We start from the raw sequence: 288,358 nt of genomic DNA, 5'->3' as shown, positions 1-288,358 counted from the left end.
ATTTGTCAGCAACTTTCTGCCAGCCCTCGCTCCTTGCTTTTGCAGCCTTTGCAGTGTTCTCTTGCGTTTTAATTAAACTCTGAAACTCCTGAAATCCCTCACTCATGAGTTCTTGCTCTGCTGCCAGAAAATACCGAGCACGCCCCTTCGACATTTTCGCCGACCAATCAGCGGGTTGCCGATCAATGTTTCTACTATCGATGCGTAGCCCCTTTTACGACACCCAGTGATGTCACATTCCTGCGTCCAGCTGTAGTAATCGTCAACAGCAGGTGTGTTCGGGGAACCGGATTAGCGAGCTCACGGTTAGCGCGATGATTTGATCCTGGATGTGTCATTTGATCTTGGATGTAGTAAGCGACGTACGAAGAACGGGCCCCAGATTAGCTGATTGTTGTGTGAGTGGTGTTCCAAACATTTGTCAACACCTGAGAAGTTGAAGAGTGCCCTCTGTTGGACAGTCTATGTAACATTAACACTCGTAACTCGATTGAAAGGTGATTCTCCTGGTTTTTTGTTATAAAATTTTCATTTATCACTCATTATAAACGCTGATAGTATTATATTGGCATATAGGAGCACAACAACAAGTTTGAGGTGTTGATTGGCAACCAAATTTCTCCAAATTCTCATCATCTGTGGGATGTGCTGGACAAAGCAAGTCTGACCAATGGAGGCCCCACCTCACAACTTGCATAACTAACGGATCAAACGGACTAGCGGAACAATGTTGTCACACTTTACAACATAAATTTGTTTAAGCTTTTTTACTGTTTCTTCTCCTACTGCAGTCACATGATTTTCCAGATGCTCTGCAACAGAGCAGTCTGTCACTCCATGTTACACCCCGGCCTAGGCAACCGGGGTGCAACGTAGAAAAAACAAAAATAAGGAAAATAAAACCACGAAGGCCCTCCACCAAAATCCCAAAACGAAGGTGTCTCCAACGAAAATATTAACAAACCCATTCACAACTATTTACAATGAAAACTAATGTACACACTATATACAAAACTCCAAAAAGGTCGCACAAAAGTCTCAGGTTTTGGAGGCCAGGGTCAGGTCTGCTGCTGCTGTCAGTGGCTGCCCCGGGACAACTGCTGGTGAGGGATTTGAATGAAGATCACATGGCCAGGGGACCAATCAGCAGCCGTCAGCTCCTCCACTCCGGGACCTGCAAAGACTTAAAGGCACAGACAACAACAGCCACCAAAACAGATTATGGACAGGGCCATAACACCCCCCTTCCCAAGACCAAACATCTCCCCTAAAGATGTTTGGCGCTTAGGGGTTCCGAAAACCACGTGACAGCGCATCTGCCAGTACATTCTCTGTCCCTTTTTTGTGATGGATCTCCAGATTGAAATCTTGTACTAAGAGGGACCATCTCATGAGCCTTTGGTTAGAATTTTGCATTCGGGTCAAAAACACGAGGGGGTTGTGGTCTGTGTAAACAATGACAGGTGCTGAACTGGAACCGACATAGACCTCGAAATGCTGTAGAGCAAGCAATAGAGAGAGGGCTTCTTTGTCAATGGTGCTGTATTTCTGTTGGTGGGAGTTGAATTTTTTCGAAAAGTAACCAATTGGGTGATCAACACCCTGCCTATCCTCCTGCAACAGTACCGCACCTGCACCGTTGGCGCTGGCATCCACCTCATGTTACACCCCGGCCTAGGCAACCGGGGTGCAACGTAGAAAAACAAAAATAAGGAAAATAAAACCACGAAGGCCCTCCACCAAAATCCCAAAACGAAGGTGTCTCCAACGAAAATATTAACAAACCCATTCACAACTATTTACAATGAAAACTAATGTACACACTATATACAAAACTCCAAAAAGGTCGCACAAAAGTCTCAGGTTTTGGAGGCCAGGGTCAGGTCTGCTGCTGCTGTCAGTGGCTGCCCCGGGACAACTGCTGGTGAGGGATTTGAATGAAGATCACATGGCCGTTTTTCCAGATATACCAACAAAAAAAATCACAAATCTTATGTCTAAATGTCAGAACATGTTTAGTGTATATATATATATATATATATATATATATGAGACACACACACACGTTTAGCAAAAGCAGGCAGCATGTCACAGAACTTTCCATAAGTCATCTATTTCTGCCTAGAATTGTAAGCTTTTTTTTTTTTTATCAGTTTTTATCATTTTTATCAGTATTCTACAGGTTAGTAATTACATTTATTTTGTTTGATCTGTCAGGCTGTTTATGCAAATGAGCCCAACAGGCAAATGGTTTTATTAGACGAAGCATTTGGCCTGGTAGCCTGTCTGCCCCTGGGTGGGTCCGGGATGGGAGTGAGGTTCTGGGGGAGCTCCGTCTCTGGGCTGGGGCCCTGGCCGGGCCTCGGGGCCTTGGGACCTGGTTTGTGTGTTGCCGGGGTTGTGGGCGGGTGGGTGCATGGGGGCCCATCCCTGGTGCAGGGTGCCGCCGGTGCATCGAGCCACCTGGGGGGCTCTTCAACTGGTGGGGGAGATTGTCACACCTTGCAGGAGCTTTCCTCTCCTCAGGAACTCTCTGCAGGAGGGAGAGATACAGGAGAGGTGGAGGAAGATCTCAGCCTGGGCGTCTATTGTCTCATGTAGTCTGGAAGATGAGTGGATGGTGGGGTGGGTGCAATTTTCTCTGTGGTGGGGTTGGGTGGACTGTCCCGGGCTCTGTGGGGCCGGGGGGCGCTGCTGCGCTGGGCCCCGGTCTGGATGGGCCTGGGCCCCCTTTCCCTGGCGGGTCGTGGAGTATGGGAGTGCCTACTGGGGTCAGCGGGGGAGCTGGCCCCAGGGAGGGGTCACCTGCCCCTCCCTTCCTTCCCTCCCCATCTCCAGCTGCCTCCCTCTTCCCGCTCCACCACAACCACCCACACATGCAGGGCCTTGGAGTAGGGGTATGTCACCAGGGTGCAGAGGAGGCTACCCCCCCCCCCCCCCTGTCCCCTTCTGGCTGCCTCTGCCTCAATTTTATCCCACAACTTAGACATTCACATTACTCACACTCTCATTACACATACATATAGGATCTTGGGGGTGGGCACGATACACGGAGTCCAAATTACCATCAGGGTGTACACCTCACCCCTGGCGTCGTTGCCCACCTCTCAATTTTGAATCAATGAGCGGGTGGAGGGAGGTTTGGAGTCTTCTCTCACCCCCGTTCTCTGCGGCCTGCTGGAGCGGGGGGGGCTAGGAGGAGGAGTTGGCCGTCCGACTGCGGTCTGGAGTGTGGGGCCTCCCTGCTGCTGCGGGGTCGGGGGGGTCTGCCTCTCCCCACCGCAGGGAAAAGGGTAACACCACCTGGGTCTGGGTGCAGTTCCCCCCTCCAGGGGCAAGGGTACCTAGACCCGGTTCGTAGAGTACGCTTGGGGAGTGTGATCGTGTGTACAGCGTCTCTTTATGTCTGTCTCCACGTTGGTTGAGTGTGGAGTGAGTGCATATGAGAGCATGAGGGTGGGAATGGATGTTTGTGTCTGTGTGTGCCTGTATGTCTGTGTCTATATGTCAGGTTGGGTATCAGACGCCACCTCTCTGGGGACATCTCAGGCCCTCCAAGGTTTGGAGGCCTATCTCCACCCACCACCACTTCCCCTGCCAGTGGCGGACTCCCTCAGACATCGGTGCGTTGGTGGTTCTTTGTGTCTGGGGATGGGCGTCCAGGTACACACCGGCTCACTCCTTGGCGGCCGCTTATCGGGGCCTGGAGCCTGGGGCTCGCTCAGGCCACTTCGGAGGTGGGGTGCCCCCGGCCTCTCGGCCTGGGGCTCGGTCACTCAGGCACAGCTGGCTGCCGGCGGAGCTCACGGGCGCGTCACTGCAACTCCCCCTGGCTTCTGCTCCGCGGCTGCTGAGTGAGCCCTCATCTGGGACTCTCCTCAGCTCTCACTGGAACAGTGGCGCGGCTGCCCCTTTGTTGGTCTTCCTTGGTCTCTTGTGTTCTGGGGGCCTCTGGATGTCTGGAGCTTTGATCTCCTCCATACCTGCTTCATACCCTGGAGGACGGGGCTGTGGCTCCCCACACTCCCTAGCAGATCGTTACATGGAGAAACCTTTGGAATGCAAGCATGCTGATCCACACAGGTATACACACGGGTATTCACAGACGCGGACTACAGCTTTCTTGGCTGCTGCCTCAAAGCACATTGTGCGCTGTCTATCTTGCGTGCTGCACAATATCGTTTATTATTTAGTATCTACTGATATCTAGTGCTAGCTAGTTTATTGTGATGGTGCTGGTTTTTTTATTATGTTGCTCTTTGTTGTTTGCCTTCTCTTCTGTTTTTTTTCTCCATACAGGTGACCCAGGTGTTTGTTTTTTTTTGTTTGTTTTTTCTTTCTTCCCCCCCTTCTCACCATCTCTTCTCCCCTTTGGTTTTCTTTCTCTCCCTCTCTTTCTTTCATTCTTTCTCCCTGTCCTATCCCCCAGTCATGTCTGTCCCGTTTGTAGCAACTGAAAATACAGTGGGGCAAAAAAGTATTTAGTCAGCCACCGATTGTGCAAGTTCCCCCACTTAAAATGATGACAGAGGTCAGTAATTTGCACCAGAGGTACACTTCAACTGTGAGAGACAGAATGTGAAAAAAAAAATCCATGAATCCACATGGTAGGATTTGTAAAGAATTTATTCGTAAATTAGGGTGGAAAATAAGTATTTGGTCACCTCAAACAAGGAAAATCTCTGGCTCTCACAGACCTGTAACGTCTTCTGTAAGAAGCTTTTCTGTCCCCCACTCGTTACCTGTATGAATGGCACCTGTTTGAACTCATCATCTGCAGATGATGAGTTCAAACCTGTCCACAGCCTCAAACAGTCAGGCTCCAAACTCCGCCATGGCCAAGACCAAAGAGCTTTCGAAGGACACCAGGAAAAGTATTGTAGACCTGCACCAGACTGGGATGAGTGAATCTACAATAGGCAAGCAGCTTGGTGTGAAAAAAACAACTGTGGGAGCAATCATCAGAAAATGGAAGACATACAAGACCACTGATAATCTCCTTCGATCTGGGGGCTCCACGCAAGATCTCATCCCATGGGGTTAAAATGATCATGAGAACGGTGAGCAAAGATCCCAGAACCACACGGGGGGACCTGGTGAATGACCTGCAGAGAGCTGGGACCAAAGTAACAAAGGTCACCATCAGTAACACACTACAACGGCAGGGAATCAAATCCCGCAGTGCCAGACGTGTTCCGCTGCTGAAGCCAGTGCATGTCCAGGCCCGTCTGAAGTGTGCCAGAGAGCACATGGATGATACAGCAGAGGATTGGGAGAATGTCATGTGGTCAGATGAAACCAAAGTAGAACTTTTTGGTATAAACTCAACTCGTCGTGTTTGGAGGAAGAAGAATACTGAGTTGCATCCCAAGAACACCATACCTACTGTGAAGCATGGGGGTGGAAACATCATGCTATGGGGCTGTTTTTCTGCCAAGGGGACAGGACGACTGATCCGTGTTAAGGACAGAATGAATGGGGCCATGTATCGTGAGAGCCAAAACCTCCTTCCATCAGTGAGAACTTTGAAGATGAAACGAGGCTGGGTCTTCCAACATGACAATGATCCAAAACACACCGCCCGGGCAACAAAGGAGTGGCTCCGTAAGAAGCATTTGAAAGTCCTGGAGTGGCCTAGCCAGTCTCCAGACCTCAACCCCATAGAAAATCTGTGGCGGGAGTTGAAAGTCCGTGTTGCTCGGCGACAGCCCCAAAACATCACTGCTCTCGAGAAGATCTGCATGGAGGAATGGGCCAGAATACCAGCTACTGTGTGTGCAAACCTGGTAAAGACCTATAGTAAACGTTTGACCTCTGTTATTGCCAACAAAGGTTATGTTACAAAGTATTGAGTTGTATTTTTGTAATTGGCCAAATACTTATTTTCCACCCTAATTTACGAATAAATTCTTTACAAATCCTACCATGTGGATTCATGGATATTTTTTTTTCACATTCTGTCTCTCACAGTTGAAGTGTACCTCTGGTGCAAATTACTGACCTCTGTCATCATTTTAGGTGGGGGAACTTGCACAATCGGTGGCTGACTAAATACTTTTTTGCCCCACTGTAAAATAAATTCATAATTATTATAAAGTTCAATCAAATGGACCAATATGGCAAGGCCATGATGATCCACTTGGTAAAATAAATCCGCTTGGCATCTTTCTTGGCCTTAAGACAACAATTCTGATGGCTAAAGATCCAAACGGGACACAAAAAAAGAAAAAAAAAAGACGAAGCATTTGGCAAATTGTGGAACATTCAGTCTGCCCTCTGACTGTGACTCGTTGAGTAAAAAAATATTTACCTACTTTCAGTACTTGGCAGTTATTCATTTAGATTCCACCATGTCCGTGATGTCTGCATAATTGTGTAACTCACAAATGAATAATTTCGGTAAGCAGCTGGAAGATCACAGCCTACAAGCCTTCAGCCTGACAAGATGGAGAGTTTGTCTTCAGGCCAGGAAGGTATTTGACAGATAAGAGTTCAGCTCATCAGCCAGCAAAACTCAACAAGACACTCTTTACATTCTGCTAGATGAAACAATAATTTCTCACTTATATACAAATATACAAACAGATATTTAATACTTGACAATACATCTATTAAAGCTGCTACTACTACCACTGTTACAGTTAATACAATAACTGCTAATGCACAGAAGTGGAAACATTTGAGCCCTGTACAAAACAAAGTACCAGATCAGCAGTAGTAGTTTTCCTGCTGCAGGAATTTTATGTGGAAAGCTTCATAGACATAGACAGGAATCCAGACCAGTATGAAGACGAATGTATTGCCTTCAGTATGTAAACTATAACTGTGTCATCGCTGGACTTTCTAAAAGGACGATAATCTCAAACATATATCAAAAATCAATATCTTGATTTTGAATCCAATTTGATTAAAAAGTAGTGACACCATGGAAACCAGAGAATATTAATAGGCTAAATGCTTTTTATTCATAAGAGATGGACAAGAATTTCAAATAAATTAAAGTTTGGGAGAAAATACCAAAAAGATTTATTTTAGGTCATAAAGACAGAACTATGCTCCACAAAACATTGATTTTCGGGTTGAATTCTTTTTACTGCCTTTCTTTTGGGAGAAAACTGGGTTTATTTTTATTGCTTTTAAAAAGCCCAATATTATGGTCTCAAAGTTCTCTCTATAGAGCTATACACAACCTTATCTTTTATCTCTTTAGCTGAAGTGATTTCTCACAATATTTTGCCTTTTGAGGGGTTTAAATATTTTTGAATGCAGTTCATTGTTGGTGTATAGTATAAGCTGTGTATTTATGAAATTACTCAAAGTTATTGAAGCAAATATAAAGAACTGCAGAATATCTACACGCAGTATATACCTTTGCACGTTTGCACTATGTTTTGTGCAAGTTTGTTATTGATTATGCTGCAGGATGGACATGAGACATTTTATGAAATGTTTCATTGTGATCTGTGAACCTTGGTGACCTTTGCAATGCAGCTGAATCTTTTTGTAACATATTGCAAAGCTTACAACCTGCATTATGATCTAATATAAAGTGCTTTAGAGTTTTCCCTCTGAAATACATCCAAAACATAAAAGATGTGCTACTATAATTATGTTTGTAATAACATTTTAACCTTAATCCACAGTAATGCATGTCTCAGCCTGTCTTTCATTTTCCCAAATGCTTTTTGTTTATGAGTCATTAAAATCTTAATAAAACTGAGTTTTACAGACAATAGATAAGAAGCCTAAAAGCTATAAAATACAAGTTTATATTAGAATTCAGACAGTAAGTAAAAGCATCATAAAAACTTGTGTTACAATTCTTAAAACAAGAACTGTCTTTTGTTTAGTTTAAGTTGCTAAATTTGGTGTATTTTTGATTTCCTTGTGGAGCTGATTACAGCAGATTACCAGAAGACTGCTGAAAGGCATTTCCACATGCCTGGTTTGATCTCTGGGCAACACTGACTGAGCAGTCTCTGCAGATCTGAGGTATCTAGCACGCTTGCACTATACAAAGAAATCGCTGGCATGTTTTGGACCCAGATCTTTGAGACAATAAGAAGGACCTTAAATTCACTTCTTTATTTGACTGGAAGCTACTGCAAGGATCTAATAAATGGGCTGCTTGTTTGTTTCACACACACAGCTGTCAAACCATTTACATGGGAATAACTGATTACTGAAAGGAATGCTCAAACTGAGCCTTAAGCTCAGCATATAAAATGCTAATATCCACACAAGGCTCCCAAAAATTCCAGACCTGAAATATTACCCATACCCTTAGTTACCTGGATGAGCACTGTGGGTCTATAACTGCAGAATCTGTTAAAAGCACTACAGAGAGCAAAACAGAATCTCAGATGGTGAAGAAAGGAGCAAGTGGGAACAAAGGTGGGTAGGAAAAGATAATGGAGAAAGATGTATGGACTTGAAACAGAGGAAAAGCAAAGGTAGGAAGTGTGAAGGGCAACACGGGTTGCTTCAGGTAAATGTGAATATTGATTTAATTAACACTTAACTGTGTTGACTCTTGCTCACACACACATACACACCCTCTCCATCTCCCGAAACCCTCTCTCTGGTAGAAATTTATCATCAGTGTCTTGTTTTGGGAAGGTGGTTATTTTGCTCGGAGGAGAAATTACAATGGATTCCCAAATCCATTTTCTCCTATCAATTATTCAGATGTGACCCAGGCTCATTATGCATGGAAATGTACTCAGTGCATTGAGGGGGAGACTGTGTAAGAGTTTAACACCACGTGATCACAGTCGACCGTGTGGGAGTGTATATGTGCACATGCAGATTTTATGTCAAAGATTGTATGTCTTCCAGCAACTGTGCACCTGTGAAGAGTATTAAGTCTCACGTGCATTCATTGAGGAACAGCTGTTGTTGCATGTTTATGTATTTGTATTCAGCTGCCTCTTACAATACCTTCTAGAGCAACATGTCCTGTTTAATAAGATGCCAGTGACTGATAACGGGAGCAGGTTAAATAATCGGTCAATTACTAATTAATGATTGCCACTTTTTCATAAATTATTACTCTTACAGTGTTCCTTATTGGCATCATATTTTATAACTTCAACGCTTAAAGATGCTAACACAAACCTTTTAAAGCAAATGTTTCTAAACTCAAACTGCTATTTAAAGCACACAAAAAAAAATCCTGTTGTTATGTCCCCTTCCACTTGGAATCCAGCATTCATCTAAAATGCATGCTGGATCCCACCCAGTGTCTCAAAAAGCAGTTAGTTTAATTGGGTTTTCATTTTTGGTAAGTGGACAAAAATCACAGGAGCCAGGTGGTGAGCAAAGATTATGCTGGTGTGGCCAAAACCTCACGGTAGACAATTTACTGCATTCTCGTGGTCTCACTGTGGATTCTTTGACAGAATACTGCTCAGCTGTAGAAATAAGGTTTCATTAACATGTTGATGTTCTAGGTCCAAACTGAAACTGCAAAGCACAGCACGCAAGTAAGACTTTATCAGTCTAAACTGCAAATTTAATAAATTCCCAAAATAAAATTTTAGGCTAGCATACAACAACTGATTTTCTTTTTCTTTTTCTATGAATTACTTACTTATATTTTAATCTATTTCCATCATTACTAAGTTAATAGTTTATCCTCAGTTGTAGCAAGTTTGTAAATTCATATATTTCTGTGAATAACACCACAAGGTTTACAAGACACCATACACCCTACAGTAGGCATGTGAGGCTATATTAAGCTGCCTTCCCCTAATAACCACAAGGTTTGTTGAAAAGCACCCAGAGCCAGATATTGTTTCCATTTGCAGTTCACTTCTTATAACTTTGAGTATGTAGCTAATAAACATATACTGTGTAGCTTGTAGAATGTTCCTCATCAAACGAGAAGCACAATGTTGTTAGTCTGTAAATTAGCACTGATTAGCCACTATGTGTGTCTGTAGTTTGTGTCTGTACTAGAGATGGACCGATCTGATATTACGTATCCGTATCGGTCCGATACTGACCTAAATTACTGGATCGGATATCGGAGAAAAATAAAAAATGTAATCTGATCCATTAAATATCACGAAAGCACCTCACAAAACTTGCAACACGCCATAACTCACCTCAGAACGTTAGCACGTCGGAGCAGTATGCATCACGTCGGCTGTGGCATGCGGGACCTGCATGTGTCTGGAGAGCATTTGGAGCTTAGCTAACAACCCAACATTTCATGTCCGACAAAGTTATCCCGAGAGAAGTAAAGCAAGTGTGTAAGTCCATCTCTTAATTTTTGTAAAGCATTCCTGCGTTAAGCTTAACAAGCGACTGCCTCTTCTTGCTGCTACTTCAATCATGAAACTGCTTAATGATCAGCTGATCGGCTTTTCTGTCTCGAGTCCGTCTCTCTTCTTTGCTTTTGGCCCACTTTGCACCAGAAAGAGGAAACCAGCGGCTGAACAACAGCAGCACGTTTAAGCTTGATCAGCTGTTGTTAGAATTTATTTATTATTACTTTCTACTCCAGGATCTTTTTCTACGTAGCTGACGGCTGGTAACTGTGCAGGGGCGGATCTAGCAAAGTTTAGCCAGGGGGGCCGATAGGGCATTAACAGGGAAAAGGGGGCACAAAGACATACTTTTCTTTCTTATTCTCATTTAAAATGTCTAGCTTTTAATAAATAATTATCTGACACCCAAAGTTTTAATTTGATGTAAAATGAATAGAAGTCAATTACTGTATATAGTAACTATTAAGTCTAATATACCCTAGTAAGCTATACTACTTTTTCCTTTGGGAAGGTACCATCTGTGCAGTCTGCAATTTTGTTGAAGAAAGATGTTGAATCTATTTAATATTTCTTGAAAAATACTTGATTTCTGTGCATTTTTTTTCACACTGCATCAAATTGAGGTTGATTACGTCGATTAAGCATCATGAGGTGGAGCGTGAGGGGTGGTTCCCTATTTTTTATTTATTTATTTTTGTTGTTGCTGGGAGTTGGAACCCTATTAGTTAGGTTGCTTAATATTTACGCTACTCTTTAAAATACCAGAATAGGGAGGATGGTGTAGGTTTAAGTTTATTAGATTGATCAGTATTGCTGAACTATGAAATTTTTTTTTGCATATAGGTATAACAGAATAGCTTTAGTGTAGTTGTTGTTTTAAACTTGAGTATGAACTTATACAAAATGCAGCAAGATATTTAACCCTTTAAGACCTACCATAGAACCAAGTCCGCCAGAGCTTATATTATATTTTTACATGCTGTGGAGCCATTTTTGGGAGCATTTCAAGTTGCTATACATCAATACAACCATTATAGCCCAAACTTTAATAATATGTCTGCATTAGGTGCATAGTAATTACATAAATTGCAAAAAAGTGCAATAAACTACAAAAAAATTGAAAATTGTTTTTTGTTTTTTTAACATATATTTCTAGTTAGAGAAATTTAAGAGGCTCATTCCTCAAAACTGTAAATACAAAAAAGTTGCACAAACTAGTTTCCCACCACAGGAAATTTATTTTGAGTGTCTTCATAGTTTTATTTTTGAAATACACCAATTTTTATACACTGCAGGAAAAACGAAAATAAATATTATGGTGCAAATTTGCAAAATAACAGCATATGCATCAAAATAAACTATTTCCAGCAGTGCAATATGAGTCCTAAGCATCCCAGAAACGACACAGAAAGTCATAAACTCAAACATAACTTTTTAAAACACAAGTATAGGCTCATAAGGCCCCGATCGTAAAAAAAACTACATTTCCGCAAAATGACGTCACTTCCGGTTTCGGGCAGGTCATGCGGACATGCGATAGTTCGCGCTGATGGACGTAGGAAGTGTTACAAACAGCTGATCGGATCGGCGAAGCGTGTTTCTGGAATATCATGTTTTTGTTGCTGCAAGTGATTTTTATGCAGTTTTTGCAAAGCTATATGTGGAAGGAAACTGTGACCTAGGACAAGCTGATGGCATAAGATGTAAGTACAACTCCTCTGGTTTCATATGCAAAAAAAATTATTGCGCTAGCTTACGTGGTTGCAGAGCTACGGGGATTTAAAAATAGTTACGCAAAATGGAGCGTGCCCGCTCCGATCGGCTGTAAAGGGTTAAAAAACAGTTTTGTTGATTAAAAAATACACTATATCGGATTCATATCGGTATCGGCAGATATCCAAATTTATGATATCGGTATCGGTATCGGACATAAAAAAGTGGTATCGTGCCATCTCTAGTCTGTACAGTTTATGAATGCAACTTGCATTAACTAGCACTAGCTAATTACGTCACTCCAAACATCCAACTATAGAAACCATTAGGTGGCATCTAATTGGCCATATCCATCCTTAATATACATTGTTTACACATAATTCTACTTATGTTTGAATTTGTGCACTTACATTTTATGTGCTGCTTTTTTAGTAATGCAGTGAGCTCAAAGGAAAGACGCCACACAAATCCATGGATTACAGTATGCATGGCGCTCACAGTTAATTTTGTCCTTGCTTTCTGTATATAATTTAGTTATGATAGATTTTGCAGAAAAGCTTTCAGAGCTGTTATTTCCTTCTTGCTGTGATTTGAAAAAAGAAAAAAAGAAAAACAAAATAATATTATGAGGGTCATCTCAAATGTTCTTCTTGTATTTCCATTTAAGACTTCCCAGATTAATTCAGCCCGTCAGGGGTTTTCATTAATATGCTTGAGCCTAGCTGATATGAAAGAAGAAATATTCTTTAGCAGAAAAGCTTGCCCAAAGACATTCAGTCAAAACCCCTAATGCTTTTGAACAGTATCCAAAAGAAGGTCTTAGGTAGCTTAACTTCACAAGTTCAGACATTTTCTCAACCATTACAAGTGTGGATGTAAGTTAAAAACATTTCTGAGGTCAAATGTGCAAAGCGAGACATTTATAAAAATGAATGAAAATGCTTGAAGCTTGATGTTTAAATCCACATGCTCACACAACCAAGGTGTCCATTTACATGATGGCATGTTGGAACATGAGAATCTTTCAATACTTAGTAAGAGGAACAAAGGTCAGTAAAAAGCATGGATTGCATAGTCAAGATGTAATTTGTTCTGCCACAAGAATTTCCCTGTTGTCTTTTCCTTACACTTGTTCAGTTATTCTGTATCTAAACCTTCTATATGCATGAGTACAGAACTTGTTCTTCTAATAGATGGAAACTGATTTAATTGCCATAAAATGGATATGCCTAGTGGAAATTAGAAAAGAAAATACTATAGGAAAAGTCTCATACTGTGATTTTTATTTGGTAGCTTGATGCAAACTTAGACATTTTCATAAATGCTTAATTAAATTTTTACATATTTGCATACATCAACAAAAGGAGTGTTGAGAGAACCTAGTGTTGCCAGTGCAGAATAATAAAGAGGCTGATGAAGTTTAATAAAGATAGAGCAAGTCACAAATACACTTGCCAGACCTGATAGGTTGCTCTGAGTGTGTGCCTGTCTCCATGCTCCAATTATTTCTGTGATGCTAATCAGGCAGCAGCAGCCTGATTAGTATGGTTGTCATGGTAGCACTCCTGGGATCTGACAAGAGTTTCTGGGATGGATTGACAGCATGGCCCTTACTCTGAATGACAATAGCACCAACAACCTCAATGGTGTATTTAAAAGGAGTATGTAGTATAAACATGCTCAAAGTGTAATAAATATGGATAATAAGTTACAGTCATAAAAAAATATAATATTGCATGTAAGTCCTGAAACTGATGTTTTTTGCAACATCATTTTTTTTTTTTTTTTTTTTTTAAAAAGCTCTTTCTTAGTAATTTTTGAATATCTATTTCTGAAAAAATGACCAAGACATGCATGAATCATATGCCCTTTTTGATTCTTTCCTTTTTTCATGGCAAATAACGTGCGTTTTATCAACATGGCATGCCAAACAGTCACAGCTGTAGGAGAGTTCACAGCTCAGACGCAGAATGAATATGTATAATATGCGTGAAGCTATGATAGGTTGCTGTTTAAGAAAAAAAGCTTCAGTAGAGGATAAAAAACCCCACTTATCTGCAATCAGATAAGTGCAGATACCCTATATTCATATTCATATAGTCACAAAATACAGTGAGATGAATCACCATTTACGTTGTCAGGCACAAGCTGTTTATTGACTAACAGTACTGAACACTAAAGTCAACCATTGCCAGCCTTCAGTTAAATTCTTATCAACTGTCAAAAGCTATAGTGAGTAAAATAAGAAGCTTTTCACCTAGAGAGGATGTATATGTTACTGCTTCCTTCCACTGATAGAAGTAGTCAAATTAAGTAGTCTGACATGTAGTGAGACTGCACGCTGTAGACATGTTGTGTCAGGCAACATATTATCTTACCTTGTGCATTTTCCCTCTGAAGACTGAATTGTTTGACTGCTTATGGGAAAAAGACTTTCCTAGAAAATTGCACGCATGCTTGTTGCCTAAAACAAGGTCAGGAGCATATAAAATAGTAAATGAAAGCCATGTCACAAACGTGCAATAAAATACAATGAACCTAAAAATGTGACTTTGTTTCACGGGTACTGAGCCTAAAAATGGTCTTTGTAAGTATTTCAGTGCTCTTTGTAATCAAAGGATGTTAGGCCACAAACATGGTGATGGAAATATAACTGCTACATTTATTATCTTCAATGGCAACATTATGTTGAGTGAAGAAGAAAATGATGTGTGCTGAATGCATTTGTAATTCGGTGAAGATATTGGGGTGGATTTTAGGCTTTTCAGAATATTAAACCCACTGAGACTTTGGTCCTGGATTAGGTGGTGTTTAGGGGCCACGAGGATCCTGTTCTTCACATATCAATAAAAAGACGCAATTATGGTTTGGTTTTATGGCACAGTTGGATAACACAGATACTACTTTTTCATTTGAAAGATGATCTGTCAGGAAGCAGCTGTGTGTAGGCAGGCGAGGACCCAAACGTGCGACTCACAACACATAGGGATAAACTCAAAAGGCACGGCTTTATATAACAGGAACACACGGAGCGATACAAAACTACACTGGGAGACATTAAAGCTGAGGCACAGGGAAGACACGAGGAAATGCACACAAACATAAGGGACCACACAACACCGACACAGAGAAACACAGGGCTTAAATGCACTGGGGCATAACGAGGGGAATGAGACACAGGAGGAGAAGCTGGTTGTAGCTGGGAGTAATTAGACTGGACGAGACAAGGGAAGCAAAACTAGAAGCAATGACACGAGACACAGACCTTCAAAGTAAAACAGGAAATGCACTGACTGAACCCAAGACATGTAAACTTAACAGACTGGGAAGAAAGAACATAGGGACCTGAAACATGGGACAGAAAGGCACAGTAGACACAACACGGAAAATAGGGAAGCCATCACACAAAACATAGAACTAAACCCTTGACAACCATAACTGAAACCTAGAGAAATGACAATAATCAAAACAGTACAACCAAGGACTTAGAACATAAACCATAATATAAAATACAAGACCTCAAAATGCTGGGTCACAAAGACCCAGAACCGTGACATGATCTTTTATGATTTATGCTGATTTATATTTATATGCGGAGATAAAATGAGTCAACTTTCTATGAGGCGCTTTGGTTGGCTGTTGCATCTTACACTAAATAGGTCATTTAAATGTGGAGACATGCAGAAACATGTCTGATATTGTGTAGAAAAAGTCTGTGTGTATAATTTGGTTTAAAAATAACAGTAAGTTCCACTGTATGCATTCATTCACTCTTAGATTTCTTTTCTTTAGATTTTAATACATTGCACTACTGCATTAAATATAATGAAATTTAATTTCTGAGTCTCCCAGTGCTTGAAAATCACACCTTGCTGGGATCTTCTTTAATTGGTTCCAATGATTGAGTTTAATGTGTTATTTTGAAATTAACTACAAAACTAACTAACTTAGTTGGACTCAACTACCAGGTTGGTGTTCCAGCTCCCCACTTCATCAAAGTGCCAGTGTGTTTAAACTGATCTGTGTATTGTCACAGTCAATGAATCTGGTCAGCCGGTCTGCAGCTCTTCGGTTAGCTGATTAGTGTGGTTCAGGATAAATCACTGTCATTGTTGGGAGTCTGCTGGCATTGTAGATGACACATTAATAGAATTAAAGAGTCACACATGCAGAGGCAATAATTCACAGCTTCACTGGATCACTGTTGTATCGATACAGAAGGGTATGGTCCTGGTGTTTTCTAATTTGTGTCTGTGCTTATTAACTGAACATACTCTGGGTGGACATTTCAGTGTTGTTTTACTTAATCATGGGGAAAGAATGCACGCAGCATTGAGCTGTGGAAGAATTATACTTCAATAAGATTGATTTAGGTTTTGAAAATGTGTGCAACAATCTGGAAAAAGTGCAAATATTCCTACTGGCAAAACTACTGTTGATTTGGAGGCTCAGTTTTTCATGCCAGTTTTTGCAAAATTTAACAGAAAAATGGTGGAACAAGTAGGAGAACCAGAGAGGATGCCACAGTCCTTCTGTCCATTTACATTTAGGCTGCCTCAGTGTTAGTATTTAAGACTGACTCCATGATGTCATCATCAGGTCTGTGTGGGAGGACTGGTTAACGCCCAAGTAAAAAAGCAGTACATCAAAATATCAAGAGTACATTAGTATATAGATTTCTAGGTTGGTGCAACCAAAATCAAAAATACCTTTAAGTCCACTGTATGTGAGTATCTCACTACCATGCACACACATAAATATTCAAAATCAATCAGGATTTTGGTATTTCATATAATCCCAGATCGACATGGTAGACCGTATTATTACATCTACTTTCTATGAAAAAGTGAGCAGAATTGTGTTAATGTATTCATTTTAAAATCTATCCTGGAAGAAAGAAATGGGCTTATAGTAACTGGCTGGAAAGCCGGAACGTCTTCTTTCCTCATTTATCAAAGCTGATAAAACTTACAGCACTGCTGCTGGACACTATGAACTGCCAGAAATCTTCAGTATATCTGTGATGGTGCTTATAAGTCCAAAGGATCATGAAAACATATTAAATCTAAAGTTAAGAAAGTGCTCTTGCATAATGAAATCATTTTTTTCTCACCAGAGTGCACTGCCTCCTACCAACTCTGATATCACATCCAATTTATCCCAAGATAATTGGTATAAAGTCAAAAAGCATCTTAGGATTAAGTATAAAGAGCTCTTCAGGCCAGTTTTGCTATTCATGCTAACCCATTTTGGCCATTTACAGCATTGAATGTGATGCAGATTGGTTAGGGTTAAGGTACAATATCATTCAAGAAATGACACTAAAACCAAATATGCGTAGTGATAAGATGCAACATGCCTGTTAATCATGTGCAATTTCGTAACGCGAGGCTTGAAGCAGTGAAGAAAAGGCCTTGCTTTTTCTAATTTTCTAACTATTACAGCCTTTTAGCTGTGTACTGAAGACATAGTTAGCAAATAGCTATTCAAACTTCCTGTTCTTGAGCAACAGAAGTGGCACCCTGTGTGGTCTTCTGCAGCTGTAGCCCATCTGCTGCCTTCCTAACAGCAGTCTGGCTATTCTTCTCTGGCCTATGGCTTCACACAGGCATTTTCACCAACATAACTGGTGCTCAGAAGATATTTTATCTTTTTCAGATCATTTTCTGCAAATCAAAGTAGTGATTTTGTTTCTGAAATGCCCAGACTAGTCATTGAAGTCATTTAAATCACCTTTACTCCCAATCCTGATTATATTTTTGAACTTTAACAGGTTGTTTTAACCATGTTCAGATCCTAATTGCACTGAGTTGCAACCATGTGATTGGCTGATTAGATATTTGAGACAAATAGCAGTTGTGACCAGTCAATATATACTAATGCTAGTTACCAGAATAATAATCAGAGTCAGAAGAATATAAATAAGGAAACATCTCACTGCATAAATATTTAGGAGCAGGCTGCATATATTGTTTTCTAAGCTCATATTCATTACCTTAAATAAATGATAAGTTTTTTTTATGGGTTTCCGTGTGTTATTATTTGTAATTTTTTAATAATATTAAGGGGTTTTGTTCTTACAGTTTAATTGTATGCTTTTATTATTATATTTTTGTTTGACTTGGAAGACACATCACACCTTATCACTATTTTATACACCCGTGAGAGTTCATGTCATGTAAGAACTCCGCCATTGACCAATCAGAGTTAATCTTGCTTGCACCTAAAGACCAATAAGAGGCCCTGGCGGGAAGGATGAGGGGGCAAGTCATGGGGTGGTGAAATGTGACATGGCTGCCAGAGCAACATGTAACAGACAAAAGGACTCTATGATGATGATGATGATGATGATGATGATGATGATGATGATGATCACCAAAGAGCACTATGGCTGGAAGAGATTACAGTGGTCCTATCTATTCGGACGGTGAGATGCAAACCACGGTTGTCAAGCAGAGAACAGCAATGAGCAGAGTTAATAGCTCTGCCCATCTGAGTTGGCGCAGGAGTGAAGGAGTGGAGAGGAGGACGTGTGAGGATGCTGCCCTGCCTGAGAATTTTAATGGACTTTTATTGGACATTTAGTGGTTTTAATTGATTGGCTGTCATTGCTGGAATTTTTTTATAGGTTTTTTTTTTTTAAATTTAAATTCTTCTTGTCCCTGCCTTGGCTCTTCTTCTCTACTGCCTTGGCTCCCCCACTGCTCTTCCTATTTTAGAAAGCTTTTCCCTTCTGATCAAACCACGTTGCATAAAGACCCAAGAATTTCTTAAGGTAACGAAAAGGAAGACAAAATCGAAGGCAAGCATACTCACAAATATGTAACCCTACTGCAAAGCATCATGAGGGAGGAAGCTGCATTTGATAAAAATTGATGGGTTCTAGACTTCAGTCATTTATTGCAAAGGGTTCAAGTATTACAGTTCATTGTTACATTGTATAAGCCATTTAAAAAGTATCGAAAATGACTAATACTTTCATTTAAACTTTGAATAAGAGCTCAAAATCAGCATTTCAGTCAGACCTTTTATTCCTTAGATTAATTGTATATAGCAGTGTAGTCAAGAATATCTCCATCGTTCTATTCACACATATAAGACAGATTAAATATCAAAATAAAAGATCTAGCCACACTGTTACTGCATTGACATGTTGAGTACAAAAAAGCTAACTATTATAATTGGATTTCTGTTGAATTCAAAAAATAAAATAACCAATTGCCTCTTGTTTTAATGTGCACTTGTGAGAGAAAAATTTAATGACTACTTCGGTTTTGAGTCTTTTAAAAGAAATCTTTTTGGAATAAAATGCAGCGAACCCATCAATATGTCACATCGTCTACTATTGCTGGAACTGTCCAGCAGGTTTAAAGCAAAAGCTAAAAAACATTCATGAATTTAAGCTCATTTTAGGCACTTGAGACAGCAAGGGTAGACTTTTCTCTCGCTCACAGCTTCTTCAAATATGCTTTTTCATACATGAAGTAGAGCTGCATAATGTATTTCATGGGTTCAGTAGAAAAGGAAAAGAATGTCACATTGCTTTTAACTGTGATTCACACAGACTAAAAGTGAGTTTTCTGCTGGGGACAAAAAAGTTATACTTAACTTTATTAGATTGATGTTATTTGGTGCAGTCTAAATGTTAATACATTTCCTTGACTGGTGAGTCATATGTCTGCTTTGAAAAGGAATCTATTTATATGTAATGAATCATTTCTTACACTTAAAAAGAAATTCTCATACATGTAAAGTGAACAGTCAAGTAGATTGTTTTTCTAAACTTCAGTAGTTTACCACCTGTAAAGGTATCTGCATCTCAGAAAAGGAGCCCACCTCTCACAAGAAATAAGTGCAGCATATATGTCAGTTTCATCCCGTTTTTCTTTGTCACATTCCATCTATGTCTGTGCTGCCATGTCTTGTCCTTGTTAAGATTCCTAACAGGCACCCGGGAGGCGTCAGGAAACAACGAGTCACTAAACGAACAGACAGATTGTTAATTTCCCTCCTCTAGGCACAGACTGCACAGGGTTGAAGTCCAATCCTGTTTGCAGACTGAGCAAAATACTGTCACTTTTATTAGCTTCCTGACCACATCAATCTGTCTCTGTGTTTGTGCCCTGTCTTTCCACCCTCAACTTCCTTCTTACCACTGACATATTTTTCACTCCCTCTATCCCTCTTCTCCTTCACTGATCTTCTGTCTCTGTCTCCCTACTGGGCAAAGTAAGCTAAAAATAAAAAGTGACACATTGTATATTAATAATATATTGAATATGAATTAGACAGGAGGGTTGAGTCACGCTGAGGGATTTTTGAGACTGAAGAAATAGCCAACTAAGAGTTCGTTAAAACACACCCAACCTTTGACCAGAAAACCCAGACCGTGTTGGTAATAGATCAATCATTCCAGCTCTTTGGGAGAACAAACCAATAAACAGTAGATGAAGGAATTGCCTTCATCCACCTTTATCATGATGCAAGACAGCAACTCTAAACAAACTGCTCAGAGACCTGAGGTCTTGCATTGATCTCAAATTCCAAATGGAAGCACAAAAACATGATTTTTTTCCCCTCGACTATTTACATACTTTTTGAGGGCAGTGTACATCTGCTGCAGTGAGGCTTGTATTAACAAGAGCCACTAGCTCCATCAGCAACAGATGGTATGGGGGCTTTGTGTTTAGCCTCTCTTGTTTACATTCTGAAACAGTGGAGAAAAAAAAAACCTGTGGTTTACTTGAAAAAAAGCTCACTGGACAATAGATGACTGTAGTTGTATATATGAGCAAAACTCAAGTAGTTCTTGCATTTTGAACATTTGAAGTGGAATATAAGTTGAGTACACATTCTACTACCTTTGTATCTTCTACATTATGTCTTTGAAGATGATGCAGACTTATAGCAGCAGTCAAAGGTGACTTGTTTTTGAAGTATGCAACTATTATTTCATAATGTTTTTAATTGCTCAGCAGACAGTAGGAATATTCTAACTTTATACATCAGAGGAGAGAGTCTTTTCCCCCCTCACACTGTCGGTTTTCGTTCCTGTTTGACAAACACTGGGCAGGCTGCCTTTTTATTTCTGGTGGATGGACACTCTACTTAAAGGTCAGACTGATGAAGTGCTGCTGAATTCCCATCTCTGCTGAGGACTTCTGAAAACCCCTTAGAGTACTGTTGGATTCTTGGTCAGATCCTCCACAGAGGCTTTTTGTTCTCAGTTACTCAGTGCAGCCAACTCTGGGAAGAGCGCTAGTGTTTCCAAACTTTTTCCACTTTACTGAGGCCACTATGTCCTTAGAAAATTCCTAAAATTTAGGCTACAGTTGTACTGCAGACTTCTACAAAGAATATTTTGCTATGAAAGTGAGACCTTAAACAAAGGTGTGTTTCCAACACATTAATTATTCACAACACTTAATTTAGGAGAATAACCCGAAAGGTTTAGCAGTCTGCATATCTCATATCTGCATCTGTGGTCATTTTAGGTAAAGCAGATGCATTACAACTAAATATACAACAGGTCAGGTAAATGTTATTCATCTTCAATTCTTATAACAGACATATCTATGAAGGCTTTATGAATATTTAGAAAATGTCATGTACTGTGTGCAACAGGCAGGAATGGTGCACCAGAAGTGCAGACTCAAGGAGGGGAAAGTGCATTCAAAACAGCTTTATTGCTGTACAAAAAAATAAAAAAATAAAATAACTAAACTGAAAATACAAAATAACTTGATAGGCAGGGCAGGCGAACAGAACACACAGCATGGGATGAGAGAGATCGCCACACAGACCAACAGAAATACAGGGCTTGAATACACAGAGGGAGCAATCAGGGAATGGGAGACAGAAGGGAAGCACAGCTGGGAAAAATCAGACCTAACTAGGCAAGGAAAGCAAAACTAGAAACACTGACATGAGACACTGACTTTCAAAGTAAAACAGGAAACAAAACAGAGATGCTGACTTGACAAGAGGATACAGCTGACAGGGGAGACAGAAAAAACATGCAACACACAGAGATAAACCAGAAGATTAAGAACTCTAACATAGAAACCAAAAGACTAGAATTTATAAATAATAACAACAAAGTTCAATAATATAGCAAAACTCCAAACACTAGGTCAATGACCCAGGTACTCTAACAGAAAACTTGTTTGGCCTGATGAACATCATTAAAACTTTCCAGTTGCTGTTCCTCTTTTATAGTTGTTCTTGCTGCTGCTCTGTAGCTTATCGACAGAAAAGGCAATATAAAGCACTCTTACTTCTGCATGTAGATGTCAGTTATTGTGATGTCGACCACCACATGGCAACGGTGATGCTACCTCATTTGGGTTGAGAAGAGACAGTGATTGATGGCCAGGTGTCACGCAGCAAATTGTCCATTTCCACTCACACAGAGATATGCATAAATGCTTGCATGCACCAGTACACACAGAGTAAATGCCCACCCGCATACTTACTCAGCCACGCAAACACTTATTTATCACACACACACACCCTAAACTAAATGAAAAGTACTGTGGCAGTCATTCTCTGTATATTGCTTCCCATCAGTCACAATGTTACAAGTGGTACAGCTACCTGTAAGACCACACTAGGATATACACATACATTACCTTGCATCAGGTAAACTATAATAAAATGAGCTTGGGAGAAGCAGTGAGAAGATGCTTCAATGTGAGTTTATTCTGATAAGGTATAATTGCTGGTTACATTCTGTAAATTGGGCCAGGAGATGAGCATGGTAATCAATATATATTTAGATCTTAAAGAGATAGCTCCACCACTGCCTTTTTAAGAAAGAATTTAAAACATGTAAGCAAAGCCTAGATTCTGAATTAAATAAAAACAAAACACACTGCTCAGGGGGCTGGACAACATAGGTGTTCCTTAACAGCTCAGTACTCGGACCACAAACTAAGCCCAAAATGACACTGATGCTCACCTCAGTACTAAGGCTGGCCCACTGAGAGAAAGAAGCGCTTCTCCCCAGTTTTTATACTGCAAGGGTGAGTGATTGCTGAGTGGAGCCAGCTGTGCACTGGTTCTACAGGAGAAAGTGGTTGGCACTGGAGTACAGAGAGAGGAAAACAGGACACACCCAGACAGCAGCAATGCTACTGTAGCTTCGTAACACTGTTGTTATAGAGATTTCCAACCTGGTTGGTCTTTATTCGCTTTAATATTTGTTAACTAGTTAGACTAGCAATATGAATTCTAGTGGTTCCTGTAGTCACATGTTTTTGTAACACTTAGTTCTCAGTTGCCAGTCACCCCTGCATGCCTCCCCTATCGCTCTTAACATTTGCCAAATGGTTTTATTCCTGTAGATGATTTTAGCATTTCATTGTGTTTTCTAGTTTTATCTTGCATGAAAATAATTAGCCCCATTCTTTTCAAAAAATTATTTTGGGTAAGTCTTTTTTTTCTGTGGCATTTTATCTATTTTTTCCTTAAATGTTTATTTTCATATTGTTCCTTTAGCTGATTTGACTCATTCATTTGCTCAAACTGTAACATGCAAAGCAGTGGTCTTGCACAAGAAGGTAAACCATGAAACAAAGCACAGAGTGATTTCAAAACATTCAATCTTGACATGTGTATATAGATAGGATGTAGATATAGGCATGGTCATCTGTTTTAGCTTGTGGTAGACAGTAGCAGGGTTATAGCAGGGTACTTTACTGAAAGGTGTGAAGAGCCCACAGCATTTTTGCCAGTTATGTGTGGTCATGTATCTGATTAATCACATCATCTATTCTAAATAAATTTCTCCAGTGCTCTTTGCTGTACGTAACCACATCATATTAAACAGAAATGGTCTACAGGAAGGATGTGACTTCTTTCAGTCTTCAAGGACTTTGAATAAAATGTATTATTTTCTAGATCTTACCTTTTATCAATCAGTAGTTAATAAGGGACTTTTTCATTTCTCTTGGATTGAAATCCCGCTTTACTGACAGTGTACTGTTCAGGTTTCTTTGAATATACGTCAGTTGTGATGTTTACCTTTGTAGATCAAAGCACCTTTGATTCAAATCTCTTTTGAAATCACACCAGTCAGCAAGAGTTAGAGGAACTGGCCTTTCTCATCTCCTTATCTCATCTGCTGTTTTGTGTTTGATTTGCCCATATGCCTTTCTAGCTCTGTTCTTTTTTCCTATCACCTTTAAATAATCCAGTGACCTGTTAATATCACCTGGCAGAGTGAAAATATCATGGCTAATGCGGAGAGCAATAGCAGCTTTAGATTGAGGAGTCCACTTCAGCGCTAATCCAGTCACAAGGGATGGAAAGGGAGAATAGAGAGGGAGACTTAATTTACACCTAGTATGGAAATGTGATTTCAGTCTAGATATGCACTTAGTCTACACTGTAGGTGCAACTCAGTTTTTTCAGACTTGCTTGACAGATTGCCTTTTCACTTTCAAAAATAACTTTTTCTTTTGTATATGAAGGGTACACTTGTGTATGCATACATACTTACAGCAGCTGTTAAGGCGCTGTCCCGTAATCAAGCATTAAAGCATCATGAGATTTTATTTAAATGTTTGTTATAAGTGTGATTTCATTGCAGTTCTTAGAAAGTACAAATATGTGGGAAAGAACAAAACAGTTTTGGAAAGTCTTGTGTACCTAGGATCAGATATGCTTAAATTTGTTCCTTAAATTTGACTTAGATTCCTCTCAATTAGGACTCAGAGCTACAAAAATCTGTACTCTTCCGGATGTGAACATACCCCCCAGTTGTCTCTAAATCTTAAGTTGCATTTTTGGCAAAGGCAGATGCAATTTTTCACTAGGAACTACTAAATTAAAAACATATTGTTGTTTATGATGCACACGATTTTCATTTTAAAGGGATATATGGTTTGTTGTTAATATAAAATATGCAGACTATTAAGTGTTTTTATAAAACTTGTTATTGATTAGTACCTTAAAATGGTTACTAAGGACCCCAAAGCGCTTTACACACTCAGTCATCCACCCATTCACACACTGGCTACATTGTAGCCACAGCCACCCTGGGGCGCACTGACAGAGGCGAGGCTGCCGAACACTGGCGCCACCGGGCCCTCTGACCACCACCAGTAGGGAATGGGTGAAGTGTGTTGCCCAAGGACACAACGAGCGAGACTGTCCAAGCCGGGGCTCGAACCGGCAACCTTCTGATTACAAGGCAAACTCCCAACTCTTGAGCCACGATCGCCCCTTAAAATCAATGAATAGATTCAGATAGTAACAAAGATTAGTTAATGACAAGTAGATAGGTGAAAGCGTATAGGCTGGTAAGTATGAGAAACTATGTGCCAACGACGAAAACTATACCAGCATTAATGCTGTTTTTAGACTATGTGGATTATATTTGTGCCTGCCATAAAATCGCTGCCTCTGATAGTATATCGCCTCAGGAGATGGCATTTTTCTAATGCAAACACATCATACTCGACTGACTCACTCAGCTCCAGGCTTCCAGCATTGCATCCGCAGACTGTGTATCTGAAACCTGTATTTTTTTTTTTTTAATGGTGAGCATTGGGCAATGACTCTGGTTAAAAGATGTCTGAATTTAGATGTCTGGTACTCACTTGATCTCATGAACTCAGTAAGCATCTTGTGGTCAGATTATAATTTCATGTCTAACTGGACACGTATTATTTTGACTTCTTAGTAACAGTGTGGGTCTACTGTGACTGAGAAGTGGGTTTCGCTTTTCCAGTTAGTTCCACCCCTCGCTCGCCACAACACCAAGATGACGATGGAAGGAAATGCTCATTTTGAGAACATTGAGACATGACTCATATCATGGTGGTTACATCTGTCTTCTTTATGCAGTCGATCATCACCGATCATCTGATATCTAATATTTACCCATATGCAGGTAAGGAGAAGGAAAATGAAAACAACAGGTGTGGAAGAGAAGTGATTTCTCTTTAACATAAATGTTCTTTTATTATTATCTTTTTGCCTATTTCCATTCTTCACAGTCTTAAGATTTTTCTGGTTTTGTTTTCTCAAATTTCAGCACAGCACAGTGAGTGGGATCAGCACACTGCCAGACTGATAGATATATCTTGTCAGTTGTGGTCAGTGGACTGGAATACTGGAACAGTCTTTTTTTCTTTTTATTTGTCCCTCTTGTATCTTACCTTGTGCTTGGAAGCATGATACTGTATATGCAATAACACTGCTTTCACAGAAAAACATTACTTTTCTTCTTTTTTTTCTCTGCTTCAAGGAACATCATGTGCTTTATTTATAAACTGAGAACACATTAGTCTCTCAAGTCTTTTGTTATCTCTTCTCTCCTGTTTTCATGATTCACAGCGTTGAATTCCAGTTTGTTAGTTTCACGTCTCTCAGTCCAGCTCTTTTGTTGGTGAAGCACACAGTGATCTCAACTGGTACTTTTCAGATTTACTTTCAGCTTTTTTCCTTTTCTGCATTTGTCAAAATGGATTTTTATTTCAGAGGTTTTTAAAAATTATTTCTGTTTTTTTCTCACTTCTCAAATTAATTTTACTAAGTACAGTTCTGAGGTACTCTTGTGCACATATTTCCATTTCTAACTGCTTTGTGACACATAAAGAACAAGGCTTCCTGTAAGGTAATCCTATCCCACAGATGGTCTGCAGACCAGGCAAGCTTTCCATAGTTCTGATTAGAAGGTTTCTAGAGTAGCTCAAGAACTGTCTTTGCTAACAGCAGTCCAAGATGTTGTAGTGAGAATTATTTAACAGAGGTATGATAGACACACTGGACAGCAGCCAATTTATACCCAGAAGCACTACAACACAAACCTGACCAGCATGCTAGCTAGCTTGCTAGAAACCAAGAGCACTGAAAAGCTGAGGCTGGTAAACTAGCACACTGATTGAGTATGACGTCATTCTGTCGTCGTGTGGTTGTGGATCCATTACTTTGGTGAAATTTCAGAGAGAGATAGCTTTACCTCAAATGTAATCTAATCTAATGTCTCAATGGGAAGGAATATTCATATAGTGCTTTTGCAGTGGCAAATGGAATAGAAGCCAGAAGCTAGAAGCAGAAAAGATTACCTTTGTAGGCAATTTTAAAACATTTACTTGAAAGAGACATTTGCTCTTGGCATGGTAAGTTCTTTTTAGTTTTGTTTTAGTTTACTGGGCTGAGATTTCAAAATCTCACACAGTCTGTTTTGCTAAATATAAAATCTGTTGTTTTGTGTGCAATCCTTTTTTCTGTAGACGTTTGGACTGAATGAGGTACTTGAATTTGCAGTAGTTTGCATCATCAGACCTGGTCAAACAAAAATTTTATTCATGAAAAAAAATGTTCATTGCAGATTTAAAACTACAACAATGACAAATAACAAGGACATAATGAATTTGTACCTTTCATTCCAGGAAACTGAGATAGTAATTTTCTTCAGTTATAAATGTACCAGTATGTGAAAATATGTCTTCCATGTATCTTCCAGTTTCCACTAGTATAAAAATGTATAAATATTGATTTCAGACTAGTAATTGTATCTTAGAGGCACTTTTTCTAAACCAATTTAAGGGTAACTTATAATCAGTTTAAAGAAGCCATTTAAATAATATCAAGGTGTGAACTGTAGGAATTTAATGTATTTACTAGTCAAGGAAAAATGCTTTAGTGCTAAAAATCTAACCTAGAGATTAATTAATATTTGAACAGAAATGTAAAAATGAAGTAAATGCACAGTTACGTTAACAGATATTCTTTGGGGGAGAAAATGGCAGGTGATATTTTGTCTCTGTGTCACACACTTCATCATAATCTTTCCTAAAAATAGAAACTCTACAATGATGGTGCGGCTTTAAGTTCTGCAGTACACAGCTTCATCTGGTGTATTGATTTTTGTTTTGCTGAGTTTTCAAACTCAGTTTAGGGCTTTGGTGTAGAGCTAGTGAGTCATCACACAGCAGAAAGACACAGGAAAATTACCAATTACATACACTGTTATTGTTCTTTGGTTTATAAGAGAAACACAATTGTCTTCAAAGGCAACGAGATCCAGTAAATATAGCCCAAACACTGGCAGTAAGGATTAGAAATCAACATGAGTTTAAGAGTTGATGAGTTGCAACACCAGCTTAATACAGTCTAGAGTCTGCAGGTTCTGCTGTGGCACAGCCATGAGTCACTTATCAAGTGTGCTTCAGTCTGCAGAGAGAAAACATTTGAGGTTCGGGCGGCTGCATCCTGTACCTCAAAGGACCAAGTGACAGGATGATGAAGGGTTTTATCCTGTGTGTGTTTACCCTACACAGCCCAGTTCACAGGAGCCTTCATTGGTACAAAGTCATGAACTGTGAGCATGAAAAGGCAGTAGCAAAGCATCACTTTTGAATGCCAGATATATAACCTCTTACCTACCACCAGGTGCCTGTTGACTCACTGGGGTTGAATTTTGCTTTGTCCACATGTTACATTTACAGAAGACACATTTTCAGAAAACTAGAAGATGTAATGTTTCAGATAAAGTCGAGGTGTTTCAAGCAGAGGTGGAAGATAACTCAACCCTAACCCTAAATATGTTTCCAGTAACTGTTAAATGGGGTGTAATGGGAGCTTAGGTTAAAATGTGAAATCAAACTAACAAACCAAGCATAAACAATGACTTGTGTGTGCTGTATGCATTGTATAAACAGAAAGGATGCTGCCACTTGCCTGCACCAAGTTACCTATTACATTATGCAACACATTAGGAGGAAATAAAGAAAAATACATGTCATTTTAACAAAACAGCACCATATTATCATGCCCTTTAATTATTTTAATAAAGTATTCCACTAACCTGGGCCTATTCACATAATTAAAATCACATTGATTTGAATGAGGTGACAAAATGTCTCATGCACCTCTTCATATATAAGTTATATTATATCTACATTTATGTCAGCTTTACAGTTTTCCAGTCTATGACTCTGCACTTTCAAAAGACTCTGCAAGGGAAAAAATGCTTAGCTTTTCTTGCAGATTACAACCTAACATGACATAATGATGCAGGCTGTTACACATTGCACTGCAATAATAATGGATTCATCTTGGTGTATTATAGGACCAACAATAGCTCTAGTCATTTACCAGCGGGTTATTTTGGCCCAGTCCACGTCTTATTTCTAAATTACTTATGGTCTGGATACAAAAGGATCTCAGAAATATATTTTGTTGTTTGCTGAATGCTGATTTTGACATGACTGCATGATATTTCTTTCAGATTTGGCAGACTTGTCATCATATTTTTATTTACCATTCTGACCACTGAAAAAACAGACTTTTGGGAAACGGGGGGATTTCTTTAAAATCCTTGATCCAACCTTCTTTATTCCATGTAACAAAAGTAGTTACTGTACAAGCTGAGGAATAACTTTAATAACTGGGTTATTTAATGTCATGTTAGATAGTCATGTCTTTGTGTAGCTTTGGCTTGTAAGCAAAAAAATTAAACAGAATAACGGTGTTCATCGTTTGTGATCAAATCTTAATCAAGTAATCATGTCTGCCGTGAAAAAGACACTACACCGTGGATTCATTACACACTTAAATCTTATCAATGTCATAAACACTGACATTGATAAGATTGGAAGAAAAGAGAGAGATATTATCAAGGAAAACTGACATGAATAAGAGGTAAGACAGAAAGAAAGTAAAGGACACTCAAACATAAAAAAGCTGGAAAAAAAAAGCATTTGCTATCTAATCAACGTTTCCTCCAATAAAAGCAGAACTACCACTTCCATCCTCAAATGCTTATTTATGCAGCACACTCTAATTGCTATGTTTTTGGATTCATGCTACATTTCATAGATCTGGCATTTCAGGCTTCCACTTCAGATTACAGCTGTGAACAGTACCCTGTATTTATGTCAGACAAAATATGCAGAGAAAAAGTGAAAACTTTCAACTCTCAGCAGGTTAGTTGTTGTTAGCTTTAACAAGATTAAGTGTGGAGCTGATTTGATAAAACGAAAGAAAAATCACTAAAATAAGACAAACTGGGAATAAAAGGAGAGCTCTGACAAAACAGTAATTAGAGAAAGCTAGTCTAGACAGAAAGTTATAGCAGACAGAAAATTACACTATTATTGTTATTGAAGGATAGTCGCTGGTTTAAAAACCTCAGAAAGGTCATTCTATCAAATGACAGAAGGCCAGACTGTATTCAACTGTGTGTTCAAGTTTTGTTCACTTTAGGCTTAAAAGCATTGTTGGAAACGTCTTTGTATATATAGTAGTGGGCATTAAAATGACAACTTTTCGATGTCTTTAACCAGCCAGTATTGCAGTAAACACATGTTTTATATATTTGCAACATGGTAATGGGTCTGGCTGAATTTCTATAGAACTTAAGTAAATGTCAGACAGTTCAGATTCAGTGACAGTAAGTGATAGGCTATTCAGGTGTTTCTGCATTATCCTTTTTCATTTATAATATCCTGCACTTTTCCAAAAAGGACTGTTCTCTGTGACCATCTTCAACAAGTAGCATCAAATAGTTTTATCTGTACATGCTACAAAAATGTTGTATGTAATCCAAAATCATGCCCCTAGTTTTTCCTAGTGCAAATGTCACATGGTGCTCTGAATCTTTCCAGTCCTTTAGGCCCTACCATGGCTACACCAACCAATATCACTCATCTCAGAAAATAATCCTAGTCCTACACAGGAGGCACGACTTTAACATCTGCATAGCTGTTGATAATTTAGGCTTGAGTTTACATTGTGCTGACCCACTTATTAAGTAAAGTAAAATTTTATTTATATAGCACCTTTCAAGATAAAATCACAAAGTGCTTTACAGAGGCAGAAAACAGACATTAAAATCTAAAACAAAACAAAATCAACCAAAAGCGAGTTTAAACAGAGGTTTTTAACTGCTTTTTAAAAGACATGACTGAGTCCACAGATCTCAAACTCAAATGGAGCGAGTTCCAGAGTCTGGGAGCCACTGATACAAACGCTCTGTCACCTTTTGTTTTTAATCTTGTATGTGGGACAACCAGCAACCCCTGGTCACAAGACCTCAGGGACCTGCTGGGGTGATAAGAAAGAAGAAGATCACTTAAGTAAGTTGGAGCTACACCGTGCAGGGCCCTATAAGTCATGATTATGATCTTAAATTGGACCCTGAACTTGACAGGGAGCCAATGCAGTTGAATCAGCAGGGGAGTGGCATGGGAGTATTTGTGAGGCTTTGTCAGAAGCCTAGCAGCAGCATTCTGAACACCTTGCAGTCGTTCCAGGGAGGCATTACGTAAGCAAGTAAACAAGGAATTACAATAGTCTAAGCGAGATGAAACAAAAGCATGAATAATCATTGCCAATTCGGAATGTGACACAATGGGACTCAGTTTAGCGATATTTCTTAAATGGTAAAAACAAGAGCGAACCAAAGATTTGACGTGTGTGTCCAGCGTCAGAGCTGGTTCAAATGTAACACCAAGGTTCCTAATGGAGGGTTTAATATAAGAAGCAAGAGGGCCTAGATTTTTAACCACAAGGGGAACAAATTTCTCAGGAGCAAAGACAATGACTTCCGTTTTATCAGCATTTAGTTGAAGGTAATTACCAGCCAGCCAATCTCTAACGGAATCTAAGCAGGACTGCAGGATTTGGAGCTTAGAAACATCAGGTGGCCTAAAAGAGATATATAGCTGAATATCATCTGCATAACAATGATATGAAATATCAGAGTAAGAGCTAAGAAGTTGCAGAAGAGGGAGTAAATACAACAAAAACAATACTGGTCCCAAGACAGAGCCCTGAGGCACCCCATAGGCAAGAGAGGATCTGAACTTAGAGGTAGCCACAGAGAAAGATTGATTTGACAAATAGGATTTAAACCATTCCAATGCGATACCCGATACACCCACCCAGTGGTTTAATCTATCTAACAAAATAAGATGATCAACAGTATTGTGCCTTTCTCCCATGCTGTGACTATAGGTTCTTCATTTTGGCCTCAACTACTAAGCTAATTTACAAAACATCAATACACAGGCGTAGACATTAAAGAAGTCTTAAGGGCCTGGTCATCTACTCACTTTGCCCATACAGTAATCCATCTATTGTGATACCACAGGCTACTGAGGAATAAACCTTGGTGGCCCTAAATAGTCAAATGTAGTTCTGTGGTTCTTGCATTATAATGGCTACTACAGCAGTCCAACAGTGCTATTTGCTCTGCAGGAACACAAAGATATCTCAACAATTCACTTTTGACAAGGCTTACTGGTGCTTTTTCTTATTTCTACAGTTCCTGCATGTGTTCTGGATAATCTGTTATTGTTGTATATTACACTTTCCTTGACAAACCATCAGTTTGCTTCTTTATCAGCTATCAAACACAAAGTTTACACTATGTTACGGATAGTCATTAAACCGCCAGTGTAAGTGTGCACCCGGATCAAACTATAAATGTACAGCTGAATCTGGACTCCACAGGCGGGTGACATTTGTAACATGCAGAAGTTTATCAGTCTTATGTTTATTTTTTCAAATGTTGCATAAAAATAAAGTAGGCCTTGAGGTATTTCGCTGTGATAGATTGTAAAATCTGCATCTTCTCTTTGATTCTGTAGAAGGGGAAAGATTGTGATCCCAATAATAGTTACCATAGAAAATCTTGGCAGGTGGTACAAAGGTGACAAGGACAAGTACAGGTGAAGAACAGCGAAAGGAAGCAAAGGAGGCCATCAAAAGTATGAAAAATTGTTCAGACAGCCTCGAGTCAAAGGTCCCTTCTTAACATAAGATGAAGATGTGAATTTTCTCATCTGGCAATAGGACATATATACGCACATACTTCTTCCTGGAAGCTGATTTGCTATTGCTGCCTCTCCAGGGTCACTGCTAGTGTCTGTTTCGGTGCTACACCATAATTTAAAGGAAGTGCAATGTTGCTATGCCAACACCAGTCAAGGCCAGAGATAGAGAGGAGGGAGAAGAGACTGATGTGTGATGAATATTGATTCTTTCAGTGTACCATTTGGCCAGTCACTGTTTTCTGATTAAGGGTGATGAAGCACTAAGAACTGAGCAACATGCAGAAACACATTCATCAGTCAGTGTGCACTAGCCTTTTTCATGAAAACCATTTAAATCATTCCAGAATTTTCCAGAAATTTTTAGTATTCTTTATTTAATTTAATCTTACCTAGCATTGCCTCATATCGCTACCTTGTTAAGTTACCATCATCAGTGGGATTTATCTGAGAGGTATACTATATGTAAGATTAATGTGTTAGCAGGTTATATTGAGCCTGTAGCAAGGTTTATGAAACTTATTCTGAACACATAACTTGATCTGGAGATCTGTTCGGTTCACTTGTTCTTTTCTCTCTGGACTGGTCCAGATATGCTGCCAAATCTGTTTTACACAGCTTTATTTATTTATGAATTCACAAGACTGACAGCTTTCTGTAGCACAGATCTCTTGTTTTAGCTGCAGTACCTGACTTCTGTTTTGCAGTTTTGTTATGTTCTTCATAACTATCAATGACATTTTCCTCCTGACTGAAGTGTTCCACTCATGTGCGATAGACAAGTTAAACCATAAACTGAGCCTGAAACAGAAAGTCTGTGAGTACAAAGAAACTTGATTGTCACTGCCATGATATCCCCAGTCACTGACTGGGTTTTTAAGTTTTCTAGAGCCAGCTAATTCAAATAGAATCTAACTATATGGAATTTGCTTTGTGGTGCACTCCACAAGTTAAACAAAGTTTGAATACAGATTGCAACAAAACTAAATAAGGTTGTTTTAAGCTTTATATAACCTGCTACATGTTACTGCACATTGCAATAAAATGGGTTTTGCTACTGATGACTTACTGACTAATTCAGTGCCTACTGCTACTGCAACAATAAGCAGCAAGCACACAGGTAAGACACACAGGTAAGGCAGCAGCTAATCAGAAAGGTATCAGCAGCCGTAAAACCACTAAGTTCTTGATCCACACCCGTCAGAGCTATATTTTCTTTTTAAATGTTTATGCTGTAGATCACACTATTTAACAGACAAGTCTACATTTTTGGCTGTCTAATCTTGAGAGGTGTTTATCTGATATTCTTCACACTGAAAACTATATTGTAGGGGAATCTAGGAAGTACAGACACATTTGAGGGTTTCTGGAGGGTTGCTGGCCGTTTTTAGCATCTTTACAGCATTTTCCTTGATTTATTACCTCACAATTATGTCTTGGCCCTCTGGGACCTGATAATAATTTTCACAGTTCATATAACCTGGTTTATAATTAACCCTCTAAAAGCAAATATCGTCATCTTTTGTCCCAGATTTAAGAGATCAGAACTTAAAGATTGATTTGGTGACCACACGTAGGTGGCAGTCAGGCAATAGGGTACATTAGCCCCTGTGTCCTTTTATCAGTGGTAAACCCGTCTGCCCCAGGTGAATACAAATACATCAAGGCTGCAAAAACACGATTTCCTTTGGGAAATTCCTGACGGACCCCTCATATCGTTGCAGAGAGTGAGGTGTGAGGGAGGTTTCATGCACTTGCTCTGGTTTGATCTGACCATGTGTCTGTGAGGAAAATGAGGTCTTCATTTAATAAAGGGACTCTCACTGTCTTGGGTTCTAACACCTACCACTTTAAGCTTCACCGCAGTATCTAAGTGGGTGTACTTTATTGTAGTGCAAGTCAAAGCCTGAGTCATTTCCCCCCTAGAAGCATGGAGTTAAGAGATACAAGATTGTCAGTGTTGATTGAAAAGACCGATCTAACAAAAAGCCTTGGCTGTGGACACAACAATAGACACTTCAAGCATTTACAGTCTGCAAAATACTAATGTTTTTGCTATTTATAAGCCTACCTTAGATTTTATACAGAATGTGTATTTTATTTAAGATAGCTGAGCACTCATAAAAAAAATTTACCCCAGATTAAACTGGTGCAATATGGCCAAGTTTACCCGAGAATACAAACATTAATTGGATGGAAAGGCAAGAAGGACACAATTTTTCAAACCTCAGTTATATAGCAGTTCAGTAGACATAACCCTGCCTTCTGTCCAAATTCTGTTTTATGGAATCATTACAAGTACATTTGTAGCCAAATATTTTATTTATATATATTTTTTTATTTTGTTTATATCATTTGATATTGGATACAGGTGTTGTTGTTTTTATGATAATCCAGGTAATAATCAGAATTACTGTCGTCCTTTATTTTTAATCCTATAATCCTGAAGCCTGCTCACTCAGTCATCCCTGAGGCTGCCTGAAAAGCAAAATTGTGCGACTGAGGACACGCTCCACACACAAACACACAGGACAAGAATTATGTTTACAGCACTCAAAGCAAATCGAGGGAAACAGGAGGGTAAAAAGAAAATGTCACACACACTTACATGTGCTGGCAAGCATGTATATACTCAACCCTCTAACTGTGTGGGGAGAGTTTGCAAATGGCCTGACACCTACATAAAACACATCAGGACACAAGCATGGGTAACCATGAGCATGTATCACACCCACACATAAAGATGCCTGCACTTAACTTTCTATTACATAGCTTCAAAGTGTGCGTGTTAGTCCCCATAGGGAAATAGTTCCTCTGCATTTAACCCATTCACCCAGTGGGCAGCCACCAGTGCAGCGCCCGGGGAGCAGTGTGTAGGGACGGTACCTTGCTCAGGGGTACCTCAGGGTAGCCGTTCAGTGGAGTCGAACCCCCGACCTTCCGATCATGGGGCCACCACTCTACCTACTGAGCTATCCCTGCCCCCAACACATTTGCACATTTTCTTCAAATAAGAAAATGTGCAAATGTGCACATGACATTTACTCTTTCAGCCAACAAACTCTTTCAACAAATTCAAAATTCCTCTAACACTATTTTTTTATGGATGTTGTAGTTCTACTTCTCCCCCTCTGCTGACTGACAGGACCTTTAAAGCAATGACAGTACTGCCAAGTGTAGCTCTACAGTTATGTTTCCCTTAGTTAAGAAAGGGGTTTGGCGGTCGAAAGCATGACATGACAGGAGAGTACAAAGGTGCTATATATGCTTCTTCATCTGGGTACAGCAGGTTTCTGTTAGCCGTCTCCCTCCCCCAACTCCATCTTATTAATCAGTGGTCCTCATAATCTCAAAAGCTCAAATATTACTATTTAAGCCAGAAACCATATATTTATTTCTAAAGCAAATCACAAGATTAACAGGTTGTGTTTTTGTGTGTATTTGTCTTCTCTTTACAAATTTATAATACTATGGATTTTACAAATTCAGCCAGTGCCTGTGCTATGGGGCATCCAGTCATCCTAAATGCTAACAGCATTTCACTTGACAGCATTTGACCTATGCTAGGAAAAATGCTGATAGGTTAAAACATTGGCCTAAAATGTAGTGACAGTGGAGTTTACATCAAAAAAAGAATGCAAAAAAAAAAAAAAAAAAAGGAAAAGGCAAACATCAAAACTATAAATCAACTCAGAAATTTCATTAGGTGAATTTATTATGAAATACTGAGATAACAGACCTCCCCTACGAATGAAACTGATAGTTTCAATTGCTTTTGAAACTGTCAAAATGTCATGGCTGTTTGAAGGCATGCAGGAATGGTGGACCCAACAGCAGGACTCACAGAGGCAAACGTAAACTCAAAAACACTCAAGCTTTATTCCTGGATTGCAGAAAAAAAAAAAAAACCCCAGAAAAATAACTAAAACTGATCATACAAATAAACTAAACAGGCAGGCAAGCTGGCAGACGGAGCACGCAGTGTAGAATAAGGCAGCGGTCCCCAACCTTTTTTGCGCCATGGACTGGTTTATGCCCGACAATATTTTCACGGACCGGCCTTTAAGGTGTCGCGGATAAATACAACAAAATAAAACTAGTACCGGTACCAAAAAAAAAGAAGATTTATTCATAAGACACATGAAAAGACCCAGGAAAACCGAGTAAACGATAAAAACGATAACAAAATAACGCTGAAAACCGATAAAAACCTTGAAAACCATACATTTCACACCTGAGCCTCTACTCTCGTGGCCCGGAACCAAACGACTCACGGACCAGTACCGGTCCGAGGCCCGGGGTTGGGGACCGCTGGAATAAGGGACGACAAAACGATAGCAGGGTAAGGTACAGACACTAAATACAAGAGGTGAACAATACCATAAGAAAACAGCTGGGAGACACGGCTGACACTGATTAAACAAACGAGACGGGAGAGCATGCAAAACTGACACTGACATAAGACAAAGACCTTCAAAGTAAAACAGGAAACTCAACACACATATAGAGACACAGGCTTTACACAGAGACCTGACTGAACTGGAACAGTGGGAGTACTGAATCAAAAGGTACCTAACTAGCAAATCTTAACAGAATAAAACAAGAACATAAGATAATATTAATAAACACAAAAAACTGAGTCATCAGACCATGTCTCCAGGACCATGACACGAAATGTGGCACTATGTATAAAACAGAATTTCTTTCTTAAACCAGAAAATATGCATTTTACTTTGCTTCTATTTTGATTGGTTCATTTAAAATCTACTGTGCTGGTGCGCAAAAAGGAATTTACAAGAATTCTATCTCTAACTGCAGAAATGTTAGTTTCTACAGTTTCCAAAAGGGGAGGGGGTGGGGTCAGACAACAAAAAGACTTGCAAAGTAAACAATCTGTTCTAATAATTCTATTTTCAGAAGTCTAGATTAAGTGGGAGTGAAGAGTTGGGCTGCACATGGACAAGGGGGGCATCGCATCAGCAGCAGGGCAGCAGGTTCAGTATTGGGTCAGTCACTTTAGAATAGGAAGTCCAGAGTGTTTGCTGAGTGTTGGTGATGGCGTCTCTGCCAAGATGGGATTTTTCTGTCTTGTGCTTTCTTCTCTTTGCTATGTTCTGTCTCCCTCTGTTCATTTGCCAATAGTAGTAATTACATTACTATCACTACACTCATGCACACAAAATCACACAGACAAGTACACCAAGCCATTGAAAAGATAGCCTGGTTTAAAGCATCATGCTGGTGTACCTTTCTTTTTTATACAGCTAATAAAGCCTGTAAGGAGTCTAAAGTTGCATTTACCACAAAGCATCAGCTGTCTGCTGGCGGAGGATTAACTTACCTCAGAGGCGTCACAGGCGCCTATTATTTTCAGAAATGCCTAAAAACATCTCAGACACAGTGCTGCACTGAGCTATTACAGCAAAACATGCTGGACAGCATGTGAAATGCAACTTTTACTTACTTTCCCTCACTTATAGTTTTTGCTTTGAGGAAAACTCTTTTTAGGTTTGCCTCATTAGGCGTGCAGAACGGTGACAATGCAAATAGAGCCGAGAATAATGACTGATAGAGATTTAGTGAGTTTCTCTTTCATTTTGGGTAAAAACATAATTCTGGTAGTGTGATCATGGCGTTCAGAAGTGATATCAGAAGAACTGCATTTGTTAGAGGAGCAGCGCAGCATGCCTCTGGGTTGCTTTAAATGGATGCATGCATGTTAATGGCAGCAAAAAAACAAAACAAAAAAAAAAACGTAACTCTGGTGATAGCCTTTAAAGATGTAAACACATTCTGTCATAAAACCATTTAGCAAGTAAGTTTGGCAGTTAGCAAAGACCAACACATTTTCCTTTTTCCAAATAAACACATTAATTTCTGATCCCCCCCCCCCCCACACACACACACACACACACACACACACATACACTAACTGCCCTGCTTTGATCCCATAAATCGCCTCTTTCTCTTCTCTCCCCCCTGTGCTCCAATGCTCACTTCTCCATGTACCAGGAAATATTGGATTGATAAAATAAACAGCCAACTCAACTTACTTTGATCTTTGCAGCTACTCTACTCCTTTTGCCTTCCTACTTTCTTTCTCTGATGCAAATCTTGCTCTTGTTCACCTCCACATGTCAGATTTGCTCTCCCAGCATGCTCTCCCATGCCTTTTTCTTATCCTTCCTTGACCTCAAGTGTATTTTCCAGATGTATCTCTCTCATGTCTACATTGCTGCCTACCACAGCTCCTCAAGAAGTCATTTACTTCTTTCCATGCCTTATCATCTCTTCAGAGAGAAAAGATGACAAACTAACACCTACAGCTAGTGATGGTTTTTTTTTTTTTTCTGTATTGTACTGTAACCGTGTGAGTCAAAGTATGCTACAAAGAATGAATTTGTAGCATACTTTGACTCACACGGTTGCTGTTCACAGAGCTGCAGCTCTCCCGCTGCCCGCTCAACATTATCACAACAACAACAACGCCAACCACAGGACCCAGTACAATATTTAATTCGGCGGGGCATGATTGCGGATGCCGCGCCGGTGCGTCCGCTTCCTCTGCACGGCCACGCCCCGCCACATGTACATAATGGACAACTTAGCTTTGAGGGCTGTCTGTGAAGGTTCTCAGTCATCCAGGTCATCGTAGTCAAAGGAGCTTGCAAAGAAAAGCGTCTAGACTCCTTTAAGTTACTTGAAGATGTTTCACCTCTCATCCGAGAAGCTTCTTCAGTTCTAAGGTCAAATGGTGGAGAGTCCCAGATATAAACCTAGTGGGAGTAACCCCCCACAGAGGGACAAAAGGAGGGTTGAGGTTTACTTTTGCTCCATCTTGCACAACTTGGTAGTGAGGCTGATAAATGCTTGCCATTGAAGCCAAAGCATGTAACATTATGATTTACTAACTGAAAAATTGCATATTGTAGAGCATCAATTCTGCATCAATGCCTCAATTGTTTTAACAAAATCCAAACCAAACCAGTCTGAAAGAAATTTGTAGATCCAACAACAATTCTGTCCCCTTTTCATTTTTGAAATCTGGTATTATTTTGCGTGCTAGGTGTTCTGTGTTATGCTCAGTCAGTGAACCACAGGGTGGTCATTGAATTCAGCATCCAATGTCAAAGCTAATCAAATGCAAAGTGTCCTTTGGCTTTGATGCCTTGACACACTTGGCACAGCAATTTTGGTTGCCAGGAGATAAATATTAAGAGGTTTACATAAAAATCACCATGAATGTCAAGGTAATTTGGGGCTTTTTGCACTATTCCTTTTTCAGGTTTGCACAGAATACATTATACAGCAAACAAGAAGTGTTTGAATTTATTTTGGCTTTTCTCTAATCCACTGTGGATCAAAATCTCAGAAGTTGTACCTCAAGCATACCACTTTTGGTTACCATCAACAAGCTTTTGGCACATTTGTGGCTGGATATCTGACTGTTTTTCTTGGGAGAAATAGAGTTCATTTCAACTGGTTGGTTTCCTGGCACCGACCCAGCTTTTAAACACAGTCCACACATTTCCACAGGGTTGAGTGTGGGGCTTTGGAAAGGCTATTTGAGAAGCTTAATGTTATCTTGTTGTATCCATTCAATACCAGTTTTGATTTGTTTGGGATCACTGTCCTGTAAGAAACCCAAGTTTCAGCTATCTAGCTGTTGAGGTGAAAGTGAAGAATATGGAGGTAGTCCTCCTCCATTATTCCATCCACCTTTTGCAATGTATCAGCACTACTGCAAAACAGCCCGAGAGCATGATTCTACCACCACTGTGCTACACAGCTAGTACAGTGATCTGAAGTTTGACTCCACCCAGCCTTTTCTCCAAAAAGGTATTCGGCACACCCATGTAGGCACCTCCACATTTCAATTACACTTAAAGGGGTTAACTTTGAAGCACGGGTTTCTCTTTTAGCCAGAAACCTCTGAGTCCAATGCCAATGTAAAATGGCTCCACAGTGGACTAAAAACTCAGAGAACTGAAAAATAATAGCAACAAACAACCAAATAGAAAACAACTTGCTTGCTTAGAAATCAAAATTTGCTTCACAGGCCATAGCACAACCAATATTACTTGAGAGAATCTCACAGTTTAGACAAGGTTTTGCAAACAAGGCTCATAGACAGAAGCATGCAGTGCAGACTGCACACTCAACACAAAGCAGCAGCCCCTGGATGAATGTTCTTCAGCCTTTTAAAGACGCAGGTGTGCCCAATCAGTTGCTGATTGGTCTGGCATCCCTCAGCTGGTCCCATAGACTTTCCCTGGAGGTGCAAACCACAGGTTCCCAGGCAGCCAATTGTCTGTGTGGGTTGCCACACTCGAATTTGCATGCAGGAAGGCTGGCTCGCCTCTTCCAAGGCCAGGGGCTGTAACATGTATGTTGAATAATCATTTTATTTGGGAAACAGAAACATTCAAAGAAATCATTAAAAGCATCAAATTGACATGATATCCATGCCCATAATGAGTGAATGAAAACTCCTGATTACAACTGTAAGTTAACTGTTTTGAAAAGCAATAAAGCCCACATTAGGATGCTAGCGTGGTGGCGGTGGAAAAAGCCAGGAAATAGCAGTTTATATCTCATTTGGGACATTTGTGTTTTGAAGTTTTTGGGGTTTTTTTGTTTTTTACTCACTGGTTAGTGATCAGGTTTATCCACTAAAATTTACTTTTAAGATAAGCATATTTATTATAGAACACCAGTCTGTCATTAATAAGTGTCTGAATGTGAGAAGCTAAGTGTGAGAGATCTTGCAATATTGCTAATAACATTTTGTGTCATGGCACTTGTGCCAGATTCACATCCTGTGTACTCTAAAATCTAAGTCTTAACTTCACTTGCCTGAATTCAGAAGCTAAAGTTGGCTTCAAATGCAATGTTGGATGAATATCTTCATGGGCCATGGGGTTGCTGGAGCCTATCCAAGCTATCATAGAGAAAGATGCAGGGTATATGTCTGCAAGAAGCAATTTCTAAAGTAAAAGCATAGACATAATTCTGCTTTCTTGGTCGAAATCTTGCCATGGACTATAAGATACACGAATTAAGCCTTGTAGTGTTTGAGTAGTCGTACTCCATTTTTGTATGTGTACAAAAAGATTTTTAAAAGCTGCATAGATTCTGATGTTTTTATGTGACACATTATCTAATGCCCCTGAGCAACTTCTCTTTGTCAACACATTTAAAAAAAAAAAAAAAAAAAAAAAAAAAATGTGTATTCCTTCTTTCATCCTCTCTACTCAAGATCTCACTTAAAAACAAAAAAACAACATGCATTCATGGATCTTTTCCTCCTTCTCTGTCAGTCTACAAGAACATTCAACATATTCATCCAAAACATATTTCCAGTTAGCAGTTATTCATCCATCTGCAGAGAGAGATAGAAACATGTGCTCACAGTGCAGAGTGGAGTAAATTGGTAAACCATGTCTGCCCTTTTGGGATGGAGGGAACGGGTGAGGAGGAGGACTGAGAGAGGACAAAAAGGAAAATGAAAGCAGAATGGTGAGCTTTGGATTGGACTGGAAGTGGTTTCTTATCTACCCAATGATTTTTGTTCACAACATATTTATCCCACAGTAAAGTATGTTTAACCATGTTTGCTCTCATTTCATCACACAATCATTTTCATCTGTCAAACGCACCCTTCTATTAATTCAGTGTGAAGTTTGAATATAAATTTTGTACCTCAGTTTCTGCTGAGTGCTCACTGAGGGCTGCATGGTTTCAGTCAGCAAGTAGAGGCTAGTTGCTTTTCCTTTCTCATTTTACTTCCAGAGCTACATGTAATTGCATTGTGTACCTAAATTAGTACCACATATTCCCAGCAAGAAAGCACTTTAGCTTACTCCCCAAGTTCTTGAATTGTCTGACTTTGAATTTCCCGTTGTGTCTTTTTCTGAAATGAAAAGAGAATTTGTGTCTCCATATGGGGCCTACTGTGGATTGAAGTCTTTAGGAGGTATTTAGAATTCTGCACTTACACTGTGCTGTAGCTTCTCAACTCAAGATGTAGAGTGGCATGCTGTGCTTTGTTTGTATGCAGTTGTTATGCTGCAGCTTTAACATATGCTGCTTTGACAACACTATGCTTACATGTCAGAAATTATACCTTTTCAGCAGTGCAGCCTGTCTTCTCAACAATTCATCCTCACAGTTAATAAACATGGATTCAAACCTCCTTACATTCTCCCTTCTTCCTCTCACACCTCACTTATCCTTGTACCCTGATGCCATTTCTCCTTTTCAGCGCAGCCCGCCACCCCATACTCCAACCTCTTGGCTTTTTCATCTATGCCTCTTAAAAAAAAAGAGAGAGGGGCATCACATGAAAAGGCAGACAGCATGGGATATTCAAATTAGTCTGGCCCCCTTAGGAGAGTGCTGCAGGAGAGTGCACACTTAAGGTGCTTTAGGATGGAAGGGTGGCAAAAATGGATGAAAAAGTAGTGTGAAGGTTGTACAATCACTGCCCTCATCCCTTCATCTGTCTTTCCAGTCCCTTACCACACAAAGCCTTTCATGTGTACTTGGCGCTCAGCTCTGTCTCTGATTTTTAACATTTCGTGGCAAGTGAGCAGGGCTGACATCCCCAGCTCAGCACGGGGCCGCAGGAAGGTGTTTGTTCTCTTACTTCAGCTATTCCTGTTCAGTTTAAAGCTCAGCTGTGTGACTAATTGGTTGGCAAGTCAAATTCATGAAGTAAAAGCAACACAGCGCAAAATGATTGTTTTTGCTTGTTTGTTTTCCCGGACAGGAGAACTTCCACAGCGCACAATCTGGAACTAAAACAGCCTTTTGACTGCAGTGTCATCACTCTCGCAGAGCTTTTTAGGAAGACGTTTTAAGAGTCAGAGGAAAAAAGTTAGGAAGAGCCACTCATGCTACCACTAGAGTGAAATCACCACCAGCATTCAAAAGTAACCAAAACTTTAGCCAGAAAGCATAGGTACTGAGAAGCAGAACCACTCCTTTATTGGGCATGTCGTGCTAATTGCCTATAATTTCCACCTGTTGTCTATTCCATTTGCCCAACAGCATGTGAAATTGATTGTCAATCAGTGTTGCTTCCTAAGTGGACAGTTTGATTTCACAGAAGTGTGACTTACTTGGAGTTACATTGTGTTGTTTAAGTGTTCCCTTTATTTTTTGAGCTGTGTATAATAAAAAAAAGTAATTTAGATTCAGGATCACTTACAGCCAACTTGGCTGTAGTTTGTCATTTTTATTGTTTATGCTTGCCGGCTAGTATTGTGCCACTATGATGGTTAAGAGGTGCCTATATTCTGAGGAATTTATGACTGAATTATATCAAGTTTCATTTGAGAGAAGGATACACATTTGTGGATATATATGTGAGTTTATTCCATACAATCCAGAGAAAGTATGCTATCGACGAAACCATACTGTTTCTATTTGAGGGATAACAAAAAAGAAAATCCATAAATGCAGTTGGTACTCAAAAATACAGCCTTGTCTTCTTCAACCACCCCACCTATTCATGTACGTGTGGGCTCAGATACAAGTGAGAAAATGAGCTCAAACAAACATAATCACACGAAAAAACAAACCCAGCGCCCCAGGAGCTGAACTTAAAATTATGTGCCTCTTTCTCCCATGCTGCATGAAATTGGATCTGATTCATAGCACTAACTCTTCCCTTTTTCAGAATATCAGCAACTTTCAAACGTGACAACTTCCACAACACTAACAGTCTTGCTCTTTCCTATCTCTGTTGGCATGCTTTTACTTTTCTTGGCAAACAACCACCCACATCCAGAGGAACCGCATAAAAGACAGAGGAAGAACTTCAGCGAAGCAATTACTGAAGTGAAGTGCCGCATGGCCAGCTTTTGGTCAGTGTGATTAATTAAATGTTTCTTTTTTTCTTGGTTCATGTTGGTTCAGTTCAGAATGATGTCGTTATATTTGTTCAGTAAATGTAATAAATGAATGAGCATAGACAATAAACTACAGTGCAGCAATGCATTGTTTTTATCTTTGTTTACAAGTAATCCAAAATAGAGGTGTGAATAAAACCTACAATCACACAGTAGTAGCTCAATTGGATGCCAAGATGTATTTTAAGGAAGTGGCAAAATTAGACTGTGACTAGTCATGAGAAAGAAAACACTTCTAATTTGTATGCAACATGTATCTGTGGTTGAAGTAGCATCATTTGTGACACTAAATGAATTCAGACAGGAACCTAAATTGATCTGATATTTAACTGAATTCCTTGAAGACGTGACAGAAATTGTAATTAATGCATGTACCCATACCTGGCTTTTAATGTTATGAAGGAGATAGCAGCGCTCAACCTCCAGCAGTGTAACGTTCAACAACCACAGAAAAAGAGGGGACATTTAAGATCGTGCATGTAAGAGTAGCAGCCAATCTTGAGACAGATGAAAACAATGGAAATATTAATATTAATGTTGAGTGTATGTTTTGGATTGTTGCTTTTTGCTTATTGGTCCATGCATGGCTGTCGATGTCACTTTTTCACCTGATTCATTGAGATGAAACTTGCATGCTTGTTATATTTCTACTCATTTATGTTGCAATTTATTTCTTGAGAGTGAATGAGATAAATGGGAGGACAGATTGATGGATGGATTGATTAATTATTTAATTATTGTGATTGATAGCAAATAACGTAAAGTCGCCATGGTGATGTGTTGTAGAAAATATCAAGTGTTAAAAAAATGCTCTGGGAAAAAAATGCCTGGTTAATGTTAGCGGTCAGACAACAGGTCAGGCAGCACTAACTTAAACAACCATTCATTACAACCAAGGTTTGCAGAAGAGAGTCTCTAGATACACATCATGGTTAACCTTAATGCAGATAGGCAAGAGTAGCAAAGGACCACTCCTGTTAACTAAAAAGTGAGGTTGCACTTTGCACAGGTTCGCCAAAACTGGAAAGCAGAAGACTGGATAAACTTTGCCTGGTCTGATGAGTCTCGATTTTTCCTTTGATATTCAGAGGACAGAATTTGATTTAAACAACATGCAAGCATGGCTCCATCCTGCCTTGTATAAATGGTTTAGACTGCTTCTCGTGGTGTCAAGGTACGGGGGATATTTTCTTGGCAAACTGTCGGGCCCCTTGGTACAAACTGAGCATTTTAAATACCACAGCCTACCTGAGTATCATTGCTGACCATATCTATCTCTTAATGACCACGGTTTAACCATCTTCTGAAGGTTCGGTGATTGCAGATGGGTCATCTGATGCCATTCACCTTGGCTGTCTCCCAATTCAGGGTCTGCAGCCTTAAAGTACGCAGCCTCAACGATCCTCAAGGGCCGCGTACTCAAAGACCGCTAAGGCCGGAAGTGCGAGGCTTGTGAAATGGGACGGTCTAGCCTCCGTTGCGCTGCCCAGGTTGCCTAGCAACCATGATACTAACAGCTGGAAACGTGTCTTACAGCTTTGTTTGACAGAAATGAAGGAGAAAATCTTTTGTTCATTTGTTTGTTTGTTTCTACATGAGCTTTGATCATTCTCTGTAAGATTAAGCTCAGCTATTGAACGGCGTATATATTAAAGTAAAGGCTTTAAAACCAAGTTCGTACAAACGTCACTAATGTCACATAACTTTGCAGACATGTAGCCAACAGTAATGTTTTAATGTTCTTCGTTATTAAACATTTGCACATAAATAAGTGACATAATATTCAGTACTTAAAGTGTACTCTTCGGCCGCCCCTCATCCGCCGTTTTTTTCTGCAAATTTATCCACACCTATCGCCGCGCTATGCATTCTGGGATATGTTGGGCCACGAAGTCTACACTGCCACAGCCTTAAAATTCAGGGAAATGAAGGACGCATTTCAGGGCCGCATTTCAAGAAACCTTTGAATTGGGACAGCCTTCGGCGCGCCGCTGTGACGTAATTGGCCTTGAAGTCCGTACTTTAAGGCTGCAGACCCTGAATTGGAAGACAGCCCTTGATTCTACATCACATCTGTTGTACAGAGCTTAGATATGTTTTTGGCATGCTGTGCTCTTGAAAAAATATATAATGACAGTCCCACAAACTCAAATATTGGGACAGACAGGTTGGTTAAGTGATGTGTTGAATTTTCAACAACAGGCCACAATTTTATAAGGAAATCTACACCCTAAAGTTGCCCTGAGTTTTTCACATGAGAAAAATATAAATGACAATTCAGTGTCTTGCATTGTTTGAATATTCAAGGTCACCTTGTCTTGAGTCAGATGGGATATTGCTTAACCTTTTGATTATTGTCTTCTTTCCTTGAAAAGATTTTTTTCACCCGCTTCATTTTCTTCTTCACATCAATCTTCTTTTCACCTGTGTCCACGTTGTTAAACAAAATATTTGATGGCTTTGCTTATATTATGCAGAAATACCTCAGAACTGCACATGGCCACACAGTCTCTGCAGTAAATGATGTCGTATCCACTTGCACAACCATTTACGTAAGCTGCGTCATCTCAAGGACCCTTTGTCTATTCTGAAGTGTATCTTTTTCTTGTGTCTTCAAAATGTATTCAAGAACAAGTGAATATAAAAGCACTGAAACTATGTCATTAAAAATAAATAAATAAATAAATAAATAAATAATGTAAAAAATGGACGTAATGTCTTGGCAGATGTTTAAAATATTTTTGAAACTGCAACATGTTATAACTAGTGTTCATTTAGAGAACTCATCTTTCTGAAGAATTTGAACATCATGCCCTTAATAACTCTCATGTCTCTGTTCAAAGCAGTACTTAGAGGAGACATCTGTCCTCAGCACAGTGTTAATAGTTTGAAGGAGACAAAAAAATTCAATATTTTTGGAATAAGTTTCTACTAAATATAAAAAAAATAAATGAATATCAAGTCAGGGTTAAACTAAGCCCTTATTTTTTTAGATTTTACATCATGGGCCACACTTTGACCTTAAATGGGCTGGACTAACGTGCATGACAAATCTGTTGGAGAAAAAGTCTCTGGCTTGAAAACTTTAGATCACATATGAGAAATGCCAAAACTACATGACCTATATAATTACACTGTGCTAAACAATATTTTCATTGCTTTTTGCAACAGCATACAAAGGTTTGTTTTCCCAGTAATATGTTTCAGTAATAGGAACCCCACCCCACCTCCCACCCCATCAAATAAAAAACACATAAAATATGTACCGTAACTGTCGGGCTATAAGCCGCTACTTTTTGCACAAGCTTTGAACCCTGTGGCTTTTAGTCAGGTGCGGCTTTTCTATGGATTGTCCATGAGCGGATTTGTTTTGTTTGTTCTGCTGTTGTACGGTACTACGTTGCCTGGCGGAAGGATCGGAGTTCAAGAGTGGTATGTTAGTCACATGTCCATCCGCCAGGCAACGTAGTGCCGTACGAAGTAGCGCGAAAAACAAACTTCAAAGTAGCACTACGCGTTCAGCTGGAGGCGTGGATGATGAGCGGCGATAAACTTGCAAAAAGCAAGTTATGCCCAACTCCACCACTGGATTCTGACAGCGTGGGAAAGTGTGAAAACATCCACGATCACCAACGGATTTCGAAGGGCTGGACTGCTGCCTGATGGAGAGGAGGCTCTTCAGAAGGTGTTCGACTCTGACACTGACAATGAGGATTTCTTTGGTTTTGAAAGTGACAACGAAAGAAAGGAGCTGAGAGTGGATGATGAAGCCATCCTGAGCCTGTTCGTTTCCGACACTGGAGAAGAGGACTTTGGTGGTTTTAGTGCGCAGGAAGAAGAGAAAGATGGTGGTGAATGACTGACTTTTCTTCTTGTTAAAGCCATGTCACTGCACCTGAGCCCAAAAGGTAGTCCGAATCTATTTTTCTGGTGTGCTGTAGGTTATTGTTATGTACTACATTTGTTACTCATTTATGAAGCACAGTACATGTTTCGTACTTGTAATTACCACTACTTGTACACATACCCTAAAAAGTTATGCAAATATGTACCCATAACTTGTTTTTCAAAATATTAATAAAAGGGGTGTGTCTCCAAACAGCCATCTCTTTCCTGACAATTCGCTTTGTGCATATTCTCTTACATATGATAAGTCAACATTGAAACACCTGCGGCTTTTAGTCAGGTGCGGCTAATGTATGTACAAAACAGGATTTTCCCCTGATTTTAGCTTGTGCGGCTAATATTCAGGTGCGCTCTGTAGTCCGGGAAATACGGTATACGTTCGTACAATATGTGACATTTAAACATATTAAAGGAAACAAAAAAGAAAGAGAAAAAAATACACAACAGAAATAGCTACTAAACAATTTTCCCCTCATCCACACTCCTGCAGTTGTCCAATGTTTACTTCTTTAATAAAGTTTTTAAATGGCTTCCAAATCTCATCAAAATATGTTAACTTGTCTTTGAGAAAATACATTATCCTTTCCATTGCCATACACTGTGCCAAAGAATTTATCCAAGCACAAATAGCAGGAGGATCTGATTTTTTCCAATTTAATGCAATCATACGTTTTGCCTGTAATGTACAATAATCCATAAACTCAATTTGATGGGCTCCTAGTTTAAGATTTTTAGAATACACATGTAATAGCAACATTTATACATCTAAAGCAATCTTTGTATTCAAAATTTGGTTTATTTTGTTCATCACTTCCTGCCAAAATGCACGGACAATTCTGCATTCCCATATACAGTGGAAAAATGTTCCACGGGCTTCTCCACATTTAAAACATGTATCTGGAATTCTGCTATTATATTTGTTCAATTTCACCGGTGTTGCATATGTTTGGATGATCCAATTGTATTGTAATAACTTTAGGTTACTATTAATTGATTGTTTTTGTGATTTTAAGCAAATTGACTTCCATGTCTCCTCAGAAATATTAATATTTAGGTCTTTTCTCCAAGCTTCTAACTTAGAAACAGGCAGAGACAATCCAGTTATAGAATGTTAAAATTAAGCCTTTGTTACCACATTTTTTCACCATTAACTCCTCTAACTTACTTAACTGGGTAATGTTGAAAGACTGATTTTGCATGGAAGAAATGAAGCTTCTAATCTGTAAATACTTAAAGAAGTGTTTTTGGGGGATTTTAAATTTTGGAACTAAATCCTCAAATGAAACCATTATTGTCACGGACTGCCGGGGCAGATCGTGTGGAGTGAGTAGAGGACCCAAGAGCAGACAGAGGCCAGGACACAAAACTGGACTTAACAAAAAGCGAGCCTTTATTTAGGGCCAAAAGCTCACGGAAAAAACAACAACAAAGTAACTGAGGGAAAACCTGAACATAGACTGGGATTTAGACTATGACTAAACAACATACAAACTGTGACAAGGGATAGGGGAGATAACACAGACAACGCAACACTGAACACAGCAAGACTGAGGACTAAATACACACATGAGGTGATCAGAGGAAGTGGAGACACATGAGGACACAGCTGACACACATAACCTAATGACAGGACAGGGGAAGTGAAACTAAATGCAATGAACAAAGAACAGAGGACTGTTTCAAAATAAAACAGGAAACATGAGACAGACCAAACAACATGGGCTTGACAACACAAAGGGCAAATGAGACTAAGATCCAGGGGAAGGGGAAATGAGGAGATCCAATAAACAGAACTAAGGCTGAACAACTTAGGGGTTTAAGAGAGATGGATGAGCTTAACCCAAACAATAAATGACAAAACACAAAGACTCAAGTTCTAACTAATGCAAAAACAACAACTTAACATATCCCCATACTAAAAACAGAAATACACAATATATAATGAACACAAAATGCTGGGTCACAGACCCAGCCATGACAATTATTCCATCACAGAAAAGATCACCCACTTTCCTAACACTTTTTTCTGCCCAACCCTGGAACCCTGCGTCCAAATTTCCTGGTACAAATAAGGCATTTCCCCAAATAGGACTAAACTGAGAGAGATTATTCTTAATATTCATCATTTCTTTTATTGTAAACCAAACTTTAATCATATTTCGGACAATGGGATTATTTGTTTCTTTCTTTAATTGTTTTGGCTGCGCAGAGTGGCATTTTAAGAGAATTTGCTTCCATCCCCACCCAAGATGGGGTATTTTGGGATGGAAAATAAAACATTATTGTCCTTAGTTGAACAGCCAGATAGTACCAGTAAAAATTGGGGCATTTCAACCCCCCTGCATCAAAGGGAAGATACAACAAAGACAAGCGAATGTGGGGATGCTTCTTGTTCCAAATAAACTCTCTGACTAATGACGCTAGTTTTGTAAACAATCCAGTAGGAGGAGCCATTGGGACATTCTGAAACATATGCAAGAGTTTAGGTAATACATTAATTTTAACAACATTAATCCTTCCAATAATAGATAGTGGTAAACTTTTCCAACGCTCCAAATCTTTGGAAATTTTCTGTAGAATTGTATTATAGTTAAGTACCACCACATCTTTTAGTGAAGGAACTATTTTAATGCCTAGATAAGTGTGTTCAGAATTAACAGTAAAGCCAGATATATTCTGACTTACATTTTGATTATACCCTTGTTTAAGTAACATTAATGATGATTTTGTTACATTTACTTTATACCCTGAGAAGGCCCCAAACTGATCTATTAAATCCTTTATAGCAGGCACAGAAGTTTTTAGTTGCTTTAAAAATAGCATGACATCATCAGCAAATAAAGCAATTCTATGCTCCTTTCTACCAATCCTAACACCTTGTATTTGTCCACTGGTTCTAACAGCTATTGCCAGAGGTTCAATAGCTAAAAGGAATAAACGTGGAGATAATGGTGAACCCTCCTTTAATGTCAAATGGTACAAAAATTACCTCATTTGTCTGAACCTGAGCAACAGACTGACAGTGTAGTAGCTTGATCCAATGCAGAAATAAATTACCAAACCCAAATCTAACAATGACATCAAAGAAATATGGCCATTCGATTCTATCAAAAGCCTTCTCCGCGGCGAGCGAAAGATTGACTGTATCTTCCTGTTCACTTTGATTATGAAGAATGTTGAGGACTCGTCTTACATTATGAAAACCCTGCCTATGTTTAACAAATCCATTTTGATCATCTCCTATAATAACTGGAAGAGCACTTTCTAATCTTTTGGCGAGAATTATACAGATAATTTAGTGTCTGTGTTAATTAAGCTTATAGGACGCATGTTTTCACACTTGTTATTTAGTTTTCCAGGTTTAGGAAGGAATATTATCAGGGACTCCCTCAATGAAGCAGTAAGATTACCAGTATTAAAACATTCTATATACATATCTAAGAGGGGCTGTGCTAATTTATCTTTAAAGTATTTATAAAGGTCGATTGGAAATCCGTCTGGGCCAGCTGTTTTACCAGCATTTAGAGAGTTTATAGCATCAATAATTTCATGCATACTAATTTGCCTGTCAACATTTTCTTTGTCCTCGTCTGAAATTTTTGGTATACCAGTTTTATCTAGAAATAAAGATTGTATTCGAGTTGCATTGTTGAATTCAGAATTATATAATGTTTCATAAAACACTTTAAATGCATTGTTTATCTCTAATGGGTCTACTATGATATTTCCATTTAAAGTTTCAAGTTTTGTAATTGCCTTTTCAGATTCCTGCTGTTTTATACGCCAAGCCAGGAATTTGCTGGGTTTTTCATTTTGGACATAGAATTGTTGCTTTAATCTCAATAAATTTACAGCTGCTTTTTCGCTTGTCATTTCGTTATATTGCGTTCTCAATAGTAATAATTCTTTTACATTGTCCTCATTATTTTGGCCTGATTGAAAGCTTGTCTCTCCTAACATTTTAATTTTTTCTTCCAGATATTTTATCCTTTGGTTTCTTTCTCTTGTTTTCTTACTAGAATAGCTTATGATTAGCCCTCTTAAGTATGCCTTGAAGGCTTCCCAACTCACACTTGCCGATGTTTGATCTGAATTACGCTCAAAGTATTCATTAATTTGCTTGCCTAAAAACTCAAGAAACTGTACACTGTCAAACTGGATGTGTGGAAGGAGCAAAAGATGAATAGCAATCGTGTGCCAAAGATCGTGGCACAAACTCCAAAATAAAAAAATCTAACCAAAAAGAAAATAATGGCTCATTGTCACAAAGCTGGTTCGTCATATGTAGGATGAGATTATTATTAAAGATAGAGACTAAAAACACATGTTAAAAGCCAACTGTTTTTTTACCCGCATCAAGTTTTTCTTCCATTATCTTGAATAACACAATATGTTAGGAATGAATGATTTCACCACAAGAAACATTTTAGCTGCAGTTTCCAGAGGGACTTCTGTTCAAGTCTATGCAACAATCCCCTGTACCCCGTGTGTTTGATGCCAAGACCACCCTGACTGGTCCTTTACTTTGCAACATGGCCTGTTTTTCACCATTAGATGTCAGGCTTTATACATAGTCTAAGAATTTGGGATATTGTCCTTCTTTTAGAAGGAAAGCAACTGGATCTTGTACTATGGTGTCCAACAGATGTTCATATTTTTCTAATTAACTCACCTTTTTCCACAGTTTCACTGTTATGTCTCCAAGGCACACTTCTAGCCAACCCCTTATTCCTCCAGATGACTCACACTTCAGCTGGTGCTTGATCAGATGGTCTCCATTAGACTGCTCTTCCATATCCTGTTCCCCAGCTATGGATCACTCTTCACCACAGTTATTTATTCATTTAGCATCTTACTCAGAATATTAACAGAAATATACTGCAAATTCCTCAGATTATTACTTTAATCTTCTTCTCTGTTAAAAAAACCCGATCATTCACTGTATAAAATCTGCTCTTAAATCCCCAAAATATAAAATCAGAAATGAAAGAACCACAGTGGGAGGGTGGAAAGGGAAAGAGAGCTGGGCTTAAAGGGAAAGAAATTGAGGAAGAAGGATACAGGGAGGGATATTCTCCTCCAAAGCCTCTTACCATTAAGCATTCACAGCTTAAGGCAGGCATTTGAAGGTCAATTGAGGAGGTGTGAACCAGGAGATATGCTTTTAAAGTGAGGAAGCTTATGAATGTGTTCCCTGTGTTGGTGGGGTGAGCTCTTCGATTGGCTGCCGATGGGAGAGGTTGGGCTCGATGGGACAGCTCAGGTGAGGTGAGTGACACACCTGTTCTGCAGATTCTAATCAGTCCCTCTCCATATTTCAGTACTGCCTCCTCTGCCGGGCCTCCAGAGGTGGTGCACGTAGCTAGCAAGGAAAAGAGGACTGTTAAGAAAGCTTGTGCAGAGTTGGGCTTGTAATAAAGAAGCTCTGTTAATGTGTTTCTCATGTTTGCTGAAAGTGTTTGTGAGAAACCCTAGAACTGGGTTGGCATTCTTTGCTGGCGGTAAACCTACGAATGAGTGAGCTTCGTGTCATATTCCCATTTGTGAATGAACAGGACAGCTGTCCACCAGTAACCGTGGACTTTTTACACAAATTAATCAAGGAGAGTTGTAGGAAGGGGTTTTGTTTCCCCTCTCATCTTCTCCTGTAACTCTCCAGTGGCTCGAGTTCCTGTTTAAACATTTACTCCATGTCTGCTTGCCTCATCAGCTGCTGTAATTTAACACCAGGGAGTGATATGGTGATGGGGGGGAGGGTTTTGGTTTTGAAGACTCTCACTCTAATTAAATTGTGTTATCAGAATAAAACACATAATTTTCATTGATATTAATATTAATATATTAACCTAAATGCCACCCAAAGCGGGAAGAAGAACCACAATAAACCCTCAAATTGCTTGTAAAGGTCAGCAATGACTCACCCTTAGTTCTGTCAATTCAATTTACTTAATTAAAACAACAGTGTCTGTTAATTGAAGTGAGAACATCAATTGGAAATTGGCTGTCAGAACAGTTTCATGTCAAACAATTTTTTGGTAATTTAATTTAAAAGTGAATCAATTTCCTGCATTGATGTTAACTAATATCGACTTCACCCATACTGAGTGTGGCCCACAGCCTTGTTACTCTTTGTGTTTGTTGATGTGGAAATTCTATTTGGAAATTCTTTGTGTTCTTATTTTGCGCGAGTATATGGCACATTCTGATTGTGGAGTTTACAGGCTACATTATGGAGGTTTTTGTCCGTTTGAAATATTTCTAAAATCGACAAATCTACTAGCACAAAATTGCACAACAGAATGTTTGAGAAAAATCAGCTTTTAGTGTCGAGGTAACACCAGGACTGCCAAGAGATATAATCTCTCCAGTGTGTCCTGCATGGGTCTACCCAAGGCCTCCTCCCAGTGGGAGCCCTTTGTTGTGCTATGGGAGTTAGCCCTTCAAGCAGGATGTCAAAATGCCAATTTGCCGACTTTCATTTTTGAGCAGCGTAGTCTCATGTTTGATGTTAAAATACACAACCCAGTAAATGTTGGGGAAAAAATAACTACTGTGCACTGGTCTCATTTGAAGCGCTGCCTTATGGTTCCACAGCTGTGGACTGTTCAACTGAAAATTGTCTGGTTGTAGCTGTAGCCCAACCTCTCATCAGCAGTGATGATTCTTAAATTTGGGTCAGTATGAAAAAGACGTTGATGTTTGATGTCTGGTTTGTCAGCTGTAGTGGGAAACAACACCCAGGCTCCTCTCTAATTTTCTTGCTCTCGTTTTGATCTCCAGTTTTATAATCAAGTTCTTCTCGTGCCCTAGATTTCCTTTGTGTGCCAGCAAGACAGGCATCTGTTAATTCTACTCACCACCAAATCAACCTCATGCTTGCAAATATAGCAAGCATGACTGCCACTGTTCACCGGCTTCTCTGGCATCAGCGACATATGTCATCACAACCCCATTCACCTGGAATCATCAGCCCTTCAACTCTACTGTCTCTTATGAGGAAATAATCTGGGTTTAAACGTTTTGTTGTAACACAGAGTCCTGCAAAGTCCACCAGTTTTAGTTCAGAAATATACCCAGTATATGATAATTCAGTAATAATGCTTTTATTACACCTAGGCTGGACTATTGTAATTCATTATTCTCAATTTGCTCGAAAAGCTGCATAGAAAGCCTTCAGTTGATTCAGGATGCTGCAGCAACACTACTGACAGTGAATAGAAAGAAAGGATATTTCTCCCACATCGGCTTCTCTTCATCAGCTGCCTGTTAAATTTATTTAAAATCCTGCTCCTCACTTAGTTCTTGAATAATCGGACGCAGTCTTATCCTAAAGACCTTATAGTACCGTATAACTCCAACAGAGCTTTGCTCTCAGACAGCTGGCTTACTCATGGTTCCTAGGGTATTTAAAAGTAGAATGGGAGGCAGAACCTTCAGCTTCCAGGTCCTCAGTTTGGATTTGGGAGACAGACACCCTCACTATTTATAAGATTAGGTCTAAAACATTCCCTTTTGATTAAGGTTATAGTTAGGGATATATTAGGTGACCTTGAACCCTCCCTTAGTTATGCTGTATTAGGCCTAAAATAGAACAGAATAGAATAGAACTGAACTGTAGCCTTCACTGCAACCTTCTGGATCCACGTAATATTAACCCTCCTGTCTTCTGTACACAAGTGAAGATTTTTATGGTTCTTGCCTGTAAGTCAACAAAAATCATTTTCTTTGGCAACTGTGCTGTGCTTCTGTGTGTCCTTGTTACCACATTCAGATTTTGGATGTAGATTTTGTTGAATATCATTCTGGTCCACACATAAGACCTTTTAAAAACTCACCACAGACAGAGATACAACAGAAGGTTTCCTTTGAGTGGGGAGGATAGAAGCTCTTCTGTTATAAGAAGTGCCTGTTACTTTAGAAGAGTGCTCTATATGAGAATCATAAAGCACTGTATGGAGCTGAATTATTGCTCCCTCTCTTATTTCTCACGTGCTACACAACAGTCTGTTTTTCATGTGAGCGCTATGATTGTTTTGTAAGCACTTAAAAACAGGTCACGTGAGCCTTACTCATTGGCACATTGGCAAACTGTCAAAGCCTCACAGGGAGCACTTTTTCCTAAATTGCTTCCCTCTAATAAATGCAGTCAGTGAGAGGTGGGAGGTATGGAAATCAGATTCTGTGCTGTGAATAAACCTCCAGACTACGTGTGTGTGTGTGTGTGTGTGTGTGTGTGTGTGTGTGTGTGTGTGTGTGTGTGTGTGTGTGTGTAACTATGCCTGAGGTTTTAAGGTAAACATCGATACATCGAATTATCAAAATATGAATGAAAAGCCGCATCATTCAAACAATTTTCCAATTGAGAAGATAATATAATATATAATAATGATATGAAAAACTGGAGCAATATGCCAGCACAGTATATTTTTTGACATGCTGTATATTCGCTGTAAAGCACACCCATAACATTCCCATTTTCATTTTATCCCTTTTTTATTTTACACAACATAACAACAGTACATGTTGTCTTTTTCTGTACAGAAGCTTTCCGTGAGCTTGTGACCAACACAGGCTGTATTATACCAGTGTCAGTGAAAAGCTCACAAGGTTCTCACGTTGCTTTTTTTCTTTGCTTTTTTTTTTTAATACTTCGCTTTAAAAAATATCAATTTCATAAGAGGTTCATTAAAGTCTTCATCTGTCTGCAACATTTTGTCTTTATGTGTCCAGAAAAGGTCTGTACTCCGCAGTAGGTAAGAAAGGCTAAGTGTGAAATCTCTCTTCCTTAATCCGTCCCCTCATTCGTGGAGCCATGGTGGAGTCCTAAATCCGGTTAAAGTATCTGTTAGTGAGGGTCTGTTAGTGCAAAAGAAGGCACCGACTGCTATTCTCTTGCCACATTATGGATGCACATCTCTGTGAGCGTGTGAACATTAAGAATGGTGTGCTTTTCCCGTTTTTGTATTTTTTTATTCCTCTTATTTCCTGTATTAATTCCCTTTTTGTGGTATTTTTCAGATAAGGTGATAGTGAATCGGGAAATGACGTGGCGAGTCCATTGTCTTGTTTTTCTTTTGTGCTATAAAGTGGAACCAACGAGACAACTCGAGGACGCTACGAGACAAGGCAAGTTATCCACTCGCTGAATGATTGACTGCAAAATGGATACTGTTGAAGTGGAAACAAAAGCAAAAAACAAAACTGTAAACTGTAAATCAAGTACAAATAACTGTGGAGAAAAGTTATGAAAAGACTGATTATTTTTTTAAAAAGCGCGCACACACACACACACACACACGTTTACCAGAAACACAGTCAACCTCTCACACGTTTAGAAAGAAAATTCAAACAGGAAAACACACAGTAACAACACGCAAAGTTTTTCGTGACACAAGCAGGCTTTTCACACATACGCCTATAAACAAAACTTTGATTCACACTGCACGCATCCACTCACACAAAGGACAAACAATGAATAAACCAAAGTTCATTTTATGGTCGCTGGCTCATTCCAGTTCAAACTGTGCTTTCTAAGATCCAGTCAGAGTCACACCGCCCTTTGTCCGACTCTTCGTCCCCATCTTTTGGGAGTAGCATACCGCTCATTGATTGGCTCCTTTTGTTCCGTATTACGCGCCCTATTTTGGGTGCTCCTCCTCCTCCCTGATGGGCGGAGTGAGTTTTTGAGCCTCCTTCACTGAGTGAGTACCTCCTCCTAGCTCTGCTCCTTCCTCCCTCCTCCACAGGAAGAGTCTGATATCTGGCAGAAGAGGCGGCGGTGCGAGGAGCCCGGCGCAGGATGGGCGTCTCTCTGAATCGCACAGATGGGACTGGGCTCGGTGTGGCGATGGGGCTGAAGAAAGGGGAAGAGGCAAAGGGAGGTGGTGGGGTCTGAGAGAGAGCGGTGGAGTTATTTCGGTTGGTGTTGAGGTTCTCCAGGGCACCGGGGGATGAGGAATGAAGGAGGGCAGAGGAGGCGGTGGAAGTAGAGGAAGGTGGTCGTGTCGAGGAGGCAGTTGGGAGGTTCTCGATCATCCCCTGGCCACTGGAGCAAGCAGAGCCAGGCTTAGTTGGGGCGGGCTTTCGCTTTGGCTTGTGTAGGGAGCCTGTGGTGGCGGTGGGTGATGCAATGCCGGCTTGAGCTCTCTCTTCAACTGTTTTCTCTCGTTCCTCGGCTCCAGCTGTTGGGCTTCTGGCCGACCAAGCCTGGCTGAGAACTGATGTGGCTGTGGAGCAGTCAGGCAGGGAAGACTCAGAGGCCTGAGCTATTGTATCCTTTCTCCCACCTCCCGCTGCTGCAGCACCACTCCTCTTTGTGCCTCCTGAGAGGTCGTCTAATCCGATTGAGCCGTGTTTAGAGGAGCTTGGAGTCACGGTGCAACCCTGAGATTGCTGCCCATTGGTCTGTGAGTGAACGTTGGTCATTGACATTGAAATGCCTTTGCCACCCTCACTAGGGTTGCACACCTGAGGAAAAAGCATAGGGAAAAGGGAAAATTAGATCCGATTTTTCTCATCTTGAGTGTCTCCCTTTGAACCCTTTCAAGTAACAAGAAAAACACTTTTTGAGTTATACTTTTATGCATTTTAAGGCACACGTTTAGTCCTTTATGTCTTCACCTGGTTCTTCCCTTTTAAAATTCACGTTGAGTCCAACCTGTTGGTCCCTGTATCAGGACTAAGTTGCTGTTGTAAATAAAACAAAATATGCTATGATATTTAAAAATTTACAGGAGACCTAATACCACTATGACTATAACAGATGTAGCTTTTGCATCAGTTAAGGATACTTTAAAATGCTTCAAAATATCAGTTTATGTAGACAAATCATTTTAATGCTTTTATTTAAGCTCTAATTTACAGTTTTGATTAGAAAGATACAAAGAAGACCAAAAGATTAAAAAAAAAAAAATCACTAGATCACTTTGTGACTTTTTCTTGTTACATGATCACCATAACGACAATCATTCAGCTAAATGAAAAGCTCTCTTGCCTCATTCCTGCTGCCTTATGGCTAGACTGGACAAGAGCGACAGAGATAGACCCACCTTATATCGTATCATCAGGATGATAATAAAAACTAGAACCGAGGCCACTATTATCCCTCCGATGATAATGATCATGGTCCCACCCAGGAACTGAGACTGCATAAAATGACATCTCATGTACTCTGACTCGGTGGTGAACTGCACGCAGCCGACCACTCGCGTCGCTGTCAGAGAGGTGATAACGTCATCGTAGATGGCCAGGACACAGAGGTCGTACTGGGTGCCTGCTGCCAGGTTGTTGACTAGGAAGTTCTTGCTTGATGGAGGGATCATTCTGTGGCAGGAAGACAGGGAAGGCAAAATGACAGTTCAACATGTGTGTCAGCAGTTTCTTGGCTTCAAGATTCTTGAAGCCTTTTTGAGATGGCTAATATAGTCTACCTTAGTGGAAAACAGTAGCCTTCATAGAGAAACAAATAAACTAGTAATTATATTTGACTCAACATCTATTATTTGGATTTCATAACTAATGCTGTGTTTGCCTGCCTAAGGAGTGCAGATAGAAAGTCAATACTAGTTAAATGCTTCTATGCATGGTTCCCGACAAATAAAGAACTAAAGCAGTAGCAATAGTGCCTAAGAGGCAGAATAGCAAGAATCATGAGCAGTTACATACAGCGTTAATTAGCCTAGTCTATTCCCTTTCTGTGGCTGTTTTGGAGATTCAACATTTGTAAGTTGAAGGAAATTAAAATAATTAGCACTTTAAGAGATAGTTTAGGTGCAGTATCACAAGTGCAACAAAATGCAACAAGGCTGAGTGGCCTCGCTATATTCAGTTGTTCTATTCTGTCCATGAAATGTTAAAAATAAAGTCGAACTAAACAGGGAGGTTTTCATAAAAATATGAAAAGTACATGAAATAATTGCTGTGGGAGGACATTACTCTTTTTTTTTTTAATTTCAAATGAACCATCATTCATAACCTTAAACAAATTTCTAACATCAGGTGAACTTCTGTCAGTTCTCTTGTGTACGACTGTAAGAAGATAGGCTCCTCATGTCATCATAGTGAAAACACCGTGCAGAAAATATGCACAATCTAAATAATGAATATACCCACTGCTTTGTTTCTACAAACATGTGACACCATCCTCCAGAGTAATAAAACAGTACAGTGCATTTTTAAAAGAAGACAGGAATGCAGAAAAAAAATCAAGAGTGATGAAAAGTGAAGTGAATGAAATGACACAGAGTAAACACACTCCGCTCCTTTGGATGCTGAATCCTCAAATAAAGGATAATTAAATGACTTATTATGGCACAGAAGGTTTGAGCCGACAACCTTTGACAGCATGGACCTGCGACGATGCACAAGTATACTTAAACCGTTCAGTCTTTCCTCGTCAGTTCTGACAATAAGGATGAATAAAGAATGAATCATTTTGGATATTCTCTTGGACACTCGGACATTTTGAGTCCAATTTGTTGCTCTTTACTGCACACTTGTCACATTGAGTGGAGGTTTTGCATATTTGCCCTTCAGTTTCTCTAAAATAAAGTCTTGTCAGCGGTCCTGGAATTTGTCATTAAAATGCTAATGAAATTCCTCATTAAATCCAAAGAGGGCAGCTAGTTCAGAAGCCCGTGGTCGAGCGTGCACTGAGAGCAGCAGAGGGCTACTTTGGCCAGGTTAAAGCATCTGGTTTTGAGTTCGAGTTAAGCGAAGGTTAGAAGACTTGTTAAGGTTTAATGGTTAGTATTAAGAGCTCGGGGATGAATTTAATGGCAGGTCATGACTATACCCTCTATGGAATAACAGCACAAGGCTTTAAGTGAATGTGAGTGCATGTGAGGAAGGGTATTCATACAACCCTATGAATACTAATAGGATCATCTGAACAGTGGATGACCATGAGAATTCTACCCTTTGCTTCTCTTAATGGTTTTATCACAATAGTGGTGAACCTTGACTACACGTAAACACACATCCTGAAAATGCCATTAGTTCTATGGTGGGACACATACAAGGATACTGAAGATAGCAGGTTAATGACAGGAATGAAAGTCACTGGTACCTACAAGCTCAAACACAAGCAGCTGCATTTGGATACACATGCATCCACAGACAGGGATTAATTTCTCTATTAACTGCTGTGCTTGCTTTGGGCTTCGTTTGTGTGCAAGAATGTATGTGTGGCTGTGTTTAAAGCAGTAATATCTTTCTATAAAAAGCGTTTGTTTTCATAACTCCTGGTAGGTCTCTGCATTTTAACTTAAACTATAGGCATTTATTGATTATCTTTTGACAGCTCATACCAGCATTTCTTCTTTTAAAAAGTCAAAAATTTGGACAAACCCTCTCATTTAATGGCTTTTATTTATTTTTACTACTTCCTAAATTGTAGATACATAATGAAGAAATCAAATATATGAAGCAAGATACATGATGACACCCAGCTCTACATTTCTTCTAAACCCAATTTATCCCTCTCACCTACCTACAATCATGGTTCTCCTCCAATTTTCTTAAACTAAACAGTAATAAAACAGAAGTTTTAGTTGTTGGTACAGCCTCTATCTTATCCAAATCCCACAGTTTTTCCATTAACACTGAAAGTTCTCCCACCCTCCCCTCAGGTTAAGAGTTTGGGTGTCATACTTGATAATACTCTCTCATTCCAGTCCCACATTAATTACATACTTCCACTTAGGTAATATTAACCGACTCCATCCCTTCCTTACTCCCCATGCTGCTGCCATCCGTGTCCATAGTCGTATTACATCCCGCATTGATTACTGCAATTACCTCTTATTTGGTCTCCCTAAAAGGTCCCTTCATAAACTCCAACTTCTTCAAAATTCTGCAGCTCGGGTCACAACTCGTACTCTGTCAAGGGCTCATATTACGCCAGTTCTTCAGCAGCTTCACTGGTTGCCCATAGAAGCCAGGATAAATTTTAAACTCTTACTTCTCACGTACAAGTGTGTCCATAAATCTGCTCCTTCCTATTTGTGTGACCTGCTCCATATCACCACTGTTTCCCGATCCTCATCTGCTATTCATCTTACCAAGGTTATTATCGTTAACGAAAACTAACGAAATAACGAAAACTAGAAGTGAAAAAACATTTTCGTTAACGGAAATAAAAATAAAAAGAGGAAAACTAACTAAAACTGTAATGAGTGTTCACAAAACTAACTAAAATTAACTGAATTTATAGCAAAAATGTGTTTAGTTTTCGTAGATGTGTGTGTGTCATACAATAGTCAAGGGTGAAAATGAAGTTTAGTTTCCAGATTTTTTTCTTGCTGTCTCATTATGCCAGCAGGTGGCCAGTACGTTAGTCGAGTCGTCTGTGTTGCTGCGTCCACGCGCAGAATCATGTCAGGAAAAGTCAGGAGAAAGCGCTGTGTGAGTCAATTGCCTTCGAAAAAATGTATCAATTCACTTGAACCAAAATTATGAACACCCGGTGCTGCAAGAGTTAATAGTCTCATTGGGGCCAAGATATACATTTTATAGTTGCCTGGTATCAATGGTTGTTCATCTGCCTTTATTTATTTATTTATTTATTTAAAGAACCCATAGGTGGGAATGTGAGTTGTCTGTCTCTGCGTGTTAGCCCTGCGACAGACAGGCGACCTGTCCAGGGTGCAGGGTATGGTAGCTGGAATAGCAACATACCCAAGGATAAGCAGAAGAGCATGACTGATATGATGAAACTGGGATTTTGTTGCACTTAATTATTGCAAACACAACTAAAACTATAACTGACACTAATCAAAACTAAACTGAAACTAAGGATTTTCCAAAAAATAAAAACTAAACTAAACTAGCAAACAATTGGTAAAAACTAATTAAAACTGATATAAAATTGAAAATCTGAAGTCAAATTAAATAAAAATAAAAACTAATGAAAATTGCAAAACTATTAAAACTATTACTGTTCCGTCCGCACGTCTTACCACTATGGGGAACATAGCCTTCAGTCGTTCTGCTCTTCCAGCCACTCTCTTCCTCCAGCCATAAGAAATATGACTCTCTTCCCGCAGTTAAGTCACAGCTCAAAACACATCTGTTCAAACGTATTCGCTTTAGTGCTGATTTTATCTGTTGTCAAGTTCTGCTTTGCAATTATTTATTTAATCACTTATTTTTATGTATTTTATGACTATTGCTTTTATTAATTTTGTTCTTTTGTAAGGTGACCTTGGGTTTTTGAAAGGCGCCCTCAAATAAAATCTATTATTATTATTATGTAATTATGTAGCAAAGACAAAATTGATAAATAACTTGTCTTATATTTTATATTTTAGACTCCTCAAAGTAGCCACCCTTTGCTTTTTGACAGCACTGCAAATCCTTGGCCTTCTCTCAGTGCGCTTCAAGATGTAGTCAACTGAAATGGTTTCCATTTCACAGGTGTGCTTTGTCAGGGTTCATTTGTGGAATTTCTTGACTTCTTAATGGGGTTGGGACCATCAGTTGTGTTGTGCAGAAGTCAGGTTGGTACACAGCTGACAGCTGTTAGAATTATATTATGGCAAGAACCAATCAGTTAAGTAAAGAGAAATGGCAGTCCATCATTACTTTAAGAACTCAAGGTAGTCAGTCCAGAAAATAGCTAAAATTTGGAATGAGTTTCCAAGTGAAGTTGCAAAAACCAGCAACTGCTATGACGAAACTGGATTGCTGAGCCAGATATCCTGGCCTCCACAGTCACCTGACCTAAACCCAGTCAAGACGGTTTGGGATGAGATGGACCGCAGAGTGAAGGCAAAAGGGCCAACAAGTGCTCGGCATCTCTGGGAACTCCTTCAAGACTGTTGGAAAACCATTTCAGGTGACGACCTCATAAAGCTTATCGAGAGAATGCCAAGAGTGTGCAAAGCAGTAATCAAAGCAAAGGGTGAGTATTTTGAAGAATCTAAAATATGTTTTGAGTTATGAAAATAAATGTCATGAAAATAAAGAAAAGCCATTAAATGTGAAGGTGTGTCCAAACCTTTGACTGGTAGTGTATATTGCTTTTCAAGGTTATGCGGGTTTAAAAGTCATCAACTTTCAATGCAAAGTAGGAAATTGTGTTTCTAGTTTTATACTATAGAATCTTTCAAAAGTTTCTAGCCCCCATTTATTTGCTTTCAAATAGTCAGACTTCCTTGTAGTATTATTATTTTTATTATTATTTATTTATTATAATGGTTTTGAGGAATATTTCTTCAGGCCTTCTGATGTCTTTCAAAGTTTTGCTTTGGACATTGTTTTTGCTCCAGTCATTTTCAGTCCAGTTCTTGGATCACAAAATCTAGGCTGTTTAAATATAGTTTAAGCATATTTATCATAATCATCAACAGTTTTTGTCCACCTTTGTCTGTTAGAAAAGTAACTTAAAATAGGAAAATAAAATATTGCAGGGGAAATGCTGTTCTTCCTAAACAGTCTGGTGTTTTGTTGCTCCAAAGATGGAAATGTACATTTTCCGCTTTTACAATGGAGGCAGAAAAAATATGATTTTAAATAGTAAAAAAGCATTTTCTACTGTCAAAAACAAACCGGGAAAAGAATAGGGAGGAATAATGCACTGGGCTCGAGGGCTTGTTTGCTTCTTTGCCATACATGAATCTTTCCAAGAAACCATTAGCTGCACGAACCCTCCTTTTTACAGGTACTAAATCAGAATGTTTCTTCATTAAAATATCAGCATTTTCTGGCCAATGAAATAAGGAAAAACTTTTTCATTTTCAGTGTGCAAGCAAAGCTATCACCATTTATAATTTATGTATACAATCAACAATCAAGATGTTGAAAATCTGTTTGAGCTTTACTCAGCACACAAAAGTACATTTTTTTTCCCATTTTTATGTGTTTTTTTTTTCTTCTTTTTTCTGTTTTTCCCTTACATTCCTTCTTGAGCTGTTAGCAGTGTGAACTCATCCAAAGTGACTCATTCATTGTGGTTAATTTCTTTGTGTCTGAGCTGGATCTTGCTGCCAGTCTTTGAAGCCCTACAGTGGGCAGATGATTGCCTTGGCCGAGACTATTACACTAATCTATCTACTCTGCTCTGCCAAGCCCTCAGCCCAGGGCGCCTCTGTGTGAGTGTGTGTGTGTTTCAGGGTTTCATTACACTTTCATTACACAAGAGAAAATGTCAGCTTGGATGTTTCTCTATGAGTATCCATTTATGTACTTATATGTGTCTGTACATGTATGTAATTATGTGTGTGAGTTCCATTACAGTAATATTCTTTACCACTGCAAGTCTACTATTCCTGCCGTTTGTCACCATACCTGGACTCCTGGACTTCATCACTGAAATGACTATATGATTGTAAACAGAAGCCTGCATGTGCACGGTTGTGGCTTCTGCGTTGTATTAGAGTGCATGTTAATCGAGTTTCACTTCTCTCGCCCCGGTCCAGGTCAAAGCAAGCATCTCAATTTGTTGCTTCCTGCTTTCTGTCTCATGACAAATGCTTCCATCCATGAATGGAACAGTGAACTCTGATACCAGATTGTTCTGTTTCAGACATTTTCACTTGATTAAACATTGGAGAAAGCCTAAAGGCCACAGATATGCAGTCTTTCAGGAGGTTTGAAGGCATGCATGGCAGTGGTGCAACACACAAAACCAGGACCTTCAGGTCAAGCTGGAGTTTTGCAATATGGGCCGAGGACTTCTAATAACTCAGCTGTAGTCTTTGCCCCCAGCAGCACGGTCCAGTTAGATCATATGTGACACCGTGGGTGAACAACACACAATTATTTTCACTGCTTTGTCTAGCTCATTAGTCGTTTTAGATATCTGCAGGGAAATCATTTTCTTTTCCATTTCAGAGAAGAGAGAGAGTTTTCTAGTTTTGCGTATGTGGCATTGCTGGCCATTGAAACAAAAATGAAGTGAAAGCCATAGCACTATATGAGTGAGCCACAGTGGAAATGTCCCTTTAAGACCTCCCTGTTTCTGACCTGCAAAATCCTGCCTTTTTATTTTTATTTTTTCCAACTTCAGAGTTTGAGGGTTTTTTTTTTTAAGTCTGCAAGTGAATGCAAGCTGAGCAACTCTGGCAACAACAAAACAGGCACTGTTTGGGGTCATGCATGGATGATCTGATGTCAGTTTGATGTGAGAAGAGGGGACAACATTGGGCCTGAAGCCTGGATTTTGTGATTTACTTCCTTACATGCTTTATTTACTTGTGATTACTTTAAGTTTGAGAGTGACCATGCAAAAAAGTACATTTGAGACAACAAAACAGTGTTTGCACATAAATGACCACCCATGACACCCCAACCACCAAGAGGGAAAATTAATAGAACTGGTCATCTCATTAACAATACTGATGGAGTTCATGTGATATGACGCACTACAACTGAATTCTATTTTAATTTTTCATTATTTGACCTGCTGTATTTAACCACTATCTTCTTTCCTTTCCACAGTAAAACTGCACAGCTGTGTTACTCAAACAGGGAAAGGACCAAAATGTGGGTCACAGATATCTAAGAGTAGGTTGTCCAATTATTTCAGAAAATTGTATGCAGTGCTTCTGGCTAGAGCTTTCCATGTTACTGCAATGGAAGCTAGTCTAGATTAAATAGCCCGAAACATAGAAAACTTTGTCAGATAAGCTCAGAAAAATAGCCTGCAAAAGCAGTTATAGGTTTTAAAAAACTTTTCTTTGCATAGCACTTTTTAAACATGCCTTAGCTTAATTTTATTACATACTTTTTTTGGTTTTGTGCAGTAAAAACGGTTCGCATTGCACAGCAATCACTCACATTAGTCATTACTTTCACAGGCTACTGAAAATAACTTTCTTCAACTTAATTTTCTAAACAATTGAGCAAACAATCTGACAACACAAATACAATCAAACCAGTTACGTATAACAGGTTTATATACACAAAGTGAAGAAGATTAATGGTAGCTCCACATCTGCTCCATTACTGCTAACCTCAAAGCTAATGTAGCTTACACAGCAGATGGCACCATGCCATGCTAATAGGTCCAAGTCTCTCGGGCAGACAGAAAACATTGCAGTAGTGAGCTTTATATCTCTGTGTTACCGTGCATAGTGCCCCTGACACCAGAACTAATGGTTAACAAGCACCTACGCAGCTTGTAGTCATAGGTGGGACAAGGACAGGTGGGCACTCCTAACAACTTGTGCATTTCTTTCCCATTTAACCCTGTATGCATTCAGATTGTCGGCAGCAAAGGAATAAAACAAAAGCTTTGAAAACCATTTCTACAAACAGTGTTAAGAAATTACTTTAATTACAGTCATAATATCACAGTTCCCAAGAAAACACACTGCCACCTCATTTAAATGTCAGAGTGTATCAGCATTATCTAAAAACTATAATTATCCCAACCCTTCAAATTGCTTTCCAGATAATCATCCTTACACACTAAATTAGTGAAAAATGAACGTAGCTTACAGTGTTCGTTCTCACTTGGCTGTAAAAATTTCAATCTGTTCAAAGACGACATTTTAGGGGTCTTGAGAAATCATAATGTGAATTACTGCTTGCAGTGAGAATCAATAAAAGATTTCACGAGTGAAGGAAGTTTAGTTCTAAAATTAATTTTATGAATATTAAAAACACTCTTAGGGGTAACGTAACAGAGCGGACCAAACTGAGTTTATTTGTGATCAAAAGTTCCTAATTCAAAAACTGCTCTAGTCGAGATGTTTATAGTAACAGTACATTAAAATATTTCAAATGTGAAAAGGTTCTGCCTACAGTGTCAAACTAACAGAAAACTCTTAATAAACTGTGCAGCTTTTCATTTGCTTATTATAGTTTTGGCATTTTTACAACACATTCCACTATGAGCTAGACTTACCCACTTATGCACATTTCATACAGCACTAATTGTACTCATGCAGTGCTGCAATGTGCATGAGTGATAACATGGCCTCACATATGGATCAGGGTAATTTGGAGATGGAAGCTTGCCAAAAACAAAGGACTTGAGAAGGAACATGCGGACTGAAGAATGGCCTGCTCTAGCTCCTGTGCCGCAGTCACCTGCTACACTTTAATACTGTATTTTGGATGATTTCTCTCATCATCATAATTTCCAAAGAAATTAACGTATAAACAGCCCAGATGAAACAACCGCAAATTACCAAAGAGCATCCAAAGATAGCCTCTAAAACACACCGTAAATCTTTGTGTGACGTCAGTGGGAAGCAAAACATTCACGTTTCTTTGCAAGCTCCTTTGACCAGAAATATGATGGTGAATGAAACCTAAGACTGCTCGACTTCTAAACCAAATGAGGCAGTAGAGCAGGATCGGGTAACACAAGAGTGAATAAATTCATTTATATAAGTAAAGTATACAAAACCACTGACTTCATTTAAAATATGTAGAGTGAGGAAAACAAAATTAGGCTACGTTCACACTGCAGGCGAAAGCGCATCAAATCCGATTTTTTTGACCCTATGCGACCCATATCCGATCATGCTATGACAGTGTGAACGGCGCAAATCCGATATTTTCAAATCCGATCTGGGTCACTTTCGTATGTGGTACTGAATCCGATACATATCCGATGTTTTAGAAAGCGACTGCTGTTTGAACGGTCAAGTCGCATTAAATCCGCCTTTTACGTCACCGACACAAGACTGAAGCCAATTATCAGCGCCCGAGAAGACATCGCGAACGCTTCCTGGCCATCCAGTGTAGATGTCAGTGAAACTGTTGGGAAGACAACGTAAACATTTTATTTGTACTGTATAATCTGCAGATTCTGACAGAAATCTACAGCTATCCTTTGAAGCACCTCTCCTCTAAAACAGCAATAAGGATCATTATTAGGTTATTTACATTATTATGTAAATAACAAAATAACTTAAAGCAAAAATTGGGAAACGTGAAGACCGAAGTCTTTATATTAAGGGCCATCAGTCAAACAATACTGTTGCTCTGGGTCTAAACAGAGCGCGTTGTGTGTGACATCTTCTTTTGCGCATGCGGGCCGCTTTGAGCGTTCACACTAGAGAGCGTTTGCTGTCGCATTTTATTTGTAGTGTGAACGAGCAGACAAAAAAATCGGATTTGATCAAAAAATCGGAATTGAGCATTAAGACCTGCAGTGTGAACGTAGCCTTAGTAACTTATATAAGATAAACAACCTGCAGTGAGACTAAACAATTATTAAATAAATAATGTAAAAAAGTCTTAGCTGAATCTCATTATAGTTATGACTAGATGTCAACGTGTCATGCAGCTAAAGCTGTCCCAGATGTTCAAAAGATGTTTCAGCATTATCTGCTGCAAGCCGTAGACCTCCATCTGCCCAGCTCAGCTCCATTCTTCCAGCTTCGCTGAGTCATCTGCATCTCCTTAATGCTGTGGCTGGCTGCTTCTATATATCCTTCCTGCATAATGTTACTTCTTGAATCTGTTGTTTTGATCTCCCATTAGCTTTTTCATGTTTTTTCTGTTCCTTTCCTTATGCCTCCTTTCCATCCTCCATCTTTGCCATTTACTTTCTTGCTTTTCATCTCTGCTGCCTTCTTTTTTCAGCCTCTTTCTCCCTTTCCTAAATCATTCCTTTTCTGAACAACTTCAGTGTGGTTATTCTTCCAGCTGCCCTCACATTCCCTCCCCTTCTCACACCCCCTTTATTACCACATACCTCCATGTTTATTTTATCATTTTACCCTCTTTTTATCATCCTTTTCTCCCTCCTTCTCTTTTCCCAACTGTTCCACATTTTCAGCCTTTCTCTGCTGCACCAAGGCATATAAATCATTATGTTCCCTTTGTCTACCCCTTGTTTCACTTTTATCATGACTTCTTTCCTTTAGACTCATCCTCACTGCTGTGGTACTTTCCTTGTACTTCTTATGTTAGCTTAAAACCCAATAGACTACTTACAGCAATAAAAGTGTTATGTTAGTCCTGCTATATGTTTATGGCACTATAAAATCAGAACTGGAACATTACGGCAGGATAAAGGCGGATGCTTTTTCATGTCTTAAGCGCAGTTGAGCTAGGTGTTACTGTATACTTGGGCCACAGGGACCACTGGCAAGGGTAAACTACTGTACTTCCTGTTACAGAAAGAGGAGAGAGAGAAACAGAGGGAGTGAATGTAAGCTTGGATTCATCCCCCGCCCCCTGTTGTGTGGTCTCATAAAAAAGCTTGCCACACAACTTGCTTGATGTGTAGTTTTTCTGGCAAATGGCAACCAGCCCCTGTAGCTCGATGGATCTGCTGGACTGGAAAACAACAGCTGAAAAAAAATATCAAAGAACAAATGGCAGCACAGTTCACAATAGAGGTTGTGTGCATTTCTATATTACTTAGAGAGTGTCAACGCTGAGTTAATGTCTTTTGATACGCCATAGCCTCAGATTTGGCAGATATTTTGAAGTCTTTATGTCACTGGACCTGTTGTAGCTTTAAATAAATTGCTACTCCAGGGCTTGAGTTTATGGGTGTATACAGTACAGCACAAGTTCTTTTATTTAGTCATTTTCAAAAGTCAGTTTGGTTTCGCTCTTAGCTATGATGTCAATTTTCTCTGTCTCTCTCTCCCTCTCTATAGACAAGTAAATTTCTGTTTTTTCTGCTCTGAGGAACCAAGACTTAACTGGATATACTCACACATAGTTGTTATCTGAGTGGATATTAATGGAGCACTGTGCACATCGTTTCAAACGATCTAAGTTGTTGTTCTAAACTGTTTTTTAATTAATGGATGTGACTATGTTCAAGTGTCTCTGGAATTTTTTGAAAATGTTTTTTTTTCATAAAGTTTCAAACATCATGTATGCACATCAGGTTCAGTTAGGTTTTACACAAGACTGCTGTGATCGAGTCTAACGTTTTAAAATCGGGAAGACCTTTAATGCAAAATTCATTATCTTTATTTTTGATTTTGCTCCACTTCACTGGAAAACAGCATTCATCAACATTTCTTTCTATGTTCAGCGCACACGTCTTTAAGAGGCCTTTTACCATCACCATTATAAAATGCTGCTCATTGACTAAACAAGACACCTATTCATCTTATAATTTGCAAATTGATTTTTTTCTCTGATCCAATAATAGATTGTATTCATCCAAACCTTTAATTAAATACAGAAATTGGTTCTTCACTGTGATAAGAATGTGTTACACTTTGTGGCCATTTTGCAGTCGCCTGTATCGACGCTCACTGTGAGCTTCAGCATCATCATCAACGTGGCTCTGACCTCCACGATGAAACCAGTGAGGTGTTAAGGCCAGGGACTACATGTGCTGCTTCTGCTCTAGTCATGAGTAAAAGGTCATCACATTATTTACTCAATACCACTCTTTACTTGATATGACCCTGAAATATCAGGCTGAAATTTGGAGATGAGCTGTGTTGTTGACTCAATTTACTTCCTCTGGCAGTTATTTATACAAATCCAAGTTTAGAGTTATAGAGACCATGACAAGAGATGATGATGAAACTTAACAGCTGCTAAACAATTTAACTACAAATATTTTTTACTGAATCCACAGTTGGTTCTGCATTATAAAGTGGCTTGAATTAAATGGTGTGGCGCTCTTGGTACGCTCGATTAAGACCTTGAGTACCTTGTAAAATAAGGTTGATTCATTTTGCTTTCAGACAAAACAGCTCTCTTAAAAGTTCCCTGAAAAAATGTACCAAATTTATTTTTGGTCACTGTGGTTGATGAACAATGAAGTTTATGGAGGACAATTTGGCATTGATAAAGCTTTGGAAAAAATCACTACAAACTGGGGTCATAGCCAGTAGGAATATCTTGGTTTATGCTTTAATCTTAATTCTGTGATATAAGATATTTGCCAGATATCGGGTATGATGTGATTCTATTTACATACATGCTAATTAAATATCAGACACACTGTAAATACCTAATTAACATGACACACCTTAACTTGCCGCTAACTACTTAATCAAAATTTTGATGAGTACTAGACTAGAAATTCTGCAGCATGAGTTCACAGTGACGCTTCTGTCACCACCTAAACAATAATTAACATTAATTAGCAAAGCTGACCTTGCTTGTTGTTGGCACCATTTATCATGTTACTTAGTAAAAGTGACAGTGAGCGCCAGCAAAAAAACATCCAAGATACTTCTGCCTGAATGTAAGTTATATGTGAAGAATCCAATTTAACAGCAATCTATACCCCGCGAAATAGAGCAGGCCTTTAATTGTGGAAAGCAGCTCAGGCAGATAAAATAGTACAGAAAGGATCAGAATTTGATCCGCTTTATTTCATTGGACACTGGTCCAAATGGACTGAGAAGTGATTAATAATCACAACTCGAGACTTCAAATGTTCTGTAGAACAAGAATTGTCAGATCTTCGACCGATAATTTAGTCATATTTTAAAGACAAACCAAAATGTTATCTTGTTTAATATTTTAATATGCAAAGATTTGCAAGATTTCTTTGAGTTAAAGGAAACTGATATGTATTTTTTCTTTGCAGTTAATTCTTTGCAGTTCTTTGTCCATTAATCAGGACAATAGGTCATTAATCAAATGTTTTTTAGATTGACATATAATGTCAAATTATATTTTGTTGCAGTCCAACTGCCATTTTTGGGATTCCCAATATTCAATGTAACTAAAATGGCTATGGAATAAATCCAGATTATTTTCTTACTCATCTCCAACAAAGCGATGTACCTTCCTGTGAAGAGATACCTTGAGGACAACATTTAGACAATAATGTAGGTGAATATGTTTTATAGAAAATATCCTTAAACAAATAAGCTAACATGCATGTGTTTGAACACAAGCACAGAAGGGGCCTACACACAAATCCCCAGCAGGACACAACTTTAGAAACACTGCTAACCACTCACCATAATGCTACCCACCCTAAATAAAACTAATCATGGTGCACTTCCTTTTCTTCATTATTCCCTTTAGAGGTCACCACAGTGGATTACCTCCCTCCATCTCACCCTATTCCCAGAATCAACATTCTTCACACCAACCCTCTTCTCTTTTCCTCCTGCCTGTAAGCTGCATGTTCACCATCCTTGGTCCTATATGTTTACCATCCCTCCTCCACATATGTCTAAACGATTCTCAGCTTTACCTCTGTAACTTTGTCTCCAAATGATACATTATAAACTGTTCCTTTCACTCATCTTCACCCACTCCATGCTATCTTTCTTGTGCACCGTCCGTTGCTTTGGATGGTTGTCTCTAGGTATTTAAACTCAGCTACCTTGACTACCTCTACTCTTTCCAGCATCTTTCCACCTGTCTCATTCACACACATGTATTCTGTTTACTTCTACTGACTTTCATTTATTTTCTTTCCAGAGCATGCTTTCTGAAAACATCATACTCCATGACATTCATAGCAAGTACCCTGAATATACTGTCTAGTGGTAGTCAAGTCTCAGAATTCCATCATTTAAGCACTGTCAGGCCAAGCTGGAAGACGACAGTTTGAGAGATGCATGTTCCAGATTCTAATCTACGTCCCCATATGAAAAAAAAGAGACATACTGTCTATAATCAGACAAACGTGTGGCTATTCATTAGGGCTGGGCCATATTATACCGTTCACGGTAATACCGGTAGAATGTTAGGCAACGATAGGAAAATGAAATATCGCGATAGAATGGGAGTAAAACGCGCATGCGCAGTGCCTTTGTTTTCATACGCACATGGCCGATTGTTGAGTGAAACAGATGAACCAGAATTGGTTTGTAAAAATGGTGCAACTTCAGTGATGTGGAACTGGTTTGGTGTTTGTCCGTCAGATACACAACAAAGCACATTTTTTTGCAGAACATGCAAGCAGCCGTTGTTATTGTCATATTTGTCGGACTAAGATGCTCTTAAATCTGGGAGTAATCTGGGTCCTATAAACTCCGTATGCTTCAGGTCAAACAACACTGCAGCATCACTTAGAGTTAAAAATTGTCTAAATTCTTTCATCTTTAATAAAACGATCAGCATTGCTGCTTTACCAGGTGTAACTATAAAGTTTAACTTCCAGGCATCCATGAAAACAAAAGTTATTACATTTAACGGAGTTAGAAGTTAGCAGGAAGCTAGCAGAAGTTAGCTCGCTAGTTTCGCTAGTTACCTAAGCATGATATAGCACGTTCTGACGGAGAGATTTCTGAAAAAAATCAAACGTACAGCTCTGCTATCACTTCCAACATAAATGAAGACAGGAAACTAAACAGCAGTGACGTTTGTAGGGTTACTGAAGTTGGGCTAGCTGGTATATAATGATGTGCTATGTGATCGCTAGCGACACAGCTATGTTAGCATAACATAAACAGTGAAGCTGGAGGACGAACACTAACACTTTTCCACTTATAAAAGTTAACGTGAAGGTTCTTCATGGTTAGAGACAAATGCAATCGCATGGCAGGATGCTGTAAACGGACCAAACTTCAGTCAGGAGAACAACTGAGATAATCCATCCACAATACGAGGTTAGTCATTAATATACTGCAACAACATGGGAATAGAGCAGCTGCCAGAGAATTCAACATTAATGAATCAATGGTACAGAAGTGGAGGAAGCAAGAAGAATGAGTTTAATAAAGTTTGATTTATCTGACTGCTTTGTTTCGCTTAATGTGCTTTATAATCCCGTGCACCTTATGGTCCGAAAAATGCGTACTGCACACTGCAGTTTAATGTTGCAAAGCACCTCTTTTTAACTTCAGTGGATATTATACATGGTTATGCTCAGGATATGTCAGCCCATTTCTACTGGAAATGCCTTTTGGTTAAACTTTCAGCAAGGAATTTGCATTTGCACTGTTACATTTTTATAAAGCTTTAATGTACATAAAAACCAGCTTCTTGTTTAAGTGAAAATAAATGGAAGGTTGTCTTTTTGCGCTAGTAATGTTGTGGAGTTGTATTTTGTCTCGCATCAATTATATCGTCGGTTATATCGTTATCGCAAATTTTCAAATATATATCGTGATAAATATTTTTGGCCATATCGCCCTGCTCTACTATTCATCTTTATTTTTTCTCTCTTAAAGCCATGCAGTTTGCTGGGCTGTCTCTCTAACATTAAAGACAAAGAAATTACTCATGTTAATAAAAACTAGAATGCCAGTGAGATTGCTTCTCTGAAGAGAGGTTTACTATGGACTAGACCGGACTCCGCAATAGAAATACAATCCTTAAGCAGCAGGACTGGTGTTAAAACAGCAGTACTGTATCAGTGAACATCTGCCGGTCTCTCAAGTGTCCTTGAGCAAGGCACCAAATCCCTGTGAGCTCCAGGGGTTCTGTTCTGCAGCTGACCCCAATCTCCCTCAGGAAGAAGTAGTGGGTTTAGGTTTCCCTGCACAAATCGATACAGAATCAAGTATTATAACTCTTACTTTTCAGTTTTGCAGCAACTAGCAGGGTCATATGGTTAACATAAATGAAAGGGTACACTTGTGAAGATTTAAACCGTCACTCACTGCATTCGAATCACTGGGGAGTAAAGCACAGAAATGTCTATTGTGGCATTGAACCTGAAAAGTAAGAGCCCCACCTGACAGTGACAGTGGGGCCATGTTACCTGTGTCTATCATTCTCTTTCCTGCCTACATTCACAATTTTTTTCCTGCCATCTCCCTTCGTGTTCCATTCATCCTTCTCTTTTCTCCCTCTTTTACTATTCTCTTTTTACCACTCTGTCCCTCCTCTCTGTCTTTGATGTGCAGGTAATGAAAAAGCAGAATCAATTGGCTGCTGCTTTGTGCAAGCAGAGGTGTTGAATGGAAATCAATCCGTTACCTAAAGACAAGGGAACTGCAAAATAACACAGACACACCCAAAACTTCCTACTGAAAAAAGGGAGAGTAAGGGGAAGTGGGGAATATGAAAGGACAGGACGAAAGAATAAGCGATCTAACGAAGAGAGGAATGATCAGCGTGGGTCGTGATAGGCTGTCTAATAACTCCCCCTCTGTGGCCCCACAGAAAGCTGCTTGTTTGTAGTACTTAATGTAGTATTTTGAAGTCTCAAGGTGAAAGTCTAAATGCACAGACTCTGCGCTGTGAATCTAAGCGAGAGCAACAGAACAGCTGTAATGTTATCTTAAAAAGACGGACAGCTATAAACCCTACTTGTCCCGTCTCTGTATGTTACACTTTCTAAACGGGGTTTAGCGACAAAGAATTATGAAGAAAGAAGACTTTCCTGGAAACCAAGGTCACGGTCATGATGACCCAATTGGTCATTCCCGGTGTTCCCGTTGACCATTATGCATATTGATGTACGTGTAGGGATTAGTAGCGATAGGAAAGAGATTTCCCTATGGAAGCTTGAGGTGTTTGCTAATTCCCTCCCCCCCCTAATTTACTGGAGTAAATATTTGGCTCAAATAACAATCATTCCCTGTGAGACTGATCTAATCTGTGTAATCCTGTGCAAACAACAAAAGTCAAGAAAGGCCAGCAGAGCCCTCGCCGTCAAGGCCATCCTGTTTTGAGTCAGCAGGCTGGACTGTTTTGTGTTAGTTTGCGAGATTGTCAAACACTCTCATGTTTCTTTGCTTTCCATCCTCGTCTCATATCCTTGTTAGTCTAACTTGCCCCGATATGAACTTTTTGTCTGTCCTGTAAGGGAGTAAATAAAGACGGATTATCTGTGCATATGCTCTGATAAAAAACAAGCTTATTGTCTTCCACTTTAGGATTAATTATGCAAATTTCAGACAAGGAAGTGTGTAGGTTGAAAAAAAAAATCCCAGTGAATACATAATCATTTTCATGATCAAACAGAATTGGCAAATACACATTTTTTGTTTGTTTTTTAGGATATTTTAACCTAGAATTTCCATGGTCATGGCCTCGGTTTGCCCATGTGCATAAATCTCACTTACCTTCAAGCTCATGCAGAGACTTCATAGTGACCTTACAACTCCCACATGTATCCCTTTCACGGCCAGCATTCTTTCTTCGTAGTGCCCCAGTAGCCCACTTGGAGTGGCCTAATAACTCCCTTATAGTCACCTTGCAGTGCCAATATATCAGCCTTGTAGGTATGCCAGTGCCCAGATGCCTTACATTCTCACTTCTCTCCAGCTGTTCCACTTGTATTTCGAGTGAAAACATTTTCCAAGAGGATTATTAAAGTTAGATCTATTCTGATGTAATTTGATCTATGCTGCTCAAGCTTGGCTCATTCTCTCAGTAGGCCACATCATATTCAATTTCTCACTCTGTGTAATGAATGTTATGCAGTGATGCTGTCAAGATTACCTGTAAACCAGTGAGTCATCCTGGCTTCCGTTATACTGTATCTGGAACATCCGAATTCCTGGTATATTCCTCTGGAAGTTGAACTTGATCAGTGCAGTTGATGACGTGGCCTCAGCTGTCACCACCCTCTTATCCACACCACTCTTCACATCACCAGTCACGTTGCTCCCGTTGGCGCCGCCTCGGGTTGACGTGGAAATGTCCGACGATCGCGTGTCAGACTCCTGGATGTTGTTTGTGTTGTTGGAAATGTGCGGGAGTTTGATAATAACCAAATCCACTGTTTGGTGAGCCTCGCCGGCGGGGTTGGAGGAGATACAGGTGAACGAGCCAGTGTCTTGCACCTTACTAATGACAATGTCCAGAGTCCCGTTAGCGTAGACAAGTGTTCTGGAGGAATTAGAGACCAGTTTACCCTCAGGAGAGATCCAGTGAATGGCTGGCTCTGGGTCACCTCTTGCCTTACACCTTAAAAGACAGAAAACCAGTGAATTGAAACTTGAAACAAGACAGCACAGGGACAACAGTACAGTAGAAGCAAATCTTAATGCTTAATGGTTTCTGGAATCCTGCTACTTTTCCTCTGAGACTTGGGTGAAAAGTAAGAGGCTGAAACTTATCTACTATGTTGACAGAGCACATTTGAATTAGAGTACAAATGATAGCCTTTGTACTACAGTTGGTTAGCTAATAATGGAGTAGTATTAGGTTGTAGTAGTATTACTTCTATATTAAAAGGTTTCTGGGTCAATAAAATTATTATAACTCAATGCTGACATTTAAAAATTCCTTGTCTTGGTGTAAAATTAGTAAGTTAAGATACTAAAAAAGTAGTTATTAATTTTTTTTGTGTCATAGTTCATAGCTCTTTTGAGACAGAGATCCAAATAAACAGCCAGAAATGGTATCAACCAGTCAAATTTTATAGCTTAATTCATGTCTCACATGCTATAAACCAAAAAAGAAGAGTCAGAAAAAAACAATGTTCATAATATTCTATTTCATCAAACAAAAAATGGTTTCGCAACAAAGCAGACTCAATTTGAAGGATTCAAATTAGAAACAATCAAAGTGAGGAGCATGTTTGTCAGGGTAATTTAGCTTTCCCCTTTTCTGCAGATAATTACAATTACTGTGAAGTGCTTCAAAAGTTATAGAATAAGAGCTAACAAAAATCACATTTTTAGCTGGAGTCACACTACACATTCTCCACACATGGTTGTTAATGTTAGAAATGAACTAAAAAGGGCTCCTGGGATGTGAAGTTCATTTGATGTGAAAAAGCGAGAAATGAAAGTGACACAAACACATACATTTAAGCTGTTTCAACCCTAACCCCAGACTTTTTAAAGGGTAAAGATATGCAAATTGCACTGTGTGTGCATTTCTTCAGATTTAATTACTAAAGATTTGTGTTCATTTGTTGACATTTTCTACCAAAGGTTTTTAAAGTTAATTGGTAATTATGTGACAGCGCACCTCAGATGTTGCAGAGGAAAACTTGAGTGGTGAAAAGTGTGTAAAATAATTCCCCCATTTTTTAAAAGCAACAAATAATGGTCACTCTTTTGAGTAACAATATTACTATGATAAAGTAAGTGCTGGGTATAAAAATGTGTTGTCAACACCTAATTACCTAACCATACACTTTCTCCACTTTTTCAATTTCATGAAATAAATTTGTATTGCACAAGATTGTTAGTAGAGAGTATTTCCTTCCCATATGATTGCTGGGTTTTCTCTGAATCTATTATTGTACGATCTACTGTACAATATAAAGCGCCTTGAAGCGACTGTTGTTGTGATTTGGCGCTATATTATATAAATATAACTGAATCGAATTGAATAGAAAAGCTGTTGTTGTCTTGATTTAGTTTTGTCCTGTAAAGTCTTTGGTAATATTTGTGTCTGTCGCTGATGTTTTATGTGTCAGTAAGCAGTGAGGCTTTTCATATTCTTGCATGTTTGTGCAAGTCAGGTGGTTACAGGATGATGGCAAAACTGCACCACATAATAAAAACTTTACTCCCTGATTATTATTGATTTCATAACCACCATATTATGTTTAGATGCAATTCTAGCAAGAACTGATACCTGAGAGCAACTCTCTGGCCTTCAAGGACCCTCATCTCGTGAGAGTATCTGGTGATGAGTGGAGGCTCGCAGAGAAACTCCTCTTCAGGGATGGACCAAAAGTATCGGCCAGACAGGTGCTGGGGTGTGGCACACGTCTCCAGGTCATCCTCCCTGCTCAGCCTTCGCAGCCAAAGTAACTCACAGTTGCAGTGGAGAGGGTTGCCACCGAATGACAGTGCAAAAGAAGAGAGGTGCATCCCTGACGTTGCTAGAACCTGGGAGTGCATTAAAAAAATGTGAAAATTAGAACAGCAACATTTTTATAGACAATTCCACTACGTTCGGTCGAGTTTGGTCAGTTGAATGTGTGGTTCCTTGCTCCATCATAAACATAAACTACTTAATAATGAGAATTAAGAGAGCTGGAGACTTGTCCTTACATTTGACTCTAGAATACTTTGGTATACAAAGGAGCATGGTCAACTCAATGATTGCAAGGTGCCCAGGACCTGAGGCTGCAAAACAAGTCCAAATAATGGGCTCTCGATTCTATGCATGACAGTTGGTATGGGGTGTCTGTGCAGATAGGCTGTGACTGGTGATCACCAAATGTGGCACTGTGCTTTATGGCCATCAATACTTCTACTCTGGACTCTTCTTTTTAGATAAGAAAGGTTTCCTTCTTTCAAATCTTCCAAACAAACCATACTTTTCACTTTCCTTGTATTTGTACTACTGCAATTTTAACATTTAACATGCTAAATAAGGGCTGCAGAGTCTGAGATGCAGCTGCTGGATCTTTGCAGTTTGTCTGAGCATTGCATGGTCTGATCTTTTGCTGAGATATTCAGTGTGCTCGAGCCCAGCAAAATGCACATACTAACAGTTTTTAGAGGTGGTCACACCTACTTTGATTGCATTTGATTTGCAGCTTTTTTACATTACAGTAAAATAAATTGATTTAACAATTGCACTGAAAAATAGATAAACAGCTTTAGCCTGCTGATTCACAACCTGTTTTTATTTTATTTTGCGTGAATTCCCCAAGGACTTAATTGCCTAAATACGGTGGTATTGTGTGGTAGGCTGTGTTTAATGTTTTTGATTGAATGTGGTGGGAAAGAAAATTCTAAGAATACCTGTGCTCGTTGAAAAAGTGGGTCAGGTGGTAGCTTTTGGAGTTTATTAGAGGTGACATCCAGCCGGTTTAGTTTCTGTAAAAGGGAAAAGGTTCCCTCTGGAATGTATTCCAACATGTTGTGGTCTAAACTCAGCGTGTGGAGGCTTGTCATTCGCTGGATAAATAACAGAATAAAAGAGACATTTATTATTGTTTCTTTCAATGTGGTTAATTTTTCACACATTCGATAATGATAAGGGGAACAGAGCAAGGAAACAAAATGTGTGGTGAAAAAAACCTCTTTTAAAGTTTTAAAGTTGACTATACTTAGTTACCAAGCATTACAGTACTGACATTACCTACTAACACAGGGGTCAGCAACCTTTAACACCCAAAGAGTCATTTGGACCCGATTTCCACGCAAAAGAAAACACTGGGAGCCGCAAATACTTTTTGACATCTAAAATGTACCCAATGCACCCAATATCCTTCGGGGTCAACCTTCAGGATCAATAAAGTTTTATTGAATTGAATTGAATTGAAAAATGAAGATAACACTGTATATATTGTTTTTTACCTTCATGTATGTGTTGCTTATGAAATCCATGAAGTGCTACAGAGAAAGTTACATTTTATTTATGTAATTAACACATTTTGAACTCTTAAAGAAATAAAACAAAAGGAAAGACACCCAGCTGAACTAAAATGATCCATGTAGCAAACAAAAACTGTTGTGAGCTGCCACCCTTATATCGCCTTTGGGCTTTTGGAGCCTTGACCTGACTTTTAAAAAATAATTTGAAAAAAAGCACTATGCTGCTAAAAAATGAAAAATAGATATTTGCAAAATTCTGCCTAGTATGTATTTTACCTGGTGTGTGGCGGGACGTGGTCTGCAGCGCCGCTGCAGGGGAGGCGAACGCAATCACGCCTTGCCGCCTTTACGTCTGTGCTATCTATGCTGTTGTGTTGGTGTGTGTCAGGCTGTGAGCTGCAAAGCTACAGCCGGCTGTATGCGTACAGCAACCGTGTGTGAAAAGTGGTCAATAAAGAGATGCTGAAAAGCATGTTCATGCAAACATCGTCGGGTCTGCTGTGATGTGTTTACAATGGAATTTCTGGTCCTGAACCTCTGCGCACAGCGTCTGCAAATCGGGGCTGTATGAAGTCACTTTCATCTTTACGCAGGACTGTAAGCTGTCATCTGTGAGGGGTGAGCGGTGTTTGTCTTTAACATTGTTCACGGTGGAGAACAGCTGCTGACATAATGTGGATCCGAAGATCCATAATTGACCCACCTGGGGTTGAAAGTCTCAATAAATGCACGGTGTATCGGCGGGTATACCGGCTTCCGAGAGTGTGACGCTTATTTTGAGCAATGAAAAAATAATAGAATATAATTTTATTTTTATATTTCAATATCACAATAATCTTCCAATTTAGAACTACAAGTTAAAAAAGAACTAACATAAATAAAATATGCTTCAGCTAAATACTTCTATTTTATTTTCCCAAACCACACGGAGCCGCACTATAAGGACTAAAGAGCCGCACGTGACTCCGGAGCCACAGGTTGCCGACCCCAGATCTAACACATCTTGGCTATCAGTGAAACTGCATATACAGTTATTGAACTGTCAACATAATGACCTCTGCTTAGTCCCAAAGCTCATTTAAGTCTAAAATAAATGCACCCACATTTTTTAAGGACTTTGCCTCGGGATGCTTTTTTTTTCCAATGCCCTCCAGCCAAACAAGCTTCAAAGTAGTGTTGCATGTTAAAGAGGTTCTAACCTGGATGGCCTCCCATGGAATAGTGTCGAGGTTATTGTAACTAAGATCCAATTCTTCTAGTGCCAGCAGGTCATTGAATGCTCCCTGGTGAATCATGACCAGTTGGTTGTTGTTCAGAATCAGGTGATGAAGCTTGGACATCCCACTGAATGTATCATTGCCTATCCTCGTCAGTCGGTTGCTGTGGGAAATTGAAGAGAAATAAAACTTCAGAGAAAACGTATAAATAAGATTTCATATTGTAAGACATTATTTTTAGTTCATACCTGTTGAGGTGCAGGGCTCTGAGGTTTTCCAGATCAGCAAAGGCATGAGGTGTGATGTAGGAGATGGTGTTTCTGGATAATGTCAGGTCCACCAAACGTGTCATGTTTGCAAAATCTTTTCTTTTCACACTTTGGGCAAAGATGAGACAAAAATAAAATATCGTTAAAATGAGGTAACTGCCATACTAGTGACCCACATTACACTTATAAAATACAGTCTAGCGAGAGTGGCAACTCATATAACATCATGTACTGCAGTAATGCAGACGTTCTACCAATAGAGTTTCAACAACAGCTATCGAAGGGTTTTAATGTAAATGGTTTAGTCTCATGAGTATCGTTATTATTGATGTGACGATCACCTTGTGACAAAATTGTCAGCCAGTCGTAGCTCCACTGTATGTCTGTCAATGTTGGGTGGGACAAATAGTAGACCTTTCTTGGCACAGAGGGTTGCCAGGTTGGGTGACAGTATTTGACATACGCAGCGTTTTGGGCATATCTGTGCCCGCACAGCCATAGCGACGGCCAGCATTACACACAGTACCAGCCTTTCCATGGTTACCCCCCGTACCTGGAAACAACACCTAAAATAAATGGAAACAAGACAGACCAAGAGAGAGAAAAAGAGATGTTAATGACATTTGAAATGAGATGCATATAACTAAGTGAACTGGTCCCATCAATTGGCCCCAAACTCCTGGTTTGCAGTCACATACACTTGTTACTGCCATCTGGAGGCCATTTGGATCTGTTTGATATTTAGTAGGAAAGAAGGAAAAACTTATGGCAAAAGTAAAATGTTAAAAACAAATGGAACGTGACAAAGAAACTGAGATAAAACATGCTTCCCCATTCAAAAGTCTTTTTAAAAGGAAAGGATGTACTTCCTCAAGCTTCTCTGTAATAATACATTATCTATCACCAACTGCACATCCTTTGATATCAACTCAAATAACTGAATGCAAAGATGTATATTAAAAGTCAAGTGTAGATATGATGATGAGTGCAGTACGGAGACAGGTGGCTGGGCCTCTAAAAATCATCTGTGGTGGATTTTTTGTGCACGTTAAAGAATAAAGTGATCAGTAGGGCTGCTCAATTAATCGAATTTTAATCACGATTACGATCTGGGCTTTCAACGATCATTAAAAATGACTGAGCCGATTATTAGCCCCTCCCTCATTTATCCGCGACACCTTAAAGGCCGGTCCGTGAAAATATTGTCGGGCATAAACCGGTCCGTGGCGCAAAAAAGGTTGGAGACCGCTGATTAAGAGGACCCGAGGGAAGCTCGGAAAGCTAAGCAGAAGTTATTTGGAGAGGAGAGTGACTGCTGTTGGTTGAAAAGAGAGGTAAAAAAACTTCAGTGGTGTTGCACACTATTTTATATTATTTTTTAAAGTCATTGTTAACCCTTTAAATCCGGTCAGAGCAGCACGCTCCGTGTTGTGTAACTATTTTTAAATCCCTGTAGAACCTGAACCGTGTAAGCTAGCGCAATAATTTGTTTTGCATATGAAACCGGAGGAGTTGTACTTACAACTTATGCCATCAGCTTGTCCTCGGTCACGGTTTCGTTCCACATATAGCTTTGCAAAAACTGCATAAAAAGCGCTTGCAGGAACAAAAACATAATACTCCAGAAACACGCTTTGCCGATCCGACCAGCTGTTCGTAACACTTCCCACAGTGAAATGATGCACCTGCTGTTTTCTTTGCAAATTTGCATCATAGGATTGTTTTTTGTTTTTCCTGCAGTATATAAAAATTGCTGTATCTCCAAAATAAAACTATGAAGACACTCAAAATAAATTTCCTGTTGTTGTAAACTATTTTTTGCAACTTTATTGTATTTAAAGTTTTGAGGGATAAACCTCTTAAATTTCTCCAAGTAGAAATATATGTAAACAAAAGCGATTTTCAATTTTTTTTGTAGTTTATTGCACTTTTTTGCAATTTATGTAATTACTATGGACTTAATGCATACATATTATTAAAATATGGGCTATAACAGTTGTATTGATGTATAGCAACTTGAAATGCTCCCACAAATGGCACTACAGCATGTAAAAAAAATAATATAAGCTCTGGTGGACTTGGTTCTATGGTAGGTCTTAAAGGGTTAAATAAATATCGTCAAATAATCGTGATCTCAATTTCAGTGAAAATAATCGTGATTATCATTTTTGCCATAATCGAGCAGCCCTAGTGATCAGTCATGGTGATCAGAAAAAAAACAAACTTTATAACCAAACATGACTATGACCACCAAACAAGAAGAGGGTTTTATTAGTCTCATTTATTGCTCAGCAGTGTTATTGTGCATGAACATGAGTGAAAAGGCACACATACTCAGTCATCATTAACAAGCCGCAGTGCTTGTAGTTAATTAGAGTGTTAGTGCGAGAGTGCAGGGTGGTCAGGGAGAGAGAGAAAATCCTCATTAATGGCAACCTTGATTTCAGGTTTGAAGGACATGGGAGAATCACCATTAAACAGATCACAGTACAAACAAGCATGCACACGCAAACATCTACGCATTCACAGAAGAACACAACACAGGCATAATGAGGGTGAAACAGAAGTTGAGGATTTGTCTCTGTGAACTTTTCTCACACTTTTTATTTGAACACAAATGCAGCAAAACAATAGAAACAACTTGTATGCTGTGTGTTCCATAATAGGTTTGTTAAGATGTTTTAAAGTTACAACTGGGAATGCTCACTCTCTCATAAGATAACCTATTATAAATAACACACCATGGCATATGTATAGGTAAACTGTTTTATTCATGGCCTGCTACTGCTTTATAAATCAAATCCAAACCAAAAAGGGAAAAATATCCCACAAAACAGATTTTTACACTCTGAGAATCCAAGAAGGGTAAAAACATAAACCTCAACCTCAACAATAACGTCTTAGTTTGGTCTGCTTTGAGAGAATTGCCCATAATATGTCATTACTTTGAAGACTGATTTGTTCCAATCAGTGTCTTTGCTGAGAAGCAGCCAGTTAGTGGAAAGGACATGAGTGCAGAATGAAACAGCAGCAGCATTTTGAGCCATTTCAACAAAAAAATGAATTTTAAGCCAGAGTATTTGCAAAGAAAGCACATGGTACGGCCGGTTCATCTAACCAACTTGCGTAGCTGGTGTTCATACCATTACCCGAGTCCCTGTGTAATAAAGGAGCCGCGCAACCGAATGTCTTGTAGAAAGCAACACGTCTCATCAGTCCTTGGATGTCATTCCCATCACTAACAAGCACACAGTGAAGGTGTTAAAATCAAAATGCTTTTTTGTTCAATTTTGCCTCCATCTGTGGTGTGAATTCATCACTGTGGTGTTCCTGCACTGCACTTCCCAGACATAGACTGTTAGTACAACCAACACTGCTCATGCTAACCTCATAGTTCTCTTGTTTATTCCAAACTGGAACCACATTTTGTTTTTGTCAGATGTATTTTTCCTGGAGAAGAATTACAAGATCCTACCACTTCCAGTCTCTCTGTGGTGGCTTTGTTTTTGTGTATCACTGTTTTTTATTCCATTGTTATCATTTTGTTGTCATACTTAGCCTCTTCATGGTTGTTTTGCAGCTCTTATCTTATCTTATCACATCACTTTGAGGATATTTTAGTGCTTTTTCCTTTGTTTTTCTTATGTGTGTTACTTAGGTTGTTATGCATCCCTTCCTCTCTTGTCTTTTGACTGGAAAAGACAAATCTGAGCCAGGTCTTCTTGACCCTTTGCATGCCTGGGTCTGTGTCCATGTTCAGTTCAGTAATCCTTCCATGGCCATTTAATGTTGGGGTGAGTGTCAGGCTCCTGGGCTTTGGAGCACTGGCCACTACATAACCTACCTGGAGATCAAAAGTATTTTTTGTATCCTACTATTTGCTACTTTTAGATTTTCAAACTACTGTAAATGGCACCTGTATGTTAAGACCAGAGTTTAATAAATTATATAGAGTCGTGTAATATTAACACACTACCCAGGACTGATTACAAAACCATTCACCAATCTGTAGTCTAGTTGTGAGGTCCTCTCTCTGTACTTCTTACATCTGTGTGAAATCACTGACATGAAATTTGCTACGATGTCAGAGGTCGTACAAGTCCAGTTTTTCTTTTCCTCTCTGTTTGAGTGCAGCGAAAGAAGACCAGAAAGATGGAGCAGCAGCTAAATAGATCACCGGATGACTCATATGCTCTGGTGCTACAGAAAGAGCAAGAGAGCGAGCGAGAGACAGCTCTTGACCTTTCTGACACGAAAGCAGATATCACCTCATTAATTACTCTGAGAAATGACTGTAATGAGAATGAACGAGTGAGACAGAGAAATGGAAAGGAAACGGGGAGAATTATCAGAGAGAGTGAGGAGGAAAAAAAGAGCGATCAGAGAGCCAGCTAATTAAAATGAGTGCTGAGGTGTGAAAGAAAAAGGGGGAGAGGGACGAATTTCATTTAGAGAGAGGAGACGAGGCAGGATAGATGAAGAGGACGTTGTTCTGTCACGCTTTGTATGCGATATGCAAACCGTAAAGCCATCCGCTACACAGGAGGGATAAGGTTATATGTCACACACATATAAAAGTGAGCATTTCACCAGCACTGAACTTAATTTTCACACAAACTCTTCTTCACTCGCAACCTGATGTAGCTTGAGGTGACATGTAGGACCACTGGGATCAAATGGAATGGTGAATTAACCAAAGGGATTATGGGTAAGGAAGACAAATTAAGCTCTGTTTGCAGCGATGTGTAAAATACGATTCTGTTTCACACATGTGTGTGCTGCTTTATCCACTTCTTTGAAATCCATCCACCCTGTTCCCCCGAAGGTCTCCCATAAAGCCAGTTTCACCCCTGGCTTGCTCACTGATGAACAACCGGCTTCCCCGGACAGCTCAAATGGATTCTCCACACGCTCCATATACTGAAACTGATCTCGGGCTGCATTCAAATCTCACAGGGATAACCAGAGGCACAACTTGGCAGTTAAGAGTGGTGGCTTGGAAGTATTCGCACATTCAAACTTCTTTGAAGCTGCGGAGAAGCCACCATTGAAGACTTTTTGAGTGTTTTTTTTCCTCCTGATGAGCTTTTCACACATCCAATAAGCGAGTGATACAAATGTGATCATGCACTTTATGGTAAACCATTTAAATGACACTTTAGCAAATTCTATTCTCAACAAACTAATTCAACTCCCCCAACGCTTTACCACGACCACACAGTTATTAATACGCAATATAATAATAATAGCAATTAGCACAAGCATACATGCTGACAACAATTTCAACCGCTTGTATAGGTTATGTCATAGGGTCAAACAAAGGTTCAACAAAGTTTCCCTGCAGAAATCTAAATCAGACCTTAGACTGCCCATCATTTGAAGCTTGCACTTAAAGTAGGAACTAAGCGCCTAGTCTATTTCTCCAGTGACTTACCACAAAACCTGGCTAAATTTGCAAAAGTGATGCACAAAAGATGAAAGTTAAAAACTACCTGCGATTATTTAAAGTGACTCATTAAATAAAACAGCACCTGTTCCGCTGGTATTCATTTCTGAGTGACTGTTGTAAGTCGAGAGCTCGTAGCAACAATCTTTACCGCGTGATGTGGATGTAGCATCAGAAGTAGGAAACTACTCTGACAATCCTAAAGTGTCATCCAGTGGTTTTGCAGGGCTCTTTACTGAGGAGTGTAAGGTAGTTTACTACAGCACTTGTTGTGTTGAAATAGATTATTTATGTCAGTGTTAGGAAAACCCTTCACGCGTTTAAGGGTCCTCCCACAGTCTGAGAGGACTGGGCTCTTGTTGGTGAGAGTGACATTTGTTTACTGCGAAGTATTCTTCCTGACAGGAAAAAATACACTGAAGCTTACAACCTCCAGATATTAAAGTGATAAAGAAAATTAGATTACCGCAGGGACTACATTTAAGAACATTAAGCATTAGTTCAGGTGCATCTCAATCACCTATTAGGGAAAATAACATGCAAAGCTCAAGCTAATCTATGACATTACAATAAAGCTGTTGATTTTGTATCATTTGCAGATAATGAGTCTCGCATTTTAGTTATCTGTGGCTTATAACTCACCTCATAGTTCTTCAAATAAGTAAGTGCAAGATGTTATATCACAGGCCTTTCCTGAATGTTTTCGTTCATTTGGAATATCCCTGAGTTATTATACAGTGGGGCAAACAAGTATTTAGTCAGCCACCGATTGTGCAAGTTCCCCCACCTAAAATGATGACAGAGGTCAGTAATTTGCACCAGAGGTACATTTCAACTGTGAGAGACAGAATGTGAAAAAAAAATCCATGAATTCACATGGTAGGATTTGTAAAGAATTTATCCGTAAATCAGGGTGGAAAATAAGTATTTGGTCAATAACAAAAATACAACTCAATACTTTGTAACATAACCTTTGTTGGCAATAACAGAGGTCAAACGTTTACTATAGGTCTTCACCAGGTTTGCACACACAGTAGCTGGTATTTTGGCCCATTCCTCCAAGCAGATCTTCTCGAGAGCAGTGATGTTTTGGGGCTGTCGCCGAGCAACACGGACTTTCAACTCCCGTCACAGATTTTCTATGGGGTTGAGGTCTGGAGACTGGCTAGGCCACTCCAGGACTTTCAAATGCTTCTTACGGAGCCACTCCTTTGTTGCCCGGGTCGGTGTGTTTTGGATCATTGTCATGTTGGAAGACCCAGCCTCGTTTCATCTTCAGAGTTCTCACTGATGGAAGGAGGTTTTGGCTCAAAATCTCACGATACATGGCCCCATTCATTCTGTCCTTAACACGGATCAGTCGTCCTGTCCCCTTGGCAGAAAAACAGCCCCATAGCATGATGTTTCCACCCCCATGCTTCACAGTAGGTATGGTGTTCTTGGGATGCAACTCAGTATTCTTCTTCCTCCAAACACGACGAGTTGAGTTTATACCAAAAAGTTCTACTTTGGTTTCATCTGACCACATGACATTCTCCCAATCCTCTGCTGTATCATCCATGTGCTCTCTGGCAAACTTCAGACGGGCCTGGACATGCACTGGCTTCAGCAGCGGAACACGTCTGGCACTGCGGGATTTGATTCCCTGCCGTTGTAGTGTGTTACTGATGGTGACCTTTGTTACTTTGGTCCCAGCTCTCTGCAGGTCATTCACCAGGTCCCCCCGTGTGGTTCTGGGATCTTTGCTCACCGTTCTCATGATCATTTTGACCCCACGGGATGAGATCTTGCGTGGAGCCCCAGATCGAGGGAGATTATCAGTGGTCTTGTATGTCTTCCATTGATTTTTTCACACCAAGCTGCTTGCCTATTGTAGATTCACTCTTCCCAGTCTGGTGCAGGTCTACAATACTTTTCCTGGTGTCCTTCGAAAGCTCTTTGGTCTTGGCCATGGCGGAGTTTGGAGTCTGACTGTTTGAGGCTGTGGACAGGTGTCTTTTATACAGATGGTGAGTTCAAACAGGTGCCATTCATACAGGTAACGAGTGGGGGACAGAAAAGCTTCTTACAGAAGACGTTACAGGTCTGTGAGAGCCAGAGATTTTCCTTGTTTGAGGTGACCAAATACTTATTTTCCACCCTGATTTACGAATAAATTCTTTACAAATCCTACCATGTGGATTCATGTATTTTTTTTTCACATTCTGTCTCTCACAGTTGAAGTGTACCTCTGGTGCAAATTACTGACCTCTGTCATCATTTTAAGTGGGGGAACTTGCACAATCGGTGGCTGACTAAATACTTTTTTGCCCCACTGTAACTGAAGTATCTTATGATGTACCCCAGTTTTAAAAGTTTCCCTTATGGTGTAAGATCAACATCAGATATTATAATGAAATCCTTTCAGTGAATTTGTTGCTGTTACATGTGTTAGTTATCGTAAATCCACTTTATACAACTCGCCTCGTTCCCCCAATCATACAAGCACTTTTTCTATGTTTTTTTCCTTTCTATTAAAGTGCTTTTATCTAACTTTCATACACATTCACACTCTGATGGATGCATCAGTGAGCGACTTGGGTTTAATATTTTGCCCAATATTTGGAGCAGCCAGACATCAAACCACCAACCTTCCAGATTAGTCGATGACCTGCACCACCTCAGACAGCCACCAGGTAAGAACAAGCAAGCATTTTTTCTTTGATCTGGATGAATTCACGTTTTTAATCATTTAAAGTTTTCAAGCTGACTCGAGGATGACAAAAAAGAGAGGTTGACTTCAGAGTTGTTCTGTAGCTTTTAACCACATTGCATCAGATTATTGACACAGAAATGATCACATTTAATTTTCTGTTTTTTCAGCACATTAAAGAGAATATAGCCCAGCAGATTCTACCCTACTTTTGAAGTTTCCAACTAAAGTAACAGCCCCAAAATCCAGCAAGACATGTCTTCAGAATGTAATTCAAAATAATAACCTTGAACTCTGTGGATAAAAAACGTGTGAGAATTTTTGTCCTAAACACTAAACGAGAAGGATTTTTCTTTTTTAAAGGTTTTATTTTAGCCTCTTCCAAACTGCAATTCAGCTGCAACCCTACCGAATGGGATGCAACAGAAATAAAGCAAAGCATTATATCCACTTTAATATTTACTGATGGGCCATGCTTGGAAACTTTCTAAAAGTGGCAGCGGGTCAATAACATAACCTTGTACAGGAATCACCAGGGTGGAAAGGGTTAAAGTGCTCGTAGATATTGCCACTGGGAGCTCATGTGACATGATTGAGAGCTCCAGAGCAGTTAATATGTGGACCCTGTGTTTTCTTTAGCTCGGCACGAGACATGAGCCATACACACTAAATGACAATAAATGCAACTTATTTGTGGTTATTCACGTTAATAATGATGTCAGATCGAATCAAAAAAGATTTGTTGTGTTTCGTGTGTTCTTTTTTGACTTGGAAAAGCATGTTGGAAAAAAGCTCCCACTTCCCTGTTAATTTCACTCATTAATGCAACTAAGCACTTGCAGGAAATGCACCCACCTATTAAAGAAGGATCTGGGTCAATCGAAACAAAATTTAAGCTAAATGCAACAACATCCAGCGCTAGTGTTTGCATGCTCACAGACTTTAAGAGAATTAAAGCTTGTAGGTTATACTTGTTGTTGCTGGAAATACCTTTCAGCTTCTGTTTTTCATTTTGTCAATCAAATTAATAGCTTACATGGTCTTCTGTGGCTACAAGCCTGCACCTTTCATGGCTTATACCAGCATCTAATGCATAACAAAATGCACCAATGCCCAGACCACTTAAAGCAAGGGTGTCCAAACTTTTTTCACTGCGGGTCACATACATAAAAATATAGGAGGGGCTGGGCCACCTACTAGAAATTAGGTATATAACCTTAACTTTAGTGTATTAAAGTTAGAAAAATCACTTAAAAGTGATCGAATACGTTATATTGTTGAATATAATTAAAGACAAAACTGCCTTCATCACAGCTTTCCATAAGCACAGCTTCATCAGACAGTTGCAGTTTAATGTTGGCTGACAAGTCTTCAGTGCGTCGCACAACTGTATCTCTGGACATGCTGACGTTGTTGAAGTCCTGTACTTTTTCCGGGCACATTATTTCAGTGACTTTAACGAGGCCGTGTTTTATGAGGTCTCCATCTGAAACAGGCTTGCCATGTCTTGCGATGAGTTGGGCGACCTCATAGCTGGCTATTGGAGCCTTTTCCTGGACAATTTGAGCACGAAAAAAATACTGTTGCTGGCCCCGCAGGAGAGCTACCATTTGCTTTAATTTCTGCTCTCGCTCAGCACCAGTGTAGGATGCATAGGCCTGATGTTTGGTTTCATAATGAGGTTGTACATTATACTCTTTCATAACTGCCACAGTTTCAGTGCAGATCAAACAGACACACTTCCCCTTGAATTCTTTGAAGAAATATTCACTCTCCCACCGTGTCTGAAATTCTCTGCATTCACTTTCTACCTTTCGCTTCTTTGGTTCTGTTTAGTAACTTGGGTTACATTTCTTCTGTGATTGTCCTTTTAGGTGGAGCAACTGCCTTGATCAACAGCAGCTCCCCATGATGTTAAAACTAAGAAGTGCAATACACTCAAGCAAAAGTTGATGTGCGGCCATATTCTATTCTATTTATAAAATTACTTGTGGGCCAATTAAAAATGGCCCGCGGGTCACAGTTGGCCCGCGGGCCGGAGTTTGGACACCCCTGACTTAACGTAACCTGCTGGCTTTGTGTTCTCTCTCCTGCACCGTTTGCTTTGTTTTTCTGTGCGTCCACTGAAGTAAACCTTATGCTTAAGCTAATGGTTTACTCACTTGAACAACAGGGGTCAGCAGCTGCCTAAATACATCACAATTACTCTTTATTCAATTAGTGCACTGTGAGAACGTAGCGCTGAGTAGGCCTAAACACACACACACAGGAAAATGAATCCCAGCCGCACCAAGACTTAAGTCTAATCTGTATGCATGCTTTGCATTTAAAACAGATACTCGATACCTTCTGTGTACATACAGACACACATTAATTATAATAGTGATAGATTTGCTAAAGATTCCACTTAATAATTTTAAAAAATATCAACCTAACCTAAAAATGTGTTAAAACATTCTTCAATTAACCTTTTCATCTCAGTGGTCAATGTGCAAAAAACAGGCTTTATCAATCACTAAAATACAAACTACCACTACTTGTGGTGATGCATTTATCTGAGAAGCCTGTTGGTACTAGTATGAGATGAGATGAGCAGTGAAGCAGGTTTAACACCATAGTTCCCACAAACACTATCCTGAAAAGACTGTTAGAATGCATAACTTGAACAAAGAAAGGCTGTAATATAAATATTTTTTATATACTGTAAAGAAAAAAAAACAATAAGACCAACTTATATCAGGATTGAATGGAGTGCCACCTTTGCAGGTAATATTCAGGTTGACCATTTTAATCCATAATTGTATAGTTAAGCTTAATATTTTGGTATTGGGATAAGGACTAATCTGTGTAACAACAGTCATGGAAACTAGAGTATAAATGTTCATAAATAATATGGAGCAGGTACAGTTTTCAACTGCGAGTACCTAAAATTACCTAAAAAACAAAAAAACAAATGCCGCTGGATACTCGTTACTACTGCAACAGTGTTCAAGAAAGGGATGTATGCTTCTGTTTGCAGCAGGTGAACACATTGTGCAATCCATTTTTTATACTTCTGGTCTTTGTGGCATTTAAAAAACGTGAGTTTTGTATATAAATATCTCTCATTCCCAGCTATATGTATTACCAGAACAACTGCTGGTTAGGAAAGGGGTTTACTGAACAGTCTATTTCAGTCTCTCCACCTGACTTTATACTGAATTCATTCTGCACATGCATGTTTTCATTACATTAAGGATGAAAAATCCTCCTTAAGCCTGCCTCCTGTCCTGCATCACAATCTCCGCTTCATGACAGAATTGGATTTAATGGTTCAAATCAAACCAATCAAAGGCAGATACAGCCAGCTGGATGATTTATAGGAGTACACGAGCTGCCCGAAATTCAAGATGATCACCGCCAAGGTCATTCTGGTAGGAGTGGAACGTGAGAACACACACATGCCCAAAAGCCATAGGCGACACACTGATATGGAAGCATGTTTAATGCATGCACACAGAAATGTATACTAGATGTACTATCCTGAGACATGTATTGATTTTAGATTCAGTTATAAATGCACTGGCTTCTGTTTTTGTATGACTGAGAACAGAAGAGAAGCAGTAAAAGGAAGAAAGCAGTGAGACAGTAAGATTTGTAACATGAGATCTTGGCGGTTTGGTGCTTTAAGTGCCTGATTCATGGAGAAGCTGTGTAATATCTGGTCTACAATTCTATTTCTGCAACATTGCATCACACCACTATTTTTCAAGAGACAGCAAAGTATCACTGAATGGATGCACCCTCATGTTCACAATACACTTTCTATGCTATAAAATCTGTCAAAATGCACACAGATGCATATATCAAAGCGGCTGAAGACACTGTGTAAAACTGTCTCAGCTCATTATTTTATGAGGTATCAATGACGTTTGGTGACTGTGGTTTAGATTAGAATGCATTCTGTATTAAGATAAAATCTTGAATGAGGCTAACTGGAAACTAACTGGAAAGCTAATTGGATTGTTATATTCAGAACAAAATACTTCAGAAATTGATCCCAGAAGATGAATCCCACTCACATTGGTGATGTCCTGAATTTTTCGAATCTGATATGTTAAACCATCGTTTTACTCATTTATTTCACATGCAGATTAAGATTTTGCATTTGAAATGATAAAGCATCCCATGGATTGCCTTGATGTTCACTGTAGTATACTTAGGTGATCCTTGGATTTAGATGTAGCATCAGGATTGGGCCAAGTATGTACAACATTTTAAAACATAAAAACATCCATAAAAGAAATGAGACTGTCAAAATCCTCAGTTGTACTTTTTGTTGGCAATGTCTGCAATTTAACATTTTGTGATTTAGCACAGTGATTTATTTTTGGGTGTTTTTGTTTTGTCATCCTAACAAAAAATGTTTTTATTCCATCAATTCGCAGGAAACACTTTAAAACCTCTAACATGTGTTAAAATAGTCGTGCATGTTCAAAACAAACAATTTATTTTGAGTACACCCAGTAAAAATCTAGGCTTTCACAATATGAAAACAATAATGGTTCCTAAATGCCCAGAGCTACTGTATGTGTAATGCAGGGTTGGTAAATAATAATTGCTATTTATGGCTGTGAGTATAGCTCGAAGGCCTTTTGGTGATCTTCTGCAAAGCTCTCTTAAGATTAACAAGCTTTGTTTCTGCTGGGCATCATTTTTTCTGAGTGCATGCAACAGGTGAATAAAAGAAGCATTTATGACTCATAGTCACAGGATGAAAAGTGACTGAGTCTCCTTTGAAAAGCATTCCCTTGATTTTGAATAAAGGCAGTTTGGAGACCGTTATGAAGAATTTTCTCGAAAAATATTCTCTGTACTAGTGCAGCACACAGATGAGGGTGCTTTTAGATTAAAATTGTGAATACATATGATAACAGAACGATGTGGATTGAAGCAAAGAAGGGCTCACTTCAATTTCATCAATTCATATTTAATACCTGCTTTCCTGCTCATGGCCATGAGGTCTAGCTCAATTGGAAATTCTTAACCTTGAGAACAAAATTCCTGGTTGTTTAATTTTAACTGAAAAAAAAATTAACAATCCTTCCAAAAATGTAAGGCTTAAAAGACTCATTAATAGCTTCTGCCTAATCAAAACTGCAACAGTGCATAAATAACAGCCTTAGATTAAGGTGTTTACTTTTACGCTGAAATAAAGAGTACCATTTATCTCACTGTCATCTAAATTTTTATATCACATACCACACGCATCCCATACCTGAAGCACAGGTATGTATGTTTCTTTCATTCTATTAATCTATACCACCTTTACAGATACACCTCATTTTCATATACTCGTACATGTATATATGAGAAGAAATTAGAAGGACACACCTAACATATCTAAACTCTCTTATGTATGTCCCTTTACAGTGACAAGTCCCACCCAATATAGTTAAAATGAGAGCCATTACCAACTTTTGGAAGATTGGCAAACCAAGAGAAGGGAAGCATCTGCTGCCTACAACTATGACTTTCTGTTACATTCAAGCAAGCACACGTTAAAAAAATTAAGGATATTTTAACCTACAAAATGGCACAAAGGAAATATAGACAAAAAAGTGTTGACAATATTGGAGGGAGAGTGGATATTTGAGGATTCAAGAACAAGGGTGATGTGCAGAGCTGTAGTAACTACAGAGGGATAAAGCAGATGAGCCATGACGTGAGGCAAGAGAGGTGACAACAGTGAGCAGCAGCATGGCTTCATGTCGAGAAAGAGCACTACAAATGTGATGTTTGCTTTGAGAGTGTTGTCGGAGAAGTGTAGAGAAGGTCAGAATGAGCTGCACTGTGTCTTTGTAAATGTAGAGAAATCACATGATAGGGTCCCAAAAGACGAACTGTTGCACTGTCATGAGTGGCAGATAAATTGGTGAGGGTTGTGTAGGACTTGTATGAGGATAGTGAGACAGTGATGAGACTTGAAGAGGTGGAGATATGATTTGGAGAGAAGAGGAATGAGTTCAAATACCTGGGGTCAACAATACAACGCAATCAACTATGCGAAGAGACGCAAAGAAGAGAGCGCCCTCCATCCACTCCCCCCACTTAGGAAACCTGCTATGATTTATGGTTTGCAGAAAGTGACATTAACACAAAGGAAACAGGCAGAGATGGAGATGGAGAGTTAGAAAGGAGTATATCACAGGGACAACTCACGTTGAGCAGTTTGCATATCCTGAACAAAGGGCGGTGAAAATGGAGCTCCCAGGCAGGAGAAAAAAAACCTCAGAGGAGGTTTACAAATGTAATGATAGAGGATAGAGAAGACTGGAGTGACAAAGGTGGATGCTTTGGACTAAAATGGAAGCGAGATTAATTCAAATTAAAACCATGTAGGTTGTTATGGTGTAACATTTATTTCAATATACAAAAACATTTTTAAAAATTTGTCTTTCTCAATATTAATACTGATACATGCTTAATTAGAAAATAGTCGCGTGTCAGTAATACACTTTTATTGCTAAAAAAATTATGTACTGTAAATGTCTTAACCCTGTTTAGACGGTTGGAAGTCAACATGGCAGCAAAGTGAGTGCACACTTACAAGCAAACTGAGCAAAACCAGAAGGAATGATAAACTTAACCAGCAGGGTTATTTTACAAGCAAAATGTTGCGTTGTTTCTGACATAAATAAATGCAAAACAAGTGAATCGACCCCTTCTGCAAAAGGAAGTGGGATTACTGAGATGAATTTGAAGAAGAGGGGGAACGATACACAGAAAGGGTTTATTTTCATAATTAGGTCTCTAGGGTGAAAAAAGTATTAATGGTGAATTGGAAAGGGGCAATGAATATTTTATTTAAGCACTATAAATTGGGTCAGCCTCCTTTATATTAGAATAAATGAAAGATAGAAACTGGCAGTAATGGATTCAAATACAGTACTATGGTAAGTAGGATAACATAAAATGAAGAGAGAAAGACAAAAAAAAGAAAGGGACAGTCTTTTTATTTAAGACATCAAAATGGCTTTAATATAGCTAATAAAAATGCATCCCAGCAAAAATTAAATAACTAGAAAAAAGTACTTAATTATGGGCTGATTTATCATTAGATTTATCTAGAAATTACAAAATATTTCTGACTAATATTCACATATTCTTTAGTATTGATGTAGAATGACTTTATTTTATGGGTTGTTTTGGGGGTATTAAAACTAATCATGAACGCACCACCTACAGGATTTCAGAAAGTTAATAATTAATAAGCAAAATGCAACACAATCATCAGAAACAGAGCAACATTAACATTTGTTTGGAGTTGTATTTCTGGCCTAATCTCTGTTTTGGTCTCCACCATTGGGTGACTGTTTAAGGAGTGAGCTCTTTTTTTCTTTGATCAAGTGCTCTGACACTATAAAAGGAAAATAATTTACTTCCAGATACATATTCACATAACCTAGCCACAAATATATACAAAGTGACATGGTGAATTGGAGTTAGTAGCAAAGTCATATTGTAGCAGTCTTTTGTAGTGTCTGAGAGCACCGTGTGCACAACTAGCGTTTTTAGTTTAGAGAAAATCACAGTCAAAGTTTTGCTCAGTTTTCTTTCTCCATATATTTTTATATAGATAGCTTAAAATGCACAGCAACGCTAACAAAACTGTTTTATTGATCACAGGAATCTTTTCAAGCTTAACACAATGAACACATTTACCCGACTAGCTGCGAACACCATCTTAGTGTTAGGTGTTGGGTTCCCAACAATATGCCCCATAAAACAGTCTGCTTCATAGAAGAATAAAACACTTTGTTTTACGGTGTTTAATTTTTGAATTTCTTCTAATGTTTTAAACCGTCCAGCTTCACCTCCTGGTCAGCTGGTCCGGTAGCTGACATGGAATCACTCACAAGTGTCTGCACCAGCTGCAGAGTCTCCTGTCAAAGATGCCTAATGGACACACTTAGTTGAGAAAGCTTTATTGAACGGGACTATTTCCTCTTCCGTTACTCTAGCAACTGAAAGCATTGCAATATGAGGCATAATTTTAAATGAATGCATGGGTGTTATCTGACAGCAGCGTAGGAAACTGATCATTTCATAAGGAATAATAAAATGCAATAAAGCTGCATTTTTCATTACTAAAATGCATTGAAAGGCTGCCTAGAACACTCACACATACGTTGAACCATTCACTCACTTTTAGCAGTCACTTTTTCTCCATCATTATGTGCGTTCAGATTTCATAATTAAGTGGCTATTTGCGTATGTCGGCACTCTAATGCTAGTCTGGAAATGCCTTTTTTTGTGCCAATAAAGTACCTTTGATTTGAATGGATGAAGACAGAGCAGGGAGAGAGAGAGAAAGACAGAAAAAGGTGGGAGGATGACAAACAGTTTCCATCATCATCCTCCAGGCAAGAGGAGGCTGCACGCTTATATAAGAATACACATGCAAAACACACACACATGCATTTGAATGCGCACAACAACATTGTTTTTGTTTGTTTATATGCAGATCAGTAAATGGGGCTGGCCTACAGAGCAAAATGTTGTGGGAGGGCATGGCAAACATATTATGGCATTAGCTTGTAATGACACTTTGTCGGTCTGTGTGTGTGTGGTATCTGAAAATAGCCTGCATGAGAGCACAACGTGGAATGTGGAAGCATTACACTCTGGTCTCACATATCGCATGTGTCTGTCTGTCTCTCATCTTATTTTCTACTGCACTGCACTAGTGCATTTGACAGATAAGATTGCAGAAAATGTGCATGTGTGTATTTCCCTGTGCACATGTGTGCATGTGTGTAAGGCACTTGAAAATGATAATCGAGAAGCAGTCAACTTTAGTCTTCCAAGGAATTAAAGATAAAACAGCAATATTCTTGCTGGAAAACCACAGCTTGCAAATCTAACAGAAAGGATATTTCCTAGAGGAGTAGAAGCTTCTTCTTCCCAAATTCTCCTCCGTCCCAGCACTAGGCCCTCACATCTCAACTATTGACTTTTCTCTGTGTTGGTGCAGAAGCAATCAAACAGCTACAGCCTTTAACAATCCCCAAACCAACAGCGTCTGCAGTTCTGAATGTAACCTTGAACGTCAATTGCTTCATTTTTAAAAAAAAGAATTTCATCTTAAAAGAAGATAATCAGGTTTCAGCTTATTATATTGCAAATATGGATGTGTCTCCATCCTTTAATCACATAGTATAATAATAAATATCCAAAGCTACACCACAAAATATGTAATTGGCCAAAAAGTGATTTTATTTCACCCAAGCAGTTCAGATACAGTTAATTGGTTTATGTTGATGAATAATACTTAGTATAATATGTAACTTTATTCTTTTTTTAAGCTTTATTCCATAACAAAATTCCAAAATGGCATCTTACATGTGCAACTCTTAGTATCATATAGTATGCATGTTTCCAAGACTTTGTCAGATCTAGCAAATGAAGCTTTGAGCAAAGCTGCGATTTGGTTTTTAAATAACATCTGTGCAATGATTCGGTGTTATTTGGCAGCATAAACAAGAAAATGTTTAACCACGACTGCAAGCATATTCTACAAATGCTTAAGTGAGTTACACATTCAAGAAAGCAAATCCTCACGCTTGTATGCCTACTGTCAGAACTGTTTGTTTGGTGATTCGGTCATAGTGTGTGGTGTTTTATACTACTTTTTACCTACATGACAAAGTGGGGTAATTAGTAATGGTTACTAATGCTATTATTATTATTTTTTTTAGTTTGACAACACAAAATAAAAATAATCATAATTTAAGTGTTTACTGAATGTCTTATTTGTATTATTTGTGTATAACCCAGTAATTACCAACATTATGTTTTCATTTATAGACATTAGTTACCTTACATCCCTGAGGGAATCAATAATACAATACTGGGATCTCTGTCAATAGTCAAACCAGCTATTGTCAGTCATCAGTGTGAAAGCTGATTGCAAATTATATCTGTCTAAATACCTCAGATTTAGTCACTGAGTTTCAGTTCTCATCTATACTTCTATGTTACCCCTATTATTTAGGCAACATTTAAATAGATAAATAATGCCCTGCCTATATATTTTATACTTATTAGGTTGTTGTCATAGTGACACACCTCGTTTTTTTTTTTAAATTTGATTTCTGTAGCCACACTTTGCTTTCCTGTCATCTTCATGCTGGTCTTATCTTTCACCTTATAACACATTTCTTTCTTTGACATTTTCATGACGTTCTCTTTTGCACATTTTCTGGCATGTAATCCTCGTACAGTAGAAGGTTAATACAAAAAGAATTAAGGGCAACATCCATCACACTAATTTATTCAGTCACTGCCTGATTTTAGGATTTACTTAAGAGTTAAATAGGACTGCACCTTTTGTGCTTTACTTTCTTAAAGGTTCTGCCGTTTAGTCATTTGAATAATGATTTTTTAAGGAAAGCTGAAAGCTGACAATTTAAGTTTTGTTTATGCGCAGTACCTCAGCACAAGCTATTTGGGAAAAAATGCACAAAGTAGAGTTACTTGGTTCGCTAAAAGGTATATAAAATATAAATGAAAATACAGAGCTAAAATACTTCACAGTGAGAGGTTATATAACCAATGGACTACCTAGTTTATCCTGCATCTTGGTGTTATCCAAGTTACTAAATAAAGAATGTTCATATCTCTTTCCCCCCCTGTGAGTGCAGCTGGAGGATGTACCAAAGACACAGTTTAAGTTTGAAAAAGACTATGCTAAATACTGGTCTCCAGCCAGGCCACTGAGATGTTTACTTCATGGAAAAAAGCTCTCTCGCTCTTGTAATTTTTAACTAACATTCTCAATAAGAAATGAGATACAGAGAGCAAAAGAGGAGGGACGGATAGACACAAACAGGTAGGACTGTAGCGTGCAAGCAGTCTGTCGCAGTGGATATTGTATTTGTCTGTGTGGGGGCTGAGGGTGGGATAAATAATTTATAGTCATCCAAACATGAGCACACTCTTACATTATTTACATGCAGTACATTTAACACCCAATCACACAGAAACGCTAAATTTAATGTGCTCTGCATTGGGAAAAAAAGTGAAAGAGATGAAATATTAACAAATGCACGGTAAGTGTACAGCAACAAAGAGAAAGGCACAAGAAGGAAAAACGAAAGGAAGAAAGAAAGATTAAAGGTGAATCTCAGTAAAGACATGGCCAGAGGAAATCCGCCATGTGAGGAAAATATTAAACTTGCACAGACCTTTGTCTCAGTGTTTACCTTGCTCCTTGGTGTCCCATCGTGTCATAGTAATAAAAATAGTAGTAGAGTACTTCAAAGTGAACAGGGGGTGAGAGTACTGTGGTCAGGTCATCTGTGGTTTTTCACTGCTTCTTTTTCCCCAAAGCTGATAGTACACAAGCAACAATTTTTAAATATAATTCCAGAATTGACTTAGCCATACAGAGACCAGCATTAAACAGGCCAGTGGTTAAATCCAGAACAATGTGGTTGTACCAGCCATTTCCCAGGTGTCAGTGTGTGTAAATGTAAAGTAGGTTTTTTAGCTGAAGGGAAAATAAATACACTCTTTGCTCTGAAAATAGCTATCTGCTGTTTGTTGCATTTCCCAAAACCACTTCATTTAATTTCATTAAATTTAAAGATTAAAATGGTCTTAATGATGTTACAATTAATATTAAGAGTTATTCATATAGGACTTCTTTGTAACAGTTACAGAAATTACCTATGATTGATAATGCCTTATCTATATCCACCACATTTCATTATACTTTTTATAGATTTTATATTTAGATAATGGATCCCTTTAAATGATATTGGTTGATTAACATTGATATTGCCATAATTTTCTGACGTGCTCTATTTTACTTTTGGACTAAGATGCAAAAGTTGCACGGAAAAATATGAAAAGTGAGTTACAAACATCTTACAACAAGGCCTCAAGTCATAGTCGATATGCATGTATGTATGTGTGTGTGAGAGTGGATGTGCTATGTTGCCTTTAATGTGTGACAGACTTATCAAGAGCCACTGGCTAATCACTTCAGTATCTAGGTTAAATACAGATCAATGGTGTATGTGTGAGTCTCAGTGTGTCTGTTTTCATGTGTGTACATATAAAAATATGCACAAACAATCAACAATTAGACTAAATACAGCTTGTGTTTGTGCGTATGCGTGCTTACATTAGCTGTGGCATAAAAATACATGCACGCCTATTTTTATACCAGGATTTATACACACTTCACAGCATCTGAGAGTGTGACTAATCTAAATTTATCCATCAAAAGCTACTTGTCAGCTCACAGTCATAGAATGATTCAGTGACTGAGGTGAAAGATGATGATGATGATGATGTTTGTGTGTGCAAAAAAGACTAAGCTTAAAAATCTCACATCTTTTAGAATATATGTCAGAGACAGCCCCATAATAACTGGAGTTAACTGTTTTGTACTGTTTTTTTTATGAAGCAATCTCTCGTTACGTTTTGCCCACATTAATTAATAAAAAGAAAAATAAGTTGCTTTACCAAGTAGTTATACTTTTATATAAATTGATATAGATCAATTATATGGCCATATGCAATGGCACATACAGCTAAACAGGTTTACTGACCAAAAATAAATCTTTAAAAAATGTTTAAATAAGCATTTTCAGAAGGTTGGTCATGTGTTGTTTTGGGGGTTTTTTTTGTCTAAGCATATTTGTTTAGATCTGATTCAACAACATCTGTGTTTACTCACTGCATCTAGCAGCTTTGATTAAGGTGAAGCAAAAAAAAATATATATCATGATTTTCCTGTGGTTTTCTGAATGTCATTCTGGGCAAGAAAAAGTAGATTTGTTATATCTGAAAATTCTCCCAAGCAACTCTTATTCATAGAGCCTAAGGTTATTAATTTTGGACTGACAGTTGGTGAGGTATTACCTATACATCTATATGCCCACAGCAACCCTTATCCATCATTAAGTTGCAATAGCATAAGATTGACATGAGCTATGTAAGGTACGGTAAGCGATACCATTTGAGAAGTCATAATTTAACTTTTGTCAGCAAATGTATATTTTAGAAGCAGGTATTAAGCATTCTTCCTTCTTTTCATTAACTCAAACTTAGAAAATCTTCCTAGAAAGTCTTTATCTGTAGCTAATCCTGGGCTCGCATGCACACGAGGCAAGCTAAGCAAATCGGTTAGGTCGTTCCTGTCACAAACAGCCTTTTACAGGTTCTTTTGAGGGATTTCAAGCCACTCTCAGGCCACATGAGGGCTAAATGTTCTTAAATTTCTGATCTCTGACCAAATGTCTGAACATCTTACTTTCCCCTTTAGTATGAGTCCTGCCACACAAAGGAGGAGGCTTGGTTTGATCCCCATCCGATTCTTTCAGTCACTAGCAACTGCAAGTGAGAGTTGAAATGAGCCCCTAATGTTCCCTCAATGGTCCAGTAGATCCTCTGCATTACTGTTGATATCACTCCATTTCTTTTTGACTTTTGCTTGAGAATAAGAAACCAAGATACTTGAAGCAGTAAAACTGGTCTGAAAGGCTAGGCAGTGATGATTTATGTAGTGCAGCGAAGAAGGTTAAACATAGGTTCAGCATGTTTTATTTTTTTAACTTCTCCCAAAGGAAGAGCTTGGATTTATGCTTGTGGTCTAGCATAGTGTCTTTGGAGGCTGTGGCACTCAGCGGCTCCACAGTGTGGTTCTACACTGATGCTTCACCTCTGAGACTTCTCAGAAATGCAGATTATTGGCTAAGTGGCCGATTCCAAGACTTCCAAGGCTGTAGATACTCACACAGAAGTTGCATATGCCACTTAGCAACACACTCTCACCATTCAAGCTAGAGAGGTGTGGAGGTGGTGGGCTGGAAGGTCATGATAGCAAGCAGATTATGTTTCTCTCTCCTAGGCCTTGTGGTTTTACAAGTCCATACAGTAAAAGCAGATCCATTGCAAATGTGCCCAATGAAGTTGTGCCTCTCAGATCTGGAGTTCAGCTCAAGGAGTTCCCTACAGAAAATGGTGGTTGCCTCCAGGCAGCTATGGTTAGCCTTATGCTGGTTGGAAAGCAAAGAGAAATTCAGCAGTGAAAGTGAAGCGAAGCAAGTGATGCGTCTCCAATTGGTGGTGACAGATACATCCTTGGACAGTGTGAAAGACGTACTGAATCAGTGTCCTAAAGCTACGGGAAATGCTTTATCCTTTCTGTCACTTCTGTCCATATATTTAATACATCAAGGTATTGCTAGTATGTACAGAATACAACAGTATGAGAGTGGGCCGTATAGTTGAAGCATCTCACATCGACATCCTTTATTCTCTAAGCTGTTCGCGTTCCAGCCTGGTGAATGGACACTACTAAAATGTTCACTACTAATGCTCATCGTCAGCATTTTTATCAGCACAGCAGCAGAAGACAGCATCATATTTTTATGACACTGAAAGCTGTTTTTGTCCAGTGTGCATCCTGCCTTTTGCCTTTCTGTCATTTTAGCTCTGGCAAACCCCAAATCCCTTAACCCTGACTAGATGATCATTACATAAACAGATTAATGAATGCAGCAAAGCAAAATAAAAAGTTAAATTAGGTATTTTTAGCTCATTCCCATCCCTTATTCCTTTTGATTCTTTGGCTGTCTTTCTTCTTCAACCATCTGCCCCATGATAGCTTTGTTAATTGCTGATGTATGTGGAAAATTTAGACAGGAGATGCTCTGCTGCTGCACATGTATGGGTGTAGATGACTTTATTCTTTAGAGAAATGTATTGTGAACTCCCTGAACGGAAAATACACTTCCTACACTTTCTTAATGAAGGAACTGTGTGTGTGTGTGCGTTTGTGTGCTGTAAAACCATGCATATGACAGCAAAAGCTATCAAGTACATCTTGACAGTTAAGTCTACATAGTTTGATGAATGTCAGAGTAAAAAAACAAATCATATAATAACATGAAGCTAATTAAATATGAGACTTCACGCATAATTCACCAAAGCAGAACTGAAAAGCTTCATACGATCTTGCTACTTTCTATATGCATCTAAACGGGCCTTTAAATTCCAGTAGCACTGCCTCCGATCTGTTTACAGTTTGACAATCTGTTGTAGCAGGCATGAGAAATCTGGCCAAGGGGGCTACAGAAAACACAAAAACCAGAACACAAATCAACATAATAAGTAAAGGCAGAATTACAACTGATATTCAGTACAGGCAAGAGACCAAAGAAACCTGAATAACAGATCATTAAAAGAGCAACATCAAAAACAGTCATATTGACCAAGAGAACCTTGTCAGTATGACTGTTTCTGCCCTTTGAGTGCTGTTGAACCTATGAATTTTAGATGACGACTCTTTGGGAAACATATAAACTTGGATTTAACATCAACTTAAGTTGTGTTAAATGGGACTGAAGCACAGAGGGTTTGTACAACTTAACAAACAGACAGACATGTTCATTAATGCAGTTGAGAATGTTCCCCATTTCAGTTAAAGTACGTAAATCTTTTCCAACAAGAGCTGGAATCTCATTTGTGGTTGCATCCGAGTAAGAAGGATTTCTTATTTAAGTGGTTTTTGAAAGGTAGGACCTTTTTAAGGTTGAACGACTTATGAGCTGGCTTCTTCAGGGCAGAAAATTTACATTCTTTACTAACAGATAGTGGCACAGCATTTGTTTTTTTGTATGCAAATTCCAATACCACCACCTTTTTCTGAGGTGGTCACAGTGAAACAGACTGAATCTGTAATTCAATGATTCTGTAAATTAATGCAAAGTCTGTAATTAGGTTTCTAAGCCAAGCTTCAAACAAGAATATCATTAGCTGATGATTTCACTCAAATCTTAACCAAACTGAGTTTAGGAAGAGGACTTTGACATTTAGATGAGCAATACAAAGTTCAGATCTGGTTTAAAATCACAAGGAGTACTCAAAGATTTTTAATCTGGACCAGAGATGGGCTCTACGTATCCAGAGAAAAGCAGCAAGAAAAACAATGAAGCATTTTCTTTTCACTGATTTTAGTAGTAATACAAAAAGATTTCGCCATAGCCCGAAACCCTTACTGTGATCAACCAGTCATTGGAAAAAGGAAGGTCAATAAAATCAGGTAACATGAGATCTCCACTGATGTGTGATCAAGTTTGAAGAGCTTCTGAAAGATTTAAAATTCCAGGTTGTGTGCTTTGAAAGGAAAAAAAAAAAGGTTCATTTTGTTTTCCAGGCTGTTCCCGCACCTCACATGGACAGAGAACAGTCAATAAAAGAAAGGAACCATACAGAAATACAAACAGGGAAAGACTGAGAGAGGTAACCTCCAGCCAATGTTAAAGTAGCCAAAACACCTAAGTGCATTTTGCTTTAGCAAGTTTGTAAAGTTTGTTGTTAGACAGTCTGGGGAGAAATCCAAAAATTTTCCAGCTGCTGTATGGAGAAGAGCTTTGGTGAACTATTGTTTGTGTTGTCTCCTCTCAGATTTTTTATGCCATCCATAAGTGATAATGATCTTCTGATTGCTAGCCTCTGGATATTGTTACAGATACAAACCTGAGTATTGTATACCAAACTCAGGCTTGTTTTTTCACAAATCAGTACCACAGAAATGTCTTTTTAACTAGTTTTGGGGATTGTCAGTGCACACCAAAATGCAGACCAGAGTAAAAATGGATAAACACATCATTATGCAGTATGCAAAAGTAAGTTGCAGCTTTAAGTGGAGCACAGGGAAAAAATGGACCTGCTGAAACACCAAAGTTATCCTTAAATCTCCACAAGAGAACGTGCTTTCATCAATGCAAAATCATGCACTAAGCACTCTTTATATGAAGAATTCAGCATGTTCTTGAATGTATTTCTACATCTAGAGAGAGAGTGAGGTGAAGGATTACTCAAAGAGGCAGAAACAGAGAAAGAGATTTCTAACAAAAAGAAATAGAAAGAAAGACGATGAGAGAAAGACAAAAGAAACCTTGTAATCTCTGGGTGCTCAGCTGAATAAGAAATAAGGGAGAGCGAATGGGACTTAAAGACAATGAAAAGAGATAGGATGCACCAAGCAGGAACAGGAAGGAGAAATATGAGAGGAGAAAAAAAAAAGAGAGTACACATCAGAGGCCGAAGCTGTAACACAGAGCCAGATATGTTGGTAGAGGCACATTTAGCTCAAGGGAAGGTAGGATTGCTGTCTGCCTGAACACATTGGTTTTAAAAGTAAATGGGGCGTCTGAGTGAAACAGAAATGTGGAGTTTGATGTGCAGAAAGGAAACAGCAAATTTTAAAAGTACACTGGGGAATATAACCAACACTAAGCGTTGTTCTTGTGATGAGAGCATATCCACCCAACAAATTCACAAAGTCAAGTCAAAAATATGCAGTTTTAAAACCTAAGAATCAAGTACTGTGGCCACCATTTTACAAAGGTTTTTGTTGTTGTTGTTTAAAGATTCAGTTAATTATTTAATAATTCTGTTAATTATAATATAATTAATATAATATATTAAAGTATATTATATCCAGTTCAAGGTCAAAGAAGCCTACCCCAACTCTCAGTGTTTTCTGTCCTGGACTGTAGTACCAAGTACAGAAAATCCCCACTTTGGATTTAAAGACCTTTTTGCTGTCAGGGAAAAATTGCTAACCACCAACCTGGAGCTGGATAACCCCACACACCAATAAAAGACTCTTCCGTTTGTTTGATATGTTAGTCCACACCTCTAAGGTGTAGATTAACCAGTGTTGGTCAAATTACTTGAAAATAGTAATTAGTTACTAATTACTTCTCCAGGAAGGTAATCCCATTGCTTTACTGATTACTTATTTTCAAAAGTAATTAGTTACTTTATTACTTAGTTCCATTTAAAAACATGATGCACAGCCTGAATACGTAATAAAGCAACAGACCTTTTAGCCCAATTCTGATTTTTCTGCATAATCCATCATGTAAAAGTGAATCAAATAGAAAAGTCTCGTTTAAAATTTTTTTTTAAATTAGTTTTAATCTTTTAATTTTATGCACATTGCATCAAGCAAAAATTAAATTATATGCAATATATAATTAATATATAATTAAATTGACATTTAAACCTATTTTCTGCATATTCCAGCATATAAAATAAAATAATTTTTAGTTTTTACACTCACTCTTTCAAATAGATGCAAGTAAAACACAGCAAAAAATAAATAAAATGAAAGATTCAGCAGCACTAAGCCCTGTCTCTCTTAAATCTCTTTTCATCTGTTTAGCAGGAGTGGGGCAGGTGAAGGTTTGCCCAGTGCTGCAGCAGTCATGTCAGTGTGGGGATCCGGGGGTTTCTCTGTGAATTTCACATTCCTGTGGGGCGTGCTAGGTGCTTGCTCAATGAAATTTAATTTTTCACTGTAGAAAGAAGTTTTCTTCCCACACAGAGTGTACAGCGGACGCTAATGTTTTTGTCACTTCTTTACTGAATCAAACACAAAGGTCAGTATTTCCACGCTTTAAATGCTGTATGGTCGTACTCTCTCCTGCACTCCATATTATCCATTGTTGATCATACGTCATTGTCATGAGGCACTTTTACAAACAAAATCACGGTTTAGTAATGCAGCGTGCTTATGCAAAAGCAACAGTAATGTATTTACTTTTTTGCAATAGTAATCCGTTACTTTACTCATTACTTGATAAAAAGTAATCGTACTACAGACGTTACGTGTAACGCATTACTGCCCATCTCTGAGATTAACTTATACATTTTTATAGTTATTTTTACTTTGTAAAAAATAACCAGGATGAGGACCAGTGTCTGTCCCTAACCTCACTGTCTCTGTCCATCGTTGTCATCCATCATTGGTTTCTAGCCAGCCTGTGGGCTTTCCGTTTAAAATAAATAAGTATGGCTACCCTCACGTCTAGTTTCACATATTCCATTTCCTGCTTCTGCCTACGGTGAACAAGAACAACAGAGAGACAGAGACTTTTAGAAAAGAAGTCAGAAATAATACGAGCGTGTGCGATGTGACGAGGTAGCAATAGAGACAGGAATTCACTTCCTGTACGAAAGATAACAAATCCTGACAGGCATTCTTTGTTAAGAACGGCATTTCTAAATCTCATAAACAAAAAGAAATGGCCTTAATAAAGCAGATACAAAGAGGAAATGAGAAGCTTTTTCTGTTTGATATACATCCTTTAATCTTCGGTATGCAGCCAAACAAACATGTTCCACTTTTAAACATCCAGAAATCACTCCCAAATTAACTCAGTGAACAATATAGGCAGCGTGACTGCTGGCACCTGTCGTGGCAGCTTTATCTTCTTTACGCTTCAAAAAATAAACTCTCTAACATCCAGGTTTCACCTTCCATCGTCCATAAAGAAGCTTTAAGGTGATTAAAGTCATCTTATTCCACATAGTCTAACAGTAAGTGCCTGTTCCAGTCCTTCATTACATCCATATGATTTATTTTTTTGTTTTTTTAATATAGAGATAGCCTTTTTCTTTTGATAACTGATTCATTTAGAACAAAGCACACACTTTAACATGTGTCACAGCTGAGATTTCTTTGATTTTGTTTTCAATTTGCTTGTGTACCTTCAATAAATCATTCCCTTGGTTGGCTATAATGGACATATTCACAAGCTTTTACTGCTTTACGATGTATTGGGAAGATAAATCTTTTCAGTTGTAAAGCTGCATACACAGTGAAAAGGATTTGTTTGTCATGAAGCTGCCTGCTGGTCGCTGTGGACATGCCTTGCTCGGGTCACCTGGGTGACCCTCTAAAGCGTTTACTAGCAGGTCATATGTCAAACGTATTCTTCACTCTTATTGGTAGTCTCTTCAGTCGCTTGCCAGAAAGCTTATCAGGGGTCCGAGTGGCAATTTACTGATCTGCCATTTGACTAGCTGGCAGAATTGGTAGTCTGGTTGTTTGCAGTAACAGGATGGTGGGTGAACAGGTGAAATGAGTCATAGATTAAATAACTGTTTTAATCCAACCTTGATCAGATCCTTATTTTAGACACATACATAAAATCTCAAACTATGTTACATCTATTCACAGTTTATAATTTTCATTTATCTTGTGCAGGAAATGTTCTTGCAATCTCTTTTTTCATTCATTTAAAAGAAAATTACACAGAAACCAGTTTGGAAGTATTCAGCATGACTAACAGCTGCACACAAAACAAAGAGACAGAAATAGGGATTTGTAAACATGACTAATTACCTTAGAGTGTGCGTCCTATGTACCTGCGTCTCCTCTCATGTGTGAATTATACTCCTCCTGTTGTTTTTTTCCTCTTTTATCTCTTCTCCCTGTCCTCTCCCTTTCCCTCCTCACACCTATTATCCCACAGGACCAGAGGCAAGGAAGGCAGGAATAGGTTAGTTGGGTGACCCAGACTATGCCTGGCCCTCAGCTGTTCTCGGCTGCCAAATGTCCCCCTGGGATGAGGGCAGTCCTTCAACTCTCTACTAGAGAGAAGACACATATGCTAAAAGGCCATCACACAGAAAGGTAAGGAGGAGGTTAACAGTAGGAATGCAGTATGATTACACAAAAAGAAAGTGAGGGAAAAATGGAAACATGTGAGAATGGAAAAAATGAGAGAAGGAAAAAAGCAAAAGAAAAAAGTAAAAGCATCACATAAAGAGAGCAGAAAGATGTCCATTACAGAAAAAACAACTGAGGGGGAGAAACGAGAACATGTGACTAAAAGTGTGCCTTACAGGACCATCATTGAAGAAGGTGATGGAAAGGTGAAACCCATCTATCCTTCCAACCTGTCACTTCATTCAGAGCTTCTTATACTTCAGTCATATATTCATTCCCCATTTTATTCCTCCTTCCTCCCCATCCCTCCATCAAGCCAGGTCTCGATTCATCAAAGTGAGCAGGGGACAGGCAGACTCGACTTTGACTTTGATCTGTTTTGCTAAGAAGTCGAGGGCTTCAGTGCAAATGGACACACACACACACACACACACACACACACACACACACACACACACACACACACACACAAGGGTGATCCATCTCTAAGGAAAGCATTCGTTCAAGTCGCTCACAAGAGTCTGCACGGTTGCAGGTTGAATTCCCCAGCTGGCATACAGGCCTCTGAGTGAACTCTAAAGAACTGAAACTGTCACGGCCAGGCGGATCAGCTGCACGCTGATCAGCCCTCTCTGTTTCTCTCTCTCTCTCTTCCTCTTCTCTCTCGCCGGGGCGGAACTCGCTGTGGGTTCACGCCCTCGGCCCACGCCCTTGGGAGATGAGACACCTGGGTCTCATTAAGGGGAACAGCATTTAAGCCAGGAGGTGACTGCTGTTTGTCGCTGGATCGTTGTCTACCACGCGTTAGTGAAGTCAAGCTACAGCAAGTTTAGTTAAGAGTGTTTTCCTCTGTGCGTCGTTCTTAACCCTGTCTCCCTGTCTACAGAGCTTCCTGGATTTTTCCAGTGCGATTCCCGTGTGGCAGTGTCGGAGTGTGAACCTGTGATCATGTCAGTGGATATTCTGAAGAACGCGTGCTTTCCCTTGGACTTCACTGGAGGCCCCTTTTCCCCCCACTCAGCTGTATATAACACCCCCCCCCTGCGCATTCTTGTATATACACCTGGTGACTTGTAAATAAACCCTTCTTGTGAGTCCTCCAAACCGTAACAATAACGATCCAGCCATCATGGACTCAGCAGACTCAAATCCCACCCAGCAACCCGTCCTCAACTCTCCAGGCAATTCTGGAACGCCACGAACACATGCTTCGGCACATAAATCAACAACTGGCCGCACTCACGCAAGCCCTTGCTCAACGTCTACCGTCGGTAATCCCACCCTCACCCCCTCCGTCTGTTTCTCCTCAGCTATCGGCTCCAAATCCATCTGCAGCCGCTCCGCCTGTTTCCCCCACGCCGGCTTCCACAGAACCTCCAGAGCGATCGTTACCAGCGCCGGAGCCTTTCTCGGGTGAGTTCGATAAATGTGGTGGATTTTTGACTCAGATCACACTACAATTCTGTCAGTTACGAAGAACATATGAGACAGATGGGGCCAAAATCGCGTTTATGGTTCAACTGTTACGTGGGCAGGCATTAAACTGGGCGCAAGCTGTGTTAAGAACAGCCCCAGACATTTCTTACGAGGACTTCCTCACCAAATTTAAAAGTGTTTTTGAAAGAGGCACTGGAGCGGAGGCGGCTGCCCACAGACTGTTAAATTTGAAGCAGGGGAGGCGGAGCATGGCGGATTTTTCGGTCGAATTCTGGACCTTGGCCGAAGAAACTGGCTGGGGGCAGTCGGCATTGATAAGTACTCTCTTGAATAATATTTGTGATGAGTTAAAGAGAGAACTGATGATGAGAGATGTTCCTAAGACCCTGTCTGATGTGATTACACTATGTGTGAAGATGGATGAGCACCTACGGGTGCGGCGGGGAACCGGAAACTACATTTCCCAGAGGCCCCCGGGGCGCATGGAGACGTCAGGTGGAGGCGCGCCTAGCGGCAGTCACTCATTAGACAGCATGGAGTAAAGTGAACAGCCCATGCAACTGGGCCGCTCCAGACTGTCTCCCGAGGAGCGGTATCGTCGCTTGAGAGCCGGTGAGTGCTTTTATTGTGGCCGCAAGGGCCATATTGCCATGGATTGCCAGGCGCGGCCAAAAGACAGCACCCGCCAGTAGTGAGGAGTGTACGGGTGGGCGAGGTCACCTGTTCTCAGTCTCCTCCTCGTCTCATGATTGCAGCTAAGCTAACGGTTCGTCTCAAGACTCATTCTCTCGACGCTCTGATCGATTCCAGGGCAGAACAGAATTTTATTGATGCCTGGCTGGCGCTCAAATTAGGTTTTAGCACGGAGCCTCTGTCTCATTCACTCAAAGTCACAGCCTTTAGTGGCCAGCGTCTTCCAGACATTATTCATATCACAGAACCGATTTCCCTGACTATTTCTGGCAATCATGTTGAAACCATGCAGTTGTACGTCTTTAAAGCCCCACTCACACCACTAGTCTTGGGCTATCCCTGGCTATGTCAACATAACCCTGTGATTGATTGTAGGAAGGAAAGTATTTCGGGGTGGGGGAAGGAGTGTCACATGTCCTGTTTAAGAGCTGCCACCCCTGCCATGAGTCTACCGCCCAGTAGAACTACTTCAGAACCGCCTGATTTGTCCTCCATACCATCTGTTTATCATGACCGGGCGCAAGTGTTTTGTAAAGATAAGGCACGCTCCCTTCCCCCTCACCGGCCGTACGATTGTGGGATTGACCTCCTCCCAGGCGCGCCGCTCCCGACCAGTAGGTTGTATAGCTTGTCTCGACCAGAGCGGGAAAGCATGGAAAATTACATCAATGAGTCACTTGCCGCTGGTCTCATTCGCCCCTCGTCATCGCCTGTTGCCGCTGGTTTCTTTTTTGTCACCAAGAAAGATAAAAGTTTATGGCCCTGTATTGACTATCGCGGCCTCAACGCCATCACAGTTAAAAACAAGTATCCCCTCCCTCTGCTGAATTCCGCGTTCGAGCTTCTCCAGGGTGCCACCGTCTTCACAAGTTGGACCTGCGCAACGCCTACCATCTGGTCAGGATTAGGGAGGGAGATGAGTGGAAGACGGCTTTCAATACTCACCTGAGCCATTTCGAATATCTTGTGATGCCTTTCGGTCTCACCAATGCTCCAGCTGTGTTTCAGGCTCTCGTGAATGACGTGCTTCGAGATTTCATCGACCATTTCGTTTTCATTTACTTGGATGACATCCTCATCTTCTCCCGATCTGTCGCCGACCACCAACGCCATGTCAGGCAAGTCCTTCAGCGTCTCCTTGAAAATCGTCTCTTTGTTAAAGGGGAGAAGTGTGAGTTTCATGTCTCCGCTGTTTCCTTCCTGGGCCACGTCATCGATCGAGGTAACCTCAAGACTGATCCCGCAAAAGTTCAAGCCGTTGTTGCCTGGCCGACCCCTTCTAACCGGAGACAGCTTCAAAGCTTTCTGGGGTTCGCGAACTTTTATCGGCGCTTTGTTCGCGACTACAGTAAACTTGCCCTGCCCCTGACCCGTCTTACTTCTCCCAAGGTTCCCTTCTGCTGGGATGAGCTGGCTCAACGAGCATTTGCCCATCTGAAGGACCGCTTTGCCTCAGCGCCCATTCTCGTCCAACCCGATCTCGACTGGCAGTTCATTGTGGAGGTGGACGCCTCGGATGCTGGAGTGGGGGCGGTGCTTTCCCAGCAGCAAGGAGGTAACCTGCATCCCTGTGCCTACTTTTCACGCCGTCTCACCTCCGCAGAGAGCAACTATGATGTGGGAGATCGAGAGCTACTAGCCATCAAGCTAGCCCCGGAGGAGTGGCGCCATTGGCTAGAGGGCGCTGCCCAGCCATTTGTGGTCTGGACCGATCGCAAGAACCTGGAGTACATTCGATCGGCAAAACGCCTCAACGCCAGGCAAGCCAGGTGGGCCCTGTTTTTTACTAGATTCCAGTTCACGATCACTTACAGACCCGGTTCCCGTAATGTCAAGCCAGATGCCCTCTCACGCCAATTCGCCGCCTCCAAAGACGCAACTCGGGACTCTCCCATTCTACCGCCCACTTGTGTAATCGGGGTCCTGACCTGGGAGATCGAGTCGGCTATTCGAGAGGCTCAGCGGACGGAACCGAACCCCGGAACGGGACCTCCAGGGTTGCTCTTCGTCCCCTCCTCAGTAAGGTCACGAGTGTTACATTGGGCTCATACTGCCAGATTCACCTGCCACCCGGGGGTCCACCGCACTATTACCTTCCTCCAACGTTTCGCCTGGTGGCCTTCCCTTGCCAAAGACGTCCGCGAGTATATTTCCGCATGCTCGACCTGCGCTCAAAACAAGAGCGTCCATCAGCCACCCTCTGGCCTCCTTCAACCTCTGCCGACTCCGAGTCGCCCTTGGTCACACATCACTGTTGACTTCATCACAGGTCTGCCCGCCTCGTCAGGTAACTCTGTTATTCTCCGTGTCTCTCTAGCCCTCTGTGCCCTCCTTCCGGACCCCCTCCACCCGCCCGGGTTATTGATGGCCACCCGGCTTTCACCATTTTGAGGATCATGGATGTCCAGCGCCGGGGGCGCGGTCTGCAGTATCTCGTGGATTGGGAGGGCTACGGGATGGAGGAGCGTTCTTGGATTCCGCGGGCGGCCTTCTTGGATCGGGGTATGGTGCGGGCATTCCATGCGGCTCACCCTGACAAGCCTGGGGGTCGCCGGGAGGCTCCCGTCGGGGGGGTCTTGTCACGGCCAGGCGGATCAGCTGCACGCTGATCAGCCCTCTCTGTTTCTCTCTCTCTCTTCCTCTTCTCTCTCACCGGGGCGGAACTCGCTGTAGGTTCATGCCCTCGGCCCACGCCCTCGGGAGATGAGACACCTGGGTCTCATTAAGGGGAGCAGCATTTAAGCCAGGAGGTGACTGCTGTTCGTCGCTGGATCGTTGTCTACCACGCGTTAGTGAAGTCAAGCTACAGCAAGTTTAGTTAAGAGTGTTTTCCTCTGTGCGTCGTTCTTAACCCTGTCTCCCTGTCTACAGAGCTTCCTGGATTTTTCCCCGTGTGATTCCCGTGTGGCAGTGTTGGAGTGTGAGCCTGTGATTGTGTGAGTGGATATTCTGAAGAACGCGTGCTTTCCCTTGGACTTCCCTGGAGGCCCCTTCTCCCCCCACTCAGCTGTATATAAACCCCCCCCCACAAATTTTAATATCAGACAAAGATAACATGGTTAAATACTAAATGCATTTTTTAAATGATGATTTCATTTATTAAGGGGTGGGGGGCATCCAAACGATCCTTGCTGCTATGTGAAAAAGTCATTTTCATCTAAACCTAATAACAAGTTTCCCTGATATTATAATCAACATTGTTTCCAAGACAGATCCTTCTGCAGAAATCTGCACCAGTAAGTGTGCGTGTGTGAATGATCCATGTGCAAGAACCAAATTCGTTGTTGTTATGAAGTCAAATTCATATTTTTAGGTGCGTATGTTAAGTTTGTACGTTCAGTCTGTCCAGGTTCTGTCAAATTTGCAGGCGATCACAAAGGGTAATACCATGATTGGCACTGTAGTACCTGCATTACTGGAAACTACAGCACTTTTAAATACCTCCTGGCTACACCGGAATAAACAAAATTATCATATATTTCAATAAAATGCCAAGCTTATAGAATTATTATAATTAATGTTTAGAGTAATGCAGTTAATTCTTGTGTCACAATATGGAATTACTGATTCATTAATTTTACAGTTTACTCTAAGAGTGGTAGTTAACCTGTGAAAATAGCTACACCACAGCATACACATGGGGACACCATTAAGGCTGCAAGTACCTCATCGTTGAATTACGTGCTTAATTTCACAATTATCAATGTAGTGTTATTTTTTGGGACATTTAAATAAAATTTCCTTTAAAGATTAGTCAACAATCAATGTACTGTCTCAAATCCAATGAGACTACAAACTCATAACCCCAAACTCCAGGTCACCCTTTTGTTTTGTCTCCTCACTGTAATTTTTCCTGCCTCCTGTACAGCTGAGTTCAGCAGTCAGCCACGCCCTAGAGGGACACATTGAGGTTATAAGTGTAGATCTAACAACTAGCTGAAGAGAGGAAAGGAAAAGCAGGCCAGGGGAAAGTGACCCATAGAGAGAGCGAGGGCAGTGGGGAGAGGGAATCAACAACAAAGTCTCTGATGTTAAGGAGGTTGGAGGTGGATTTCTGACATAAAAAACCTAATATGAAGATGAAGCTACTACACCTCAGCCTGAAAACATTATGACGGAGATAAGAGATAAGGACCGAAAGAAGAAAAAGATGGAAATAAAATAAGTGAGGACTTATTAATTAAAAAGAAGAACAATCATGCAACTTATTAAGTCCAGTGGGGCTACTAATTTCTGTAGTATAGCATTGTTTTTACTTGTTTCCACTGCAGGGCCAAACTCATCCCCAAGGCAAACTCAAAGGCAATGAGATAACACCTTCCTGATATTCACCACAAAAATGCCAAAAGGCTTAGCTGCTTTTCACTGAATCTACATTTCAAATACAAGCAAGGGCATCGGATTCATTAAAAAAGTGTGTAGATGGTCACTGTATAATACGCTGTGCCCACAAGTCAAATGCCTGATCTTTGTTTTTATAAACAGGAGCTTAACGAGCTTAGCCACCACACTCTGTACATACTGGTTGTGATGGCTGGTAATCTCTTCTTAATGAGGACAAAATAACCTGAAATAAGGTAGTGAATGCTTCAAATGTGTTGACATGACAAATGGGGACTGTTGGGACAAGGGTACCTTGGCCCCCGTACTTCTTGTAGCGTTGACTATCAAACTGAGCTAACCTGGCATCCAAGTGACCCACCAAAACATGGTGGTTGACCCAAATCTCACCAGCTTTTCTTTCCTATTGTAACTCAAAGCCTGGTGTCTGCTAATGGAAATGAGACTGGCCTGCCTCCCATTAAGCCTCTGTTGTAGCCAGTGGCGGTCCTAGCCTGTTTGGCGCCCTGGGCAAACACTCCTTCTCTCTGTACAGAAGCACGTTCAGTGAGAGACTGAGATTACCAAAAAGCACCACTGACCGACACAAGAAACCATCTCCTTGTACAACTACTCCATCTAACACAATAGTTACACCCTTTTTACACATGCTCTTTTCTACTCTGGAGTATTCTCGTCAATTTTCTTGATATTTATTTATAATCACTTCAGTTAATCCTTGATATTTATAATTGAGTGATCTGCATATATTCGTGCTATTTCTTAAATGTGTAAAATCTGTAACATACTGTATTGTTTGGAGTTTAGTCTGTTACTGTTACTATTTTTACCATTTCTTCTTGGAGCAACTGTAATCCATATAATTTCCTTAGGGATTAATAAAATATTCTGATTCTGATTGTTTCAGGATGACCTGCCATTATCCAATGACACATCTGCTTACCTGTGTCTTTTGCTCGTTTCTCCTCCTCTTCTTTTCTCTTTTTTCTAAACTGAGCACCTGATGGTTTTGACCTCTTCTTGTCCATCTTCCATTGGTTTTAATTTTGCACTCCAGTATGAACACAAATCCCCCAACCCGAGGATCACCACAACATAATATAGACCTACACCTTAGTTCACAGATTCACTTTGTCTAGGGTTTATTTCTGGGATTTCGCACAACCCAGGAACAAATCATGAATACATGATGGGCTTGGATTTACAACATTATGAATGAAATGTGCTCTATTTGGAAGCAGCCGGCCGCCCTCCCCTTTCAACGGGTTGTGTGTGAGACTTTAAATCAGCAAACTGTAAATTATAGATTTTAAATTGTTATTGATCCCTTTAACCCTGGTCCTAAAGTGTATATTTATTTTCTTACTCTTCTTATATTTATTGTTTGTTTACTTGCACTGCTGTAACTGGAGCCTCGTCGTCTCGTGTCTCTATATACTGGACTGTATGTAGCGGAAATGACAATAAAGTTTACTTTGACTTCAGCAGCAAGCAGGCGCACCGAGGGCTCTCGCGCTCACTTTTCGCGTATAGAATTTCGAAAAAAACATCGGTGCAAATGATAAGACTGTATCATGATGTCTGGTGTTTTCGTGTTTGTTGGTTTGTTTTTATTTTCTTTTATTTTGCGAGTTGGTTATTAGATGCTGCTCCAGCCAGCCAGAGAATCGCCCCCCGCCCCGCCCTCTCCTCCCTGTGCCGCAAGCAGCGGGCGCACCTCGCAAACGGAGGGCGCCCTTACTCCCAGCAAATGGGCGATAGAAAACCGATCAGTGCCTGTACCATTCCCAATATGCGCTGGCATGATGTCGGGGCAGCATGAGTACGAGCAATTTTTTTTTTCTGCCGATGCCCGTGATGCCGCCCCCCACCATGATGCCGCCCTGGGCAACCGCCCATGTCGCCCGTATCAAAAATCACTACTGGTTGTAGCAAACAAAACTAAGAGGATTTTTGTCCCCATTCTAAAATTCATTTTTTGGGGAATTTTACTTTTTGCTGACACGTGAAATATTTATACCATTAGAATGTGTCCAACAGGATATATTAACCATACAAAGGACATATTTTTATATAAACTAATTGTGGTTATATAATGGCTATCAATCTAGAACTGTCGGCACAGCATTTTCCTATTAAACTGTTCCTGTACATCTGATAAAATTTTGGCAAGACAACTGTTTCTTTTTGTTCGGGCTTTATGATAGGCCAAATTACTGGCCTTTCAGTTTATATGAGAATGCCAGCAATTTCAAGCTCATGGCAAGAAAAAACATAATATGTATTTTTTTTTAAATTACAAAAATACTTCTTACCTTTAGAGATGTAAATGCTGATGAAACGCCGCAGGATTCACATGTTACCACGGCTACCACAGCTACAGCATCATGGATGAAGTTACAGGTCCAAAATTTTCTGCTGGGTTTTTCTCACTATAGAGGTAAAAAAAAAAAAAAGACATCATTACTGGACTTGAAAAATAGTGAATATAAATAGAATTGAGGGTTTCCATGCCATATTTTGCCTTTAAGATCTTTAGTGGCTTTTTTAAGTGTTTTGGCCTACAGTGTAGCTGTGGTGTACAGAGTTCCACACCAATGATTGGCTTCCAAAACAGTCTAATTTTATATAAATTGCTTGGCTGGCCTTTAACTGAGAACTAAAGAGCTGCAATTGTGCACCACTGAACCAGGAGGAAGTGTGCTAAGGTGAGTGCCCATGTCGCATAGACTGATCCTACCACACAGGAAATGTGCTCTCATACGCTGCTGTGACTGGATATCAATGACTTGAACAACCCAGACCATTGATCCAGAGATATCTCTCTCTCTCTCTCTCTCCCTTCCTTCCTTGCTTGCTTTATCCCCTCCCAGTTTCTCTTTAAATTCCTCTCCTCTGTCTTTTATCCTGCTTTTCCATATGGATTTTTTTCCTTTTTTGCCCCTTGCTTCACTCCTTTCCTCTTATCCTCCCCCTCCCTCTGTGGCTCTTGCTTTTCAGCTTTCCTCCTTCAAAGGACAGAGGACACAGCTGAAACAAAGGCTGCCTGTATACCAGCTGAGCCAGCAGGATGGAGGGAAGGAGGGAAGGATGGAAGGATGAAGGGATGAAAGTGAGGCAAGCAGGAAAGAATGAGGGCAAAGAGTAAGGTGGAAGAAGGTGGAAGGGAGGGGTGTAGGACAGGGCTAAGAAAACGAAGGCACAAGTGTGTGTGTGTGTGTGTGTGTGTTGGGGGAGGGGTGCAGGCTGTGCCAAGAGACAGAGTGATGAAGCAGGGATGGAGGTTTTAAAAAAAAAAGGGGGGGCAAAAGGTATGTGAAAGAGAAAAGATGAAGGATAGGCGAAGACAGAGACTGATGGAGAGAGATTGCTCTCACATCAAAAGTGTGTATCAGTCTGTATCAGCAATATCTCTCTCACACACACACACAAACACACTCACACACAAATCTGCCACAAGCGCAAACACATGTACTTCATTTTATCTACCCTTCTCAAATCAACCCATTGGATTGCTATCACAGGTTTCAACACAATTTATTTATTTATCATTGTTGTCTCATTGACATAAATGTTTACTGTACAGATACACCGAAGACAAATATATATTTTTTATTCACAGTTCTTAAGATGACCTTGGAAAGGAAAAGGAAACTTCTGTAGAGAGATAAAGTCTCTTTGTCAGCAAATCTGCCACTGGCAGCAAAAGTGATTGACTTGTGTTAACATGCACAATCGCACAATCCAATGCATGCAAGGCAATGAGCCCTATCTAGTGGGCTCATGGGGAAGGAAAAAAAAACGCATGTTTTAGTAAGCACACAGTATCATCTATCTCTGATCCTTTTTTTATACTGTATGTTTTGTTGCTGAATAAAACAAATTACTGAATGATTGATTCAGTGTGTTACTCATCGTCTGTTTCCTCCCCGAAATATTCATTTATTAATCAACTTCTGAATTCTGCTACCCTGAAAATGACCCTGAGGGAGGCACAACTACGAATACAGAGTGGAAAGTGTTCCAATTAATTTGCTTGTGCAGCAGAATCTCATCCAAGGCTCTTATGTAACTTCATACTAAACTTATTAGCGCAGCTACTTACAGACACAAACAGACAAATAAAAGTCATCTATGGAGTCAGGACTTTCTCACCTTACTTTAACCCTTTCCTTACTGACCATCCCAGTCCCCAGCCAATTTAACAGAGAATAATTTAACCCCACTCATGATTATAAACCTGTCATTACGATTTGATTTACAGTTTCAAATGGGTGCAGTTTAAAATTAAAAGTGTAAATAGTGATCGGTATCAAATTCTGCAAAAAAACCCCCCAAAAAAAACCCAAACAAACAAAAAAAAGGTTCCTTCAAAAGGATAGTTTGATATGCAGTTACGACTAACTTCAAAATTCTCTCACTCACCTTTAAAAATTCCAGTGAACAGCATTATACAAACTGTGAATCAATACATTTACTTTAGATTCCAAGCTTGACAAGACAACCAGTCCAGCTCATTGAGCCAGCATCCTGGTGAGACTACATTAACTCCACCTTAGTCTGGAGTTTGCATGGGTGCATTTATCTTTAATGAGGCCTGGATACCCAGGGTGAAGTGCCATAGCAACTTTGTTCAACATGGGTTCCCCATGATGTTAAAAGCTTTGAATGATCCCAAGGTGAAAAGAAGAATTCCAATTTGTCAAGAGAAAAAGGGATCCTAAAAATATTTGCTTTTAATTATTCAATATCTTATGTAACTCCAAACCAGGAAATGCCATAACTAGGCTGAACAGCCACAGGATGTCTTCGGAGTTACAGTTTGTTTATTCTGTATTTTAGAGTTCACAGTATGGGCAGCATAGTGAGATACCACAGACATCAAAGATTTCTTGTAGTCAAAGCCAGGAGGTGTGTACCACCAAATCACTGCAATATGATGTCATGATGTCATTCACAGTGGAAAAAATGTTAGAAAACGTCTTTATGGTTTCATAGTTGACAACCGTACAGCTTTAAGTATTCATTTGCATATTAGTTTACTTGATTCAGACGTACATCTTTTAGTTACCAGCATGACTCTCATAATTGGATCTTGTTCGTTAAACAATATTATTTCCTGTTATGTTCTGAAATGGGACCGATGATGTTATTTTTCCAACTCCCTTTCTCCTAGAGTAGCTTTGCATGATTCACGGTTCAAAATTCTTCTTTTGTCCTTTACATCAGTCCTTGGTGCAGCCCCTCAGTTCATCCACTATCTTAAAGAAGTTTTAGTTCCTTTCCTAGCCTGCCTTCAAGCAGCTGATTGTTGCAAACAAAAGGTTTGAACAGCTGGATTTCTTTGCTCACTGACATCATACAAACCTACAAGTAGAAAAAATAAAGACTGAGCATTTAGAGCACTCTGTAGCCTGAGCTGTCGGCTCAAAGGAATTAAATGTAAATACCCTGATCTTATTATTGGTAACTGTTTGAATCACTGTATCGTCATCATTGAATCAGTATATAGAATAAATAAAGACGGGCATAATGTTTGTTCAAATAATGTGTTTCGTCATTTAAACACTAACTCCAGCTACACCTGCAACTCCACACTCCACTTGCCCATTATGGATGATGTGTGGTAGATGTTTTGGGTCGGATAGACTTCTGTATGCACAGACAGGTTGTGGTCAAATCTTTAAAGTTTGCTTCCAGTGAGTATAACTGTGGAAGCAAAAGTGCCAAGCATAATAAAGCCCTGTTTATGCAAGTTTCCTTGTGTGCGTGAGTCTGTGTGTGTGTGTGTGTGTGTGTGTGTGTGTGTAACGCTTGACTGAGTCCATGGATAGAACCCATTGCCAGCCAAGCCAGCAAGTCACTCTTCTGAATTATTGAAACAGGTCAGTAGGCAAGAGGACAACAGCGTCTGTACGTCTGTGTTTGTGATCGTCTGTCTGTGCACAGCAGTGCACTGCAAATTCAGAGCTTAAGCTTTCTGCTGTCTTCTATAGAGGGAATTAATGGCTGTGCCTTCTATTCACTAAGATTATAAATAGAAAACAAGTCAACATTTTAACAAATGCAAAATGCTGCAAACAGAGGATTAGGTATGTTGAAAATAGTTATACGCCTTGAATACAGAGCTCTATCGGAAAACACTTACCTGGAAAGTAAAAACACCTGGGATGACCTAAAAAGTGCTGATATTTCTCAGTCACATTAAATTCACGAGAAGAAGCTTCAGAGCAGCTGTGCTCTTTTCTGTTCTTGCTGTTGTCCTGTGCTGTTTTTCTGTCCAACCAAACAGCAGCCAAAATAAATAGTGCAGCAGTATAAATACCAAGGGTAACCAATGTTCCTAGATGAGATAAATATAAAGAAGCCAGACAGCACTTCTGATCTGTGCTGCTGTGATACTTAACGCACCAATGGAACAGATGCACAAACAAGTTGTTGGACTTTGTTTTTGGCTTTTTTTGTCCTGGAAAAAAGGAAAGGAAAAACATTACTTTTCTTTTAATAAAATGTGCTCTCATTGGTTTGGGTTTTAGTTAAAACATAGTAAAGGATTGGATTTAAGTAAAAGAAAAAACAAACAAACAAACAATGATCAACACATCGCATGAACCTGATATTTTAACAGAAAGGAATCTGGTGTGCCTGCTGCTGTTTACTTTGGCAAGAAAATACTAAATGTAAATAGATCTAGATAGATAGACAGTAATACACAAATAAAACCATCGAAGTGCAGCTGCTTTGTTCAGAGTTCAGGGATATCAGTACTTCTTACTATTCTTGCCCTGGAAGCTCTTGTTTTATTATTACAATACAGATGCTTTTTGTTTGTTGTTTCTTTGCGTGTATTTATATGCTTTCTTTTCTTCTTTTATTCTCCAATTTACATCTGTATTCTTTGTTGCTGCACACCCCCATGCCCCCTAGGAGACTATAAAGACCATCCTGACTCAGCTTATCTTACAAATGCACCATGTTATCTTTGCACAAGTGCATACTGTGAACTGGAAAATGAGTAAGTCTAATTAGCGCAGTGTTATCTTCGAGTCCAACCCACTCAGTAGTAATAGAGCGCAGTATTGATGCTCCCACACATTTATACGCATTAACTCATCCAGTCACTGTAAAAGCTGGTAGTGTACTACAGAGAGCAGTTGTATAACTGAGGTGTGGTCAGTCACTTGCGGTTACACAACTCAGCAATGATGAGTGTATTTTAGCAAGCAAGCGTATGTGCAGCATGTTCTCACTACTGTGATGCTACTTCCACCAGCTGTGAAACTGTGCAAATAAACCACACGCCTGTAGAACAAGCACTCAGCCACAGTTGGGAATTGTTTGTCTTCATTGCTGCTTTTGTGTGTTTCATGTCTGTCTCCAAGTTCAAATGAAGCCAGTGAGCAATTAAGATTTGTATATTCTCAGAGAATATCTCTGGGTTTTAAAAACAGGTAGCTGTTTTGGACTTGACCTGTACAGATGATAATATCTCTAATATCTGCCCAGACTGCAATGGCTTCTTTATATCAACACATTCAACCACTATGGTCACCCCCGAACAATCATAGTAATCATGTTTTGCATGAACTTTGAGATTTAACAACATTTTTCATATTTTCTCAACATTAATGTTGTTGATAAAATCCGGCGTCCTAATTATGATGTCAGAAGACAAATATCACTATCATCCATCCATTTATCCAACTCAGGGTTGTGATTGGGCTGTAAGCTATCCCAGCTGTACTACTACCATTAGGAAAATAAACAATATTAAATTGAGTAATATGGACAATGTGACTGTTGACAAAGATCTGTGAATGTATGGCTGTTGTTACAAATGTCAACCATTTCATTGTGTTTTTGCTTTTTGCGACAATGAGCATATGTGCGCCCAGCTATTGTAATTTGTTATGTGTTGTGTATTCGTTATGTGAAGCCTGTGAAGCCAGCAGGTCCTGCATCTGTGTTTTTATATGTGCAGTAACTGAGTGCAGCAGTAAATGTCTATATAATTTCTGTAGCTCTGGGCCTCTTAAAATGGGGTGTGGCTTCACTTAAGTTTCTGGTTTTCTTTTTCACTGCTAAATTTGAAATCTGATGAATATTCAGAACACCACTCGAAAACAAAACCACAGCTCAGTGTAAAATCGTGGACCCAACATGAGAGGATCTTGTGCATGTGTGGGGAGGTGTGTTTTGTGAGGGGGTTGGGGGTGGGGTGTGGTGCTTTCAGCTGACCAATCTTTCATCCTTGCACCTGTCATTCTTTACCACCTCATCCCTTCATCTCAGTGACTGCTATCCACTCCGCCCTCTGTAACTCTGCCTCTCTCTGTCGATCTGTATATCCATCCATCTCTGCCCACCCAAGTCCCTTGTCCTACCCATCATCCCTTAGTACAGCAGCGTGTACTGAGGGATGATGGTCTACCCTTCGCTGTTCTGTCATGGTGGAAAATGTGTTTTCAGCTAAGTAAGATCAAGACTGTGTTTGGATTTCACTGTTTGTGTCTTCTGAACATTTAAAACTAATTCTGGTCAATGCATGTTATGCCACCTTTCCCTAATGGTATGAGAGTTATGCCATTTCACTAGCTGTTACAGTTGCAAATGCATCCATCAGTTATTTCTAGCAAAACACAATGTATAAGGTACTGAAAAAAATAATGTGGAAAAAGAGGAAAGAAAAAATCATAAAAGACACATTTTGATACATAACAGAAATTGCGTACACTATCCCCCCCTCCATTATTTTTAAACCACAGACAGGCACCAGTCTGTCTTGGGCCCTACAAAGAAATGTCAAGAACCTTTTAGTTTGCACACATAACTGTCGACACAGTTCTCAGCAGGGTCAAAACTGGAGCCTTTTTTTGTTGTGAGGGGTAATTTGTAACCAGTGCACCGCCACACCACCATGGGCGATTTCAAATTTGCCAAGACCATGAACAAAAGTAATAACAGAGCAGAGGTGGGCCACCAGCATTGCAATCAACAAGGCAGAAAGCTCTTTAAAAGACACACAGGGCTGTAACAGTGTGTTGACAACTACTGCAGTGAACCCATGGCTGGGAGTGACCTGGGTGGAACCTCTTGGCTCTGATATAGAAGTGAGAAATCAACTGGAAGCCTTGAAGAGAGAGGGTGTGATCTGGCCAGACAGTGCTGTGAATAAGGATCCAAACACTGCTCAGGCTGGGTGCCACCTGCCACTTTAAGATGGCTGGAAGTGACATCACTGATGAGCTTAAACTTGAGCATGTTACTGTAACTGGAAATTAACCATTGCTGTTGAGTAGGGATAAAAACCTCATCTAGGTACTGTAAAGCAGTGCATTAACTATGTGTGTAGATGATAATGAATGTCATCAGAAGTTTGCTCCAATAACTATTAGAGAAACCATCTATGTATTACCAAAGCACATCATTATGTTTTGGTGAAGAAGAATTACAGAATAGTTAGTAATGATATCTAATAAGTGAAGAGTGAACAGCCCATGATATATGGACCATACCTGCTTATAGTTTGTTTAACACAACATGCACACATATCTCATATTCCACCAGTGGCTCCATAAAAAGACAAACTTACAGGCTGATAATGAAAGAACAGAAGCAGGACAAAGAAAGTGGGCACTCTTTTTACACCTTCAGCATCACTCCTACACAGATGCACATTCAGCACCAATACACACACACACACGTGCAAAAAAGTAGCTCTGAATGCAAGCAGGGTTTCCTAGAAAATCCCATTGCTAGTGACTTATCTCCACTTAAGCTCTTTTCACACTAACACCTGCAGCAAAAAAGACACGCTGCAAAAGGCCACCTTCCTGGTTATAGTGCTTTTCAGCGTCCTCGGAGCACAGCAAAGTGCTGCTACATCTTTTTGTTAAGAAAACTGGAATTTGAAGTGTGTAAGTCTGGACTCCATTTTGGTGTTTTTACTTTGCATACCTTTTTTTTTTTTGCACTGAACAGAACATGTTGGTCAAAGGTTTTGTCGTTAAGGTGTCATTATGAAAAGTTAAGACTGCATGGTTAATGCAGGTTGCTTTTCAAAGAGTCCGTTTTGAGCAAATAATGGATATTGAAGCCTTTTCAGTATGCTTTAGCATCCCACCTGCTTATCTTCATATCATGTCATTATATGTTAGCCGTTACCCTGAATTAGAAAGAGATCACACGCCAGATCACTATCCAAGTTTGATGATTACAGGTGATGAAAGGAAGGTATATTTAGACCTTGGAGTTGTGGAGCTAACTTGTATGTTCTTCAGTATTTTACTGCAAACTATGTACAAGGTTCAAGGTTCTTTATTTGTCACATGCATAGTTATACAAGTATAACACACAGTGAAATGTAGCCTGACACGCTCCTTGACATGTGCAAAAAAATTGGGGGGGGGGGGTGTAGAGGAAGAACATTATATATATATATATATATATATATATATATATATATATATATATATATATATATATATATATATGTAGATCAAAGTAGCACGGAGGGAGGTTAGCCAACTAACGGAGTTGCAGAAAGGTGCGACAAATAAGGTGCCTAAGAAATACAGCAAGCTGTCCATACAAAGACTCACAGCCTTGGCCAGCCGCCTGAGGAGGTACACCAGAGAGATAGAAGGCAGGAGAATAAACCAGCTGTTCTCCACAGAACCAGCAAAGGTGTACTCTCAGTGGCAAGGGAACAATAAGAGAACAGCACCACCAAGGCTGGAGACGGAGCAATACTGGAAGAGCATATGGGAGAAGGACGCAACCCATAACGGCAATGCTCAGTGGCTAGTGGATCTGAGGGCAGACCACAGCGACCTCCCTGAACAGGGTCCAGTAACCATCACAGTGGCAGATATCCAAGAAAGGGTCTCCAGTATGAAGAGTTGGACAGCACCAGGGCCCGACATGGTTCACGCCTACTGGCTAAAGAAGCTGACTGCACTCCACGAGCGTCTGGCAGCACAAATGAACCAACTGCTAGTTAACGAGAGACACCCGGAATGGCTAACTGAAGGTCGGACGGTCCTGATCCCCAAGGACCCCAAGAAGGGACCGGTCCCCTCCAACTACCGACCAATAACCTGCCTCAGTACTACATGGAAGCTCCTGTCAGGCATCATATCGGCTAAGATGAACAGGCACATGGGTCAATACATGAGCGGGACACAGAAAGGGATTGGCAAGAATACCAGAGGCGCAAAACACCAGCTACTGGTAGACAGAACAGTCAGCCGAGACTGCAAGACCAGACTGACCACAGAGTAGAGCACTCACACCATACAGACCCACGAGTCCTGTTGGGCCCTGGCAGGCCGGCGTGTGGTTTTGCACGTACGCCGGCCTCTACTTACATGCACGCACTTGTGTAACACACGCACGGTCACCTACACACTTAGTAATAATAGGAGGGTCATCCGAGGACAGTTTTTCTGATAAATACACTTTCACAAAATGCACAATGTAATACACACTTGTTTTTCTCTTAAGAGTAGCAGTTGATGTCTATATAAGGGAAAACTTTGGGATAGGCGGGGAATTGTTATCATTTGAGATCATTTCCAGTAAAGATCCAACTGTGATGTCATAAAGGCAATATAAGGAGACTGATGCTTCAGTTGACGAGAGGATTCGATTGCAAATTGTCTTTTCCCACTCTTGTGCACAGAGTGTAATAAAGATCACTATTTTTGACACCTACTTCGACTTGGGCTCGCTTTCTTCTCTTCCCTAACTCGACCGAACCTTAACACTGTGCACTGCCTGGATTGATTACAAGAAGGCCTATGACTCAATGCCCCACAGCTGGATACTGGAATGCCTAGAATTGTACAAGATCAATGGGACCCTAAGAGCCTTCATCAGGAACTCAATGGGGATGTGGCGTACAACACTAGAGGCCAACTCCAAGTCCATAGCACAAGTCACCATCAAGTGCGGGATCTACCAAGGAGATGCTCTGTCCCCACTGCTGTTCTGCATAGGCCTGAACCCCCTCAGTGAGATCATTAACAAGACTGGCTACGGATACTGGCTACGGATACTGGCTACGGATACCGACTACGGAACGAAGCAGTTGTCAGCCACCTCCTGTACATGGATGACATCAAGCTGTATGCCAAGAGTGAACGAGACATCGATTCACTGATCCACACCACCAGGCTATACAGCAATGACATTGGAATGTCATTCGGACTGGAGAAGTGTAGTCGGATGGTAACAAAGAGAGGGAAGGTAGTCAGAACTGAGGGGATTGAACTACCAGAAGGCAACATTGCAGACATAGAGGACAGTTACAAGTACCTGGGGATCCCGCAGGCAAATGGGAACCATGAAGAGGCCGCTAGAAAAGCTGCAACCACCAAGTACCTGCAGAGGGTCAGGCAAGTCCTGAGGAGTCAGCTGAATGGTAAGAACAAGCTCCGGGCCATCAACACGTACGCCCTGCCCGTGATCAGGTACCCTGCTGGGATAATAGGCTGGCCAAAGGAGGAGATAGAAGCCACTGACATAAAGACAAGAAAGCTCCTTACCATGCATGGAGGGTTTCACCCCAAGTCCAGCACCCTGAGGCTGTACGCTAAGCGGAAGGAAGGGGGCCGGGGACTGGTGAGTGTCAGCACCACAGTCCAGGATGAGACAACGAACATCCAAGAATACATTGGGAAGATGGCCCCAACTGACCGAGTGCTCAGTGAATACCTCAGGCAGCAGAAACCCAAGAAAGAGGAGGGAGACGAGGAACCATCATGGAAGGACAGGCCCCTGCATGGTATGTACCACCGGCAGATAGAGGAGGTGGCTGATATCCAGAAATCCTACCAGTGGCTGGACAAAGCTGGACTGAAAGACAGCACAGAGGCACTAATCATGGCAGCACAAGAACAAGCTCTGAGCACAAGATCCATAGAGGCTGGGGTCTATCACACCAGGCAAGACCCCAGGTGCAGGCTGTGTAAAGATGCCCCAGAGACAATCCAGCACATAACAGCAGGGTGCAAGATGCTAGCAGGCAAGGCATACATGGAACGCCATAACCAAGTGGCCGGCATAGTGTACAGGAACATCTGTGCCGAGTATAATCTGGAAGACCCGAGGTCAAAATGGGAGATGCCCCCAAGGGTGGTGGAGAATGACTGAGCTAAGATCCTGTGGGACTTCCAGATACAGACGGACAAAATGGTGGTGGCTAACCAACCGGACATAGTGGTGGTAGACAAACAGAAGAAGACGGCCGTAGTGATCGATGTAGCGGTTCCGAATGACAGCAATATCAGGAAGAAGGAACACGAGAAGCTGGAGAAATACCAAGGGCTCAGAGAAGAGCTCGAGAGGATGTGGAGGGTGAAGGTAACGGTGGTCCCCGTGGTAATCGGAGCACTCGGTGCGGTGACTCCCAAGCTAGGCGAGTGGCTCCAGCAGATCCCGAGAATAACATCGGAGATCTCTGTCCAGAAGAGCGCAGTCCTGGGAACAGCTAAGATACTGCGCAGGACCCTCAAGCTCCCAGGCCTCTGGTAGAGGACCCGAGCTTGAAGGATAAACCACCCGCAGGGGCGTGCTGGGTGTTTTATATATAGTATATGCATTGGGTGAATGTGCAGTAGTAGCAGCAAGCAGGTGAATTCTGTACATTAATATGAATAGACATCTGACTATTTTACAGGATGGACAATATAAACATATTTAAAATTAAAGGAATTGAAATGTACATTGTGCCTTGGTTTAGTGTCTGGAAGAGTCCTGTCTCAGTCAATTATAGATGATGTGAGCGGGCGGGTGTGTGTGTTTAGGGCACGGATGGCTTGGGGATAGAAGCTCCTCTTGAGTCTCTCTGTCCTTGCCCGGAAGATGCGGAACCTTCTACCAGATTGCAGAAGTTGGAACAGTTTGTTGCCAGGATGGGACGGGTCCTTCAGTATCTGCGCTGCTCTAGTCCGGCATCTCCTGATGTCATGTTCTGTGTGAGGATGCTCTCCACAGCGCCTGTATAGAAAATCCTGAGGATCTTTGGAGAGACCCTGAACTTCCTCAGTTGTCGTAGGTGATACAGGCGCTGCCTAGCCTTTTTGGTCTGGACCTGAATGTGGGCAGCCCATGTCAGGTCTGAGGAGATGTGGACACCAAGATACTTGAAGGACTGCACCCTCTCCACTGGAGCTCCATTGATGATAAGATAAGATAAGATAAGATAAGATAACCTTTATTAGTCCCACACGTGGGAAATTTGTTTTGTCACAGCAGGAGTGGACAGTGCAAAAGTTATGAGGCAAAAATTAGAATACAATAAGAATAAATACAGTACACAACTGTACAGAATAGAATAAAATAAAATACTATATACAGTAGAATAAAATAAAATAAATATACAATAAGATAAAAATAGAATACAAATACAAATACTATATACAACTGAGTAAAAATACAACGATGACAGAAAGGATTATTGCACTTAGTATTATTGCATATGTATGGATGTGTGTGCTTGATCAGTTAAAGTCTTTATTATGGAGTCTGACAGCAGTGGGGAGGAAAGACCTGCGAAATCTCTCCGTCCCACACCGTGGGTGCCGCAGTCTCCCACTGAAGGAGCTGCTCAGTGCTGTCACAGTCTGCTGCATGGGGTGGGAGATGTTGTCCATCAGGGATGACAGCTTAGCCGCCGTTCTCCTGTCACTCACCACCTCCACTAATGGGCTTGTAGTCTCTGTGCTGACCCTTTCTGAAGTCCACCACCAGCTCCTTGGTCTTGCTGACGTTCAGCTGGAGGTGGTTGTCCTGGCACCACGATGCCAGATTCTTCACTTCATCCATGTAGGCCGTCTCATCGTTGTTGGAGATGGCACCCAACACCACTGTGTCGTCAGCAAACTTCACAATGGTGTTGGAGCCATGGGTGGCCACACAGTCTGAAGTGTAGAGGGAGTAGAGCAGTGGCGAGAGGACACATCCCTGAGGTGCTCCTGTGTTGATGGTGATGCTGTTGGAGAAGCACCTGCCCACCCTCACCACCTGAGTTCTGCCAGTGAGGAAGTCCAACACCCATGCACACAGACGGCTGTTAAGTCCTAGATCCCTCAGCTTTGTGAACAGTCTGCAGGGCACTATTGTGTTAAACGCTGAACTGTAATCAACAAACAGCATTCGCACATAGTTACCCTGTTTCTTGTCCACATGGCTGAGAGTGGTGTGTAGGACGTGGGCGATGGCATCCTCTGTGGATCTGTTGGATCTGTAGGCGAACTGCAGCGGATCTGTGGTGTCTGGGATGGAGGAGGAGATGATGTTCTTCAGCAGCCTCTCAAACACCTTCATTACTACCGAGGTCAGTGCAACTGGCCGGTAATCGTTCAGGGATGAGGGTTTGCTGTTCTTGGGCACAGGGATGATGGTGGATCTTTTGAAGCATGTGGGGACCACAGACTTCGCCAGGGACTCGTTGAAGATGTAAGTGAACACACCTGCTAGCTGGTCAGCACAGCAGCGCAGCAGACGGCCGGTGATGCCGTCTGGCCCCGCTGCTTTCCTTGTGTTCACTCTCCTCAGTGCCGCTCGGACGTCATGCTCCGCGATGCTGGTCACCGGTCTCTCGCTGATGACGTCACTGTCCTCGGTAGTCAGGCGGTAGATAGCATTAGCCGCCTGGCTAACCTCGAAACGGGCGTAGAACTGATTCAGCTCGTTGGTGAATGCAGAGTCAGCGTTGATCAGCGCAGTGTCCCTGGCTTTGTAGTCCGTAATGGTGCGTAGTCCGTGCCACATACTCCGTGTGTCGCCCTGGTGGAAGTGGGACTCCACACGTTCCCGGTACCGGCGTTTGGCATCTCTCATCGCGCGCCGCACGCCGTATGAGGCCGCTTTGTAGGCGCTCATATCGCCAGTGGCGAGACCCGCGTTGTAGGAGGCGGTCCTGGCGTTTACTGCAGTGCGGATCGATCTGTCCATCCACGGTTTCTGGTTTGGGAATGTGGTGACTCTCACAGTGGGGATAATCTCCTCCGCTAGCATATTGACGAAGCATACTGCTACTTCCGTAAACTCGTTGATGTCGACTGCGCATGCTCTGAACATGTCCCAGTCGACGTCGTTGAGTGCGTCCTGTAGCGTAGCTTCTGATTGGGCAGTCCACCGTTTCACCTCCCTCGTGGTCACGTCTTCCCTCCGTATGCTTTGTTTATACTGGGGAATGAGGAAGATGGCGTTGTGGTCAGACTTCCCAAAAGCCGGGTGTGAGACAGCTTTGTAGCCCTGCTTGTATGGCGTGTAGCAGTGATCCAAAATTCGATCCCTCTCGTTGGACACGAGACATGCTGGTAAAAGTTTGGCATGACTTGTCTGAGGTTCGCTTTGTTAAAGTCTCCTGCTACAATGAGGGCTGCGCCCGGGTCCTTGTTTTGAAGCGAGCTCAGCACATCATATAATTCGGACAAAGCCATACCTGTGTCCGCTTGGGGTGGGATGTAGACCGCCGTGGCGATGACCGAGGTGAACTCACGGGCAGATAGAAAGGGCGGCACTTAATGCTCAGGAACTCCAGATGTGGCGAGCAGCCGCTGGAGAGAGTAGAAATGCTCCTGGCATCACACCACTTTCTGTTTACCATGAAACACACTCCTCCACCTTTGGTTTTGTTCGACTCTGCTGTTCTGTCCGCGCGGAGCACAAAGAATGAATCCGACGGAGTTACGGCCTGGTCCGGCACGATGGGGGTCAGCCATGTCTCCGTGAAGCACAGAATGTTGCAGTCCCTCATGTACAAACAAAGGAAACAAGTAACATTGACTCATTTCTCATTGACAGCAGCTGTTGTTTACAAGAAGACTACTTCCTGAGTTAAGAGCTTCAAGAATTATGTTTATACAGCTTAGCGAACAGTTCAGTCTTAAATATTTGGTGGCAGGATTCTATTAACACAACCCGCAAATATTGGAGAGTAACTGATAAATCACTAGCAGACATCTCTATCAATGTCTCACGATCCAAAACTCCATGAAATTATTGCATGTGGTACATCACTAGTGGATGCACAGAGATGCACTGTACTGCACTCAAAGAGGCTACACAGCACACAATAATCTGTGGGAGGTGTAAGGTTGATCAATAAGAGTGACTCAACAATTTCTAGGCCAAATGCTGAGACGTCAGCTTTTAGAAACTCATTATCTGAGACGTATTCAGCGTGTTGGAACAATAAACTCTCACCGATGAGAATGAAAAGAAATTCCAAATCCCTGATATTCTTCTCCAATAAGCTACCTCAGTTTAAACAATTGGACACTGGGCTCAATATCTGGATGGATTATTTGCACAAATGTTGATTTCATAGAGGCTGTGGTTTTCCATGCTTTTGCAGAAAGAAGAGATTAGTCAGTTAAATCTCTTGGATTAAAGGTCCTGATTAAAAAGCCTTACCAATTATTTAAACTATTTATATCAAAATAATAAGTAACTCTAGTCTCTTTATCCCAGTAATCTGCTCTGTGGTAGGCATCAAATCAACTACAAAATCAGACTTGGTAAGGGTTGCTTTTTAAATAATATTGTCCCTACAATTATCAGTTATTTTTCTCACATTTAACTGAATTTCCTGATCTGCTGTTACAGGACGTTTTGCACTGCACTTTTACCCGACGACTGGCTGGATGCATTAATAAGCTGGTGTTCCAAATAAAGAAACTGAATATTTTTGATGTTCAGTTTTTTGATTTTGTTTAAAACAAAGCAAAACAAGACAAATTGGAAGTTTTTAATTTTAATGGAAGATTTTTGTTTGTTTGTCCTATGTTTTGGTACTTAGATAAAAGTCTCAGTGAACTAACTGATAATAAATCAATCCTCCAAGTTGTTGTGATGACTAGCATTCATTCAGGATTTAGCTTGAATTTGAAATCTGGCATGTTCAAATAGAAGTGGAGGGTATCACATCTGTATCAGATACCCGTTTTTGAGTAATTTGTGAATGCTGGTTGCATGCAAATTGTAGGTGGTAACAAATTGTTTAGAAATTTGTCTTACAAACCTCCTGCATAAGTTACCATAATGAATAACAGGAAATCATCTTATACAGTATTTCAAAGTATTTGGCATTTAAATTCACGTCATCCTCTTCACTAAAACAAAAGCAGTTTAAATGAGCCTAGCAGGCTAATTTTCCTGCAGACTGGGAACTTGACCACATGGCCTCTTATATCTCTTTCAGAGAGTGACTTATCTTTGCTCTTCAAACTGAAACAGACTCATTTGAATCATGGATGAATCAGAAAAGCCCTTGCAGTCAACAAATTTAGTGCAGTCACAACCACATTTCTTTTACCAGGTAGGTTGGGAATTTACCAGTAAATAAGGTTGTGCTGTCAGGAACATTCCCTATGTTAAAACAGTAACGCCAGAAAGCCAACCTGCGAACCCGCCAGCAAGACAAACAGCTGTTGAGTATTTTCATTTCATTCTCTAAGTCAACACAGGCTTAATCTCCCATGGTGAAACAAAGTTTTATTTATTTATTTGATTCAAATTTATTTATTTCATTGGGGATTTATGCCATTTTGATTTCACAAAACAGGTGGTCCAGGCATGTTTAAGAGTAATCCACTCAGAATAATACTGTTATTTGTTCCAGGCCGTTAAGTCCATTGAGCTGCATTTCAGTGATATTTCAGGCTGAATACATTTTCACAGCCCACCAAACAGATGGTTTGTCCACACAAAACAGAGAAACGAGAAAAAACAAACAAACAAACACGGAGCCGAGTGGCATTGTAAACCATAAATGTAGAACATTTTTAAGGCATTCCACAGATGTTTGCATACAGAAAATCAGTGATTAAGTTTTGTTACCTTGAGTCAAATTTTGTGGGTAAAAATAGAGTAACAATAATTTTTCCAAATTAGATTATGAAAATGTTCGATTTGTTAAGAGTTTATTGCAGGAACATGGGAATCAAGAGAAATGTGCAGGGCTGATTTAAGTCACCAGACACATTACAGTTTCTACAATTAGTTTTCCCTGTATGCACATTATTATTAGGCTATGCTGTTGTTAGAAATATTACTAGAAAAATATTACTCTTGACTGCATATGTTAAGATGTACAACAAACAACAATAAGAAAAATGTACACAGCAAAATCCCGAGTGTTAAATTAACACTGGAGAGTGTCTATATGGGTCCACACCTCTGAGTGTTAAATACAACACTGTTGAGTGTTAAATTAACACTTTTGACAGTGTTATATGTTTAAAAGTAACCTAGTCAGTTTTGAAGATTAACAATGGCTAACACTGAGCAGTGCTGATTTTCTAACACTGGAAAATAACTCAAAATGTTAGAAATATTCCAGTGTTAGAAAATCAGCATGGCTTGTTTCATCTGCATGGAGAGCTTCTTTAACTGCATGTTGTCTGTTCACAGCAAAATCTTCCAAATGCAAGTACCACACCTCAGATCAACTCCATGCCTTTTATCTGCTTAATTGATAATGACAAAATCAAGGAATTGCCCATCCTGCCCATGAAATAGCTTTATCAATGAGTCAATTACTTTTGGTTGGTCCCTTTGAAAAAATAAATAAATAAATAAATAAAAGAGTGTGGTGTGTATATATATATATATATATATATATATATATATATATATATATATTAGGGGTGCAAGGATATTCGTATCGATATTGAACCGTTCGATACAGTGCTTTCGGTTCGGTACGCATATGTATCGAACAATACAAAATTTTTAATTTATTTTATCAACTTTCCTTCTGACGATGCTGTCTGTGTTGAGCGCTCAGTGAATCTGCGTTCGACTACTCCGCCTAGGCTCGACAGTGCAGCCTAGGCGGAGTAGTCGAATGCAGATTCACTGAGCGCTCAACACAGACAGCATCGTCAGAAGGAAGAGCGCAGGGCAAGCTAGCGAGACAGAAGTTAAGCTCTCCTTGCAACATGAACCTCCTCCACTCTCATTCAGATCTGGCGTTTGGAATTATTTTGGTTTTCATGTGACGTATGACCCTGAAGGTAAGCGAGTCATGGACTAAAGTAAAACAGTATGTTGGATGTGCCATGCAATGCTCAATTACATGGGTGGGAACTAGTGTGTTAGCGCAGTTAGCTCGTTAACGTGTTGGCCGTCTAGCCCCATGCACGGGGCGATCGGCGGTAGCTCGTTAACGGAGATTTGCCGTGTTGTGGCTTTAAGGTCATTTCAACGAGATTAACCTGAAAGCACTAGTGGGAACACAACGAATATGACTGCACATTTACGCCGACATCATCCTAGTGCAAAGACAAGTGGAAGCAGAAAAAAAAACAAGCAAGCATGCTACTAACTTTAGCCGAGTCATTTAGACAGCTGTTAGCACATGATTCTCCTTATATGTTTAATATGCTGCTGAGAATATAGCCCAGAAGAAGCGGATAGTATAGCTTTTATTTTGGAAAGAGACATTTCTCTGTAATAAACTCTCTTTTCCAAAGATGAGTAATTCCTCAAACAGATACAGGGCTTGCAATATCGCTAGCCCGACATCCCAGGGCTAGCGATTTTTTCAGTCGGGCTACCAAAATCTCTCTCTGCCCTGCCTGTCGGGCTATTGTAGGAAGGAAAAATATGTGTCAATGCTTTTGCATTCTTTCAGAAATGTAGCTGGGTAATTATGTCATTGGCATCGGTGAGTCACTGTCAATATGTGACATATTGAAATCGCGTTTGAATTTGCGCTTGTTTTTTTGCTTTCACTTTGCAATCGTGCGAACTGTGTATAGAGAGCGACAATGATAATTTGTGCACCAATTCCTCTGACATCGTCTTATTAATTGTTAGCTTACTATGCAAACATGACAAGTGAAATCTCCCGCAGAAAGCTTAAACATGTGAGAGGTTGATCGCGCAGAGAATCGCTGAGCTTATGTGAGTGCATGTGTAAAAGCAGCAGGATATATATTTGACTACGATGACCTGGATGACTGAGAACCTTCACAGACAGATATATATTTTAGTTCTGCTGAGCCAAATAAGACAGGTCAGGGTGAAGAAGTGACAGCCAAAGAAAAGCTTACCACAAAACGGAGAAGTTATGACAAATCAGACTATAAGGCAAAAAGAAAGTGCAGCTTTATGGTTTCATGGACAAAAGAATTTCTGTGGCTGCAATATGACGAGCTAAATAACCAGGGCTGCACATAAGTGGTCCGCAGGTGCGCATTCGCTGTCAAAATAAAAAACACGCACAAGGGTTAGGGTTAAATTTAAAAACTGTACTTTTGAGTTAAAATATATATTTATAATTTTAATAAATGACAAATTAAAAAGGCATGAACATTTTTTTTGTATCGAAAAAATATCGAACCGTGACACCAAAGTATCGAACCGAACCGTGAATTTTGTGTATCGTTGCACCCCTAATATATATATATATGTATATATATATATATATATATATTTTTTTTTAATATATATATATATTTTTATATATATATATATTTTTATATATATATATATATATATACTGCAAATAGTTGGAGAGGAAACAGGGAGAAGACAGTTCACCACAGAGACACAAATGCCTTTGATCTGTAGCCCCATGAAACTGGCCAGCCTATCTTACACCCTTGCAGTGCATGGGTGCATATATAGATGCGTGTGTGTGTGCTTGTGTTATGCATAATTATGTATCCCTCTCTGCAAAATGTCAGTGGACTTCAAAGGACATCAGACAAGTACACAGAACACACACATTGCATATCCCATTATTTTGTGAAATAGCCCAGAATATATTCTTTTGGTGTGTGATGTGAGTGTGTTTCCGTGTGTATCTAGGACAGAATTAGTGTCTGTATTCCAGTTATGTTTCCATCTTTTACCAAAGAGAAAAAAAGTCATTTTCAAGAATGGAAAGTTGGTGCAATGACATACACAGATTCATTACCCCAGGTTTTACATGCTGATGTCATAGTACAAGTTCTATAGGGTATGTCATTTATAATTTGACTAAAGTGGATCAGAATTAACAAACCACGAAATTCTTCCAACTTGCACAGCTTGTCAGGAAGTAGCACACAATCAACAACCAAGCAAAGAAAGAGAGTAGAATGCACATTTGGCAATAGATACAATATATTTGAAGCCGGTTGCTAGGCAGCAAGTCAAGTCCCATGAGAATCACTGAATTCTTTATGTCTCAAAACAGAAATAGACAAAACTGTGAGAAGCAGTCTATAAATCAACAAGAACAATTGCAAAAAAAAGTTATAATTGGATGAGCTGATGTGTGTCAGAAAGGAGGGGCCATAAGCTCTATCCATCCATAGAAAACGGTGAGCACCCACTGAGAGTCATACAGAAAGATTGCCACCAATCTTGTTAATCAAACAATGTTTTTTTGCTGTAATGCAAAGTGTCATTTGTCAGTTTATGAAAGAAAACCACCTTGTGATAGTGTTAAGAGAGGCCATGTTAAACCATGAACATTCATTTTTTTGGAAAAATGGAGTGTTAATTGAACCTTCTGAAACTAAATAAATAAATATTGATTTGCATCTATGAGTTTTATATTTCATATTTGTGACAACATTTTTTAAAATATTTTTTCCTTAAAAATCATCAGTATGATGCCCTGAAAAACCAAAATAAAAATCACACTGATGATGTAGAAATCTCAAAAATTCACAAAAACGTATGTATCTAATATGATAAACTCTAGAGGCTTTAAAGGGTTAAAACAACCGTAAACGTGCCATTTACACAATCAATAGCTTCCTCCTGTTCATAAATGAGTTTATTGGAAATTTGGGCAACAGATGAAAAAATCTACAGTTGTCAGGCAATTCTAAAGCTGAACTGAGCCTTTAACAGGGATAGACAGTAAACTATCTATTGTTATCTCTACCTGTGGTGTAAAACATAGGGATCCAAATCCAGCCCAACAGTCCAAGCTAGACTACTAGATGGCTTTGTAAGTTTAAAAATTGCAGGGATGTCTTAAATTTTTCAATAAAATACACTCGCCATTCTGGTGAGGTGATGCCAGTGTTTCTTCACTTGAGTGAAAATGTACAGAAAGTATTCATGAATCTTGACAAACTTTTGGAATTATAAAAAATAAAAACTCATTATTAAAACTGTACTCATTAAAAATACATATATTTCAGTATGTTCCTCATCTGTTTTATATAAGGATCTTTCATTAAATTAAATGTAAATTGTACTTCTTTACATTAAACGAAATCTTGGTTATCATGCGATATTATATTCCAGGCTGGGTGTTTGACACCTCTGACATACATTGTTTCATCACTCTGGTTCTTTGATTGTTGATTACTTACACTTTTGTGATCATGAGCTAAATGACATTGCAATTTGAATAAACATAGGGAATAATGTAAGAGATAGTTACAGACAACATAATAACAATATCAAGTCTACAACCCACTTACATTACTAAACATTTAGAATTTATTCATTTTTTTCTAGCCCTTCGAAGTACCTGCCTGCACTTTTGAAGTCAGCAGGGGCTCAGTGTTTTTAGCCTTCTTTTCCGCATTTAAAACACTCAATAGGGATTACATATGATGACTGATTTGGCCAGTCTAATATCTTCCAGTTTGTATCACAGAAGTCTCAGCTGGCAGACTGTGTCTTTGGGCTCATTGTCTTGTTGTACGATGAAGGCCTGGCCAATGAGACTGAAGGATTTGCCAGACAAAATGTGTCAGTACACCTCTGAAATCATCCAACTGCTGCTGCCATCATCAATGAAGGCACTGAGCCAGTTGCCAGAGACAGCCACACATGCCAAGGCCATGCCTTCTCCAAGTTTCACTGATGAGTTTGAATTGTTTGGATTCCTATCTTTCTCCACACTTTGGACTTTCTGTTGATTTTGGTCTCATCTGTCAAGAAAACTGGTTCAGAACCCTTCTGGTTTGTCTATATTTTTTGGGAAATTCCAATCAAGCCTTTGGATTTTTTGCTGATGGGAATTTTTCATATTAGAGAAGCATCTGCAGTTACGCCTAAATTATACTTCTGCAATTATATATGTGGAGCTTCAAAAACAGCCTATGCAAGTGTACAACAACATTTTATAATTGCCACATAATTTCCTTGGGGATTATTAAAGTATTCTGATTCTAATGATTCTGATTTTCACCTTTCTTGATTAACTTAACTTAGTAAACCTAGTTGAAGACTTTGAACGCATGGCCCCTGCTTGTTCTATATTCCTAACAAATGCACAGACAACATGAAGCAACAGCCCAATGAAAACAATTTCTATGCATAATGTGCTTTTGATTGCAAATGTGATCCAACAACTGATAGTCTATTTCTCACATACTGACTGACTCATTACTTCAATCTTAACTCAATTCTGTAACTCACAAGCAACAGACCAAATCTCTGAGTTATTGCATATTAGTTTAGAAAAAAACATTTCCTAAACCAAGACCATTGGAAAATGCTTAACTTTAGAGCCAGAAATCCATTCCAAACATTCCAATACTCACAAGTCTCATTAGTAGTTAAAGTGCTTCTGACTGCTTTTCCACTTGCATTTGCATCTCGTTTATAAACCAGCAGGCCCATACATATTAAAATACTCAAAAGGGAAAAATACACCACAGAATTTGCCCATTTAGTCATTATCAACTCTGCACAATTACATTGAGATTTGTGAGCATTTATGAGAAGACATTGCTTTGTTTATGTTCACAAACTGAAAAAAAACAACTGCCTCATGAGCTGCTATATGGCGTGAAATCAGTTGCATGCTAAATCTGAGTGAGCATCTAGCAAACAAGTTAACTTCCATATGCAACTAACATTGTTAGTTTTTTTTTTTTCATGGCACCATGGGAAAAATAATATAGCTTTGAATTTGTTCTGAGTCAGTGCATCTCTGTAAAAGTGCTTGAATGGGGAACAAAATGAAACAAATGCATGACAATGACTCATTACATATGAATGACCACACAGAATTATGTTTATTTCATGATAAATGATGCTATTATGCTATAAAAACTGTTATAATTACTGTAAACTGGGGCTTTTTGTTCAGGACTGGAAAGGTTCACTGGGTACTGTACATAATTTCAGTATGGTTCAAGTTCAGTATGGAGTTATTTACACATCACACACACATACAATTCAGCAAAGATCATCATCATGATAACGTGTAAATTCCTGCTGTAGATAATGTGGCCTCATGCTAGCACCTAGCAGCTCAATGTCCTTACTGTGGACCTCTCTTTGATAGTTAAGTGCCCAGTATTACACTATCTGTCATTCACAAACACAGCCAGACCCACTCCTCCTGTTTACTGCTCATCTTGGTTCCATCAGCACAGAGTAATGTGTGTGTCCAGAGTTAGCCACATTAGGGGGCAATTAACCTAAATTGGAATTTGACCTTCAAAGACGTGTCAGCTACACCTCGTGCTCTTTATTTAGTGGAAAACTGTCATGTTACTGGGTCGTGTGACCCAGTGTTTGAGTTTTTATGTATCTTTTGTATTCATTTGTGTTCTAGTTTAGCTCATCTAGTACATTTCTAGGTTGCAGTTTAGTCCTTTGTTTCTTAGTTGTTTCTATCATCTCCCCCTGTACTGTCTCCCTGGTCCATGCATCTACCTGCCATGCTTCATGTCTGTGTGGTCCTTGTTGTCAAGTTTGTGTCATGTCTATGTCTCCATGTTTCCTGTTTTATTTTGAAAGAGCTTGGTGTTCTTTGTTCATTGTATTTAGTTTCACTTCCCCTGTCCTGTCATTAGGTTCATGTGTGTCAGCTGTTCTTCCTCATGTGTTTCCACTTCCCCTGATCATCCCTGTGCGTATTTAGTCTGTGTTTCATTCAGTCTGTGTCATGTCATCTGTTACCATTCCTGACACTCTAGCTACATGTCATGATTCATAGTTTTTCAGACTCTGTTACTGGTTATGTTCATAGTAATCTGCTCCTGTCGTGTTTTCATAATCTTTCATGTACCAGTCCAGAATTCTGTTCTTAGCTTTTTCATGTTGTGTTCATAGCTCATAGTTACAAGTTCAAGTCAGTCTTAGTTTGTCTTAGCCTAAATGGTTTCCTAGTTTAGGCTCTTTGTTTAGGTCATTGCCTTAGTTTATGTTTGGCTATTTTTGCTTTACTGTTTACCGGCCCTAATAAAGGCTCGCTTTGAGTTTAGTAAAACTCTTTCCTCCTTCGTCTGTCCGCACCTGGGTCCTCGAAACACCCTCCACACGGTCCGCCCCCGCTGACCGTGACAGAAAACTGTATGATATCAACTTCTTTGCTAATCTTTAGTGAACTTTATCGTCTTGCCTCTAACGTAAATGAAGAATGCTGCGTCACTAATTTTAAGTTTTAATAGCTAACACTAACCGCTAATATGTCTGTTTTGCCAGTGGCCTACTTTCAGGCTTCCACCGTCATGGTTTTCATAAACCTACAACAAATTCTGTGACAGATGACTCTTTAATCCATGCACTAATGTTGCACAATAATACAGGCCAACAGTACCTACATTACATAAGATCATGATGGAAATACCAACCATCTGGTTACAATGACGTTAGTAACTAATAGTCAACTTGTTTCTTACTCCAGCTATTGAATCCAACACAGTATCCCATCTTTCACTATCTTCAGTTGAATTCAATTCAATCCAGATTTATTTATATAGTGCCCAATGGCAATAATAGTTGCCTCAAGACGCTTTATATTTTAAGTTAGAGACCCTACAATAAAAGAATAAGCAAAAGCAATCCAGATATCACAGTATCACATGTCTTAGTGATTTGCAAATGTGAAACCCACATTTACTGGAGAATGTGTAATTATTTTGATGATGCAACAAACTATATATTGATATACAAGGGCATGCGCATGCTGAAGATATTGTGGTTGCAAAGTTGTAGAAAAATATAGTAAATTGACTAAAAGCTGACATCAGCTACCTGACTTCAAACTGAAAATTGCATCATCGCAAATGTAACTAAATGGGTTTACTTGTACTATAAATGTGAAATGCACATTTCCTAGAAAAACCCCCATTTAGTTTTAGGCAACTTATGGATCTCAGATAGCCAGGGAGCTCAGTTTCCATCACTGTTGAGATGATTCACAAAAAGAGGAGTATTACCTTCTATTAATCAAAGATACATGATGGATATGTTAAATAAATTGATGTTTCTTTTTAGAAGGTCCACCATTACTTTTTCCCAAAGCCCCCAAGTCTGTTGTATATTCCTGTGGCCGCACACATGATGTGGGGAAAAAAAATATAAGGATGGCAGATGACCAGACAAGGAAGCAGAAACCTTCCTGAACCAGTGTTGGTATTGAACTGCAGTGCTGTGATTTCCACTTTTTGTCTACCCAGTGTTTCTCTAGCAAAACTTTACTTTGACCATGCTGGTTCTGTTTTATTGGATTAGGCAGAGCTGGGCTGTCTGCCAGAGACTGATGTAATTACATTGTTAACAGTCATTGTGTCAGGTACTGTGAGCTATACACAGGTTGTAGCCTTTACCTCTTTCACTTTCAGAGATGACATTACACTCGCTCTACCTAGCTCTTACTCTTGTCCTCTCTCAGTCTCGCTCTGTCATGAAGGCAGACACTGAAGTCTTGCCAGGGTGACAGTGACTGTGTCTGTTTTAAGGGAATTGACTTGTAATTTTTTACTTTTTTTTTTTTTTTTTTTTTTAAATTTGTGCATCTCTTTGTCCCAGTGACATTAAATTTGCCTTCAACTTTTGCCACTGCTGTCAGCTTGTATTCCATCTTGCTATTACACAACACTTCTCTAACATTTCTTTTCATTTTTTCAGTGGTGTAATAATATTAGTCTGTTACTCTCCAATGGACGATGACCAATTTATGTTTATATTTACTCTGTTACTAACAATGAAAACATTGCAGCTGTTACTGCAGTCATTATTCAACTACAGGGTGGGCCATTTATATGGATACACCGTAATAAAATGGGAATGGTTGGTGATATTAAAGTCCTGTTTGTAGCACATTAGTATATGTGAGTTGGCAAACTCCTCAAGATGGGTGGTGACCATGGCGGCCATTTAGAAGTCGGCCATCTTGGATACAACTTTTGTTTTTTCAATAGGAAGAGGGCCATGTGACACATCAAACTTATTGGTAATGTCACAAGAAAAACAATGGTGTGCTTGGTTTCAACGTAACTTTATTCTTTCATGCGTTATTTACAAGTTTCTCTTTGTTCACAGCCATTGACATGTCGAAGAGGTTAACACGTGAGGAGCGAATCGAAACTGTGTTGATATCTGGTGAACGCAGTAACCGGGTCATTGCAGCAGATTTCAATGCAAGACACCCTACGAGACCACCCATCTCCCATGCTACAGTTAGCAAACTGCTTGCTAAGTTTCTTGAAACTGGTTCAGTGTTGGATTTGCCAAAATGTGGACGCAAGAAAACTGTCACTAATGAAGAAACATCAGTGGCTGTCCTAGCTTCATTCAGCAAGAGCCCACAGCGTAGCACTCGCCGCATGTCACTGGAGAGTAGCATTAGTCGAAAATCCGTTCAGCGGATATTAGCTACTCACAAATGGCACCCTTACAAACTCCAGCTACTGCAGCATCTCAACAAGGATGACCCAGATCGGTGCACAAAATTTGCAGAATGGACAAAACAAAAATTGGAACAGGACCCTCAGTTCACGCAGAAGATTTTGTTCAGTGATGAGGCAAACTTTTATGTGAATGGTGAAGTTAACAAACAAAACCACTGCTATTGGTCTGACACTAAGCCACATTGGATGGATCCCTCCAAGACTGTTGGACCAACAAAAGTGATGGTTTGGTGTGGTATATGGGGTACAACGGTAGTGAGTCCATTCTTCATCAATGGAAACCTCAAGGACACTGGATATTTGAAATTGCTACATGATGTGTTTCCCTCTTTATGCACTGAAGCTGACACGTTCCCTGAGTTTTTCCAGCAAGATGGTGCACCACCACATTATGGGTGCCAGGTCCGAGCATTCCTAGATGAACAGTTTCTTGGAAAGTGGATTGGTCGTCGTGGGCCAGTTGAATGGCCCCCAAGGTCTCCCGATCTGACCCCGTTAGACTTTTATCTTTGGGGTCATCTGAAGGCAATTGTCTATGGTGTGAAGATACGAGATGTGCAGCACCTGAAACTACGGATACTGGATGCCTGTGCTGGCATTTCTCCTGCGGTGTTGCTATCAGTGTGTGAAGAGTGGGAGAAGAGGGTTGCACTGACAATCCAACACAATGGGCAGCACATTGAACACATTTTATAAGTGGTCAGAAACTTGTAAATAACTGTATCACATGGCCCTCTTCCTATTAAAAAAAACAAAAGTTGTATCCAAGATGGCCGACTTCTAAATGGCCACCATGGTCACCACCCATCTTGAGGAGTTTGCCCCCTCACATATACTAATGTGCCACAAACAGGACTTTAATATCACCAACCATTCCCATTCTATTATGGTGTATCCATATAAATGGCCCACCCTGTAGATTATATCTGAAATCTTAAAAGAGATATGTTGCTACCAAGGAATCCCTGAATATCAAACTTCAACTGTAGAATGTGGCTGTTTGACTGATTAACAGAATTCTCTTCCATCATTGCTGTTATAGTCTGAATTTACTTTGAATACAGTTGTTTGTTCTCCACGGGCTAACAGAGGTCATCCAAGTGACTCTGCTATACTGAATCCTGACTATCCTCAGCACCATTTACTTAACAGGCAGTGGGAGATTCTGTTTTAGCTCCACTGCCACAAGAATAGATCGTTATCATTTCATGCCACAATACATCACTACACCACTTTGCTTTTAATCATTAGTTATTATAAATCTCCAGATCTCTTTCACAGTGTGACTTTTGCCCTGTCTTCTTTCACTCACCCCCAACCGATTGTAGGTTTCTTCCTGTTAAAACTGATTTTTTTTTCTTCCCATTCTTGCGCTTGGCAGCAGTGAGAAGTGCTTGGGTCATCTGTTTGTTGTGGTTTTCTCTGTATTATTGTCAGTTCTGTACCTTACAAAATAAAACACCTTGAGGCAACTGCTGTTGTGATTTGACATGATATAAATAAAAAGGACCTGAATTGAACAATACCAGGATTTATGTGTTAGATTTAAATTATGAAGCTCCTTATTATATTATTTAGATTTAGATTTATTGAACACTTCACTTGTTTGTGCTATTTTTGTGTAATGTTTTTACATTTTGTATCTGTTATGTATTGTGTTGCATATAGCATATTTATTAAACTCAAAATATAAGTACATATAGGGGTCTATAAATACAAATGTAGAAAAACATACAAAAAGACTATTTATTGGTGTTGAACATAATATATATTATTATACATATATTGTATATTATATAATCAATAATATATAGTGACACCCCTACATGACTTTCAATAGAAGTCTTTTGTAAACATTTGTAACTTACACTTGTAAGTATTTATCCATTTACTCTAGTCCTTTGTCAGTAGTTACAGATATGAGTTTTAAAAGCTTTGGAAAGCAGGATTTTGCTGGCTTATCCCATTATTTGTGACAGAATCTCTGAAGCTCTATGAGATCTTTCCATCTTCTGGTCACTCCATAGATCTGCTACAGACCTTAAGCCTAGGATTTTGCCACACAATCCAAGGATAGTCGGAGACTTGCCCTGAAGTCATTCCAGCTTTGCGTCGGAGGTCATTGTAGGATTAAAGGTAATCTGTTGTCTCAGTCAGTAAGTTCTAGAGAAGGTTTTCTTCGCGGGCCTTGCTCTATTTTCATCATTGCCCTCAGTTATAATATTTATATATTTTTGCTGCACAGATGAATCTCAATGGCATGATGCTGCTACCACCATGTTTCAAAGCATGTTTCAATGGATTAGTTAAATCATGAGCAATGCTGCAGTCTGCCAAACATCATACTGAAAATTCTGCCTGAATGGTTTTGTTTTAGACCCATCAAACTGGATAATTATTTTGCTTTTGCTCTAAAAGTTCCCTAAAAACAAAATTTTAAGTCAGAGATTTCAGCAATTTAGAAAAAGAAAAAACATCAAAACATGCTTTTGCAAGTATTATGGGTTGATGTTTGTAAAATTAATGGGGGGGTTTTCAATTCAAATAAAAAAATAAAAAAAACGTTTTACAGTAATGTGTGTAAATACATTTGTAAAATGTACTAACAACACTGCATACTTATCTTTGACTCCTGTAGTGTGAAAATGTTTCTGGAAAAAGAACAGCAAACCGTGTCTCTGTTGTGTCACCCCTGCACCCTGATTTATGTGAACTACATCACTTCACACAAAATGAATTGCATTTGTATACCCTGAAAGGCTCCTGTGGTAGTGCTTGCAATTAGGATTATCTAGCAGTAAGATTCCAAATTTAAAACTCGTGCTACTCTGCTCCTGCAGAGCAGCAAGCCATTGGCCATTTAAATTCTCAGTTTGTTGTTCTGTTATTATTGCCTAGTCTACATCACTATGTCAATGAAAACTGCCTCCTTGTCTTTAGCACAGAAAAAACAAACAGATTGTGGTGTTCTTTACTTTTCTGCCGAGCTTCAGATTTTCAGTGTGACCCTCTTTAGTAGGATTGAGCACTTATTGTTCCACTGACCTTTCTGCTTTGTACCACGCTTTCATACTCATTCTAAACATAATACAACCAGAAGCCGATTTTCCTTAAGCTGAAACTAAGGTACAAGATAAGTACACTGCTTATGAGAGTAATATACATCAGTAATATGTCATTACTGATGTTTTCCCACAGAATGTTCAGTAGGCACAGATTTGCAGGGAAAAATATGCATGCATACACAGCAGGATGCAAATATAATGTCACCTTCTCATGTACTCAGAGGTAAAAATGACTGGACCACAACCTTGAATTACATTATTCGTCTGTGTGAACATATTATGTTCATATGTGTGTGCGTATAGGTGATTAATCAGAGAAGTTTGTCAGCCCACAGATGATATATGAGCCCTACAAACATGAACACACAAACGAGAGCAGACGTACACAGTTTACATAAACACACACACACAAACACACACTGTACACAGCTGTCGTAAATTTCAGAGTAGTAGTTTATGCTGCGCGAATATCTCCTCTTTTGTGCTTTTTCGCTATTTCTACAGCTTTCTACAATACAGAACAACACTGAAGACGTGTGAACTATTAATGATGTAGTACAGACAAAAGTTCCTCAAAGCGCCACCAGTTTACCTTGATATCAAGTTTAACTGAGGACCGAAAAGAAAAAACTCACTAGACCCAAGAAACAAAAGGAATGAAAATTTGACAAGTGGAAATGTTTATCTAAGCCCAGTCGAGGTGGCTTAGGATGAGTTGGATCGTAAAATGAATGAAAAGCAGCATATGCAGGAGCTCTTCAATACATGATGACTGCCGCAGGAAGCCAACAGTGAAAATGGGAAGAGTATGCAAATCTGTTATCAAAGCAAAGCAGATGGCTACTTTGAAAAATCAAAGAATGAAAACATATTTGGCTCACTATATACTCCCGCATGTGTTGCTGTGTAATTTTCATGTTTTCCTTATTGTTTTACAGCAGAAAAATAAAGACAGCGCTTCAACGAGGAGGTGTGTTGAAACATTTTGTGTACATCCACAACTAACAGGATTTAATTCGTGACACACACTCACACACTTAACCCATTCAGAAAAAGAAAATACACTAGTTAGTATCTGAGTTAGGGCTGCTCAATTAATCAAATTTTAATCACGATTACGATCTGGGCTGTCAACGATCATTAAAAATGACTGAGCCGATTATTAGCCCCTCCCTCGTGCTTTACTCTCGCGCTGCTCCGTGTGGAAAATCGAGTGCACCTCTCTGCATTTCGAACACGCGTCACAACAATTAAGAGGACCCGAGGGAAGCTCGGAAAGCTAAGCAGAAGTTATTTGGAGAGGAGAGTGACTGCTGTCGGTTGAAAAGAGAGGTAAAAAAACTTCAGTGGTGTGGAAACATTATGGGTTCGCGGAGTCAGACGTGGATCAAGTAGACATAATGGGTAAACTTTGCTACAGTGTCATTGCTGCACCACAGAGCAACACTAAAGTTCACTAAACATAGATGTTTACATTTTTCATTTATTTTTTATATTGCAAACATTTGTACTGTTATCAGTATTTGCACACTATTTTATATTATTTTTTAAAGTCATTATTCAATACATTGTTATTGTTAACCCTTTAAATACCTGTAGAACCTGAACTATGTAAGCTAGCGCAATCATTTTTTTTTGCATATGAAACTTACATCTTATGCCATCAGCTTGTCCTCAGTCACGGTTTCCTTCCACATAAAGCTCTGCAAAAATTGCATAAAAAGCGCTTGCAGGAACAAAAACATAATATTCCAGAAACACGCTTTGCCGATCCGATCAGCTGTTTGTAACACTTCCCACATTGAAAAAGACGTCAACGCGAACTATCGCATGTCCGCCATTTCCCGTCCGAAACTGGAAGTGATGTCATTTTCGCAGAAAATGTAGTTTTTTACTTGTAGGCCTTAAAAGCCTAAACTGGTGTTTTTTATAAGTCATGTTTGACTCTATACTTTTCTGAATAGTTTCTGGGATGCTTAGAACTCGAACTGCACTGCTGGAAATAGTTTATTTTGATGCACATGCTGTTTTCTTTGCAAATTTGCATCATAGGATTGTTTTTTGTTTTTCCTGCAGTGTATATATAAAAATTGCTGTATCTCCAAAATAAAACTACGAAGACACTCAAAATAAATTTCCTGTGGTGGGAAACTATTTTTTGCAACTTTTTTGTATTTAAAGTTTTGAGGGATAAGCCTCTTAAATTTCCCCAAGTAGAAATATATATATAAAAAAACAAAAACGATTTTCTATTTTTTTTGTAGTTTATTGCACTTTATTGCAATTAATGTAGTTACTATGGACTTAATGCATACATATTTTTAAAATATGGGCTATAACAGTTGTATTGATGTATAACAACTTGACATGCTCCCAAAAATGGCACTACAGCATGTAAAAAAAACAATAATATAAACTCTGGCGGACTTGGTTCTATGGTAGGTCTTAAAGGGTTAAATAAAGATCGTCAAATAATCGAGATCTCAATTTCAGTGAAAATAATCGTGATTATCATTTTTGCCATAATCGAGCAACCCTAATCTGAGTTGTAATTAAGTCTCCTTTGTTGGCTTGAGTAATGAGCGATTTAATCCACAGACTGGTGTGATTTTACTATAGCTGGTGTACTTATGCACAATCCACACAATGACTTCAGTCCACTCTGAGCTGTAAATCTCCACACTAAAAGAATTTCCTTGCTACAGTCCCAAAACAGATCACTGTGCATAACTTTTAAAGTGCATCTTAATAAGAGAATGTGACCGTCAATGAAAATAAGCAATCCCCGGCTAAATCTCTTTCTGCCACACCATGTCTTTCTACTAACTGGTTTACCCATGTTACCATTTCTCCTGCGGCAGTTAAACACAGTTGTGCTCTTCCCAGGATTTATCTTTGGAAGATCAAAAGGATTTTCCTCACCTCAAGAAAGTAACAGACAGCCATCTTTCACTCTTATAACAAACCTACAGTGCTGTAGGAGATAAGTCCTGTTCAGCCCAGTGTAGGAATGTTTAGCTGATTTAGAGTTTAGAAATGTGTTAACATACAATGTAGAATTATGTGTAGCCTGTTTTAGAGTTGAGAAATGTGTTAACATAGAATCTAGAATTATTATAGAGACACTGACACTGCCCTCAATGTAATAAAGGCCTGATTGTGTCATGAACTTAGGAGTAGAGTATAGGAGACCCTCCCCAGTTGAACTGTGAAAGTAAAACAGAGAGGAGTTAATGCTGAGTGGAAATTCCCCAGAGGATGTTTGGGTGGGGGTCTCAACATTTGTAACTGGATAACTGTGGTCTGGAAGGGAGATGGGTTTTTATGACCTCTAGGGAGTCACCTACCCCCACAGTGTTTAAACTGACACGCACACTCACTGATGTGCACTCACACATACACACAGGTATGCATACACAGTCACACACGAGCACTCACATAGACACGCGGGAACGCGCACATGTAGGAATTCACAGGCTCGCACACACACAAGTGAAAGTATGTAAACATAGTACTTAGTTTTATGACACCTTGTAGAGGGTTTAGAAGGGGGGTCACTGATACAAAACTGCATGTAACAGACAAAGGATTTGAGATCTGTCTAGAAGGTATAATCAATAAGTGTGATCAATGAGTGTGGATTAATAAAAGTGTTGTGAATTGACTACTGAGTCCCCGGTGTTCTTTCTGGAGGCCTGAGGAATCTACGAACCGGGCAAAACTGTTTAGAGGTAACAGGTAACAGGTAACAGGTAATTGGATTTCTTGTTACCTTTTTTTAGCCGTCGTCAAAAACTCAATATTCAGATACTAATCAATGCTGTTTTTTTTTTTTTTTTATGGGATTTGATCCTCATTTTCAAAAGTGTTGATGCCAACAGTGCCATCTTCACACAGCACCACTGCAGACAGGCAGCCAAGCCACCCAAGCAATTCTTTAGGAAGTAAGGCTCCCATTTCAACATTTAAGTTTTAAAGTTATCATAAATGTCAGCCTGGCCGGTGCATGTTACAATTAACAGTTCAACTATCACCAACTACTCAAAAGCCACATTAGTTGTCTGTTATCATGAAGGTAGCAGCTAGAGGCTATGGCTGGAAATAAAATCATAATATGGGAATTAGGTAGCAAATATTATCAGCCCTGCCCATCTGTTATGTTAATAGACAATTTTAGAGTAACAGGATAACACAATTATTTGTGTCTAAAAAGTGTTATGTTTATCTTAAAGTCCCAGATTGAAGCTGAGAAAGATCTTCCAGCTATTAGGCAGAAACTGTGTCAGGCTGCTGTAGCAACTATTTGATCAGAACAAAATATGATGCAAAGTTACCAAAAGCACAACATTACCTCAAACAACCTTAAAATCTTTTTTGTTTTTTGGTATTATCAAAGAGAATTAAAAAGAGAATTAAAAGCTCTTATACTGTATTTGTTCACTACATCAGGCAAATGAAAAATAGTGTTGTAATCATTGTTAGTATCATTCCAATCTTCATGAAAATATATATAATATATGGACCAACAACAGCTGTGGGCAGAGGACAAACTTGGTCAAAGCCCACTAGAACACAGCTCAGTTTGCTGATGGAAAAGTCTAAACTGCTGGAGCTCACTGCCTCCTTCAGTATCAGCTCTACCAACTCATTTACAAATCTCAAATCTGCTTTTTCACACTTTTGATGTGCTAATATATACAGCTCAGAAAAATCAAGGAAAGACTTGAATCACACATTGGCTCTTGATGAATGAAATATTCAAGATGAAAATCTTTCTTAATATACCGGGGACAATTTATACTTCAGCTGGAATTCTACATTGTAGGTACGAACCAACCTCAAAAACTGTCCAATGTGTAACCTCATGTGCACTTCCCTGGAAATGTAACCACACAGTCTACTGCGATCGGCATGTTCAGTATCACTGGGTCCTGCTATGCACTTCTGACTACTTCATTTTTGAATTAATCAGTGAACAAATAATAATCATTACTTCAGTTTAAGCCATAATAATCTTTTTAAAAGATTACCATAGCAAAGAGTGGGGGCCAAGTAGAGGCAAGAAAATCCCAGGACTTTATTTGTTTCTATTGTGCCAGGCAGCAGATCATTTGGCTTTAGTTGTGAAATTTTACTGACGTTAGAGATTTTTCTTTTTTTCCCTATTAAAATAGCAGAGACTTTAAAGCAGGGGTCCCCAATCCCAGTCCGCGAGGGCCGGTGTCCCTGCAGGTTTTAGATGTCACCCTGGGTCAACACACCTGAATCACATGATTAGTTCATTACCAGGCCTCTGAAGAACTTCAAGACATGTTGAGAAGGTAATTTATCCATTTAAAACAGCTGTGATGGATCAAGGACACATCTAAAACCTGCATGGTTTATCTATTATCATGGTTAATAACACTAAACCATAAGGGTTGTTGCCATTGCACATTGCACTTTATGATGAAAAACCTAGGTTGTTTTATCAGGCTTATATTATATTATCTTGGTGAGTGTATGTGATGTGTTGGTTGTCTGTTTGCTTGTTTGTACGGACACACTGCAAATCAATTTCCCGTTAGGGACAATAAAGTTACCATTGACCATTGACCATTGCAGGGACACCGGAAGGGACTTAAAAAGTCAGAAACCAGCATTTGCAAGCATAGCACAATATATAAAAGAAGTCCCTAATTAATGCTTCAGTCTTATTTATGATCAACCTATCGCTAATAATCGGCTATGTACCATAGGCCTTCAAGCTGGCAGATGCTATGCAGATGACACCCAGCTCTATCTATCCATGAAGCCAGATAACACACACCAATTAGTTAAACTGCAGGAATGTCTTAAAGACATGAAGACCTGGATGGCAGCTAACTTTCTGCTTCTTAATTCAGATAAAACTGAGGTTAATGTACTCGGCCCTGAAAATCTTAGAAATATGGTATCTAACCAGATTCTTACTCTGGATGGCATTACCTTGGCCTCCAGTAACTCTGTGAGGAACCTTGGAGTCATTTTTGACCAGGATATGTCCTTCAATGCACATATTAAACAAATATGTAAGACTGCTTTCTTTCATTTGCGCAACATCTCTAAAGTTAGAAATATCCTGTCTCTCCTGGTTGGTGTGTTGCCGGGGTTGTGGGTGGGTGGGTGCATGGGGGCCCAGCCCTGGAGCAGGGTGCCGCCGGTGCATCGAGCCACCTGGGGGGCTCTTCAACTGGTGGGGGAGATTGTCACATCTTGCAGGAACTTTCCTCTCTTCAGGAACTCTCTCTGCAGGAGGGGGAGATACAGGAGAGGTGGAGGAAGATCTCAGCCTAGGTGTTTATTGTCTTATGTAGTCTGGAAGATGAGTGGATGGTGGGGTGGGTGCAGTTTTCTCTGTGGTGGGGTTGGGTGGACTGTCCCGGGCTCTGTGGGGCCGGGGGGCGCTGCTGCACTGGGCCCCGGTCTGGATGGGCCTGGGCCCCCTTTCCCTGGCGGGTCGCGGAGTATGGGGGTGCCTACTGGGGTCAGCGGGGGAGCTGGCCCCAGGGAGGGGTCACTTGCCCTTCCCTTCCTTCCCTCCCCCCCCCCCCCCATCTCCAGCTGCCTCCCCCTTCCCGCTCCACCACAACCACCCACACATGCAGGACCTTGGAGTAGGGGTATGTCACCAGGGTGCAGAGGAGGCTACCCCCCCCCTGTCCCCTTCTGGCTGCCTCTTCCTCAATTTTATCCCACAACTTAGACATTCACATCACTCACAGTCTCATTGCACATACGTATAGGATCTTGGGGGTGGGCACGACACACGGAATCCAAATTACCATCAGGGTGTACACCTCACCCCTGGCGTCGTTGCCCACCTCTCAATTTTAAATACACGTAGACATTGAGGGCTAGCAGGAGGGACCATGCGCTTACCTGCTGCTCTCTGGCAGGTAGCTCCATGCCCTCCTGGGGCTTAAATGCACCTTAGAACACACATGCATCAACACAACAATGAGCGGGTGGAGGGAGGTTTGGAGTCTTCTCTCACCCCCATTCTCTGCAGCCTGCTGGAGCGGGGGGGCTAGGAGGAGGAGTTGGCCGTCCGACTGCGGTCTGGAGTGTGGGGCCTCCCTGCTGCTGCGGAGTCGGGGCGGTCTGCCTCCCCCACCGCAGGGAAAAGGGTAACACCACCTGGGTCTGGGTGCAGTTCCCCCCTCCAGGGGCAAGGGTACCTAGACCTGGTTCGTAGAGTACACTTGGGGAGTGTGATCGTGTGTACAGCGTCTCTTTATGTCTGTCTCCATGTTGGTTGAGTGTGGAGTAAGTGCATATGAGAGCATGAGGGTGGGAATGGATGTTTGTATAGGTGTGTGCCTGTATGTCTGTGTCTATATGTCAGGTTGGGTGTCAGACGCCACCTCTCTGGGGACATCTCAGGCCCTCCAAGGTTTGGAGGCCTATCTCCCCCTACCACCACTTCCCCTGCCAGTGGCGGACTCCCTCAGACATCGGTGCGTTGGTGGTTCTTTGTGTCCGGGGATGGGCGTCCGCTTATCGGGGCCTGGAGCCTGGGGCTCGCTCGGGCCACGGAGGTGGGGTGCCCCCGGCCTCTCGGCCTGGGGCTCGGTCACTCAGGCATGGCTGGCTGCCGGCGGAGCTCACGGGTGCATCACTGCAACTCCCCCTGGCTTTTACTCCGCGGCTGCTGAGTGAGCCCTCATCTGGGACTCTCCTCAGCTCTTTCTGGGACAGTGGCGCAGCTGCCCCTCTGTTGGTCTTCCTTGGTCTCTTGTGTTCTGGGGGCCTCTGGATGTCTGGAGTTTTGATCTCCTCCATACCTGCTTCATGCCCTGGAGGACGGGGCTGTGGCCCCCCCACACCCTCTAGAAGATCATTACATGAAGGAACCTTTTAAAAAAAACAAGAGCGTCCATGCTCACAGGTGTACACACGGGTGATCACACCCACAAACTACACCCTTTTTGGCTCCTACCTCAAAGCACACTGTGTTCTGTTGATCTTATGTGCTGCACAATAATGTTTAATATTTAGTATTTACTGTCATATTCCCATATATCATTGTGATGTTGTTTATTCTATTACTCTTGTTCTCTTCTGCTTGTTTTCTTTTTTCTTTCTCAGCAGGTGATCCAGGTGATTGATATATGCATTTTTTTTCTTTTTTTTTCTTTTTTTCTGCCCGTTCTGTTGGTTTGTGTTTTTTGCCCTTCTCCCCCGTCCCTCTTCTCAGCTGTTTCTCTTTCCCTCTTTCTTTCTCCCCTTCTTTCCCCCAGTCAAGTCTGTCCCGTATTCAGTAAGTGAAAATAAAATAAACAATAAAAGGTGAATCAAATGGACCATTACGGCAAGGCTGGGATGGTCAATTTGGTAAAGTAAATCCGTTGGGCATCTTTCTTTGCCTTTAGACAACAATTCTGATGGCAAAAGAGCCAAACGGGACAGGCAAAAAAAAAAAAAAAAAAAAAAAAATATCCTGTCTCAGAGTGACGCTGAAAAACTAGTTCATGCATTTATTACTTCCAGGCTGGACTACTGCAATTCATTATTATCAGGAAGTCCTAAAAACTCCCTGAAAAGCCTGCAGTTAATCCAAAATGCTGCACCAAGTGTCCTGACAGGGACTCGAAAAAGAGAGCATATTTCTGCTGTTGTCATGGTCTCCGCTCCTCGTCAGCTGACAGCCGTCAGGTGCTTTGTTTTTGTTTACCTTTCTCTCTCACCTCTGCTCTCTCTTTCTCTCTCGCCCTCTCCCATTCTCTTTCTCCTGCCGGGGCGGAGCTCAGTATGGGCTCCTGCCCCTGGCCTACACACCTGGAGGTGATCAGCACACCTGTCGGTGATCATGAGAGATTGGAACCCTTTTTAAGAGGGCGAGTCTGCTCTACTCGTCGCTGGATCGTTGAGCCTTCAGCGTCAGTCGTCCTGTATTTTATAAAGTCAGTTTGTGAGCATGTCTGAACCAGGAGACTAATGGTTTTTTTCTGCCTGTGCATAGATTGCCTCTGGACTTGTTCTTCCCCGTGCCTGGCGACTGAACGGGAGCAAGAGAGATAGAGGAAAGGAGAGGAGATGTGTTAGGACTGAATGGAAACCTTCCCTTCCTGGACTCCTGCCTCTTTCATTCCTGGACCCTGGAACCCCGACCCCTTTTTTCCTTTGGCACCATTATGTGTATATATGAATTTCACTGTAGGAAACACTGTAAATAAATGCACCTTTTGAAGATACTAGTGGTCTGCGCGTGAGTCCGATTTATGAAACCTGACAGCTGTATTGGCTTCCCTTCATTGGCTTCCTGTTAAATCCAGAATTAAATTCAAAATCCTGCTCCTCACATACAAGGTCTTAAATAACCAGGCCCCATCTTATCTTAATGACCTTGTAGTACCATATCACCCCATTAGAGCACTTTGCTCTCGCACTGCAGGCTTGTTGTTCCTAGAGTATTTAAAAAGTAGAATGGGAGGCAGAGCCTTCAGTTTTCAGGCCCCTCTTCCAGTTTGGATTCGGGAGACAGACACTATCTCTACTTTTAAGATTAGGCTTAAAACGTTCCTTTTTGCTAAAGCATATAGTTAGGGCTGGACCAGGTGACCCTGAATCCTCCCTTAGTTATGCTGCAATAGGCATAGGCTGCTGGGGGATTCCCATGATGCATTGAGTTTTTCCTTTCCAGTCACATTTTCCACGCATTATGCATTAATAGACCTCTCTGCATTGAATCATACCTGTTATTAATCTCTGTCTCTCTTCCACAGCATGTCTTCTATCCTGTCTTCCTTCTCTCACCCCAACTGGTCGCAGCAGATGGCCCCGCCTCTCCCTGAGCCTGGTTCTGCCGGAGGTTTCTTCCTGTTAAAAGGGAGTTTTTCCTTCCCGCTGTCACCAAAGTGCTTACTCATAGGGGGTCATATGATTGTTGGGTTTTTCTCTGTATGTATTATTGTAGGGTCTTACAATATAAAGCGCCTTGAGGCGACTGTTGTAGTGATTTGGCGCTATATAAATAAAACTGAATTGAATATCTCTGAGCTAAATGAAAGCAGTATGCCTTGATCTGTTAAAACCAATCTGTCAATTAACATTTAGGATGGTTCAGTATGGGATTCAAAATCATTTATGTTGATAAACATATGGAAGTAGTTTCAGATTTGGCAAAATGTTGTCTGACTGTCTTCAGTTGTAGCAGCTTTGTTCCACAGCAAATTCACTTTAAATTGCTGGAAGAACATGAGAGCCTTCTTATTTTGAGGAAACACTTCTGTCACTCTGTTCTGAATGCAGCTGAGGTACTGAACCCAAAAGTCGATTTGAACATAAATACATTTTCTGACTCCAACTCCATTTCTGTTCCCACCACACATAGTACGTGTGTGTGGCTATGCAGTTTTTTTTCCATGTGTCTTTTCAAAGTCAAAAGCAAGATTGCTTTGCTAAGAAGTGCTAAAAGCTCTTAATGCAATGCTGACAGGTTGTTCGCTGCACTTGTGTGCGTCCAACTTCCTAGCAACTTACTGTCACGCTGCTGCCCACCAAGCATGCCACATGTCACAACCACTTTCCCCTTGAGTCATCAGGCATAGACTTGAACATGCACTTTCAAGCAGTCACTTCCACACTCACACGAAGCTCAAAATCGCCAAATAGTGTTCTGCACTTATTTTATGTCATGCACGCAGGGAGGGATCGTGCGTACTGACTGATTGCTGCAATGTCAAGGAGGAGAGGTGAAGAGATGTAGAGAGACAGAAAAGGACAAAGGTTAGTGTTTTCTTCACATCCTTTTCACTGTGTCATTACTGGGTAATTATGGTGCTAATGACCCTGTAACTCTAACACCTGTCAACTTCACAAACACTCTGTCATATACTCCCCCTTTCCTCCACTGAACTCATCCTTTTCTGTACACAGTGGCGCCTAAATCAGCAAGACTGAAAATACGGGTTAGAGAATGATTTCACGCTTACCAGTTTTAAACAGCTCTACAGTTTAATACCTAGTAAGTAACCTTACGGATCTATCGTGGGTCTACTCGGGGAATAAAAAAAACATGATTAAACTTCTCCTAATGTAGACTACAAAAGTGTCATATTTGATATGGAAGAAAATAAATACTGTTAAGAATCCACGGAGCAAGGTACTTAACAGTGTTTGGATACCATTCTCCCAGCAGAATAGTGTAAAAGTTGTTTTAGTGCTATGAATGAATGAAAGTCACAACATTTGCTGGAAAAGAACACCATGGCTCAGCAAAATAACACTTTCCCTGAAAAAAATTATAATAAACATGACAGCACAGGTTGTAGTTGTTGTGAGAAGTAAAGGCTGGGAAAGATGTGTTAGCATTCAGGGAACACAGAGTCCAGTCTGGGGTTCAGGGGTGTCTAGCAACTGAAATCTGAAAACAGGCTAGAAGTATAACAGAAGGAAATACGATGATTTTGAAATAATTCGAGGCTGGTAACTAAAATAAAACTTATCTGTAACAGTGGGTGTTGCCATGATACTGGTCACAACAGTACCTAAATAATGCCAATTGCTGAATAACATGGACACAAGACAACTGGAGGGAAGCAATTTGACGACAGGGCAAGTTTCACCTGTTAATCTGGGAATATCTTAACATACTTCATATGGGATATGTTTAGATATTGCCAGCAGTGTGCAACGCTGAGGACTTTAAACAATAAAACATTTATTTGTTTTGTTTTGAAACTATTATTTTTGTTTCTTCGTGTATAGTTCTACAAAATAGAAAGTAGTAAACATAAAGAAGGAAAATCTTTGAATTTATGTGTGCCCAAATGTTTGATTGTAAGGACCTATGTTATATTAATGCAGCAATAATATTCATAAATAAGCCAAAGCTCTCTGTTCAGCAATAGACCAAAAATGTGATTATTTAATAACATCTGGCATCTGATAAGATATTTAGCAAATATTTGATTTTTCGAGTCAACTCTCAACATTGTTGTGGCCAGACGTCTGGTCAAGAGCAACTGCGAGGCTTGCGGGATGCTCCTGTGACCCAAATCTACAATAATCAAAAGAAACTGTTATTGTTCATCTATGTCTGAGAACTGCAGAACATTGCTTCTACTTTCTTCATAACCACAAAAGAGAGATGAAGGAAAGTGAAGAAGCCTGAAGCTAGCCTAAAATAATTGACTTCAGTGCAACTGGGTGACACAAAGACATTAAAAGAATTGTAAATTATTAAAGTTATTACTTGGAAACATGACTTCAGGAGACAGACATGGACAAAATAGGAATTCTAACACTGCTAGTGCATTTGATCTTGGTAATTCATGTTTCTAGAAAATGTTCTTTTGTTTTCAGTTTGAGTTCAATATTTATAAATGTGGTTTTTGCAATATTTCCACATCTAACCACAATAAATGTAGTTGTTTGATAAGAATGGCAAGAATGAAGTCTTGTTTGGCAAGTTTAGGTTCCACAGGTTTTAAACTTTAATCATGCATAGGGCTAAAAACTAAATAGCTAATAGAAATATGTTGGCACAGTGCTAAATTACTAAAGCACACCTTTTTAGGATAGAAAAGGATTAGTGTCATGGTCAAATACATTGCTGTAAAGGTAAGATTAATGCTAGGAAAGTTAAGGTGGGTTAGAAAATGACTGAATTATAATTGCAGTCATATGACACACATAAAACTCAGAGGCGCTAAGGACCAATCCATCATGATGACCTCCACTAGCTTACTTTACACCTCAACATAAAGTGAGTATAAAAAAGAACAGTTGGCATAAATTGCGAGGTGCAATGTGATTTATAGGCTACTGAGCTCTAAGGGGCATAGTAGCTGAAAAGACAAACAAAACAAGCTTTGATGTATCTGTTAAATGTTAGAAAAGCACTCTGTATTTTGTAAGAGCATTAAGTACTGAGAAATAGAGAACATACACACAATCCACTTAACATTTTCCCATGGTTATAATCACTAAAAGCCTTTGTAAATTAAGCTCCCATCTCTTTATTGAAGAGACTAATGGTTGGGCTAATATAGCTTTGTTTTGTGTGTATGCTGTGTGTCTACGAGTATGATTTGTTTGCCTGAATTTGCATACATACCACCATGCACTGATTCTCCCTATCTCACATTGAAACATCTCAATTATGGCTCCTTAGTGGTGTGTTGTCCCCTGAGTGTGAGTGCTGGTGTTACACCAGATCTATTATGGCCCCGGTTTGTCAAGGAACACAGAGGCAGGGCTCAGTGCCAAGACTGAGACCTATCAAATGCATCCATGTGTGTGGGTGTTTTTGCTTCACTCAAAGGAAAATTTATTCAGACTAAAACACGGGAATAGTAGGAAGACAATTTGTTGTTTTCTGTCACATTTTCCCCTAAATCACGATGAAATTAACTGCTGGGGCTCAATTAATAATTTATGCAAACAAGGGAGGTAACAAATCGACTTTTGTGTCTATTTAAGTATTTTTGCACGCATGTATGTGTATGCTGAAATGTTGAATGAAAGCAGAGTTACTTCACAGTCTTCATCACTCTGCTTTCTCTTACATGTCTGATGCTTTCTCACTCCGACCAGCTAAAAGTTTGGTAAGGATAACGGCAGGAACACAATTAAACATTTTCTCAATTGAGTCATTACAACCCAAATGAAGAGACTGGTGGCAAAGTTAACCCACAGCCATATTCCCATTAGCAAACAGTCTCTCACACACACACACACACACACACACACACACACACACACACACACACACACAGTAGGAGCATTTAGAGAATTGGCTGTGAGGCTGCTCCCAGCTTGCCCACTGTGAGCTGAATTGAGCTGTACAAACAGCGTTTAGATGGTTATACCCGCGTGAGCATGTGCGTGTGATTGGGGATATGTGTGTTCATTATGTCTTTGGAAGTGAGACAAATATGATGTGCAGTGTTGAGTGTTTAAGCACCAAGAATGAAGAAGGAATGGGTGAACATAATTATTTAAGATGGAAAAACGAGGAAGGAGGAAAAAGAAGGCAGGGGAAGATACTTTACTTCAGCCACTTGCCCCACTAGTTGGTTAAAAAAAAAAAATTATAATTATACGTGACACTGCCCTCAATAAAATAATGGTTAATTCATTGTGAAATGCCCAATAAAAAAGAGGTGGGTTCCTGGGTTTGAATCTGACGGCCAGCTGGAACCTTTTTTTCCCTCAGGTAGTCCAGCTTCCTCTCACAGTCCAAAGACTCTAAACTGGAGCTAGGTCTAGTTGCCTGTCCCTCTGTGTTAGCCCTCTAATAGATTGCCGACCTGTCCAGGGTGTATCCCACCATTCGCCCAGTGACAGCTATGATGGGCTGTAGCCCCCCCGAGACCCTGACTTGGATAGAAAACTGATGGATGTTCTGTGACAATGGCATCCTTCAAGAGCCAAGTACAGACAACAGGTATGGCATTTCATTAAGTTAAGATTGATAATGCAACTTCATTCATTCCTTTGACATTCAGCAAAATTAGGAATGGAATTGTAGAAAGTAATATAGTAACTCTTAAATGAACCCCCTACTAGTCATCATAAATAAAGCAAAATCATAAATCAAACAAGTAGATCTACTGAACAAATACAAACCTGTACATCAGTATGCATTTTTTTGTCTCTGCGGTCTCTACCCTTTTCCTGTCTTCTTTTTCCCCTTAACATCCCTGCATGTTCTTATTTGGCAAATTTTAAAAATCACTTTTGAAAATATATATTTAACATTAATTAGCTACTCCTCACAACTTACTGTGCTTTCTGTCATCCTGCAGTCCCCCTGTCACCTTTGTATTCACCTACTCCTCCTCATGGGTGATGCAGTATGATGCATACTGTTCTAATTTGACCCCTGGAGCTCCTGTTCCCAAGTCTCTCTCTCCATCTGACTGTGCCACCCCATGTGACTTTCCTCCTCTCCTGTGTCACTCAGTCCCTTTTCATCCTTTCACACTTCTCAAATATGACTATCTTGTGTTTCCTGTTTCCTTTTCTCTTGACATTTGCACCTTCCTCCTCAGGGCTTAACGAGCACTGCTCTCTCTCTTTCGCACTTTCTTTTCTCTCATTTCCCCTTGTTGCTCCTTTTGTCCTTCCATTCCTCCTCTCAATTACCTTGTCTGGGCAGCATCTGGCAGCCTGACCCAGTGTGTGGGTATGTGTGTGTTTGGAGCTGTTGTGGACCATGTGCCTTGTCTGTGTTCCACTGGATTCTTGTCATTCCGAACTGAACAGCTGCTAACGGAAAACAAGTAGTTGGCTTCCCCGTAGATTTGGAGACAGATTACTGTAGGAACGCAGTCACATTATTCAGTCAGGACCTTTCCTGTGTCACCCGGGGCCTCAGATGAAACAATTGGCCGCATGTTGGTGAATTATCACAATCGTATCCAATCAGCAACTCTAAAAACTGCAGACGTGTGGATCATGAAACAGACAGCCAAAAATGAAGAAGTCCTACTGATTTTGCATCAGATTTATTAAAGCCCCGTGAGTTATGATTATATTATTATTGTGGATATAATTATGTATCCTTTTCCATTAACTAAATCTCCAGCTGTTCATTCACACATCCAATCTATTTAATCTAAAGCAAGTTTGGCTTGAGCTTACACTTACTCAGAAAGACTTTTATGTTCCCAATGGAGTGACGTGGATTTGTATCTGTATGTCCTTTTACATAATTTCTCTACTTTTGTCCTACAGATACCTTTGAATCCCGACTGACACAGTATAACTGTGCCACACAGCTAAACTCGATGGATTGTAGCTTTCTGACCAAAACTGCTTCATTCAGTTTCCATTTAAAAACTTGCAACGTGAGTCACTTCCACATATACGTCGTATTTTTAAACTGTAAACTACCACAATATGATTTTCATGTCTGCGTGTGACAGGTGAGAGGGGTGCAGTTAAACTGCATTAACAGAATTTAAAGGGGAGAGATGTGGTGTCCTGTGCCACCTAACATCATAATCCTCTGACATTGCCTCATCCTGCAGCAATGAAAGTGCACCCTGTTTACCATTAACATGATTACCTGTTTGTAGTAGTGTAAGATCTGCCGTCCTCTCTCTGCCAGCTATGGGGCTGATGGATGAAATGGAGAAAGACGATTAGGAAACCTGATATTAAACTTCTTACAGGGTCTCTTAAAACCTCTTAGGCTCTTTCACTCTCTTTTTCTGAATCACTCTCACTTTACCGTCCTGGCTTTCTCTCTCATTCTCCGGGACTATTGAATAAATCATGAAATTCAATCTGACTCTGCAATCACTCCAGTCTGTTGGTTCTCTTTCTTTTTCGCTCTGTGCTACTGCCTCTCATCCTAATTCCAGCAATTGAATAAAGTATGAGATTTTGAAGTCTTTCATGCAATTGTTTATCCTACAATCCTCTCTTATTTCAATCTTTTTTATCTCTCCTCCTTGTGGTAATTACTACAAGAGTACTACAGGACTACTAGTGGTTCTCTTCTAAAACAAAAGGGGAAATAAACCTCATTACTGTCATGTGTTACTCATTATGATGTGTGAATGTTTGCAACCAGCTATATAAGTTGTAATAGGCCAATGGCCTATTAGCAGTCATGACTGTAGGGGTTTGAGCTGTATCAGTATTCACCTGTCATAATGCATGCCCTGTGGTGAATATGGAAATCTCACTACTAACTTTGTGTAGCCATACTGCTGCTGATGTGGACAAAGCCAGATTGGGGGAAGTGCTGCATGAAGCATAAAGACAAAGAGAAACACACACTTTGCCTGTGGAAATGTACGAATCACAGTTAACTTCATTCACATGTCGATGAATGACTAGGCAGGGGAAATGATGTCAGCTAAATGAAGAAAGTTGAAATAGCGTTCAGTCGCATGTGAGCTTTTTTAACTTTTTGTCTAACTTTTACTGTTTTATCCTATTAAATGCTTGTATATTGACCTATATATGTATCTACACAGGCCAGTATAATTATTTGGCAATGAATCTTGTATTTATGTTTTATAAGCGCAAATGTAACACTGGGCTAACAACCAAGAATATTACACAACAATTAATATTATGTAAAAACAGACTGTAACCTAATTAAATATGTATTTACTCTCCAGCACATAAAATAGGCCAAGTCAGCTGCACCAGAAAAACCACCACAGCACTAAAATACAGGCAACAACTGTGCTAAGCTGATAAGGCAGCTACACTTTGTTGTCACTAGTTTCATTATATTAGATAGAATACCTGAATTGTCTGCTGCTACTGAAGTTACTACAGCCTCACTGCATTAGCAGTAGAACACAAAAGAAGCACCATATTAGATCTGATAAAGCATATCTGGCTGAAAAGCAGCAAAGATTCTACAGCTAAGCTGTTGCTGCCTGTGGATTTACACTGGATAAACTTTTTCCTTAAAGTAAACACCTCACTGCTAAGAAAAAGACCCAGATTTCCAAAGCATCTGGCTTTTACTGATAAGTACTGCAATGTACCTCAAGAAGGAGTTATTCTATTTATTTAGTTAAAGCCATTTATTAGTTTTACACCTTGTGGTTTTTTTGGGAGCAGTTTAGAGGATGATAGCAAGCCGTGTTGTTTAATTTCAAATCTCCTTAGGGCCTTCTTGTCATTACTGGTAATACAGCATAAAATCCTACTGTCCTTGTCAATCCATCAGTCTGTCTCTTTCTTTGTATCACCCACACTCCATCTCCATTTCTCTCTCTATGTCTCTCTCTCATTCTCTCTTTTGTCCTCTTATCTGATTGAGTGAATAATTCATGTCTATTCTTCAAGGAGGCTCTTTGTTCTCCCTCCTGGTGTGTTCTTTTAAAGCATTTGGGAAAGTGTATGTGTGCAGCATTTGTGTGGTTGAACAAAGCTAAACTCTGAGTTTTCCCTTTTATTCACATACATGCATGCTCACACACACAAACACAGAAAACAAACCAAGTCATATTTCCGAAAACATTTTTTTTTTGTCAAACAAGAAAGAAATATCAAATGTGAATTCTATATGCTGGTAAATGTGTGGGTGTGCCTTAGTGATGTGCTTGCCGGTGTTGTTCTCTTGCAAATATGGGTATGCACTGCGAGCGTGAAAGCACATAAAAGTGTGAATTTTACTATTATGTCTTCTATAAAGCATGCCTAAGTGAGTGTGTTGTGTATCTGAGTAAACGAGTATTTCTCTCCAAATGGGAGAAACCATCTTAAAATATGGTTTTTATCAGTATTCACCTCAGCATTAGAAAACAATGCCGTTTGGTTATGGAAATGCATTGCAGAACCTGAGAGATCGTTTTAGTTCATCCCTATCTAAACCCTCTGTCCTGCATACTGATGTATGTACTTAAACACACTCAGAGACACTTTTACATTTAAATCATCAGCTGAACTGAGGACAAGAGCCTCACTGCAGTAAATGAATGCATTAAAATTCCTATAACAGTGTTTTTACCTTAAAGTGTATGCATGTGTTAGATGTTTAACTTTACAATAACAGCTCATAACCAGTAGTCCGTGGTTGTTGTACTGTCCAAAAAAGGCATTATATAAAAATATTATGCCATTAAACAGCTACATCTAGTTATTCCCTCATTCCACTTGTAGTTGATATAGAAAACCTTTGATTCAGTTTATTAGCATATTTTAAAATGGCAGCATCCAAGTCAGAAACAAGTAAACATGTGCTAAAGTTAACCACAATTTGAAATTATTTAAACCTTTCAATCACATTTTATAAAAGCAATGCAACATAGTGTTAAGACTCCTTTCAGCTACCATGTTAGAAATATGAGGTGTAATCAAAACTCAAAAATCAAACACCTGACCTAATTTAAAACTGGCCATTCTCACATTCAAGATGATCTTGTTGTGCATGTCTAGACAGATCCCATTGAGGCTACTATTTATAGATTGCCCTGGGTGCTTTGCAATGCCACTGTGGACCTCAAACTTGTGCGGTGAACAAACATCAACTTCTGTTTCAAACTGGCCTGAATTTTATTTGAAGTAATCATCACTGCCAATGGACGCTGGATTTCCAGCTACCAGCAAGCACTTTTCAGTCCAACAGTTTCCAAGCCCCAAGGCATTTTTTTCCAGGTGCTGAGCAAAGCACGGACTATAATTGTTTTCTTTAACATTCCAGGGGTTCTGAACCCTCAATTTGTCCCCCAGGCTGGACTGTAATTTCAAAATTCTCCTAAATGTCCTGAGGCATCTGAGAAAGAACACTTGATGGAAACACCCTTCGGTGTGTGCCAGCTTGTGCCAGCACAGAGTGTGTTGACAACACAATCTTAGCTCACCACCTTTTCCACTCTCCAGATTTGCTCCCAGCAACTTGGTCCACTTTGCAGAAATAAAAATTAAGTTCAAGGATGATCATTTTGACACACTGGAAAGGATTTAGCACACATACACTGATATTATTTAGAACCATTCCCAAAACTTTATGGTCGTACGTTACAGTTGCCTATGCATTTATATCAGGTAAATTAAAGCGCATGTCAGTAAAAATGTAAGTATTTTTCAGTTATAACTGTACCAATACAAATTTACTGGTTTAAACATTCAGCAGATGGCCGCCCCTCCCTGAGCCCGGTTCTGCTCGAAGATTCTTCCTGTTAAAAGGGAGCTTTTCCTTCCCACTGTCACCAAAGTGCTTGCTCATAAGGGGTCATATGATTGTTGGGGTTTTCTCTGGTTTTTTTGTATTATTGTAGGGTCTCTACCTTATAATATAAAGCGCCTTGAAACAATTATCATTGTGATTTGGTGCTATATAAATAAAACTGAATTGAATTGAACTAAGAGGAGACACAAATACCTGTTGGGTTGGGTCAGGAAGGGCATCCAGTGTAAACATCTACTAAATTTAAAGAAAAAAAACAAAAGAACACCACATGGAGCTACCCAGTCTGGTGAACCATTGTGAATAAAGGAACAGCTGAAAGCTTTCGGTACATGCCTGGGCCAGCTCTTGCATTACAAATTTCCTCTAGGGCATACAAATTCCTTTTGCAACCCAAAACTTATCAAGTTTTGGGTTGCAGGTAGGTTGGAGCCTGTCCCAACGTTTTTTTTTTTTTCAGGGCTAATACACAGACAGACTCTTCCGCCTACCATAGGGCGAGCAGTGGTTCTCTGGAAGCTATTTGCGCTACTCTTGAACTAATCATTGTAATTCTGTGTAAACGTTGTGGTTATAACAGAATATATGGCAGTTAATTTAGTATAAGTGATTCTTCTCAATCCTACAGATTCTAACTTGAGTGTTGCATTGTTGCTTGATTGAAAGGCACATTATCAACGTTGGCTTTGGGTTATTCTTAGCATTGTGTCACTCGGGTTCTCTTTCTTTGATCAGTTTTGTCTTAACCTTTAAAATGTATTTAATTATAATATAATTTATTCCTTCAAACAGGGTCTAAGGCTCTTTTTGATATTGTGCTTTGCTGAATGTGTAGTCCTGTGAGAGAATATGTCTCCTGGGGTTTATACTTCAGGGTCAAAGTTTGGGCAGCTTCAAAGTGATACAGCCCTGCTTTTGGTTATCGCAGTCATACACTTGTTTTTATTGCTAATTAATCACACATTTCTTGGTGATATCTACTCATCCAACATTGCTTGTTGCTATTTTCACACACATTTATCATCATTGGGTTTGTCAGTTTTTCCTCCAACACAAAGGCAGAAGTGAGGATCCAAAGTTGTGAGAGAAGAGTACATCAAAGACAGAAACACGTCAGGCACATTGGATGAAAATCAAGTAACATTAAATATAGAAACAAATTTTCCTTTGATACTGCCACAGCGAACAGAGATGTCAAGGTCCAAATCGCAGGCTTTAGCAAGAGGAATAGAGGAAAACATCAGCTCTGGATGCCCTTCGGCTTATATAAACCAACTGAAATTTATTTTTTTGTCATCTATACAATAGTCCACAAGTGCGGTAGATGTGTATCCCCTCAAACAGTAAGTAAACAGTCTACTAATTAATGAATGCGGTTGTGAAGTGTTTATGTGTGAATGCCAGCGTGACTGGTTGTCTGTCTGTATGCATCAACCCTGCGAAAGAGTGGCGACCTGTTCAGGGTGTACCCTTCCTCTCACTCCATAACAGCTGGGACAGGCTCCAGCGTACCTGCAACCCAAAACTGGATAAATGGAGGTGGACTTTGCTCTAACTCTGCCCAGCAGCTTCCATACCCTTTCATGGGAAGGATATGTCTCTTTAAATGTTTGTGTCATAACATGAGGTTGTTTTGTTTCTGCTTTCAACTTCTCCTGTATCAAAGACACTGTTTGCCAATGGCCGCCACATGACTTAAATAAATGCAATAGCCCACATACACGCGACGCTCACCAGGCATACCAACAGGCCCATGGCAATCATCAAGTGTTCTTGTCCACCACACAAAAGGTTGAGTTAATTTCTTTTCTGCTGATTGGAATCACACCCACTCCACCCGTCTACAGCCCGAAGACAAAATGAATATTCATGCCAGTTTAGACCCTGGTCATGAATATGTATAACAGTTAACACCAGATATGCAAACAAGCCAGCCAACCCAGATGGCTTGAGATCACGACATAATGATCACACACATTCACACTGAAAGAAGGGAAAAACATAAAAGCATAAAAAAAAAAACATCAAAAAGAAGAAAGGGGAAGAGGATTACAAATGCATGAAAAACCTGATTTTGACATCTAGAGGATGTACCACCAAGACTGGGTTAGCATAGCAAACATGTTAGGAACCATGTAAGGAAATGGGTTGGCATTTATAGTTAAGCCCATGCAAGTTTCAAATGACATTGCTACTGGCAATGCTGTCATAGTGATGTTAAATGGGTATATGGTTTAAAGTATTTGCCAACTTACTTTAATATAAGTCAAAGGTAAATCTTTAATTAAAACTTGTTTTTAAGCTGACATCAGACATACTTTTTCACTCCTTTTCATGTGATGACTGTGATCGTATAGGCTGCTTCCTACTGCCACTCATGCAAGGAAATAAAACCTGCCTAGATACTGTTGGCACAATAAGATATTTCCTTTGAGCCAAAGCCTTGCTAACAAGCTTATCTCATCATGCACGCTATGAACATGTGTATGTGCATATGCGTGTGGTCTTGTGAGCACTGGTTACCCGCTACTGTATGTATGACACATCTAATGCTACCACACACACATGCAGGGTAGGATTAAGGCCAACTAGCCTGTTCTCTGTTAGCTCAACATCACCTGAGATCACACACACACACACACACACACACACACACACACACTTCACTTTTTCCACATAACCCATATGGAAAAGAAATAGAAACAACTTATAAAAGACTTGCATCAGCTTTAGCTTGCTTCATATAGTAAATCATTTAAGGCTTATATGATTTACTCATGAAAGTGGCCACTTTCTCATTACTTTCATATATTGTTTTAGGAAGTATCCAAAACATACAAGTTTCATTTATGTAATTTTTCAAGGGATCTTATATCTGTTTTCACTCTTGTATGTTTTTCATACAAATTTCACAGAAGACAGATACAAGCTTTATAAGACTTATATATATATATATATATATATATATATATATATATATATATCTTTTCCATATGGGAATACATGAGCCGTATATTCAGTTTGAAAAATCGGGCAGTTTGTTTTAACACCAGAAATGACTGAATGCATTTATGGCTTTGCTTGAAAGCAGGAGTGACATTTTTACATAGCACATTAAAGATCTGTGAAATTAGGCACAACTCATTTGAAAAGCTCAGGTAACTTCTTAGCTTTCTCCAGATTGTGTTACGGCCAAATCAAACAGCTGCAGTAGCATCAGATTTGTTTTACTGTGCAGTCAGAATGAGGTCATGCTGAGCAACAAAGCTCAACTGGGTCACAGGCTGTGACTCACTGTATGTTGCAATATACCTGGACTCATTAAAACTAACCCAGCAAAGTGGCGTCAGCACAGAGCTCTCTCTGACTTCCACTGCTATGCAATTATTACTGTCAAACATTTTGGTTTACTCGGTATATGGAGCAATGAAAGTTTGCAGTTAGTCTTTAACTTAACGGCTTATCCAAATGTAGGCTTATTTGTGAGCGATTTGTGATTCCAGATGAGTATGTTGTGTTTATTACAATAGTTAAAACTGAAACTTCATTGATGCCCTTTAAAAGCTCACTGACAGCCATCTGTAGTGTATAACGTAAATACATTATAAAAGAACCATCCTGGTAGCAGTGAGAAGCCTGTTTTGTTATATTTTCTTTTTTCTGGATTGAGGAAGGTAAGATGTTTTCTTTTCTTTTCATTTCATGAAACCTGAGTTAGTTTTATTTGTTTTGGTCGATCCTCACACTAACAATTAAATCAAATCTCTGTGGACTGCAGCTCTGTCTTGCCACTTGTTATCTTTGGGAGCAAGAAGAGGAGATGTAAATTGTTGTGTTATGCTGAGGTTCTCCCTCAGCAAACCCTAACAAAGGTCAGTATTGCAATGTAGCCATTAGTCAATGTAGGACGGTGCAGACCACGATGTATACTATAACTTTCTTAACTTATTTTCCACAAAAAGATAAATGTGCATAAAGCTAAGGAAAAAGTAGCATTCCAAAACTAAAGGTCAGAGCATGAACATTGAATCTGCAACCATGAGCTGCATTTTTCAATGGGATCGGGCCAAAATGGTGTAAGTGTAGAAAATAGGCTTTATCAAAAGTGGTGTGTGTGAAAACACTGTAACATAAAAGCTTGCTTGGCAGGCATGCTAACAATCTACATTCCTTGCATATAAATCAGAAGGAATAAACAACATTGTTGGTACATAGAAGCTTTCTGGTTTCAATTTATAGTCCAAGTTGTCATGGTCCTGGGTCGTTGACCCAGCGTTTTGTGTTTATTCTGATTTGTATTAGTTTAGGGTTGAACCTGAAGTTGATGTATATTCAGCCCTACCTGTGTCTGTCCTTGGTGCTCTGTTTATGTCCCCGTGTTGTGTTGCAAATCAGTCTGTTTCCTGCTTTACTTTGAAGGCTCGTGTTCTAGATTTCCTGTTTTGTTCTGAAAGTCTGTGTCTGTTGTCATTGTGTTCAGCTTGTCTCCTCCGGTCATCATGTGTATTAAGTTCAGCTGTTCTTCCCTCCTGTGTGCGATTACCCGATTACCTTGTGTGTGTATATTTAGTGGGTGTCGGTCTGTGTTCGTTGTCGGCTCGTCTGCATTCATCCGTCTACCTCTGCGTTCTATGGTGTTCCTGTCTCTGCGTCTCTCTGCCCCGCACCCCTTTTGTATGGTCTCAGGTTTGTCACTTAGTTTCTCCCAGTTTAGGTTTCCGTTTGTAAAGTACTCATACCTCGTTGCCTGTTTTTGTCACCACCACCTTTGTAAATAAAACATCACTCGTATCATCAGTTTGCTGCATCTTGGGTCCTCCTTTTCCTCCACACCACACGGCTCCCTCCGCCAGCCGTGACAGTACGAGCCGACCAACATGGACCCAGCAGCATCCGCACCTTCCCAGGAGTTTCAGGAGGAATTAATTGACACTGTTTCAAGGTTGGTCAACTTGTGGCTCGAGCACGAGGGGGAAGGGTTTCACCGCGCGGTAGAAGCCAGGATACAGCAGCTAATCTCTGCCCACTCCTGGCTGCTGGACTCGCTTCACCCGCTAGCACAAGACTTCCTTCTTCATGAGCTGCACCTTCGCCCTCCAGCCGCTACCGCTTCCCAACCCAGCCCGGCGGTGAAGGTTTTGCCCGGCCCGCCGGAGGTTTTGCCCGGCCCGCCGGAGGTTTTGCCCGGCCCGCCGGAGGTTTTGCCCGGCCCGCCGGAGGTTTCGCCCGGGAGGAAGCGACGATCGCGCCGTTGGCGCGTCACCCCACAGCCGGAGATTAGGACTTCGGAACTGCTGGCTGTGGTGAGTGAGAAGGACCCTTTTTCTGTTTTGGACTGTGTGACTGTTTGTTCCGGGGCTGTGTTTTTTGAGTCAGCTGCCCCGCCGGTAGCTCAGTTAGCTGCCCAGCAGCCACTAGCTCAGTTAGCCGCTCAGTCGCCACCTCCATCACATTCAGCCTCACTACCCATAGCCCAGTTACAGTCACAGTCAGATTCATTAGACACTATGTTACAGTCCATAGCCCAGTCAATAGCTCAGTTGGTAGAGTCCATCCAACCCAAAAAGCACTGTTTTTCACCTGTTCATGTCCTGCAGAGAGACACGCCACATAACACAGTAATCAGTCCCCAACAGCTGGCCAGTACAGAGACTGTCACGCACTCCAGGGCCTCCCCAGAGGCTGGGTTCCAGCCCCCAGCCGACTCTGGACCCCTGGAGGTTAAGAAGTCAGCTGAGGACTGCACCGGACTGTCGCTGCCTGAGCTGAGTCACTGCTCTGTGCAGCCGCAGTCCGCTTTGTGTTCGCCAGAGGCCCGTGCGCCTGCTGGTTCTGACCTGTTCCTGCCAGAGGCCCGTGTGCCTGCTGGTTCTGTTGCGTGCCTGCCAGAGGCCCGTGCGCCTGCTGGTTTTGTCCCGTGTGTTCCAGGGGCCCCTGTGCCCACTGGTCCTGAGACTGTTCTCGCTGGAGGGCCCGAAGAGCCCGTCCAGCCTCCCGCCTCGTCAGCTGGAGGGCCCGAGGAGCCCGTCCAGCCTCCTTCCGTTTCCTCGTCAGCTGGAGGGCCCGAGGAGCCCGTCCAGCCTCCTTCCTCTTCCTCGTCAGCTGGAGGGCCCGAGGAGCCCGTCCAGCCTCCTTCCTCTTCCTCGTCAGCTGGAGGGCCCGAGGATCCGGTCCAGCCTCAAGACTCATCAGCTGGAGGTTCAGGAGAACCTAGCCAGCCTCCTGTCTCGTCAGCTGGGGGGCCCGAGGAGCCCGTCCAGCCCCAAGACCCATCATCGCCACCAGCTGCAGCCTCTGTGTCTCCATCCTCGCCAGCTGCGGCCTCTGTGTCTTCACCCACGCCGTCGCCTGGTCCAGCCACTGCTTCACCCACGCCTGGCCCGGCTTCAGCCTCTGCTTCTGCTTCAGTCTCGTCTGGTCCAGCCTCTGCTTCTGCTTCAGCCTCGTCTGGTCCGGCCTCTGCTTCTGCTTCAGCCTCGTCTGGTCCGGCCTCCGCTTCAGCTTCGTCTGGTCCGGCCTCCGCTTCAGCCTCGTCTGGTCCGGCCTTGGCTCCGCCTTCGTCTGGTCCCGCCTCGTCTGATCCTGCGGTTGCCTCACCGCCGTCGGAGCCAGCTCGACCCGTTCTGCCTCGCCTCTGCCGGCCGTTTTCCGGGCCTCTAAGATGTCATCATGGCCTTCGGGGACGGCCTCCGGAAAGAGTTCGTCGCCGCCGCTGGCATCGCGGCCGTCCTCCGGATCTGCTCGGTGGCCGCCACTACCTTCCAAGTGGTCGGCCTCCAGAACCGTTTGCCCGTCGCCGCCGTTGCCGTGTGCACGGTCGGCCCCCAGAACTGTTTGCCCGTCGCCGCCGTTGCCGTGTGCACGGTCGGCCCCCAGAACTGTTTGCCCGTCGCCACCGCTGCCTTCCGCTCGGTCAGCTTATGGATCTGCGTCACCGACGTGGCCGGCCTCAGAAGATGTCCTGGACTTCTGAGTTGTCAGCCTCCGGGCCGGCCTCCTGAACTGTGTTTTGTTCTCGTACTCCAGCATGTGCGTTTTTTGTTTTGGACAATTCCCTGGATTCGCTGGGGCTTGTTTTGTTTGGTGTTGGTCCCTCCGTCCTGGGCCCCCGCCGCCCGCCCTGTGGTGGTCGTCTGTTTTTGTTTTGGGCTGTCTGGGGTCAGCCCTTGGAGGGGGGGTACTGTCATGGTCCTGGGTCGTTGACCCAGCGTTTTGTGTTTATTCTGATTTGTATTAATTTAGGGTTGAACCTGAAGTTGATGTATATTCAGCCCTACCTGTGTCTGTCCTTGGTGCTCTGTTCATGTCCCCGTGTTGTGTTGCAAATCAGTCTGTTTCCTGCTTTACTTTGAAGGCTCGTGTTCTAGATTTCCTGTTTTGTTCTGAAAGTCTGTTTCTGTTGTCATTGTGTTCAGCTTGTCTCCTCCGGTCATCATGTGTATTCAGATCAGCTGTTCTTCCCTCCTGTGTGCGATTACCCGATTACCTTGTGTGTGTATATTTAGTGGGTGTCGGTCTGTGTTCGTTGTCGGCTCGTCTGCATTCATCCGTCTACCTCTGCGTTCTATGGTGTTCCTGTCTCTGCGTCTCTCTGCCCCGCACCCCTTTTGTATGGTCTCAGGTTTGTCACTTAGTTTCTCCCAGTTTAGGTTTCCGTTTGTAAAGTACTCATACCTCGTTGCCTGTTTTTGTCACCACCACCACCTTTGTAAATAAAACATCACTCGTATCATCAGTTTGCTGCATCTTGGGTCCTCCTTTTCCTCCACACCACACGGCTCCCTCCGCCAGCCGTGACACAAGTAGTACTAATCACGTATATTTGACCTTGCAAGTTGTATGCAAAACCCTTTGTGGGGAACAAAGAAGGACAGTGTTGACACCATGGGCTAAATTGTATGCCAACCATTTAATTTTTACAAGCTTTTATAATTCATGTGAGTCATGAATTATAAGTCATGTAAATAGAGACTGGAAGACAGAACAGAAGGTCTTGGCCTGGATATCACTGACTGCACAGAAGCCTAAAAAGTAGTGAGCACTGCCGTTAGAGCGGAGGTCAAGAGAGTAGTAGATGGGTTTCAGACTGTGGCAACATAACTGTATGTTTGGATTTTCAAGACAGACACACTCTCTGCTTTTAAGATTAGGCTCAAAGCTTTGCTTTTTGATAAAGCTCATAGTTACGGCTTGTCCAGGTGATCCTGAACCATCCTTTAGTTATGCTGCAATAGGCTCAGGCTGCTGGGGGCTTCCCTGGGGGTGCACTGAGCATTTCTTTTTCCCTCCCTGTGTGTTTATACACCACAACTATATTCAATCACTAGTTACTATCAATAGAAGTTAATAGTAAACTATTCATTTTATAGGGTCTTTACCTTAGAATATAAATGATTTTTCACTATATAAATAAAACTGAATTGAAATTGAATTGAACTTAAAGCAGATTACGTTTTGATACATTTTGTTTGGGCTGAATGCAGCCCTGAAGAACTGTGAAGGGGAGAGAATGCTGTTTTGTAAAGCATTTACTTAAAACTACCAAAAAATTAAATTGTAATCTGACACCTTGAGAGTTCGATCAAAATCATCACATAAGGAATTAGACTGCCGGTTGAGATTTTTTTTTCATGAAGGAAAAAGAAAAGCTTAACATTGCTAAACCTTAAGCTTCAGGAATTTTAATTTCCACCTGAAAAACATTTCAACATTCAATCAGTGATCACAATTGTGAGGCCAAAATGAAACCTCGGCGTGCAAAAATTCTCAATTCAACACCTCCTTTATTATCAGCCAGATTAGTTGATGCTACCACGCACTGAATGCAGCAGAAATAAAGAACTGGATGTTATACTCACTTTAGTTTGTTTAAGCATAGAAATCATCTAACAATGGTGTTGGGTTACATTTTATTGAGAGACACAGGCCTGGTCTCAGTAAAAGGACCTCCAGGGTAGATAGACCAATGTGAAAATCAGTATTTTACTGTTTTCCACAGTTGAAAATGTCACGTAGCAACTTTATCACCACAGTGCTACAGATGGGAAAGGATAAACCACCAGAGGTCAACCAGAACAAGATTTTCACTTTCTTGCATTTCCAGCAAACACACGACCCTTCCACAACTTTGAATCATTAGATGTTATTCTGGTCTACTACAATAACCACACCCAGTTGTAATCAAGACTGAGATCAAAACCTACCAAGAATTACTCTTAACTCATTCACTGCCAGCCATTGGCAGTGAATGAGTTAAACCCATTGACTCATTCACTGCAATTGACGGCTATAGACGTCAATGGCAGTGAATGAGTTAATGTATGCAAAAAAGTGTGCCCAGTCCATATCTTGTAAATGTGCTGAGTCATTGTGTGGTGATGGTAAATGGCTGTATCAAGCCTCCACTTTAGTTCCCAGAGGACAGCTGCAGCAATGTGGTACATCCTTTTATCAGCCTACTTGCTATGTTTGTGCGTGTGCAAATAGTTGCCTACATAAGTAGATGCTTTGTGTGTGTGTGTGTGTGTGTGTGTGTGTGTGTGTGTACACACACTTGCAGGAAAGAATGTGTGTTTGTGCTTCATGAATCCACACTCTGCTACTCCCTGCATCTTCTCCATTAATCATGCTTTTTTCAGCCCTTCCTGCACAACAGACACTCCTGATACAGATTGCAAGTCATGATATCAATCTTACAAGGCCTCTCCATCAATTTTAAACTAGCACCTTACTGATTTAATCTGGAAAAAAAAGCGAAAATCTATTTTGGGCATTGTGATACAAGTCTGCACATAAGTTAATGTTTGCAAACTATAGTAGTGGATGCTCATACAAACCACAATGTTGCAGTTCCCTAACATGAATTCCTTTATAATAACATATTTGTTTTAATGTACAAACAGGGCTCTAGAGTGCGACCAATAGTGCGACTAAAAGAAAACTTGTGTGACCAACTGTTCGAGTAAAAAAAAAAAAAAGTCTCTGCAACTCTGAACGTCTCTGTGTGGTCAACAACAGACACATGCCCCTATTGTGGTCTAAACCAATCAGAGATAGTCAGGGGCAGCACCTCTCTGATTGGTCGGGTTCCAGATATTCATGTAGTCCGTCTGTATGTTTTAAAGTGCCGGTGGATAGAGGTGAGTAGCTTGAATAAAGTGATATCGATTCATTAAATCGTGAATTGACTTTTGAATATAAATGTATTTTGCCAAAAACGCCAGAATCTCAGGTTAAAGCTCACGAAACTATTTCAACAACCACCAAACAGCAAATGAGAGCAGATAAACGGATTCCACACAAAGACGTAGACACAGAGCGCCGACCCGACGCATCAGAATCAGCTTTCTCTTTCTCGGCTTTCTCACCCGACGGCACGTACACGGACACGCCATTGGGGCTGAAAGTCAACAGCTCACTGATTCTGATGCGTCGGGTGAGAGCTGTGTTTGCGTCTTTTTTTGCGCTAGATTCTGAGCTGCAGGTTTTATCTCTCTCCAACCAAAATTCACTTAACCAGCAGCAAAAGAAGCAGCAAACTACGCTTCACATTTGATAAACTTTGTCATGAATTCCCTCTTACTTTTGCTGTCTTGCTTCCACCACGATAAAAATCGCACTTCAGGCACAGCTCTCTTTCTCTGTGTGTACTTCAAGAACAGTTTCCCATCTCAAATCTCTGTTTTCTACATTATTCATTCGCTTATTACCCACCAGTCTAACATTATTTACAGCGCTGTCGACCGCTATCTTTTTTTTACTTAAATGACCTCAGAAAGCCTAATTTCTGCTGTTCAATACTGAAGAAATTTATACTTTCTTTATATTGCAGAATATTTTTAAGGTTACCTGCTATAAAAAGCCAGGCCAGGAAAATCTCCTTCCTGTGGGTAATGAGAAAAGTTGAAAAGAACGATTGATAACTTTTTTGTTAAGGCCTAATACGTCTGAAATTCATAGCCAGTGCTCTGACACGGTGCCATCAATCTTTGAACGCTGAAAAAGCACAGTGTATCCAGAAAACACATTATCTGCTGCGATAAATGCACTGCCCAAGTGTCCCCTCTCCCCACTGCCTTTCAGCGGCAGGCAGCAGCAACCAGGTCATCAGAGGAGGCCGAGATTATGATTAGGTTTGGCACTCTTTGGCAATATTGTAGGCAATATTAAAGCACTTTAAGCCCAAGATTGTTACTTAATCATTTACAAATCAATTTTGTCTGCATGGACAGCATTCCCCCCCCAAAAAAGTGCACATGTAAAACTGCAATGTTAAGCGATGCGGTTGAAAAATTTGGGTACGCCTAACAAAAAAAATTTAGGTGCACCAGTGCAACCGTGGCAAAAACTTAGTCTAGAGCCCTGACAAATGTTCTTACATACAAAGTGTCTCATCAAGCATTGTGCCACATGTGACATAACTTTATTGGCATAATGAGAAAAAAGATTAAGTACACTTACATTTAAATATCATGTATGGCAAAATATAAAAGGCAGAGCGGTCTACCATTTTCAAGGAGTGGAGATTATTAGCAGTTTTTTAAGTCTGCTGCATTAATGGAAAAAAAATTTGTGTTTATTCATATGTAAGCTTTAATGTTACAGTATTAACTGCCAACTAATAAATCACTATAATTCCCATCTGTTATTCCACAAAATGTTATGCAACAGATACAAAGCATGAGAATAGTAAACCCATTCTTAATACCACACAGCTTCCTCATTCTGGAAGCTGTCTAGCCACACTCTACGCCCTTTGGCAACTGTTGTGTCTTAATAACAGGTTAGTGTTTTTAAAATACGTTTGGACATGGTTCACATCTGTTACTCTGCAAGATTAGAATATTCATTGGCCCTCAAAGCTTATGTAACCATAAAACATCTAAATACTGATCCCACTGCTCCTCAGGTCCAAATAATTAAGACCAAGAGCAAAATGCGAAACTTCAGCCACGGCTCCCTGTGTGTAAATTGTCTGTTTTGTACTAAGAGCACAAGTGCAGATAAGGCTATAAAGATAGAAGTATGTTAAAACAACTCTTTTTTTCTGTTTCTGTTTGTGCTTATGTTTGTGAGAAAGCAGAGTGGTAGATAGATCAAGCCATTCTGACTGACGCGCATGAAGGATCTACAGACAGTCTACAGTATGAGGTTCATTATCAGCCAAAGTTTTGACAGCTCTGACACAGTCAGCTTTGTTAGAAAATAATAAGGCTGAGAAACACTTTTTATCAATACTAAATTTACACACACACACACACACACACACACACACACACACACACACACACACACACACACACACACACACACACACACACAGAGGCGGGGGGAGAGACCATAAAGAGTATCTGCTGATCTATGGATTCATTTGATCTAACCACCAAAAAGAGCAGCTGTAATAGTTTGTTGTCAACAAAAAATCATGGCATTTTAAAATATTTAAGTATTTTGTCTCGGCTCTCTATTTGCTTATTTACATATTCTGTTGAACTGCAGGAGCCCTGCTCCTGTGGTGTTATTTTCATTCTGTAATTTGACTGGCTAGCAGCAGCTGCCCAAAAAAACGTCAACTTTGAGTGCAAGCAGAGCATGCAAGACAAAGTCTTGGATCCATGATTCATTTCAACAACACACAACATCACCTTGTTCAAACTAAGTGAGAGCAAAGACGCATTAAACTGCGTGAATCCTGCTTTACTGTCTTCTACACTAACAACACAAGGTTAAAGAAATATGTATTTTTGAAGATTGCAAAATGGTCAAGTGAACTGTGCAGGGCTAATATGCTTAATCACATTCCTTGAAGGAGATTTAAATCCTACAAAATACTTGCAAAAATGCTTCCACAACTTCAACCTCTATATGTACAGTTTTTTCTAATCTAATGCAAACACACAGCTCAGTCGCTGTCCAAGCAATCTGTTTTAGACTTGCTACACTGTGCCCCAGCTGTTTTTTCCCCCCCAAAAATAATTAACTGCTCAGCATCCTCAAAGTTTTTGGAAAATGCCTCTAACCATATCAATATCCCTTAGCCACACATATCAAGTCATCAGATTTTGAAGTGTTTGTTGCTGGGATGCAGCTTGCTGAGCTCAGGTTACTGCCAAGCAGAAAGAGTAAAGAAATAAATAAAGATATAGCCAGCAACTAGGATTAGCTGGGTGCTATTTATAGTATTTGGTGTAAAAGCTAGCTAAGTGGGATGCAGTGATTTGGAGGTCGTTATTGCTTATAAAGCAGATGGATAAAACCTCAAGTGAAAGCAAAAGCACCCTAAAACATACTATTATGTGCAGGCTTCACATAAGAGTAAAAGAAAACAAATCAGCATGGAACCCTAAACAACAACCAGCACATATGGATGCAAATGAGATTTAACTGTGCATTGAATATAATATTTTCAGCTCTGCACTTTCACAAGAAGCATTTATTTTATTAACTTGGAGTGGGGGAGTTTAATGAGACACAATGTCATAGCTCAAAAGGAAAAAACAACACAATCATGACCTCCATTGTATTGTATTAATAATTACAACTTAAAAAGATGACCTTTTAGTACACTTAACCCAAAGACTTCCCAAGGAATTCAAGTCTGCTAAACAGCAACCTATACTCTGTCGCACTGCAAAATGCACCTATTGCTACGGGCCGGCCTGCTGTGTAGCGTTAATCTGCGTGTGAACAGATGGCATGCACTAACAAGCTAGGCTAAATGTAGCTATAGTTGGCAAGAACCAACACTGATCTCTGACTTCCTGATCCCAAGCCTCTTAATTAAATGCACCATTTAATCTACTCGGTTTTCAGCCCTGCATCAAAAGAGAGAGAGAGAGAGAGAGAGAGAGAGAGAGAGAGAGAGAGAGAAGCATAAACAAACAAACAAAAACATCAGTTGACCATCACTGAACTCTTTAAAGCCTTTACAACCTGTTTGTAGCCTCAAACAGTCAAACTACTGGAGCACACTGAGCTGTCCGTGGTGCTGAAATGACTACTTGCTTCATGTTAACGTCCATTGTCCTGAAAGGTGTAGCTCCATAATATAGCTTTAAATGTTGTGTAGCACAAGCCATAAAGAAGGCAAGGCATTATTGCATTGTCTTTTGACTGTGCTGTTTTAAGCCATCCACCTTTCTGTACAGTGTAGAAATTGTAGCCCTTTATAGCCCTTGGTATACATGTGAAGAGCAACAAACTATACTTGTTGGCTTCAGTACTTTTACACAAAGTTGTTTAATTTTTTTTTATAATCTAGTTTTAAAAGAAGTGACAGTCAAGTAGTCAATATCTTCTTTGGATGTATTTGTTGTTTCTTCTGTAATTAAGCTTATGAAACTAGTTTTAGCCAGTAGCGAGGAGACTCGCCTAGCTCTAACTGCCTACCCTGCTTCAGAACAATAGAAGCAGATGGCCTAGTCTGATAAATCACATTTTCTTTTCCATCACGAGTAGGGATGGGTACCGGTGTCCGGTGCCATGATGGCACCGGTTCTGACATAAACGGTAGTAACCAGACCGAAAAGCAGCGCACATTTCGGTGCTTTATTTCGGTGCTTTTTTTTCCTGAGCTGTGATACACTTCTAGCCAATCATTTTACGTTTCCGAGGATAGTAGGCGGGGCCAGGTACGTACGTTCTGTTAGAGCAGAGCTACAGATTAAAAATGCCCAAGGCGAAGCGGTCAAAAGTCTGGCTGTACTTCACAGCAAAATATGCAAACTCAGCAGCCTGCAACAAGTGCTTTAAGCTGATACTGTGATACTGTCAAAGGAGGTAACACCAAGAATCCGATTAAACAGCTGGCGACGCATAGCGTTTTTTTAAAAAGCCCAGAAATGCGCCGTATTTGATAGCTTGCTGCGAGACCTCACACCGTGCACGTCGGGTGGGTTGCCAGTTATCGGACCCGGAGCAACATCCCCCAAAAACCCGAAGAATAGAGTCCTGCCCCCTAGCCCTGCCAGTGTAGCAGAAATGATGATGGCAGCAGCCGTTCTTCTCTGCATGAGTAGCTTCATGTTGTTCGTGTGTAATTTACGTTGAGTAGGCTCACCACGTTATTACATTAATGCAGGTAAGGTGAACTAGCAAACATCGTCATAGCTACATGCGGCTGTCTTCTTGTTTGATGGCAGATACTCCCTTCACCCTGGCCAAAAAGGCTAAAATGACCAAAGAAAAAGTGGAAAACAGTTAAACATGAGAGGTTTTTGGACAAAGTTTGTGTTTTTCCCATTGATTAAGCACTGCTTCCAGCCAAGAGTGATACCATATATGCCACATAGCTGCAGAAAAGGCACACATTGTTATCTTTTTACAAAAAAAAACCAGCTGAACATGAGAGGTTTTTGGACAAAGTTTGTGTTCTCCATTCTTTAAGCACCGGTTCGAGCACCGTTTGAGCACCGGCACCGTTTCAAAAGTACCGATTTGGCACCGGTATCGGATAAAACCTAAACGATACCCATCCCTAATCACGAGGATGGCTGTGTGCATGTGCGTTGCTTACCTGGGGAACACCTGGCGCAAGAATACCCTATGGAAAGAACGCAAAGTGGTAGAGGCAGTGTGATGCTCTGAGCAAAGTTCTGCTGGGAAACCTTGGGTCCTGCCATCCATGTGCATTTTACTTTGATATCTAATTCAACTGAATTCAATTCAATTCTATTCTATTCTATTCTATTTATATAGCGCCAAATCAAAACAACAGTCGCCTGAAGGCGCTTTATACTGTAAGATAAAGACTCAATACAAAGAAAACAGAGAAAACCCCAACAATCATATGACCCCCTATGAGCAAACATTTTGGCAACAGTGGGAAGGAAAAACTCCCTTTCACCAGGAATAAACATCCACCAGAACCAGGTTCAGGGAGGGGCAGCCATCTGGGGGCGGTTGGGGGTGAGCGGATGAAGACGGGACAAAGACACGTACCACCTACCTAAGCATTGTTGCAGACCATGTACACCATTTCATGGAAAGATTACACCCTGGTGGCTGTGGTCTCATTCAGAAGGATAAAGAGCCCACTCACAAAGTAAAAATGGCTGAGAAATGGAGCACAGCAAAGAGTTTGTGGTGTTGACTCCAAACTACTCAGCTCTCAATCTAATCGAGCATCTGTGGGATGTGCTGGACAAACAAGTCCAATCCATGGAAGTCCCAGGGTCTGTTGCTAACATGTTGGTGCCAGATATGACTGCACATGTTCAGGGGTCTAGTGAAGGAGTGCTCCTGACAGGGCAGGGATGCTTTGGCACATAACGTGTTGTTCCCCAACACATGGGAGACCAACAGAATATTAGGTAGGTAGCCATAGCATTATGCCTGATCGGTCTATGTAAACCAGTGGAAATATAGCATATATCTGATCTTCAAGGTCCAATACAGCATATAGCATTTTATTCATTTTCTGAAATCTCCAACTTTCACAACCAGCTTTGTGAAAAGGGAGGAATATTCATAGTGGTTTTAACTTCCATCTTACTTGATAAGGTAACTGTGAAAGCACTCTTTTAGGGGAATGGCCTAGCAGAGACTTTTCCAACAAGTTTAAAAAAAAATACACCTAAAGTTAGGCCAGCAATGCAGTATTGTATACTGCAAAAGCTGATATTTAGGAATCCACCTTGATGAAAGCATTTACACAGAAAGGGGGATGAGGCTGTGGAGTAATTAACAACTTTAAACACTATTCTTTCAACACAGTGTGAGTAAGTGCTCTCAAATGTTGTCTTTGGCAATGGATTGTGGTCCCTGTTTAAATGCCAAGTGTTTGGTGTTGTTTGTTCACCTTTTGGCTACTCGTTTCATAATTCTATATCAAGCCAGTGTATACTTTTTTCAGGTAAGTGTGTTTTTGGATAACTTAAAAAAAAAAAACACACAGTCTGCTGGGGAACTACACATGCTTCTAATTAAACAAAATATAGCATCACCATTTTCTGTGTTTCTGATGTGTATTCTATTGTGAAAAAAGTGGTACTGTCATGAAAGAAACTTTTCATACAAGAAGTTTTTTTTTTATGTAAGACACTGAAGTGACACTCCTGCATGGTACACAAGACATGACAGTTGGGGAGAACATACAAATACAAATTTGTAAAACAGGATTAGCAAAACAAACCATGCACACATTGTCTCAATGCTTTGTTATCGGAGGCTGAGGACTCACAGCCATCTAGAGTTGCACAAACTCAATTCTGTCAGCCGTTCTGTAGGCAGAGGATGGTGAGGTTGGAAATGGCTAATGCTCCATGGGAAATCATTAAGTCCAGGTAATATCTTACTGAACTGACATTAAAAATTACTTCCAAGGTGCTATAGGTCAGAAGATGTTATCAAATATCTGTGTCTCAGTCTTATCCTCTCGTCGATGTCTGGAGAAGAAATTTCATAATATTTTGAAAGGAAAATGCTACAAAGCATCCTGATTTATAAAATGTTCCACACACTTCACTATTGGGACTGGTTCAGAAAGCTACTATACCATAGGACTGTGCATAGGACTGTGTTAAGCTAATGCAGTGTTTTGCAGCGTGTGGTCCAGTTTCACAGATGGAGTGCATGTCTGCTGAAGTGTCCTGATAAAAACAGTTCTGCAATATTTGTAATTAGTCTTGTGTTGACAGTAAAAACAGTTATGCATATGCTAAAATGCTTGTGCTGCAACTTGGCAATTCTTTCACTGTATTCAAATTACTGAAAATGAGATTGCATGTGCTGGTTATTTAATTTATGTACTCTATTAGTTTACATAATTAGATGCATTTACTCCGGATAATGAACTTTATCACTAACTTTGTCACGTACATCAGGTTGATGGAGGCAAAATGCTGAAAATGCAGTTTCTAATTTTGAAAATACTCAGTAACAGAATCCACAAGGGTAAACTTAGTTCAGGAGTAAGAGCTTAGGGCTCACAATATCTAATCATCACAGGACCACAAAGGATGCTCTTTAACTTAGGAAGCAGAAAGTCTTTTAAAATGAAGATTTAAAAATGCCCACTTAGTGAAGACACACACATTTCTCCAGACAGAAATGCTTTTGGAATTTTGGTTTTCACAGTTTTAAATTGCAGAGACATATCTTTGATAGGTGTCAGCAGAAGCCTGGAGCTGGGGGATTGGTCGTTCAACCAGAAATGACAGACTCAAGAGATTGTAAGCTGATTAAAGGTGATCAGCACGTTGGGAAATAAAACATTAGGGGTTTGTTATTAATCAATTTTTCCTGCGTGATTTCAAATTTGTCTGTTTAATGTTTACAGCGTGTTAATGTTAATGTGTAACAGCCTGGTAATATTTAAGCCTACAAGAATGAATTAATGGTGCTCCTCCTTGGTAGCTAATCGTTTAAAGCTTTTAATTGTAGGATTTATTACATATGCATTCAACGAGAAATAACGAATTGTGCTTTCAGTATACAAAATTTTAGAAGAAGAGCGTTTAAATGAATCTCACAAGCGTGATTTACTAAATTCATGGCTCAGTATTTACTGTGTTGAATCTTTTTTTAAAAACAAGTCTTGTTTTTGCACTTGCTGGTGTTTTCAAAGATGGGGAACAATTGCTGGATAGATGCATAATCAGCACATATGGATGGCTTGAAGCTGTGAGCAAAGTGGCAAAACTTTACTTTTGTTCTGCAGCTCTTCACTAAATCATCGCCCTCATCACCCAAGTACATGAATGTGATTCACAGATTTACAATAACAGTAATTGGATTAATAAATGGATGGGTCAGAATCTGATTGTACTGTAATTGACGCCCTCCTATGGCTAAGTCCTGAGTTCCTCTGGAGCAGACAGATTTACCCAAAGAGCACAAACACTTAACACACAACCTCAAGCAATTTTTAACAGTTTACATTTAAATTCAAAAACAAATCAATTCTTCTTTAGCTGCCCCCTGGTCTTGGTTGAATGCTGGCTATTACATTACTTGCTTATAAATTAGCACATTTTAAGTAGATCACAACTTTGCATTCCCATGTGAGTGGAATCACATTTTTCCAATGCTTCCCACTTAACAAATCTGGCCCATAGGTTAATGTGAATGTCTACTTAATCAGCCTGTACCTAATGCATATGTGTCATTCACAGTAGTAGACTGACAGATACACACACAGACACGGTAACAGTGCTGTAGGCACTGAGCCAGAAATCTGTATTGTGTCACATTCAGTTATCTGTGCTGCACACAGCTCATTATTGCCCAACATGCCTCACATCTGTCATGTCACACAGTCTTCATGCTCACACCATCATACACGCACAGCCAAACGTACACCCAAACACCCTCCCCACCGGCTTCCTAAAGCAGGATGCAGTGTCAGACACATCACAGGTGATTGTGAAGCAGCAGGTGTGTGGAAAAAGGTAGCATGGGGAGGGGTGGGGTGGCTAATGTGGGTGTGAACATTATGTAACTTACGTAAGAAAGAAAGAGACCATATGAGAAGAAAAATAGTACATATCTACTACAAACAAAGACTGTGTGTTGAAGCTGCACTTAAGAAGCTGATGAGATAACTTTACAAATCTATACAAATCTATTCAACAATAATTACAGACCTTGTAATGAGTTTCAATCAGGATCTTAACTAGAGCTACCAATCAGCCAAAGACTAATCCTGCCTTACAGAGAAAGACTACTAATTAAGTAACTTAGTAGCTAACTAGTTAACTGGTAAATTCTATATAGTTATTATTTATGGATTTGCTTTTGTTTCTAAGCAAATGGAGCAGTGAATTTTGTAGTTAAGATCTGAAATGCTAAATTTCTAAACTCAAACAGAAACCACTGAATTGGGTTAACATTCAGGAATTATGTATAATATTCTTCAAACAAACGATTGATGCATTGTAGGCAAATTTGTGGTTAATGTCAGAGTGAAAAAAAACAACAATATTTTGGTGAGATAAAAAAACAAAACAAAACAAAAAAAACATGGAAATATATGATATGGGAGGCACAGTTCCAACCCACACTCCCTCTGGCTTCCTCCAGCTGCTGTGTTATTTGTATATCAGCCACTTTCCATAATAATTCACTTAATGGAAGCATATACACAAGAAATGAGGACCCAAATCAAATCGTGAGGCACATCATCGCTGATTGCAGATACATAGCTGAATGCACCTAATTAAACTTGACATGTTCTACTAAAATAAAGAGAACACCGACAGTCTCTGAGAAAAATGCTTAATTATGGGGCATATTAAGGGGCAATAAGACAGACACACTTCAGCGATAAGGTATTATCAGCGAAGATTAATGCAAACAAATGCCACGTGAGACTCCAATACCAATCAGAAAGAATAGCTCTAATTACATAATGAGAAACATCTCAACCAGTTAGGAAACAGTGACTCTGACACAGTCATACTGGCTTTTTAAGAGCTACTTTAAGATCTAATAAAAAGTCTTGACTGGGGGTTTACTTACTTCTGTGGTTTATGACAGAAAAGTCATTTAATAGATTATTTTCCACGCAGTATTTTTGACAACATACTGTAAGATAACAGGATCTCAGCTGCTTGTTTTTTACTGGAAGAAACGAGCTCAGTGAATGTCACCGGTCACTTTGTCTGACAGCTCTGAGCTGTCACTCATGCGTGCCTCAGCTGATAGTTTAGTGAACAACAGACAGAAGAATAGGGTTTTTTTTTTGTTTGGTCCTCCAGACTCTGATGGCATTTTAAGGACATGTTGTTTCACTCGATAATGACCACACACTCATGCACACATAATTTCAGACAGCTGCAGAAGCATTCCAGATGTCACATCGTCAGGCCAGCTCCCTATAAGGCCTCCCTCTCCTCTGCTAATAGGAAATGTTCCCTAACATCTGTGGTCTCCATCCCTCTCCCTCTTTCTCTCACTATCTCCCCTGCTCTCTCTGTCTGTCTCTGAGCAGTAGAATAAATTGAATTAGAGCTCCACCACCCACTCTGCAGGATCCTGCAGCCCTCTGTCAGATAGCTAAACAGAGAGAGGAAAGAGAGAGGGAAAAAGTTGGAGACAGATAAACAGAGGGAAAAAAGATGGCCTTAATAAAGAATAAATAACAGCCTCACCACCTCGCTTTGGGGTTGTGGTAATGCAAGGTAAAGAATAATGCTTCTGAATCACACCTACGCCTGAGAGAAATTTCATAGACATCACCACACACAAAAGCATAAACCAAGCCTTACAAGCCCATCAGATGCTCATGAAATGCTATAAATTTTACACTGATGTAACCCAGGTAAATCAAACCTCAGCAACTATTCTGAAGTAGCTTTAATAGAAACTCATTCCAAGTCTTTCAAAATGAAAACTCAGTTTGTAACACACATGCAGTGTCATTTATCCAAAACCTAATGGCATGGTAAACCACTCCTTTCAGGCATAAAGAGGAGGCTAAACACAACTAAAATGGACCAAAAATCACCAGTTTCTCTCCTCGCTCATTCACCCACACTCTTTTTCTAGAGCAGGGGATGCATTTGCATAATGCCTCCATATCCACGGGCCATTAGCACCAGCACGAGTGGCTCGTGTGCATAAATTTATTGCCTTGATCAATCAATGCAAGCTACTGTACTGTACTAGTACAAACTGACGAAACTCCAATCCAGCAAAATGCAGAACCGTGGGAAAGACAAAAGAAGAAACCCCACAGACAGGGTAATGATGACATGGGAACAAATTTGGTTAGATTAGTAAAATTTTCTATGACAGGCATAATTAATTTAAAAAAAAAATACACATAATTGGTGAATAATTTTCATTCTGCTTTAAATGAACCCCCTGAAAGGACATCTGTGGACAGGATTTTTTTTTTTTTTTTGGAATGACAGCAACAAACAACAGCATATCCCATCATAAACGTTATTTTATTATTAGAGCCACTTTCATTGCAGCCATTTTGTGTGTGTTTTTTCTGTGTTTCATACATTATAATGCAGGAATGAGTCTCAGCCAAGGGATGGAGCACAATGCCAGCTCAAAACTGCTTTCATTTCTTTATACAAATACTTCCTGTGGGCTGGAGGGATATTCAACCTTCCAGCTACACACTGTCAAAAATGATACGTAAAACAAACATTAAACTTAACTGATGGTTTTTGAACTGCAGGCATGGATGACCATGTTTACATGGAGCGCCAGTGGACCACACTCCAGAGCTGAGCAAATATGTGTAAGGCTTGTGGTTTTAGCAGTTTGCTTCTGTTGTGTAAGCATATCTACTATCACCCTGTAGACTTTATATCTTTGTGGATGCCACATTTACAGCAGCCGAGCAGCTTTTGATGGGCCAGCACAGAATCTGCTCTGATGCAGAGTCAAGATCAGCGCAATGGGTTGAAAATGCAAGAAACCTTGAAATTAATCAATAAATGGATACAATTTCTTGTTATTTAGATATTGTACTTTTTATGTTGTGCACACAAACTATACTGGCCTATGCTATTCAGCGGTAGCGCCCCCCCCCCTTTCGCTGTCTCACGCGTGCCCGCGCACGCAAACATACACAAAACATCCCTGTCATTATTTGAAACTGACAGACGGTGGATACTAAAGCTAAATCGTTGTGGTGTTCTAGTTACATTGTGTGTGGGTTTAATTGCTTTACGCACGCGCACAAACACTGATGGATGATTTAATTTTATTTATTTTCAGGTATCAGGTAAAGGTGTGGCGCGTACTGCACAAAAAGGCGTGCTGAAGTGCAGATACCTGCGCGCTTTAATAACCGCTGCATGGACATTTTAGTGGGTTTTCTTCTCGCTGGAGACGCACGTTGCGCGCACGCTCAAGTTGTTCATTCTTTCTGGTTGAGCTCGCGGGCTCGAACGCCCGCGTGCACACACACACACACACACACACACACGGAGAGAGCTGCTCAAAATGTAGGCTTTACCTCCACAGACTCACACAGAGCCTTTGTAACTTACGCCAGGTTTAATTTTGACCTTGCAATGTTCTCAATGGTGGTTTTCTTTAATGCACTAGCCCCTTCTCTGTGCCCTCCAGCCACCTACCCAATGCTATCAAACTACACCCCCTCTGCCTCCTTCCCGCAGCATATCAGCATCCAGACTAAATGTCAGCGCACGGGAGTCTAGAAATAACTCTTTTACCCCTCAACAGACGACCATTCCCCGGCTCCAGCAGACCCAGGCACAGAGAAGGAAGAGTTGGAGGCATAGGTGGATAGATAGAGAGGGCAAGAGAAAGCCGAGCCTTCATTTTGTGCGTTAAACAAGAAATAAAAGAGTTTAAACTTTACCTCTTTCAAGGATAGGTTTTCTTCGTTCACCGGCTGTCAGCGCGCAATTATTTCTCCAAATCCCATTATTGCGAAGATAGTGGCAATTATAGTTGTAATTCCACACAAATATGCTCCAAATACGAAAATATGCCCCATATACGTATATATCGAAGTAAATGTGCGTAATATCCTTTGGTTGTCTGTAAATTCCGTTTAGGTTTATAGTTCAATCCGATCTTCCGGAGGGGTGCGTCCGTTTTGCATTCTCACAGCGCCCGACGACTACATCCTCCTCTTGTTCTCGCTCCTCTCTCTTTCACACTCTCCCCCGTCTTCTTCTCTCCCGGTTTCATCCCTCCACCCGCTTGGTAAGGGAAGAATCCGATCCGAGAGAAAACTGGAGTGATTCTCTCAGCCCTCCGCCCGTCTCATTCCTCTTCTCTGTCTTCCTTCTTTTTGTCTTCTATTTCTCGCCTGTTCTTCCGCTCCTTCTCCTCCCTCTTTCACCTAGGGCAGGTGAAACAGGGAGAATTCCGCTGCAAGGCAGAAAATATCCCAGGTAGGAAAAAAGGGGTGGAAAACTCAAATTAATCCAGAAAAATTCCGCGGGTTAGGGAGAGTTTGTTGGTTATTAAGCACTTAAAATCCAAACCAGTACATTTCCTGGCTTGTTCGACAAGCTTTTAATATCGAATTTGGGATTTTCTTTTTCACCCACTCCCTCCCGTTCTCTTTCTTGCTGTCCTCTCTCTCTCGCTCTCTCTCTCTTTCTGTCTCTGAGTCTCTCTTCCCGTCGCTCACCCTCTCTCAACTCTGTGGGTCTCTGCTGCAGTCAGGAGTTAAAGAGAAGAGGAAAATGTATAAAAGGGCAGAAAATGAAGCAGAATAAAAAGAGCAGTAACGTCCCGGCCAAGCTGCCGCCCGGTTACTCGCTCACTGAAAGCTTAACCTGCTTCGCGATCCTCTTCTCAGGTCGCTGCTCTGTTACCGTTAATCCCCGGAGCGTGTCAGGTCCGACAAGTGCCATGTTTCATCTGAGAGGAGAACATCGCTTCCTCATACAGATTTCAAAATAAAAGCAGCGAGTGGCGCTTTTCAAGTACTTTTTTAACCACATGGAACTGGTTTTTAGGATAAGGACAGAATCTGACAGTGTGACTGGATATAGGAACATTTATAAAATTGCACCACTGGTGTTACAGTGGCAGATGGCTGGAATACCATTTGAGGAATCTATCCGCCCATGCAAGTCTGCATGTCATTCAAAATGCATTCCAAAATTTCCCAAATTCCTAAAAGTCTTCACTTTTGAATGGTAATAGAATCCCCACCCCCCACCCCAGGCACCCTCCATACCATGAATGTGAAGTTTAATTTACATCCGCTCTTGATAAAGTAGTCATATAAAAATGTCTGAGGCTGCCCTTAAGTGTCTGATTGTCATTGTCTGCCCATAGAGGATCCCTTTGCTTCCACGATGTTCCTATGTAAACATGAATTCTGCTACCAATCACTTAATGAATCTTCCCAAGGGTTTACACCAGGGGTGTTAAAACTTTTTTCACTGAGGGCCACATACATAAAAATATAGGAGGGGCCGGGTCACTTACTAGAAATTAGGTATATAACCTTAACTTTAGTGTATTAAAGTTAGAAAAATCACTTAAAAGTGATCGAATATGTTATATTGTTGAATATAATTAAAGACAAAACTGCCTTCATCACAGCTTTCCATAAATGGAAATAGAAATTTATTGATTTATCCAGAAAAAGCTTTGGTAGCTCATTCTCAGAACAGCAGCCTCAGATTTCTTCTTAGAAGATTTACAGCACAGAGAAAAAACAATAAAGGGGAAAATGGGACGGGTACATTTCAAGCTTGTTATTTAAGTTATTAGGCTTAGCAACACACCTATTAACGTTCGTTTGAAACGGTTATCAACATTAACAGACTGAACTGGACTTAATAACAGGAGTGTATATAATTTTAGTAAATTATTCTGGTGAGTATCAGCTGTGCTGGGTATGTAAATCGGGCCATCCAGCTGCGGTGCTGATCGTACGCCACTCGTGCCAAAAATCCGGACAAATGTTACTTGATCAAGGAGCAAATCTGCATCAGATGAGAACAGCTGACTACGTGTGCGTGCGCTGTGCATATAAGAAAGTTGTGCGCAAAAGCAGGGTAGTGACAGAATTGATGCGCATTATTGATATTTGAAGCATGTGTACCTGCACATTAACACACGGGTACTGTGGAATATATTTTTTACTCACCTAAAGCGCTCATGCTCTCGTCCACTCCCCGCAAAAGAATTAGCAGCTGTGCGGTGTCTGTGGCATTGGTGCTCTCATCGCATGCGATGGAGTAAAAATCAAAAGCACAGCTTCATCAGACAGTTGCAGTTTAATGTTGGCTGACAAGTCTTCAGTGCGTCGCACAACTGTATCTCTGGACACGCTGACGTTGTTGAAGTCCTGCACTTTTTCCGGGCACATTATTTCGGTGACTTTAACGAGGCCGTGTTTTATGAGGTCTCCATCTGAAACAGGCTTGCCATGTCTTGCGATGAGTTGGGCGACCTCATAGCTGGCTATTGGAGCCTTTTCCTGGACAATTTGAGCACGAAAAAAATACTGTTGCTGACCCGCAGGAGAGCTACCATTTGCTTTAATTTCTGCTCTCGCTCAGCACCAGTGTAGGATGCATAGGCCTGATGTTTGGTTTCATAATGAGGTCGTACATTATAGTCTTTCATAACTGCCACAGTTTCAGTGCAGATCAAACAGACACACTTCCCCTTGAATTCTTTGAAGAAATATTCACTCTCCCACCGTGTCTGAAATTTTCTGCACTCACTTTCTACCTTTCGCTTCTTTGGTTCTGCCATGTTTAGTAACTTGGGGTACATTTCTTCTGTGATTGTCCTTTTAGGTGGAGCAACTGCCTTGATCAACAGTAGTTTCCCCTGGTGTTAAAACTAAGAAGTGCAATACTCTAGTAAAAGTTGAAGTGCGGGCCATATTCTATTCTATTTATAAAATTACTTGTGGGCCAATTAAAAATGGACCGCGGGCCGGAGTAAGTTGTTTGGACACCCCTGGTTTACACAATAAACCAGGCTGTTGTGGAGAACTGCGCCAACAAGCTTATAAAGACATAAATAGATACTGAACAGAACTGAGTTCTGTCCCATTTTCAAATGTTACCCTTGGGAAAATTCATTGCCCACCCTGCTTTAAGGGGACTGCAGACTATGCAATGCAGAGAACTGAGGGTTATCTTTAGCCAACGTGGGCCAATTAACAAACGCATTAAGTCAATTAAACTAAAATAATCTGTTTAATATGGTAAATTAATTTTAACTTGTATTTAAACAAAATGCTATCAATTTAAGAGAGAGCAAAAGAGAGCCTGGTAGGTGTGATTGTTAGTTTCTAACCATAATATTCAACAACGTTAACGCTGATGACCAGAGTACCAGAATACGTTGTGTATGAAATTGTTGCGCTTTTATTCTGAAATAAAACGACTATACTTCCGGAATACTCACCGATAACCCTGTGGTATTTTACAATGCTCAGAACAGGTGCGTGGAAGTTCTTATTTGAAACATTTTTATTCCATGTGTGGAGCGCACGAACATATATTTTTCTCCTCTTTATCAAAATTATTTTTCTTGTCTATGCCTCCCTCTCCCGTGCCAGTTAGTCTTGACGGTGGTCGTCAATCTGTTCTGGCTCAAATATGCATCACCTGTCATGTTGTCATTCAACTCACTTTCTCCTTGTTCCTATGTCTCTATGTGACAGATGGTTGTGGCTTAAAGAAAAGAAAGAAGTGAGTAATCAAGTGACCCCTCTCTGGGTTGATAAGCAGAACACTGAGAAAATAAGGACATGGAGGGGAGAGGTGAAGCTGCTGACAGAGATTAGAGAATTTATACAGTTTGAAGTGGATCTTCTCTGATTTTTATGTACCCACTTCACAGTCGACATGATGTTCTGAGACAAGTGGATATGTAGTCTGAGAACATGATCCAGACTGCAAAGCGTCACATACCTTAAATATATTAAAGCTGTTAAGGCTAGGTTGCAGGGATATCAGATTCAGTGGTTCACAGGGGATCCGCTCAGATGTATGGGGTCTTATCAGCTCTCCATTCCACAAAAACCAAAATTTAAGATATGGCTTTTCTGCAGGACACTGATAAGAAATGGTGGTGGTCCATGGAATCAGAGACTGGGTGGTCTATGGTTAGGATTGCTGGAGCATAAAGGAAATAATAAAAAAAATAAATAAAAAGCAGTGAGCACTTTCAGTTTTCTGTGTAGCTTTGCCATACAGTCAAGATGTCATTACTGACTAATGGATTCTCTCATTTTGTAATCATTAATGTTTAATTAATCAGTGGGCTAGTCTTTCCAAATCATCAACAGGGTTGCTGGGTTAGGTGCCTTGAAGGCTAATGAGTTTTCATTTAACCTGGCATGTTCCATAATAATTTGTCTACTTAGTCTCTATTGGCCATGCTAAATTTGCATGGTGAATGAGCGATAACCCAAAATGTTGTGCAAATGTATCTTTTTCTATGTGATTTACTTGTTAAAGAGTTGTAAAGCTGTTATGAGTGAACACTGCTGTAGTCTATTAAAAAATGCTGAATTGGAATGTCCTGTTGGACGGAAGTCATATCTGAGGAATTAAATAAGGTCATTTTCCTGTTATGACTCAAATAGCACTTAAGAACTGCTGATGTCAGCTACACTAACTACTTTACATCCCCACAGAATGTCAGCTTAATAGAGCTGAATGTTTACCGTTACATGTATGACCTCAGTGCCACAAACTGACTGGCCGTGACAATAAATGGACAAAGTCTAACCTTCAGGCTACTGCTGCTGCCAATCAGTTTATTGATTAGCTCTTAACACATGTTAAAATCAGTGAGACATTGTCAGCTGGCTGATGGGATTGCTCCCTGCTGAAATCACAATCCATTTGTTAGCCAAGAGCCCACAAATGTGTGAAATCAACAATCGATTAACCATTTGAAACCTAATCAGACTCATCTTTTTAAAAATTTTTTAAAATTCATGATAATCTATGCAGTGATGGCATAGATCCCGAAGTGTCACTTTGTTGTGGTTAGGTTAACTTTATGAGTATAATCAAATGAATGCTAACACCTTCAGATAAAATTCCCACTTAGTTTTGTACAAGGATAATATATACACATTTATGGTCCTGACAAACACATCATCGTGACTTTAATCCTTTGGCTGTCCCTCTAGATGGTGGTGATGTTGTTATTTTCATTAATCACCATGGGACATGGTTTATGAGTGAATTTGGATAAAGTAGGACAAATTTTGACAAATGTCCTGTCAAATTATAGACAGTACTTCTTTTCTTTTTTTTAATCTTCTGTCATTTTTATTTGAAACTAAAATCAGTCCTACCTGCAGTTTCATATATAATAAGGAAAGTCACTGACCGATCCTCTTGACACTCTGAGCCAGAAAAGCAGAGACTTCCAGTAGTGCCGATCAGTGCATTGATTGTATGATCATCCGGGGACCATGTTGGAAACAGTGGTAAGACGGAAATAATTGGATGGCTAGATAAAAATCCGCTCACTGAGACTTGGATCAGTGATCACAGAGGTAGACATCCAGTAACCAATTGAAGATAAGGTCTGATGTGGTGTGAGGCAGTGTAAAGCAGCTGTAGTTCAGTGATATTTGTATTATCAGAATCAGAATCAGAATACTTTATTGATCCCCCAGGGATCAATAAAGTATTCTGATTCTGATTCTGATTATTCTGTATCACCTCAGAACATTTACTTTACAGATATAGCCTTTTAGAACAGTCCAAGCTGTTGTAGCTGTCAGCGTAGACTCTTGAGATAATCTCTTAAATTCTCTTCATTTACCAGAATGTGACTTGGTCACACATTATTTTCATAGAACTGGCTGTAACTGAAGCTACAAAAATCCCCAGGACAAGTACTGTTTGTGTCATCCTCGATCCACTGGAGCAAAACCTGGTGATGGGAGCACAAAAGCACTGTAAGTATCAACATAAGCTGCCAAAGCTTTAGCCTTCTGTCACTATGGATCAAGCTATTGATTAGCTGTTATGGCTTTTGCAGATGGCAGCAGGTAATACTGACTGCAATCCGTTTGCACACAGATGAGATGAGTGGTCAAGGGTGTAGGCCTACCTACTCACGAATGACCCAATCTAGGATTTTTTTCTTTTAATCTTTTATATATTTATTAAAAATAAAATAAAAACAATTAGAGCATGCATAATGATCTCACTAGATGCCCTGCTCAAGGCAACAGGAAAAAGGACTTGTACTAATGTACACCAATGGACAAAACTAATCAAACTAAAACTTTCCAATCATTACAACGTATGTACTATACAACATGAATATTAAGCATTTTAACAAAAAACTACTGTACTGTATATGTTAGCTTTAGTAAAAAAGCAAAACAAAACAAAAAAAAACCAATAGATCACAAACTGCATGTCTAATTGCACACGGGGAAACACATTTTGTATCTCGGCAGCTTTCAGCTTACTGCTGTTTACGGCTTTTTATAAGACAGAAAACTTTGATCAGTTTAGTTGCTCTTGCAGGAAGTTATTTCCTTCCTGCACATAAAATACTTAAAAGCAGTGGTGGTGTGAGTTTTGTGAGTATGCTTTTCATCCATTGTAAATGACATTCTGTAGGCATACAATGTGCAACACCCAATAAAAGAAAATTTTGGGAGAGTGGTATTTCATCGAGAAAGGATGATTACAGTAGCAGGAAATGGGAGCTGAGGATCACGAGGGGAGAAACTGGCAGATGAATCAAATGAAAGTGTAATGTTCCCGCTTCCTGCAGGTTTGGTATCATCTCTAAGCACATCTTAAGCTATAGTGGTGCAGGGAAATGGTTCTTAAGCTTAGGAGGACTGATAACACAGATTTTTTGATCGTCTCAGCCCTGGGATGCTTTTGGAATCAGACCGCTGAAATTTTCAGTAATTTGAAAACTTAAACAGTATTTTATCCCTATTATAATTATATAGGTGAATATAGGATATCCTACTATAAAGAAAATAGGATTAGATCCTGTGTTTCTGATCAGTCTTGTAAAGTTACTTATTACCAGGTTATAGCTATGATTGAATCTTGTTTGTAAATGATAAAAGTGCAGCATAACCTTCACATAATACAGTTGATCCAGTGAACATAAATTCACCGTACTGCAGGGGATTTATGTGAAAATTTCAAGCTGGTTGGTATCATGTAATTGGATCATTGTGTGCCAAATTTAGAAAGCGAACACAACCAAAAGCTGGAAGTGTTCCTGTTAAACACCAGAGTTAATTGACACAATGAAGCCTGAATTATACAGGTGAGTGTGTCCACATATTCACTCTATTATACATATCAGGAATATAAGTTACAAGGATAGAATTTTAAACAAATGTTACACTTAAGGATTCATTTTGAAATTCCTCTGCAGGGTCCTGTTGACCACATTGCTTCATTCAGTTCCGAAGCCATAATGCTTTGATGGTAGTACATAACACTACTAAGAAATAATGTAATTATTTGTGACATTATTAAATGTTCTGATAATTAACTGCAACTTGCAAGAACAAAAAAGAAATATACTTTGACGACTTCAGGCTGCATATTATTAATACAGAAAGCAGACTAATGAGTAATCCCCTGCCTGCCCTTTTTTTATTCTGTTGTGGAACTTGAATTAATGAGAGTTCACCCTCATTAAATTCAGTATAGCTGCTAAAACTGGAGGTAATTTAAGCATCTTGTACAATATGCCAGCGCAGACAGACAGCCCTGCTGTGCAAAGAAGTTAGCAGTCAAAAAAAAAAAGGCAGCAGAGCCATTTCAGGCTGTTAGATCAGAGCTTTTCAATACAGTGGATAGTGCTAGAGTCACAGCAAGACTGCATTGATGCTCTTATTAAGTGAACGACACCAGTACTTGCCTGAATTTTATTACTTATAATGAGATCAAAAGTAAGTTGTTTTGATATTTACTACATTTTTAAACAAGCCAGAGAGCTTTGATCAAAGAGCTCAACTATTTCAGCACAATGCAGGGACTCAGTCAGCTGGTTCTGCAGTCTTAGATGCCTCAGCATTAGTGAAACAGTGAACCGAACCCCACAAGTAAAAAAACAAACAAAAAAACAACAACCCTATTTTATACAGTTAACATTACTGTGTCCACAGTATGTGGTTTCTTTTTGGTCTATACTTTCACTGACAGTATATTCCAATATACTATGTTATTGCTATTATTTGAAAGGGGATCGTGGCTCAAGAGTTGGGAGTTCGCCTTGTAATCGGAAGGTTGCTGGTTCGAGCCCCAGCTTGGACAGCCTCGGTCGTTGTGTCCTTGGGCAAGACACTTCACCCGTTGCCTACTGGTGGTGGTCAGAGGGCCTGGTGGCGCCAGTGTCCGGCAGCCTCGCCTCTGTCAGTGCGCCCCAGGGTGGCTGTGGCTACAATGTAGCTTGCCATCACCAGTGTGTGAATGTGTGCGTGAATGGGTGGATGACTGGATATGTAAAGCGCTTTGGGGTCCTTAGGGACTAGAAAAGCGCTATATAAATACAGGCCATTTACCATTTACCATATAAAAGAATAATTTAAAAAGGAAAACAATTTAGCGTATGTGAGCACAGACCAACCTGCTTAAAAACATGGTGGAAGACAGGTTAATGGGAACTATAAAATACAATTAAATAAAACTATTACATGGTTACAAAGAGCACAGTATAGACAGTGCCCTATACAAACAATCTGGAAACATAAATACACACACGTGTATATATGCACACACATATATACATATACACACATACATATTATATATATGCACACACACATATCTATCCATGTATCTATCTATATATATATATAGGTGTGTGTGTGTGTGTGTGTGTGTGTGTGTGTGTGTGTGTGTGTGTGTAACTAGATTTGATGTATATTATGTAAAATATTATGTGGCTATACAAATATATGTACAACTCTGTGTATATAAGTTTATGGACAGGCATGCAATGTAGTGACAAGGATTGACAAGAGCTAATATTGCATATGAGAAATATTGCACATAGAAACTACCATGGTGTATTGTACGCTGCAGGTAAGGAAGGAAAGTAGCTTTGCAGGTAAGGAAAGACCTGAATCTCTCTGTTAGGGTCGGGGGAATTTCCGCAGGGCTAGTAAATCTAGTAGTAGGGACTTGCACTAGGGAAAAAAAAGGCTCAGTAATTCTAGTGTTAAGCCTGAAAAAAAATTTCTATGGGTAAGACACTAAGGCAGTAAAGTAGGCTTTTTATACTGTTGAGTCATCTATAGCGCATGAAGGATCTACAGACAGTCTACAGTATGAGGTTCATTATCAGCCAAAGTTTTGACAGCTCTGACACAGTCAGCTTTGTTAGAAAATAATAAGGCTGAGAAACACTTTTTATCCATACTAAATTACACACACACACACACACACACACACACACACACACACACACACACACACACACACACACACACACACACTCTTAAGGAAGCAGACTCTTAGAGTTACCTTATAACCAAAAAATAACCAAATTCCCTAACATACTAAAATCATTGAGCAGTCCAACTGCTTTCCACGGTCCAACCGTATTAAATCCTTTTAGCGGTCCAACTGCATTCAATCATTTTCAGCAGTCCAACTGCTTTAAATCCTCAGTACTGTCATGAGATTCTCATCAAAATCAAAGCAGACATTTACCGGCAACTTTTACTGAATAGACATTTAATTTTATCATCCAATTCAGCACACTTCGGATAAAATCAACAGGCCTGTGCCTACCTCTTTTATAAAGGCGCCTGTCCCCTCAGTTTGGTTGCCAGGTCACGCCTGCCTGTCTGACCACAACGGACCACCGAATTTCACCGTCTACACCTCCAATTCTCTCCCTCCTCAACCACCGGACGAAGCTCCCAAATGTTAAGGTTCAAATATTGAGGAAGGAGAGTACAAACAACCATTGGTCCAGAAGATCTTGGTCAAACAATTGATTTTAATGAATACACGCGTGGGAAGACCACTCTGTATGCAGATAGGGATTGATCTTCAACTTAATCAAAGCATACACAGATTTTTATAGCATCAGGGTTTGAATTAATGATGCCCCTTCATACGTCACAGACAGAATATACATACGTCAAATCAAAACCACAATGACTTTTAACACGGTTTTTAAAAGAACATTGTCTTCTATCTCGTCTGGAACACGAGCCCCACATCCTGCCAGACGCTGTTCCTCTTTCCAGAGACAAACATGACCAGCTTCTCACCTATAAATGAGTCTAACTAATGTGTGTGTGTGTATGTGTTGACCTTACATGCTCTCTCATCTCACCCGTTGCACTTCTGACCTTTTACCAGAACCGAGGCTCATCCTTAGATACAATAACCTAACTGAAACTATATGTACTATATTGAATAAATGTTCTAATCGAGAACCTCTACTAAAAACTTAATGAAAGAATATAAAAGTATAACAGACAATTTGAATAACCTAGTAATTCAAATAGCCTCGTCTAGCCTGCTCCTCGGAATAACTTAGACTCTGCTTTCACTTCTGCAAACTCTCTGCAACTTCCTGTCAGCCTGCAACTTAGTCTTTCTGAAAGACACACACACTGTTTAAACCTCTGAATACAATATCAATACTGTAAATTATATTATTAATGTAATAGTAATGATGATGATTATTTACCAATAGCAGTAAAATAATTTCCCTGATCCACACTTTGCACTACTGCAATAAAGCTAGATGCTAACATTACTCTTAACAACACGATAAGAGAGGTTGAAAAGTTAAGGAGAACTGCCTGAATGTGTTATTTTATGGAACAGTCCTGAACATTTTGTCCTAACATGACACCATGAAACACTGGAATGTGCGTCTGTGTGCATGTGTCTGTGTGCGCGCATGTGTGTATGCTCCCATCGCACATGTGTGTATGCTCCCATGTACATGTTCTTTTCATGGTGAAATCTGTGCCATACACTGCCTCGCAATGTTATCTACACAGTTTTAGAAGCCTTATCTGAGTTAGGATAGATGTGTGTTTGTGCACATGTGAGTGAGAAAAGAGTGTGTGTGTGCGCTGGCAAACAGATAAGCCTTCCCTGCAAGCCTCTTATTCATGCTGTACCTAACAATACAAGGCCACAATCACTCTGAAACCATCTTTTACTTGTTTACACTTCACCATGACCAAAGGGAGCTGTGTATCTGCATGTTTAGAGTGCCTTTGTCTTTACATGCCATACATTACATATGCCAACAGTTGTGTTACTATCTGTGCTTACATGCATGCTCCTTTGACTTTTTTGAGCCTCTGCCGACATATTTGCCTTTTTGTATTGACTTTGTGTTTGCGTACGGGGCTATGTGTCTGTTGCTGCGTGTGCACCCTGACAGATAAGCCTCCCCTGCAAGCCTCTTATTCGTTCAGCACTGAACAACAGCAAGGCTGGCATTACTAATAAACTCTATGCTCTGATATGACCAACGAATTTAGAGTTTCTCAAAGAGGCTCATACGGGCATGGCTGACACATTGTAAGCTCCAAAACATTGGCATGAGAGAGACTAAGTAAAGGGAAGAAAATGTCAGAGAATTAGTCTGAGTCTTTACACCCTCAAGAAAATAATATTATTGTGGAAATAATTTCCTATACAGCATAAAGTGAAAACAGGCCATTGATTTCCATTTCTGTCAGAGGCTGCACATGGAAACAATAAAAGAATCCATGACTACTGTGTCCATTTCTGGGGTAATTACCTTGTAAAAGCACTTTAAACAGCAACTTCATATTTCATTAAAAACTGACATAATAATGTTTCGTGACACAATGAATGACACCAAAATGTTCATTTGCCAAAAATGGGGTTGATAATTACAAGAGATAATCAGGAGCTGGTTCTTATTTAGAATAATTTCAAATTGTGTCATTCCTGAGAGTAATTCAGCTTTAATAATTGCTGACTAAATGCCTGAATGTGAAAGCACTACTAATTGTGGAAAGGGATTTTATAAAGTGTTTTTGCATGTTTTCCTAAATCGCAGTGTTTTGAACGCTCATGGCCACTGAAGTAACCAATTTGTATCAATCAAGCAGTAAAAACAGTATATTGTCCAGCCTATGTTTAAGTAAAGCTGGAGAATATCTAGGCTTGGGACTAAATTTTCAGGATGTTTCCTACATATTGCACAGTAACGCCATACAAGCAGGGCTACAAAACTGTCTCACACCCGGCTTTTGGGAAGTCTGACCACAATGCCTCATTCCTCAGTATAAACAAAACATACAGAGGGAAGAAGTAACCATGAGGGAGGTGAAACACTGGTCTGCCCAATCTGAAGCTAAGCTACAAGACGCACTCAACGATGTAGACTGGGACATGTTCAGAGCATGCGCAGTCGACATCAATGAGTTTAGGGGAGTAGCAGTAAGCTTTGTCAACATTCTAGCGGGGAGATCATCCCCACTGCGAGAGTCACCACATTCCCAAACCAGAAAACATGGGTGGACAGATCGATCCGCGTTGCAGTGAACGCCAGGACCGCCACCTACAAAGCGGGTCTCGCCACTGGCGATATGAGCACCTACAAAGCGGCCTCATTAAGTGCGCGGCGCGTGGTGAGAGATGCCAAATGCTGGTGGTGAAAGTGCGTGGAGTCTCACTTCCACCAGGGTGATACACGAAGCATGTGGCAGGGACTATGCACCATTACGCATTACAAAACCAGGGACACTGCGCTAATCAACGCAGACTGTGCATTCACCAATGACCTGAACCAATTCTACGCCCATTTCGAGATTAGCCAGGCGGCTAATGGTAACTACCGCCTGACAACTGAGGACAGTGACATCATAAGCGAGAGAACCGTGATCAGCATCGCGGAGCACGATGCCCGAGCGGCTCTGAGGAGAGTGAACACAAGGAAAGCGGCGGGTCCAGATGGCAACACCGGCCGTCTGCTGCACTAACCAGCTAGCAGGTGTGTTCACTTCCATCCTCAATGAGTCCCTGGCAAACTCTGTGGTCCCCACATGCTTCAAGAGATCCACCATCATCCCTGTGACCAAGAACAACAAGCCCTCATGCCTGAACGACTACCGGCCAGTTGCACGGACCTCGGTAGTAATGAAGGTGATTAGCTTCCCAAACAGCACAGATCTGCTGCAGTTCGCCTACCAAGCCAACAGATCCACAGAGGATGCCATCGCCCAATGCCCTGCACACCACCCTTAGCCACGTGGACAAGAAACAGGGTAACTATGTGAGACTGCTGTTTGTTGATTAGAGTTCAGCGTTTAACACAGTAGTGCCCTGCAGACTGTTCACAAAGCTGAGGGATCTAGGAACAGCTGTCTGTGTGGATGGGTGTTGGACTTCCTTACTGGCAGAACTCAGGTGGTGAGGGTGGGTAGATGCGTCTCTAACAGCATCACCATCAACACGGTAGCACCACAGGGGTGTGTACTCTTGCCACTGCTCTACTCCCTCTATACTTCAGACTGTGTGGCCACCCATGGCTCCAACACCATTGTGGTGTTGGGGGCCATCTCCAACATCGATGAGGCGGCCTACATTGATGAAGTGAAGAATCTGGCATCATTGTGTCCAGGATAACCACCTCCAGCCGAACGTCGGCAAGACCAAGGAGCTGGTGGTGGATTTCAGAAGGAGTCAGCACAGGGACTACAAGCTCATTATTATCAATGGAGCTCCAATGGAGAGGGTGCAGTCCTTCAAGTATCTCAGTGTCCACATCTCCTCAGACCTGACATGGTCTGCCCACATTCAGATACAGTCCAAAAAAGCTAGGCAGCTCCTGTACCACCTCTGACAACTGAGGAAGTTCAGGGTCTTGCCACTGATCCTCAGGACTTTCTATGCAGGCGCTGTGGAGAGCATCCTCACACAGAACCTCCATTACTGGTTTGGGAACAGCTGTGTTAAGGACCAAAAAGCTCTTCAGAAAGCGATCCAGTCTACAGAACACTGCTGCAGGATTGCTCTCCCCCCACTTCAGGACTGCTCTCCCCCTTCAGGACATCTACACCAGGAGATGCTGGACTAGAGCAGCTCAGATACTAAAGGACTCATCCCATCCTGGCAACAAACTGTTCCGACTTTTGTTCCACACAATGCCACTTACTGCACATAATGCCCCCCCAAATATATAGTCACTGAATGTAAATAATGTTCTTCTTTCCCCTTTTGCACAGTCATGGAGTGTATCAGGAAACATTTCACTCCGTGTTGTACTTGTATAACTACAGGGAGTGCAGAATTATTAGGCAAGTTGTATTTTTGAGGAATAATTTTATTATTGAACAACAACCATGTTCTCAATGAACCCAAAAAACTCATTAATATCAAAGCTGAATGTTTTTGGAAGTAGTTTTTAGTTTGTTTTTAGTTTTAGCTATTTTAGGGGGATATCTGTGTGTGCAGGTGACTATTACTGTGCATAATTATTAGGCAACCTAACAAAAAACAAATATATACCCATTTCAATTATTTATTTTTACCAGTGAAACCAATATAACATCTCCACATTCACAAATATACATTTCTGACATTCAAAAACAAAACAAAAACAAATCAGCGCCCAATATAGCCACCTTTCTTTGCAAGGACACTCAAAAGCCTGCCATCCATGGATTCTGTCAGTGTTTTGATCTGTTCACCATCAACATTGCGTGCAGCAGCAACCACAGCCTCCCAGACACTGTTCAGAGAGGTGTACTGTTTTCCCTCCTTGCAAATCTCACATTTGATGATGGACCACAGGTTCTCAATGAGGTTCAGATCAGGTGAACAAGGTGGCCATGTCATTAGTTTTTCTTCTTTTATACCCTTTCTTGCCAGCCTCGCTGTGGAGTACTTGGACGCGTGTGATGGAGCATTGTCCTGCATGGAAATCATGTTTTTCTTGAAGGATGCAGACTTCTTCCTGTACCACTGCTTGAAGAAGGTGTCTTCCAGAAACTGGCAGTAGGAGTCAAGCTCAACCCCCAGTCCATCTTCAACCTGAAAAGGCCCCACAAGCTCATCTTTGATGATACCAGCCCAAACCAGTACTCCACCTCCACCTTGCTGGCGTCTGAGTCGGACTGGAGCTCTCTGCCCTTTACCAATCCAGCCACGGGCCCATCCATCTGGCCCATCAAGACTCACTCTCATTTCATCAGTCCATAAAACCTTAGAAAAATCCGTCATGAGATATTTCTTGGCCCAGTCTTGACGTTTCAGCTTGTGTGTCTTGTTCAGTGGTGGTCGTCTTTCAGCCTTTCTTACCTTGGCCATGTCTCTGAGTATTGCACACCTTGTGCTTTTGGGCACTCCAGTGATATTGCAGCTCTGAAATATGGCCAAACTGGTGGCAAGTGGCATCTTGGCAGCTGCACGCTTGACTTTTCTCAGTTCATGGGCAGTTATTTTGCGCCTTGGTTTTTCCACACGCTTCTTGCGACCCTGTTGACTATTTTGAATGAAACACTTGATTGTTCGATGATCACGCTTCAGAAGCTTTGCAATTTTGAGAGTGCTGCATCCCTCTGCAAGATATCTCACTATTTTTGACTTTTCTGAGCCTGTCAAGTCCTTCTTTTGACCCATTTTGCCAAAGGAAAGGACGTTGCCTAATAATTATGCACAGCTGATATAGGGTGTTGATGTAATTAGACCACACCCCTTCTCATTACAGAGATGCACATCACCTAATATGCTTAATTGGTAGTAGGCTTTCGAGCCTATACAGCTTGGAGTAAGACAACATGCATGAAGAGGATGATGTGGACAAAATACTCATTTGCCTAATAATTCTGCACTCCCTGTATGCATGTGACAAATAAAGAATCTTGAATTTGCTAATTCATGTTCTGCAATGTGGTGAGACTATTTCTATCGTTTCATGTGACTTACCTTTGTAAAATTGCATCCAGACAAACCATTAGACTTCTGGAACAATTCCCCTTTGGTCAAACAAGACCAGTGTGGAGATTTTAGCCATAATACACAGCACCACGGTAGCCAGAAGTGAAACACCATACCACCACAATCACTTCATACCAACTGTGAAGTACGGTGCTGGAGGGGTGCACCTGGGCACTTTACATTCATCGTGTTGACTACCAACTCCTCTATACCAAAGTACTCTGGAGTCAAACATGGGCCCATCTGTCCAACAGCTAAAGCTAGGACAAAACTGAGTCATGAAACCGAACAATGATCCCAAGTACAATCCACTATAGAACAGAATGGCCACAAAGGAAAAGAGTCACAGTGGTGCAAATCTCAGCTTACCAGAAATAATGTGGTGGGAACTAAAGAAAGCTGTGAATAAATCAATGCCTGAAAACCGAAATGAACTAAAGCAGCATTTTAAGGAAGAGTGAGCTAAAGTTCCTTCAGAAGAATGTGAGTGACTGATAAAGTCATGCAGAAAACATTTACTTCAAGTTGCTTCAAATTATTGGCGATAAAATCTTTTTTACGGGCTAGTGAATCATGGAGTGTATGTAATTATCACACACTGCTTCTGCACTTTGGTTTATATTATATATTTCTTAAATAAATAAATAAATAACGAAAGTGTAATATGTCATTTGTTGCGTATACATTATGTTAAGACATCATCATGTTTACTGCGTCCACACAAGCTTAGAATTACCAGAGGTTATAGATCATTTTTCCTATTTTTTGATTCGATCCTGTATATCCAGATTAAAACATATGTAATCTATCTCAAACTCAGTACACTCACACAAAAGAGGCACTTGAGCATGACCACGATGCCACAGAATGCTTTCTACATCTTCACTAGACACTGAACAGAAACTCTGAACTATAGAAGAGGCAGTGAGTGGGAGAAGGGGAAAACAGGAGTGGGTGAGCCAGCTGTTGGAGCAAACTATTCAGAACCAAGACATACTAAACAAAATTGTGCAGCCTCTTTACTACATGAATGTCATATATCATTTCTCATTCATGACGGTTCCATGCATCACTATGTTTCTATTTGTTGATCACTGTAAACTGCTTAAGCCTATGTAACACAGAGAAATTTATTCAATAAAATGTATATCCTAATTCTCGATCATTTATTGATATAAAAAAAGAAAAAAAAAAACTGCTATGCATACCTGATTTCACTATCCAGTTCTTACATGGCAGATGAAAAGTCCAAGGATTGGCAAAATAACTGAAATGCAAACCCTGTATTACCAGATTTCATAGTAATCTTCACGATGACTCAAAACACATCATTAAATATACCCTGAGAACAATGAATGTCATAATAAAATACATATACAATATCCAAGTTAATCCGTGTGTCCGCCTGCCCGACCATCTGTTTGTCTGTCTACCCATTCATCTATCCCTTACTGTAGATGTTAAATCATGAAAAACTTCTGACCTATAAATTATCATGCTGCATTCTCTAGCAGCCCTTGGTGAATATAAACTTCTTGGTGACACTTTAGGAGTAAAAGGAAGTCCAAAGCATAGATGAAGGCTTAAACCTCTGGCTAGAGCTGGAGTTTGTAAAGCAATAGATGGTTATCTTACGTATATTTTAATCCATTGTGCACGAGCTGACAAACCAACATTGCGTTTTCAGAATGACAACACTATAGTGGTAAAGAAAAAAAACAACAAAAAAAAACCACCCAGTAGTGCAGTATTCAAATAAAACTAATGTAAGCAGGCAGACTTTCCCGAGCTTATGAACTCAATCCACTTGGCCCTCGGTTACTGCACTGTTCTTTTGAAACCATTTAAATTCAGCACAATTTGAACTATTTCTTTGTGAAGCAAACAGGAGCAGCAAATGCCAACACCGCCATTTTTGTGTGCCAAATAAAATATTTTGAACAGCATTTCCTTTTTCTCCCATTTTCCATTTACTTTTGTCATGTGCCTGCATCAGTATGAGCAACTGTTTACATTGGTAATGCAGTGCTGTCAATGTGGCTGCCTGCAAGTGTGTCTTAAGAAAGGGATAGTCTGATGTTATAAAAAGTATATGGTTTATTTTTCATTACATGTTTGTCACTGTGGCTGCTGAGATATGTTTTTGAGTTTATTCATTATTCTTCATAAAATGATGTATTCATATGATGCACATCTGTTCTGTTGCGGGTGTTGATCAATCATTTCAGGGTTCCTTGAAATAAAAAGAAATAAAAATAATCTCTCTCTCTCTCTTTCTGTTCCAGCAACATTCCAGTAGCTAGCACAAAATCCAATGTGGCGTAGAGGAAGCTAATATCAAAGCACAGCGTTTTGCTAATTCACTGAAGCTTATTTGTATGTTTTCAGCAGTTTTAGTCAAGTGAGTTCACACTGTGGAAAAACAGGGACGTCTATCTCACTTCATTCATGTGCAGTAACATTATGTGTTTTCACCAGCTCCATTAATATTTCACTTCATCTCTTATCGGTTCAGCTTTACGTAATGTGACCGTAAACAGCAGCATGATGTAGCCTATGACACTGAGCTTAAGTGAGACTAGTGCACATAAATTAGGTAAATAACTTGAATATGAGCTTTTATTTTTATCCATTTTTGTTCTGTTGTCATTTGGTCTGTTACTAATTTATACCAATTCAGTAAATGTATCCTCTTGGTTGCATTTAATCGCTGCAAGGTTTGAGAAGCAATGTTCAAGTTAAGGTTGCCTTAAAGACAAATGAATAATTCCCAGGCTGCTCCTCACAGAGGGAGCTCATTGATTTATCACTGGTATTGGATCAGCACACAAAACGAGTAGAAGCCCTATGCCAAGGTATCTGTTAGGTATAAACTGGTATAAACCGATTACCTCATTATAACACAATTGACAGCCGGACTTGCCACAGCATCACGCTTTACAGATACAAACTTTCTGCTATGAGCTTCTGCTGCTAACCACAGTCAAAAGAAGTGTACTGTGAAGTAAATGTAATGTATGAATGAACATTTTGGGTAAAGCTTCTCGCGTAAGCTTCTGCCCTGCGACTGTTATCACTGCACTCAGCGGATGAACATTATCTGCAGTGGGATACACAAGGCAGTGATTAAAGGTCTGTCTATATTCATAGCTGAAGTCACAGCAGAAAGAGAGCCAGCGGGATCATTACAGGATAAAGGCAGATAGTAAATTAAACCTGGAGAACTTCTCTTCTAATCTCTTTCTTGTTCACCATTGCTTTTCTCAACTTGTCCCTCTGACACCTCTGACAGGGATCTTTGTAGCCTCCCCATCTCACTTCTTGTTTATTTCTTTTCTTACACTAAATTTAGGAATTTAGGAAATGTTACTCTTATTAACTTTTAAATGAAAACAAAAAGAAAGTAAACATTTGCACACAAAAGTATGAGAAAATTATAGTGAGTAATTTCTCTCTGTTAGCATTCTTGTATCACAATTTTAAGCTAATGTAGAGATACAGAGATAACTATTAAATGAAATTTGTGGATCCAATGTAAAACAGAGGAATAGTAAAAACATTTTTTAACAGCTGGCCCCTGCATAAATGCCTAAAATCCTAAAATCTTTCCCAAAAATGGATTTAAATTCTTAAATAGATAATTTACATTTGAGTGTACTGTAAAAGAAAATAACACCATGTCCTCTAAGCTGTAACTGTTGGGTTAAATGAAAGGTTCATTTATCCTAATTATTGTTTGAAGTTTGAATTCCTTATAGGGCTTGGAAATTATGGTTTATGGATTTATGATTTCAGAAGCTTCCGTCAAGGTTCACAATTTGTTTACATTGATCTAAACTAAAAGAGTCTAAATTAAAACTTTAATTTCTTCCATGATATGATGATTATTTTGATGGTTCTGACTGAAGAAGGCTCTCTGTGTTTGAGTGCAGAATTACAGTAAACTTCAGTTTACTCTAATCATACATCAGTGTTGCTGTTATGAAGTGATGCACCAGACAATAAGCACCACACAATACCAGCTAAAGGTGCTAAAAGGTGTTACCTAAATGTTTTTTTTTTTTTTTTTTTTTTTTACACTGAGCGTTACTAATAAGGATGTCAGAACTCATGAGACAGTTCTATAATTGGATCTAAAATATGACTTAGACACAGTATATATTTATACGTTGTTATAATTCATTAGATTGTGATAGACAGGACTGAAGATGAAGAACAGCTAATGATCCACGACCTCACTAACAGTGAGCTTTAAATACAGGGAGATTTAAATTACACTCAGTCACTGCGGTTCATTTCAACAACTACCAGGTTGCAAATCAGACAGTCATTGCAAGTGAGTGCAATAATTACCAAAAATAAAAGATGCCAAAAAAGGGGGTTGTCTTATTCTTTACTATCCTTGTTAAACCTGTAACACACAAGCTGCAGACTGTGTCAGTTAGGATTCTTTGTCTTTGTATCAGCACATATAAAAACAGCTATGACCCCAATCAAAAGTCACAACATTAAAAGGAGATTGATAAAAACAAGGATTTTAGTTAAATGAATATATGTCCTAGTTTAAACGTCTGAGGATCTGTAATCAGTACTTTGTTGCTGGCCATCTAATAGACAAAAGAAAATGAGATTCATCCTCTAGGGATTGGCGATTCCACATTAATCCAATATCTATTAAGATAGTCAGTCTGGATCAAAATGGTAGACTGGCCTACCGACAGCTAACTGATTCACTAACCTTAAAGCTACGCTATGAGAATAGATTAAAAATAGTTCATCCGCAGCCTCAGTCACACAGACCTAGAGACGGGTCGGTGACCCCGAGAAATATCTAGTCGGTAGGGAAAAATGTGTATTTATTCATTCAGCAGAGTGGTACTGATACTTAAAAATATGGAATATTAGAACGTTAACTGGAAACAGAATGTTTAACTTTACAGTATAAGTTCTGCTGTAATGCTAAATCCAACACATTTCAAAAGCAGCAACTTTGACTTTGAAGACAAACGGTGGCTGTTTCCGGTTTGTGTTTCACTCTGTTCGTGATTTCATTTCTGTAGTTTGCATGGATCTCAGGTAACCTGCTAGCAATAATAACACAGGATTTAAGTGAAGACTTTGCAGCACATAATATATGAATGATAATGTTTCCTAAATACTGTATATGTAAGTATTTGTAAATACTTTGTGAACAATAAATAAGTATTCGTGTGGGCCTTAATGTTAAATTATTGTCTGAGTGTACAGAGACAGACAGAAAACACTACTGCCCTCCCAAATAGTGCTCTCTGAGCAAAGCAGATCAATACAATGGAGTTTACTCAGATTAATGGCACCTCCTGACTATGCATTCTGGACTAGGTAAACTTATTGGAAACTGGCCACATCCATCACTATGTATGAGGGTATTTAGGGAGGACAGTGACCTGACAATGTGGAGATTCATTGAATGACAAGCAATGGTATAATGGGCACGATGAACCTAAACCTGAACTAATTTTCACTCAAATCTCCACATCATAGTCTCTATGTGAATCGTTATAAAACACAATATCTCCTCAGGAGGCATATTTATGCACTCATATGGTTTAAAGCCCCTGCGTGACTTTTCACAGGAGGGGGATGGACTCCTGCTCACAGACTTGACTTTAGGGACGAATCCTTAACTTGGAGATGCAACTCACAGAGGTAATAAGAACCATTTATCCTCATTGCCAGCACATCATTGAATCTCTTGCCTAAGGCATTTTGATGACTTGATGCATCTGCACACCAAATTACAGATCTATGCCCTCTGCCAGTGGATGCTGTAGAAGGTGCAAGTCCAAATGCCTCTGTATTATTTATAAGTAAACAGGACTCATGAAAATGATAAAACAAATCCAGAAGACTTTATTTGTAACACAAATAAAAGTTTAACTTTACTTTTTCAGACATATATTTTTGGAATATAGTTTGGGTTAGTGTATTTTTTGAGTATTAATACCAGGCAATCCACAGGAAAACATTGCTCTGGACTTCAATGTGCAGATAGCGATCTGGTCAATTTGATGGCAGATAAAGAACTATGTTTAAAGATGACCTAATCACTAGCACAACACTGATAAAAGGCAGAGATCAGACAGGCCATAGATCTGAACAAAACATACATATAGAACATAATATTCATGCAATTTCAAAAAAATCAATAAAGGTATTGAAAAACTCCACAGACCTGTACCTGCTTCAATTCTCTCTGAAGGTTTGTTGCACTTCCTACTTTCTTTAAGCCAATAATAATGATGTCATACTGAAAGAGATGTCAGATTACCATCCACAATGATGCCTGACATCTTTACATTGCATCACTGGCCTGCAAGGGACACAAGAGCATTCTAATAAAGGTCATTAGCAACTTAAGCCAAACCCTGTGCATTAAAGCTGGGTTTTTCTGTGTCTTGTAAAGACCCATGTGGACAGCTGTGAACACCGTGGATGAAAAGTTGTTCTAATTATACCAGTTTCCCAGTCTGCTTTAAGTAAACATGCATAGTAGTGCCCCTGTAATGGTCGTTTGGTCTCTAATAACAAACATTAAATTCTACTTCAGGTAAAATGTGCAAAAACAAAAAAGCAAAAAAAAAAAAAAATAAGAAAAAGAAGCATGGCATGACAAAAGCTGAAAGGACTTTTTGTCAGGATTCAATCGACTCTGAGCCAACATCTCAAGACTAAACTCTAGTGGTAATACATTTAGTATTACATACATGCTTTATGGCCTTCACAGACCACTAAGGAGCTTCAAGGGTTGCCATTCATGTACTAGAGTTAGTACAGTTATTTGTTTGCATGCAGAAACATTTCCTGGCTGTGCACAGACTTTGTCAAGCCTTGGTGATGCAGGCAGACTACAGCTTAATATTTTCTGGATGATGAAGCGTGTTGTTTTATTTTTATGTGGCCTACCTGCCTCAGTAGAGGTAAAGTAATACTTGAAGTTCTTGGCACTTTATTAAATAAATGTGCTATAGCAAAATATTCATGCATGCTGCTGGACTTGAACTCTTTCACCAGCAGTTCTTAGAATGTGGATACTGAACAGCAGACTATATAAAAGACTTGTAAATAACTGACTGATGATGACTAGCTCTTCATCGATGATGGTCACGAATCATGACAGCAAAGCCTTTCAACTGCAAAGAGAGCACAGCTTCAGTGACAGTTGTCAGTCATGTGACACACAAAGACAAGTGATCCCTTGATGCAGCCATGCTGTCATTTTTTTCTGTCATACAGCACCCAGTAGATATCTATGCCTCGGACACTGTACTGTACATGTGCTCCGACTGACATGCAAATACGGCCAAAGAAACAAAACTTTACCACTTTTAGATTTCTGTAATCACAGTTAGATTTAGATTTTAGTTAGATTTTTTTCTAGTGCTGTCAGTGTTAATCTCTTTAATACGACATTAACGCCATAACCGATTTAAGGCGGCAAATCCCTGTTAGCGAGTTAACGTGGATCGCCCCGTGCGAGGGCTGCACGGCGTCAACGCGTAAGGGCTGTTAGCTCGTTAATGTGTTACTATTTTTTTTGTAGATTTTCTTTATTTTTTTAATCTCACTACAGAACATCCCTAATGGGGTTTATGCATTTTTGGTTTGGTTTTATGATTTTATAAATAAATATTTATTATAACTCCATTTCCAAAAAGTGCTGTGTAAAATGTAAATAAAATCTGAATGCATGTAATGATTTGTAAATCTCAAAAACATATTTTATTCGCAATAAAACATTAATACATTTCAGATGTTTAAACTGAGCTAATACGCAAAAAAGAATTTAATTTGATAGCACATCATAAAAGTTGGGACTGCACCCACATATCATCAGAGATGCAGGTATTTCAACAGAATGCTGATAACAAACTGAGTAGTTTCTCTCCTCTTTAAAACAGAGGATGCAGCATCAAAGTTTTCCAAAAAGAATTGAAAATTTCAACTACACTGACCACAAGTGTCCATTTGCCTCAGTCAGTTTTTACTGAACTGTGGTCCAGAAAAGACCACAGTTCATTTTTCATTAGTGTTAAATGAAGTACCTCTGTTTCTTTATTGCTTATTTAGAGTGAAAGACACGAATAAATCCTTTGTAACTTTAGCTTTTGTGGCATACTGATCGGCAGCATGTTTATCCATTATTATTGTTTATTTAGGAGAGAATTTATGCTATTTTTAAGACATGATCTGCTATTGACATGTGTACCTTAGTACCTCAACACCTTGATAGTTTTGACTGAACATCATATTATAGATGTCTAATAATAAAAGGCAATTTTTCAAACAATTCTCTTAGACGACACAGTTTCTCTTTGTGCCATTCTAGTTTTCTTTCAATGTATTCAGACTTATTTAATCTTACAAACCTGACATCAGTTTGTTTTCATCCTTTTCTCTCCTGTGAGATAGCACATGCTGTGGAGGTGCCATTTTTCCAATGACTCACAAAATCCCTCCTGACCTTAAATATCTCTGTTCTAATGTTCCAAAGGTCAAAAATTATAAGTTTTTAAAGGGCATAACAGTTTTTAAAGGGCATAACTTGTACATAATGATTTGTACTGGCATGATGTAACAGGGCAATCTTGTTGTTATATAAGGTTGCATTCAAACTTTGTATTATCACCTAAGTGAAGTTTTACAAGTTTTGTTTGGGTAAGAAAAAAAAAAAAGGTAGTCTATTTTTTTAACTACACAGTCTACACCACTGAGCTGCTTTGCCCAGATATCAGGGTTATTCTCCCATTTTATTTCTCACCCCGTCTTTCTTGCTTACTGACAGTAAATGGATTCAGAGCTACAATTAGCATCAATCTGCCATACAGCTCAAATAAATGACTCCTAATAGACTCCACTGCAAGATGCTGCAACAGACTCCACAATGAGATACACCGATAGAGCCAGCAACCCCCCTGCACACCATGTGCTGCTTGAATTTCAATTATCTTTTACCCATACAGCATTTTGATAGTGTTTTGTTACATAAGTAATACAACACATAAAATCACAGCAACACCATTGTTATCATGATGGAGTAATGCTGAGATGAGAAAGAAGGCCATATGACAAAAAAAGCAGACTTAATGTCTTTGCAAGTGTTTGCATTATCTGTATCAAGTTACACATTTCTGTTGAGGACTAAAAATATGATAATACAGAAAAACATGTAGGAGTAGGAAAATAACATTAGCAGCAGTGTTAGCTCTGGCTTACAGTATATTTGTGTGAAGGTTGATGAATGGCCCACTCAACATAAAAAAATAAAAAAAAATCTGTTCTTTACAACCTTCAAAAAATACAAGTGTTTTTTTGATTGAGAATGACAAGCATGTTCTTGTAAGCAATTATCCTTTACTTGGAAAGCAATGAAGTATTATGTTTATGTCCTTGTCTGACGGCTAAGAGTGCACGCCACTGTTTTATCCTGATATTGGCAATGCTCTGCTTCATTAAATCTACATAAGTGCTGCTGCAAAGGTCACTTGCATATGCCACACGGTCAACCACATTACAGTGTGACAAATGTGTCGAGCAGTTTTCTAAGAATCCACTGAGTGACACAAGTGAAGTAGCATTCAAAAGACAACCATCATTCAGTAGATTCTGCCAAACTAAACTGTGAAGAGGACAGTAGGGGTCAAGTACACATAGCACAGATAGGAAGCAAACAAACACGTGCGTATTTTTGCTTACTCCTCCATGAGCAAGTTTACTCCTAAAGGTTTTAGAGAAACTAGAAACAAGTGTGCTTTGTTTGTCTTAAAAGCAAGAAATAAAGACTAAATAAATAGTGCTGAAATCCAGCATATACAGCATAAACATCAACCTGACTTTTTTGTGTGGGTTTGTGCGCTTGCCTTCTTCTCAGAGAACCTGAACCAGGCTGTATGATTATGCGTGGGCAAATGATAGATATTGTAAAGTGTTTTTCCTGCTTGGAGTTTATAAAGAATCAGCTCACAGAATTGTGCAGTCCATAACAGCAAGTCTAAATGAAAGCAACAAGACGCTTGGCTTAGAATTTGTAGTATTCTATACATCACATTCAAGTAATTTGCATTTGAAGCGCCGTTTTGTTTTTTGGCTTTCTTTTGAAGTTACCTCTCACTTTATGTCCAGTTTGCAGCAGCAGCAGTTGAAACTGCTCCTGGTAAAACATTGTGGGTTTTTTTTTTACATTTTGTTTTTTTGAATTGCTGGCCTATTTCCTTTAAAGAGCTTTTTTGAATGAAATGTTTAATCTGCATCATTTTATAAAACAGCTTCGTTTGAGCTTACTGCATAATCCAGAGCAGAATTACATTAACACAAAAAAGTGAAGCTTTCATGTGGTTATTAAGATTTCTATTAAAGAAAAAGTTAGAGAGAAAAGTTCTTAAAAGTTGCTAAATGAACAAGAGTACATGGTGACAGAAAATCTGCACCCCACAGCAAAGCACTTAAAACTCACAGCTCATTAAATCAGTCAAATTGAACCTAGTACCAAACTTTATTAAGAAGCCTATAACTATTTCTGTCAGAGAAGGAAGGGAAAGCCACTGGAGGTTTTCAAGCTACAAACCTGAAAAATGGACTACTTTAACTCTAAGTTTTGTATGTTGGGCTTGTATTTGTTTTTCACGAAAATCTATATTATTAACCATAAAGAAAATATTGTTTCATAGAGAAAATGAAAGTAACATACAGAAGTGTAGAGCTGCCTCACAGGCAAAAGAAAAATAAAGCTACATGTAGCAAATGTGTTACTTATTTGCGAATGCAGGCGCACGACACACACAGCTCAGACCTTTATTTCTGTGTTGCAGATGTACAGTAAAGAGCCAAAGACCCACTGGTGTCTCCTGACTCTTACTTTCATAGAACACAACGCATAGACAGGCGTAACACATGAACGGGTTATATCACATTATAACGTGAAAACAACAACAATATAACAATATACTTTTCAGGTTTGAACAACATAATATCACTTTATTACAATATACATAATTATCACATTATAACAAAAACATTTTACGTTCTTACAATATAAATATTATATTGTACAAACGTGATAATTATGTATATTGTAATAATGTGAGATTATGTTGTTCTAACATGAAAAGGATATTGTTAGAACAATAACGCTTTCATGTTATAATGTGATATAGCTCTATTTTTCTTTTGTCTGCGTGGCAGCTCTCTGCTTCCATAGTAAGATCTCAAATGAATGCTTTAAAAGTTTTTCATTAAATTCACTCCTTAGATATATACATGTTGTTTTTTGCTTTGAAGTTACATCTACTGTCATCATCAGAAGGTAATCTTTGGTCTTAACTGACCTAAAGCTGAAGAAATTATATGAGGAAAGACTGGATTATAAAAGTATTGACAGCACGTATAATAATGTTGCAGTCTGTCTCTGTGAGCTGAATGAAGAACTCAGAGTTTTGATAAAGACAGCGTCAGTGTGGAAGTTGCATTGGTAGAATTGGTTTTCATATTTGATTCAGGGTCTGCCTGCTGTATAAGCTTGCTCCATGTAGTAACAGCCCATCACAAACTCTGCATGGGGCACATTTCAAGACAACGGCTGATTCTTCATCTCCCCATTCCCTCTTTCTCTTTCTTCTTTCATCTCCTTGAAAGGAGTCATCCCCCCTCACTCCTTCACCCCCTCCCACACACACACACACACACACACACACACGCACGCACACACACCAATTTCCTTTTTTCTGTTGCTGATTAGACTCTCTATTGAGTTGTAACTCTCTCAGCTTTCCACAGGAGGCCTTTATTTTTAATTTAAGATTGACATTACTTTTGGATATGCTGCAGAAAGGAATTTATTACTGCAAAATCAAAAAACGGAAAATCCCTTGAAATTATATTTCGCAAAGGGAATTGACCAGTATATGACATAAAATTAATTCTTATCCACAGAGCTGCGTGAATCTGTTGAACCACACACACACACACACACAAAAAAAAAAAAAAAAAAAAAAAAAAAAAAAAATCACAAAAACAAAACAAAGCTTCTCAGCTGTCTTTGTGTGAAGTGAATTTTGTTGCCAGACCTGGTTTAGCCTAGATGAGTCAAAGTAATTTCCCTTCATAGTATAATAATTATGAACGCAATAATACTTGTTGTTTTATTAATTCTGATTTGCATAAATGCTGCAGCAACTCAATGAGTGTACACATTTAGTCAGTTCATAACTAAATGTGTTGATAATGGACTTAAAGTGAGTATTTTAGCTCTTGAAAATCTTCAAATTCTCAGTACAAACGATCATATTTACATCTACTGTCACTTAATACTAATGTTATTTAAATTACATTTTGCTATTATATTCTAGTATCAAATACACAATTTTCAAATGGAGGCCTTATAACAGATTGTATTGTTCTCTTCCAAGATGGTTGCTGGCATCCACCAGTAACCTTTCAAAACAAAATGTCTAATTTCACTGCATTGACAGTAGGTAAAGAATTAAACTGACATTACTCCTCTACTGAATCTATATAAATCAACAGTTAAATAATGTCAGTTCTTCCGTGTTCTCTGGAATCAATCACAGCAAAGAAATTGGACTGTTTCTTTTGAAAAATGTTGGGAAAGAACAATACAAAACATTCTATTTAAGGCCTCTAACGTCAAGATTCAGTTAAACAACAATTATGACTAAACAATTTGAGGTAATGTTAGTTTCCATTAACATTAAATTAGGTTACTGAATTGGCAAACACCTTCCTATTAACACTACCCATTTTACCCCAATAACTAAAGAAATTAGCACTTGCAGGTCAAAACCTTTATTCAAGAGACGCAAAAATAACATTGATACAGTGACTGTCAAAAATTACAGCACTGATCATACTGTGACATCTTGGTTCAAAATAGCACACTTAGAAATATTCAACGTTCTTTACTTCAACTGAATGAAACTGAAAATACCATTTCACACGACCCATATGGGATATTTAGACTGTATAACTGTTCACGCTACATCTCTTCACTAGTAAAAGAAAGAAAAAATACAAAGAGAAATTTAAAAATGCTGCCAAACAGACAAACAGAACTTGTACAGAGCAAAAGGAAAAACAAACAACAACAAAAAACGGCTCGTCCTCATGGCAGTTGCAGAGTATATAAAAATGAACCCTGCGATCCGTTCCTGGAATTGAGCTTCAAAAATGCAGCAGAACAAGTGTGAGATTTAAATGTCCTCTCACCTAGAGCTGGTCACCTCACATGCATAACAGTGAGCTTCGTTGCAGGAGCAGTTTTGTCTTAGTTGTGAGCTTTTCTTGAGAGCTGAGTTGCATCCAACTCCATTACCACCCATTGAATCACCTCAAAAGTGTAGCAGAGTTGTGATGGGTAACTCATGTTGAAGGAATAAAAAAGGTCCAAACAGCATGGCTACTGCAAAGGTCACGTTATCCAGATCTTGAAGAACAACATCAGAAAAGTCATTGCCTGGTGCATCCTCTGGAGACAGATGTTCATTGTGGTTTTCTCAATCTGTGCAGTGGCCTCAGTCAAGTCCTGGTTAAACACAAAACATTTCTTTAAGATTCCTTTTTAAACTCATCTCTTTTGAATCTACCAGTTCTAATGTTAGAGTAATTTAAACCAATGCAAGCAACATAGTAAATAGCTATAGCCAAAGAGTGGCCTGCCATGCTGCCATTCATGGTCTAACAGAGTTTCTAAGAGAGGGTGAAAAACATAATAATTTCAAATGCTTTACATTAGTTTTTGTTAGAAAGACACCGGCCCATCAGAAATCCAGGTTATGTCACTCAGAAGATGTTAGAATTTAGACTTTCAGCCCCACAATTTGGTTAGCTGTTGGTCAGTTGGTCATTTTTTCAAACAAAAGCTAATATAAATATTGGTGGGATTTTCCTTTGTTCATTAGAATGACAAATTTAAAGTTTTTTCACACTGATGTGACCCCTAATACAGGGGTGGGGATGGGGCCTCAAGGGCCGGCGGCCGAGTTCACTACCAGGCCTCATGTGAACTTCAAATTATTAAAGAGGACTACTGGTCCTAACCAGTCCAATGAGGATCAAGTGGATAACTAAATGCATTTTTAAATGTTGCAAAGCCACAATCTACTCATAAAACACTCACCATGAACTCCTGCACCAAGATGTTGCAATTGTCTTTCACACAGATGCGGAGCACTTTGATGAGGGACTCCGAGCATTAATGTCATCCTTGACTATTATAACAAAGAAAACAGAGATTTGTGAACTTTTCAGTAGCACAGAAGAAAATGATCCCAGACAAAAACTCTTGACTTTTTAAACCAGTCAACATGCAACACCAGCATCTACAAAGCAATATCAAAAGTTCCTGTTTGACATCAACTTTATGGATATATAGTTTCCAGAACATTTATTTTTAAAAAAAGATATTTTTTTCTCAGTGGGCCAGTAAATGCATGACGAAAATTATGGCATCCTTTTAGTGGAATCATTACTCACAGGTAATAGTTGACTGTTTCAATGGATGTAGCATAAAAATCTTTTACTGACCTAATGCAATACATATACACTTTGTAGTTAAAGAATTTTAAAGTTCTTACTGTCATTATGGCCGCTACATCCTTTAGCTTTGTGCCCTGTTCCCCCGATCACTTTGCAAACACTTTCAGCAGACTGTCAGAGAAAAACTCAGCTCCGTCAGAAACCTTGACTGTAAAGGCATGGTTGGGATGCACTGGAATGCTGCATTTTATCTGAAATGACATAAAATTATTTTGAAATAACAGCAGGCACTGTGCTTGGTTAATCAGTAATGTTTTGTTGAATAAAAACTGTGTTTCCAGATCTTATGGGATTAAAAAAAATCCAAAGATGTTTGTTTCTGATTTGCAACCCAACAACCCACAAGTTACAACCTCATTTCAGTTCAAGTGTGCATTAATGCGAGTCCAGTAATCACCTTTCTGGCAATACATACAGGTATAAGTTAAACCTATGGCAGATTTTGGATCTCTCAGTTGTATTAATAGGGTGAGTATGCATGCACCTAATAATTATAAAAAACCTATTATAATTAAGTTACAGAAACGAAAATAGAATATACTTTCTTACCATAACACCTTGAACCCACAATCCATCAGCTGACTCCTGGTGAAATGCAGAATAGAGGTCATCTCTCAATGTGCAGCAAAAAAAACAAAAACAAAAGGACAGCAGGTGAGGGCAGGAGGGGTAGGGATGTAAGCTAGCATAATGCCGCTGATGATATTAGCTAAAGCTGTTCAATGTCCAAAATCTCACTAACACCACGGTGCAGTAAATACACAATGTAACTGAAGAGTCAGTTGACAAATCTATTCACACAGAAAACCAAATTATGTTATGAGTGCCTCGTAATTAGGTTTAATGTGATATTACGGCTCTTGTGCCAAAGACAAATTCAAATGAAAAAGCGCCAATTCTTTGACAACAGATAAAACAGCAAATAAGCTAACGGCTCTTTTTTAGCATGTTACATGGCGACACTCTAGACGTTTAACTACATTTGGCTGAATTATGGTAAAAATGAATTCAAAAAATCAAGACATACCAAAAACGTAGAGTTGGCTGCTCGACTTGACTGAGATGGATGCCTTTTTTAAACCACGATCCAAAGCCCGCGAGATGAAATCACGCGTGGTTTCACGAGATTTAACGTTGCTATCTTATTGACTTACGTCACCTGAACATGATATGAACAATTTAATACACCCTTTCTGCATATCATGTAGTTTTTACACTATATAGTTACATTTAACTTTAAAACATGAGGCAATTGTGTTAAATGCATGCAAGATGCTTACATAAATCCAAGAGATGGCCAGTCCCTTTTTTTCAGTGTACTTGAGTGTTTTTTTTATTCTGATTTGAACTAAATGCCTCATAGATGTGCAACATTGAGTTTCTCTAACAGCTAGAGAGAATGGACCAGTGAAATGTAAGTGGAAATGGCCATTCAGTATCATGTTATGTACATCTATCCGCTCCTGTAGGATGGTGTTTAAGCAGTTTGTATGAATCCACATCATTTAGAGTTATGAAGCACTTTCCTAAAGATGCGAAAATGGACAGAAGGAAATACTCACACTCGACACAGTGTCAAGCATTATTGACGGTATTATGTTGTGTATAAAATTTCTTTTGAACATTCTGTGTCATGTGCATTGTGGACCTTTTTTTGCATTTTCACACAATTTGAATAAAACAAGCCCGTTATAGGTAACTGGGTCAAGCAAGGTCAACATTCTGAGGTCATCAGTACAAATCAATCTTCTATCATTACGCCTGTTGCTCTTTTTTCACCTTTCTCATTGATATCAACTGACAAGTGCCAGTGATGCTTTTGTGGAAACTACATAAGGAATAGCAATCACATCTCCGTGAATGACTGTCCTACTTTGGTAATGCTTAATGACCTCCAAATTAAACTTCACTCCAATTATTGAGGACATTGATGAAGTGTCTGATACAATTATTACAACCAAACTTTTCGCTGCTCTACTTTTTCAGACAAGGATAACGCTGCTTCATTTAGTGAGCTCCAGAGTGAAGAAATAAATATAACTTTTCATGTTCCTTTGGATGACTAAATGATAGGAAGTCACTTGTGTTCCTTTTCTTTCCCAATTCTAAATTTACACTGCTTCTTCCCTAACTGAGCCTCAATTACCACTGAACTGAGCAATTCCATAATCCACAACAGCAACATAAGAAAAAGGATGTTTATATTTTAAGGAGACACGGGAAAATTGATATTTCAGTTTCTTCCCCAATACATTCTCGCTATGGTTTGATTAATTATCACATAATTAAGTCAGCTGTTATATTTATACAATTAATTATAGGATATTGTCGTATCTGACTTGAAATATCTGATTCTGAAACAAACAAAAAAAAGCAGGAAAAAAGAAGGAGGTCATTAAAACTAAAGAATGTGCTGCAGATTTTTAAAAACATCTAAAGCAAGTTTTGGTGCTTAGGAGAATATAAAGAGAAAGTCGGACCACATGGGATTAAATTTTAAATGATCGATAATATTGACTGAAAAATCAATAATGCAAGAACAGCAATATCTCACGAGTTGACCCAATGTTCTGAATACAAATCTGTGCGTCGACAGTTTGGTACTTGTGTCTATGTCCATTTACTTCATGCTTGATTAAAGGTTGCTGCATACTGCTATGCCGTACATACAGAATAAGCAAAAGCCACAGGTACTCTTCATCTATACTTTTGAGTGTGTAGTTGGTGATTGCTATGCTTAATGGTCTGTCTGTGCGGCATTGATGAAAATACTTTATTTTGCACAAGCTGTATGATTGCAGTGTAATTTAACCCAGGTGATAAGGGCTCAATTAATTGTATTATTCATCATCTACTGATTTGTATGTTTGCACAAATAAATCTAAACTGTTTTTAGCAGCTTATAAATATGTCTGCGACCCTGTCAAGAGAATGTCACAGCTTTCTCACTCCAGCATGAGCTTTCTTCCGTAGTGACAGTGAGCAGGAAGGAGCTGGTAAGGAAAATTAATAAAAAGATATTCATTTTAGAAGTAAGGGGCTCTTCTGGGACTAATTTTGAACAGTGACATGATATGATATAATGATTCAAAACAGAAGCAGAAATATGCGGCAACTACAACTACGACAACTGGCATTGGCTTACATCGTTATAGACTTCACTCATAGACTCACAGACTTCACAAGATTTTGCAACAGAAGAGATAAAGAAAGAGAGGTTGAGGGAACTTTACTCTTTAACTCCCTCTGTTTCCTTGTTTCGCTTAGACCCAAAGCAAATCTAAGCCAGGAGACCTCTTGTATTCTGGCCAAGAATAGAAAAGGAAAGAGTGATGAACAGAAGAAAATGTGTGTAGAGCTCATAAATCTGATCAAGATGTTGTTTCCATTTGTTACGACCCGGCTCAAAAGCCACAACATAAAAAAGGAGATGAATACCAGAGTATGGGTGAGAAGAGGTTTTATTAGTGATGGCCCGCTTGAAGCTGACGCTCCGGAGTGTGTGTCGAAAAAAACAACACACTGGTTCAGAAGCACTGTGTCGAGGCTTGCTTCGTTTGGCAAAAGTCACGTGACCAGTGACGTCCGAAGCTTCATTACGCACGTAACTGCTTCGGTACCTGATTCAAATGGATATAAGGAAGTGAATCATCCACGGGATTCGTGGAGTGTGTTGATGGTGACAGATAGCGACGAGGTGATCATTCCACTGACAGATATGGAGGTAGCGAGGAAGAGAGGACGTTCTGGCGTGTGGGAATATTTTGAGTTGATTTTGCTCAATTCATTTTATCTGCCGAAGTGAAAAACTTGAAATGTCCAAAATCATGTTTTCATAATGTAAATATCATTACAGCATATGACTTTAGGAACACTTCCATGTGAATTAAAGCTAATGAAGACTACAAAAATGTATTTGACACTATACGTACATTACATTGCTACACAGTTTAGAAAATCATTTTGTTTATTGTTTTTAGGTGATAGTCTGCAGGACCCAGGGATACCTGCATATCTACCAACTTACAGTGTAGTTCCTGCACTCCACAGCCTCTTCTGTTCCATGCAAGTGGATTTTCTCCAGGGCAGGAGAAACTATTTCTAAGAAAAGAAACAGACTCAGCCAGCGCACAGTAACACTAATCCTCTTTTTAAATGTAAATAACAAAAGGGCTACCTTACATAGATCATGTTTTTACTTTGCAAGTTCTTGATTAGGGGTGGGTTTTGATTATCGCTTTTCTGATTACAATCCATGCTAAATTGAATAAAGTGATATTGATTCATTAAAATCCCGTGTCGATTTGTAAATTAACGTTATTATGCCTGAAACGCCAGCATCTCAGGTTAAACCTCACAACATGTCGTCAAACACCATGCAGCTAAAACAGTAACTGGGAGCAGGTTTACGGATTCTGCATACAAACGTGAACACAGAGCGCGGACCCGACGCGTCAGAATCAGATTTTGGTGTGTCGTCGGGTCCGCGCTGTGTTTGCCTCTTTTTTTTTCGCTGGCTTCTGCAGCTGCAGGTTTCATAACTCTGTTTACATCTCTAATTAAGTCTCACATGTGTCAGCTTTCTTTTAATAGATACGAAATTATGGATATATACTGATACATGACCAGAATTGTAATATTTCTGACTGAGGCAAAACTTTCCAGATTCCAATCAAATTGAATCGGATCCTGTATCGAATCAAAATGATTCTACAAATCAGTGACGATGGAGCCGTACTCAGCTTCCTAAGCATTTTCCCTTTCCAGTTCACAATCAATCCCACCCCTAGGTCAAAAATATGTATAGGACAATTGGCCTCATCTAATATTTTGTATGAACCTGTCCAGCTGTCCAGTGATTAAACGACAAGTAGATGGAGGCAGGACTTCACAGCAGGGGCATACTCCATAATGTGCTGTGCATTATCATATGTATATTATATATATTGCTCACTTATTGTATTTACCAACATCAAGGAGTTATGAGCAAAGAAAGGCCACACCATAGTGCATGTTTAAATAGGGAAAGTTTATTGATCAAAATGTATTACGCAAATACGCATTACATTTTTTCCAGAACCCCAATCGAGAAAACAAAACCAATTACATGTTCAAAGCAACGGAACGGTGGCCCAATATCAGAGAGAACTCCACTCTTGAGTGAGCACTGATAATTGAGCAGTCCGTTTTATTTTGCAGATTCAAGCTGCTCTTCAAAATTTTCACCACCAGATGTCACCGGAGAGGACTGTGTTGAAAAGCTTCGAGTAATGAACCGTTTTTCAATACAAGCTTCAGTGCTTCGGAAAGCTTCATTTGGCCATCACTAGGTTTTATCTTAAAATGGAATAGCAGGTTGGCTCAAATGGCTGATGCCACCAAGGCAAAGACAAGTGAGCTCCCCGGACGCTTGCCTCAGGTATGCTTTTATCCACACTTGACTAGGTGTGGCCAATTAGCACCAGCTGAACACACCGAGCAGATTAGAGGCTGCAGAGGGACGTAACACCTCCTCCCTTAAAAGGGTTCCTCTAGGACCCCTAAATTTATTAAAAGCCCCTCTGAAGCCTTCAGGTCCTTGACCCACAAACCTGGAATAAAAGTTAAAGCTAACAGAAGCACAGTGTTCACGTTATAGTTGGCATCTCTAAGCATGGATGGGCATGAGGATTTGAAGTTGCCACACTGAACACACAAAAAGTAACATGTGACCAACACAAAGGAGCACAACAGTCAAAAACCCAAAATGATTACCTGGGCCCTATTTCAGGAAGCCGGTTTAGAAAACTCAGAGTGAAAAACGATACTCAGGGTTGAGTAACCCCGAACTGTCCAACTCGGAATATTCGGTTTCAGAAAGGCTGATAACAATCAGTTCAATCAACGCGGAGTTGCGTCAACCCCAAGTTAAGCGAGCGCACGAGGATACATAAAGCCCTGATCAGTGGAGCACAGATCAAGCGAGTCACCATGGAGACGGAGGGAAAGAAGGTGCGGTCGACGTATTTCACAGCGCTTGAGGCCGAAACCCTGATGGCAGCATATGCCGACAACATGCACATCTTGCAGAAAAAAAGTAACACAGCCACAGCTGCAAAAGAAAGGGAGCATGCATGGCAAAACATAGCCGACAGAGTCAATGCGTGAGTGCAAATGTAAACATTGATCTAGGGATCTCCACCCATTTAACACGGTAATGTACTATATCCTATCTATTATCATTGTATACATTTAATGTTGTGATGTGATGTGAGCGCAGGTGCAACCCAACAGGCCCCAAACGTTCCTGGCAGCAAGTAAAAATGAAATACAAAAATATAGTCCAAACAGGTGAGGTGTAATTGTATTACGAGCCATGGTGCTTGGTCTGTTTGTCCCATGCAAATCAATTGCAGTTAGAGGCTACATTCATTGTCTTTCTGTAAGCACTCATTGAAATTATCTGAGCACATTACAAGTACATATTTGCTTACTCTGTATGCTCAAATGTGAGCCGTTATAGCCAACAGAAAAAAAGCGGATGCCCGAAAAACAGGTGGGGGTCCTCCACCACCACCACTCACAGAGGCTGAGCAGTTGGCCCTCAGCCAAAACAGTGGGAGCCTGTGGCCGAAGGCATCTCTGCGTGGACATCCTCTGAGGCAATAACCCCGCAAGACACAAGTGCCTACATAAGAGGTAAATCCAAAACAATACATGATGTGCATACATCCTTTCTTCACAGTCACCTTTGCAGTGCGACACATTCATTTGATGAACTCCTTACCAAAATGAACTATGTTGTAGTGAAGTTATTGTCCTACTGATTTTGCCTTCCCTCAGTGTCGGTTGTCTTTGAGAGCATAATGACAATGAGGTGTACGGTGATTGGTATGTCTGTTAATTGCCAGTTAGGCCCTAGTAAGTTATGAGTGACCTGTATGAACCCCATATTCTTTCAGTTGATGGTGATGGTGTACTGCAGGGGTGCTCAATCCCAGTCCTCGAGAGCTACTGTCCTGCAGCTTTTAGATGCATCCCTACTCCAACACAGCTGAATCAAATGTTTGATCACCTCTTCAGCATGCCATCAAGTTTGGAGAAGGCCTGATAACAAGCCATTCATTTGATTCAGCTGTGTCGGAACAAGGATGCATCTAAAAGCTGCAGGACAGTAGCTCTCGAGGACTGGGATTGAGCACCCCTGGTGTACTGCATCTGGTGCAGCCCCCTGTTGAGCCAGACCAACATGCAGTTGTGAGTACTCGTAATACTCCACAGACTACATGTGTCAACAGTAGAACAGCAATGTTGTTAATGTCTCCACTACAGGCAAATGATGACGAAACAGTGACAACTGTTACAGAGGAGGACGCAACAGAGACACACCATGAGGTTTACATCTTACAGTGGAAAATATAACAACTGAATACAATGTGGTACTATGATAACACCATGGACTTACTATGTCCCTGACAGAGTGATGATGGAAATGAAGAGGAAGAGGGTCCAGCCACTCCTCCAACAAACCTTTCCACAGTAGGATGTTCAGCACTGAGTCACAACCAACCTAAGTAGGCATGTACTATGGATGTCAATGCTATGTCCTGTGTTGCAATAGCTCCCTGTAAAGCAGCTGTACAAGACATATTTGGTCAAGAAAATACAGAAGTGCGACATGGAAATGGTACACCTCAAGCAGCAGATCCAAAAGTCCAAGTTGGAGATTTTACTGCTGGAACAACAGTTAAGGGTGGGTGAAGTGGTCAGAGATGGACGAATTATGTCAGTGTTTGTACAACATACTAATATACCTATTTATACCTTGTGTACAGGACATACAGGGCGACCAATAAAGCCAGTTGACCAAAGAATCTGTGTATTCGTCTTGTAACATGTTGAGGTGACGGGTCACAGGAAATGATTGTGACATACAGTGGGGCAAAAAAGTATTTAGTCAGCCACCGATTGTGCAAGTTCCCCCACCTAAAATGATGACAGAGGTCAGTAATTTGCACCAGAGGTACACTTCAACTGTAAGAGACAGAATGTGAAAAAAAAAAAAAAATCCATGAATCCACACGGTAGGATTTGTAAAGAATTTATTCGTAAATCAGGGTGGAAAATAAGTATGTGGATCACTGCTGATGTCTGGTTCAGATGGACAGTGTTCTCCTCTAATTGTGGCAATGTTGTGAAGAATCACACATGCCACAATAATGTCACATGCCCTTTCTGGGGTGACCCTGAGTCTTTGCAGGCACTGGAACTGGGCCTTGAGCATTCCGATGGTCATTTCAACTCTGGCCCGTGTCCTGCAATGGGCCAGATTATATCGCTGCTGTGGGCCCGGTTCAGGGTCAGGGTAAGGGGTAAGCAAATAGGGTAAACATGGATACCCCCTATCACCAAGCAAGTAGCCAGTGACCTCTCCTAGGACAGAAGGATACACGTCAGTGCAAACGTCCCTGTAGCAATTGGTCTCTGTATATTTCAAAGTATTTTCGACCCACCATGTCCAAATTTGGTGCTCAGTGTACATTCACGGAAAATTCGTGAGTCATGAACAGAGCCTGGCCACTTGGCTTCCACATTTGTGATGATGTTGGCAGCATCACGTATGATCTTCACAGTGCAGAGAACACAAATTAGCATCCATTACTATAATGACATCACTTGTTAGTGTGAAATACTACAGGGAACCATGTACCTGTACATTAATGCTGTGGAAAGACTTCCTGTTCACATAGTCTCCTTCATTTACTGAAGGAGCAATGATTGGAATGTGAGTGCCATCTATCCAGCCAATCACGCCTGGGAACCCTGAAAATAGCTGCAACATGTAAGTAGTAGTTCATGTATCACCACATCATGGATTAGGTTTTTTTCATCCTGATATCTGCAATTTTGTGGAATCCCTCTTTGATGAATCTTGTGGGTTTGTGACCGGGGAACACCACAAACGAGTGCAGGAGACGTTTCAGTGCAACTGTAACATTGCTGACTGCCCAACAGACGGTAGCCTTGGAAACGTGCTCAGCATCACCAATATTGTACAGAAAGCTCCCGTTTGCAAAAAAAAAACAAACAAAAAAAAAAACAAACAAAACAAAAACGGAGTGCAGTACAAATAATATGTAATGAACTGAAAGCATGTCCGCGATGTGTCACATGGGCAATATTAGGCCTGAGGATGTTATCCAAATAAATTATGGATCGTGCTGAAAAACGGTAACGTTCACACAGGAAATCATCAGGGAATGATAATATGTCCAAACGCGCTCTAACCACTCTCTCCCGGCGGAGAGCTCTGCGGAGAATTTGGGCTCCAACATCTACTGGCTCTTCAAGGAAGGGGCACGCCATGTCTGACACTTCCTACAGTCAGGTTTCCGACAAAGAGGCGGAGAAAGTCAGGGTTAGTTGCAGTAAACCTGCTAGGGGGCAGGTTAGCTTCATGGAGTGTGTCGTCATGGTGACTCACTCAGGCTTCATCTGAACTCGCTTTGTGAAACCGAAGACCCAGAGTTTTCGTTCACTCGGGGTATACTTACTCAGAGTTTGCACTAAACCGGCTTCCTGAAATAGGGCCCTGATCTGCTACAACACAAAACCAAAAGTAGCAACAAATAATCACAACTAAGTGATCGGTTGTCTCCACCACACAAACAGTCACATACAAGTGGCCCTATACCACAACAAGTTACTTTAATCCAAAAAGTTCAGTAAATCAAGCACACTAGTGACCAACCACAAAATGGAGAGCTATGGCCACACAATGATCACATCAAGGGTGGCTCAGCACCCCACAGTGTTATTGCCATCACCTGGCCAACAACACTCACAAGTGATCCAACAAAATAGCCATATTCCCCACAACACTAAAGGTCACATCACAAAACACTCACCTCACAAGGATCTCATTAGCATCCATCAACACTGACATATGCACACACATGGTGTACACACAATGCCAACTTAAAAACAGCCTACCTGCCTCAGCTACAGACCATAATCATGAATAGTCTCAAACCTCCTACCAAGTTTGGTGCCACTGATTTACTATGTGCAACTCCCATCCTAAAATGCTAAAAAACAATAAAACTTTACCTGTCTAGTCTTCAGTGGTGTACCGGGCTCGAGGCACCTTTAAACGCAAACTCAAGGATAGGCAGCAGACCGGGGTACAGTCTCCCACCAAACCCTGAAGCGTACCCCCACCCAGGATAACCACCAAACACAATAAACTAAAACAAAAAAGCAAAACAACAAACAAGTGCTTCGATGGAAGGGCAGCACAGCCACCCAGCTGAAACACACTTACTAAAGGGAGTTTGCGCAATTACAGTGACCACCATCACTCACCCACTTAAAAGCAAAACAAAAAACTGATATTCAATCTCCACTAAAATGTCCAAATATCCAGGACGAGCTGCCACTTATGTTACGACCCAGCTCAAAAGACGCAATATAAAAAAGGAGACGAATACCAGAGCATGGGTGAGAAGAGGTTTTATCTTAAAATGGAATAGCAGGTTGGCTCAAATGACTGCTGCCACCAAGGCAAAGACAAGTCAGCTCCCCAGACGCTTGCCTCAGGTATGCTTTTATCCACACCTGACTAGGTGTGGCCAATTAGCACCAGCTGAACACACTGAGCAGATTAGAGGCTGCAGAGGGACGTAACACATTGTTATTCATATAATTGTGTATTAGCACCAGATGGCTTATGTGGCATTGTTACGTTCCCTTGAGGGGTCTAGGCGGTGAGGGGGAAGTAACAAAATGTGTCCGGGTCAGAAAAAGGAGACAGAGGCAAAATGGTTAAATGAAAGAGTTTTATTAAAGTTTCTATTAATATTCAACTAAAAGAGACGGACAAGCCGCTATTACCATTTAAGGAAACAAACAAAACTCAAGCGTTGGTCAATAAAGTAAAACGTAAGTCAAAAAGAGAGAGCAGCTCACTAGCTGCAAACACACAGCTTGCAAGCTGCAACAGAACACCCACAGCTCACTAGCAGCAACCATCAAACACACAGCTCACTCACTGTAACCATTCACATGGCACTCTGCCCCAGAGCTCACCTTTCCCTGGGCTTAAATACTTAATTACTGATGGGAGTCAGCTGTGTAAAAGAGAAAGGGTGGCACCTCAGACAGAAGAGATTGAAGGACACGCCCACACAGGCACCTTCAGGGGGAGGCCCTGCTAGGGCCGTAACAGGCAGTGTGTGTGTGTGTGTGTGTGTGTGTGTGTGTGTGTGTGTGTGTGTGTGTGTGTGTGTGTGTGTGTGTGTGTGTGTGTTTTTGTGAATGGAGATTAGAAGCTGTGGGTGCTTTTGCACAGGAAGGAAAAAAAAAAAACACAACTGGAGTAGGTTATTCATGCTTGTATAACTACCCAGGCTTCATTTACAACTTCCAGTGGATGAAAAAATTGAGTTAAGAAAAACAGAAACAAAGGATGAGGAAAAAAAAATTAAATGAGAAATAGAAGTGCAGAGGAAATGTGGGTGAGTACCTGGATGGAAAGAGAATGAGGAAATACCAGCTAGTGACACAGGGAAATACATGGCACCTGTTCCTTCCTAGTGCCTAAAGAAAACTCTTTTGGCACACAAGATGTGAGGTTTTTTGGCTTCCCTGCTGTTTGGAAACAAGGTAATGAATGATACAAGCATGCAGTGTGGTGCTGTGAGCTAAATGCTATAAACAGTGTGACCTAATGACTGAGCCACATACACACTTTGTTCAGCTTAATCTTGTATTACCAAAGTGTCCCCTCAAGACAAAGCACATACAAGACTGGGTGCAAAAACGTTAGTGGAAATCATCTGGAAATGCAACATTTACAAAAAGCACATGCTACAAATTTTCAAAGTGGTAAATGGTAAATGGTAAATGGCCTGTATTTGTATAGCGCTTTTACTAGTCCCCCCTAGGGACCCCAAAGCGCTTTACACACCCAGTCATCCACCCATTCACACACACAAGTGCAATTTACAACTGTTTTTTTTTTCATTCATGTAATGTTTTTACTTAAATTATGGTTTATACACTTAGTGCAAATCATGTAGAAATCATTTAGCTCTAAACTTTAAGAATAAGGCATACTGTGAAAAAAAAAAAAACTCACAGTGGAACACAAGTCAGTAGAATTCATTCAGTTGAAGACAATGAAGGTTAGCAAAAACAAATTCCAATTCATCTAAAAGTTGTTTGGTGGAACAAAGTGGTGCCAAACAATGTCCGCAATAGAAACATGCACAAACAGTGAGTTTACAAAAACAACAACAAAAAAACAAAAAAAAAAACAACCAAATACCAGTCAGTTGCACAAAAGACTAACTTGAATAGATCTCAAAGCAAATGCTTTTTCATTTCATTTTTAGTTTTAGGAAAACAACAACAACCTAGCAAAGGGGACACAAGGCAGTGTGCTCCTCATGTCTGTCTATGAGGACAGCAACAGTGGTAAGGTGCAAAATGGACAGATGTAGAAATGAATACATCAGAGGGACAGCTCAGGTTGGGCAGTGTGGAGACAAAGTTAGAGAGGCAGGGCTGACATGGTCTGGATATGTGCAGTGGATGTATTGGGAAAAGGGTGTTGAATATGGAGCTGCCAAGCTGGAGGAAAAGACCATAGAGAAGATTCATAGATGCAGTTAAGGAGGACAAGCAGAGGGTTGGTGTGACAGAAGAGGGTGCTAGGGATAGGGTGAGATGGACGCAGATCTGCTATGGTGACTCCTAAAGGGACCGGCTAAAAAGAGAAGAAGAAGAATGCTTTTAGTGTAGTACCTTCTGCCATCATAAATGCTCTTTATGCTAAAATATTTTCATAGCACCATAAAGAATTTATTTACAGTGCAAAGAACTATCTTGCAGTGCACGCATCAAAAACCATACATTAGGATCATTATAGGTACGTTGGCTAAAAGCATCCAGTAAATTATATGTTTGGCGGAGCAATCACTCTCCTTCACTCTGCATAATATCAGCATAGCAATGAGCAGGTGAATTACATGAGCGTCTTTTCTTTCTGCAGTATAAGTAGCAGCGGCGCATTGCAAATTACGCCTATGAAAGAAAAATATGCTGTAATGGGAATATTTAAGTCTCCCTATGGATAACATGGAATACCAGATAGCCACATGATGGTAATTCACTTTGCTTGGATGAGTGTGCTTTGACATCGTTGTCAGGTACCAAGCTATTTTGCCCTCAGGACATGGTAAGATGTTTACATGATACTCACAGACACGAGTCTCATTGACATGCTTCCGTCTCAACACGCGAGTAGATGCTATGCAGTAAATAAATTTGCATCTAGGAAAGAAAAGATTAGCTAGTTTTCCCTGCTCAAATTCAAATCCTGTTGACATACATGTATAAACCTACTCTTCCATACACAGCCTTTCATTACCGCCGGGCAGACAGAAAAACGTTTTAGATTATCAGCTTCATTATTTTGAACACACGAAAGGCAATGTGTGCTGAATAACCTGACTCTAAATTATTCCCTCAGGCCCTTAAGTCAAATTAAACCTGGTCCGATGCATTTGTATGTGGAGCAGTGCAACCGACTCGGTCAGTGTTTGCTTGCTGATTTTAAAATGTAATTAAAACCATTTTAACCTCTGTAAGGTAAATTGTTCCTGATAATCGGGAGAGAAATCCTTGCAGGTTACGTTTGTCAAAACACAACCATGCTGCATGTTAGCGTCTAACCACAGGATTGATCAGAATTCACTCTGTATGATGTTTTTTTCCCCTAGAATTAGATTTGCCACGAGTTCTGATGCTGCCAATCACACCAAAATCATAAGTCAGAGTATTCGTGAAAAGTACAAGCTTCTTGAAAAAAAGAAAAGAATAAAATAAAGCACATCTGTGACATTTATCCATCAATTTTATCTTGTCATTTTCTGACAAATTACACTTTGATTAGATTTCTGTTGCAATCACAGTATCAAAAATGCTTCTTCAACTTTCCAAAGAAGAAATTTGAAATGCTGAAAATTAGCTTTTAGCAATTTATGCACAGAATGTTTGGCCCAAGTTAGGTGTGTCCTTAAAGCACAACAGACAAATTGTCTGGTAGTTTCCTGATTTATTAGTTTTCTACGAGTGATCTGCAGGGCCCATTTTCACGTGTAATAGGCCACAGTTTGTTTTCTTTCAGAAAATAAATAAGAAATCATGATGTTGTGTCTATGCATTGAAAATTGAATTTGTGGTTGGACAAAATCAGTCTAGTGACCAGCTAGAAAAAGCTAGTATTTGGGTGTCAAGATGGCATGTGATTGACGTTCAACGTTTCTCTTTAATGTGCACACAGCATGTGTGTAAAAGTTGCATATTTGTATTCATCCCATAGATGGCGCTACTCAGAGGAAATGTTTGATTATTTGAAATAAACATAATAATGTTAAGTTGAAGTATTAATTAGATGTTTGTACACAATTTTACTGGCTAATTTCACATCATGTGATAGAATTATGTCTTTTTTATGAAGATGCTACCAGTTGCATGTATTATGCATTTAAATCTTTTCATCTTCAAAAAACACTTGATAGATCAATATGCACCAATCTCACGCTGTCATTTCTAATTATATGTGGTAAATTTACAGTACTAATCATTTTTCCCAGACTGCAAGAATTAAAATACAAAATAATATTAAGTGCTATGCTACTGTATTTTATTTTATTTTATTTAAATTTCCATATCTGGTACAAAATCACATATTTTATAGTCAGTTTCTCAGTCAGTTATTTAAATATATCATTTTTGCATGCGATAACATCCCGATTCGACATGCAGATGTTAATTATTAATTCTAATTGTTAAACATTAACATTTAAATGCAGTTATATTATGATTAACATATGCATTTTAATTATAGTCTCAATCCTACATTTTAAACATGTCATTTAAGATCAAGAATTGATTAATCACTTGGTGGCCAATCACTCATGTGAGAGTCAGAGGATGCACTCTGCAGGTGTGTTTGAGAATGGGTGTGCTGCAGTGTTTGTATGCTTTCAATGTATAGTTGAATTGCTAATTTGAGCAGATGCTGCGTGTGTGCACACATATAGCCAGAGAGGCGAGTGTACTGGCATGCAAGAATTTTGAAACAAGACAAACACACGCAGATGGAGAAAGAAGCAGGAAGATACAGATAATTACACATGCTTATCATGGAGTTTTAACTGTTTATTATCCAGCCTACACCAAACTGAGAGCTACCACACACCTACAAGTCAAGTAGATTCTGTTTGTTTAGTGTAGCTGTGAATCAGAACAGAGTGTAAAGTGTAAAGTCAAATCTTGGATCATTGTGACATCATCAGAGAAATGATGAAGTTGTTAAAGACTGGCAAGCAGGTCGATTGCTCAAAAACTTTGTTTATATCTAAAATGTTAAAACAGGCTTTAGTCATAGTTCTCATTTGTTTTTCTTCTGTGTTTATATACTACAAAATAGAGGAAAATATGGTGACAGTGGGAGTTTCAGACGAGTGAGAGAATGAGACTCGCTGTTTGCGATAATTAATGCGGTAATTTGCAAATCATGCCGTAAAACTATTGCCGCAAAAGGCAGCAGTACCACAAAATTATTCCACCAGGTGAAAAGTCATCCATTGCAAAATTAAGAGTGTTTTAAACTTCATGTGAACGTCTCCCACACACCAAAGAAAACTAAATAAACCAGCTATGTTACGAGTTTCAGCAAGAGAAACGGCACGGGAGGTTTGAGTCCATGTTATTGTTTATCGAACATGAAGTATATTTGTGGTCTTCTTTTGCCGTTGGTTCAGTGAATTTTGGTCGTGACGTGATGAAACTTAGAGTTTTGGAATCTGTGAGATCTCTGCTTTTAGACAATGTGTCGTTTGCTTGGTTACATAAAGATAAGTGAGTTTGTGGCGTCACTGTGTTTAGGCACATTTTGCAAAATTTTGTAACTGCCATTGTAATTGTTTGTTGCTTTCGCGATGTTTGGTGGTTGTAGAAATTGTTTATATCAGCTTTTAGCTGAGATTTTGAGGTTTCTGCGGATACCACACATATTTACATTAAAACAAAAAACAAAAAAAAAAACACTCAACTTCACTGAGGCTTAAACTGCAGCTCACCCCCTTTGCCCCCAGTACCAGGGGCGCTGGGACTCAAGACATATCGTGATTTAGTCAAACAAACAAAAACAAAAAACAGCAGCTGGTGTATCCTAAACAAGATTTACTTCTTGCTGCTCTCAGTAAGAATGGAATATGTCCAAATTATAATGGATATATACTCTTAGGCTGTTACACAGCCCTTTACAACCAAACAATCTATCTCGATCAGCAGTGTTGGGGAGTAACGGAATACATGTACTGTTACGTATTTAAAATACAAAATATGAGTAACTGTATTCCGTTACAGTTACAGTTTAAAAAGGTGGTTATCAGAATACAGTTACTTTGTAATGAAGGGATTATACGGCTGTCTTTTCCTGTTTCATATGTTATGCTATGCCCTCTCTGTTGTTGGTAATTCCACGCCGTTGGAAACCCGAACAAAACACGCATTAAGAGGCTCTCATGCCTGTGTCTCAATCTCGCGGCCCACGTCACCTCTACTTGCATAATGATGTGACGAAATATTGTTTGAAATTACTATTCAAATACTTATTAAATATGAAGGCAATAGGCAGAGTGTTACAGGCATAGCCTTAAAGAATGTAGCCTTATGGGCAGTGTAGCCCAGTTGTAAGTAAGCTCTTAAGACTCGACTGTTTACTTTGTTCGTGTTTTCCTCCGAAACAATAAGTTCCGTTGGAGCAGCCTTTCAATGCCCCGCTCTGTCTCTTGCTAGCAAAGTTGACCCAGACAACAAAGTAAAGCTAGTTTTCGGCTACGAGCCCGACACGGAACCTGACGTATTAGCCAGAGGTCCCTTTACTACAGTCCAGAGCCACGGACCTGTTCTATATACGCGCAGAATAGTTTTCTATACGAGATCTCTGCAAAAAGTGCAGCCTTACCTAATGTCCACCCTACTGTTACTCATTTAATTTTAAGATTTAAAAATCTAGTTGTGTTGGTATGGCGAGTATCCTTCAGTAATAGTAATAAATCACACAGCAATAGTACATTCATGTAGTTGTAAAAAGCATGACAATATATCAAGGAATCCAAAGTATTCAGAATGCGTTACTCTCATTGAGTAATGTAATGGAATACGTTACAAACTACATTTTGGGGCATGTATTCTGTAATCTGTAGTGGAATACATTTTAAAAGTAACCTTCCCAACACTGTCGATTAGTGGCCTGGATGTTAGTGTTCATGCGGGGAAAGAACTAGTGGAAGTCTGATCTGAACCTCCAGCTCCTCTGCAGTCTCCAATGTTGCTATCGGGCACAACCTCAGGGATCTGCCACCACCTTCAGCTGAATCAGCTTCTGCCATAGGGAGTTGTTGTGACCAGACAATCAGCTAATAACCCTGTCAAGCATGCCATAACTATTGCCATGGTGGCCAACTCAGTCCTGCAAGGTCCATTAACCCCCTCCTCCACAAGTATTCTCCCTTCTGCTTCCAAAGTAGTGCAGAGATCAGATGCAGTTTAAAGGGTCCTTTGGTTTAGCAATGTGAAAAGCTCTGGTGTAAAGGGCAACGGTCTGGTTTAACTCATGAAGCTGAAGCCTCCACCTGACCTGCTGTTACCACTGCTTCATAAGTAGTAACAGTGACAGGTCCAGGTGAACTGAACAATGGAATCAAGAAAGAAATGCACAAATCAATTTCTCCTTAAGTGAAATAACGAGTGTAAAGATGAACTAAAATATAAATAAAAATGTAGCAGAGTTATTTTCTGTGCATTCATCTAGGAAGACTGAGTTGTGTTTTTTTAAGCATATAAAATATACAGTGTAGTACTGTTAACATTATGGTTCAATTCAACAGTATTAATCAGATGACCCAATGATATGTACAGGACATTTATTAGGCTTTAATGAGCAGGAAATAACCTCTTTCTAACCTTTTGCCAACTACTGTATCTGGGGGCAGGTGTAGTGTAACAAGTATTTAGTGTAATTGTTGTGAGTTATAATAAATTACCATTTTTCTTCGACAGACATACAAAACAGTAAGAACTGAGGGAAATGTGAGCTGATGGAAAGCAGATTTCATTTTGTCTTCAATCTGACAGACAATACCTAAGCTGTCACAGTGGAAATCTGCATATCATATTCACATTAATATAGCTCTTTAATCGGAAGTATCACAGGGAATTCTGACAATGCCTTTCATTTTATAAAACTGATATGTCATCCCTGAAATCAGTTTTGTTTATGTGTCGATGTGACTCAATAGGCCAGAATAAGCAAATGAGACAATGGAAACAGGAGAAACTGAAAAAAAGGTTACAAGGTTTTGTATCCCTCCCCCATATTGGTTCTCTTTAGGTCAGACCATGAAAATTAAAATAAGATTTGAATGCAAAAACTGGTTGTATATACAATTAAAGGTCAAGGCACTCCTGTCCTTTTATAGCCTCAAACAACCACAACTGCACACTTCAAAAAATCAAAGAAATGCTGTAATGTTCTGATGGAATGCAGTCTGGTATTCCAGTTATCTGTTGGTCGATGATAGTACCTTAGAAGTACTTTAGATTCCTGATCAACAATACGTGGTAATGTTAAATTTGGAGTTAAATTCTTGGTCTATTTATTTCATGGTCTGCAACAATCTCAAAAAGTCGTCTACTTCTCATTAAAGCAGCAACAGAATGTTTTCGATTACATAAGATGTTACGTTTCTCTTTTCACTTTTCTCAATTTTTTTCATCAAATACATATTTAATTATCAATTCTTAAAACTTATATAAACCTAAAGAACATCAACTTTTAAAACAATATTTACATATACATCATTACATAGAGGACAATATAAAATAAAGTGCAATCCCCTCTGCACATCAGTTACCTTTCAATATTTATAGATTCCTCCTTACTCCATAATCGTTCCTTTTGAATATGTAGTTGTAATATGTCACATTCAAATTGTGGACACTGACTTTAAAACAGATTATATTTGGTATATATATTTTACATCATGTCGCATTGGACAGTTACACCTCCACTGTCTTGGACTACATCTGTTTCTGTGTGGACAATGTAACAACTTGGAAACGATTCCGTGTGTTCCCTAATAATCCACCCTGGATGACACATGGAGTTCAACAACTTATTCAAACAAGGAACAACGCTTTCAAATCCGGGGACCAGGAGGCATACAGTGCTGCCAGGGCCAACCTGAGAAGAGGCATCAAGACTGCCAAGCAGCAGCACAGGAGGCGTATCGAGGCCAGGTTTGAGAACAACACAAACCCAAGGCAGGTCTGGGAGGGCATCAGGGCTATCACGGACTACAAAAGAAGAACACCATCACCCTCAGCCGACAGTTCTACTCTGGCTGAGGATCTAAATCTCTTTTATGCCCGTTTTGACAGGGAGAACACCGACCCTGTCCTGTCCCCTCTCCCCTCAACCGACCCTGCTCCGGTCCTGAGCACTCATGAGCTGAGGCGTGTGTTCCGGAGCATTAACACCAGGAAGGCGGCCGGGCCGGATGGAGTGCTGGGCCGGGTGCTAAAAGACTGTGCTGCGGACCTGGCGGACGTCTTCACCTCTATATATAACACCTCGTTGTCCTGTTCACTGGTACCATCCTGTTTCAAAGCAGCAACCATCGTTCCCATCCCAAAACAGTCAAATGTCACATGTCTGAACGATTTCAGACCTGTGGCACTCACCCCCATTCCCGCCAAATGCCTGGAGAGACTGGTCATTAAACACATCAGAGCTGCTTTTCCACCATCCCTGGACTCGCACCAGTTTGCATACAGGGAGAACCGGTCAACCGAGGATGCGATCGCCACAGTGCTGCACACATTACTGAAGCACTTGGAACACAGGAACACCTATGCACGGCTCCTCTTTGTAGACTACAGCTCGGCTTTTAATACCATCCAGCCATACAAACTCCGTCCCAAACTCCACCAACTGGGACTTAACTCCTCTCTGTGCAACTGGATTGTGGACTTCCTCACTAACCGTAGACAGAGTGTCAGAGTGGGTAAGAACACCCTTGTGGTCAACACCGGTGCCCCTCAGGGGTGTGTTCTGAGCCCTCTGCTATACACTCTCTTCACCCATGACTGTATTTCCTCCTGCGCGTCCAATCTCATTGTTAAGTTTGCAGATGACACTACAGTGCTCGGACTTATATCCAACAATGATGAGACAAACTATAGGACAGAGGTGCAACAACTAGAGTCATGGTGCCACGACAATAACTTGGTCTTAAACACCAAAAAGACCAAGGAGATCATTGTAGATTTCCGGAAGAGGGGCCATAACAACCATCTGCCTCTCTTCATTGGCAGTGAGGCGGTGGAGAGGGTGAGCAGTTTTAAATTCTTGGGGGTAACTGTGACCGAGGACCTGTCCTGGGGCAACCATATCACCTCAGTTGTACGGAAGGCCCAACAGCGCCTCTACTACCTGAGGAGACTGCGGAGCGCACACATTCCCAGATCTCTGATGTTGAACTTCTACAACTGTGCCATTAGCAGCGTTCTGACGTATGGATTTCTAGTGTGGTTCCCCAGCTGCACCAAGGCCGATCAGCAAGCACTCCAGCGGGTGGTGAAAGAAGCTGGCAGAATTATTGGAACAAGTCTGCCAGAGATCAGTAATATCTTCCCCACTCGCTGTCTGAGGAGGGTGCACAGTATCCTGCGGGACCAACATCACCCTGCGCGCCACCTTTTCCATCTGCTGCCCTCAGGGAGAAGGTACAGGTCTATACAGGCCAGAACATCCAGACTGGCCAACAGCCTGTATCCACAGGCTGTGAGGCTCCTGAACTCTCTGCCCCCCTCTCACGGACAATAACCATATCCAACTTCTTAATAGCAATGAACTGGTCTGCATTGGTGCATCATATCTTTATTCTCTTCCCCCTCCTGCCCCCCCCCCCTCTTTCTTAAATAGATAACTATCATATCTGATATCATATCTCACAGTACAATAATATTGAATGGGTTGCATTGTTGTATTTTGTCATGTTTCTCAGGTCTTTGTCTGAATTTCTACGAACATTATTGCTAAGGATTGTCTTATTGCATTGGAGTCACACTGGGTTAAATATGTACACTTGGGTTTTAAGGGGTATTTATTATTTTCTTCTTTTTTTGGGTTGTATGGAAGCCCCAAACGCAATTTCATTGTTCTTGACAATGACAATAAATAAATAAATACTAAATACTAAATCATTCATCTTTTTTGGCTTTTGCCAGACTTTGTATGCATGATGACACTCTGCTCAGACAAGTCTGCAGGCTCTGTTGACATGAGCCTCAGGGTTCTCACAGCTTGTGCCCCCCAGCAAGTGAAGCATTTGATCACATCTTTAGGATGAGCCTGAATTTGCATGGTTTGGAAGAGGTCATGCCCGTTTTGAAGAAATCACATCCTAGTGGCGCTAAGGACTATGCATCCATGGGACTTACATCACACATCATGAAGACCCTGGATAAACTCATTCTGGACAAGCTCCAGGCCACAGTGACAGACCCTCTCCAGTTTGCCTACCAATAATATAGATTCAATAAACTGATCTGCAAGTCCAATTGACTTTATATTCTTGGTATACTCTTATATTTTTCTGCTATTTGTACCTGAGCTGTGGTAACGCACAAATTTCCCCGGCGTGGGATGATTAAAGTCTTATCTTATCTCATCTTCTAATGCTGTGGGTTTGGTGTGAGAAGTTGACACTGAGTTTTTAAAATGGAGGATTCTGTCCAATGTTTGGATCGTATCAGACAATTGTTCATACCCTCTCCATCTCATGTTGGACAGCCATAGGAGTATATTCAACAAAACAGTCACTCCACCATATACAGTGGGGCAAAAAAGTATTTAGTCAGCCACCGATTGTGCAAGTTCCCCCACCTAAAATGATGACAGAGGTCAGTAATTTGCACCAGAGGTACACTTCAACTGTGAGAGACAGAATGTGAAAAAAAAAAATCCATGAATCCACATGGTAGGATTTGTAAAGAATTTATTCGTAAATCAGGGTGGAAAATATTTGGTCAATAACAAAAATACAACTCAATACTTTGTAACATAACCTTTGTTGGCAATAACAGAGGTCAAACGTCTACTATAGGTCTTTACCAGGTTTGCACACACAGTAGCTGGTATTTTGGCCCATTCCTCCATGCAGATCTTCTCGAGAGCAGTGATGTTTTGGGGCTGTCGCCGAGCAAAACGGACTTTCAACTCCCGCCACAGATTTTCTATGGGGTTGAGGTCTGGAGACTGGCTAGGCCACTCCAGGACTTTCAAATGCTTCTTACGGAGCCACTCCTTTGTTGCCCGGGCGGTGTGTTTTGGATCATTGTCATGTTGGAAGACCCAGCCTCGTTTCATCTTCTTTTTTTTTCTTTTTTTTTTTTTCTTCTAAATGACATCAGAAACAGCAGTATGCGACATTACGTGATGGCAGAGCTTCAGTTCATCCTTTGTCATTTTTTTTTTTTAATAAATAGGACAGGGGGAATGAATGAGAGAGAGAGGGGGAGAGAAAGAAAGAAACTTTCTAAATTAGATGAATCAATATCCCTTCCTACTGCAAAGTGGGAAGCAGATTTATCAGTCAACCTAGACCAAAACTTCTGGTCTCAGATTTGCTTAAAAACTTTTAAATTAATTAAAAATCCCAGTCTGCAATTAATACAATACAAAATACTTCATAGAGTGCACTATACAGGTCATCGGATGTTCAAGATGGGCTTTACATCTTCCAACAACTGCTCACACTGTCAAGGCAATACACCAGACAATTACATGCAAAAGTTTTGGCGCGAGATATGTGAAGACTTATCAAAATGTCTGAAATGTAACATTCCAACCTCCCCCTTAGTGTGTTTGTTGGGCAGCTTAGATAATGTCACTTCAGAAAAGAATATAGCCCATATGATCTTCACTGCCCTATGCATAGCCAAGAAAACAGTCCTCATGAACTGGAAAAATAAAAATAATCTTAATTCTAACCAATATAGAAATTATCTATTAGATTACATTAGTCTTGACACAGCCTCTGCCACCACATTAGATCAATTGCTCTGGGCCCCTTTTATCAGCTCCATCACCTAGTGGGGGTGGGGGGTCATAGTTTGGTCCCGCCTTCACTGTTGTGATTGGTGAGGGGGTAGGGACAGGCTTAGGGCGTCGGGGGGTTCCCCGGAGGCATCTTCCTTGGGGGGCTCAACCCGGGGTAGCGGTCACGTCCGGTTGAGGGCTCTGTTGGCTCTCAGGTGACTGTTTCCTCGCGGCTGCGTGCAGCGGGGCTAGGGGAGGGTCTGTGCTGACGGACGTGGGTTACTGACCTGGCAACCTGGCTGCCCCTGGGTGGGTCCGGGATGGGCGTGAGGTTTTGGGGGCGCTCCGTCTCTGGGCTGGGGCCCGGGCCGGGCCTAGGGGGCTCGGGTTCTGGTTGGTGTGTTGCCGGGGTTGTGGGCGGGTGGGTGCATGGGGGCCCGGCCCTGGAGCAGGGTGCCGCCGGTGCATCGAGCCGCCTGGGGGGCTCTTCAACTGGTGGGGGGGATGGTCACATCTTGCAGGAGCTTTCTTCTCTCAGGAACTCTCTGCAGGAGGGGGAGATACAGGAGAGGTGGAGGAAGATCTCAGCCTGGGCGTTTACCGTCTTATGTAGTCTGGAAGATGTGTGGTTGGTGGGGTGGGTGCAGTTTTCTCTGTGGTGGGGTTGGGTGGACTGTCCAGGGCTCTGTGGAGCCGGGGGGCGCTACTGCACTGGGCCCCGGTCTGATGGGCCTGGGCCCCCCTTCCCTGGCGGGTCGCGGAGGGTGGGAGTGCCTACTGGGGTCAGCGGGGGAGCTGGCCCCAGGGAGGGGTTACCTGCCCCTCCCTTCCTTCCCTCCCCATCTCCAGCTACCTCCCTCCCTCTTCCCGCTCCTCCACAACCACCCACACATGCAGGGCCTGGGAGTAGGGGTATGTCACCAGGGTGCAGAGGAGGCTACCCCCCCCCCCCCCCCCCCCCCCGTCCCCTTCTGGCTGCCTCTGCCTCAATTTTATCCCACAACTTAGACATTCACATTATTCACACTCTCATTACACATACATATAGGATCTTGGGGGTGGGCACAATCACGGAGTCCAAATCACCATCAGGGTGTATACCTCACCCCTGACGTCGTTGCCCACCTCTCAATTTTAAATACACTTAGTCATTGAGGGTTAGCAGGAGGGACTATGCGCTTACCTGCTGCTCCTTGGCAGGTAGCTCCATGCCCTCCTGGGTTTTAATTGCACCTTAGAACACATATGCATCAACACTACAATGAGCGGGTGGAGGGAGGTTTGGAGTCTTCTCCCACCCCCATTCTCTGCGGCCTGCTGGAGCGGGAGGGCTAGTAGGAGGAGTTGGCCGTCCGACTGCGGTCTGGGGTGTGGGGCCTCCCTGCTGCTGCGGAGTCGGGGTGGTCTGCCTCTCCCCACCGCAGGGAAAAGGGTAACACCACCTGGGTCTGGGTGCAATTCCCCCCTCCAGGGGCAAGGGTACCTAGACCCGGTTTGTAGAGTACGCTTGGGGAGTGTGATTGTGTGTACAGCGTCTCTTTATGTCTGTCTCCACGTTGGTTGAGTGTGGAGTGAGTGCATATGAGAGCATGAGGGTGGGAATGGATGTTTGTGTCTGTGTGTGCCTGTATGTCTGTGTCTATATGTCAGGTTGGGTATCAGACGCCACCTCTCTGGGGACACCTCAGGCCCTCCAAGGTTTGGAGGCCTATCTCCACCCACCACCACTTCCCCTGCCGGTGGCGGACTCCCTCAGGTGTCGGTGTGTTGGTGGTTCTTTGTGTCTGGGGGTGGGCGTCCGGGTGCACACAGGCTCACTCCTTGGCGGCCGCTTGTCGGGGCCTGGGGCCTGGGGCTTGCTCGGGCCCCTTTGGAGGTGGGGTGCCCCCGGCCTCTCGGCCTAGGGCTCGGTCACTCAGGCGCAGCTGGGGGCCGGCGGAGCTCACGGGCGCGTCACTGCAACTCCCCCTGACTTCTGCTCCGCGGCTGCTGGGCGAGCCCTCATCTGGGACTCTCCTCAGCTCTTACTGGGACAGTGGCGCGGCTGCCCCTCTGTTGGTCTTCCATGGTCTCTTGTGTTCTGGGGGCCTCTGGATGTCTGGAGTTTTGATCTCCTCCATACCCGCTTCACACCCTGGAGGACGGGGCTGTGGCCCCCCCACACTCCCTAGCAGATCATTACATGGAGAAACCTTTGGAATGCAAGCATGCTGATCCACACAGGTATGCACACATGGGTATTCACAGACGCGGACTAAAGCTTTCTTGGCTGCTGCCTCAAAGCACACTGTGCGCTGTCTATCTTGCGTGCTGCACAATATCGTTTATTACTTAGTAAATACTGATATCTATGACTAGCTAGTTTATTGTGATGGTGCTTTGTTTTCTCTATTATTATGTTGCTCTTTGTTGTTTGCTGTCTCCTCTGTTTGTTTTTGTTTGTTTGTTTGTTTGTTTTTTTTCTCCATACAGGTGACCCAGGAGTTTTTTTTTTTTTTCTCTCTCTTCCCCCCCCTTCTCACCATCTCTTCTCCCCTTTGGTTTTCTTTCTTTCTCTCCGCCTCGTTTCATCTTCAAAGTTCTCACTGATGGAAGGAGGTTTTGGCTCAAAATCTCACGATACATGGCCCCATTCATTCTGTCCTTAACACGGATCAGTCGTCCTGTCCCGTTGGCAGAAAAACAGCCCCATAGCATGATGTTTCCACCCCCATGCTTCACAGTAGGTATGGTGTTCTTGGGATGCAACTCAGTATTCTTCTTCCTCCAAACACGACGAGTTGAGTTTATACCAAAAAGTTCTACTTTGGTTTCATCTGACCACATGACATTCTCCCAATCCTCTGCTGTATCATCCATGTGCTCTCTGGCAAACTTCAGACGGGCCTGGACATGCACTGGCTTCAGCAGCAGAACACGTCTGGCACTGCGGGATTTGATTCCCTGCCGTTGTAGTGTGTTACTGATGGTGACCTTTGTTACTTTGGTCCCAGCTCTCTGCAGGTCATTCACCAGGTCCCCCCGTGTGGTTCTGGGATCTTTGCTCACCGTTCTCATGATCATTTTGACCCCACGGGATGAGATCTTGCGTGGAGCCCCAGATCGAGGGAGATTATCAGTGGTCTTGTATGTCTTCCATTTTCTGATGATTGCTCCCACAGTTGATTTTTTCACACCAAGCTGCTTGCCTATTGTAGATTCACTCTTCCCAGTCTGGTGCAGGTCTACAATACTTTTCCTGGTGTCCTTCGAAAGCTCTTTGGTCTTGGCCATGGCGGCGTTTGGAGTCTGACTGTTTGAGGCTGTGGACAGGTGTCTTTTATACAGATGATGAGTTCAAACAGGTGCCATTCATACAGGTAACGAGTGGGGGACAGAAAAGCTTCTTACAGAAGACGTTACAGGTCTGTGAGAGCCAGAGATTTTCTTTGTTTGAGGTGACCAAATACTTATTTTCCACCCTGATTTACGAATAAATTCTTTACAAATCCTACCATGTGAATTCATGGATTTTTTTTTCACATTCTGTCTCTCACAGTTGAAGTGTACCTCTGGTGCAAATTACTGACCTCTGTCATCGTTTTAAGTGGGGGAACTTGCACAATCGGTGGCTGACTAAATACTTTTTTGCCCCACTGTATCTCCTAAGGTTAGTTAACTACAAAGTCACAATATAATAATCATATTTTGGGAAAATGACTGAATGAATCACAGATACCGTGTCGAAATAAAAACATTTACTGTATTTGCAACACCAGAAATTCAATTCATATAATATAAAACTACACATGCGTTCTTACTATATATGGTAGCAAAGTACATGATATCTCACTAGTTACTGCAGTTATCATTTACCCCACTGTAACACCATAAGAAATCTTTTCTGTTTGGGTATTAAGTCATTCGAGAGTCAAATGAGAGAGTCATTTGAGAGCTCTCTATGACACCATGGCTATTTTCACTTGTCACTTGTGCACCTTAGTTCCACTTAGCTCTATATTTTAAAAATATATATTACATTTTCTACCTTTTGTATTTATTTTTAATTTGAGGATCTGTAACAAAACAATCAAAACAATCAAAAAATTTACTATAAAAAACACAACCTAAAAGAAATGAAGATATCCAATTGGAGATAAAATAGCGACTGATTACATTAAATTGAAGCTTACAGGGGACCAATGTAATGATGATATTTTCTAATGTGAAGTTAAAGTGATAATCTATGTATTCACTTTACCGATGAGTGTATTTTTATCTTTAGTTTTTTTAAAACAAATTTTGTTACAGCAGCTCATGAAAATGAATTAATCTAATTAAGGTGGATTAGACATTGATGAGATGCAAGTAGAAATTTATCAAATCATTGTACTAAATAGAGTGAACAAAAAGGCTATTTCCACATTTTCTCAGGCTAACAAAGGGATGAGTAGTTATCCAATCTATTGACTTCAGGCAAGCGTGCGCGCGCGCGCGTGCACACACACACACACACACACACACACACACACACACACTTCCCTAAAGCATGAGCATTTCTTTAGAGCTTAATATGATCAAGCAAAACCAGTGAGCCAGTGATGCATTTGATCTGTTGATCAGCAGTCTTTCAAAAGAAAAATATGTGAAGGACTTTCTCTCTCTGTGAAATACAGCATGGTTAAGCTGTTCAGAACATTTCTCAGGTAAAACTGACCAGAGTCTGTTCTACATAATATCATCAAGAGATATGTCTATATGTAAGAGGGCACCGTGTAGTCCAGTGAATCAGCATTTCAAAGATTTTTTTTAATTTTAAATCACGGATAAATGTGCTTAAAGCTAAGCAGGAGAGGGACCATTAGGGATGGGTATTGAAACCCGGTTCTTGTTGAGAACCGGTTCCCACTGTTTCAATTCCTTGGAATTGTTTGCCATTTTTGCAAACGATTCCCTTATCAATTCCAGTCGCCCCGAATGACGTCACCACGTTGCGGAGCGTCATTTACCTGGCAGGAAACACGGCACCTAAGCGGCTCAAACGCTCAAAAGTTTGATTATAATTTATAAGAATGGATGACCACAGGGCAACTTGCAATACTTGCAAAGTAGATATTTCATTTAAGGGAGGAAACACTACGAATATGCAAAAGCATTTGCTCACAAAATACGCAATAACCTTAAATGAATGTCGTGTTTTTAATTCCAGTTAATGCGGCAGGTAAATAGTCAACTAACGGTGCATATTATGTTAGCGCAATCTGCCTTATTACAAAACCTGCCATTACTGTGCGCTGCATTTAGGTGACCATGATGAGACAGACAGAGTCTGGCTGGCGCTCGCTGGCAGTTCTTGCTGCAGTCTACGGGTAGCGTCTCCTTTCAGGCCAGGATAGACGAATGTCACCGAGCAGTGACTAAGTTTGTGGTAAAAGGCTTGCACCCATTTGCCACAGCAGATGCCCCTGATTTTAGGTAAGTGAATGTGTTTAATTGTAGGCAGGGACATTACTGGATATTCTTGTGTAATTGTTACAGAATAATTTATGTTATACTTTGTTATTGCTACACAAGAATATTTATTTTATTATTTTACATTTACAATTTTTTTTTCCTGGGGACCCTGTGACACCCCATTCAAGAGCCATAGGCTGTGGATCTCTTAAGATCTCACTGTTGGGTTTGTAAGGCCATGTTAATCCTAAATTTCTACCTTGTTCAAAGAGAAGATATAAAACAAAGTTCTAAGCTAATCTACCTTAGTGTTCTCCTTTTTTAAAAAGAATCGATAAAGAATCGAATCGTTAAACAGAATCGAAAATGGAATCGGAATTGCAAAAATCTTATCAATACCCATCCCTAGGGACCATGGTGCTTAAAATCACTGCACAGTTCAAAAAACATCATCTATGGTGAAAAATATATCTATAAAGTTTTTAGATACAGTATTAAAATGAAAATATAGCATAGCAATGAAAATATAGTAATCACACTTGTCAAGATAAACATCACAAAGTGCTTCATCAGTGCATAAAAAACTGTCTAAAAAGTGAAAAAAAAGAAGACTTGTTTTTATATGTTTTTTTTAAAAGAGGCCATAAAGTCTGCAGATCTCAAGCTCAGCGGGAGAGAGTTCCAAAGTTCAACTGCTGCAAGAGCTCTGTCTCCTTCAGTTTTTAGCCTCATGTGACGCACAGCCAATAGGCTCTGATCACATGACTTCAGGGACATGCTGGGGACGTATGGATGTAAAAGTTCACTGATGTAAGATGTTGCTTGTCCATGCAGAGTTGGAAAGGTCAAAACCAGAATCTTAAAATGGACTCCGAATTCAGTGGGGATCCAGTGCAGCTGGGTCAGCAACAGTGTAATATCAGAGTATTTGGAAGACTTTGTCAGAATACTAGCAGCAGTGTTTGGAAAAACTGCAGGCGTTCCAAGTAGTTTTTATTGGACAAGCAAATATTGAATTACAGTAGTCTAAATGAGATTAAATAAATTCATGAATAACTATTTAAATGTCACAGCGTTAAACAATAGGACTTATAATGGGGCAATATTTCTTAATGGATAAAAAAAAACAAGGGTGAACTAGAGATTTGATACATGATTTTGCACATCTAGCCAGGGGACCAAGAGTTTCCCTTGCCTCTGAAAAGGGGCAAAAACGAGGATTTGAGTTTTTTCTAAATTACATTGAACAAGTTGTCCACCATCCAACTTTTAATAGTCTAAGCACCAATTAAGGATCAGCAGCTTAGAAACATCCGGGGGCTTAAAAGAGATATATTGATGAAAGTCATATGCATAGCAGCAATAACAAATGCCACATATAACAGAAATAATAAGGCCCCTAAAACAGAATCCTGTAGCACACCATGAGTAATAGAAGTGAAACATGCAATCCATCTCTTAAAGATTTTCATGATGCAGGTGTTTAATTTCACTCTCCTGTCCGCATGTTTCTCCTGTCTGGCCTCTTATTTCCCATATGTCAATACCTCTCATTTATTCATGTCTTTGTTTTTGCCACTCACCCTGCTTTTCACTTTGTTTCCCATGGTCGTTTCCCTCTTGTTTTCCAGAAGGACTCTTAGTGAGTATATGGATGACATCTGAAACACTTTATCTTGTCTTTCTTGATATTTTATGCCATAGCAAGATAAGCCAACCACTGTTCTTTTTACGATATTCAGAAATAGTTCCAAGCTTGTTCACGAAGAATAGATTGCTTAAAGATTTGTGTTATTTCTGTCATTGTTGTATTTTTACTCAGTTGTATATAGTATTTGTATTCTATTTTTATCTTATTGTATATTTATTTTATTTTATTCTACTGTATATAGTATTTTATTTTATTCTATTCTGTACAGTTGTGTACTGTATTTATTCTTATTGTATTCTAATTTTTGCCTCATAACTTTTGCACTGTCCACTTCCTGCTGTGACAAAACAAATTTCCCACGTGTGGGACTAATAAAGGTTATCTTATCTTATCTTATCTTATAAATCAATTTATTAACAAGGCTGAGAATCCTTTCTTTTTTTCATTGTGGAATTTTAAAAACTGTTACTGGAATATTTACTTCCTCAAATCAAAATAAACTTAATTTAACCCTTTAAGACCTACCATAGAACCAAGTTCGCCAGAGCTTATATTATATTTTTACATGCTGTGGAGCCATTTTTGGGAGCATTTCAAGTTGCTATACATCAATACAACCATTATAGCCCAAACTTTAATAATATGTCTCCATTAGGTGCATAGTAATTACATAAATTGCAAAAAAGTGCAATAAACTACAAAAAAATTGAAAATCGTTTTTGTTTTTTTAACATATATTTCTAGTTAGAGAAATTTAAGAGGCTTATCCCTCAAAACTGTAAATACAAAAAAGTTACACAAACTAGTTTCCCACCACAGGAAATTTATTTTGAGTGTCTTCATAGTTTTATTTTTGAAATACACCAATTTTTATATACTGCAGGAAAAACGAAAATAAATATTATAGTGCAAATTTGCAAAATAACAGCATATGCATCAAAATAAACTATTTCCAGCAGTGCAATATTAGTCTTAAGCATCCCAGAAACGACACAGAAAGTCATAAAGTCAAACATAACTTTTTAAAACACATAACAAGTAAAACACAAGCTCATAAGGCACCGATCGTAAAAAACTACATTTCCGCAAAATGACGTCACTTCCGGTTTCGGGCAGGTCATGCGGTCATGTGATAGTTCGCGCTGATGGACGTAGGAAGTGTTACAAACAGCTGATGGATCGGCGAAGCGTGTTTCTGGAATATCATGTTTTTGTTGCTGCAAGTGATTTTTATGCAGTTTTTGCAAAGCTATATGTGGAAGGAAACTGTGACCTAGGACAAGCTGATGGCATAAGATGTAAGTACAACTCCTCCGGTTTCATATGCAAAAAAAATTATTGCGCTAGCTTACTTGGTTGCAGAGCTACCGGGATTTAAAAATAGTTACGCAAAACAGAGCGTGCCCGCTCCGATCGGCTGTAAAGGGTTAAAGAATATTAAAAATGCTGCAGCAAACATCTTGTAACCCACCTAAAATCTGCCTCATGAAAATGAACTGCTGTTCCCCAAGAATGTCAGTAGGTGGCACTATGAGATTGTTTAGTGCTTGTGAACTTGAGTTGAGAACTATCCGCTTGTTCAGTCTGACGTCACTAGCCGTGTCTGGGTCTAAACTCCGCTGCAGGTCCATATATCAAACGATCACTATGGCATTACTGAGAGTTGAAAAACTGTCTAAAGTCTTTCATCTTTAATAAAATGATCTGCGTTCTGCTCTACCAGGTGTAACAATTGAGTTTGGCATCAAGGCATCCATGAAAACGGAATTTATGACATTTAACGGAGTTAGAAGTTAGCAGGGAGTTAGCTCGCTAGCTTCTATCTAAATACAATATAGCATGTCCTGACTGCGGGGTTTTGGAAACAAATTAAAACGTACAGCTCTGTTATCACTTCCAGCATAAATGAAGACAGAAAACTAAACAGCAGTGACGTTTGTAGGGTTACTGAAGTTGGGCTAGCTGGTATATAATGATGTGCTACATGACAGCTAGCGACACAGCTATGTTAGCATAATATAAACAAGCTAACTTTTTTCCCACTCGATAAAAGTTAACGTGAGTGTTGTCGGTGGTCAGGAACAAATGTAATCGCATGGCAGGATGCTGTAAAAGGACCAAACTTCAGCCAGGAGAACAACTGAGATAATCCATCAACAATACGAGGTTAGTCATTCATATACTGCTGCATGGGCTGGGCTGTAGTTACATCCTAAGGTTTTAAAAACTGAGCTTAAATAAATGATTAGCGGTAATAAAAGCCGAGGGAGGTCAACAGGGATCACTGACTGTTTTAGGAGCTTTTTGAGATCAAATAGAAGAAAATACATAACATTAAACATGTTAACAACACAAAAGCCATATTAAACGCAGACTACTTTAGACCCGGAAGTAGGATTCATCGCGTCATCACTGAACAACTGGATAGAGAAGGAGAATAGCGCTAAGGCTACGTATGCTGGTTGGAGCTACTCACCGAGTTTTTCTTTAATCCTTGTTCAAGAAAAAGGTTATGTGTGAAGACACAAATTGGATTTTTACTTTTCCGCTTGTTGGGAGGCGCGGACACTTTTTGTTGATGCTGATGTACCTCTGTTTTTGTGTTTTTTGTTCATTTCCGGTGAGTTGACTAACTGCGCTAGCATAGCAAGCTAATCGTTAGCTAATCATTAGCTTAGTATAATGTAAATTTCATGTGTTCCTTTTAAGTGCTGTATTATCTTTTTATTTCTTCACTTGTGAATGTTTTAAACCAATTGGAAATATTTCTTTGGAAGCTAGTAGGTAAGTTTTATTTATTGTAATGAGATGATAAATATGAGCAGTCTTTGGCTAAATAGTACTGCGACCACGTTTTGCACTTTCCTCGTGCATCAGTAATGTACATTCTCTCAATTCATTGGATTGATGTGACTGCTGTTCACAAAATATGAGATTTGAGTTAAATTTGTATGATGTGGAAATTGTTTTAAGGTTCTTTGATTAATTTTATTATTGATTGCATTAAGTCGTTATATACAAAGAGTGAGAGATATTTGGTCACTAGTGTTGATTAAGTTGTTATATGATATTCATGTAAAATATGTTCACTGCCCTGTGCAGGTTGGTTTTTTTGTTGGAGTCTAAAGTTGCGAGCCAGGATTCCGGATCCCCAGCTGCGATGCAGGAAAGATTTCCAGCCTACTTAGAAGTGACAACTGCGTTACTTCTTGACAGATAAGCTTATGAGATCTCAGAACAATACACTACCCGGGTAGTACTACTAACATTAACACTATACACACACACTCACACACCTGAACTGAAAAGAACTCTGAACACTGAACTCTGAACTCTAAAACTGAATACACAGACTGACAAATATGGACAATTGGAACTGTTGTGAACTGTTGAATGACTGTTTTTGGTTTTGTTTTGAATAAATGTTGACTGTTCTTTTAGCTGTGTGTCATTCGCTCCTTATTCGATTCCTAGAGACCATAAGCCTAAGATCCTAACTTTCTCTACATTCAGTAGTGGTAAAGTATCGTGTATTACAATCTGAAAGTTCTGACTTCAGCTCTTCAGTATTCTGTCAAAGCTTAGCTGAGGATGAAACACTGGTCTATCAATAACAACAAACAAATCTAAGATTACAGCTTGAATAGACTCAGTACATAGATCACGATATACATCAATCATGCTGCTTAATAATCTGATTCAAATCCAACACCCCCAAAGAGATAATAAGGAAAAAGATGAAATTTAGATTTGCGTTGACTGAATTAATGCAAGAAATAAAAACAAATGTCTTATTTAAGATGTTTCCCACTTTGGTATGTATTGTTGGAGGGTTTATTGCTGCTTTTTTATTAAGTAGTTTCCATTCTTTTGTTTTGCTGACTGGAGAATTTTGGCCAGTTGTGTATCTTAAAGATTTGGGTCCTAATATTCACAGTATTGGATAGAATCATGCAAATTTGCTCTTTTGCTAAACTTCTGGGAATTTGTGAAAAGTGGTTGTAAACCAACTTAGATCGCATTTATCATGAAAAATCTTTCTAGCAACTAACACTGTCCCACCTCACATTGCATGACTGACATTTTGGTTTAAAAAGGTGGGTATTTCTTATTTTACATTCTACAAATGTTCTACAAATAGTTTTTCTGTTTCCGGATAATCATATAAACAGTCCTTGAAGAAAGCAGTAACACATATCAGGTATTATGGTTTTATCTAAATGTTCAGTGATTTCCTGAAGCTAGTGGTAATCTGTCATTTTTCATGCATTAAAACAAGTTATGATGAAATTCCTTGTAAAATAAATGAATAAAAAAAACAGCCTTATTTTATTGTGGGTATCAAAGTGACTGTGATGTTTTGGATTAATTTCAAATCCCCATGTATGATTCTTTAGCATCAAGTTCAAAGCCAGTATGTGTCAAGATTGCAAAGGCTTTAACTGCTAATAAGCTCATTGAGTGTTTAAGGAATGATTACAGGATTGTCCAGCAGGTATCATGCTTCCAGTAATGGGTTTAACTGGACAGTGTGCATGCTCTTGCAGTGTGTTATCTCACTGTGAAACTAATGTGTAATAAATAACAGATCACAGTAAAAACAACAATAATATGTGACTCAGCTACCACGTTGAATACAAACCCCAATAAAATGTTGAGATAAGAGTGTTTTTGCCAACTGAGCCACATAGGTGTTTCCCCCAGGGGCATGTTATCCCTTCTGCTGTCATCACTGACTGACTGACAGCAGCAGACTTTAACTCTGTGGTTTTCTAAGAGGTGATCGAAGTACCTTTCTGTTGTATTTTCACTCAGCTCACGGTGATGTACTTAGCATTTGCTGCCCTATGGTCAAGAATTTAAAGGCAGTTGATGCAATCATTGCTTAACACATTTGGTTGTGCTTTAATTTGGGAAATCACATATCTTCATTGTTCTAGCTATTATGTTTCTTGGGAATTATATTTTTCCATTTATTGGGAAAGAAAAAAACATCTTTATTTTAGTTGTGTTTCACTACCATTTCACAAAATGTACATAATGTTATGAAGCAGTTTGTTTATAGAGAATTATTTTTTGCTGCAAAAACATTTTTTTTGCAAAACAAAACAAAGCAAAAAAAGGACTCTACTTTGCTGACAAAAAAAAATAAAATTTTGACTCATTTCATTATTTGAGTACAAGACATCTGGGTAAAAATACATAGCTAATCTATGCAAAAACTGAAGCATGGTTGGAAAAATATCCACTGTGGTTCAGATCTCTGAATAACATGGTAACACTGCTGATTTGATGGATGATTTCAGCAAGAGAAATATTGAAATGTGCTGCAGATTTTTACATCATTATCAGGCACCATCTGAGCGGGATGGACACGCACAACTCAGTCCTTTAGTATTGTGGAGGTTTATTTGAATGGCATTTATGTCCATTAACTGAAGCACCTGATGTTCCAAAACATGCTTATTTTACTAAAATGTGTTCACTTTTTAAATTATGTTTCACTAAACAACATTAATCTATTATCTTAAGGTTCTTTAAACTTCTTAGGTTTACACAGGGTGCAATCTTTGAATAATTCAATAAAAAAACAGAAATGTTGATTGTGAGCTTAAACTTTGCATGCTAATGTGAAAACACGATCCTAATCACTCCAAACTTAAGGCATTCAAATTAATGTCCTATAACACTATGTGTAAGAGAACGCTAATGTTTCTCATGTCACTATTTAAAACATACCGACAGACAGACATAGAGTCAATTACATTAGAGTATCAACATTACCTCAATCAGTGAACTCATTTGCAGGGAACTCAGTTCTCAATCTGTTAGTACAAACATTTGATAGATAAACACTGTTGTCAGCAATAGCGCAACACTGTCAATGTGAAATTACATCCTGCTATTGGGGAGGAGTACACCTCACGGTGAGGTGAAGCAAAGAGTTGGGCAAGAGAAAGGTGGTGGCTTGGGAAGTGTGGCTCCGACAAGGCAATTAAACGCACCTTGGGCTTGATGGATTTCTAATTGGAGGCTGATCACATCGGAGGTGTGCTGGATTATAGTGTCTGTAATGAATGGGAGAGACAGAGCGTGACAGATTAGTGCTGTTACGCCTCTCCCTGAATTGTGGGGAGAGTGTGTATAAAAGGCAGTCAGTGTGTGTCTGTGTCTGTATGACAGCATTTGCGTGTGTTTGTGTCCGGATATAAGAAGAGACAGGTGTGTGTATGTGTGTGCAGCATGTGTGCATTATTTTTGCTTGTTTATTTATTCCGTATTTCTTTCAGGGACTAGTTACAAATGCATTAATCACACAAAAGAGAAAAAGATGTTTTGTACCAGTTTTGGCTAGTAGCTAATTTCCATCTGGAGTCCCTGGATGGATAAAACACTATAAACTGTGGTTAAAATGGGCTGCAGATAGCCCTACGAGAATGTTAGTGTATACTGTATCAGTGTAAAATGTTGTGTATGTGTGTGCGAGTGCATATATCACTAAAATGTTACAACCCCAATTACAAAAATGTTGTGATGCTGCCTGAAATACAAACTAGATTCAATGATTTGCAAATCTCATAGACCCATGTTTTATTCACAAAACATCATAGACGCCACATTAACTGTTTGAGCTGGGAAAGTTTGTTATTTTAAGAAAACATTAGCTCATTTTCAATTCGATGGCAGCAATACTTAAAAAAATAAAAATAATTAAAAAAAAAAAAAACTTGGAGCACAACCATGTTTACCACTTTGGAGCAGCTCATCTTCTTTTATCAACAGCCTGTAAATGTTTGGGGGTAGCACTTTATAATAATGTCACACTCATACTAATAAACATTAGTAAGGTGCAAGTGCTGAATTCATCATTTAGTAATGATAAAAACAAAGTGGAGGAAATGCAAAAGAACAAAAAAAGACTTTTAGAGATGGGAGGATGTGGTCAAATAAGCTCTCTCTCTCTCTCTCTCTCTCTCTCTCTCTCTCTCTCATGTTTCATGCTAATCATCCTGTCCATCACCATTACATCCGCAGTGATGATGGACAGGCTGACAGATGGTGTCAGGCAGGAGTCTCTATGGACTATGATGTTTGCAGGCAACATTGTGACCTCTAGTGAGAGTAGGGAGCAGGTGGAAAAGAGAAGTGGAGGTATGCTCTGGAGAATAGGGGAATGGAAGTCAGCGGAAACAAGATAGAATACATGTGTCCGTCAACGAGAGGGAGAAAGATATAGCCCGGCTGCAACAAAAAAAGAAGAGGACAGAAAAGATTAATAAATGCTCTGAAGGGGGACATGCAGAGTTTTGGTATAACAGAAGAGGGTATTAGGACAGGATTGAGGTGGAGGATCCACCTACCCTTAAAAGGAAAAGCCAAAAGAAGAAGGAAAAGGGAACAACTGTGCAACTGCACAATCCAAGAAGTACAGAAAATAAAATAAATTTGAATCAGTGACTCCATAAGTCAAGTACAAAAGAGAATGACAGGTATATTTTTGTATTTCTGTGTGATGTGTAACAACAGTGGTTGAGTGTGCTTCTGTACAATTTACAGTGTCATCCGCCTGTTGTGCATCAAAAAGAGCATCAGCCAGTTGTTACTAACATGACTGAAGATAACCAAGGGTGCAACAATAGGGATGAACTGGGAAGCGTGCTATGAAGGCGATGATGGAGGTAAAGACAAAAAAAAGAGAGAAAAGGGGCTCAGAGGGAGTAGTCAGCTTCGACTGTTTTGAACAAGCAGACGGAGAGGCGGAGAGGAGGTGGAGAGAAAGAGGGGAGGATGAAAAGGAGACCGAATGAAGTGAGAAAACAGAGGGGGAGACGAGAGACAGTTGGTGTGTATGTGTGTATGTCTGTAAAGTGAAGGGGAAAAAAACAGGAAGAAAGAACAGGCGAGGAACTTTTAATGGCCCTGCTGTTGTCTTTATCAGCACACTGTGACAGCCAGAATCAATTATTAAACAAGACCACGAGCCTTTGGAGGAGAAAAAGAAGACACTATAGTGGCGAGGTGATGAGAGCAGGGCAGAGGGGTGGAGGAAAGATTAGAGCAGAGCGTTGATGTAAAGGGGATGAGGAAAGGAGAACAATGTATGGAAAGGACAGATGAAGGTAAATTAGGAGATCGAGCAAAAGGAGAGGATGAAGGGGAAAAAACAAAGCTAAGGAGAGAAAAAAAGTCAAGAGCAAGATGAGACTTATTTTTTTGTTTTTTGCAGAGAAGCAACTATAATTGAGTGATAGAAGAGTGGATTAAATGAGATGCAAGAGCCGTTGTGCCTTCTTTCATGTTGTAGTCCTTCAGGTCATGCTGTGTGTGTTTCATTGTTTTATAACCAAGCAAAGGAGAACTTGAGCCTCTGGGAATGTTGGTATGGAGGAGCTGGGTTAGTGTTGCACCATGCAACAGAAAATGAGGTTTGTGAGTGTTGTTTTTGATGGGTGGTAACACAATACACAAAAAACAAAAATATATGCCAAGATTATGGAATTTTGTGTTCTGCGTTATAGAGAATGGAAAGCAAAATTTAGAAAAATTAAGTACTCCTCTAACGATTTCATTGCTTGTATAACCACTTCTATTAACAACTTGAAATAACGCTTTTCTGTGTTGTGCCATCCATTTAGCCAGAGGTTGTTTGGTTTCCCCGATGTATATATCACATCCATCCTCCTGCACTTAACAGCATGCACTAAATTACTCTGTTCTGATGAACCCGATCCTCGGGGTGGACCTGTTTGTGGAGTAGTGTGTTTTGAGGTTTGAAAGCTCCAGAAACAGGTGTTTTGAGAAAATGTAGCTCAACTGTTCCCTTACCTGACAGATTAGGGATCATTAACGATTTTTGTTTAGGTAACAGTTAACAGTCTTTCTTTTACCCCGGGCCTTTTTGATATGATTTTCTTCTGCTTCAGAAGACCTGCCTCTTCTGAATGTTGTGAAAACCTGCAGGCCAGGACTCCACAGTCTAATTACACCTACAGGGCAGTGACCACTTGTTCAATGATGAGAGCGTAGGGTACACATCCTGGATGGGGAGGAATGCTGTTTGAAAGAGGAGTCAGAAAGACCATCTCTGAAACCAGGAGGGGGCCTATCTTAGATGCTACAGCTTTCACCATCTTACAGTGCTGTGATTACAGCCATTCCCCAACTCTATGTGAATGGTACTCGTGGCTATTGAACATTTCTCTCACTGAAAATGCAACATCAGTAATATTTTCTTACCTGGATGATCTAGCATGCATCAAGACATAAGAGTCAGTCTTATTTTGAACTAGTGACCTTAGCATCGAGGATGTGATGCTATTTGTTTATATATCAAGCTTTGTTTTTGTAGAAACCAGACACTACTGATTCCTTGCTAAACAAATCAACAAACACAAGCAACAACTCAAGAACTAATAAGTACTCCTTCATATTATTTACTTATTTGATGCCTTACTTATATGCAGTAAAGGTACAGCCATCAACAAAAAGCCTCTCATGATACAGAGTTCAAGGGATGTTGAAATAATAATAAAAAAAAAATCTAAAGAATCATTATCAATGAATTTAAAGGTCACTGCTGGGGGATTATTAGATTCCTGAGACAAGCGTGTCAGAGCAAAGCAAAAAATGAAACAATCTCCGCACACAAAGAGGTCACAGATTGTGGCTGACCCAGCTTGAGAAGAGTGGAAGAACAAACAAAATAAGAGAGAGGCAATTCATTTCATCTCATTACGGTTATTTAGCCAGAAAATATTTTTTAGGACACACTGAATGTTGCAAGAGTGGTTCTACAGTGTATTACATACCAGATATAATGGATAGCTGAAGTGTCCCTATTCGTTGTGTAGTTGTTATTCCTTAAACCCTACAGCAGTACAGTACAGTACAGCAGCTGGACCTTTTGCTCTGTTGTTGTCAGTTTTATATAATGACCAGAAAACGACTTCTTCCTGATAGTCATGCGAAAACCAGCCCACCATGGCTACACATAAGTCTTAGCTGGTTTATACTTTCAGAAAATACAAGTGCATACACTAATCCTCAAGCGATCGTCCAGATTTTTAAATTAGTCCTTGTTTGTCATCTTGTCAAATTGTAGCAGCTATCATAATGGTCATAACTTAGTATTTAGTATTTATTTATTTATTGTCATTGTCAAGAACAATGAAATTGCGTTTGGGGCTTCCATACAACCCCCAAAAAAGAAGAAAATAATAAATACCCCTTAAAACCCAAGTGTACATATTTAACCCAGTGTGACTCCAATGCAATAAGACAATCCTTAGCAATAATGTTCGTAGAAATTCAGACAAAGACCTGAGAAACATGACAAAATACAACAATGCAACCCATTCAATATTATTGTACTGTGAGATATGATATCAGATATGATAGTTATCTATTTAAGAAAGAGGGGGGGGGGGGGGGGGGCAGGGGGGGGAAGAGAATAAAGATATGATGCACCAATGCAGACCAGTTCATTGCTATTAAGAAGTTGGATATGGTTATTGTCCACTTACCTTACCTTAATATATTAAATAATTTATAGTAAAGTGTTATTTTTCTATGTGGTACAGCACTGCCAACATATCCACAAAGTTTGTGCTTCATTTAGTGAGAGAAATTTGGAGTTTGTTGATCTGTTAGCTCGCTTCCCAGCCATGCTAGGTTGACTGATAATTTTGCACTGAAGTCTCGTTCTCCAGACTCACTGACTTCACATTTACTTCAGCTGCAGATCCCAGAAAATAACTGGACATATAAAGGTTGAATACTGCAAGAGTCCAGTTTGACCAAAGGGCACTGAAAGATCCACTTAAAACAGATGTGACTAGACCAGCTTCAAAGGGATGGAGAATGCACAGTTTAAAGAAAAAAATCTTCAAATGAACCACGGCAGAACGGCAGAGTCGAACAAAACCAAAGGTGGAGGAGTGTGTTTCATGGTAAACAGAAAGTGGTGTGATGCCAGGAGCATTTCTACTCTCTCCAGTGGCTGCTCGCCACATCTGGAGTTCCTGAGCATTAAGTGCCGCCCTTTCTATCTGCCCCGTGAGTTCACCTCGGTCATCGCCACGGCGGTCTACATCCCACCCCAAGCGGACACAGGTATGGCTTTGTCCGAATTATATGATGTGCTGAACTCGCTTCAAAACAAGGACCCGGGTGCAGCCCTCATTGTAGCAGGAGACTTTAACAAAGCGAACCTCAGACAAGTCATGCCAAACTTTTACCAGCATGTCTCGTGTCCAACGAGAGGGATCGAATTTTGGATCACTGCTACACGCCATACAAGCAGGGCTACAAAGCTGTCTCACACCCGGCTTTTGGGAAGTCTGACCACAACGCCATCTTCCTCATTCCCCAGTATAAACAAAGCATACGGAGGGAAGACGTGACCACGAGGGAGGTAAAACGGTGGACTGCCCAATCAGAAGCTACGCTACAGGACGCACTCAACGACGTCGACTGGGACATGTTCAGAGCATGCGCAGTCGACATCAACGAGTTTACGGAAGTAGCAGTATGCTTCGTCAATATGCTAGCGGAGGAGATTATCCCCACTGCGAGAGTCACCACATTCCCAAACCAGAGAACATGGGTGGACAGATCGATCCGCACTGCAGTGAACGCTAGGACCGCCACCTACAAAGCGGGTCTCGCCACTGGCGATATGAGCGCCTACAAAGCGGCCTCATATGGCGTGCGGCGCGCGGTGAGAGATGCCAAACGCCGGTACCGGGAACGTGTGGAGTCCCGCTTCCACCAGGGCGACACACGGAGTATGTGGCACGGACTACGCACCATTACGGACTACAAAGCCAGGGACACTGCGCTGATCAACGCTGACTCTGCATTCACCAACGAGCTGAATCAGTTCTACGCCCGTTTCGAGGTCAGCCAGGCGGCTAATGCTATCTACCGCCTGACTACCGAGGACAGTGACGTCATCAGCGAGAGACCGGTGACCAGCATCGCGGAGCATGACGTCCGAGCGGCATTGAGGAGAGTGAACACAAGGAAAGCGGCGGGGCCAGACGGCATCACCGGCCGTTTGCTGCGCTGCTGTGCTGACCAGCTAGCAGGTGTGTTCACTTACATCTTCAACGAGTCCCTGGCGAAGTCTGTGGTCCCCACATGCTTCAAAAGATCCACCATCATCCCTGTGCCCAAGAACAGCAAACCCTCATCCCTGAACGATTACCGGCCAGTTGCACTGACCTCGGTAGTAATGAAGGTGTTTGAGAGGCTGCTGAAGAACATCCTCTCCTCCTCCATCCTAGACACCACAGATCCACTGCAGTTCGCCTACAGATCCAACAGATCTACAGAGGATGCCATCGCCCACGTCCTACACACCACTCTCAGCCACGTGGACAAGAAACAGGGTAACTATGTGCAAATGCTGTTTGTTGATTACAGTTCAGCGTTTAACACAATAGTGCCCTGCAGACTGTTCACAAAGCTCAGGGATCTGGGACTTAACAGCCGTCTGTGTGCATGGGTGTTGGACTTCCTCACTGGCAGAACTCAGGTGGTGAGGGTGGGCAGGTGCTTCTCCAACAGCATCACCATCAACACAGGAGCACCTCAGGGATGTGTCCTCTCGCCACTGCTCTACTCCCTCTACACTTCAGACTGTGTGGCCACCCATGGCTCCAACACCATTGTGAAGTTTGCTGACGACACAGTGGTGTTGGGTGCCATCTCCAACAACGATGAGGCGGCCTACATGGATGAAGTGAAGAATCTGGCATCATGGTGCCAGGACAACCACCTCCAGCTGAACGTCGGCAAGACCAAGGAGCTGGTAGTGGACTTCAGAAGGGGTCAGGACAGAGACTACAAGCCCATTATCATCAATGGAGCTCCAGTGGAGAGGGTGCAATCCTTCAAGTATCTTGGTGTCCACATCTCCTCAGACCTGACATGGGCTGCCCACATTCAGGCCCAGACCAAAAAGGCTAGGCAGCACCTGTATCACCTACGACAACTGAGGAAGTTCAGGGTCTCTCCAAAGATCCTCAGGATTTTCTATACAGGCGCTGTGGAGAGCATCCTCACACAGAACATGACATCGTGGTTTGGGAACAGCTGTGTGAAGGACCAAAAAGCTCTCCAGAGAGTGAGCCTTACAGCAGAACGCTGCTGCAGGATTGCTCTCCCCCCGCTTCAGGACACCTACACCAGGAGATGCCGGACTAGAGCAGCACAGATACTGAAGGACCCGTCCCATCCTGGCAACAAACTGTTCCAACTTCTGCAATCTGGTAGAAGGTTCCGCATCTTCCGGGCAAGGACAGAGAGACTCAAGAGGAGCTTCTATCCCCAAGCCATCCGGGCCATAAACACACACACCCGCCCGCTCACATCATCTCACATCATCTATAATTGACTGAGACAGGACTCTCTTCCAGACACTAAACCAAGGAACAATGTACATTTCAAATTCCTTTAATTTTAAATATGTTTATATTGTCTATCCTGTAAAATAGTCAGATGTCTATTCTTATTAATGTACAGAATTCACCTGCTTGCTGCTACTACTGCACATTCACCCAATGTGTGTGTGTGTGTGTGTGTGTGTGTGTGTGTGAGTGTGTGTATATATATATATATATATATACACACATACATATATATATATATATAATGTATATATATATATATACACACTGAACAAAAATATAAACGCAACACTTTTGTTTTTGCTCCCATTCCCCATGGGATGGACGTAGAGACCTAAAATTCATTCCAGATACACAATATAACCATCCCTCCCAAACAGTGGTCACAAATCAGTCCAAATGTGTGGTAGTGGGCACATCTGCCATATTGAAATAATCCATTCCACCTCACAGGTGTGCCACATCAGGATGCTGATCTGACATCATGAGTAGTGCACAGGTGTACCTCAGACTGCCCACAACAAAAGGCCACCCTGGAATGTGCAGTTTTTTGCGCTATTGGGGGTCTGGGGACCCAGAACCGGTCAGTATCTGGTGTGACCACCATTTGCCTCATGCAGTGCAACACATCGTCGCATGGAGTCTATCAGATTGTCAATTGTGGCCTGTGGAATGTTGGTCCACTCCACTTCAATGGCTGTGCGAGGTTGTTGGATATTCGTGGGAACTCGTACACGCTGTCGTATACGCCGGTCAAGCACATCCCGAACATGCTCAATGGGTGACATGTCCGGTGAGTATGCTGGCCATGCAAGAACTGGGACATTCTCAGCTGCCATCTGCCCTGAACCATGTGAACCATGATTCATCCGTGAAGCGCACACCTCTCCAACGTGCCAGACGCCATCGAATGTGAGCATTTGCCCACACAAGTCTGTTACGGCGACGAGCTGGAGTCAGGTCAAGACCCCGATGAGGACGACGGGCATGCAGTTGAGCGTCCCTGAGACGGTTTCTGACAGTTTGTGCAGAAATTGTTTGGTTGTGCAAACCAATTGTTCCAGCAGCTGTCTGGGTGGCTGGTCTCAGACGATCTTGGAGGTGAACCTGCTGGATGTGGAGGTCCTGGGCTGGTGTGGTTACACGAGGTCTGCGGTTGTGAGGCCGGTTGGATGTGCTGCCATATTCTCTGGAACGCCTGTGGAGACGGCTTATGGTTGAGAAATGAACATTCAATGCACGGGCGACAGATCTGGTTGACGTTCCTGCTGTCAGCATGCCAATTGCACGCTCCCTCATTGCTTGTGGCATCTGTGGCATTTTGCTGTGAGACAAAACTGCACATTCCAGGGTGGCCTTTTGTTGTGGGCAGTCTGAGGTACACCTGTGCACTACTCATGATGTCAGATCAGCATCCTGATGTGGCACACCTGTGAGGTGGGATGGATTATCTCAATATAGCAGATGTGCCCACTACCACACATTTGGACTGATTTGTGACCACTGTTTGGGAGGGATGGTTATATTGTGTATCTGGAATGAATTTTAGGTCTCTACGTCGATCCCATGGGGAATGGGAGCAAAAACAAAAGTGTTGCGTTTATATTTTTGTTCAGTGTATATTAGGGGTGCAATGATACACAAAATTCACGGTTCGGTTCGATACTTTGGTGTCACGGTTCGATATTTTTTCGATACAAAATAAAATGTTCATGCCTTTTTAATTTGTCATTTATTAAAATTATAAATATAGATTTTAACTCAAAAGTACAGTTTTTAAATTTAACCCTAACTCTTGTGCGTGTTTTTTATTTTGACAGCGAATGCGCACCTGCGGACCACTTATGTGCAGCCATGGTTATTTAGCTCGTCATATTGCAGCCACAGAAATGATTTTGTCCATGAAACCATAAAGCTGCACTTTCTTTTTGCCTTATAGTCTGATTTGTCATAACTTCTCCGTTTTGTGGTAAGCTTTTCTTTGGCTGTCACTTCTTCACCCTGACCTGTCTTATTTGGCTCAGCAGAACTAAAATATATATACTGCTGCTTTTACACACGCACTCACATAAGCTCAGCGATTCTCTGCGCGATCAACCTCTCACATGTTTAAGCTGCGGGAGATTTCACTTGTCATGTTTGCATAGTAAGCTAACGATTAATAAGACGATGTCAGAGGAATTGGTGCACAAATTATCATTGTCGCTCTCTATACACAGTTCGCACGATTGCAAAGTGAAAGCAAAAAAACAAGCGCAAATTCAAACGCGATTTCAATATGTCACATATTGACAGTGGCTCACCAATGCCAATGACATAATTACCCAGCTACATTTCTGAAAGAATGCAAAAGCATTGACATATATTTTTCCTACAATAGCCCGACGGGCAGGGAAGAGATAGATTGTGGTAGCCCGACTGAAAAAATCGCTAGCCCCAGGACGTCGGGCTAGCGATATTGCAAGCCCTGTATCTGATTGAGGAATCACTCATCTTTGGAAAAGAGAGTTTATTACAGAGAAATGTCTCTTTCCAAAATAAAAGCTATACTATCCGCTTCTTCTGGGCTATATTCTCAGCAGCATAAGGAGAATCATGTGCTAACAGCTGTCTAAATGACTCGGCTAAAGTTAGTAGCATGCTTGTTTTTTTTTTCTGCTTCCACTTGTCTTTGCACTAGGATGATGTCGGCGTAAATGTGCAGTCATATTCGTTGTGTTCCCACTAGTGCTTTCAGGTTAATCTCATTGAAATGACCTTAACGCCACAACACGGCAAATCTCCGTTAACGAGCTACCGCCGATCGCCCCGTGCATGGGGCTAGACGGCCAACACGTTAACGAGCTAACTGCGCTAACACACTAGCTCCCACCCATGTAATTGAGCATTGCATGGCACATCCAACATACTGTTTTACTTTAGTCCATGACTCGCTTACCTTCAGGGTCATACGTCACATGAAAACCAAAATAATTCCAAACGCCAGATCTGAATGAGGGTGGGGGAGGTCCATGTTGCAAGAAGAGCTTAACTTCTGTCTTGCTAGCTTGCCCTGCGCTCTTCCTTCTGACTATGCTGTCTGTGTTGAGCGCTCAGTGGATCTGTGCTCGACAGTGCAGCCTAGGCGGAGTAGTCGAGCGCAGATTCACTGAGCGCTCAACACAGACAGCATCGTCAGAAGGAAAGTTGATAAAATAAATTACAAATGTGGTATTGTTCGATACATATGCGTACCGAACCGAAAGCACTGTATCGAACGGTTCAATATCGATACGAATATCGTTGCACCCCTAATATATATATATATATAAATAAATATAATGTTCTTCCTCTACAGCCCCCCCTATTTTTGCACATGTCGAGGAGCGTGTCAGGCTACATTTCACTGTGTGTTATACTTGTATAACTATGCATGTGACAAATAAAGAACCTTGAACCTTGAACCATTGTAATGGTTCATTTTTTTCTTTTGTATACAAAAAGAAGTGACAAAAGCCGGAGAACAACACAGTAGAGTTTCCAGTGGATGAGACATTAGCAAAACAGTTATGAGCTAAAATAAATGACTGAGGAAACCATTTTTGGATCATGCATACAGAATATTGTTATTATATGATCTGTATTGTATTATTATAATCCCTTCCATCTTGGATGGGCAGTTAATTTTCAATAGCATTAACAGACATCATTTAAGCCTGTTATTTTAAAATGCCCTTAACCTTTCCTACTGAAATGTACTATTTTCAACTGAGGTTTTGAAGCACAATTATTCCTTAATGCCATGAGAATAACAATGGACACTGTAAATTACCTTTTGTTTGTAATGGTAACTGTATTCTAAAGAAACAGTGTCTAATTTCACAATGACACAAAGCCATCACAAAGTACTTTCATCATAGGGATGGGGTTTTTTTTCCCTCTCAGACAATACTTTTAAAACATACATTTTTGTAAGACAGAACAAACTAATAATTTACTAATACAAACTTAATACTGATAAGCTGGTGTATGGAATAGCTTCAATGAGAGCTTAACTATGAAAAAGCAAAAAATTAATTTGGTGTGCCTTCATTTCTAGCTGGAATAGCTGTTCAGCTCCTACTTAAATCACGTCACATTTACAAATGATATTTTTGATGAATGTTTAAATTATGCAAATATAGGTTTTACTTGCTGAGGCGTGTTTTTTGTATTTATAATCACTTAATATTATTATTATATTTTTAATTCAGTCGTCTTGCTTTAACAAGGTATTAAATAGCTTGTGATTATCATCTGGCATTATCTACTTAGAATAATTTAATCACATTATATAGTGGTAATCTGCCACCAGTCCATCTTAAAAATACTTAAGGTGTTACATTTGTCATGTTTTTTTCTTATGCTGCAAGTGATGTAATTATGATACATTTCTGCCATTTTTAATAATCCAGGAAAGTGCAGGTGCAGAAGACTCTTTGCCTCATTAAACCAATCTGCTTCCAGGTTCTATGATATTCTGACATATAACCAGCACTGTAAAAAAAAACGTGCTGTTTTTACAGGAAAACCCTGGCAGCTGGGGTTACCAGGGACTTCCTGTAAAAACGCTTTACAGATGCAACTTGTAAATTGATTTACAGTGAATGAATCTCAGATTAAAACTGTTAAATCTACAGGAAAAAGAAATTAATTTCACACATAGATGTGATATATAAATACACTATTTCCTGTATCTTTTACAAGTAATAAATGCTTTTTGTGGATCCATAAACTGCAAAATTAACAGGGAAATATCGTACAAAGAACTAATTTAAAATGGTAGAACTACGGTGAAACTGTGCATATTAAATGGAGCTGCTCTGTAAATTATACATAAAATCTATGCTGAATATTATATGTTTTAATGTAAAATTTTAACCATAACCCAGCAAATTTCTTACTGCTACGCCTACACCCAAACATGCAAAAATACACATGAGAAAACACAAGAGAGGAAAATATCACTTTTGGGAAATTTATTTTGCAGCCACATTAGCAAAATGACAGCAAATGGATCCATTTTTCCAACTAACACAATATGCAAGGCACACAGCAACTACACAATTCAATCAAAATATAGGCTATAAAAGCTGTGGAACATTCCTGCAAAGCAAGAACCATGTTCATGAAACAAGCATTTGTTAGACCCTCCACCAGAAAAAGTTAAATAACCTGTTAAGACTTTAAAACAAAAAACACATATTGTGCCAAAAATGATCATAATCACCGTGCAACGCAACACGCACCCTGCTGTCACCACAACCATGGCCCTGGTCAGAAAACATCAGCAAAACCATGTGGTGAAACAAACCTACACATGTGGTCTAGAAACACTGCAGTAGCAGCATGTTGTTTTTTTTCTTTTCTTATGTAAATAAAGAACATTCCTACAAAGAAAGAACATCTTCATGAATTGGCTTCATGTATTCGACCAGTAAAAGGTTCCAGTACACATTGTGGAACAAAATTAACAAAGTAAAACTAACAGTCCACAGAGAGTCAAGATTTAGGCTTAGCGCCACTCGTGGTCGGCGAGATCCTAAATCAGGGTGAGGACTCGAGGGTTCACACTGAGACGACGCTTTGAGTTTTTGTTCTCTACTTTGGTTCCTTTTTCTGGGTTTATGGAGAAGAAACACCTGTAGAATAACAATCATATAAAAGTTTATTAAGCATTTTTATAATTGATCAGTTAAAATACACATACAAAGTAAGTAAAAATTAAGTATATACATATATACCGTATTTCCCGGACTACAAAGCGCACCTGAATATTAGCCGCACAAGCTAAAATCAGGGGAAAATCCTGTTTTGTACATACATTAGCCGCACCTGACTAAAGGCCGCAGGTGTTTCAATGTTGACTCATCATATGTAAGAGAATATGCACAAAGGGAATTGTCAGGAAAGAGATGGCTGTTTGGAGACACACCCCTTTTATTAATATTTTGAAAAACAAGTTATGGGTACATATTTGCACATGTAGTACATAACAGTAACCTACAGCACACCAGAACAATAGATTCAGCCTACCTTTTAGGCTCAGGTGCAGTGACACAGCTTTAACAAGAAGAAAAGTCAGTCATTCACCATCTTTCTCTTCTTCCTGCCCACTAAAACCACCGAAGTCCTCTTCTCCAGTGTCGGATACGAACAGGCTCAGGATGGCTTCGTCATCCACTCTCCGCTTCTCTCCTTCGTTGTCACTTTCAAAACCAAAGAAATCCTCGTTGTCAGAGTCGAACACCCTCAGAAGGGCCGTGGCGGTGTCCTCCTTTCCATCATGCAGCAGTCCAGCCCTTAGAAATCCGTTGGTGATCGTGGATGTTTTCACACTTTTCCACGCTGTCAGAATCCACCGGTGGAGTTGGGCATAACTTGCTTTTCGCAAGTTTATCGCCGCTCATCATCCACGCCTCCCGCTGAACGCGTAGCGCTACTTTGAAGTTTGTTTTTCGCGCTACTTCGTACGGCACTACGTTGCCTGGCGGACGGACACGTGACCAACATACCACTCTTGAACCCCGATCCTTCCGCCAGGCAAGGTAGTGCCGTACAACAGCAGAACAAACAAAACAAATCCTCTTACGATATGACAACAATCATGGACAATCCATAGAAAAGCCGCACCTGACTAAAAGCCGCAGGGTTAAAAAAAAACAGAAAAAACAACTGAAACCGGCTCCAAAGCCGACCGAGACTCAGAGCCAGACCTGGACTCGAACCACATCAAAGCCAGACTCCAGATCCCAGAGTCTCAGTTATGAGAAATAACAAAGCCATATTTGTTCACCTCTGAAGAAACTCTAAAGTGGAAGCCAGCTCAGATGGATAATGGATGTTGAAATTGTAGTAGCTCCCGAACATGAGGCACAGTGCAGAAATGAAGGAGGATATGTTTGTGCTGACGAGGTGCCGATCAACACTCAGCATGTATCTTCTTGAGGAATAGCAGGACTGTCCTGTGAAGAAATTATTTAACAGGTTATATCAATAAACACGGCAGTCACATGACATTCTATAAAAAATGCACTTAAAAAAAAAAGAGAGAGAGAGAGCTATGAAACAGACTTACCACACATGATAATAGTGGGTGTCAGAGGCACTTGCTCCAGTTGTACCTCATCTGCCAGACATGTATCTTCAACACAGAGAAGCATGGACTCCTCCTTCTCTTCAAAGTAGCTGAGTAGCTGTTTAAGGTAAAAGAGACACATGTTTCTGAGATAAGAATGACTATCCTTCTCTGGCATATCACTGGCTGAACTAGCAGATGCCATGGTTTCATGTGTGTTTTCTGAATATTCTGTACTGTCATTTGGGGGCTGAGGACGAGATTCCTTGTACATGTCATCAATACCATCTGGGGAACAAGCTTTATGCTTCCTACACATGTGAGAAGTAAATGATGACTTTTTTGTAAACATATGCTTACAACCACTTACTGGACATGACACAGACCTGCCCCCTGCAATATGATCATTTAAGTGAGACACTAGCTCTTTCACTGTTTGAAAATGGCGGGCACATAATGAAACTGCACATTTTAAATCTGCAACAAGAGCTTTAGGAGTAGCTTGAAGTGCAGGTGCATTGTGCACACGATAAAAATGCCCCTTGAAAGCAGAGTACGTGGTGAATGTTTGGCTGCAATTGGCGCCAACACATTTAAAAATACAACAAGGCTCATTCTTATGCACTCTGCAATGTAGTACATAGCCTCTTAATGTGACCAATACCTTTTTACAAAAGACGCAGATGATCATTTTTAGTATTTCTAAAGTTTGCCTGTGCTTTTCAGCTGAACTAGCATGCTAGCGCTAGGTTATGAGCCTTGGTCTAAATATCAACTGGTGCTTTTATCTCGAAAAAACGTCGCCAAGATATTGAACTTACCGTGCAGACTTTCTGACGAACAAACACAGATCCTCAAAAAACACTTGAAATCGTATGTTTGTAATTTGTCCTAACAACGTAGTTGCTGAAAGTTCGATGTTTTCTTCTCCCGTCTTCTCTCTCGTGCTGGCTCGTTAGCTATAGTCGTGAACTAGGCGCTCTTCTCCTCCCGCCCTCACGTCATTATCCAATCAGAGACGAGCTTCAGATGCACATTCAAAATTAGGCGCGCTCAGTGCAACTGTGAGTGGCCTGAAGTAGCTTACAGCTCTGTGGAGATGAGGCACCATAGAGATCCTATGGGAGGCACTGTAAGTTTGTTTAGCCTTTAATAATGAGACATTGCTGACCTAACCCAAAAAAGTATTCTAGTCTAAGTATCACATTGCAATTAAAAGAAACATAAAGAATACAAGCATTATGACAGAAGCATTACTTAGTCGTTAAATAATAATTTCTTATTGGTTACCCTACAATAGGCTGCAAATGATTTAAGAAAAAAACATGATGTAAACAATTTTAATTGTATATTTTTATATAGCCTATAAATGGAGAGGCAACCTCTCAGGTTCACAATGACATCTTCTGTGAAAACATTTTTATTAGTCCAATCCATGACTTTGCATCATTTCATGAATCATGTTAAAAGTAGGCCCAGTACATCCATGCAGTTGTAAAGTGACTTACATATACGTCATGTGTTTTTAAGAAAAACTGACTAAAACTGTGATTTTTACAGTATTTGCATGTCAAATTAACATGATTGTTTGGTTATGAGTATTACGGTGTTTCACTGTTTTTATTCACAGTATTTGTAGTTTTAACCAATAAATTTGATTATAATCACACATTCATGTTGTAAATATAACAGGAACATTCTGTTTAAAGGTTTACAATAATTCACTGTGATCGAAACAGGAAAGTTGTGTTTTGGGGTTTACTATACATTTCTGTAGGGGTTTTACATGGTTTTTATGTCAATTTCACTGCCCTTTTTTACAGTGAGGGTTAGATTTTCAGCAAAACTCCAATTTTTTTTTTCCTTCCAAGTTCAATCTATTTTTGCAACAGCAAGTAAGTGAAGGCTCAGTTGTGGTTTGGTCTTATCAAAAGTGATGGAATTATGAATGTAGAAAAAAAAAAGTCAAATTTTTACCATCTAGAAAGGCTATAAAATATTTAATGTTCAATCTTTGTTTTTTCTTCAGATTAAGCATGCATAAATTCAATAAGTAAGACCTGCATTTTTCTATCTGCCTGCATTAATTGACTATTTGAAAGGACATTTAACTGGTTGACCTGTTTAATAATTACCATTTAGAGTCTGTCAGTAGTTTAGTGGTCATGTGTTTCCTTGAAAAAGTATCTATGATGAAATAACTAAAGCCAAGATGTTTGGGCTGGACCAACCCAAATTATTTTGAAGAGGGAATTACTTCACATGGTAGCATTTAGCCAACAGGCAAACTTCACACTCCAGGCATGACAGAAAAGTTGGAAACATAAAACTGTCCAAAAACGTTTTGGTGTACTGAAGCATGAAGACTTCCTTTCACTAAGGGGCCGAGTATACCTCTTAAAAACAGCTTTCATCTCCACCAAACTTCACACTTGGCACAATGCAGTCAGACAAGTACCGTAATCCTGGCAACCGCCAAACATAGACTCATCCATCTGATTTCCAGATGGAGAAGGGTAATTCACCACTCAAAAACAAATCTCCACTGCTCTATAGTCCAGTTGTGGTGTGCTTTACAGCTCTGCGTCCAATGATTTGCAGTGTGCTTGGATGCAGCGGTTTGGCTTTGAATGGACTGTTCTTGAGCCAATCTGAAGCCCACATGAAGTTTGGAGGTCTGAGGTGATTGACTCTGAGAAACTTGGTGACTCTGTAATTTTTGTGTGACCTGCCACCCCTTGACTAAGTTGCTGTCATTCTCAGTCGTTTCCTCTTTGTTATTATAAACTTTTCCACAATCATTAACAGCTGACTGTGGAATATTTTGTAGTGAGGAAATTTCGCGAATGGACTTGTTGCACAGCACCTCTTATTATGGAACCACACTGAAATTCACCGAGCTGAGAGTGACCCATTCTTTCCCAAATGTTTGCTGAAGCAGTCTGCATGCCTAGCTGCTTGGTTCTTTTATAGATCTGTGGCAATGGAAGTGATTGGAACACCTGGATTCACAGATTTGGATGGGTGAGTAAATACTATTGGCATTCCATGTATAAATATATGAAAACCAAATAAGAGGTGTTAAATTTGTCTAAATCAAGGACATGAATCAAGGATCCAAAACAAAAACAGGTTTGACTCATACTGACACTGTAATGGCTACATCAGTTAAAACAGGATCAAAGGAGGATGTTGAGTAATGGTAATTCTTAAGTGTCCAAATAATACTAATACTAATACTAAGGAGAGATCGTTTGGAAGACCTGAACATAATATATGTTCAGACAGAGAAATTTGGCAATTGGACTCCGATGACCCATCATGACAGAATGGAATCTCAGCGGTGATAGGATTTAGGACAGGACCCAACAGAATTTAGATGCTGGTGGTGAAGATTAAGACTGAACCTTGGATGGAGCTCTGAGTGTACTGGGTGCAATTGAGATGGGAAGGGTGTGGGTTGCAGGAATGAGAGTCTGAAAGGGAGAATGAATTGATGCAGAGTGGCATCTAATTGGCTCAAATGTGGACAAAAAGATGACTGGACTAAAGGAATGATGTCAGTATTGACACTGACAGCATGGGAATGTGGTAGTGATGTAAAGAACAGGCTAGCAGCCAAACACCCAGAAAAGGCAGGTGAGTGATTAAAGATCTTTCTTATTAAACATATGCATAAGCTTCAGAGGAGTCTAATTTATGTTTAATTTATTTATTTAGGACAGTGCATGTTAATGAACATAAATGTAAAAAAATTACATGAATGTAAACATACCAGATTATAACCAAGGGCTAACTTCCATCTGTTGTCCATAAAGAAAAAAAATAAAAAATAGTCAGCTTTTTAGAGTTTATAAACCTTTATCCATAAACCCTATTCTTGATTTTTTCTCAACCCCAAGACTAAATAACTTTTCTTCCTTAAGATTAAAGGTTGCCTTATCTAATTAAAAATCATATTTATTTTACAACAGTGATTGCAATAGGTTTGGAAAGCCATGGCATCCTGCAAACATGGATACCAGATCAGAAAAAGTTTCTCTGTGCATTTTGACAGAGCACTTGTAAATTTGCTGTCAAACTTGCACAAAAAAGAGCATGTTTTTTGAGTACCAGTGATAAATAAAGTGCTTACTTACTTAAAAAAAAATAAAGATATTATCAAATGTAGCTGTAACTTTGCTTTAGTGGTTGCTTATTCAGCACTGTGGATGCTGAGGTGAAACTTATAACCAACTGGGAATTTAACTTTAAAGCAGCAGGTGGGACTTAAGGGGTTTTTCATCTAGTGGATATCCCATTTGGGAAAGAATATCTTCATGCTTGTGCCTTTATTAAACCTGGAGGGGAGCAGCTCTGCATTTCAGGAATCACATTGACCAAGAGCAGCTGTTCTTCACCCTGCTCGGTCAATATGTGCAGTGAAGAGAGCAGAATGGTCACGATCACACAGCTTGCCTCCTTTTTTATTGAATCACTTTGCAACAAACACTAAGAGCTATGAGTTAACCGTTAAAAAACCTTAAACAAATTAGAACAAATGTAAAAGACTTAATATTGTATCGTCTAAATCATCATGTATTTGATAACTGATGAATAATTCAATTGTCAACAGAGCTATCTGCTGTTCAGAAAGAAAAATCAATTACAAACTGCTCTGATATTCAAGAACCTCCAGGATATATGTGCCAAGTTTGAAATTAAAAGCAACTTAATATATTGTTCAAATATTGTTGCTTTATTTATACTGGCAGTTAATTCATGTTGCTGTTTTATAAAACATTTGTTTTAAACTGACTTAACTTTAAAATTTAAACGACATTCAATTTGCTATTTTGCAGTAATAACAAATGTGATAGACATTTATTGAAATACAGATTTGTTTGCTGAAGGCCATAATTTGGTACCATGGCCTTTCATTGGCCATGCCCTAACTCTCCACCAAATTTGATGAAAATTGGACAGATAGCTTTTGTCTTATTATTCCAACAAGCATACAAATATAGAGTAAAATAAATATTGGTGAAATGGCCAAACCAGCAAACAACTGTGAGGTAATAAAGTCAAAGAAATGGTACCCATTTGCCACATTGGTGTGCTCAGTCTGAGGCACCACAAAGAAATGGTTCTCAGCTGTTGGGTTGGGTGTAATAAATCAAGCCAGATTGGCTCTGCTGATAGCAATAGCTTGGCTCTATCTGTTGCTCAGTCCAACACTGTGGTGAAAATGTAAATAGCTCAAGCATCATTAAATGGATTGTAGTGAAATGCCTTGCTGATATGTTTTCGCAGAGAGCTTGTGTGTGTGTGTGTGTGTGTGTGTGTATGTGACTGTGTGTGAGAGTGGGGGGGGTAGTTTCTAATTTTTGTATCAAAGTCCCAGAATGCTTACTGACAGCACTCTATTGTGTCATTAGAAATTTGCCTTTGACATGACTTTTTTTTTTTGGGGGGGGGGGGGGGGGGGGGGGGGGGGGGTGGTGAGGCTTGTATTAGTTCACTAGTATGTTGACTAGATGAATAAGTAAATATAGCTGTCCAGGATAACAATGCCCATTTTATATTTGCAGCAGTCAAAGGAAAGTTAACGTAGCTAAAGCTAAATTAGACCTTAGAAAACTAAATTTCTGAGAGAATAACAAGGTAACTCACAGTATGTCTGTGAAGGTTCTCAGTCATCTAGGTCATTGTAGTCAAAGGAGCTTGCAAAGAAAGGCGTCTGGACTTGAAGTTGCTTGAAGACGTTTCACCTCTCATCCGAGAAGCTTCTTCAGTTCTAAGGTCAAATGGTGGAGAGTCCCAGATTTAAACCTAGTGGTAGTATCCCCCTACATTGGGACAAAAGGACCCCCTGATGATCGCCTGAGCCAAGGTGTGAAAATGGGTGTGGGTCCCAATCAGCCAGGGTTTCGGGTGAGCTCATGGTGAAACCTGGCCCCACCTTATCATGCGAATTCCTGAGGTCAGATGGTAACTCACACTTAAACTTTTTAATCTAGCAGGCCAGAGGCCATTAACTTTAGATCTACATAGATATAAATCTCAGTGTTTGCCGTATTCTACTGATTTAACTCACTTTATCTTCTCCCTACCGCCGTATCTCAACCAGGCAGCGAACCTATTTTCAATACATTTGCATGTCAACAGGCTTGTTTAATCCATGCTTGAAAAACCTTGAAAATGGTATTTGACATCAATGCAAATAATTCAGTTTACCACTGTTGCCCTGGCTCAACCCCAGATTCACAACAGGAACACACAAACACACACACACACACACACACGGCATGTGAAGCCTGAGGAAATGCCAAATGCCAAAGTGTGCCATGTCTCAGTACCCAACAGAACACGCTGCAGTCCTTTTAACGCTTGTTGACTCTTACATAAACACTGCGCTTTGACTTTCATATGAGCATTTTACATAAAAGTTGTTGAATTGAATATGAAGAGTGGGACCAGGCTTTGCTGCTTGTCCTGGCAGTCAGCACTGAGGCAAACACATGCATACGCACAAATCTGGATTCAAAGGAGAAGCATAAATGAACTCCAGTTACAACTGGGAGGCACAACAATATATAAAAAATGAAACAGGTTGAGCAGCCCACACACATGCACACAGCGCTCATGCAGAACAATTTTTGGAGGCACAAGTCACCAGACCCACATTGCAAGTCATGTGAACTCACATGGAACACAAAGTAAAATCCCAGAAAAGTTATTTTTAGATAAACTTTTTATGTTATTGTATTGTCTAAGTCATTCACAAGGCAGTAATCTTCCATGATCTCAGAAGGATTCCTTCATTTATTCATAAATGGTGAAGCGGTTTCTTATTTATGATGTGGTCACAAAGCTGAGGAAAGGATATTGGAACAATGGCTTTATTACTTATGTGTGAGAGCTGGAAATCCAGTAAGTACCAACTTTGCTGGACGCTAACAAAGACAGGGAGGTTCTGTATGTGTTTGTGTTTTCAGCATTGCTTATTCACACAGGAACACAGGGTTTTAAAGGCACGAATGCCAAAACTATATTTGTATTTTTAATCTTCTGCTTAAGAGACCTGAACATGGATGCATGCACAAACCCATGCGGCATGTCTTTTAAGCGAAAAGCACAGATAAACTGATATTTATTGTCCTAGCTAAAATGTTTTGGTGTTGTTGTGTTTATATTTATATATATCTATACAGATACAGATATAGATATAATTTTCAGAAGCATAACAGACTCAGAAGTCCAACTGTGCTTGATGTTGTGAATACTACCATGTATTACTGCATTATCATAAAACAACAAAAGAAGCAGGTTGTAGTGGTAAAAACAAAAGATCACATTTTTTTCCCTCCAGCCCACAGGTTTTTATTTAATCCTGCAAACAATACCAGAGCACAGTTGTTTGTTTGGTTTGAGCCCAGAACAATATGATGAAAACATACCAATAAGCCAAAAAAAACAAAAGCACTGACAGGGACGTAAACGACTGATCATGTTGTTTCCCTGCAATATTTGACTGGGAATATGTGACAGTTTAATTTCAAAACACTTGTAATAGGAAACGTGGCTGATGACTGAAACAGCCAGGTAAGGTACAGCTAGAAAAAAACGGAGGTTTCAAAAGAAATTATGCTTTCATTTACCGTATATACAGCAGAGTCCAAGCTGTTCTGCAGAACCAAAAAATGAACAAGACTGAGGGCAAGAAACAGTGATTTTACTTTGAAAATGGTAGGTGTCCAGCGTGCAATCAGCTCAGAACTGTAAGAAACCAATGGGGTGCTGGTATACTCATCTACAGCCTGAAGAAGTCTGCTCAAACACTGTCTTCATGTAAAACTTGCAGCCAAATAGTCAATCATGCAGGATAAGGTTAACATTGGGCTCAAAACATAACAGCTGAGCTACAGAAGAATCCTAGCAGGTAATTCTGGAGTGATGCTTTAATTATAAGGCATTAAATATTATTGAAGAACAGAATACTACAAAATGTTTAGCGGTAACTAAATAATTACTGTACATAAGCACTGAGAGATACAGAATTTCCTACAAAACTGATAATAACTTCCTTATGTCTACAGGGATTTTCATGAGATTTACTTTACGAATTGTAATAGAAGTGTAGAAATTTTAAACTTACTAATTTACTGCTATCATTGTGAGAATTGAATATGATACTTCAACTTTGAATTTACGTGGTTTTAAGTCCTAAGATTCTGACGTATGATTATCTCCATAATCATCTCTATAATCATATATAATGATTTATTTATATCATATATAAATAAGTATTCGCTTCAGATTTAGAAAGATTAAGGTAGGACAGATTTGTTAAAAATGGGTGCAACATTGTTGTGCTCAGTTTGTTTTAGATCACCCACTATAGTACAGTTGACCCCCACCTATTCATGGTTCATTATTTGAGAATTCAGTATTTGCGGATTTTTCTGTGGAAAGTCTAACGTGGGCTGTATTCAGTGGTTAAGAGGAGGTGGCAGAAACACTCAGAAGGACAGTCAAAAACTTGTCATTTTAATTTTTTTAAATTTATTTTTTTATTTTTTTATTATGACTGTATTGTCCCCTCCACCAGGCGTGCCATTCTTCAGCTGTCTTTGACACACAACAGTGGTAAATATGATGCTTTCACTCTCATTCTCTTTAACAACCTCAAATATTTGTTTTCATCTATACATCCACCAATTTCCTCACATACTTGCATCATCATTCAGAGTCGCAATAGGCTGGAGCATATCTCAACGGATGGCTGGGAAAGTGTCGTGTTAATACTGGACATGTTGTCAGTGCATCACTAACAACCAGTTTAATCAAGTTAAACTAACATACATTTGGGTGAAAGTAAAAACTATGTCTACCACATGCTGGGCTAATACATGAGAGAAAGTATAGACAGAGAGGAGTGCAAGAAGAATGGAGAGATTATGTGCTGGATGGATAAATAAGGGGACATACAGTTTATAGAGGGAATGGATGGATTATAGGATAGATCAAGTATACCTATGACCTTTGCAAGAACTGAAACTAAATAAATGGTTTGAGAGAAGCACTGATGAAAAGATATTGTAATAAGATTTAAATGGGATTACATACTGTATAATCTGACCTGTTTACCAAAACCTGCCTACATTACCTACTTTACAGATGAATAGATCTCCATTTCTGCATGCAGTCTATGATGCATGAATTAAAACATAGGTGTCAAACTCTGGCCCGCAGCCTAATTACATTTGGCCCGCGAAGCCAAATTCAAATTTTATTTGTCACGTACACAGTCATACACAGTACGATATGTAGTGAAATGCTTGGACAACTGCTCGTGACCTAAAGAAAACAAAAAAGGAAAAGGCTATGAATAAGATAGGAAATAAATATGAAAAATTAAAAAGGGTAAATTTAACTAGGAAGGAATAAAATATAAATTAAGGTTAAAAATGAAATAACTGTACAACACAAATTAGAATGAAGGGTAAATTTAACTGGGAAGAATAAGATAAAATATATAAATTAAAGTTGAAAATAAAATAACTGTACAACAAAATACACAATATAGAACTATATAAGTATGAAGAAATCTAAATCTAAATAAATATATACACAATAACAGCAGCTGTACAAGTATTAACCGGAAATGAAGAATATAGTGACCAGTGTTGTGCAAAAACAAAGTCCAGAAAGTCCAGTGTGTGTGTAAGAACCATATGTGTGGGTCAGTACTGTGTGGTGGTGTGATTGAGCCATACCAAATTACTATTAGAGCTGGCCTACTGGTATTATACAGCTAATATATATATTGCTTAATATTAAGCTTTGCTTGTTCCATATTCAGTTTTTCAGCAAAACGTGTTTGAGTTCATAAGAAAAGATTCATTCTTATATCTGGAGGAATAAATATTTTTCAATAAATATTAATGTTAGCCCGCGACTTTGTTCCAGTTTTGAATTTTGGCCCATGCACTGTGTATTTGAGTTTGACACCCCTGAATTAAAACATAATTTTCACATGTTTTTTTTTTTCATAAATTCCTTAGAGTCAGAATTTCTGGTTTTCTGGTTGACACAACATCATTCGTGTATTCAATATATCTAATTTTCCTTTTCTATTAAATGTAAATCTAAAGGTTTATAGTAGAATTTAAAATTATTTGCATGGTCGGTCTAATAGCACATCACCTTAAACTTGTGAAATTGCTATGAATGTTATCATTCGCTCATAATCCTGCAAACAACAGCAACTGAGAAGCGCTTGTCTTTGTGCTGCTACTAGCCACAATATTTGAACACTGGAGATACTCTGTAAAAATCCCATGAGTTCCTTCCTTATCTTCTTTTTATCCTCTACTTTTACACCAAATTAATTAATTCAAATCATCTGCTCTTTTAGCTTTTTGAAGCTAGATATCTTTAATTTCCTCCTTATTTTAGTGCAGCTGGTTTCTGTTGAATGCTAGGATATTTCACCTTAATTTCCATCTGTCTGGTGGTTGAAGCCGCTAGGCTTATATTTAACATAAAACCATGTGCTAATCAAAAGAATAAACAGGAAAAGAGGAATCTGACATGTTGGAATCATTAATGGATGAATGGGATGACTGACTTCTGTTTAGTCAAATTTATGCACAATTGTGCTGTGTTTTTGGACTACAAAGATATAACCTTCTATAATCAACCAATGAAATAAAAATACATTTTTATTCTTTTTCATCTAGTATTTCAAGAACCTTACTGATTTTATATTAGCTTTGACAAAAGCCGACAAGGAAAAAAAAAAAAACATGTTACAGGCTATAGGGCTTTGTCACAAAATTAGAGTAAGATATGGTTTTTAACTTATTTCATTCAAATGGAAGAAATAGCATGCATCTCTTCCACCAACTCCCAGCTTTCACTACAGATCACACTGTTATCTGCAAACATCATAGTCCATTGACCTCATCTGTCAACCATCATGATTGATACAAGAATAGACTCAGATGCCAATATAATTCCACCCGCACCTTGAAACCACACCTCACTGCAGTCCTTCTTCCCAGCACCCCCTCAGGATTCTCTTCTAGTCCTGACATTCTGATACAATACCACAGTTACTTATTCATGTTCTTGAAAATTGATACTAGAGTACTTTCCACCTTCTTAGCACACTCTCTTCGCTTGTTAGAACAATTCCATCTCATCCTTCATTGAATTCTTTCCTGTTCTTCTCCAATTGATCACCAAGTCTCTTTGTCTTCTTTTCTCTGACCAGTTCAGCTACACTTTCCAAATCATCTGTTAACTGTTCACTATTGCACGGAGCCTCAAATTCTGCCCTACCTCTGCACACCATTCTTTGGCTTCCACCATTTAATCATTGCCTTTGCAAAGTCCTTCCAAAACTTTCTAGATACATTTTTGCAGCCTGCGATCTCTTTCAGAGTGAAAGAGAGCTCATTTCCCCAGTATTGGCTTCTGTTTGTTGTTAATAAATGATTTAACAGTGAAATTATAAGTAATTTGATTCTGTTAAATATAGATTAAGCTTAAAATCCTTCTCACATACAGGGAGTGCAGAATTATTAGGCAAATGAGTATTTTGTCCACATCATCCTCTTCATGCATGTTGTCTTACTCCAAGCTGTATAGGCTCGAAAGCCTACTACCAATTAAGCATATTAGGTGATGTGCATCTCTGTAATGAGAAGGGGTGTGGTCTAATGACATCAACACCCTATATCAGGTGTGCATAATTATTAGGCAACGTCCTTTCCTTTGGCAAAATGGGTCAAAAGAAGGACTTGACAGGCTCAGAAAAGTCAAAAATAGTGAGATATCTTGCAGAGGGATGCAGCAGTCTCAATGCCACTATTCATTCACTCTCGCATTCACACACTGGTGGAGGCAAGCTACAGTTGTAGCCACAGCTGCCCTGGGGCAGACTGACAGAAGCGAGGCTGCCATATCGCGCCATCGGCCCCTCTGGCCAACACCAGTAGGCGGTAGGGTAAAGTGTCTTGCCCAAGGACACAACGACCAGGACAGAGAGCCCGGGGATCGAACCGGCGACCTTCCGGTTACAGATACGCTTCCCAACCCCCATAGCCACGGAGTGCCCAAAAGCACAAGGTGTGCAATACTCAGAGACATGGCCAAGGTAAGAAAGGCTGAAAGACGACCACCACTGAACTAGACACACAAGCTGAAACGTCAAGACTGGGCCAAGAAATATCTCAAGACTGATTTTTCTAAGGTTTTATGGACTGATGAAATGAGAGTGAGTCTTGATGGGCCAGATGGATGGGCCCGTGGCTGGATTGGTAAAGGGCAGAGAGCTCCAGTCCGACTCAGTTGCCAGCAAGGTGGAGGTGGAGTACTGGTTTGGGCTGGTATCATCAAAGATGAGCTTGTGGGGCCTTTTCGGGTTGAGGATGGAGTCAAGCTCAACTCCCAGTCCTACTGCCGGTTGCTGGAAGACACCTTCTTTAAGCAGTGGTACAGGAAGAAGTCTGCACCCTTCAAGAAAAACATGATTTTCATGCAGGACAATGCTCCATCACACGCGTCCAAGTACTCCACAGCGTGGCTGCAAGAAAGGGTATAAAAGAAGAAAAACTAATGACATGGCCACCTTGTTCACCTGATCTGAACCCCATTGAGAACCTGTGGTCCATCATCAAATGTGAGATTTACAAGGAGGGAAAACAGTACACCTCTCTGAACAGTGTCTGGGAGGCTGTGGTTGCTGCTGCACGCAATGTTGATGGTGAACAGATCAAAACACTGACAGAATCCATGGATGGCAGGCTTTTGAGTGTCCTTGCAAAGAAAGGTGGCTATATTGGTCGCTGATTTGTTTTTGTTTTGTTTTTGAATGTCAGAAATGTATATTTGTGAATGTGGAGATGTTATATTGGTTTCACTGGTAAAAATAAATAATTGAAATGGGTATATATTTGTTTTTTGTTAAGTTGCCTAATAATTATGCACAGTAATAGTCACCTGCACACACAGATATCCCCCTAAAATAGCTAAAACTAAAAACAAACTAAAAACTACTTCCAAAAACATTCAGCTTTGATATTAATGAGTTTTTTGGGTTCATTGAGAACATGGTTGTTGTTCAATAATAAAATTATTCCTCAAAAATACAACTTGCCTAATAATTCTGCACTCCCTGTACATGGTCTTGAAAAATCTGGGCCCATTTTTTTCTTAAAGACCCCACAATAAAATATTTCAAAAGACCACTTAACTCTCAGACTGATGGCTTGCTCACGGTCCCTAAGATATTTAAAAGGAAAATAGAAGGCAGAACTTTCAGCTATCAGACCCTTCTTCCCAAGAACCATGCCGCAGTCTGGATTTAGGAGATAAACAACCTCTCTACTTTTAGGATTAGGCTAGAAACTTTCCTTTTTGATAAAGCAGACATGCGGGGCTGGATACGGTGAACCTCCCTGAGTTATGCTGCAATAGGCCAAGGCTGCTGGGGGTTTCCCACGTTTCCCTTGTCTTTGGCAAAGAGTACCACAGTTTCTACCAGCCTGTTGGGCAGTAACACAGTAGGTCCATCTTAACCTGGGCTCCAGTAATCCAGTTTGAAATTCTTAATCCAGATGATCTATATGTCTGGCCAAAGTTTTATGTGGATGACCTTCCTGACACAACCCTAGCCATTTATCTTGGGACTGGCAGTCGGAGAACACTGGCTTTTGACCCCTGGGGTTTTGACCTGGAGCTCTTTGAGCTTTGTTTTATCAAAGTGATAATTAATATGAAATGAAAACAAAAGTGGACAGTTCACAGCAGTCTCTGTTTAAGTAAGCATTGAGGAACAACATTGTTTATTAGTTTAAGAGCTTGACAAGAGGGCAACTGGGCTTCCATTGATTTTTAACATCCTCAAAACCCCCGGGCCTCGGACCGGTACCGGTCCGTGAGTCGTTTGGTACCGGGCCGCGAGAGTTGAGGCTCAGGTGTGAAATGTATGGTTTTCAGGGTTTTTATCGGTTTTCAGCGTTATTTTATTATCATTTTGATCGTTAACTCGGTTTTCCTGGGTCTTTTCACGTGTGTTATGAATAAATCTTTTTTTCGGTACCGGTACTAGTTTTATTTTGTTGTATTTATC

At 40.2% G+C, this 288,358-nt stretch overlaps 1 protein-coding gene, 1 long non-coding RNA gene and 1 pseudogene across 2 annotated transcripts; all 3 read right to left on the bottom strand.

Moving 5' to 3' along the window:
• Positions 1-57,071: 57,071 nt before the first annotated feature.
• On the bottom strand, positions 57,072-193,849 carry lrfn5a (leucine rich repeat and fibronectin type III domain containing 5a). Its single transcript, XM_026152836.1, has 10 exons — positions 192,853-193,849; positions 120,564-120,680; positions 83,457-83,681; positions 83,095-83,223; positions 82,829-83,009; positions 81,054-81,209; positions 79,933-80,189; positions 77,839-78,306; positions 59,646-59,919; positions 57,072-59,064 (listed from the first exon to the last, which is right to left on the bottom strand). The coding sequence occupies exons 3-10, from the start codon at positions 83,651-83,653 to the stop codon at positions 58,114-58,116; spliced, it is 2,613 nt and encodes an 870-aa protein (XP_026008621.1). The 5' UTR covers positions 83,654-83,681; positions 120,564-120,680; positions 192,853-193,849; the 3' UTR covers positions 57,072-58,113.
• On the bottom strand, positions 175,712-176,752 carry LOC113012666 (uncharacterized; annotated as a pseudogene).
• Positions 193,850-272,595: 78,746 nt separating the features above from the next.
• LOC113012183 (uncharacterized) lies at positions 272,596-276,049 on the bottom strand. The gene is made up of 4 exons (XR_003270659.1): positions 275,058-276,049; positions 274,237-274,354; positions 273,955-274,123; positions 272,596-272,800 (listed from the first exon to the last, which is right to left on the bottom strand). It is a non-coding gene; the product is annotated as an uncharacterized LOC113012183 (long non-coding RNA).
• Positions 276,050-288,358: the final 12,309 nt, after the last annotated feature.

The sequence above is a fragment of the Astatotilapia calliptera genome, chromosome 19 (assembly GCF_900246225.1).
Source record: "Astatotilapia calliptera chromosome 19, fAstCal1.2, whole genome shotgun sequence".
In the NCBI taxonomy this organism is placed as follows: domain Eukaryota; kingdom Metazoa; phylum Chordata; class Actinopteri; order Cichliformes; family Cichlidae; genus Astatotilapia; species Astatotilapia calliptera.
Note: the sequence above shows the minus strand (reverse complement) of the source record. Positions and strands in the feature narration are given on the sequence as shown.

Excerpts from the sequence above, each read along its gene's own strand:
- lrfn5a (XM_026152836.1), bottom strand. The coding sequence starts at position 83,653 with ATGGAAAGGCTGGTACTGTGTGTAATGCTGGCCGTCGCTATGGCTGTG. Across the intron at positions 81,210-82,828 it reads TTCCATGGGAGGCCATCCAG|CGAATGACAAGCCTCCACAC; the intron begins GTTAGAACCTCT and ends TTATTTATCCAG. Across the intron at positions 80,190-81,053 it reads CACTTTTTCAACGAGCACAG|GTTCTAGCAACGTCAGGGAT; the intron begins GTATTCTTAGAA and ends ATGCACTCCCAG.